This window comes from Lissotriton helveticus, assembly GCF_964261635.1.
Source record: "Lissotriton helveticus chromosome 1_1 unlocalized genomic scaffold, aLisHel1.1 SUPER_1_unloc_12, whole genome shotgun sequence".
Taxonomy (NCBI): domain Eukaryota; kingdom Metazoa; phylum Chordata; class Amphibia; order Caudata; family Salamandridae; genus Lissotriton; species Lissotriton helveticus.
The window spans coordinates 3,694,260-3,982,617 of record NW_027611651.1 but is presented as its reverse complement, the minus strand read 5'-3'; positions in this window follow the sequence as shown (position 1 = coordinate 3,982,617).

Below are 288,358 nucleotides of genomic sequence, written 5' to 3'. Positions count from 1 at the left end.
TAGTGCTGAGCCTGTAACTACACTGAACACCCACCCACCACTGATGTCACAGGTCATGTGACACAGTACCAATAAAAGAGACCGAGCGCACGTGCTCTGGGCCAGTTGCACCGAGCAAGCAGTGTGTCCTGCGTCCCAGTCATTTCCCAGCATGAGGGCCTTAGGCCCGACCCTACACTGTGGTCCCTGCTGTTGGTCTGGCCTCACCTGGGGTTTAATATGGGTGCTGTGGTCCCTGCTGTTGGTCTGGCCTCACCTGGGGTTTAATATGGGTGCTGTGGTCCCTGCTGTTGGTCTGGCACCCTCGCTGGCCCTGCTGAGCTTTCCAAGGCCTTTGTGTACACCAGAGGGGGGGTTAAAGAGGGCCTGTGGATGAACAACTGCGCATGCGCTGAGGACAGACACTGCCGCCCGCCGCTGAGTGATGGTTCTGGAAGGCCTTGAATTAACAACTGCGCATGCGCTGAGAACAGTTATGGCCTACCGCGGATTAAAGCGGACCTGTGGATGACAACTGCGCATGCGCTGAAGACCGACACTGCCTACCAGGGCAGAGCGCGAGTTGAAGTGCGTCGTGACTGAATAAATGCGCATGCGCTATGGACACTCCCGCCCACCGCCGAGCGCTGGTTCAGGAAGGCGTTGACTTAACTGGGCATGCGCTGAGGACAGACACCGCTGTCAAGACAATTCAACCCAAGAAGTCGTTGCAAGAAATATTTATTTAGTTCACAGGACGGAGCGCAGTAAACGGCGAAACCTGTGACTTGTCAGCGGACAGCTCAGAGCCAGTACAGGTGGGACGGTGTCCCCGCAGGGACATAAAGAAGCACAACAATTACAGTGACGCAGTGAGTAAGACACACGGAGCACGAGGGGCCTCGCGCCACAGCAAATGCTGAGATGTGTCTCAGTGCAGAGCTCCTGGGTTTGGCTCCTCTATGGGGGCGCGGGGTGTCCAGGGCAGTTCACAGTCTGTGCTCCGTGCGAGGTCTCAACACTGTGTGATTGGTCGGCTGTAGGGAGTAGTGTCTTCGCTCCGCACATGCGCAGCTGAGACGCGGTCCTGCGCGTGCGCAGCTGTGAGACCCGTTGTTTTATTTTGTTGAGCTCGCGCGTCACTCGGAGGGGGAATAACACACCGCCCCCCCCCTCCTCACAGGCAGCCGGGCCCCCGGTGCCCCCCCTCACCCCCGAGCCCTACGGACCGGAGCTGAAGCAGAGGTGAGGAGGCCTCGAAGCGTCCAGCCGAGTGTGTGGGAGGTTTAAATAATATTTGTATCGAATTTAATGTTTTTTAAGAATATTTTGTTGTTATTTATGAAGAACAAAAGAGAGTCAATGACCTCGCCATAGTCCAACAAGTCCATGTAACCCCATTCCCCGTGTGTGTGTTTGTGATCCCAGGTGATTAGAATCAAGCATTTGCAACGCAGCAGGTCTCGCATTTGCGAGAGTTTGAGCTATTGGCATTGTAAATGGCAATGCCTTTTGTTTATCTGCGTTAAACACTAACACATATATAAAAGGAATTGTCATTTACAATGCCAATAGCTCAAACGCTCGCCAGTGCGAGACCCATTGCATTGCAAGTGCTTTTTTTCTGCTCCTGTCTCTTCTCTCTCAGGCCCCCACAGATCGTCTCCTCCCTGCGCCTGCCCTCTCACAAGCTCCTTCCTATGTAAACTGTGACAGGGTAATGAGTGTTGGTTCTTGGTACCACCCTGAATGGACATGGCAGGGTCACTGGGGGTCAGACCTGCAATGCCTCTTGTTGTCTGTGTGACTGCTAGAGGTGGGGGAGCCTGAGCATTCATGGGAAGGGGCGAGCCATGGCAGGGTCACTGGGGGTCACTCCTGCAATGCTTCTGTTGTCTGTGTGACTGCTAGAGGTGGGCGAGCCTGAGAATTCATGGGAAGGGCCGAGCCATGGCAGGGTCACTGGGGGTCAGACCTCCAATGCTTCTGTTGTCTGTGTGACTGCTAGAGGTGGTCGAGCCTGAGAATTCATGGGAAGGGCTGAGCCATGGCAGGGTCACTGGGGGTCAGACCTCCAATGCTTCTGTTGTCTGTGTGACTGCTAGAGGTGGGGGAGCCTGAGAATTCACGGGAAGGGCTGAGCCATGGCAGGGTCACTGGGGGTCAGACCTCCAATGCTTCTGTTGTCTGTGTGACTGCTAGAGGTGGGGGAGCCTGAGAATTCATGGGAAGGGGCGAGCCATGGCAGGGTCACTGGGGGTCAGACCTCCAATGCTTCTGTTGTCTGTGTGACTGCTAGAGGTGGGGGAGCCTGAGCATTCATGGGAAGGGCTGAGCCATGGCAGGGTCACTGGGGGTCAGACCTGCAATGCTTCTGTTGTCTGTGTGACTGCTAGAGGTGGGCGAGCCTGAGAATTCATAGGACTGGGCGAGCCATGGCAGGGTCACTGGGGGTCAGACCTGCAATGCTTCTGTTGTCTGTGTGACTGCTAGAGGTGAACGAGCCTGAGAATTCATGGGAAGGGCTGAGCCATGGCAGGGTCACTGGGGGTCAGACCTCCAATGCTTCTGTTGTCTGTGTGACTGCTAGAGGTGGTCGAGCCTGAGAATTCATGGGAAGGGGCGAGCCATGGCAGGGTCACTGGGGGTCAGACCTCCAATGCTTCTGTTGTCTGTGTGACTGCTGGAGGAGGGGGAGCCTGAGAATTCATGGGAAGGGCTGAGCCATGGCAGGGTCACTGGGGGTCAGACCTGCAATGCTTCTGTTGTCTGTGTGACTGCTAGAGGTGGGGGAGCCTGAGAATTCATGGGAAGAGCTGAGCCATGGCAGGGTCACTGGGGGTCAGACCTCCAATGCTTCTGTTGTCTGTGTGACTGCTAGAGGTGGGCGAGCCTGAGAATTCATGGGAAGGGCTGAGCCATGGCAGGGTCACTGGGGGTCAGACCTGCAATGCTTCTGTTGTCTGTGTGACTGCTAGAGGTGGGGGAGCCAGAGAATTCATGGGAAGGGCTGAGCCATGGCAGGGTCACTGGGGGTCAGACCTCCAATGCTTCTGTTGTCTGTGTGACTGCTAGAGGTGGGGGAGCCAGAGAATTCATGGGAAGGGCTGAGCCATGGCAGGGTCACTGGGGGTCAGACCTGCAATGCTTCTGTTGTCTGTGTGACTGCTAGAGGTGGTCGAGCCTGAGAATTCATGGGAATGGCTGAGCCATGGCAGGGTCACTGGGAGTCAGACCTCCAATGCTTCTGTTGTCTGTGTGACTGCTAGAGGTGGTCGAGCCTGAGAATTCATGGGAAGGGCTGAGCCATGGCAGGGTCACTGGGGGTCAGACCTCCAATGCTTCTGTTGTCTGTGTGACTGCTAGAGGAGGGGGAGCCTGAGAATTCATGGGAAGAGCTGAGCCATGGCAGGGTCACTGGGGGTCAGACCTGCAATGCTTCTGTTGTCTGTGTGACTGCTAGAGGTGGGGGAGCCAGAGAATTCATGGGAAGGAGCGAGCCATGGCAGGGTCACTGGGGGTCAGACCTGCAATGCTTCTGTTGTCTGTGTGACTGCTAGAGGTGGGCGAGCCTGAGAATTCATGGGAAGGGCTGAGCCATGGCAGGGTCACTGGGGGTCAGACCTGCAATGCTTCTGTTGTCTGTGTGACTGCTAGAGGTGGGGGAGCCTGAGAATTCATGGGAAGGGCTGAGCCATGGCAGGGTCACTGGGGGTCAGACCTGCAATGCTTCTGTTGTCTGTGTGACTGATAGAGGAGGGGGAGCCAGAGAATTCATGGGAAGGGCTGAGCCATGGCAGGGTCACTGGGGGTCAGACCTGCAATGCTTCTGTTGTCTGTGTGACTGCTAGAGGTGGACGAGCCTGAGAATTCATGGGAAGGGCCGAGCCATGGCAGGGTCACTGGGGGTCACTCCTGCAATGCTTCTGTTGTCTGTGTGACTGCTAGAGGAGGGGGAGCCTGAGAATTCATGGAAAGGGCCGAGCCATGGCAGGGTCACTGGGGGTCAGACCTGCAATGCTTCTGTTGTCTGTGTGACTGCTAGAGGAGGGGGAGCCAGAGAATTCATGGGAAGGGCTGAGCCATGGCAGGGTCACTGGGGGTCAGACCTCCAATGCTTCTGTTGTCTGTGTGACTGCTAGAGGTGGGGGAGCCAGAGAATTCATGGGAAGGGCCGAGCCATGGCAGGGTCACTGGGGGTCAGACCTGCAATGCTTCTGTTGTCTGTGTGACTGCTAGAGGTGGGGGAGCCTGAGAATTCATGGGAAGGGCTGAGCCATGGCAGGGTCACTGGGGGTCAGACCTGCAATGCTTCTGTTGTCTGTGTGACTGCTAGAGGTGGGGGAACCTGAGAATTCACGGGAAGGGCTGAGCCATGGCAGGGTCACCGGGGGTCAGACCTCCAATGCTTCTGTTGTCTGTGTGACTGCTAGAGGTGGGGGAGCCAGAGAATTCATGGGAAGGGCTGAGCCATGGCAGGGTCACTGGGGGTCAGACCTGCAATGCTTCTGTTGTCTGTGTGACTGCTAAAGGTGGGGGAACCTGAGAATTCACGGGAAGGGCTGAGCCATGGCAGGGTCACCGGGGGTCAGACCTCCAATGCTTCTGTTGTCTGTGTGACTGCTAGAGGTGGGGGAGCCTGAGAATTCATGGGAAGGGGCGAGCCATGGCAGGGTCACTGGGAGTCAGACCTGCAATGCTTCTGTTGTCTGTGTGACTGCTAGAGGAGGGGGAGTCAGAGAATTCATGGGAAGGGCGAGCCATGGCAGGGTCACTGGGGGTCAGACCTGCAATGCTTCTGTTGTCTGTGTGACTGCTAGAGGTGGGGGAGCCTGAGAATTCATGGGAAGGGCTGAGCCATGGCAGGGTCACTGGGGGTCAGACCTCCAATGCTTCTGTTGTCTGTGTGACTGCTGGAGGAGGGGGAACCTGAGAATTCATGGGAAGGGCGAGCCATGGCAGGGTCACTGGGAGTCAGACCTGCAATGCTTCTGTTGTCTGTGTGACTGCTAGAGGAGGGGGAGTCAGAGAATTCATGGGAAGGGGCGAGCCATGGCAGGGTCACTGGGGGTCAGACCTGCAATGCTTCTGTTGTCTGTGTGACTGCTAGAGGTGGTCGAGCCTGAGAATTCATGGGAAGGGCGAGCCATGGCAGGGTCACTGGGGGTCAGACCTCCAATGCTTCTGTTGTCTGTGTGACTGCTAGAGGTGGGCGAGCCTGAGAATTCATGGGAAGGGCGAGCCATGGCAGGGTCACTGGGGGTCAGACCTGCAATGCTTCTGTTGTCTGTGTGACTGCTAGAGGTGGGGGAGCCTGAGAATTCATGGGAAGGGCTGAGCCATGGCAGGGTCACTGGGGGTCAGACCTCCAATGCTTCTGTTGTCTGTGTGACTGCTGGAGGAGGGGGAACCTGAGAATTCATGGGAAGGGCGAGCCATGGCAGGGTCACTGGGAGTCAGACCTGCAATGCTTCTGTTGTCTGTGTGACTGCTAGAGGAGGGGGAGTCAGAGAATTCATGGGAAGGGGCGAGCCATGGCAGGGTCACTGGGGGTCAGACCTGCAATGCTTCTGTTGTCTGTGTGACTGCTAGAGGTGGGGGAGCCTGAGAATTCATGGGAAGGGCGAGCCATGGCAGGGTCACTGGGGGTCAGACCTGCAATGCTTCTGTTGTCTGTGTGACTGCTAGAGGTGGGGGAGCCAGAGAATTCATGGGAAGGGCTGAGCCATGGCAGGGTCACTGGGGGTCAGACCTCCAATGCTTCTGTTGTCTGTGTGACTGGTAGAGGTGGGCGAGCCTGAGAATTCATGGGAAGGGCGAGCCATGGCAGGGTCACTGGGGGTCAGACCTGCAATGCTTCTGTTGTCTGTGTGACTGCTAGAGGAGGGGGAGCCTGAGAATTCATGGGAAGAGCTGAGCCATGGCAGGGTCACTGGGGGTCAGACCTCCAATGCTTCTGTTGTCTGTGTGACTGCTAGAGGTGGGGGAGCCAGAGAATTCATGGGAAGGGCTGAGCCATGGCAGGGTCACTGGGGGTCAGACCTGCAATGCTTCTGTTGTCTGTGTGACTGCTAGAGGTGGTCGAGCCTGAGAATTCATGGGAAGGGCCGAGCCATGGCAGGGTCACTGGGGGTCAGACCTCCAATGCTTCTGTTGTCTGTGTGACTGGTAGAGGTGGGCGAGCCTGAGAATTCATGGGAAGGGCGAGCCATGGCAGGGTCACTGGGGGTCAGACCTGCAATGCTTCTGTTGTCTGTGTGACTGCTAGAGGTGGGGGAGCCTGAGAATTCATGGGAAGGGCTGAGCCATGGCAGGGTCACTGGGGGTCAGACCTGCAATGCTTCTGTTGTCTGTGTGACTGCTAGAGGTGGTCGAGCCTGAGAATTCATGGGAAGGGCCGAGCCATGGCAGGGTTACTGGGGGTCAGACCTGCAATGCTTCTGTTGTCTGTGTGACTGATAGAGGAGGGGGAGCCAGAGAATTCATGGGAAGGGCTGAGCCATGGCAGGGTCACTGGGGGTCAGACCTGCAATGCTTCTGTTGTCTGTGTGACTGCTAGAGGTGGGGGAACCTGAGAATTCATGGGAAGGGCTGAGCCATGGCAGGGTCACTGGGAGTCAGACCTCCAATGCTTCTGTTGTCTGTGTGACTGCTAGAGGTGGGGGAGCCTGAGAATTCACGGGAAGGGCTGAGCCATGGCAGGGTCACCGGGGGTCAGACCTCCAATGCTTCTGTTGTCTGTGTGACTGCTAGAGGTGGGGGAGCCTGAGAATTCATGGGAAGGGGCGAGCCATGGCAGGGTCACTGGGAGTCAGACCTGCAATGCTTCTGTTGTCTGTGTGACTGCTAGAGGTAGGGGAGCCTGAGAATTCATGGGAAGGGGCGAGCCATGGCAGGGTCACTGGGGGTCAGACCTGCAATGCTTCTGTTGTCTGTGTGACTGCTAGAGGTGGGGGAGCCTGAGAATTCATGGGAAGGGCTGAGCCATGGCAGGGTCACTGGGGGTCACTCCTGCAATGCTTCTGTTGTCTGTGTGACTGCTAGAGGAGGGGGAGTCAGAGAATTCATGGGAAGGGCTGAGCCATGGCAGGGTCACTGGGGGTCAGACCTGCAATGCTTCTGTTGTCTGTGTGACTGCTAGAGGTGGTCGAGCCTGAGAATTCATGGGAAGGGCGAGCCATGGCAGGGTCACTGGGGGTCAGACCTCCAATGCTTCTGTTGTCTGTGTGACTGCTAGAGGTGGGCGAGCCTGAGAATTCATGGGAAGGGCGAGCCATGGCAGGGTCACTGGGGGTCACTCCTGCAATGCTTCTGTTGTCTGTGTGACTGCTAGAGGAGGGGGAGTCAGAGAATTCATGGGAAGGGCTGAGCCATGGCAGGGTCACTGGGGGTCAGACCTGCAATGCTTCTGTTGTCTGTGTGACTGCTAGAGGTGGTCGAGCCTGAGAATTCATGGGAAGGGCGAGCCATGGCAGGGTCACTGGGGGTCAGACCTCCAATGCTTCTGTTGTCTGTGTGACTGCTAGAGGTGGGCGAGCCTGAGAATTCATGGGAAGGGCGAGCCATGGCAGGGTCACTGGGGGTCAGACCTGCAATGCTTCTGTTGTCTGTGTGACTGCTAGAGGTGGGGGAGCCTGAGAATTCATGGGAAGGGCTGAGCCATGGCAGGGTCACTGGGGGTCAGACCTGCAATGCTTCTGTTGTCTGTGTGACTGCTAGAGGTGGGCGAGCCTGAGAATTCATGGGAAGGGCGAGCCATGGCAGGGTCACTGGGGGTCAGACCTGCAATGCTTCTGTTGTCTGTGTGACTGCTAGAGGAGGGGGAGTCAGAGAATTCATGGGAAGGGGCGAGCCATGGCAGGGTCACTGGGGGTCAGACCTGCAATGCTTCTGTTGTCTGTGTGACTGCTAGAGGTGGGGGAGCCTGAGAATTCATGGGAAGGGCGAGCCATGGCAGGGTCACTGGGGGTCAGACCTGCAATGCTTCTGTTGTCTGTGTGACTGCTAGAGGTGGGGGAGCCAGAGAATTCATGGGAAGGGCTGAGCCATGGCAGGGTCACTGGGGGTCAGACCTCCAATGCTTCTGTTGTCTGTGTGACTGGTAGAGGTGGGCGAGCCTGAGAATTCATGGGAAGGGCGAGCCATGGCAGGGTCACTGGGGGTCAGACCTGCAATGCTTCTGTTGTCTGTGTGACTGCTAGAGGAGGGGGAGCCTGAGAATTCATGGGAAGAGCTGAGCCATGGCAGGGTCACTGGGGGTCAGACCTCCAATGCTTCTGTTGTCTGTGTGACTGCTAGAGGTGGGGGAGCCAGAGAATTCATGGGAAGGGCTGAGCCATGGCAGGGTCACTGGGGGTCAGACCTGCAATGCTTCTGTTGTCTGTGTGACTGCTAGAGGTGGTCGAGCCTGAGAATTCATGGGAAGGGCCGAGCCATGGCAGGGTCACTGGGGGTCAGACCTCCAATGCTTCTGTTGTCTGTGTGACTGGTAGAGGTGGGCGAGCCTGAGAATTCATGGGAAGGGCGAGCCATGGCAGGGTCACTGGGGGTCAGACCTGCAATGCTTCTGTTGTCTGTGTGACTGCTAGAGGAGGGGGAGCCTGAGAATTCATGGGAAGAGCTGAGCCATGGCAGGGTCACTGGGGGTCAGACCTCCAATGCTTCTGTTGTCTGTGTGACTGCTAGAGGTGGGGGAGCCAGAGAATTCATGGGAAGGGCTGAGCCATGGCAGGGTCACTGGGGGTCAGACCTGCAATGCTTCTGTTGTCTGTGTGACTGCTAGAGGTGGTCGAGCCTGAGAATTCATGGGAAGGGCGGAGCCATGGCAGGGTTACTGGGGGTCAGACCTGCAATGCTTCTGTTGTCTGTGTGACTGCTAGAGGTGGGGGAGCCTGAGAATTCACGGGAAGGGCTGAGCCATGGCAGGGTCACCGGGGGTCAGACCTCCAATGCTTCTGTTGTCTGTGTGACTGCTAGAGGTGGGGGAGCCTGAGAATTCATGGGAAGGGGCGAGCCATGGCAGGGTCACTGGGGGTCACTCCTGCAATGCTTCTGTTGTCTGTGTGACTGCTAGAGGTGGGGGAGCCTGAGAATTCATGGGAAGGGCGAGCCATGGCAGGGTCACTGGGGGTCAGACCTGCAATGCTTCTGTTGTCTGTGTGACTGCTAGAGGTGGGGGAGCCAGAGAATTCATGGGAAGGGCTGAGCCATGGCAGGGTCACTGGGGGTCAGACCTCCAATGCTTCTGTTGTCTGTGTGACTGGTAGAGGTGGGCGAGCCTGAGAATTCATGGGAAGGGCGAGCCATGGCAGGGTCACTGGGGGTCAGACCTGCAATGCTTCTGTTGTCTGTGTGACTGCTAGAGGAGGGGGAGCCTGAGAATTCATGGGAAGAGCTGAGCCATGGCAGGGTCACTGGGGGTCAGACCTGCAATGCTTCTGTTGTCTGTGTGACTGCTAGAGGTGGTCGAGCCTGAGAATTCATGGGAAGAGCTGAGCCATGGCAGGGTCACTGGGGGTCAGACCTGCAATGCTTCTGTTGTCTGTGTGACTGCTAGAGGAGGGGGAGCCAGAGAATTCATGGGAAGGGCCGAGCCATGGCAGGGTCACTGGGGGTCAGACCTGCAATGCTTCTGTTGTCTGTGTGACTGCTAGAGGTGGGGGAGCCTGAGAATTCATGGGAAGGGCTGAGCCATGGCAGGGTCACTGGGGGTCAGACCTGCAATGCTTCTGTTGTCTGTGTGACTGCTAGAGGTGGGCGAGCCTGAGTATTCATGGGAAGGGCTGAGCCATGGCAGGGTCACTGGGGGTCAGACCTGCAATGCCTCTTGTTGTCTGTGTGACTGCTAGAGGTGGGGGAACCAGAGAATTAATGGGAAGGGCTGAGCCATTGCAGGGTCACTGGGGGTCAGACCTCCAATGCTTCTGTTGTCTGTGTGACTGCTAGAGGTGGGGAACCTGAGAATTCATGGGAAGGGCTGAGCCATGGCAGGGTCACTGGGGGTCAGACCTCCAATGCTTCTGTTGTCTGTGTGACTGCTAGAGGTGGGGGAGCCAGAGAATTCATGGGAAGGGCCGAGCCATGGCAGGGTCACTGGGGGTCAGACCTGCAATGCTTCTGTTGTCTGTGTGACTGCTAGAGGTGGGGAACCTGAGAATTCATGGGAAGGGCTGAGCCATGGCAGGGTCACTGGGAGTCAGACCTGCAATGCTTCTGTTGTCTGTGTGACTGCTAGAGGAGGGGGAGCCTGAGAATTCATGGGAAGGGGCGAGCCATGGCAGGGTCACTGGGAGTCAGACCTCCAATGCTTCTGTTGTCTGTGTGACTGCTAGAGGTGGGGGAGCCTGAGAATTCATGGGAAGGGCGAGCCATGGCAGGGTCACTGGGGGTCAGACCTGCAATGCTTCTGTTGTCTGTGTGACTGCTAGAGGTGGGGGAGCCTGAGAATTCATGGGAAGAGCTGAGCCATGGCAGAGTCACTGGGGGTCAGACCTGCAATGCTTCTGTTGTCTGTGTGACTGCTAGAGGTGGGGGAGCCTGAGAATTCATGGGAAGGGCCGAGCCATGGCAGGGTCACTGGGGGTCACTCCTGCAATGCTTCTGTTGTCTGTGTGACTGCTAGAGGTAGGGGAGCCAGAGAATTCATGGGAAGGGCGAGCCATGGCAGGGTCACTGGGAGTCAGACCTGCAATGCTTCTGTTGTCTGTGTGACTGCTAGAGGTGGGGGAGCCTGAGAATTCATGGGAAGGGCCGAGCCATGGCAGGGTCACCGGGGGTCAGACCTCCAATGCTTCTGTTGTCTGTGTGACTGCTAGAGGTGGGGGAGCCTGAGAATTCATGGGAAGGGCGAGCCATGGCAGGGTCACTGGGGGTCAGACCTGCAATGCTTCTGTTGTCTGTGTGACTGGTAGAGGTGGGCGAGCCTGAGAATTCATGGGAAGAGCCGAGCCATGGCAGGGTCACTGGGGGTCAGACCTCCAATGCTTCTGTTGTCTGTGTGACTGGTAGAGGTGGGCGAGCCTGAGAATTCATGGGAAGGGCCGAGCCATGGCAGGGTCACTGGGGGTCAGACCTCCAATGCTTCTGTTGTCTGTGTGACTGCTAGAGGTAGGGGAGCCTGAGAATTCATGGGAAGGGCTGAGCCATGGCAGGGTCACTGGGGGTCACTCCTGCAATGCTTCTGTTGTCTGTGTGACTGCTAGAGGTGGTCGAGCCTGAGAATTCATGGGAAGGGCGAGCCATGGCAGGGTCACTGGGGGTCAGACCTCCAATGCTTCTGTTGTCTGTGTGACTGCTAGAGGAGGGGGAGCCTGAGAATTCATGGGAAGGGCTGAGCCATGGCAGGGTCACTGGGGGTCAGACCTGCAATGCTTCTGTTGTCTGTGTGACTGCTAGAGGTGGGGGAGCCTGAGAATTCATGGGAAGGGCTGAGCCATGGCAGGGTCACTGGGGGTCAGACCTGCAATGCTTCTGTTGTCTGTGTGACTGATAGAGGAGGGGGAGCCAGAGAATTCATGGGAAGGGCTGAGCCATGGCAGGGTCACTGGGGGTCAGACCTCCAATGCTTCTGTTGTCTGTGTGACTGCTAGAGGAGGGGGAGTCAGAGAATTCATGGGAAGGGCGAGCCATGGCAGGGTCACTGGGAGTCAGACCTCCAATGCTTCTGTTGTCTGTGTGACTGCTAGAGGTGGGGGAGCCAGAGAATTCATGGGAAGGAGCGAGCCATGGCAGGGTCACTGGGGGTCACTCCTGCAATGCTTCTGTTGTCTGTGTGACTGCTAGAGGTGGGGGAGCCAGAGAATTCATGGGAAGGGCTGAGCCATGGCAGGGTCACTGGGGGTCAGACCTGCAATGCTTCTGTTGTCTGTGTGACTGATAGAGGAGGGGGAGCCAGAGAATTCATGGGAAGGGCTGAGCCATGGCAGGGTCACTGGGGGTCAGACCTCCAATGCTTCTGTTGTCTGTGTGACTGCTAGAGGTGGGGGAGCCTGAGAATTCATGGGAAGGGGCGAGCCATGGCAGGGTCACTGGGGGTCAGACCTGCAATGCTTCTGTTGTCTGTGTGACTGCTAGAGGTAGGGGAGCCTGAGAATTCATGGGAAGGGCTGAGCCATGGCAGGGTCACTGGGGGTCACTCCTGCAATGCTTCTGTTGTCTGTGTGACTGCTAGAGGTGGTCGAGCCTGAGAATTCATGGGAAGGGCTGAGCCATGGCAGTGTCACTGGGGGTCAGACCTCCAATGCTTCTGTTGTCTGTGTGACTGCTAGAGGAGGGGGAGCCAGAGAATTCATGGGAAGGGCTGAGCCATGGCAGGGTCACTGGGGGTCAGACCTCCAATGCTTCTGTTGTCTGTGTGACTGCTAGAGGTGGGGGAGCCTGAGAATTCATGGGAAGGGCGAGCCATGGCAGTGTCACTGGGGGTCAGACCTGCAATGCTTCTGTTGTCTGTGTGACTGGTAGAGGTGGGCGAGCCAGAGAATTCATGGGAAGGGCTGAGCCATGGCAGGGTCACTGGGGGTCAGACCTGCAATGCTTCTGTTGTCTGTGTGACTGCTAGAGGTGGGGGAGCCTGAGAATTCATGGGAAGGGCTGAGCCATGGCAGGGTCACTGGGGGTCAGACCTCCAATGCTTCTGTTGTCTGTGTGACTGCTAGAGGTGGGGGAGCCTGAGAATTCATGGGAAGGGCTGAGCCATGGCAGGGTCACTGGGGGTCAGACCTCCAATGCTTCTGTTGTCTGTGTGACTGCTAGAGGTGGGCGAGCCTGAGAATTCATGGGAAGGGCTGAGCCTTGGCAGGGTCACTGGGGGTCAGACCTCCAATGCTTCTGTTGTCTGTGTGACTGCTAGAGGAGGGGGAGCCTGAGAATTCATGGGAAGGGCTGAGCCATGGCAGGGTCACTGGGGGTCAGACCTGCAATGCTTCTGTTGTCTGTGTGACTGCTAGAGGTGGGGAACCTGAGAATTCATGGGAAGGGCTGAGCCATGGCAGGGTCACTGGGGGTCAGACCTGCAATGCTTCTGTTGTCTGTGTGACTGCTAGAGGTGGGGAACCTGAGAATTCATGGGAAGGGCTGAGCCATGCTCTCAGCTCTAACAGCCAAAGCACGAGCCGACCCCAGGAAATAATCTGTCTGTTTGTAAATCAGGTCGCACGCAGTCTTTGTTTAAACAGATTACACGTAACCTACCCAATTCTACAGGGAGTGTGCAGACTTTCTAACAATTCTTTCATTAGCTATTCACCATTTCCAAGTCCGCAGCAACTCGCAATCATAATCTAACATGTCTTTCGAAAGCATCTCGAATCTTACAGATAACAGAGCAGATACCTAAAAAGCATAGACAAAGCATAATATTGTTACAGAATGCAATGTGTCCGGAAGTGACAACATACGCATCAGCAAGTGAAAATCCTCTTATTTTGTTGCCAAAGTCTGGGTACAATCTTCACAAGTTAAAACATTAGTGTTTATGTGCACAAAACACAAGCCTAGTCTAGTTAAAAGAACACTATATATTTGAAAAAATTCTAATGTCGAATAAAACCACTACATGGCGGTAGATTTAAATGCACATTAAGCAAAGCAGACTTCGCATTAGGAAGCTAGGCCGATTTCCTTCAGACTTGGAACTAATTTGGTTGATATTAGGGATCACAGCAAAGGCTAGAAAAATAAACTACACGTCATTGCACCCATGTTTTTCAATAGTTTTGGGTTTCTATCATGTTTATGAAACGCCCATGCTTGACTCCACAAGCCATCGAAAGACGTACATGAGGTAGCAAATTAAAAAAATATCGTCTAAATTGAAAAAATATCGATTTCTCAGCATCACAAAAAAATACATACTCATATAATTGAATGACATTTACTGAAAGTAATATATATTTTTTTAATGAAACGTTGGCAAAAATTCCCATGACCTGACAACATTGACACGTTATTCAAAATGTCAGTTTGTCATGTTATTTATTTCTATAGGCTGTATTGCTATTAAATGTTAGCACTTTTGCTTACATTAACCTGTACGTCAGGTTTTTGTGCTGCGCTGGATTACTTCATTGTGCTCTCATATTGTTTGGCTTAGCAAAATGATAGTGAAGTAAAGTGATGAGCCGTGACACAGTTTGGTCTAGTGGGAAGCCAGGATTTTTCAACCAGAATAGCATATTGTGCAGTTCAGAAACTCTAAAAGTACACCCATCTCTATTCTGTTCCACACAAAGTCATTGCTTTGTGTTCAGCTATTCAAGTAGTGATACTATGCCTCTGCTGCCACTTCAGCTCACCAGGCTGCACACTCCCTCACCCCTCGCTCACCAATGTCCCGCCCACCCTTCCTTTGATCTCGCAGGTTAATGGCCCTCCCCAGCACAGAGCGCTCATCGCTTGTTCTTTCTGCTTTCTCCTTGCTGGCTGGCTCATGGTGCTGCTCCCAGTTAATCTAATCTCCCCATACCGTTCCTACACAACATCTCCCGCCCCTTGCAGCTTATCTGTAGTGTCATTATTCTGCTTTTGGACCATGTCCTGCCCATCACTGCTTGTACGGCGCTGCTCACAGCTGCTCATTTAATTTTATTTTAAGCACTCTGTTAGTGTGGTTGCTGGCTACCATCAGTACTTTCATACAAGTGTTGTTGATTATCTCTAAAAGATCCTTCCCACCCTCCGAAGTCTGGGTGCTTTTTTTCATTTGTAATCATGGGCGCCAGTTCACCTAAAAACCACGGGTGGTAGCGAGTGATGTCATGTACCATTTCCCCCGCCTAAATTTACATCACTGGGTTGACCTTTTTCCCTGACCTAAACCCCTTCATTGTTGCTTTCTTCCACCCATCTCCGCAAAGCCCTCCCACAACACAGCTTGACCCCCCACCCCCTTTCCTCCCAGGTCGTTGCTCCCTCTTTGCAACCCTTTCCCACAACACTGCTTGCTTGCCACGATACAAGCAAGCATCTTTCCCATGTAGTTGGAATACGTATGGAATTAAAGCTCCATCGCCTATACACATATTGGCGCTTTCACATCAAATCTCCACTAGCGTGCCTATGCACTTAATCAACCTTTGCAATCGTTCACACAGTTCTAAAAAGCAGGCTTGTGAAACCCGCACACACCACACACACACACACACACCCCACACACACACACCCCACACACACCCCCCAAGCACACAACCACCCCACACACACCCCCAAGCACACAACCACCCCCCACACACACACACACACACACACACAACCCCCCACACACACAACCCCCCACACACACAACCCCACCCTGAGCTCACCAGTTTCCTTCCTGCCTACAATGAGAACACTGATTTATCCCTATTTCAGCAACTGGACCTGTTCCTCACAACACTCGGGTCTTCAAATCCTTAACTTTTTTATCAGACTTGTCCTTGCTCTTATTTTCCCGATGTTCATAATATTGACCCATACTGAGTATAACGGAAGGGGTGGAGGTGGTCCACTTACTTTCGGCAGCCTGCAATCGTGTCATTATCTCAGGCAGCAAATTAGTGACAAATCTGTTTACGAATAGCCGTGTACCACCCTCCGTCGACAGATCCTGACCACTGAAATTAATGAATACTTTCTCAAACCGAGTAAAGAAATCAGACACATTTTCGTCCTTTTTCTGTTTACAAGCCGACAGCTTATCACAATCCACCTTACGTGGAGGAATAAGGGTTTGCTTATATGTTATAATACGAGCAGGTATAGCTAAGATCTCTGCTTGAGGCTTATCACTCGGTTTCCGGTCTCTGTCCCAATCTTTAATTTGGTCCCATGTTCCACCAAAATCTGCAACATGGTCTTGCTCATGCACTTGTCTCCATATATCTACCGGGATCAATAGGCCGAAAAATAACTCAATGTCAGCAAGGGTCATAACAGCTAGGCACGAGCGGAAAATCCGTTACGTCCGCGGATTTTTAGTGAATCCGCAATCCGCGTATTTTACGTATTTTCCACAAAATCCGGAAAAAAAAATCCGCGGATGTAACGGGTTCAAAAGTTGAACCCCCACTCATGTAACTATTTTACAATGGCGCCAGCAAGCTGCCAGCGCCGTTGTAAAATAGTTACAAAATTAGCTTGCACAGGAACCACTAGATAAAACGAAGCAGGTGCTGCTTTATTTTATCTAAGTGCTTCCTGTGCAAGCTAACTTTGTAACTATTTTACAACGGCGCTGGCAGCTTGCTGGCGCCATTGTAAAATACTACAGCAACAGCAGCTCACTCAAGAGACCCCTGCGCCCTTCGGCGCGATTGCATAGTAACACACACATGGTCGCTGGAACTAGTTGAAGCTCAAATGCAGTGACTCATTCATCAGCCCAGAAACAATCGAGAGCGTCGTCGAGGCTGGGCAATGTGCCTTCTTTACCAAATCTACCGTGGAAAATCAGCTGTGATGCTGGATAGACTTTGCATCCTTGACTTTCACGAGCGCAATACCCATGAGTAGGCACATTGTGTTCGCACGGGTTTCTGCACGTTGGCGAGCGTTTTGTACAATAAAACCCTCGCGAACTTGCAGAAACCCGTGCGAACACAAAAAAACAAATACGCTAGGATCCGCGTATTTTGCGTATTTTCGAAATACGCAAATCCGCAAATCCGCGGATTGCCAATACGCAAAATCCGCTCACCCCTAATAACAGCCGAATTAGCTGCCTCAGTAAGTTCTTTGTAATAAGCCGTAGGATTCTTACGGGGGTCGGGAAGCTGGGCTTTTAATGCGAGAACCTCGCTTCTCTTTCAAGGGGTATAAACCCACTGTTCTTGAAAACGTGTCGTGTCACATAACTCTTATCCGCCTGTAATCGAAATTGTCTATCAGTTTGTTCAATATTCTTCTCTACTTTTGCTTTCTCATATGCCACAGCCTTTTGCCTAATTGTCTGACAGGATTCAATTTTTTCCTAATTTCTCCTCTCGCATTCGCCGTCGTTTTGCTTCCTTTAACCATAGGGTCAAAGAGTCGAACATTGCCTGACGGCTCCTTTTGGCGAACAATTTATTTTGCAAATAATTAATTTTTCTTTCATCAAAAGACCCCGTTAAGGGCCATTGCAATTCCTGATTATCTTTGGTGTACATCTTCCAGATCGTATTAAACAAAATGGAAGAGATACCATGTTTAACATACATATCAAAACTCGGGCTGCCCTCCGGAGGAGCAGGCTGCCTTTCATCCAAACGCCCACTCTTCCGACTACAGCAACATCCAAAACACAATTTACTAAAACACAACATATTTATTCATTCAACAACTCGTACTTTCCAAACACACCATTCACCAGGACATGTCCATCTTCTATATACTCATTCGTTCTCAGATCATACAATCGCATTCACCACTCACACATGGGCTTCATAAATTTCGATTGATAACCAAAGTACAGCCGGCGTTCTTAATACAGTACAAATAGGCGTCAATTCCAAATTCATGTCTTCCAAATCGAACAGAGCCCGTTGACTGTTCGGGGAATCGATCAAACCTGATTCCAGACTACACAGATTTACAAAAGAGACAGTCCAGAGACTGCCCAGAGATCATCAGACAGGCGAACCACGGACCTTCTTACGGACGATCCCATAGTCCTGTGCTGGTTGGACTAGGATGACTGGGCGCGTAGCTCCAGGACCCAAGCTTACCCAGTTGCTGTTACGGGCTTTTCCGAAGAAGATCGGCCGATCGAGCACCCCTTGTGCAACACCAGGGCATCTGACGTTGTCTCAATTAATCACCAAACAAGTCTGTGGGGCATCCACCCGTGCAGCCACTCCGCTGCCACGTCGGACCCCCAGATTCCCTGTGGTTCACCAACCACCAAATTCCAAAATACAGTTAACTGTTTCCAAAGGCACCGTTCAACAGTGCAATTCCAAAGGACGCCAAAATAAGTCACTCACCTGGTGCACTCAGGTCTGATTGCGTGTTCTCCACTGCCGACTCCTGTAGACCAACACGGTCAGCTGTTCCGGGTTAAGCCCGAAGGACTCCGGCGAAAGGTTATTTAGCAGCTGGGAAGGTCACTTGGCGCGAGAGTGGAAATTTTCCGACCAAAAACTGGTTTCTCAATAGGGATCCTTTTTCAGTCCACCCACTTGACCAGAACCCCTCCCTGTCCCTTCACTCCTGCTTACAGGAGGGGATGGCCCTATCGCGGAGTCCCGGCGTAGTCGCCAACTGAATTACCCAAAAATGATATACCATAGGACTATACTTACCAATAGCCCATATACCAATTACCAATAATCAGTCAGTCGGCAATGGAGAAGGTTCAATCGTTTATTATGCAAAGTACTCTATTTAGAGGAGCCTCTCTCTCGTCCTCACTGTAGTGATGAGCCTCGTCCTTCTCTGCACAAAGTCCTCAGACCATAAGAAGAATTTGGCACAGAAACTGGAAATAGAAAAACAATATTTATTACACCTCATGAGACGGTACTACGGTCCAAACAACACCCTTCAGTATTGTATGAAGTAGCACCCCTAACAAAGAAAGCATGGTCCTTTTATACCCACGCAGGGGCTCAAAAGGAGGTGGTACAAAACACAAGAGCAAGTTTTATGTACATATAAGGGCATATTGGAAGGCACAATCGATGAGTGGGCGGAGTTAACAGTTTTCAGAAACTAGTAAACACATTCCTATCTGGAACTAATTACTAACAGCTGCAGACCCTACTGGACATGCCTGGGCATGCGTGAAAGTGGGGGATGCTAAATATAGCCTGTTGCTGGGCAGATTTCAGGCGCAGTTAACAAGAAGGTAGGACAAAGCACATGATGAGCACATGGCAACATGTGGCAGACAAAATGGCTGCCACAAATACAAAATGGAGTCCGCACGATGTTACAATAGTTGCTGAAAACAGCATATCTTATGCTAATGCTTAAACCAGCCGCTGCCAAATTACAACATCTCAAAGGTGCTGTAGAGGAGACTACTGGATCACATTCAAAACAGTGCATATATACTTTCAGCATAACACATGAAACCCCTTACATGGAAAAGTACCACTTCTCGTGAAGCCAAAAAGGAAAGCCCATATAAGGCACAGTTGATTAGTTTGAAACTCAGCTATGCTATTATGGGGGCAGGTCAGAGAAGGTGACTCCCTTTCGTTCTGGTGCACGGGAGTACAGACACGGCGCCTACAGGAATGTGCCTATCTGACTTAAAAGGCAGATGCGACCTTGAGTTCCCAGGACCAGAAGTAATGGTTCATTCTTAGCCTAGGCTGACCGCTCAGTTTCTATCCTAAAGGGTGTCACGTGCTTTCGGAACTAAACTAAGTGAGGACGGGGAAACAAAACGAAGATGGCGCCTATTCGGCCAAGGCCCGATTTTCCCATGTCTCTAGTACGAGCGTATTACAAGGAGTTTCGCTGCAAAGTAGTATTTCGTATATTGGATATATTACACCAATATCATATATGTCGGATTTTATCTCTTCAGAACTGCAATGGTAATAGAAGCAGATAAAAGTAATTAGCAAAATAAGCACATTGAACAGAATAAATAGTTCCACCATCTTTCTAAAACAATGTACATATGCAAGCATATAAAAACTGTATATAGCGTTTTCCTACTATGCTTTCCCGTGTGTGTGTGACTGTGTGTGTCTGTTGGTCTCTGTGTTTCTGTCTCCCATTCCCTGTAGGGAAAGTATGTAGCTCCTCGTGTAGAAGAGTCGGTCAAGAAGGAGCACACTGTGTAGTGTAGTTCCTATTATCCCAATAGGCTCTGCGCATTGGAATAATATCTTCAATAGTATAGACGTAGGACAGAGGTTAACTAGGTCTTCTACTGACGATATTAGACTTAAGTTTTGTGTGCCAGCTAGCTCAGAGTTCACTAGAAACTTTCTCGAATAGGCAAGGAGGAGTTTAACCTCCCTGGATAGACAAGAAGGGATTTAGTTTCTGACAACCATAGAACATGACAACTTTGCTCTCCCTAATCAAGAGTATATCTCCAGAGTCGTGTGAAAACAAAAGACAATTATTTTACTCAGTCAGTACGTGCATACTTAGTTTCACCAGATTGTAGAGAAAGAAGAGATGGGCGTGTTCAATAAAAGGGTGTTCTTTATTGATCAGTCTCTTTTCTCATACAAGAGAAATGAATCGCTACAATTGCAATACTTAAGGTTAAGTAAAGTGCATACAGGAAAAGCAGGTTTATACAATAATACTGTAAAAGCATTGATATGGTTTCTTAGCCATATGATACTTTAAAATGGATAAAAGATATACATACATATATACATTGACTAATCATACTCAACTGGTGCTTCTAACTACGCCTACCCCGGTGTACCTGACCTAAGCCTAATACGTGGGAGGGAGTAAGTAAGTAGCAGTTTAAGTTAAGTTTGTTTTGCCAAGAATCTGACTCAAGAATTCTCTGTAAGGGGTTAGTCAGTTCAGTACCTGGGATTTAGAAGGCAGGAGGGCTGGTATCTCGTTCTCAGGACTCGGTATCCCAGTCACCCGCGAGGGCAAGCTGGAAACGCAGGAAGCTGGATTTCTCGGCAAGAGAAAAGACAGCGTCTTCCTCAGCGCGTCAAAAGGGAGGGGCAGCGTCCGTGGACTCTTTGCATCAGCTGGGCTCTCCGGCAAGTAGTCACTGCTCCAAGCTCATCACCACCGTGTCTCTGCTTAGGGCAGCGTCGGTATATTTATACCTGAAAGGTGCCGAGTTTGACGTAAGGATGGACATAAGACGGCAGTAAGGATGACATTAAGAGCTGGTCGTTCTTACATTCTTTACAGGAGTTCTCGAACGAAATCAAAACAATGGCAGCGGGGGATTTCACAGGTCTGCTGGAGGCTTGGTTTGTTTAGAGAACTCGATGTGCTTTCTAGGGGGCTGGAGGAATAGTGCTTGCCTAATGTGACAGCATGCGCTATGACTTAATCTGAAAACGGGTTTCTGTGCCGTTGTATGGACATTAGTGAATAATAACCGGACAAGGGTCAGAAATAGGAGTATCGATACAGGTCCCTAGATAAACATACTACACCCACTCCACGCTTTTATGTCCATATTTACTAACCTACGCAATAGTAAACATAACCAATAGTGCATGTGTATACCGAACCACTCCAAAATACATTTATTGCATTTGAAAAATGGCATATGCGAAATACACGAAAAATGAGTATAGCTACTGTATGCATTCAAGCAGTGTAATCATTCAAAATGATGCACATTTTATATCAGCATGAATGATTTGCGCAAATAACACATGAAATGGCTCTTAATACAGAAGAAAAAGGGGCGAGACCACTTCATCACATATAAATACAAATACTTGTAAATAAGCTAGAGGTTGAGGTAATGTATTGTCTCTAGAGTTCCTAAAAAATAGAAGCTCTGTTCTCTAAGAATAGTTCTACTTTAAGCAGAAGATAGTGCCAAAAAAGGTAAATATTTTGGATTGGGAAAAAGTTCTCATTTTTCAGGGGAGAAGAGGAAAAAATAGTTCACAGTTGCTTTGTTTTTTCAAAGCTGAAGGCCAAATTCAGAGTTCAGGGAACGCTGTGTGCAATTTTGCTCAAAGTCATTCTCTCTGTTCTGGTGAAAACATAATTTCAGACAGACTCTCGAAAAAACAGTCTACCGCTTCTGGTGAAAGTTCGACCAAGTTGGAAAATGTCGCTACCATGCAGTCATGAACATGTTCGCTTTCAGTGATGTTTCGATCAGCACTGCTTACAGAAGGTCGTACCTGGTTGATGCTGCTTTCATCCTGTACTTCACTACCCTTCAATCGTAGTGGTGAAGTCTCCACGAATGCCGTCATCAGGAAAGGTAGCCGCTGGGGACAGCACAATGCATGAGCCTTTACTGGACTCAAGTATCTGCATCCAATGGTACTTCTGATTGTAATGTAAGACAGGTGTCCAACACGCATTCTTCGCCGCATAGCATGCACCTCAATACAGGTATAACACAATTCTGCCATATGGGTCTGAACGAAAGAAACCAGGTCATATTCAGATCTCTTAGCCGGGCTAATCCAAGGACTTTAGTTATGCGGTCCCGGTAGCGTATAGCTAGGATCGTTTCTTCCATTGTTGCTGGAGTCTTGTCTGTGACATGGCTTGCCATAACGAAGCAAGAGTAGCAAAAATAAAATGCCTGCTACGAGTCCCAACAGGAGTGGAAGTCCGCCAAAGATGGAATGGACGAAATTTGGAAAAATACCCACGACTGCTTTACATGGTGTTAACAGTCCCGTAAAAACGGTCTTAAATACACTCGCGATACCATTTGTATCAGAAATATTTAAGATGTCGCTTAGCATTTCTGCGAAGTGTAGGGGGCAATTTGTTGATAACAATGCATGTATCTCTCCCGTTGTCCTTGCAACTTGAAGATCATACGTTTCTTTTGATGACGTCAAGCGAATTGGCGCCTGTAGGAGCACAGTCTTCATTCTGCTTAAAGTATCAATTCGAATAGAAGAGATATTCAAACTGGGCCAAATTTTTCCCTCCCTGTCTGGAGTGTCATTCGGAAACAATACTCTCTCACAACAAGTGAACATGGAGCTCACGCTTACTAGATATGGTTTTCCTGGCAGCAAGCCACAACATCTGTGATCCACAATTACAATGTAGCTCCCGTTAGAAAGCTGTCTAAAGAATGGTTCTATTTGCGTTGCAGGTGTGCCAAGCTGGTGACATGAAAGGTTATTTGAAGTCCCCTCACAGGCCCCATGTAAACTTATACCCTGACACAGAAGTATACCACTTAGTGATTTTTCACAATTATTACCACTAAGAAATACACTCTGTCCTTTATTACTGTAACGTGTGTGTATAAGGTAAGTTCCATGTTGACTTAATGTATCCTTTACCCAACTTTTCATACTGGCCTGCCTGTATATATTTTTGGCAGTATCGAAACTGGAAAGTCGTTATCGGAATAGTTATTATCCCATGTATTATCCATTCAATGACAGGTCGTTCTGACATTGTCAATGGTAATCTCTCAAGTTTTTCAATGCTCAGAATTGTATACTCTGCACCCTTTTGTGCCAAGCTGATTTGTGTATCAGTAAGGTTAAAGATACTGAATAATGACGTTGTATTGATTAAACGCCAAGGCACGTAGCCTGAACGCAGATTTTGTAACGTCCAGCCAAGCTGTACAATAGAACGCAATTGGGACTGACCGTGTTGCAACATCAGTAAGTCTTGCTCTATTATATCGATTGCAGGTGATACAATACTGTCCAGTGAATATATTCTGGAAGACAGTCATTAACCCATTGTCTACAACAGAAAGTGATTTTTCCAAATTAACACGGTCAATTTCCCGTATTTTTTCTGCTGTCTCAATTTGAGTTTCTTTCCAAGCTTCGTTGTAAGCTGCATATATAGAGGCCGCTATGAAACGTTTTTGACGCTGTTTGCGTGGTCCCATAATGAAATCACGCAAGTCAGCACCTTCTTTAAGTAAAGTCAAGTGTTGCTTAATTTCAACCAGTGTGGATGTTTGTAGCCATTCAAGGCAGAGTTTCCCTACACTGTAAGTAGTTACAATCCCTGGATGTTGTCTCTGGGAGTATCTAAGGTCTGGCCTGGTCAATGTGAACCCCTGTGTTTTGTTCAGGAATCTATCTTGACAGTTATTTGTGTCTGTGGGCCAGATCAACCATTTTTTCCAATCAGGATGTGTTCTGTTTTGGTTCAAAATATGGGATATGTCTATCTCAACATCTGTAGTGCTATTACTGTCAGGTGTTGGCTTTGGAATAGACGGTTTGTTTAAGTCTTTGATTTTGGCTAGGCCAAGACAGGTTGTCTGTTGAATTGTATCATTCAAAAATATAATTTGTTCTGGGATCATGCAGGCTCTAAATAATGATTCTATACCTTGCACTTGCCAATCTTGTGTACCCCAGATCGTTTTCGTTTCAATATTATTGTTCCAGAAATCAAAACCAAATGTTTTCATTTTTTCAAAAAATGTCTCTGAATAGATTAACTTTGTGTTTGTAAGCATGGTTTTCATTCCTGTCTTATTTAACAGTCTAAAATAAAACGTTTCTGCATTACTTGTGTTAAACCCTGAGAAGTATGAACATTTATCATAAAATGTTTTTGAACTTCCTTTTGGTGGAGTTGCACAATGTTCCCATTGGTTATAATTTAAAACTTTTCTAGGTTGAGCAGATTTATGCAGATAATGGTTACCATAGTGGTTGTAACAATACATCTGGTCATAATTAGATGAACCTTGCAAATAATCATGTTCTGTAAATTTAGCTGACATCACTAGATCTGACATCATATCATTAATACTTTCAAAGTCCCAATCATCAGCGAATGTGCTTGGTTTTACAAAGTCACTCAATGAAATCTTGAACTGATGAGGATACTTCAGGAGCTCGACCGGACCATAGATTTCGTAATCAGTTTTGTCCCATGCTACCCCACCGGGTATAGGATTGGCTGTGAAGTTTACTGAAGAAAGTTCTCTTTTCTCGATGTGTGAAGACTTGTGTGGTTTCAGGACCAGGTTGATATTCTGACTTGCTGTGTCCATTGTAACATATTTTCCCTCAATAAAATGTCCCAAGCATAGTACCATGATGAGCCAAAGTATGAAGATGAATACACCTAGTGCCACCCAAAGTTCAATCCATGGAGAAATCAGATAGGTTTCTTTTAGTTGATGAAAGAGTTCCTTTGCTTTATCTTTAAAAGTTTTTGTTGTTGGTTGTTCCCCAGGTTCACTTGCATCCTCAGAAAAATCATCGAAGTTGATGAAGTAGCCTGATGCTGTTCTGTCAATTGTTTCAATTGTTTCTGGATTCCTTTTTGCTTTTTGAATTTGCTTTGTTTCATTAGCATAGTCAGTGGTTCCATCATTGTAGATTGGTGTTTCTTGATGTAAAATTTTGATTTGGGTTTCCAGAGGTTTAAGCTCCATGGCTTTGTTGCATAGTCCTAGTTGAGTCACTGTAGGTTTATCAAATGTGATTAGTCTCTCAGTTTGAACCTCTGTATTTGTAGCAAACTTTTGTGTTCTACTACTTCTTGGGAGTCCACTTGGCCTACTACTTGTTATCGGCCACATGATTGTGGTTTAACCAGGTCGATGGATATAACTCGGTTCTCCTTTTTACCAGCAAGGGGTGGTAATACTACTGATCTTGTCCCGTTGACAGACAAGACAGGAACTGCTTTTCTGTAAGAAGACCCAAATTCCTTCTTTACCGCGATCTTCTCTCTGACCAGATCCCCGATTTTTGGAATCCAGACAGGCCTTGCTGGGACAGGTGGTTTCTCTTCAGTGGCTGTTGGCTGTGGTTTCAGCTTTATGTTGCTCAGGTCTTTTCTTTTTTCTTTTAAGTCCTGTAACATAGCCAAACGATCTTTGATATCAAAGCATTTTTCTTTCACCACTGAAGTTTGACTATCGAGGTCCTGGATCAACATTCTAGTCCCAAACAATAGTTCGTACGGACTGAGACCTCTCAGAGAATTTCTTGGCAGATTATTAAGACTACGTTGGACACTTATTAAATGTTTGACCCACCCAGCTCCCGAACCTAATACCTTTGCCGTTATAGATTGCTCTATGCCTTGGTTTTTTCTTTACACCATCCCGTTTCCCTCAGGAAGGAAGTGAGAAGAGTCCCACAATGTAATGCCCATGCTGGCCATGCCCCCCCTTCATAAGCTCGAGAGCTAAAAGGCAGGATATTGGTCAGAATGTAGCATGCTTCTAGCGTATATGCCATTATAAACTCGCAAATCTTTTATAACAGTTCAGACGTCAGCCGAGTGCTGGGGTCTACATCTATAAGTGAAAATAGTCTCTACATGTTAATATGACGTATTATTCATACTGTTTTTTTTTTTTTTTATTGTTTAATCCAATCTGGAGCAAAACGCCATGGTAATATACCGTCTCGGTCGCCACTGCGATCTCTGTTACAGTCTGGGCAGTTTTTTACAAATATGTGATGTTCCAGGCTCATTCCTGGCCACCAGTATATTGATTGTAATTCTTCCAGAGAATCCCTAAGCTTAAGGTGTCTAAGACCCTCACCCATATGTGCGTCTGCTATTAACAAGAGTCTCCTGTTCGTGTTTGGAATTACTCAATCCCCCACTCCAGGGATTAGAGCAAAAGGAACGGAGATTGCATCGATTATGTATGTATAATTGAGTGGATAGTTGATGGGTAGCGCTGAGCAGTCGCCTTTTGATGACGTTTTCACCGCCAGCATTGTTTCCCCTTCAATGTTTTTTTCGGAACGCTTTTTTGTAGCTACGGAAGCCGATTTAGTTGTTTCCGCTGTGGCTGTCTCAGCCAATGAATTCCCTGCAACGTGAACGCCATCACGCTGATCACTCAGTGAATGTATCACGTGAGTCTTTCGTAGTTCTTTCTTTAAAAGAACTACTTGTTCCCAAAGCGATTTTTGCTTGATTGTGGCACCTGTGTCATCTTTGTAACCGTTTTGAATCCATTTCTGTAAATCGTTATTGTATGATTTGACGCAGTAATACGAATCGCACACTATTAGTGTCGGAAATTCGCGATCGGCATTATCTAGCGCCATTTTTAACGCTATCATTTCAGTTTGTTGTTCTGAATTGTTTTCCACTGAGTGTGTTTTCGTAAATAGAGGTTTCAATTTACCTCCTCGCCACACCTCTTTTATAATCTCGCATGTAGCGTTATATGCTTGCTCTCCCCAAACTGAGGGTTGAGCATGTCCGTCTGTATATATTACACAGGCGTACTGTCGTATGGGCAGAATGTCGATTGGCAGAGGATATTCTCTTTCATATTCTAGTTTTTTTTAATTTTTTCATTTCCGGATCAAAATAGTATTTTACTTTGTCTGTAGTAAAATAATTTTCCCATTGTATCCATTTTGGATTTAGTGCCATAGTAGGTAAATTACATGGGCTTGTTAATGCCTCAAAAGCTGATTTTGCTGTTCTGACTAATCCGTCTGCCGTCAGCTTGGTCTCTTTCTCTTGCTACAGCTGTTTGAACCGCATGAACAATGTTTTCTTTGATGCTGAACGTTTTTTCAGCTTCTGTGTACAAATGAGATTTGTATGCTATTGGGACCGTTTCTCCCTCATTAGAGGTTAGGTATGTGAATCCGCATCTTCCTGGGATGACTCGGATTACAAGGTTGCGTGTGTTATCGCGTGTTTGTAATTTTGTTTTAACTAACATGTCTGTTTGTAAAGATCTCAAAATTTCTGTGTGTTTTTGAGTCCAATTGATTCTTTTAAAATCTGGTCTTATTAAGTCATAGAGAGGTTTAACCCTCTCTGCATAATTTAGAATATAAGTTCTTCCGAAATTCAGGAAACCTAGAATTGATTGTAAGTTTTTCAGCGTTCTTGGTGCTTGGATTACAGCACATTTCTCTAGGCTGGATTTTGCACAGCGGTCCCGTTGAACAGTGGGCGCGTAACTTTGAAAGCGACTTTTTGATGCCACGTCGGAAACTGTTTTTGAATCACCATTAACTGTCCCAGTAGACAAATTGAACACCTCGCTGAGCGGTGGGCGTTTAACTTTGAAAGCGACAATTGATGCCTCTGTGGGAATTGTGTCTGCACTATCATTAACTGCTCGAGTAGACATTGGAAACATCTAGGATTAAGTTCGACACCCCCCGACCGCCTGTCTGGATGGTGGGTAAATTACGCCCAAAAATTCCATATCGTCCATTTTGAAGTAAGAGGACAAAGGTCACCCACTGAAAATTCATAGGTTTATGTCCTTGATAGATCTACGGTTTGAAGGTTGTGCCATATATGTCCTGAGGAAGACCCGCAGGTCGAGGTTCTCAGTCACCCCTGAACCAAAAGACGGGTCGAAACGTCGACGCTTCTTTAAATGCAAATTGGACCACCAGGAATTACATTATACACGCTATTCACGACTGTATAAATGTATAAGTGTAAATAATCAGTGGTCGTTTGCCGGATAAGCTGGAATTTTTAATCAGCTTTATTTAATTAATTGAAATTGTTTATTTTCTGTGTCACTTTTCTTTGAGGCTTGCAAAAAAAAATCTCCTCTTTTTTCCTTTCTTGCACCTTCTTAGTAGCAAATTGCTCTCCTTTTTACCGTTAGTATTAAAAAATGTACAAATGTATATAAAGAATCTATTTAGATGGAGTAATTCATTAAAACTCCCCTTTTTTGAATAACCATGGGTTTTGTCAGGTAGTTGCATTGTTTTGATAAATGAACCACAGATTGATTCTTTAGAGCGGGTTAATTCGAAGGCTCGTACAATAATGACAAATATTCAATTACGAATATGACTGTACCACCTCTTGATGTCAGTCCATTTTCTATTAGCTTAAGAGTTATAGTTTTTCTTAAGCTGACCGGGATGAGTATTGCACCTGGGTCAGTTTGCAGGAGACTTGTGTCGTCTGCTAGGAGTTGAGCTGCTATTCTAGCTGCCTCCCTTTCTCCCTCGCTGTCTGACATTTTACTGACAGCAAGGTTTTTTGTTTTTGTTGCAGATCAGGTTTCCACGGAAACAAAGATTAGGTGCACAATATTTTGGAACACTGTATCCTTCAACGTTGAATAAACCAAAAAACCATAAATCGGAGTCTCCTCCTACTAAGTTTGGCGGATTTTAACCTTTGACCCACTCCAGACGTCTTTGGAGTATTACGGGAGAAAGGGTCTTTGTGAAAAAGCACGACTGAGTTACTCTAATGTCTTGCGTTAGATTTATCCCCTTACCAAACGTTGGGCGCCATGTAGTGTAGTTCCTATTATCCCAATAGGCTCTGCGCATTGGAATAATATCTTCAATAGTATAGACGTAGGACAGAGGTTAACTAGGTCTTCTACTGACGATATTAGACTTAAGTTTTGTGTGCCAGCTAGCTCAGAGTTCACTAGAAACTTTCTCGAATAGGCAAGGAGGAGTTTAACCTCCCTGGATAGACAAGAAGGGATTTAGTTTCTGACAACCATAGAACATGACAACTTTGCTCTCCCTAATCAAGAGTATATCTCCAGAGTCTTGTGAAAACAAAAGACACTTATTTTACTCAGTCAGTACGTGCATACTTAGTTTCACCAGATTGTAGAGAAAGAAGAGATGGGCGTGTTCAATAAAAGGGTGTTATTTATTGATCAGTCTCTTTTCTCATACAAGAGAAATGAATCGCTACAATTGCAATACTTAAGGTTAAGTAAAGTGCATACAGTAAAAGCAGGATTATAAAATAATACTGTAAAAGCATTGATATGGTTTCTTAGCCATATTTATTTTATTTTTTTATTTTAATTTCTTATATCGCGCCAGAATCAATCCCGTAAGGGTATCTCCGCGCTTTGCCAGCCATGAGCATTAGCAGAGTCAGTGAGAGAGATTAATGGGGCTGGAATGCTTCCCGGAAGAGGAGAGTTTTTAATGTTTTTCTAAAGGAGAGATGGTTGGTGGTTATTCTCAAATCTGTTGGAAGCTTATTCCATAAGGCAGGGCCGACTGAGGAGAATGCTCGGTCTCCTTGTCTGGATTTTTTTGTTGCAGGGGGTTTCAGAAGAGCTTGGTTGCTTGAGCGGAGTGACCGGCTAGGTTGGTACAGCTCCAGTGATTGAGAGAGATATTTAGGACTATCCCCATATAAGCACTTGTGGACCGTACAGCATATCTTAAAACTGATGCGCTGCCGTATAGGGAGCCAATGCAGTTCATCCAACAAGGGCTTAGAGGGAGTCCTAGCCGGTGCACTCATGACCAGTCTAGCCGCAGTATTCTGGACTACCTGGAAACGGCCTACTGCATCTGCGTTTGCTAATGTCAGCAGGCCGTTGCAGTAGTCCAGACGGCTGGTAACCAGGGCCTGTACGAGTGTCCTCCTGTAGATGTTAGGGAGATACGGGAAGACTCGTCTTAGAAGGCCAATGGTATGGAAGCACAGTCCTGCAATGTGGTTGGTATGTTCCTTAAGGGTCAGTTTTTGGTCGATTTTTACGCCTAGATTTTTAATGTGTGGCTTTGATGTTGGAACTGGACCCAAATCCAGCGGCCACCAGTCTGGAGACCACAGAAGACTTGCTTTGCCGAAGAGCATAACCTCTGTTTTTGCAACGTTACATTGGAGGCAATTTGCGGCCATCCAATGTGACACTGCCCTCATACCCTCAGCAAAGTTTTCCTTGACTTTAGGGCCAAGGGACCTGAAAGGGTAGAGGAGCTGGGTGTCATCAGCGTAGGAGACCGGTGTGAACCCATACTTCCGCACAATCTCAGCAAGGGGGGCCACATATACATTAAACAATGTAGGGCTAAGGCATGAGCCCTGTGGCACCCCCTTCGTGAGCACCCTCGAGGTGGAGCGGTAGGGGCCCAGGCTAATAGATTGCGACCTCCCGGAAAGGAAGCTCTCCAGCCAGGATAGTGCTGAGCCTCCAATCCCCACTCCCTGCAAACGGCTGAGGAGGATGTTATGAGACACGGTATCAAAGGCCGCGGACAGGTCCAACAGCACTAGAATCATGGAACCCCCTCTATCCTGTGACATTTTGATCTTATCAGTCACCGAGAGGAGGGCCGATTCAGTGCTGTGGTTGGGCCTGAACCCAGATTGTGATTGGTCCAGGCCCCCTGTCGCCTCGATAAAGCTGGAAATGATGGTGTTGACGTGTTTCTCAGCCAGTTTGCTAATAAAAGGGAGGAGGGAAATAGGGCGGAGGTTGGAGAGCTCTGACCAAGGTAAGGTTGTGTTTTTGCGTATGGGGTTCACAACCGCTTCTTTCCAGGGTTGTGGAAGTTGCCCTTCGGCAAAGGAGAGATTCATTAGTCTTTGAATAGTGGGGCCTAAAGACTCCGTCAGGGGGGGAAATCATTTTGGCAGGGATCAAGTCATTGGGGGAGCCGGTCTTCATTTTGTTAATAAGTGTGGTCAATTGTTGAAGAGTTATTTCTGGGATTACATAAAGGGTATTCCCAGGGGTCACCGTTAGAGAGATTTCAGAGGCCACAGTCTCTAGAGGGCCTGACACTTTCATAATTTTCGTATATATCCCCTCGATTTTATCTTCAAAAAACGGGGAGATTTTATTGCAGAGATCTTGGGTAAAAACATTCGGGCTCTCACACATTACTGGGTTGGTGAAGGCCTGTATAACCTTAAATAGCTCTCGAGTAGAATTGCCTGCCTCTATTATTTGGGAGGTAAGACTAATTTTCCTCGCTTTTTTTATATTTTTGTAGTAAGTGGTCATAGCTACCAGATATCGTTCCTTGTCTTCCCCCTTATGTGTCCGTCTCCATCGCTTCTCTAATTTCCTACATCCCTGCTTTTCTGCTTTGAGGGCCTCAGTGTACCAAGTTTCCCTCTTAGCCATAGTTGGCTGTTTAACCGTTTTCTGAGGAGCCAGTATGTTAATGGCTGTCACCAGAGTGGAGTTAAATTTGGAGAGAGATGTCTCGACGTCATCCGAGTTTAAAAGTACTGGCTGCTTCCAGATTTGTGCGAAACTGGCAGGAGTGACTTTATGCCATGGTCTGCGTTTAATGGGCTGTGTAATAAGGTGATTAGTGGATTGAGGTAGATACAGAAAAGAAAAGTCTAGCATTTTATGATCAGACCAGTAGATGTACTTGGGGGGTTGACAGTAAACTTTAGGGAGGGAAGTAAAAATTGGGTCCAGGGTGTGGCCACCTGTGTGGGTGGGACCATAGTTACGAAGATGAAGGCCCAGTAGAGCAAGATCTGTCAAAAGTGCTATTGTATCAGGGTGGTCTGCAGCATCAATGTGAAAATTGAAGTCTCCGAGTAAAATAAAATTTTCGTTGGTTTTAATATAGGGAGCTAAGAGTTCTGTCAAGGCTAGGGAAAACCCAGCATTAGGTCCGGGTGGACGGTATACTAGTGCCCCTTTCCAGTGTACCTTAGGGCTAGCTTTTAGATGAAAGATTACTACTTCCATAGTAGGTAGCATTACTTGTTCTAGAACCCTAATATTCAGAGTATCTTTATATATAATGGCGATCCCGCCTCCTACTTTCTCAAGCCGATCCTGGCGAAGAATTTTGTACCCCATAGGTATTCTTAAGGTGATAGCGGGGATAGTGTGGGGTTTGAGCCAGGTTTCAGTAATAAAACAAATCTCTGGTTTGATACTGTGTATAGTGTCCCAGAGTTGTGTATGATGTTTAGGGAGGGACCTTACATTTAGTAGAAAACTTTTCCAACCTTTAGGAATATCAGGATTATCACAGGGGCGCCCAACTCTAATATGGGAATGAGTAGCATGAAAACCACATAAAATGCAGGAGAAAGGCCCTTCGGGACATATTGACAATCTGTTAGTACAACTATATTTGTCCTGGGGTTGTAGGGCAAGTAGGACATGTGCAGAATACCTGATATGAGGGGTGGTTGTAGGAACGTCCATAATACCAAGTGCGGCAGAGTAGCAGGCCCCTGGCCCCGTCCTGTCGCGGACGGGCGCAGACGGGCATCTCTTTGGCAGGTCTTAGGCGGGGCTGCGCGCGATCGCTGCGCGCTCGGGGGGTGCGAGGGCTATATAGCCCTGTGTTCAGCCACTAGAGCGCTAACCGCTCCTAGTGGGACCGGAAGTGCCGCAAATGCCTACCACCCCCTTGCTACAATGGGAGGTGGGAGGCGGCAACCAGCGCTATCAGTGACTGTGAAGGCACACGAGTGTGTCTAGAGGCAAGTGTTGCTGTAAAATGAGTGCGGGAAATGCGGTTTCCAATTTTAAAAATAGTACACAGTTTTTAAAAATTAGTGCTAGTTCAATTATAAAAGTGACACAATCACTATCACGATCTTTTCAATCCTCAAGAGCGAGGCTGACCGGCAAGCGGGTTGGAGACACTGCCACCGTCTCCTTCCCGCATATGATACTTTAAAATGGATAAAAGATATACATACATATATACATTGACTAATCATACTCAACTGGTGCTTCTAACTACGCCTACCCCGGTGTACCTGACCTAAGCCTAATACATGGGAGGGAGTAAGTAAGTAGCTGTTTAAGTTGTTTGTTTTGCCAAGAATCTGACTCAAGAATTCTCTGTCAGGAGTTAGTCAGTTCAGTACCTGGGATTTAGAAGGCAGGAGGGCTGGTATCTCTGTCTCAGGACTCGGTATCCCAGATACCCGCGAGGGCAAGCTGGAAACGCCGGATGCTGAATTTCTCGGCAGGAGAAAAGACAGCGTAACTCTCAGCGCGTCAAAAGGGAGGGGCAGCGTCCGTGGGCTTCCTGCATCAGCTGGGCTCTCCGGCAAGTAGTCACTGCTCCAAGCTCATCACCACCGTGTGTTTGCTTAGGGCAGCGTCGGTATATGTATACCTGAAAGGTGCCGAGTTTGACGTAAGGATGGACATAAGACGTCAGTAAGGATGACATTAAGAACTGGTCGTTCTTACATTCTTTACAGGAGTTCTCGAACGAAATCAAAACAATGGCAGCGTGGGATTTCCCAGGTCTGCTGGAGGCTTGGTTTGTTTAGAGAACTCGATGTGCTTTCTAGGGGGCTGGAGGAATAGTGCTTGCCTAATGTGACAGCATGCGCTATGACTTAATCTGAAAACGGGTTTCTGTGCCGTTGTATGGACATTAGTGAATAATACCCGGACAAGGGTCAGAAATAGGAGTATCGATACAGGTCCCTAGATAAACCTACTACAACTGCATTGAATAATTTCTTGGTATGCACTTTTTATTAGTATTACAGGAAATCACAATGATTGATTGTCTCCGTTATATTCTTCTTTCCCACAGGGTCTTTCTCTTCAGTCCCTTTGGTGTGCCTCGGCCGCCGTCGTCCCTCAGACAGAAGGAAAAGACTCAAGTAAGTGTTTTTGCTGTATGGTTTAGTCAAGGGAGGATGTGTGGGATACATAATAGCTATGCATAAATGTGAAGGGAGGGTGTAGAGGTTGGAGCAGCCAAAAGAAAGAGTAGCCGATGATTTCTGCTCTTGTCTTTGTTTCCGTCTCACTTATTTCCTTTTCCTTGGGTCCCTTTCACCCCTCAGCCTTTCCAAAAGTCCCGTAGACGCACACGCACCTGTAAGAGCCACGTCACTCTGGGGCCGTGGCGTGGTGATTCCGCGTCCTTCAGTGAGGTCTGCTTCGGCTTTCCCTCCTCCGCCAGGTTAGGGTGCTCTGCTCGGCAACAAGCTGTGAGCTCCCCTGGGCTCCGGTTCTCTCTCTCGTAAAGCTGTTAGCCCTTCTCTGTCTTTCCGGTCTTCCCCTGCTGGTTTCTCCGCCTTGCGTTCCCATGCCGCGTGTAGCTGGACCAACTACTGACCAACCTGACGTGCTCTCCGTCCCCGCCTTCTTCAAGTGTGTATCCTCTGATGTCCGTCCTCTGCTCCGTCTTAAAAGGCCGCCTGCCGATTCCCCTCTCTCCACTTCTTGATAACAACAAAGTGGACAACTGGTAAAAGGGTACTGTGAATATAGGGGGGGAGAAATATATGAAGGGATGGCATGGCACTCCTTATCCTCTATCCCATCGTCTACAACAGGTGCTACCTGACACACCCCACCCCCAGACACACCCAAAAATAGCTTATCCTAAAAAACCACCTCCCAAAAACAAGATACCAAACAAAAGGAAAATCTTAGGAGCTTCAGGTGATGTCCCTAGTGTCTGATTACTGGTGTTTGTTTAGGTTTACAGGAGTCCAGATGTTACATAGCAGACCTTGTCTATGCATGCCGTGTATTTTTCATTCATTATTGTCGTATTTATGAAATCCACTCATCGCGTGCCAGAAAGTAGAAGTATTTGGCTACATTTGTTTATATAGCGCCAGATTAGATCTGGTCTGTGTCTCCTGCTCCACAGCTTGTACCCGTAAAAGTGCATCAATGTCTCCTTCCCTTGGAAGCAAATCCACTTGTATTCCAGTTTAAGCATATTTATTCTCATAGAATCACTTTCAAAATCCACTGTTCCTCAAGTAAATTCAAATTCAGTCTGCCCAATTCATTTTGGGGGTTCACCTTCATCAGGGGATGCATGTGAAGAATCTTTGTTGTATGTTGTGTGCGGAAAATAGTGACATAAGAATCAAAATTTGCCTAGCATTGTGACGGTAAGTTTTAATTCTATTAAGGACACGGAGGCAAGGATTATGCTTTTCTTTCTCCGCTTTAATCCAACATCATAAACACAGCAGCCAGAAAAGCAATAAAATGATTTTTTCTTGTAACATACAGAGAAAAAACGTCATTTGCTCTTATAAGAAAAAGTAGAACTCAGTCCATGAACATCAAATCCCATAAGTCCAAGAGATAGCCTGCCACGTAGTCCTTCCTCACTGTCTCCAACTCCTAGAAAGCTCCACCATCTTACGCAGACCTCCTCTTTCTTCGCGCGAGTCACGCCTGCATTGATCTTGCTTGGCTCCATGACATGTCATGAAACATAACGACAGCCCGTGAGCGTACTTGAAACCATCCTCACAGAGTCAACACCACAACTGTGAAGAACATAAAAATGCAGGCAACAAGCCTTTCCTCGCAAAGATAAAAATAGTTTACATTCATAAGTACGGTAGGGTTCGCACCTAGTGTGCAACGGGGGGGATAGTCCTCGCCTCCATGTCCTTAATAGAATTGAACATTACCGTCACAATGCTAGGCAAATTTGGATTCTATGTCCGGACCGGAGGCTCTGATTATGCTAGTTCAAAGCTTACTTACCACTAACTGAGCAACCTCCACCACTGGCTTAAACCTCTTAGGTGGAGTCAGAAGACCAATCTGCCACCTGCATAAGGTCTTCTAATCGAGCTCCTAAGGAAAAAGCCTTCTGTAGTAGGGGATCTCTGTGTATAGTCATAATCTAGTGAATAGTCCCACCCATGTGCGTGGACCCCGGAGCAATCAAAAATAATCTTTTAAGGTGTCGAAAAAATGCAGAACTGCACAGACACTTAAGAGAGAATTTAAAGACAGATAATGCAGCCTATATAACAGGCTACACTGTCCAGTACTTCAACTAGAAATTCAACCAAAAATCCACAAACAGCAAAGTCTGTCCAGATCTCCCTTGCTTCAGCAGCAAAAACCCTCTGGAATGATAGAGAGGAAGACATGGACAGACAAGCCCCATAGGCTGTGAATATGTGGCTCAAAACAGGATACTGTGCCTTTAAGAGAACTTTCCAGAACTTCACAGTATCCCAGAATGCACTGCAGGTCCCTTTTACTTTCAGTTCTTTTTTTCCGGCTCCTGGTCCACTGTCAACTTGAGTGAGAACTGTGGATCCACGAAGTCAATCCCTCGCACTTCACGGCGGTCGCTGTCGTCAGGAGGACGGTGTAGGGGCCTTTCCACCTTGGCTGGAGGCAGTGCCGTCCAGTGTGGGCCTTGATCCAGATCCGTTCCCCAGGCTGCAGGTCATGTGGTGGCGGAGTTGCTGCTTCTGGAAGAGCCTGCAGGACCTGGCGGTGAAGATAACGTAATGTCTCTGTTAGTTTTTTACAGTAACACAAAAGCAGATCATCTACTATTGGCAGAGGCGCAGTGGACATGTGACCCGCAATGTTCAAGGGTCGCCCAAACAAAATTTCATGCGCACTCAATTTTGTTACCCTGTCAGGCGTACTTCTCATTGCCAGCAGGGCTATTGGCAGTGCATCCACCCATGACAGTTCTGTAGAAGCGCAGATTTTCCCTATCTTATTCTTCAAGACCCCATTTTCCTCTCGACTGCACCTGCTGCTGGTGGGTGGTAAGCACAATGTAGTTTCTGTGTGACCCCCAGACCTTTGCATAGGCCCCTTATTACCTGGGAAATGAACGCAGGCCCATTGTCTGAGGCCAGAAGGGTTGGAATCCCAAATCTTGGTATCAGTTCTTGCAGGAGACACTTAGCAACTGTTGATGCATCACAGTTCTTTGTGGGGTATGCCTCTGTCCATTTACTGAACATACACACTTTCACCAAGACATGCCTGAAATTGTGGGTGGAGGGCATGTCAATGAAATCCATTTGTAGGCTTTCAAACGGTCCATGGGGTGGAGGGAAGTGACCGGGTGCAGTGTGGGTACCCTTTCCAGTGTTATATTGTGCACAGATAGTGCACTGCCTGCAAAGTCTCTCAGCTGTTTGACGAAACTTGCCATGATACCAGCACTGTGAAAATAAACGAATCATGCCGTCTCTCCCCACATGTGAGGGGCCATGGAAGAGACGTGCCATTGAAGGAAGCATTGATGAAGACAGGCAGATTTTCCCATTGGGCCCAGTCCATAATCCCTCCTCTCTTTTCACACACCCTCCTTTTGCCCACTCGGCTATCTCCTCAATGTCAACTTGTTTCTGGATGTGAATGGGGTCAAACTGTAATGAGTCTTTTAATGAGTCTTTTCAGAAACCCCTCCTGAGGCAAAATAGCCGGGAGTCTAACTGCTGTTAATTTTTAAAACTATTGTTGTATAATCTGTGTTTTAAGGAACTCACTCACCCCCTGGGCACTCGTTATTCGGACCAGTCGACATCCCGCACAGCTGATCACAAGCTGCCGCGGACGAGTGTTGCATCATTCCGGCGACACCCTCGGACTAGCCGACACGCCCACTCGGGCAGGCCACGCCCTTCTGTTTTCCATTAGCATAAAACCATGCTCAAACGAAGGACGCGCAGCGGACGAGCGCAGCGGGCGCGACGATTGCGCGCCGAAGGCGCGCTTAAGGCAAGCTCGTCTGCGCTCGTCTGCGCCCGGCCGGGCCCAGGGGCCATGCCCCCTGGCCCCGCTGGAGGCGATAGATATGTATACAGCGCGAGCTCCTTAAACCATCTGCGTCCACCGTTAACACTCAGCTGCGGCACCCCGAGACACCCTCTGGAGATCTCTCGCTGCTGCCCGAACTGTAAATTCGAACCAACTACTAAAACTGTCAAACCTGAGGTAAAGGACTATTCTATGTTCTTACTTAACTGTAGGTCTTTAGTGAAACACTGCCTAGAAATTTCCCTGCTACTGGATGAATACTCTCCAGATGCAATCTTCTTGACCGAGACGTGGCTGAATGAAAACTCTCAGCCAGATTTGGCACAGGCCATCATTCCGGGATATCAGATAGCGCCGGCTGACCGGCCACTAGGCAGAGGCGGCGGCCTCGCGATTATCTATAAAGAGAGCTATGTCTGCCGCTGTTTAGCGGAAGACATTGATGATTGCGAAAATCTCTCCTTCGTAATCGACTTCTCCCCTAATGCCAGTTTTACCGGTATTCTTATTTACCGCCCCCCTGGTCCCATCGGACAATTTAACACCTCTCTCCTATCGGTGGCTTCCCAGTTGGTTGTCTCTCCATCCAATTTAACCTTATTGGGAGATTTTAACATCCACTTTGACAACCTGCTGGATCCCACGACAATAGAAGCACAATCTAGCCTGGCTGCCATCCAACTAGAGCAATTTGTCCCCTCTGCCACTCACGAAAAGGGGCACCTTCTAGATCCGATTTTTAGCAACTTGACCAACTAAAAGTAGGAACCATTACTAGCCTCCCATGGTCGGACCATTTTCTGATAGCCTTCACTTGGACCACGAGTAAACCCCCTCCATCCCTATTTACTTCTAGGAAAACTCGGAACTGGTCTAAACTTCCCAGAGGTGTGGCGCCGCGGCCAGGGCGACTGACGCTGGAATCTGGGGATCAGGGTTCGATCCCCGGCTCCGGCGGCAGGTTAGCCCAGCACCATGCGACTCTGGGCAATAGCTTGCTTAATCTTCCCGACGGCCCCCCAGCGCCTAGAGACCCTAACGGGTGATTGTGCGCTATACAAATGTGGATTATTATTATTATTATCGACAACTGGACGAAGGCTCTCAGTACCACTAGACCCACTCTCTCCCACGACCCAATCGAAAACAACACTAAATATGATGAGTGGATAACCACCTCTCTCGACTCAGTTCTTCCGTCATATCAATCCAAATCCAAGAGACAAAGTAAATCAGCTCCATGGTATACAGAAGACCTTAGGCTTCAAAAACGTCTCTGTAAGAGACAAGAGAGGAAATGGCGCACATCCTATAACCCTGCCGAAAAAACCACTTATAGGGAAATGATCAGGAACTACAAGCTGGCTATAAAATCTTCGCAAGCAGGCTATTATAATCTCAAAATAACTACAGGCAAATCAAAGCCGAAAGAAATATACCGCATAGTAAATTCCCTGATAAAACCACCCCCACCTGTCCCAGATAATAACAGTTCACCGTCCAAATGTAACGACCTGATGGAATTCTTTTTTCAAAAAGTGAATAAAATGTATCTTTCCTTTCCAAGCCCACCCCCCGACTCACCCTCTCAAACTCTGGACTCAGCTCCTAACAGTGACGAGGGGCTGGAGTATTTTCCTTTGATAGCATGGGAAACTCTAATGAATCTAGCGCAACAAATAAAAACCGGCTCGCCGTGTGATCCTGCCCCCCCAAGCTCGCTGGGATTGGCCATTAAAACCATCCTCCCCACTCTTCTGGAACTGTTAAACTCCTCCATACTGAGTGGGACAGTACCCGCAACCTGGAAACACGCCATGGTGCGGGCACTATTAAAAAAACCCTCCCTTGATCCAGCCAACCCGAGCAACTATCGCCCGATCTCTCTGCTCCCATGGGCGTCCAAGATCCTGGAAAAACACGTCAATACCACCCTGACGATGTTCCTCGAGGAAAACCACCTCCTCGACTCCTCCCAGACGGGCTTTCGCCCAAAACATGGGACAGAGACCGCCCTATTGGCTGTAACTGAGGAGGCAAGGCGGATCTTGGATCGAGGAGGGTCAGTGGCAGTGATCCTCCTCGATCTAAGTGCCGCGTTTGACACGGTACATCACAAAATCTTGTTGAACCGCCTTGCCGACCTAGGAGTGTCCGGAGATGCCCTGGCTTGGGTCGAGTCCTTTCTATCAGACAGAACCTTCCAGGTCTTTGACGGCACATCTCTATCATCATGTAGGCCTTTGGGGTGCGGAGTTCCGCAGGGCTCTTCCCTAAGCCCCACACTCTTCAATGCATACATGAGGCCGCTGGCTGGGATTGTTCGTCCGCATGGTGTCAACATCATCTCCTATGCGGACGACACCCAGCTGGTGGTTTCCCTTGCACAGAAGAGCGGCCTCCAGTCCCCGCCTGATCTAGCGGCTTGCCTGGAGGATGTAAAAAGCTGGATGATGAGCTCATGTCTGAAGTTAAACGACGACAAAACTGAGCTCATGCTCCTGGGCCCGGCGGCTCCCTCCTCCTTGGAGCTGATATGGCCTTCAAGTATGGGTGTGCCCCCACCCCCCAGAGATAACATCAAAAGCCTGGGGGTATGGCTCGATAAGTCGCTGAGCCTTAATACACAGGCCACCAAGGTGTCAGCTACTTGCTTTGGCCTCCTTAGGGTGATTAAAAAAATTCTTCCTCTTCTCCCTTTCGAGGCCAGACAAATAATTATACAGGGCCTCATTCAATCCCGGCTGGATTTTAATAATGCCCTCTATCTGGGAGCACCAGACTACACTCTCCAAAAACTTCAGCGCACTCAAAACTGTGCAGCCCGGGCACTATTGGGAGTCCCTCGGAGGACCTCAATAAAAACTGGCCTTAGAACTTTACACTAGCTCCCGGTTAGGGACAGAGTGAAGTTCAAGGCTCTATGTATCGCCCACCGGACTTTCTGGAAAATGGGCCCAGAAATCAACTGCTCCCTGATCTCTCCCTACCTGCCCAACAAGAACCTTTGCTCCTCAATGGCATCACTGGCCAAAACTCCTAGGATTTTTAGAGCCAGAGCATGAGGACGGTCGTTCTCGTACAATGTATCCAAACTATGGAACACCCTCCCTCCACAGATGCGAAAGACGTCTAATCTAACCAGTTTCCGGAAACAGCTTAAAACTCTCCTGTTCAACAAATAGCTACCTTGTGAGGGCCTTTTCTGTTTTTCAGCGCCTGGACGCCTCAGGGCAACTGCAGCGCTTTACAAATCTAATTTTCATTTAATTTCATTTCTTGCCTAGCATCCACCTCTTTGTCTTTGTTGCTGTCCACCATCTGTACCATTGCTAGCTGGCAGCCTGTCACTGCTATCCTCTTTGCTTCTCCATCAATGAATGCATTGCCCTTTGATACATAGTCTCTAGATGATGTGTGTGCAGCACATTTTATGATGGCCACCTTTGATGGGAGTAGCATCGCCTGGAGGAGGTCACAGATCAACTGCGCATGCTGTATCTGTTGCCCCGCCGATGTGAGGAACCCCCTCATCGACCACAACTGACCGAAGTCGTGCACTACACCAAATGCATACTGGCTGTCTGTATATATGTTCACCTTTTTACCCTCAAACAGAATGCATGCCCTCGTCAGTGCCACGAGTTCAGCCGCTTGTGCACTCCTGGCAGCTGTCAGTCTCCCTCCCTCCAGTAATCTTTTCGCGGTGCCCACCGCATAAGATGTCTGTTAATCCCCTCTTACATCTCTCAGGCATGACCCATCTACAAATAGGTCCCCTTGAGCATCTAATAATGGGGTGTCCATTAGGTCTGGGCGTATCTTAGTATGCCTGTCTTCAGCTAGGGTGCAGTCATGAAAGGCATCATCTGAGTAAAAATCCTCCAAAGCATGCTCTGTTGGTAAGAGGCATGCAGGGTTCAAGGGGGTGCACCTTTTGATAGCAATGTGTGGGGCTCAACAATACTAGCTTAACTTTGTTAAGTGCTGTGTCCTGGTGGAGGTAAGCAGAATGTCTACAGCATGGGGGACGTGTAAAACAAGGGTATGGGCCAATACAATGTTCTCTGACTGTTCCACCGCTAGTGCTGCAGCGGCCACCGCTCGGAGGCACGGTGGTAACCCAGAAGCTACTGGGTCTAGCGTGGCGGAGTAGTAAGCCACAGGGCGGTAGTAGGAACCATGTTTCTGGCTTAACACCCCTAATGAGCACCCTCCCTTTTCATGGCAGAACAAATGGAATTCCTTACTGTAATCTGGCAAGCCAAGTGCTGGGGCACCACTCAATTCACTTTTCAGTGTTGTGAATGCTAATTCACAGTCTGGGGACCATGGCACCTTTTCAGGAACCTCTTTGTGTGTCAATGCTTGCAGTGGATTGGCAATCAGGGAAAAGTTTGGTATCCAGTGCCTACAGTATCCCGCCACCCCCAGGAATGCCCTGACCTCTTTCTGTGTACGTGGACGGGGAAAACCAGTGATGGTGGAAATTCTATCAGGCAACAGTTTTCTTGCCCCCTCTGACAATTCATGCCCAAGATACTTCACTGCAGTGAGGCAGAACTGTAATTTCTTTGGGGACACCTTGTATCCTTTCAGCGCCAGATGACAGAGGACTGCAATAGTGTCCTCCTCGCAGGCCTCCTATGATGGAGAGGCCAAAAGCAAGTCATCAATGTATTGGATGAGAGTGGAGCCTCCCTTAAGTACCAGGGAGTCTAAGTCTGTTTTCAGTGCATTTGTGAAAATGGAGGGGGACTCTGTATACCCTTGCACTAACCTGCACCAAGTGAATCTCCTGGAACGGAATACAAAGCTGAATAGGTACTGACTGTCTTGATGCAGTGGTATTGTAAAGAAGGCGGAGCTAAGATCCATCACTGTAAAGTGTGTAGCTGATACAGGGATATTAGATAATATTGTTGCAGGATTTGGAACCACTGGGAATGAGGGCTCCACTATTTTGTTCAATTCTCTCAGGTCCTGAGTAAAGCGGTACACAGGAGCCCCATCTGGGCCCTTGGATGCTTTCTTTACTGAGAGTATAGGGGTGTTGCATGGACTGGAGCGTATTTCCCTGATTATACCCTGCTTTAGAAGATCTTTTATGACAGGTGCTATCCCCTCCTCTCCTTCTTTGGAAATCTTGTACTGTGGTACTCTTGGGAGACGGGCTCCGGGCTTCTATTTTATTTGTACCAGTGGGTAGTCTAACACTTGTCCTACATCTTTAGCACTTGTGGCCCATACCTTAAGTGGCACAGTGCCACGCAGCTTAGAGGGTATAGCAGAGTTTGGGCATGTCATGTAAGCTTGTAACATCAGACCATTTGGGCGAGACTCCAGAAAAACCCCTGTTGGTGAACAGTGTATGGTGCTTTGGAGTTTGCAGAGCAAATCCCTACCTAGTAAATTAACCGGACAGAATCTGCTGAAGATGAACTGATTGGTAACAGTTATGTTGCACCACTACTAATTTTAGTGGCTGAGTCAGTACTCATCTATTGGTTGTCCCGACATCCCGACTGCAGTGATTACTGTCCCAGAAAGTGGTGCCATAGACATCCCAGATGCCTTTAGCATTGATCTTTGAGCTCCTATATCAATCAAAAATGGTATAGTTTGGCCCAGAATCGATCCCTCTACATATGGGCCGGATTGATCCACTGCAATTGCTGGAGCTATCAGGCAGTCTTCCACTTTCAGGCACCCCTAGTATGAACTCCTTGGCCGTGGTGGCGGTGGGAAATCAGTCTCTCTCTGTACCCACCCATCTGCCCCTGTCCAGTCCTGGTGACCTTGGGGATCTGATTGCACCTGTCTGTGCTGGTCATTGTCCCTATGCTCTTGGCGCTGTGAGTTTTGCTGATAACTTTTCTGACCCTGCCCCTGTTCTGTGAGGCTGTGTTATCCTCATATCTCTTTTTAAGCAGTGGGCAATCAGACCTCCAATGACTAGGGTCCTTGCAATTAAAACAAGCTGTGCCTGGTGGGGGTAGAGAAGCTGAACCTTTGTGGCATCCACCCCCCCTACCTCTTAGCCGATCTCTTCCTCTCCCTTGCTGCCCAGTGTAAAATCTTTCCTGCGCCACCATCAACCTAACCTTCTCTTTTTTCAGTTTCTCAGCTTCCATTGTCTGTGCATTTGCCTAGTAATCATAACAGTACTTAGCCGCAGACAGAACTTTCTCAATCGATTCCTGCTGCCAGCAAACAAATGATCGCTGTAGATGCTCTTTTATTAGTGGGCTTAACCCCTGAACAAATGTTTTTACAAACGCTGGCATTGCATCTCCCATAGGGTTCTTTAACCCACTATTCTGCTGATATATCTGTAACAGAGGTCAAATAATGTGTTTCCACTCATCTTTTTCTTGCCTTGTATGGGTAATTTTATTCCAATCTACCTTGTCTTCCGGTACCTTTTCCCTTAAATATTTAATTACTGCGTCATATCTCTCCTGTACTTCATCCCCTGGAGCTCCACCCTTTTCTCTCTGTGGCTCTGCTTTTGACCAGTTCACTTTCCCCTTGCATTCCTCCCACAGGTCCTTCGGTACTATGATGTTAAACAGGGTATCAAAGTCACGCCATAAAAGTCCCCCTAACACAGCCATCTTATCCACTTCTGTGTACCATTTCTGTGGTTCTTCCCTGAGCTTCGGGAAGTCCTTAGTGAAACTCATGATATCTTGCCTGGACCATGGTACAAATACATATGCATTATCCCTGCTTCCTGGCGGTGGGGGTATTTCCCGCAAGGGCATAATCAGTGCTTGCGGTGCCTGGGGGTGAAGGATCTTCACCACGTCCAATACTGCAAATGTGTGCACCAGCTGCTTCCATTGCCGAAGCTTGTCAATTGCATATTGTAATCTATCCTTCAACTCTGCCTCGGGCCATGATTGCAGGTCTGCGTCTACAAAGCTAAACTTTGTTATGTCCCATTCATATTGCAGAGGCAGAGGTGGTGGCGGTTCTGTTGCACCTGACCCGCCTGCCTTTGCCTGTTGTATGTATGCATTATGTGCCTCGGCACCGTCTTCTAAGAGCTTTGCTCGTGCTATGGATAATGTTTTTTCTAGGTATGCTCTCCCCTTCCCTGCCGTGAACTTGTCTATTGTTAGCTTCTCATCCATCATTTGGCGCAGACCTTCCTGACACTTCTCTGTATCAGTTTTAAGCAGCATTGTTTTCGGCGCTGCTGGGGAGCCCTGTTGAGACACAGTAGAGTCAGGGCGGGACAGAGTAGAGTCCATAGGCAAGCTGGTCCGCCTCTGAAAATGTACCTGCTTGTCAGTCTCACTAATTGCCCTTTGCCAGAATAGAAATTTCGTGGTTAGTTTTTAATACATATGTACATACAGTCCATATCAGGTTGTGCAATTTAGCTGTGGTGTCTGCAAAATTGTCATCTAGTGATTTGTCAGTGAAACACTGCATCCACAGGCTGTTAAGCAGGTTGGGAGGTAGTATATTATTCTGCGTGCAGCAAGCTAATAATAGGTCCTTCCTCTTACACTGCTTGTCTGCAACTGCAACTGCTTCCTTTCTTATTAGCTGAAGCACTGCAATGTCTTGTATCCCTTCCAAATCTACACGCTTAACACCTTCAATGCTAAGGCAATTCCCGCTCCATGCTGATATTCTCAAAATCCCATTGTTCATGACAAGGTCAGCTCGTCATAAGCACAGCTCCAGTGCACTGCATGACGAGCTGGCCTTGTCATTAGCATGGAAGGTGTTAAATGTCTCATCCAAACGGCTACGCGTTAAACATACGACTTTCTTCTTCTGTTCTTCGCTAGGCAGCTCAGCGGGCTGGTCTGCTACAGCTGAGATACCTAATCTACCCATTAAAATGTTCTCCAAAAGTGGGTCTTTCAGTCCCGCATCCTGTTCAGCAAGGCTTGGATACACTCCCACTATCTCCAATTGTGTCCGCCTCCAATCCTCATTAATTTTATTCGTAGCTATGTCATGCAGTACTTTATTCCTAACATGGATCAGTTCTCTATGTACTTTGGATTTGATGTCATTAGTAGCACGTAAATCCTTTACAAATCCATGCTAACTATAGTATACCTCCCATTCAGCAGGTCGAATCTTCTTACCCTTTAACCTCAGCATCTGCTTCAAATACGCCAGTTTATTCAAGTCATATGTCCCCTGACATGGGAACTGTAAGTCCGGTCTTTTTTCTGTCAAGTCATGCCATTTGTTAATAAACAAAATGGAACTCAGTCCTAGGCGTACAGCCACCACGTGTGCTGGTGATCCTTTCGGTGGTGCTGGCTGGCAACTATCCAAGCTATATTTAGTTAAAGGATTTCCCATTATTAAAATGAGCAGGGAGTGTGTATGGTGTGTGTGATATGTACCGTGGACGCTGCGCAATGCCTGGCCCGTGAACAATTTATTACCACAAAAATAAACAATGCATTCGTACCAGACAAAGGAAGTGGTAGGGTGCGCGTTACACAGTGGACACACACAAGGTGGTCACAGACAATTGCACATGCTTATTCAGCCAGCCTCTAAAGAAAAGAGATGCACTCCTCTTCTTCCTCGTTTTTAATCCTTTTTAATCCTTGTTACGTTTTTCTTTTAACGGCGTGCGAGACCCGCTATGCGCTTCGTCTCTTTGCGCTGTAAACAATTTGTCTTCACAATAGGACACTTCTTACAGAATCCAACAGTCTGCACTGCCACTCCTTGTTTTGAATCAAATGAATCAATGTTTTATATTAATTTCGTCCTTTGTTTCACCGTTTATTTGTAATTTTACTCTTGTTACTCTTCTTTTCTGTTCAATTCATTTTACTCAATCATTTAGACGTAGGAATCTCACAAAGGCTCAGGAATCAAACGTGGGTTCCACAAACCATAGCTTTATTAAAATAACCCAATGCATTTCGGGAACTCGATTCCCTTCGTCAGGGGCATCTACAATGTACAAAAAAATATTTTTAGCTGACAATAATATCCTCATAGCATCCTTCATTTTAAACTTGTTTCGTAGATTAATCAAATACAGCCACGATTTCAAACCTTATACAATTAATGTGCATTATATCATGAGCTTTGTTGTGTGTTAATTTCATTTGTCTGCCTTAGCGTCTACAACTGTATTAAACATTCGATTCACCCTCAGTGTGCTGCACTATGCACAGCATATAATCAAATATACACTTCTCCATGCTTACCCCGGTTTTGTATATCACTCCATTTGGAATGAAGTAAAACAATTCATCCTTCCCTTTCAGCGTGCGCGAACGCTTCTGACTCGAACCAAACATTATTAACACTGAAGCATACTCATTTATGTTCCCACCCGTAATCTACGTAGCTCGATAATTAGTTGCAGGTGTGTGCGTCAAAACTTTTCACAAACATTTACCCACAGATACTACAACTCCCATGATACTGTTTCTCTGTTCCCTTCATTAGGGTGATGCATGCATAATTATACGTGTGTCCCTTTTGTTTTCGATTAATCCATGCTTTTTTATGAACATTGCTCCATAGTTAAAACGAAGTGTTGAAACTTGTGCTAAGTAATCCAATATGGAAGAGAATCCCACTTCTGTCCTTTGCCGTCCACAACATTCTGGTAATCCTGTTTATTTCATTTCAATTCTCCATGTAATTTTGGGTGCAATCTCTGTTTGAGACGAATGTAATCGTAACAATAAATCTAAAGAAAAGAGATGCACTCCTCTTCTTCCTCGTTTTTAATCCTTTTTAATCCTTGTTACGTTTTTCTTTTAACGGCGTGCGAGACCCGCTATGCGCTTCGTCTCTTTGCGCTGTAAACAATTTGTCTTCACAGTAGGACACTTCTTACAGAATCCAACAGTCTGCACTGCCACTCCTTGTTTTGAATCAAATGAATCAATGTTTTATATTAATTTCGTCCTTTGTTTCACCGTTTATTTGTAATTTTACTCTTGTTACTCTTCTTTTCTGTTCAATTAATTTTACTCAATCATTTAGACGTAGGAATCTCACAAAGGCTCAGGAATCAAACGTGGGTTCCACAAACCATAGCTTTATTAAAATAACCCAATGCATTTCGGGAACTCGATTCCCTTCGTCAGGGGCATCTACAATGTACAAAAAAATATTTTTAGCTGACAATAATATCCTCATAGCATCCTTCATTTTAAACTTGTTTCGTAGATTAATCAAATACAGCCACGATTTCAAACCTTATACAATTAATGTGCATTATATCATGAGCTTTGTTGTGTGTTAATTTCATTTGTCTGCCTTAGCGTCTACAACTGTATTAAACATTCGATTCACCCTCAGTGTGCTGCACTATGCACAGCATATAATCAAATATACACTTCTCCATGCTTACCCCGGTTTTGTATATCACTCCATTTGGAATGAAGTAAAACAATTCATCCTTCCCTTTCAGCGTGCGCGAACGCTTCTGACTCGAACCAAACATTATTTACACTGAAGCATACTCATTTATGTTCCCACCCGTAATCTACGTAGCTCGATAATTAGTTGCAGCTGTGTGCGTCAAAACTTTTCACAAACATTTACCCACAGATACTACAACTCCCATGATACTGTTTCTCTGTTCCCTTCATTAGGGTGATGCATGCATAATTATACGTGTGTCCCTTTTGTTTTCGATTAATCCATGCTTTTTTATGAACATTGCTCCATAGTTAAAACGAAGTGTTGAAACTTGTGCTAAGTAATCCAATATGGAAGAGAATCCCACTTCTGTCCTTTGCCGTCCACAACATTCTGGTAATCCTGTTTATTTCATTTCAATTCTCCATGTAATTTTGGGTGCAATCTCTGTTTGAGACGAATGTAATCGTAACAATAAATCTAAAGAAAAGAGATGCACTCCTCTTCTTCCTCGTTTTTAATCCTTTTTAATCCTTGTTACGTTTTTCTTTTAACGGCGTGCGAGACCCGCTATGCGCTTCGTCTCTTTGCGCTGTAAACAATTTGTCTTCACAATAGGACACTTCTTACAGAATCCAACAGTCTGCACTGCCACTCCTTGTTTTGAATCAAATGAATCAATGTTTTATATTAATTTCGTCCTTTGTTTCACCGTTTATTTGTAATTTTACTCTTGTTACTCTTCTTTTCTGTTCAATTCATTTTACTCAATCATTTAGACGTAGGAATCTCACAAAGGCTCAGGAATCAAACGTGGGTTCCACAAACCATAGCTTTATTAAAATAACCCAATGCATTTCGGGAACTCGATTCCCTTCGTCAGGGGCATCTACAATGTACAAAAAAATATTTTTAGCTGACAATAATATCCTCATAGCATCCTTCATTTTAAACTTGTTTCGTAGATTAATCAAATACAGCCACGATTTCAAACCTTATACAATTAATGTGCATTATATCATGAGCTTTGTTGTGTGTTAATTTCATTTGTCTGCCTTAGCGTCTACAACTGTATTAAACATTCGATTCACCCTCAGTGTGCTGCACTATGCACAGCATATAATCAAATATACACTTCTCCATGCTTACCCCGGTTTTGTATATCACTCCATTTGGAATGAAGTAAAACAATTCATCCTTCCCTTTCAGCGTGCGCGAACGCTTCTGACTCGAACCAAACATTATTAACACTGAAGCATACTCATTTATGTTCCCACCCGTAATCTACGTAGCTCGATAATTAGTTGCAGGTGTGTGCGTCAAAACTTTTCACAAACATTTACCCACAGATACTACAACTCCCATGATACTGTTTCTCTGTTCCCTTCATTAGGGTGATGCATGCATAATTATACGTGTGTCCCTTTTGTTTTCGATTAATCCATGCTTTTTTATGAACATTGCTCCATAGTTAAAACAAAGTGTTGAAACTTGTGCTAAGTAATCCAATATGGAAGAGAATCCCACTTCTGTCCTTTGCCGGCTTCAAAAACGTCTCTGTAAGAGACAAGAGAGGAAATGGCGCACATCCTATAACCCTGCCGAAAAAACCACTTATAGGGAAATGATCAGGAACTACAAGCTGGCTATAAAATCTTCGCAAGCAGGCTATTATAATCTCAAAATAACTACAGGCAAATCAAAGCCGAAAGAAATATACCGCATAGTAAATTCCCTGATAAAACCACCCCCACCTGTCCCAGATAATAACAGTTCACCGTCCAAATGTAACGACCTGATGGAATTCTTTTTTCAAAAAGTGAATAAAATGTATCTTTCCTTTCCAAGCCCACCCCCGACTCACCCTCTCAAACTCTGGACTCAGCTCCTAACAGTGACGAGGGGCTGGAGTATTTTCCTTTGATAGCATGGGAAACTCTAATGAATCTAGCGCAACAAATAAAAACCGGCTCGCCGTGTGATCCTGCCCCCCCAAGCTCGCTGGGATTGGCCATTAAAACCATCCTCCCCACTCTTCTGGAACTGTTAAACTCCTCCATACTGAGTGGGACAGTACCCGCAACCTGGAAACACGCCATGGTGCGGGCACTATTAAAAAAACCCTCCCTTGATCCAGCCAACCCGAGCAACTATCGCCCGATCTCTCTGCTCCCATGGGCGTCCAAGATCCTGGAAAAACACGTCAATACCACCCTGACGATGTTCCTCGAGGAAAACCACCTCCTCGACTCCTCCCAGACGGGCTTTCGCCCAAAACATGGGACAGAGACCGCCCTATTGGCTGTAACTGAGGAGGCAAGGCGGATCTTGGATCGAGAAGGGTCAGTGGCAGTCATCCTCCTCGATCTAAGTGCCGCGTTTGACACGGTACATCACAAAATCTTGTTGAACCGCCTTGCCGACCTAGGAGTGTCCGGAGATGCCCTGGCTTGGGTCGAGTCCTTTCTATCAGACAGAACCTTCCAGGTCTTTGACGGCACATCTCTATCATCATGTAGGCCTTTGGGGTGCGGAGTTCCGCAGGGCTCTTCCCTAAGCCCCACACTCTTCAATGCATACATGAGGCCGCTGGCTGGGATTGTTCGTCCGCATGGTGTCAACATCATCTCCTATGCGGACGACACCCAGCTGGTGGTTTCCCTTGCACAGAAGAGCGGCCTCCAGTCCCCGCCTGATCTAGCGGCTTGCCTGGAGGATGTAAAAAGCTGGATGATGAGCTCATGTCTGAAGTTAAACGACGACAAAACTGAGCTCATGCTCCTGGGCCCGGCGGCTCCCTCCTCCTTGGAGCTGATATGGCCTTCAAGTATGGGTGTGCCCCCACCCCCCAGAGATAACATCAAAAGCCTGGGGGTATGGCTCGATAAGTCGCTGAGCCTTAATACACAGGCCACCAAGGTGTCAGCTACTTGCTTTGGCCTCCTTAGGGTGATTAAAAAAATTCTTCCTCTTCTCCCTTTCGAGGCCAGACAAATAATTATACAGGGCCTCATTCAATCCCGGCTGGATTTTAATAATGCCCTCTATCTGGGAGCACCAGACTACACTCTCCAAAAACTTCAGCGCACTCAAAACTGTGCAGCCCGGGCACTATTGGGAGTCCCTCGGAGGACCTCAATAAAAACTGGCCTTAGAACTTTACACTAGCTCCCGGTTAGGGACAGAGTGAAGTTCAAGGCTCTATGTATCGCCCACCGGACTTTCTGGAAAATGGGCCCAGAAATCAACTGCTCCCTGATCTCTCCCTACCTGCCCAACAAGAACCTTTGCTCCTCAATGGCATCACTGGCCAAAACTCCTAGGATTTTTAGAGCCAGAGCATGAGGACGGTCGTTCTCGTACAATGTATCCAAACTATGGAACACCCTCCCTCCACAGATGCGAAAGACGTCTAATCTAACCAGTTTCCGGAAACAGCTTAAAACTCTCCTGTTCAACAAATAGCTACCTTGTGAGGGCCTTTTCTGTTTTTCAGCGCCTGGACGCCTCAGGGCAACTGCAGCGCTTTACAAATCTAATTTTCATTTAATTTCATTTCTTGCCTAGCATCCACCTCTTTGTCTTTGTTGCTGTCCACCATCTGTACCATTGCTAGCTGGCAGCCTGTCACTGCTATCCTCTTTGCTTCTCCATCAATGAATGCATTGCCCTTTGATACATAGTCTCTAGATGATGTGTGTGCAGCACATTTTATGATGGCCACCTTTGATGGGAGTAGCATCGCCTGGAGGAGGTCACAGATCAACTGCGCATGCTGTATCTGTTGCCCCGCCGATGTGAGGAACCCCCTCATCGACCACAACTGACCGAAGTCGTGCACTACACCAAATGCATACTGGCTGTCTGTATATATGTTCACCTTTTTACCCTCAAACAGAATGCATGCCCTCGTCAGTGCCACGAGTTCAGCCGCTTGTGCACTCCTGGCAGCTGTCAGTCTCCCTCCCTCCAGTAGTCTTTTCGCGGTGCCCACCGCATAAGATGTCTGTTAATCCCCTCTTACATCTCTCAGGCATGACCCATCTACAAATAGGTCCCCTTGAGCATCTAATAATGGGGTGTCCATTAGGTCTGGGCGTATCTTAGTATGCCTGTCTTCAGCTAGGGTGCAGTCATGAAAGGCATCATCTGAGTAAAAATCCTCCAAAGCATGCTCTGTTGGTAAGAGGCATGCAGGGTTCAAGGGGGTGCACCTTTTGATAGCAATGTGTGGGGCTCAACAATACTAGCTTAACTTTGTTAAGTGCTGTGTCCTGGTGGAGGTAAGCAGAATGTCTACAGCATGGGGGACGTGTAAAACAAGGGTATGGGCCAATACAATGTTCTCTGACTGTTCCACCGCTAGTGCTGCAGCGGCCACCGCTCGGAGGCACGGTGGTAACCCAGAAGCTACTGGGTCTAGCGTGGCGGAGTAGTAAGCCACAGGGCGGTAGTAGGAACCATGTTTCTGGCTTAACACCCCTAATGAGCACCCTCCCTTTTCATGGCAGAACAAATGGAATTCCTTACTGTAATCTGGCAAGCCAAGTGCTGGGGCACCACTCAATTCACTTTTCAGTGTTGTGAATGCTAATTCACAGTCTGGGGACCATGGCACCTTTTCAGGAACCTCTTTGTGTGTCAATGCTTGCAGTGGATTGGCAATCAGGGAAAAGTTTGGTATCCAGTGCCTACAGTATCCCGCCACCCCCAGGAATGCCCTGACCTCTTTCTGTGTACGTGGACGGGGAAAACCAGTGATGGTGGAAATTCTATCAGGCAACAGTTTTCTTGCCCCCTCTGACAATTCATGCCCAAGATACTTCACTGCAGTGAGGCAGAACTGTAATTTCTTTGGGGACACCTTGTATCCTTTCAGCGCCAGATGACAGAGGACTGCAATAGTGTCCTCCTCGCAGGCCTCCTATGATGGAGAGGCCAAAAGCAAGTCATCAATGTATTGGATGAGAGTGGAGCCTCCCTTAAGTACCAGGGAGTCTAAGTCTGTTTTCAGTGCATTTGTGAAAATGGAGGGGGACTCTGTATACCCTTGCACTAACCTGCACCAAGTGAATCTCCTGGAACGGAATACAAAGCTGAATAGGTACTGACTGTCTTGATGCAGTGGTATTGTAAAGAAGGCGGAGCTAAGATCCATCACTGTAAAGTGTGTAGCTGATACAGGGATATTAGATAATATTGTTGCAGGATTTGGAACCACTGGGAATGAGGGCTCCACTATTTTGTTCAATTCTCTCAGGTCCTGAGTAAAGCGGTACACAGGAGCCCCATCTGGGCCCTTGGATGCTTTCTTTACTGAGAGTATAGGGGTGTTGCATGGACTGGAGCGTATTTCCCTGATTATACCCTGCTTTAGAAGATCTTTTATGACAGGTGCTATCCCCTCCTCTCCTTCTTTGGAAATCTTGTACTGTGGTACTCTTGGGAGACGGGCTCCGGGCTTCTATTTTATTTGTACCAGTGGGTAGTCTAACACTTGTCCTACATCTTTAGCACTTGTGGCCCATACCTTAAGTGGCACAGTGCCACGCAGCTTAGAGGGTATAGCAGAGTTTGGGCATGTCATGTAAGCTTGTAACATCAGACCATTTGGGCGAGACTCCAGAAAAACCCCTGTTGGTGAACAGTGTATGGTGCTTTGGAGTTTGCAGAGCAAATCCCTACCTAGTAAATTAACCGGACAGAATCTGCTGAAGATGAACTGATTGGTAACAGTTATGTTGCACCACTACTAATTTTAGTGGCTGAGTCAGTACTCATCTATTGGTTGTCCCGACATCCCGACTGCAGTGATTACTGTCCCAGAAAGTGGTGCCATAGACATCCCAGATGCCTTTAGCATTGATCTTTGAGCTCCTATATCAATCAAAAATGGTATAGTTTGGCCCAGAATCGATCCCTCTACATATGGGCCGGATTGATCCACTGCAATTGCTGGAGCTATCAGGCAGTCTTCCACTTTCAGGCACCCCTAGTATGAACTCCTTGGCCGTGGTGGCGGTGGGAAATCAGTCTCTCTCTGTACCCACCCATCTGCCCCTGTCCAGTCCTGGTGACCTTGGGGATCTGATTGCACCTGTCTGTGCTGGTCATTGTCCCTATGCTCTTGGCGCTGTGAGTTTTGCTGATAACTTTTCTGACCCTGCCCCTGTTCTGTGAGGCTGTGTTATCCTCATATCTCTTTTTAAGCAGTGGGCAATCAGACCTCCAATGACTAGGGTCCTTGCAATTAAAACAAGCTGTGCCTGGTGGGGGTAGAGAAGCTGAACCTTTGTGGCATCCACCCCCCCTACCTCTTAGCCGATCTCTTCCTCTCCCTTGCTGCCCAGTGTAAAATCTTTCCTGCGCCACCATCAACCTAACCTTCTCTTTTTTCAGTTTCTCAGCTTCCATTGTCTGTGCATTTGCCTAGTAATCATAACAGTACTTAGCCGCAGACAGAACTTTCTCAATCGATTCCTGCTGCCAGCAAACAAATGATCGCTGTAGATGCTCTTTTATTAGTGGGCTTAACCCCTGAACAAATGTTTTTACAAACGCTGGCATTGCATCTCCCATAGGGTTCTTTAACCCACTATTCTGCTGATATATCTGTAACAGAGGTCAAATAATGTGTTTCCACTCATCTTTTTCTTGCCTTGTATGGGTAATTTTATTCCAATCTACCTTGTCTTCCGGTACCTTTTCCCTTAAATATTTAATTACTGCGTCATATCTCTCCTGTACTTCATCCCCTGGAGCTCCACCCTTTTCTCTCTGTGGCTCTGCTTTTGACCAGTTCACTTTCCCCTTGCATTCCTCCCACAGGTCCTTCGGTACTATGATGTTAAACAGGGTATCAAAGTCACGCCATAAAAGTCCCCCTAACACAGCCATCTTATCCACTTCTGTGTACCATTTCTGTGGTTCTTCCCTGAGCTTCGGGAAGTCCTTAGTGAAACTCATGATATCTTGCCTGGACCATGGTACAAATACATATGCATTATCCCTGCTTCCTGGCGGTGGGGGTATTTCCCGCAAGGGCATAATCAGTGCTTGCGGTGCCTGGGGGTGAAGGATCTTCACCACGTCCAATACTGCAAATGTGTGCACCAGCTGCTTCCATTGCCGAAGCTTGTCAATTGCATATTGTAATCTATCCTTCAACTCTGCCTCGGGCCATGATTGCAGGTCTGCGTCTACAAAGCTAAACTTTGTTATGTCCCATTCATATTGCAGAGGCAGAGGTGGTGGCGGTTCTGTTGCACCTGACCCGCCTGCCTTTGCCTGTTGTATGTATGCATTATGTGCCTCGGCACCGTCTTCTAAGAGCTTTGCTCGTGCTATGGATAATGTTTTTTCTAGGTATGCTCTCCCCTTCCCTGCCGTGAACTTGTCTATTGTTAGCTTCTCATCCATCATTTGGCGCAGACCTTCCTGACACTTCTCTGTATCAGTTTTAAGCAGCATTGTTTTCGGCGCTGCTGGGGAGCCCTGTTGAGACACAGTAGAGTCAGGGCGGGACAGAGTAGAGTCCATAGGCAAGCTGGTCCGCCTCTGAAAATGTACCTGCTTGTCAGTCTCACTAATTGCCCTTTGCCAGAATAGAAATTTCGTGGTTAGTTTTTAATACATATGTACATACAGTCCATATCAGGTTGTGCAATTTAGCTGTGGTGTCTGCAAAATTGTCATCTAGTGATTTGTCAGTGAAACACTGCATCCACAGGCTGTTAAGCAGGTTGGGAGGTAGTATATTATTCTGCGTGCAGCAAGCTAATAATAGGTCCTTCCTCTTACACTGCTTGTCTGCAACTGCAACTGCTTCCTTTCTTATTAGCTGAAGCACTGCAATGTCTTGTATCCCTTCCAAATCTACACGCTTAACACCTTCAATGCTAAGGCAATTCCCGCTCCATGCTGATATTCTCAAAATCCCATTGTTCATGACAAGGTCAGCTCGTCATAAGCACAGCTCCAGTGCACTGCATGACGAGCTGGCCTTGTCATTAGCATGGAAGGTGTTAAATGTCTCATCCAAACGGCTACGCGTTAAACATACGACTTTCTTCTTCTGTTCTTCGCTAGGCAGCTCAGCGGGCTGGTCTGCTACAGCTGAGATACCTAATCTACCCATTAAAATGTCCTCCAAAAGTGGGTCTTTCAGTCCCGCATCCTGTTCAGCAAGGCTTGGATACACTCCCACTATCTCCAATTGTGTCCGCCTCCAATCCTCATTAATTTTATTCGTAGCTATGTCATGCAGTACTTTATTCCTAACATGGATCAGTTCTCTATGTACTTTGGATTTGATGTCATTAGTAGCACGTAAATCCTTTACAAATCCATGCTAACTATAGTATACCTCCCATTCAGCAGGTCGAATCTTCTTACCCTTTAACCTCAGCATCTGCTTCAAATACGCCAGTTTATTCAAGTCATATGTCCCCTGACATGGGAACTGTAAGTCCGGTCTTTTTTCTGTCAAGTCATGCCATTTGTTAATAAACAAAATGGAACTCAGTCCTAGGCGTACAGCCACCACGTGTGCTGGTGATCCTTTCGGTGGTGCTGGCTGGCAACTATCCAAGCTATATTTAGTTAAAGGATTTCCCATTATTAAAATGAGCAGGGAGTGTGTATGGTGTGTGTGATATGTACCGTGGACGCTGCGCAATGCCTGGCCCGTGAACAATTTATTACCACAAAAATAAACAATGCATTCGTACCAGACAAAGGAAGTGGTAGGGTGCGCGTTACACAGTGGACACACACAAGGTGGTCACAGACAATTGCACATGCTTATTCAGCCAGCCTGTCAGCTATACTAATTCACAGAGGAAGCCAAAGGAAGCCGTTCGCCATGCACACAGACAAATCAGCCGAGTCCACCACAACCTTCACTGAGTTCTGAAAAGAGTATATCAAGTCTTGGGTGCTATGATATCTGGCGTCCCATTGACTGAAAAGAAGGAGACAGAGAAGGGTGGTGAAGGAAGAACAGTTACTCTCCGTTCCCTTGCATTTCTCCTTGACCCCAAAAACTGGGAGAAGAGGGCGGCTGAACAGAGAGACTTTGAAAACACTCAGAACATATGCGAATTTTCATGCACTTGTCAATCATGCTAAGAAGATAGAGATGATTAACTCTCTTTCGCCGTCCAGATATTCACAAAGAACAGATAAACAGATAACAATTTAGGGTCCTCCACAGCAGCGCCGCAAAATGTGCATGTGTGGTGAGTGTAGGAGAGTGGGGTCTGCAATCCCATGGCCACCCCAGATTTTTGCTTTTTTGCTTCACTGATTTACGACTTTCCCTGGCTGTGGGCCTGCTAATCAGACCCACAGCCTAGCTGTTCTCTCTCTAAAATACAACTATGTACCTTAGGTGCATTTTACCAATTGGTACTGGGCCACCTTATCAGTCCCTGTACAGTATACCTTAGGTATCCAGGGCATAGGTGTACCCTGGGCCTACCAGGGGCTGAAGCATGTATTATGCCACCCCTGGCTGGCCATCCAAACAGACACAACTGGCTGCACGACAGCTGGGGCAAGGTGGTGTAATCACCCTTTGCTTTAGATATAGTATACCTATATCTAACCCTAAAATGGACACATATATTCCTATCAGTCACTCCTATGGCAGGCCTTATCAATCCTGAAGGCAGAGTGCTTGGAATTATGTGAGATGGTGCTCTGGCATGAGCTGAGCCCGTTTGCAGCTTGCGGAACCAAGTCCTAATAGCTGTTCCATGATAACGCTATACCATATACTCTTAAGTGCATTATAATCCTCGCGGTTAAATGCTAACTTTGGTATAGCATTATCAAAACATGTCGAGTAAGGTGTCATACGAATTGGAATACTAACCCCTCGCCAATTCTGGCGACGGGGTTAGCATTCCACCCTTCTAGAGGGACACGACATGTATGTAACTGTGAACCCCGGTTAAAGTCAGACATAGCCTCAGCTCCACAAAATGGATGCTGCCACCGAGACACAAGTCTGCCTTCCTGCTGCTGGGAGTCCTTCCAGCAACGGAGGCCTGGACAAAGGGTTTCCTGTCAGGGGCGGTGCTAGCACCATCCCAGACAGGATTTTGTGTATCCCAGGTAGGCAGGGCTGAAAGGAAGGTGACTGCAAGTGGCACCCCGGTGCTCACTGTGCATAGTCCGGCTCAAACCAGTTCCAGGGGCAACCCAGCCCCTGAGCTGGGGAGAGACCGGACAAAGGAGAGGGGTGTAACCACCCCCCTCCTGGTCCCACCCGTAGGGCAGGACCTAGTCGTGTGCCAGCCCCTTTTCTTAGGATAAAGGTAGGAGCAGGCCCCCTTCCCAAATTAGATAATTCTGAATCTTGACTACTTTCCACGAAAGGAACTCTTGACTTTCTCTGAAGACTCTCCCTTGTGGCTAAGGAGTAGCCACCCTGCACCAGCAGGCACCACCGAAGCTCTTTGCGGTTTGCTGTAAGTCCATCCTCCGGATCAAGACTGCCCAGCTCGATGAGAACCGGTCTTCCCGCCATCTCTGACCTCTACCTACATCATCCAGCCCAGCTGCGATTCGTGGGTGTGACGAGACCCGTGGGACCGGCCATCTTCAAGACCTGCACGACGCTTCACCAGCACGACCCCGAGAGACCCTCGAGTAAGTGCACTGGGGTTTGAGAAGCCCTAACCCTGAGCAGCTCCAGCACCGAAGTCCAGCCCCCCAGCCTCCACGAGATCTGCGTGGGGCCCTTCTGCTCTTTGCTGCTCACCGCGTTGTCCGGCTACTTGCCTGCTGGCTTGTGGCCCTCCTGACGACGAACTACGACACTTCCATCGTTGGTCTGGTTGCTCCAGACTGGCCCTTGCTCCCCTCCAACAGAGGAGTACCCTGGACCCTCCTGGTCCACTCCAGACGCCATCTTGAGTCCACCGCGTCGGCTTGACTTTGCCAAGGCTTATTGCTCCAATACTGGTTTCAGCAGCGCCGACGGCAGACACCTTCGTGGGACAGCTCGCACCTCCATCCTGGTCGCCGACAACGCCTCCTGGTCCGATAGACTGCAGAGCCCAGTGTCGCCCACTCACCTGGTCGAGGTGCCCTCATCCGGTGCCACCCTGGTGCCCATCTGATCACTGGCTAGTGATCCAGAACTGAGTCCCCTCTGCTTTCAGGTCATTTTCAACTCCGATCCAGGCTTGGATCCCATCGAACTTCATCACTGGTCGCCTGCCAGCAACTTCTTCTTTCAGGCTCCATAGACTGTAACGAGGACCTCCGACGTCTTTTGAACCCTATGCAGCCGCAGCCCCTGGGCTAGGTAACTCTAGCATTTCGGTGCTCCAACGTAGGTTCACTATCCAAGTGTCCAGATCCTTTTTCGTTTTCAGCCTACCTAGTCGGATTCGTCCGATAACACTAACTTTACGAAATCTAGCATCCATAGACTTCTTCCCGCATCCCGCGTGAGAGTGCACACTCTGCACCCGATCTCCCTAGGCCTCCTGCTCCTAACCTTAGGGTTCAGTAGTGTAGTCCTAGCGATCCTGAAGCCTCTGGATCTTGTACTTACCTGCTAGTACTTCGCATCCCACTTTTGTACTATATGGTTTTTCGTGCCCCTCGGGCATCTGTGTAAATTGAGAGTTTTGTATTGTGCTTAGCTCCCTGACTCATAAAGAGTTTAGGGTAGAACTGTTATTAATAAATATCCTATATATAACAACTTGTGTGGTGTCCTTTCACTTGGTGTTCAAGGGGTATATGTGATGGTAAAACAGCTGGCTTAACACTCCCTCTAGAGTTTAGCCTAAAGACTGCTCTTGTCCACGCTACTAGGATAGCTGGTCTAATAAGGTTGACTTACAACCAATCATCAATAAGGGTTGTTTGGAATGATACACAGTGATCACTAGAATAGTGAGCACTACATATCAGGCCAACCTCTCACAGTGAGTGTGTGTATCACCTGTAGGGCCCTAAAAGTGGGGTGGGGACGGCACCAAATACGTGTACCGGGTAAGTAATCTCTCCGCCACCTGACGATAACAGAGCAGGCAAGCGGTTAATACATTGTCATGGTATTTGTACTAAGGCAGCCAGCCAGCACATGTGGTTAAGTCGGAGTGCCAGGAACAGCCACAGTTAAGTCAATCACTAAGCGTATTGCACCAGAATCCTAAGTAAGGCACGTATCAATTCATACACAGAAATGTAATGAACTCAAAAGGCACAGACAATCAAGGATACCGCCCAGTATGTGCCGAGGGCCACCCCCAAGGCACAGACACAGAACAGCTGCGGCTGAGGGAAAAGAGACCCAGATCACAACTAGAGCACCGGAAAAGAAGGGAAGGAAATATGATCAAAACAACAGAACTATATCAACGCACCCGTGCAGCAATGCCAGGCGCCACCATAATCCGGGGAGCAATCGGCTACAACCCACTATGGGAGCAATTACAGGAAACACCACCAAAGAAGAAGGGCCCCCCCCTGCTCAACCAAGATCAGAGGACAAAAATCCTCAAACAAACACTCACCTCCTGCACACGAAGTCCGCCAAACCCACTGACCTCTGCTCCAGACAATCCGCGGCAGTAGTGGAGGCTATCCACCCCCAACCTGGACCCTCACCAGCAAGACAGGGGACTGCAGTAGTTCTCCTTCCCTTGGACCGCGACCAGCCAGCTCGCATGGGCGTCAGGGAGTCACTGCGTGTATGGGACGTGCGTGAAGTATGCCGTCACTGGTGGGGGTGGAGAGCCAACACTAGGAGGTAACGCAAAAACAGCATATCAGAAAGGAGCACACAGGCATGAAAACAACGCCAGAGGCCACGAACCGGGGAGGAGGGAAAACGGAAAGAGCCAAGACTAAACAGAAGTAACAGAGGTACAATCCTCAACTGAATAGTGAAAAAGGAGAAAATTAATAACGAGCCACGAGAAAGGCGCAGAGGATGGTAATAAAGAACACAGTCAACCAAGACATTCCAGCCAGGTAGTCAGAAAGGCAGAAGAAGAGAGAGTCCAAGCAGAGGAGGACAAAAACAATCAAGGACGCAATAACCACAGAACTGAGCTGAGAAAGAGATCAGACAAACAGAGCAGGAACCAGAAATATGGAGACAAGGCAGCTCACGGCCAAGCAGACCACCAGCATCCAAAGGAGCGAAGCAGAGACAGGGACAGAACAAACCTCAGATCCGCACTCCAAAGGAAACTCGGCGCCAGCAGCCAAGGCTAGCGATGTCACCACGAAGTCCTGGGCTGCATTCTCCACCAAAATGTAGAAGTGAAATCTGTAATATAAGGAACAATAAATGATAGAAAGATAACACGACCGCAGCTCTTTGTCAGCTCAGAAGATGGTAGATTTATTACAACAATAAAACACCAAAACACGTGTGACACGGAGACAATCAGCATAGAAGCCTGAATGTCCAAAGAGTTGATGTGTTTGGCATCCTTTATAGGCATAAACCACAAAACCACCCATATGACACGTAGCAAGAAGTATTACACGTAACACAGTCCACCATAATTCTTATGGCCAATGGACTAAGATCTCTAACAAGAACTCTCCTTGTAAGGTCTGATACATACATACTGTAGCTAACCATGTGATCTAAATGGGCAGTATTGAGGTCAGTCAATCAAATGTAGGCTGCCATGGCTTGGTAAATCTCCATCCTAAAATGCAATTTAAGCAAGGTGACGAATGGTATTGCGAAATCTGTTATTGCTAAAAGACTATTGTGCAAGCGGTGTGTCACGTATCTCGTCTGGGCCTAGAGAAATGCAAGAGCAGCATTTCTCTGATGATCTGTGAAAGGGCAGAGCTACCTAAGATAGAAAATATTAGATATAGGCTAAGCTAACAGGGCCTGAAGCTAATACATTTGGTATCAAGAAAAAGATGGCTTCTACACTAGTGTTGTAGTATTGGTGCTGCCTTGGCCCCTGCTCAGTGTTAGCCTCAGCCATTGAGACTGTTCCTCCAAGCTACTGCTTCTTAGCTGTAAGCAGCCTCTGTCCGATTGCCCCAGTCCCCTTTAATTTGTATTCAGTGACTGACCTTGAACTTTCACCATGTACCCGCCCACCCCTTTGTCGCTTGTGGTGCACTGTTGGTGCTGAACTGAACCTTGCCCTGTACTGACCTTAACTTCCGAAGACTGGTCTTTTAAGTGAATGTTCCGTATACGTATGTTTAATGTTTTTTTCCTCCCATTGCTTAACATTGTAAAGTCTGAAAATTGCAGTGTGTCCACTTTTTATATTGAAAATGTATTTCTATTGCGAAAAGTATTTACCTAAGAAAAGTTCTGCAAAATAAATCCAACCAAGTGTCATTTTTAGGTTTCGCTGGAGGGCGGAGCTCTTAGCTCCGCCTCCAGAGAAATCTCTTGATTTCCAGTAAGGAGAATGGAATACGCCCCCCTGTCCCATTGGCTAGCTCCATAAATGGAGGCTAGCCATTGGAACAGAGATCTGTCCGTCAAGGCCAGACCAGATTCGGGGGCGTTCCCGAGATTTTTTCCCAGGGCGGAGTTACGTTTTCTCCCGTTCCCTCCCCTTTCACTGATGCGCTGTCCATTTCCGCCCCCCCTCGCTGTCCTGTGCACGTTTCCCACCGTCCCTGTCCTCTCCCCCCCCCTCCCGCCGTCCGTGTCCTGTCCCGCCCCCTCCCGCCGTCCGTGTCCTCTCCCGCCCCCTCCCGCCGTCCGTGTCCAGTCCCGCCCCCTCCCGCCGTCCGTGTCCACTCCCGCCTCCTCCCGCCGTCCGTGTCCGTAAAAATCAGCCCCCGCCTGCCTACCTAAGGAGAAGGGCCGCTGCGCTGCCCGCAGCGACCCGGAAGTGGTTGGCCGGCCGGCCAATCCCAGCGCGGCCGGCCGGAAGTGCCCGCCCCTGCAGCCCGGGGGGAAGAAAGAAGAAGCATGGCGGGGCGAGGCAGGGCGCCATCGCAGGTATGAAAAGCTCACACAGACCTCTGTACCTTGACGCACGGGGAGGTCGCTTTGTTTTGAGGGGCTCGGGGCCGCGCAATAGGTGTTTCTCTGCCTACGGCTTATAGAATTTTGTGATCAGATATATATTCGCTGTCCTTAATGCACTTTAATGATTCGCGGGACAGTTCAGTTTTCATGCAACCTGGTATAACCTTTGAGATGGGAGGTTTTTTTTACCGCGGTGCATTAAAAGGGCCGTATTCGGGCTGCCCGTTCCTTATCGAATAAAACGGGACCACCCATGTTCTGGTCCCATCATTGTATTTTAACTTATTTTATATAGTGATTTTGCAATTGGATTTCTCTGATGGAAACTGAGGATGCTACAATAGTAATTACTTGTAACCGGCGTAGATTTGGGGGCGGGGGGTCGCGAGCTTTTACCTACAAATTCGTAATTGCCGGACGTGCGAGATCTGCACGCGAGAACCTCTATATACAGCTCAACGTAAACTGCAATCGACTGCCCACCCCACGTGTGATAATCTTGATATTTACGGGATCCTTCCTTGTGCCGCACCCTTGCTCGCTTCGGTTCTCACGCGCACCCATTCTCTGGCACTTGCTTCTAAAAGCTGCCCGCCCCTGTATACATTCATTTCAAAGTTGCCAGGACCATGCCTCATTCAGTGTCAACGTCCCCTCCCGTACATTGGCTTTATGTTTGAAGAGCATGCCTTGCTGGCCATATAGTACTGCGCATTTTATTCACTACTCAAACAAGTTTCGCCTCCGTGGCTGCCCTCGACATCACCCTGCTGGAGTTCATGTTCTCCATTATAGTGGGTTAGAGCTCGATGGTATGAAGCACGTTCGCCCCTTCACGTGCTCCGATTTTTTGTTTGTCCAGAATCCCCCCAAAAGCACACACCCCCTAGAACCAATGCACATTGTGTATGACTTCCAGGAACCCCGCCATCCTCCGAGCATTGCACTGATGTGAGGTCACAGATTCTTTTGTATCATCTGTTTAACCTCGCCGTGTTTGCCGAATCACAAACATACATACCAACATTTGAACAAGCATTTACAATGCAACGGTTTCGCCTTTGGAAATGTTAAAGCTATTTGCAATGTAAATGACAATGGCAATTATTTATCTGTTTTCAAAACCAACACATAAATACAAATGTTGTCATTTACAATGCCAATAACTCAAACCTTTCCAAAGGCGAAACCGTTGCATTGTAAATGCTTGTTATGAATTGGTCTCAGATTGAATCATCGAGTGTGTGTCTCTTTTATTGCCACGGTGTGTACAACAAATGCTTACGACTACCCTCGGATAAGCCTAACTGCTCTTTCACACTACTACAAAAGGGAGCATTAGTATTATCTACTTGAGCCTCTGTAAAGCCTTTGGGGATCCACTGGACTCTCTACATACTCTACCTCTTTTTGGTATATTATATAGAGAGCCAGCTTCCTACACTGGTGTCGCAGCGGTAGGGTACACGACTTTGCGTTTGCTGGACCACTCTCACAATAAGTGACAACAAGATTCAATCCAGAAATTGCCTTTCGTTAAATTGTAGTTTTACAAATTGACTATGTATCCACATTTTGAAATATGTCAGGGCCCTGGTTCGGTCCCCTTGAGTACAGCTGTTTCAAAAGTCAAACTCTTGCTGTAGTTAGGAAACCAGTATTAGGGATTGTTCCTCTCCAAAAAGGTTCCCATCTTTGTAAAGACAATGAGTGCTAGAAGTAGTCACTCAGAAGAGCTGATACAGGTGGAGGAAATCAACCTCACACCTTATGTCTTTAAATATAAAATAGCTCAGAGGCTTGGGTAAAACCTATAGGCTCAGGACTGGGTCAAACCCTACCAAAGCAAAGCTCCAGGATCTTTTGGCAGAATATGACAAAGAGCATCCAGAGGATGACTCTGATCTTACAGATCAAAATACTGATACTAGGAGTTACAGTGTGACACCCCAAGACAAAGCGGTTAGCGCTCTAGCTCTACACCAGGAGGGGCTATTTAGCCCTCTCGTCGCTCTGAGCGCGCAGCGGTCGCGCGCAGGGGAGCGCCTAAGGACGCGCCTAAGACAAGCCAAAGAGGCCCGTCTGCGCCCGGACGGGGCCAGGGGCTGTGGCTTATACATCTGCTGACCCAGGCTGTCCTTTTATCCCGCAGGTGAGTTACTCTTCACATGCACTTTTAGGTTTGAGGATACCCTCTCAGTTGGGCTGCATTAGGGAGGTGGAATCTCTCCCGAAGGGGCCTTTTTCTTGTCGATATTGTCATTTCCAGGCTTTATCTGACAAGCACCCCTGTTATCAGCATGCACCAATAAGGGAGGTGGGCCCTAATATACAATCAGGTTGCAAGAACTTGCTGTGCAATATTATATCATTGCCCAAGCATCACATAGAGGTTTGGGACTTAATTGCATCGCAGCAACCAGAATTATGTTTCTTAACAGAAACCTAGTTGAAACCTCACTCGGTCCCTGCTATCACCTTAGGGATCCCGATTGGTTATAAAATAGCCAGATTAGACTGTCCCGTTAAAACAGGGGGTGGTATAGCTATTGTCTATAGGAGGGATATAGTTATCTCCACACTGGATGAATGCTGTACCCCAGATCTGGAATTGCTGATCTTTAGGATCAATATTTCCACTAAGGTCTGCCGAAAAGGGGCACTGGTTTATCGCCCCCTGGCCCTTGTGCACATTTTCCTATCTCGCTTGTGGGAGCATTGGCCCCGTATGTTAATTCAGACAGTGATTTCATACTTCTTGGGGATTTTAATGTGCATACTGAACTTAAAGAGTGCGGTGAGACGCAGTCTTTATTGTCTGATCTTTCATTATTGGGCTTAACGCAGGCTAACATTGGCCCCACACATCAGGCAGGGCATACCCTGGACTTGATTTTTTCTACCTCCCCACCATTAACTGTTTACCTCCTACACAGGTCACCTGGGCAGACCATTATATTCTGGAATTCTATACACCTGATATGTATAAAGTACCCTCCCAACCATTGGTTATGCCTAGTAGTCGGAGACAATGGCATAAAGTGACCCAAGAAGCCTTCAATGAGAGGTTTGTAGAGCCCCTCATTGCCCCTTTGGAAGGCATCGAGATGGCCCTAACTAAATACGACCAGGCAATCCACACTGCGGTGGATATTATTGCCCCCCTGAAAGTGTTCAAGCCACGTCCTGCTCATAAGCAGGAAGTATGGTTTTCTGAGCATCTACGGTCCCTAAAACAAGCTGCTGGGAAGCTGGAAAAGGTATAGTGATCTTCCCATTTGGAGGACGATAAGAACTGCTTTTGGAGAGCCCTTACCATCTATCATAAAGCCATTCGAGCAGCGCGCAAGACTCACATTGCGTCTCTACTCTCTGCTGCCGGTAATGCTCCAAGGGTCCTGTACCAGATCTTGCAGTCTTTTGTTAAACCTGTTGCATGTGAGAGCTCAGAATTATCATCACAGCAATTATGCAATGAAATCTCTCAATTTTTTAGCAACAAGATAGATAGGATATATGAAAATATAACCACCTCCAATCTATCTTTGAGTGGACGTGTACCAGTGCCCCAGGTCGGTGAAGCATCCAACTCTGCAACCCTTGGCATATTCCCGCCTATCTCTCTAAAAGAGATAGAATGTTTGGTGAGCCAGATTAAGAGTGGCTCTCCATCTGATACCATTCCAGCCAGAATAATGCCGGTGGTGGGCAACACGCTTGGGCCTGGGATCCAGCGCCTTGTGAATCTTTCGCTGTCTGAAGGCAGGGTCCCCATGGAGTGGAAAAAGGCACTGGTAAGACCTATTCGGAAGAACTCTTCAATTCCTTGGACAGATTTGTCCAATCTCAGGCCGATATCCCTGCTTCCATTTTTGGGAAAACTCACAGAAAAGCATGTGAATAAACATCTATCAAACTTTATCGAACAGCCAGATAGCCTGGATTATTCTCAATCCAGCTTTAGGCCGAAATACAGCAGGGAGTCAGCACTGTTGTCAGTTACGGATGATCTCCGTATGTATCAGGACAGGGGTTTCTCCGTTGTCCTGGTACTGCTAGACTTATCGGCAGCGTTCGATACTGTATCCCATAAAATCTTGCTGGGACGGCTGGCAAAAATCGGCCTTGAGGGTATGGCACTGGCCTGGCTGAAGAGTTTTTTTATCCGATCGCACCCAGTGTGTCAACATGGGCGCATTTCGCTCGGCGGAGGTAGAGACTACTAAGGGGGTGCCACAGGGCTCTTGTTTGAGCCCTACACTTTTTAACAGCTACGTGTCCCCCCTGGCTAGAATCATGAGAGCTTTTGGTTTCATCCCGATGTCATACGCGGATGACACACAGCTCATGTTTCCATTCAAATCTCTCACCGCCGAGGTTAAAACTTTCTTCTCCGATGGCATGAAGGCAGTCACGCAGTGGATGTCAACAAATTGCCTACAATGTAATGTGGGCAAGAATGAAGTCATGCTCTTTGGGGAGGCTAAAATCCTATGGACCCCTGACTGGTGGCCGCAAGATCTTGGCCCAGTCCCTGACCCTAAGCAGGTCGTGAAGAACCTGGGGGTGCGTTTGGACCAGGAGCTCTCCTTAAAGCAGCATGCAAATTACATTGTGGGCTCCTGCTTTCATGTCATTGGCCTCCTACGTAAAGTGTTTCCCCTGCTTCCCGATTCCACCAGAAAGACCTTGGTGCAGGCTCTTGTACTTAGTCGTTTAGACTATTGTAATGGGCTACTGTTATCAGCCAATGTTGGAGTATTAGCTAAACTCCAAGTTGTGCAAAATACTGCTGCCAGGTTGGTTCTGAACGCCCCCCCTAGATCCCCGTCTAAACCCCTTTTGGACAATTTACACTGGCTCTCAGTCCGCCAAAGGGTAAAGTTCAAGACCTGTTGTCTGATTCATAAGAGCCTTAATGGATTGGGACCCTTATATCTGACTGACAAATAATCACCATATAATCCTGTTCGCTCCCTTAGGTCTAGCAATCAGCTTCTTTTGCGAGTTCCATCTATAAAGAAGGTCAGGCAGGGAGGTAAAGCTCTGTCAGTGGTCGGCCCCACTTTATGGAACATGCTCCCGTTGACACTCCGACAATGTCCAGAACATATAACATTCAGGAAAAGGTTGAAAACCTTTTTGTTTCAAAATTAAACGTTCTTTCAAATGATGACTTTCTCCTTATTGTGCTTCTGGTGTTGTTGGGCGCAGAGATACTCCTCCGGGAGTCGATTCGAGCGTGATATAAACCCGCAAATAAATAAATAAAGAAGCCTCTTCAGATGAAGAGCTTGCTCTGCTAAGACTAGCCAGGAGGGCAGCTCTAGAAGCCCAACTCCTAGCTACAGAAGAGAGAGAAAGGAGTTTGGCCGAGGACCCATTTTTGGTGGCCTCACAATCATAATTAAGGAGAAAGTAGATTCCTTTGACCCTAAAAAACCCAAAGGGATTATTTATGTGATGATATCACCAAGTGGTTCATTGCTTTTGAGCGGGCCTGTCTTAGCAGGCAGGTCCACAGGAAACCGTGGAGTGATATCCTGTGGGAAATGTTCTCAGAAAAGTGCAGGGATAGACTCCTGACACTCCGTGAGAAAGAGGCTCAATCCTATGACCTCATGAAGGGTACCCTAAGTGAGGGCTTTGGATTCAGTACGGAGTATAGCACCAGTTTCAGGGAGGCTCGAAAAACCCACAGCCAGGCCTGGGTAGATTTTGTAGACTATTCACTGAAATCAGTAGGAGGTTGGTTAGTAGGTAACAATGTGCATGCCTTTGAAGGTATTTATCATTTGGTAATGAATGAGCATCTGTTAAGTAATTGTTACCAAGGGAAGCTACATCAATTCCTGGTAGACCGTGGTCCACTTTCTCCTCAAGAGTTGGGCAAGAAGGCAGACCACTGGGTCAAAACTAGGGTGACCAAGACTCCTGCTGGTGGGGGAGACCAAAAGAAAGAGGCCAGAAAGCGACCCTAGGGAAATGGGGTAACCCGAAAAAGAAAGATTCTACTTCAAGCCCCTAAAAACCTGTTCAAGAGAGTGGGCCCAGAGACTCTTGACATCCAAAGGGTGGGTACCAGGGTAAGAACTGGGATCCTAAGATGGGCTTGGTGCCATGGCTGTAGGTCACTTGGGCACTGAGCTTGAGACTCTGGCTGTAAAAACAAGAAATATACCTCCGGTACACCTGCAGTATCTGCAGCTGCCAATCTCCAGATGGGATCTCAGGAGAGCAATGGCCATGCCAATGAGCTCTCTTAGCCGACTCAAGTAGGGATGTGGCCTTAGCCACCTTAGCTGCCTGGCCCACTAACATGCACATGGGGTTTTTAGGGTAGAGGCCTTGGGAGACACTGGTGCCAGCATCACCGTGGTGACTGAGCAGATAGTTTCCTTAGAACAGCATCTGCCTGGAAGGACCTTTCCAGTCATCAATGTTGAAAATGTGACAAAAACCCATCCCGCAGGCGAGGTTGTCTTTTGATTTGGGAGGAGTTGCTGGCAAAGAAGAGGTAGCAGTGTCTTCATCCATACTAGTTGATTGTTTTCTTGGAAATGATTTGGAACCCTTAGCCTGGGATGAGGCAGAACTGAGGATCCATGCAGAAATGCTTGGAACCTCACACTGGGTGTGTGTGTGAAAACCATAGCACAGAGCAGAGCCCGGGTGTAAACGAGGTGCTGAAGTCTGGAATAATGGCCCAGTCCTCCAAGAGAAAAGGCAGGAAAACTGGAGAACCAGATTGTAGCCAGACACCAGACCGTTCTCCTCAGGAGGAAGAAGGGTCAGCCCCAGAGACAACTGAGCCTCAGGAGCTGAAGTTTTGCCAGGATGAGCTTTTAGCCCTGGTGCGACCCTCTAGGGAAGATCTGTGCCAGGGACAGAAAACCTGTCCCACTCTTGAAAACCTGTGACTGCAAGCTGCAGCACAGGAAGGAGGTGATGGCAGTGGTGTCCACAGGACATATTGGGAGGAGGAAATCCTTTACACTGAGGCCAAAGACCCCCAAACCTTGTGCCACTAGGAGAGTGGTAGAGCCTCTGGCGTTTGGGGGAGTTCCTGCGCCTCCATTTGTGCATTATAAGCAGACACATATACGACTTATTCTGTCCAGACTATTTGAGATTATCAAAGAACGGACTGTTCTTCTCTGCTATCCATGATAGAACTTCGGGTCAGAGTTGTATATGACGTATTGTTTGGCGTCTGTGCAGCCACATCTTCTTTAAGATCAGTGAAAGCAGCCACAAAGCATATCTGGATGAGAGTCTTGAAGGTAAGTAACTCTCAGAAGCTCCTGTTAAGCTATCTTCCCTTCAGTATGTATGTATGTATGTAGGCATACTTATATAGCGCGTCTGTCACCCAGAGGGCATCCTGGCGCTTTGACCACAGACATTCTTACAGATGACAATTACACTGCCTTAGGAAAAAGGTAGGTTTTAAGATCCTTTCTAAAAGATAAGAGGTCCTTCTTGCACCTTAGGGCCAGAGGTAGGGAGTTCCAAAGCTTGGCGGCCGCGAAGCTGAATGAACGGCCGCCCATCCTCACCCTTTTTATCTTGGGAACAATCACCAAGAAGGCCGAGGAAGATCTCAAGAGTCTGGCAGCAGAGTACCAGGAAAAAAGACCTCGCAACACCACTGGACTCAGCCCGTGCAAGGCTCTAAAGACCAAGCAAGCTGATTTAAAACAGATCCGTTTTTGCACCGGAAGCCAGTGTAGATCCGAAAGGGCAAGAGAGGATGAAGCATGCCATGGCCGCGAGAGCACCAGTTTAGCCGCCATGTTCTGTACCCGCTGTAGCTTCATAATTAGGTTACTGGGAGCTCCCAGAAGCAGTGCGTTACAGTAGTCTAACCTACTGAGAATGATACTACGCACTGCTTCCGTCCTCGCTGAGTGAGGGAGAAGCGGAAGAATCTTCTGCAGCATACGTAACAGCAGCATGCAGGTCGCCGTGGTTTTATTAACGAAGGCGTTCAGCTGGAGACCAGGCCCGAGCAGGACACCTAGGTTACGGACTGAGTCCGCCGCTGCGACAGTGCCTAAGGTAGAAGAAGGCCAGAGTCCCTCTGGCAGAGGGCGAGGTATACGATCTGCCGAACAGTAGAGAACTTCAGTTTTTGCCCCGTTAAACTGTAACGAGTTCTGACGCATCCCGCTTCCCTGCCCTCGATGGAAAAAATAAGCTGAGTGTCATCGGCATAATTGATGACAGACATGCCGAATGACTTGATCAGACTTATTAGAGGGCGAAGGTATAAATTGAAAAGGATCGGGCTGATTGCCGAACCCTGCGGCACTCCCTGTTTTACCTCTCTCACCAACGAACGAAACGGCGGCATAGCCACAGATTGCCGCCTGTTACAGAGGTATGATGCCAGCCAGTCCAAGGCTAAGCCCGTTACCCCGGACTCCTGGAGCCTACCCAATAAGACCGCGTGGTCAACCGTGTTGAACGCGGCCGACATGTCAAGCAACACCAGAAACGCTGCTCCTCCCATGTCGACACGCGAACGGAGGTCATCCGGGACGGCCACCAAGGCAGACTCCGTACCGTGGGCCGGTCTAAAGCCAAATTGGGCCACGTCCAATAGATTGTTGGATTCCAGGAAGCTGGATAGGGCCCTAGTGACCAATTTCTCTAGGATTTTTATTGAGAAATTCAGTGGGGCAAACTTGTTTGTATCTTTCCTAGAGGACCTGGTTGTGGCATCCCCGTAGCTGGACACCATGACCAGACCAGAACTAAAGACCAGGGATGCACCAGAAGGTGAAGGAGATTTGTAACTCCTGTCCCATCTGTAAAGCCAGTGGCACGACAGGTGGGCACCCAAAGGCCCTCTTAATCCCGCTTCCAGTTGTTGGCGTTCCCTTTGAAAAGGCAATGATTGACATTGTTGGTCCCCTTGACCCCCCTACAGATTCAGGGATCAGTTCTGCTGATAGTAGATCATGCCTCCAGGTATTCCGAGGCTATTCCCCTCTGGACTACCACTGCCCCTGCAGTGGCTAGGGCCCTCATTAGCTTCTTTACCAGGGTTGGCTTCCCTAAGGAGGTTGTGTCATACAGAGGTACCAACTTCATGTCTGGCTACTTGAAACACATGTCGAAGGAGTGTGGCGTGAGTTACCGGTTCACTACCCTCTACCACCCACAATGTAATGGCTTTGTTTTGTTTTTTTAGAACTTTATTTTAATTTTAACAACATACACCTGGCAGTCAGAGTATACATAGGCATATCATACCAATATGTTCTACGTAAGTAGGTTAATCAAGAAGCAGTCAATAATTACTCATGCACTAATCTGCTTTCCGATTCTCCAGGTGATCAATAAGTGTCCCATTCCCCTAATTGGGAATGTACCTTATAATTATCGTGTGGAGACACCTCCTTGCTTATCCCCAGTGTCGTAGTGTTTTGCCTCGTCCGTTTCAGAGCCAGAGTCTGTGTCTGTTGTCACTCGGGAAGCAGGAGCTAGGAGTTATCTGTATGAGCACGGCAAGTGTTTAGTGTATCCTCAAATATGACATCCTTTCTGCTAAGGCGCATATGTGTCTCCTCAGCTAGGGCCCAGTCGAGCACATCTCTATGCCAGAGCGCAATCGTTGGGGCTTGCTGGGACAGACATGTGATTGCATTTTTACGTCATGCCAGTACCATAGGCGACTGACCAAATTGAAAGGTTATCTTGCGCCCTTCCGGCATCTAATGAGGCTTAATAATCATCATTTCGGTGTCGGATCAATACTTAGTTGTGTGGCATGTACCATTTCTTCAACAGCTTGTTGCCAGAAGGAGTGTATTGCATCGCAGGCCCATCGTTAATGTAAGAAATCAGCCCCCACAGTGTTGCAGCGCAGGCATATATCTGGGCAAGACACGACCATTCGATAAAGGTCTTGTGGCGTTAAGTAGGTTCTTCACAGAAATTTATAATGTATCATTCGAAAATGGGCATTACTAGAAACCATGCATGTTAGTTCACAGGACCGCCGCCAGTCTTGATCATCCTTTGGAATGTCAAAGTCTAAATTCCAGGCCTCTCGTGTCCGTGTGTAGTGTGAAGTGTCTACTGTACAGTTTAAAATGCAGCCCTTTGGTGGTGCGAGGGGTCGTGGCTCCTCCTCTTCCTTTCGGGGATGTTACAACCAATATCAGCAGTACCATCCCTATCCGGGCCAACCGCGTTACTCCTCCTCCCTGCAACAGCAGTCGTTTCGTCAGCCGCAGGCTGCCTCTTACAAGCAGTACAGAGGGAAATCCTCCTGCTGAGGTAGAGATTCCTCAAAAAAGCACTGCCAACTGCCAACTGTCAACCGCTCTTCCCATCAATCCGACCAAAGTTGGAGGGCGGATCTCCCATTTCTTCTCCAATTGGTCCGTAATAACTACAGATTGATGGGTTTTGGACATAGTGTCCAGAGACTACACTCTGGAATTTGTGAAATTCCCTAAAAAATCTCCCCCCAGAGGTCCTCCTCCTGCCCGTCTAATGGAACTTATATGCCAAATCCATCTCATGTTAAGGAAAGGAGCGATCAAAGTGTACCGAATCTTCAAAGGGATACAGGCTTCTAGTCAAGATTCTTCCAAATCAAGGAAAAATCAGGGAAGTGGCACCCCATTCTGGACCTTCGTTCCCTCAAAAATATTCTCAAGAAGCAAACTTTCCGGATGTTGTCTCTCCTAGAAGTGCGTCAATTACTTCCTCAAGGGGATTACAAGCCAACACTGGACCTTCAAGATGCCTATTTTCATGTCCCTATCCTACCAAGACACAGAAACTTCCTGCGCTTTAGAGTGGCTGGCAGAGATTTCCAATTCCAAGTCCTTCCATCTGGCCTTCGCTCTGCACCCGAATGTTCACTAAAGCTTTGGCACCGGTGGCAGCATATCTTGGTCAAGCTGATGTCCAAATATTTCGCTACCTCGACGACTGCCTTATAAAGGCCTAGTCGTTCACAGTCGCAAGCAGACACACTCAATCATGCCTGTCTCTGTGTCTTTCCATCACTCTGTATAAGTCTCAGTTCACCCCCTCTCAAGTGAGGACCTTCTTGGGGGCCATCATAGACACACAGCAAACAAGGGCTTTTGTCTCCAATGAAAGACAACAGCAGATTTCCAAACTGGCAACTCTCCTGTGCACATAAAAGTATGTTTTTGTTCAACAGTTCAAATCGCTTCTGGGGATGCTGTCTTCCGGTATTCCCCTAATTCCCAACTGTCGCCTCAAAATAGGACCCCGACTGGAGAACTCGACAACCAATTGCAACAAGTCTCAGGGTCCTTCGACAATGTCATCAACATAATGTCTCAGATATGAATAGCATTGCTATGGTGGACTCGCATACCAAACATCTCTGCAGTTCGTTTGTAGTGGACACTCCAAGTTTCATCCTCATGACAGATGCCTCCCTCGAATGATGGGAAAGTAATCTTCAAGCCCTCACAGTCAAGGGGAAATGGGACACCCACCTATGAACTTTGCACATAAACCTTTTGGAGTTACTGGCAATATTTCCGGCTCTGAAGTCCTTTTGCACCCTCATTCAAGGAGCTTCAGTGTTGATCCGAATGGACAACACAACAACCTGACCCCAGGCCACCCCCCACGCCGCTCGGCTCCTCCGCTGTGACCGCGTCTCTGCCCCCGGCGCCGCAGGTTCGCCCCTGACCTCGGTGTCCCCCTGCTGCTACCTTCTCCTTTCTGCTTCTGCCCTCACTTGTGAATTGTGCTTTTTTTCTGGACTTCTGCATTTTTCTGTATTTTTCATAGTTGCTGTTGTATCCCTGCCCTCTGTGTGTGCCCCCCCGCTTCCTGCCGCAGCTCCCCCACGGCCCCGCCCCTTTTCTTTTGTACCCCCTGCCCATTGGCCGCCCGCTCCCGCCTCCCAGCTGCTCTACCCTCCCACTTCGTCTCATATGGCGGCCGCAAGGCAGCCGCGCACAGAAGGCGCGCCAAAGGCAAGCCCGTCTGCGCCTGGACCACGCCCAGCGCCAGTACCCCTGGCCCTCAACGATGCCTGCCCACCCGACGGACTTACGACGCCGCCACCATCCACGCACTCAACGCCGGCCGGAACCCCGCCTGCTACCGAGCCATCCCGAAACGCACCAACGGACCCTTCACCTGCCAAGCCTGCAAATTCACCTGCCTCCAAACCTGCACCGCACCCGCCAAGTCAGCTACCAGCAACAATCGCCTCAAGTGCATCCTGCTCAACACCCGCTCCGTCCACAGGCACACAGTCGAACTCTGGAACTCTAGAACCTCCTGGACACATCACCAGACGTCGCCTTCCTCACAGAAACCTGGATGCACGCCTTCTCAGCCCCCGACATCGCCATAGCCATCCCGGATGGCTACAAGATCACCCGGAGGGACCGCGTCAACCAAACCCGAGGAGGCATCGCCATTGTCCACAGAAACACCATCCAAATCACGACCAACTCCGACGACACCAACTCCGCCGCCGAGCACCTTCGCTTCCAGATACACACAGACCCCAAGACCACCCTCAGGGGCACTCTCATGTACAGACCCCCGGGACCACGCACACAATTCAGCAAAGCCATCGCAGACTTCGTCAGCCCGCACACCCTAACCTCCTCAGACTACATCCTCCTAGGGGACCTCAACTTCCACCTGGAGAACAACAATGACAGCAACACCGCGGCCCTGCTGGACAACCTCGCCAACCTCGCACTCAAGCAACTGGTGAACACCCCCACCCAGTACGCCGGCCACACGCTTGACCCCATCTTCTCCTCCAGCAAGCACATCTCCTTCAGCCACTCCACCGGACTACACTAGACAGATCACAGCTGCGTCCACTTCAACTTCAGGAGAACCACGACCCACCACCACCCGCAATAGGTTCCTCGCAGAAGCTGGCGCAAGATCACCACCGACCAGCTCACCACCTCCCTCAGCCAGAACCTTTCTACCAACACGACGGACCCCAACGAAGCAGCCCGCAACCTCATACAGTGGCTTACCAACTGCGCCGATGAACTCGCACTACGGAAGAATACTCCCAGCAGACCCGGCAGCAAGAAAGCCTCATGGTTTACCAACGACCTCAAAAATTCCCAAGAATACCTGCCGCACCCTCGAGAAAGCCTGACGCCACAACCAGACAACAGAAAACATGACAGCCCTCAAGTACGCCACCCTCAAACACCACCAGCTGATCCGCACCACCAAAAGGACAACATTCAAAGAACGACTGGACAACAACACCCACAACAGCAAGGAACTCTTCAGCATCGTTAAAGAGCTCTCCAACCCCAGCACCTGCAACATCGACATTAAACCATCGCAAGACCTCTGCGACTCACTCGCCTTGTTCTTTCACAGCAAGATCGCCGACATACACAACAGCTTCGGCGCACAGACCACGCACCCTACCACCGAACCATCGCCCCTCGCCACCACCACCCTATGCACCTGGACCTCGGTTAGCACCGAAGATATCACCCAAACGATTAACACCATCCACTCCGGCTCCCCAACCGACCCCTAGCCACACCACATCTTCAACAAAGCCGACTCCATCTTCGCACCCCAACTCCGGGACATCATCAACAGCTCCTTCGCATCCGCCACCTTCCCGGAGAGCTGGAAACATGCCGAGCTCAGCGCCACCCGAAAGAAAATACCCGCGGACCCCACGGACCTCAAGAACTTTTGCCCCATCTCGCTCCTCGCGTTTCCGGCCAAAGTCATCGAGAAGACCGCCAACAAACAACTCTCCGCCTTCCTCGAGACAAACGGATCCCTCGACCCCTCGCAGTCAGGTTTCCGAGCAAACCACAGCACCGAGACCGCCCTCATCGCAGCTACCGACGACATCAGGTCCTTGCTCGACAACGGGGAAACAGCTGCCCTCATCCTCCTGGACCTATCAGCAGCCTTCGACACTGTGTGCCACCGCACCCTAATACAGCGCCTCAGCAACACCGGAATCCAAGGAAAGGCCTTGGAGTGGATCATCTCGTTCCTCGCCGGAAGAACCCAGAGAGTCCGCCTCCCCCGTTCGATCCGCGTCCACCGAAGTCAGCTGCGGCATATCGCAAGGATCCTCGCTCAGCCCCACCCTCTTCAACGTCTACATGAGCCCCCTCGCAGCCATCGCACACCAACACAACCTAAACATCATCTACGCTGACGACACCCAGCTGATCCTCTCCCTCACCAACGACCCCGCCACCGCCAGAGCCAGCCTCCAGAAGGAATGAAAGACGTCGCGGAATGGATGAAGCTCAGCTGTCTGAAACTGAACTCAGACAAGACGGAAGTCCTCATCCTGGGACCATCCCCCTCTGCCTGGGACGATTCCTGGTGGCCCCCTGCCCTGGGCACCGCCCCCAAGCCAAAGGACCATGCACGCAACCTGAGCTTCTTCTTGGACTCCTCCCTCAAGATGACCAAGCAAGTCAACGCCGCCTCGTCATTCTGTTGCAACACCCTGCGCATGCTTCGAAAAATCTTCCGGTGGATCCCCACCGAAACCAGGAAGACGGTCACCCAGGCCCTCGTCACCAGCCGACTGGACTACGGAAACACCCTCTACGCTGGAACCACAGCCAAACTCCAGAAAAGACTCCAGCGCATACAGAACGCCTCTGCACGACTCATCCTGGACATCCCCCGTCACAGCCACATCTCTCCCCATCTGAAAGACCTGCACTGGCTCCCCGTCAGCAAGAGGATCACGTTCAGACTCCTCACCCATGCACACAAGGCTCTCCACGACATGGGCCCCAAATACCTCAACAGCCGCCTCGCATTCTACACACCCACCCGCCAGCTCCGATCCGCCAGCCTCGCCCTCAGCACCGTCCCATGCATTCGCAAAGCCACCGCCGGAGGAAGACCAAGACATGGAACTCCCTCCCCACCCACCTACGGCTGACCCAGGACCATTTCTCCTTCAGGAAACAACTCAAGACCTGGCTCTTCGAGCAGTAGCGACCCCCCCTCCTCCCAGCGCCTGAGACCCTTACGGGTGAGTAGCGCACTTTACAAATTTGTTGATTGATTGATTGAACAAGAATGCATTATGTGACCAAACAAGGGGGCACGAGATACACTTTGCTATCCCTACAAGCTCAGCAAATTTGGTATTGGGCGAGTCAACATCAGATCACAGCAGTCCATGTTCCGGGGGTGTCCAACCTTCTAGCGGACTCCCTGAGCAGGTCAGTCTCGTCAAACCACTAGTGGGAACTTCATCAGCCGACGCTGGACCGCATCTTTTAGCTTTGCGGACACCCCAATCTGGATTTATTGGTGACCAACCTGAACCGCAAATGCCCATTCTATGCAAGTTGGCTTCCCCACTCAGAATCGTGCAGAAATGCGTTTTTGATGAAACGGTCAAAAATATATGCTCACGCTTTTCCACTGATTTCTCTAGTCGCAAGGGTACTTTGGAAAATGCAGAAAGAACCCTGCGGCATTCTTCTCATAGCCCCCAGATGGCCTCGCCAGTTCTGGTTTACGGAGCTCCTCCTTCTGTCGGAGTGCAATCCAATTTGGCTGCGCCCAATTTCGAATCTTCTTACTATGAACCATGGCCTGATCTGCCATCCGAATCCTACTGGTGCCTGAGCACTATGAGTTTGCTAATTTGATTATTCCTCCGGACTGCAGGGAGGTCCTCACTAACGCTAGAGCACCCTCCACTATCAAAACCTACAAACTCAAGTGGAAACGGTTATATCTTTGGTATGAAGCTTCAAATTCTTCAGTTTAACTCTGAGAAGACAGAGATTCTACACTGTGCAGTAGATAGAATCCCTCCTAAACTTCCGCTTGAGTTTTGGCCAACATCCCCTGCTACTCCATTGGCTCCCAGTAGCGTGGTACATAATCTGGGAGTCATGGTTGACAACAGATTGACATTAGAAAACTGTCAACAAAACAGCTGGAAGTGGTTTTACTCTGATCAGAGCATTTCGGAAAATCCTTCCGATGTTCTCTTACAGAACAGAGCGATGATAGTCCGGAGCACCATCCTCAGTAAGCTGGACTATTATGATGCCCTGTTACTAGAATCCCCGCAATATCTGATTGAGAAATTGCAGAGAGTACAGACCATGGCGGCCAAACTGGTACTAGTGCAGCAACGCCGCTCCTCCGCCTCCCGGGCACTCTCAGATTTACACTGGCTGCCAGTCTCGCAGAGGATACGATTTAAGGCACTATGTATAGTACTTAAGGCTCCACATGGTCACTGTCCCAGATCTCTGCAGGAGAAACTGACATGGTATGTCCCTCCACGAGCACTGCGCTCCTCTTCGGCTAATCTGGTGAGGGTGCCCAGAGTTAGGAAAGCCAAATCAGAAGGTAGGGCCTTCACTGCGGCAGCGTCCCGCCTTTGGAATACTCTTCCATTTGATACAAGACAAATGAACAACATCCTGCAGTTTAGAAAAAGGTTAAAAACCTGGCTCTACCCTCGAGTATGCTCCTTGGCATCCTGCTAACTCCTTCCAGGCAGGGGACACTGTCTCTCGGCCCTAAGCTAGTCGCCTGTATCACAGCGCCAGGTTACCCGTAGGGTGTCAGTTGCTAATTTAAATAAATAAATAAATGTTCACCCTGTTCACTCTACGCCAGAGCAGCTTCTGCCTTTTTTCTTACAATCGCAAAATCCGGCCACTCTCACTCTACCCTGAAGGTTTTTCTGGATGTAATTTCCAGATTCAAGCACGATAGCTCCAATTCTCTTTATTCTTCAAGAATTATTCAACAATTTTTCAAAGGCTTATTTCAGATGTTCCCTCCAATCGACGCCCGCCTCCTCCTTGGCATCTGAACATTGTGTTGGCACAACTCATGAAGTCCCCATTTGAGCCCATTCTTAGGGCTGATCTTAAATTCATCTCCTGGAAGACATCACTGCTTTTAGCTCTTACTTCAAGTCAGCGAGATACAAGCTTTTACTATCAAACCAACTTTTCTTCAATTCACCAAAGACGCTGTGGTGCTCCGCACTAATCCGGCCTTAATTCCTAAAGTTCCATCTGATTTCCACCTGAATGAGCATGTCATCTTAAAGACTTTTTTCCCTAATACACAGTTGCCAGCAGGAAAGACTTTACATTCTCTAGATGTTAAGAGATGTTTGACATTTTATTTGCAAAGCACAACCAGTATCCGTTAAACTGATCAGCTCTTCATAGCCTACGGCAGGATGCGTAAAGAACCTCCAGTTGCTAAACAGACTATTGCACGTTGGATATCTAGTGCAATTTCCTTTTGCAATCAGCAAGCAGTCAAGACACTTCAAGCAACGATTAAAGCGCACTCTACTAGAGCAGTCTCCTCTTCTACTTCTCTCTTTCCTGGTGTGCCTCTTCATCAGATTTGCAGAGCTGCGACCAAGCACTACTGTCTGGAAGCTGCCAACAATGCTGACACAGCTGTTGGGCAAGCGGTGCTACGTAATCTTTTTAAGTAAGGTGAGCCTCTGTTTCTTACCTCCTCCTGCACACATTGTATGTATATTTCTGCTTTTGCAGATGTGCCCATGTTTACTGCTATACTGTAATATACGTATATGTATTCTCTCGTACTCTGTTTACGATTTACTTATGGCTTACCATGCACAGTTCTCGAATTACTGCTATCTACTCTGATTCAAGCATGTGAATCTATGAAAGATACCCCAATACCGGAGAGGAACATAAGTTACTTACCTGAAAACTGTGGTTCTCCAGTGTTAGTATCTTTCGTAGATTCACATGCGACCCACCCACCTCACAGGCTCCTCTCTTCTCCTTGGCTTTTATACCACACTTGTGCTCAAAAATCTGAGAGCCTGCGCCTCTGATGAGAATGTTCCTGAGAGTGCTGTTGACTGATTGGCTAGAATTTGGAAAATATCTAATGACTTGGACAAGTTATTAAAGTGACAAGTTTTTTCCTATTAACTTCTATGTTACAATACGTCCTATTGCTCTTTTAGCGATGCTATTGATATAACCCTTTTTATTCTATGCACTGTGGAACTCCCACAAGCATGTGAATCTATCAAAGATACCAATACTCGAGAACCACAGTTTACAGGTAAGTAACTTATGTACATCTTCCTGATCTTCCGGAGCTGTAAAAAGCAGGTAGAGACCACCGTCCCAATCTGGGATTTCATAGACAGATCGCAGTCAATTGAGATGCCAAGGCTTTTAGTTGATCAAGATCACGGGTACTCCTAGTACGGCCCAGGGACCTTGCAGACATCATACCCGTGTTTTAAAAAAATATGTTTTTAAAGAGTTTCTGCAAACACTGGGCGCGACATTGAGAGACTCTGCTGCTCTGTGGGGGCACGGCATTCCAGTGATAGTCAGAGTGGAGCTGCAGGGGCACTATGAGGTGAAATACAAAAGCCTCATTAACATGAAAATGTTCTTTTAAAGTCCTGTGAAATGCTCGGGTGCGGCTGTGTGTGTGTGTGCCCGGGAAGCTGTCTCAGCTCGGGCACACACAGGCAGGGTGAGATGACAGAGGGAGACAGAGGGAGATAGAGGGAGAGACACAGAGGGAGAGCGAGGGAGATTAGGAAAGGGAGGTAGAGGGAGGGAGAGCGGGAAAGTGAGGGAGAGGGAGGGAGAGCTGGAAAGGGCGGCAGAGGGAGGGAGAGCGATGGAGAGCGGAAAGGAAAGGGAGGCAGAGGGAGGGAGAGCAAGGGAGAGGGAGGGAGGAAGGGAAAGGGAGGGAGAGCGAGGGAGAGGGAGGGAGGAAGGGAAAGGGAGGCAGAGGGAGAGAGAGCGAGGAAGAGAGAGGAAGGGAAAGGGAGGGAGAGCGAGGTAGAGGGAGAAAGGGCGATGGAGAGTGGAAGGGAAAGGGAGGCAGCGGGAGGGAGAGCGAGGAAGAGGGAGGGAGAGCGATGGAGAGCAGAAGGGAAAGGGAGGCAGCGGGAGGGAGTGCGAGGGAGGAAGGGAAAAGGAAGCAGAGGGAGAGGGAGGGAGGAAGGGAAAGGGAGGCAGAGGGAGGGAGAGCGAGCGGGAGGGAGGGAGGGAAAGGGAAAAGGGAGCAGAGGGAGAGGGAGGGAGGAAGGGAAAGGGAGGCAGAGGGAGGGAGAGCGAGCGGGAGGGAGGGAAAGGGAGGCAGAGGGAGGGAGAGCGAGGGAGCTGGAGGGAGGGAGGGAAAGGGAGGCAGAGGGATGGAGAGGGAGGGAGGAAGGGAAAGGGAGGCAGAGGGAGGGAGAGAGAGTGAGGGAGTAAGAGAAATGGAGGGTGAGCGAGGTAGAGGGAGAGAGCGATGGAGAGCGGAAGGGAAAGGGAGGCAGCGGGAGGGAGAGCGAGGGAGAGGGAGGGAGGAAGGGAAAGGTAGGGAGAGCGAGGGAGAGGGAGGGAGGAAGGGAAAGGGAGACAGAGGGAGGGAGAGAGCGGGAGAGGGAGGGAGGAAGGGAAAGGGAGGGAGAGGGAGGGCGAGAGAGGGAGGGAGGAAGGGAAAGTGAGGCAGGAAGGGAGAGCGAGGGAGCGGGAGGGAGAGCGAGGGAGAGGGAGGGAGGAAGGGAAAGGGAGGGAGAGGGAGGGAGAGAGAGGGAGGGAGGAAGGGAAAGTGAGGCAGGAAGGGAAAGCGAAGGAGAGGGAGGGAGAGGGAGGAAGGGAAAGGGAGAGAGAGGAAGGGAGTGCGAAGGAGATGGAGGGAGGAAGGGAAAAGGAAGCAGAGGGAGGGAGAGGGAGGGAGGAAGGGAAAGGGAGGCAGAGGGAGGGAGAGCGAGGGAGAGCAGGGAGGAAGGGAAAGGGAGGGAGAGGGAGGGATTGCAAGGGAGAGGGAGGGAGGAAGGGAAAAGGAAGCAGAGGGAGGGAGAGGGAGGGAGGAAGGGAAAGGGAGGCAGAGGGAGGGCGAGCGAGGGAGAGGGAGGGAGGGAAAGGGAGGCAGAGGGAGGGAGAGCGAGGGAGAGGGAGGGAGGAAGGGAAAGGGAGGGAGAGCGAGGTAGAGGGAGAGAGAGCGATGGAGAGCGGAAGGGAAAGGGAGGCAGCGGGAAGGAGAGCGAGAGAGAGGGAGGGAGGAAGGGAAAGGTAGGGAGAGGGAGGGAGGAAGGGAAAGGGAGGCAGAGGGAGGAAGAGAGAGGAAGGGAAAGGGAGGGAGAGCGAGGGAGAGCGAGGGAGAGGGAGGGAAGAAGGGAAAGGGATGCAGAGCAAGGGAGAGGGAGGGAGGCAGAGCAAGGGAGAGGGAGGGAGGCAGAATGAGGGAGGCAGAGCAAGGGAGAGGGAGAGAGGCAGAGCGAGGGAGAGGAAGGGAGGCAGAGCAAGAGGGAGGGAGGCAAAGCAAGGGAGAGGGAGGGAGGAAGGAAAAGGGAGGCAGAGCGAGGGATAGGGAGAGAGGAAGGGAAATGTAAGTGACCCCAGCCTCTCCTGTTCGAAGGAGCTGGCCTCCATCCTGTCCTCACCCCCTTTTTAGTGGCAGGACAGGCAGGAAACCTTTGATAGAATAGGCGAGTGCCCCCCTCTTCCAACTCCAACCCTCGGGTGCTGGAGGTTAGGTCAAGTACACTTTTCAGTGCCCACCATCTTGAAGATGATGGGACTTATCCAGTTAGGGCCAGGAGTGTGTCCTCCTCTCACAGAAGGTGGGCATGTTAGAGGGCATAGACACCCAGGCAAAGGGCCCATTGGACACCACCTGTCACTCCCTTGTAACACCCTTAAATCTTGTTTTTAGGTGGCATCCCCAGTCCATGAACTTCAGTTCCTGACCACCTAAGAATAGCTGGGCACTACCGATCTGCACCAACAGAAATGATTGCTGAGAACTACTGTATACAGGTGTTCCAGGACCTTTTGTCTAAAGTAAAATCTGGATCCCCTATCGACTGCTGCCCACCACACGTCCGGGTCCAGCCCTCTCTCTTGTGGATAAGTCCCTATTCCAGGGTTGTGTCCCTAAGGCCTTTAAAGAGGCAATTGTGGTTCCCCTTCTGAAGAAATCAGGGGCAGACCCCCAGATCCTGTTGTAATAACCACCCAATCTCTTTGCTCCAATACCTGGTAAAGCACGGTCGACCATGGGATCTTGGCGGACCGTGTCAAGGAGGCTGGCATTCAGGGTTCAGCCCTTAGCTGGATTAGCTCCTTTCTCGAGGATCGATCCCAGTCAGTCTAGAGCGAGAGTCCACCATGAGTGGACCTCTTCTGGACTCCTCGACATTACCTGCAGCCTCTGCAAGGAGACCCCCTCGACCTTGACATTATTACTTTTCTGACACCAAAAGGCACCCCTGCAACCATCCGTCCTGGGCTTTGGTGAAGAGGACAAAAGGTGTTGCTACGTCCTCAAGAATCAAAACTTACAATGACAGCTTTTGGTTTCCTTCAACCGGCCTCCTGGCCTGAGCCTGCAGACCTTTTCCAATTTGTCTTTGATGCTGTGTTGGCATCCTGCACCCCGATGTCCCTGTGCCGCTGGTGGTGTGGTGTAGTCATGGTGCTGCTTTGGGCCATGTCCAATGTTGGCCTCAACCCCGAGAGACTAGTTCCCCCAAGCCGCTGTTACTTACCTGTAAGCAGCCTCTGTCCGATTTCCCAAGTCCCCCTTAATTTGTATTGGGTTTCCAACCTTGAACTTGCACATGGGCGCCCCTGTGCTGCTGTTGGTGCACTGTTGGTTCTGAACGGAACCATGTCCAATACTGACCTTAACTTTCGTAGAATGGTCTTGTAAGTAGATGTTGCCGATACGTATGTTGAATGTTTTCTTCACCCCATAGGTTAATTTTATTTATTTATTTATTTATAACACTTATAAAGCGCGCTGATACCAGTCGGTGTCCTGGCGCTGAAGTGATAGTTCCCAGGGAATGGACATTCGGGTGCTAGAGGGAAAAGAGCCAAGTTTTCAGATCTTTCCTGAATGCTAGCAGATTCTAATTTTGTTTCAGGGAAGAAGGGAGGGAGTTCCACGCCAGCGCTGCTCCTCTAACAAAGCTTCTTCCGCCCCAGCGCGCCTTCCTGATACGAGCTGTTTTGACCAGTCCTAAACTGGCCGACCTAAGTTGTCTTCCCGGTCTGTACCATTGAAAATGATCCTGAAGGAACAGAGGGCCAAGACCATGCAACGCCTTAAAGACGATGCAGAGAGCCTTGAACAAAATTCGCTTCTGCACCGGGAGCCAGTGCAACTTCTCCAGCTCCTGGGTAACTGAGGAAAACTTAGGCAATCCCACAGCAAGGCGGGCGGCCGCATTTTGTAGGACCTGAAGTTTGTTAAGCACCCCCTGTTGTGCCTCGAGAAAAAGACTATTGCAATAGTCGAGGCGTGAGAGTACCAGAGCTGTCACCACCGTCTTTCTACTTCCCTCCGGTAGGAAGGGGAGAACCTTCCTAATAATTCTCAGAGTCCAATGTATGGAGGAGCTCAACGCCTTGACTTGGGGTTTGAAGGAGAGTTGGTTGTCAATTATGACACCAAGGTTCTTCACCTTCAAAACCGGGGAGGGTGGAAGACCCATGTCAACGGGGCCACCAGTTGGGGCACCAAAAATTCGTGTTTGACCCTAAGATAAGCACCTCAGTCTTGGAGGAATTCAATTTTAAACAGCTCTTTGCCATCCAGGAACTAACTGCTGACAAGCAATCCCGAAACCTGGCTGCCACACCCACCTCTGTCCCCGGGAGAACCGAGACCACAATCTGGGTGTCGTCTGCGTAGGATGTTAGCTCGAACCCAAAGGATCTGATCACCAGGGCAGGGGAGGATACATAAATATTGAATAAAGTGGGGCTTAGGGAGGAACCTTGCGGGACCCCCCAGGAAGTTCGAAAGGTCTTGATTCGAACTCCCCCATCGCCACCACTTGTGCCAGGTCTGTTAGAAAGGCTTTCAAGATGTTAAGTGCTTGACCCTGGACCCCGCAGCCCTCCAATCGATCCACCAGCAAAGCATGGTGGACCGTATCGAAAGCCACAGACAGGTCCAAAAGGATCAGCACTGCCTGGCCCCCTTCATCAAGCACCTTCCGGACCTCCTCTATAGATTTAATAAGAGCGGTCTCGGTGCTATGACCCTCCCTAAACCCATGTTGGGCTGGGTCTAAGCCCTTCGAGTTACGCAGGAAGGAACAGAGCTGGGAGTTCATGTTTTCTCAATCAGCTTAGCCGGCAGTGGCAGCCTGGATATTGGCCTATAGCTGTTGGGATCCGTAATATCAAGGGAGGGCTTTTTGAGAAGTGGGCAGATTGAAGCCCGCTTCCAGAGTTTAGGGAATTCCCCCTTCTCGAACATTAGATTGAAAATGCAGGCCAAGTAATCCGCGATAGGAGCGGCTGCCAGCTTAGCAATTGAGGTAGGGCAGGGATTATGAGGTGAGCTGATTTGGTGGTCAGCAGGAGTTTTAGCACATCATCTGCCTTGACTGGCTCGAAGTTCGAGAGTTTAGCCCCCGGGATTCCGGCCGGAAGATTCCCATGGGGCATCTCCGAGAGACTCTGGGCCACCAGAGGTTCAAGGGAGGTAAAAACCAGTTGAACTTTGTTCAGGAAAAAATGTGCTAATGATTTACAAAGTTCGATATTGGGTGGAACAATCACAGATTTAGGGGCAGCCAGGCTGGCCACTGTCTCAAAGAGTTCCTTTGCTGAATTCTTGGCCTTCTCAATGCGGTCCGTAAAGTATACACTCTTTGCTTTCCTAATGTTATCTTTATAAGCCCTCTGACTAACTTTCAATCTCTCTTTATCAAACTCGGTGTAGTTAGCTCGCCAGATCCGTTCGAGATTTTTGCATGCTACTTTGGCTTCTCTGAGCGCGTCGGAGTACCAAGGAGCTGATGGAGCCAGCCTGGTGGGCCTACACCTCTTAGGAGGAGCTAACTTGTAACAGGCCCTATCAATTCACTCCGTATACTCGGTGGTGGCAATGTTCACGTCTGTAGACAAGGCCGTGCCAGAGGCCGTGAGCAACTCCTCCAAGGCTGTACCATCGATGTTTTTCCAAGCCCTACACATGCTAATTATTTGCCCCTCACATCGGGTTGTCTTAACCCGTGGGCTGAAGATGGAAAACAGCACCACCCCATGGTCTGTCCAGGGCAAGGGTTCAGCTTTGGAAAATACCAAATCAGGACTGCTGGAAAATATCCCATCTAGTGTGTGGCCGGCCTGGTGCGTTGGCCCTACGACCAACTAGGTCAGACCCACTGCAGACATCACATCAACTAAGGCCATGGTATCAGCTTCAGAGGGGTCTTCTAAATAAAAATTAAAATCACCCAGAACGGTGAAAGAGTTGGCACAAAGGGCTTCCTCTAGAATACTACCAACTGTGTCAAGAAAAAGGGACTTCGTCCTAGGGGGTCTGTATAGGAGGCCACCCTTAAAAGAATGATGATTAGAAAGTTCTAGTTTAAACCCCAAGGCCTCACATGCCACGGAGGTAACTGGAAAAAAGTGTCCCTGAATGGACGCCTGATAAATGATAGCAAGACCTCCGCCCTTCTTCCTTGGTCTATCCAGGACAAAGTTAAGATAATTAGGTGGAGTAGCCTTTACCAGGTCGGGCCAGATGCAGCATCCGTCCAGGTCTCCGTGATAAAGGCTATTAGTGCGTTCATGTCCAGAATCAACTCAGCGCACTCCACACTATGCTTTACCAGAGATCTGGCATTAATTAGAATACAGTTGAAAGTTTGACTTCCTCGTCTATCCTTAGTAGTGGGAGTACGAGTGAAAGCCTTAGTTTTGCCCCCAATAATAGGAGGAAGATTCAATTTACGGAGGGGACAGCATTGCAATCCTACCTGTAGATGTATATCCGGGGACATCCTTGGACACCTAGTCCTCTCACAGCCCCCCCCAGGTTCCACAGTTGCGCTCTATCATAGGTGCGCCTCTCACGGAGTTCTGGAGGAAACCTCACAGGGGTTAACATTGCAAAGTCTGGAAATTGCACTAATTTTCCACTTTTTATATTGAACAGTATTTCTATTGCAAAACGTATTTACTCAAGATGAAATTCTGTGGGTCCGCAAAATAAATCTAACCAAGTATCATTTTATAAATTGGTCTCAGATTTATTCATTGAGTGTGTGTCATTTATTGCCACTGTGTGTACAACAGTGTGCGTCATTTATTGCCACTGTGTGTACAACAAATGCTTAAAACTACCCTTGTATACTGCTCCCCCACACTACCACAAAAGGGCCATAGTATTATCTACTTTAGCCTCTGAAAATCTCTGGGGATCCACTGGACTCTCTGCACACTATGCCTCTTTTTGGTGTAGACCCAGGCACGACCAGCAACAGGAAAACCACATGGTTCACCGACGCCCTCAAAGACTCAAAGAAATCCTGCCGTACTCTCCATGAAAGGATGACAGAAAACATAACAGACCTTAAGAACACCACTCGCGAACACCACCAGCTGATCCGCACCACCAAAAGGACATCGTTCATAGAGCGGCTGGACAACAACACCCACAACAGCAAGGAACTCTTCAACATCGTAAAAGAGCTCTCCAACCCCAGCGCCAGCAACAACGACATCACACCGTCGCAAGACCTCTGCAACTCCCTCGCCATGTTCTTCTAACGCAAGTTCGCAGATATACACGACAGCTTTGATGCCCAGAATCTGCCTCCAGTTACCAAACCAACGACCCCCACAACCACCCTCAGCGCCTGGACCCCCATCAGCACAGAAGACACCACCCTCGTCATGAACACCATCCACTCTGGCTCTCCCTTTGACCCGTGCCCCCATCATATCTACAACAAAGCCGACACCATCATCGCACCCCAATTCCGGAACATCATAAACAACTCCTTCGATATCTGGGGCATGTCAACTCTTGAAATTCGGATACCAGGAGGGTCAAGAAGGGTCGCCACAACTCAGGGAACTCCGACCCCCTACCAGCCAGTGTGAGTGTGAGTTTCTCCATACCCAGTATCATCCAAAGCCGTTGAAGCCAGCCGGATAGTGTAGGGATTTGGGCGGTGCGCCAGGGGATCAAGATGTTCTGCAAGGCCGCCCCTATGGCAATCGCTATTAGTCGTCCCCTTCGGGATTTTAGTGGATACATCAATGGGTTAGGCAGGCCCAGGAGGATATAGGAGGGAAAACGAGGGAGCCGAGTTTCTAAGTGAAGATCTATTTCATCCAGTACTTGGGACCAGTATGGCTATATGTGGGTGCAACTCCAGAGGATGTGTTCCAATGTTATTTTCTCCCCACACTCCCTCCAACAACAGATCGCTACGTCGAGGGTCAATGCGATTCACGCGCTCCGGCATATAGTACCAGTTAGTAACTATCTGACACATAAAAGTACTCCTTAATTTTATTGCCCTTGATTCATACTCTGGACCATAGTTGAGGGATAGGTCTAGGCATAGTCCTTGCAACATACTATAGATTTGTGTGCGGCAGAGGCCAGAGCTCAAAACTCAGGACACCAGATACAAGAAGGTGGTAACTCAGGGCAGGGGAAAACAACTGTTGTCCGTGGAGGGGAAATTCCCATCTCAAAAATCTACATTACAAATAAATTAATATTATTCTTTTTTAAATATCTGTTTGATGCCAGTCCATATGACTTTAATTTCTGCTTTGGGAATCTATGTTACAAGTCCATAGGATGCATGTATCCTTTGTGAGCTTAATAAAATGTTGGAAATTCTACAAATCCTCACTCCTACATCCAAGTACTCTCAGGCTACAATTCTACACTCTGCTCTGTCAGAAGAACAGCTCAACATTTTCAAAATTCTGCAATTCTGCATTGATATGGCTTGTAAATTATTTTTGGGGAAATGTACATGTATTATGTATTAACTATTTTATTTTAATACTATAGGTGATTGAAATTACGGACGAAGAAAACAAGATTTAGCACCAGACAACTGAATGTTAGTGCCATAAGAAGGATTATTTTGAAAAACTGAAGGACATCCAGCATTCTAAGTTTAAACAATTTCCAGAATCTAGGTGTGGCGAGGAAGTGGGAGCTGAGGAAAGTACTATACCTGTAAGTGAAGTCTCTAATTTAGCATTTCATTAACCCAGAGCAAAGCCATATCTGTGCACACAGCATCAGAAATAATCCCAGAAAGACCAATCACAGCATCCTCATCTGAAATATTATCAGAAAGACAAACTACCTCAGCATGACAGAATAACTTTCATCTAAAGCATCATGTAATTTCAGAGAGGAAGCACACACTGCATAAAAGAAAGATATAACAAAAGGTTTCTTCTGCAAACCATCTAAGAAAAGACACTGAAAGAAGACTCCGAAGCTGACACGTTAACAACCAAAAGATTGGAAAATCTCCTCTATTCAACAACCGTTTTTAACCAGTTACACAAGTTTGAGACTATCTGCCTCGGGATATAACACCTCGACCTACTCTGCTCATTCTGGCGAAAACCTTAAAAATCCACCACTTTATTGTTTTCATGACCATCCCAGATTGTTTCCTTTTTAATGTGTACTGTTCTGTAATTCTATGTAAATTGCCTCAACATTATCTGTTGTGCAGGAGTGATATGTAAAACTGTTAAATATAAAACCGGATTAAATGAGCACAGTTACGCTATAGCTAATGTAAATAAATCCTTGTCTTCAGAACTACACTTACACCAAACATAGAAAGGGTAAAATTAACTGATGTTCTGCGACTGGTGAGCCACAATAGTACTGTGCATTTTCTAATGCTCTCAGTTACTGCCATTATGTCAGTGTAAAAAGGTTCTTCTCAGTTTAATCATTAAATATCAGACTAACACCATATCACTGCATTGATAAGAACCTATACAAATAGATTTGAGAAAAATTTCAGTCACAAAATAAGTTGCTGCCGGCGAGGCTATAACCAAAAGACTATTATCTGCTAGAAACATTTCGACAGGTGTTACAGGGATGCTTCTAAACATATTTTGCTCAATTAAAGTGTTAAGAAGATTACACACAATTTCTTTTAGAGATAAATACTGAACATTATCTAAACAAGCCAGACTCTAAAATCGGGTTCACTCTTACCGTGGCATATAAGCAAGAGAAAACTAAATGTAGAGCTATTAACTCTAGGAATAAATCTTATAAAAACACAGGCTGTGAGAACAAATTCAGTGTTAAAACTCGCCTCAATCAAAGCAAAGTAACCCAAGTTGGGGAAAAAAATTACCTGTGCCAAAAAAGATTCGGCCATAAATCTCATCTCACTGAATTTGAGAGAATGCACACTGGGAAAAACCACTCTCAGTGCTCAGTGTGCCACAAAAGTTACAGCCGTAAATCTCAACTCACTGAGCATATGAGAATCCACCATGGGGAAAAACCTTATCAGTGCTCTGAATGCCAGAAATATTTCAGTGAAAAAAGAGACCTTACTGTACATATAAGGTCCCACACTGGGGAAAAACCTTATCAGTGCCCTGAATGCCAGAAAAGGTTTTGTTACAAGCAAAGTCTTTCTCAACATGTATTAACCCACACTGGGGAAAAACCTTATCAGTGCTCTGAATGCCAGAAAAGGTTTCGTAAAAAACAAAGTCTTTTTCAACATGTATTAACCCACACTGGGGAAAAACCTTATCAGTGCACACATTGCCAGAAATGTTTCAATGCCCAAGCCACTCTCACTCGGCATAGAAGAACTCACACTGGAGAGAAACCTTATCAGTGCTCGGAATGCCAGAAATGTTTCAGTGACAAAAGCAGTCTCACTCATCATATAAGAACCCACACTAGGGAGAAACCTTTTCAGTGCTCTGAATGCCAGAAATGTTTCAGTGTAAAAATCAGACTCACTGAACATACAAGAATCCACACTGGGGAAAAACCTTATCAGTGCTCTGAATGCCAGAAACGGTTTTGTAAAAAACAAAGTCTTTCTCAACATGCAATGACCCACACTGAGGAAAAACCTTATCAGTGCTCTGAATGCCAGAAATGTTTCAGTTTAAAAAGTAGTCTCACACGGCACATAAGAATCCACACTGGGGAAAACCCTTATCAGTGCTCTGAATGCCCAAAACATTTCAACCGTAAATCACTTCTAACTGCACATGTGAGATTCCACACTGGGGAAAAACCTTATCAGTGCTCTGAATGCCAGAAATGTTTCAGTGACAAAATAAGTCTTTCTCGACATACAATAACCCACACTGGGGAAAAACCTTATCAGTGCTCTGAAAGCCAGGAAAGGTTTTGTAGCCAACAAAGTCTTTTTTAACATTCAATAACCCATTCGGTGGAACATCCTTATCAGTGCTCTGAATGCCAGAAATCTTTCAGTATAAAAAGTAGTCTCACATGGCACATAAGAGTCCACACTGGGGAAAAACCTTATCAGTGTTCTGAATGCCAGAAATGTTTCAGTGAAAAAAGAATACTCACTACACATACAAGAACCCACAGTGGGGAAAAACCTTATCAGTGCATTGAATGTCAGAAATGTTTCAGTGAAACAAGAATACTCACTCAGCATACAAGAACACACACTGGGGAAAAACCTTATCAGTGCATTGAATGCCACAAATGTTTCAGTGAAAAAATCAATCTCACTCACCATATAAGAACCCACACTGGGGAAAAACCTTATCAGTGCTCCGAATGCCAAAAATGTTTCAGCCGTAAATCTGATCTCACTGAACATGTGGGAATCCACACTGGGGGAAAAACATTATCAGTGCTCTAAATGTCAGAAAAGATTCAGAGGTAGTGATGGTTACATGCACCATAAGAAAACACACCATCAAAAATACTTCAGTGCTCCAAGTGTCAGAAAAGCATCAATTTTAAATGCAATTTCACTCTACATGAGCAGACGCACACAGGGAAAAAACATTACCTATGCTGTGAATGCCCGAAATTCCTATTTTTTGATAGGCACAGCCTCACTAACCATAATCAACTCCATACTGATGAAAACCTTATGAGTGCTCTGAAGGCCAGAAAAGCTGCAGAGAAAAACGCTATCTCACCATGAGAAACTCCACGCTGGAGAAAATCCTTATGCCATAAAAGCCTGAATCTGAAAGACAGTGTTATGCTTCAAGAGAGATCCCACTCTGGGGGAAAAACCTTATGAGTGCTCGAAATGCAAGCAAAGGTTTGGTCACAAATTACTTCTCACTTGACATGAGCGAACTCACACGGGAGAAAAAACCTTATGTGTGTTCTGAATGTCAGATAAGGTTTAATCACGGATACAATGTCATTTCACATGAGAGAATTCACACTGGACTAAAGCTTATATAGGAGGGGAACGCCAGAAACATTTTACTCAGAAAGGAGATCTCACTAAACTTGAGAAATGCATCCACATGAGGTGAAAAGTAAAGCCTATCATGAGTTGCAGAAAAGCTTCTAACAACATGACTTTACATGAGAGAGCACATATTGTAGTTGCAATAGGATTCATCAAGAAACTCTTGCAGGATAACTTAGGCTGCCCGCATGCAACCTTCAAAGAAATTTCAGGCCTTAAAAATGTTTTAATTGCAACAAAATCCACAATTTGAGTATCTGAAAGTTACAAAACTCTCAAGGTCTTTACTTGACACAGTGAAGTGTTCGTACTTGCAAACATCAACTACTTAACAAAAAATTCAAAATATTAATGTCTTAAATTTTCTCCACCCAAAAGGTTTCTACTCACACTTGTTTCTTAACATATGACTGAAATCTAGATTTTCATGATAAGATTAGGCCTGGAGACGTGGAGTTCTGCGAGCAGCGGAGTGTTTTAGGGTCATGCCGTTCGTGGTGATTTTGATCTCTGATTGTTAGTGCCGCCCTGTAAAATTAATCGTGAATGGCACCATGTGCAGCGCAAGAGGGTGCAGCTGCTTCTACTCGAGCGGCAGCTTTGTCAATGCGAAGGAAGGTTTCTCAACGCGAGTGCTTGTGTCCTGCCGAGATTACTCGCATTGAGAAATCAGACGACGAATTTCGCCAGGAAGTTGATTTTGCTCGCCAACTAGACCTTGGCAAGCGCGAGCAAGGAAAAATCTAATCAGGAGGTGGATTTTCCTCGCTCCAGTTAATGGCGTTGAAGAGCGCGAGTGTGGAAAAAACCTCGCTCCGCTCCACAGTGCAGAGTTTTTAAGAACTATGCAAGCGCCGCTGAGTATGGAAAACTCTGCTAGCGGAGTTCACCACCCGGAATTAGATAATATACAACAGCAGGAAAACATAACAAACCAGTTACTTGCCTTCGGTAACGCTCTTTCTGGTGGATACTCCTTTACCTGCAGATTCCTCACCTTGTGAATATTTCCCACACGCCAGAATGGATCCTCAAACTTTAAAGCCGTCCTGCTGCACGCGGGGCTCTCCCTCAGCAATGGGAGCCCCGCACGGGCAGGCACCAGCATTCTCCTTCGGGCGGCTTTTCCGGCGGCGGCGAGCGCGGGACTTCCTTTCGAAACCGTCAGGCACTACGGTGCCTGGCTTCCTGTTTTGCTGTGGGCTGCTGCGGTGATCTCTTTTCCAGCAATAAGAGGGACAGGCTCCCTCGTAAGTACAAATATACAGAGGGGTTGGCACACGCTTAATTAGGCAAAGTTGCGGGGTGGGCACCAGCGCATAAATTAAAAATAGCACACCAAGACGCAGGGTGGGCACCTGCACACCATAAATAACGAGATAAGCGGGGTGGGCACCCGAAAGGCTCAAGAGGTGAGGGGAATCCCTACAAGGCTCTCCCTCACTGGGGGCACTAAATCAAAAGCGCACCCAGTCTTCATATAAAGCGCAGGAAGGCTGTAGCAAGCCTTGGTAAAAGCAGAACACAGAGCAATAGGTCCAAGAAGTCCTGGGCATCAGGGAGGGCAGTGTAGGGCCCCTGGCAAGCACACAGGGCACTCCAGCAAGGAGACAGCCCCGTGGTGGTCCCTCCTGGGCCACACAGGCAGCAAGACCCCTCTGTCAGGATCCAAAAGTAGAAGGGTCCCCAAGAAGTCCTCCAGGAATCCAGGGGCAGGGCAGGGCCCAGGGAGGTAAGTCTTCCCCTGGGACCCAGCAGCAGCACTCCCCTGGTAGATTTAAGTAGCAAACAAGAAAATGTTCATGGGGTCACAGCCCCTTATTTATACAGCTAAATACACGTGTGACACTGCACAGGGCTAGGAGAGAACCAGTTACAACTGGTTCAGGAGCACTTGAGCACTTTGTTTTGCTCAGCTCCTCTCCTCTATTCACAGGACAGGCCAGGGCCATCAGACGCACCACAGGGGGTGGATCCAGCATTGTGGAGGGAAGGCTCAGCTCTATTCAGGTCCTAGATGCAACTCCTCCCTCCCATCTACATGCAGATCTCCCTATTCACCACCGGGAAGACCCATCCTGGCTCCTGGAGCCAAGCACACCAGCCAGCTCCTGTCAATCACAAACCAGACAGTCAATTCACATTCACTGCACGCAGAAATGCCAACTTCTAAAAGTGGCGCTTCTCCACTAGTCACATTAAATCTGCGCACAACATTGCGCAGCATTTAATCTCACGAGTCCGCACATACCATAACCTGCCCCTGCACTCTTCTTACATCAGGAATTATCATGGACACTCATCCCCCATGCATTCCTATGGGAGGGCAGGCCACTCTCACCACACGCACTCAGAGAGCACACACACTTTACACTGGGCCACAGTGCTACAGTACGCAGAGGCCGCAAATCACTTAACATCAGGTCAGAGTTCAAGGCAAAAAGTTCAGGGGTGAACCTGCCAAAAGGGCCAAGTCCAACAGTTTCGCAATAGGGACAATGGTAGAGTAGGGGTCAGTTTGGGTGGGGGTGGCAGGATAGGGTGAGCAGAAAGGGCCAGTGTTTTGTGGGAACGGATGTTGGCAATGTTTTGGGGAAAGGGGCTATGGTTTTCAAGGTTAGTGTGGTGGGGTTGGTGGCAGTGCTGTGGGGTAGGGTGACATGGAAAAGGTCTAGGCTATTCTAACTCCTATTTGTTCTTGTGTAGAGTCTTGAAGGGTAGATTCTGCTGGTTATAGAGCTCTTGGGCTGTCTGGTAACTACAATATTCTCTTGCTGCTTCAAGTCTCCGGTCAGTCTGGGGTTCAGTACACTTCTGGGAAACTCAGAACCTTGTGGGCTGGATCCATATTTTTGAACTCCCACTAGAAAAGGGTGGAAGTAACATGTGCCCTCTCCCTTTCACAATTTGCATCATGCGTATCCTACCTATCCTAGACAATTGTTGCAAGTGTAAAATCAAGCCCCCTTTCACAGGACTGGCCCAATGGAAACTCTTTGTTTTGTAGCGCATTACTGTTGTTTTATGCATTTCTCAAATTATTTGATTTTGGGGATATTAAGTGTTTACAACAGGGGTCTTCAACCTTTTCTGAAGTGAGAGCCACTTCTGATCAGTGAAAGTCTTGAGCTACTTAAGGCTAATCATCTCACACATTGTTACCAGACAGTTTATCAAGTAGGGCCTTTTAGATTGAAGATTAACCATCTGTCTGCCCCTTCCGCGCCATGGTACTCCTATGATCTAAAAATGTAGGCACCAATAACAATTTTGGAGGAAGAGTTACAGCCTATTGTTCAACACAGTTAAATCACTTTCATCCTTTGGTTATAAAAATATAGTAACTCCCAGCCAAAAAGCTGTAATGAAGTAACCAAATTCTTTTTTCCGAAATAAATAAAATATTCCTGAATTTTACGATAACACCAGATAATCTTTAGGGACAGATACAGTGGAGGAACGTACGGTGAATAAACTAACTTACCATTTCCTGGTAATGAGTACATTCACCCCACTTACTGAAGAGAAAGTATCTAATCTTATCAACACTATGAAATGTGGAACCCCTGCAGATTCTTGCCCTCCATCCGGTTTCATCTAACATTTCTGCTTATCTCATTTTGTTACTAAGAATGGTGCTGAAGTCCGTCTTTTTTCCAGATGCTTGGAAAAAGGCATCTATTTTGCCACTTCTAAAGACTCCTCTCTATCCCTCGGATGTAAAGAGCTACGGATCCAAATTGGTATTTCCTCTTCCCGATAAAATTTTAGAAAAGCCATGAATCAGGAGATCACCGTCTTCTTTGAAAATACGGACTGTATGGGTCCTGCTCAACATGGGTTTAGACCCTACTACTGTACAGAGTCGGCCTTATCGGCAGTAACTGAAGAGATCAGATCCATTGTGGATAGAGGAGATTAATGCGTCCTTGATCTTATTTGATCTTTCAGCCATATTTGATCGGGTTAACAATTTCTCTTTGGTAAGCCGTTTAGAAAGTATAAGCATCAACTGTACTGCTCTAAAACTGACCAGGTTCTTTTTGTCAAACAGAGGGCAATTGGTACCTTTGGAAGATTTTAACTCTGCCCCATTTTCACTTCCTTGTGGGGTCTCGGGGATCTTCAATAAGTCTGACTTTGCCTAATGCCTACAGCACTCCATTAATTGATCTAGTTTGATCCTGTTAGTTCTCTGCATTCTTTTATTCCAATGATACCCAAATAGTGGTATTGGTTACTGCAGAACCTGAAAAAGTGGCAAAAGATTTTAGAACTAGTATGACTAGGATCGCTAATTAATGCAGAAGAATTTCTTAAAATTGGATGCAGAAAAAACAGCGTTAGTGCTATTTTGTAAGGATTCCTCCTTCTGGAACACCTTTTGGTGGCCACACAGTTTTGAGCCCCTTCCACTCCCAGTCCAGAAGGCTAGAAATTTGGGTATTCGTCTTTGACTCAAAACTCACTTTTATTGACCACTCCAATCAAGTAACCTCTTCCTGTTTCCTTATGTTAAAACATTCAAAGAAAATCTTGCCCTTCCTTCCCATGGAGCTTAGGAAAAGTGTTATCCTGGCTCTTGTCGTATCTAAAATGGAATCTTTTATTGAACTTTATATGTGCTCCCAGTTGTCTTCTCAATAACTTTCAAACAGTCCACAATGTGGCAGCAAGAGTGCTGAAGAACCTCCCCAAATTTTGCTCAGCCTTTATTGCCATTTAAGACCTCTATCGGCTGCCCATTAGGACAAGAATTAAATTCAAAGCCTCATGCTGTGCCCATAAGGCACTGCATTAGATTGGCCCTTCCTTGAAGACGTTCAAATGATATTCCTATTCTCGTACTCTATGGTCCAGCAATACTAGGCAGGTAGGTTTATTTTATTTATTTTATTTTAAGAGTTTTATATAGCGCTGGCTAGACCCGGAGGTATCAGAGCGCTTTATATGAGGTTCCACAATGTTACACGGTTACATCAGTTACAAGTTACATTTGTTGCAAGAAAACATTTAAAGAGAATAGAAGACGAGATAAAAGGAGTGTAGATGGGTAGGGGAGTAAGGTAGATGGGTAGGAGGGAGATACGGTGGAGAGACGAAGGAAAGTCTGTCCAAAGTCCGGCTGGGTAGGTGATGGCGGAGGGGGAAGCCCAAAGCCCTTCTCCTCTATAGCTATCAAGGTAGCTCCACTGGGCATCGGCCAAACTGCTAGGTCTCAACGGTCGGCGGCAAGTTCGCAGAGTCAATGTCTTAATGGGTGAGCCGGATAGGGGATATGCTTGAGGACTGGTCGATGTCCAATAGTAGTAGCACAACGTGGTAAAGGACCACTATGGGTACGAGGGGGTCGCTGGTGTCTTGATGAGGCGCGGGTATTTGGTAGGTTTCCCAGTGTAGTTTCTGGTCCCGTCGCGTTCTGTGAGAACTTTGGTTTCCCCATTGTGCTGCGTAGAGCTGGTGCCACCTGATGGTCCTGTGTAGTGCACTGTCTGTTGTCTGTGCGGCTCCCCAGCTCAGAAAAGTGTGTGTGGCCTCCCACTCAGTAGTCACTTCCGCGCAAGCGTAGTCCACACCCCACTTCCCAGTGGGTACTCAATGCGCGGGTGATGGATTGCGCCTCAGGAACTCAGTCCATCTGGCAGGCGCTGGGAAGCCTCACTCCAAAGAAATCAGTGGGGAGGGAGGTTGATCAAACTGGGTGCAGACCGGGCGGTCCGGCAGCCATCTTAAGGTCAGGCGATGACCTCCTGCCGTGCCTCTGACCGGTCTAGGTCAGTAAAGGGGGGGCTGTACCGGAGACAGCAGGCGGCTCAGTGGGGTCTCACAGCCTACCTCCCAAGCTCCGCTGCGGTGTCCTTACAGAGTGTGCTGTATCACCTCTCCCGGGCCGTCTCAGCCACGAAGTCCCTCAGGCGCCATTTTGAGTCCAGGCAGCCCCGGTGTTGGATCGCGTCTAAACTGATGCTGGGGCCGGGGGTGAGAGTGTGCTCCGTGCCCTCAGATGAAGGATGCTGAAATGACCAAGTGTCCGTGGTTTATACTGCAGATATGCAGGGGCCTTATCTGCCCCTGGACGATGCCGCCATGGGAGGGGGGAGGGGACGGTTCGGAGGCAGCTCCGGATCGCTGTCCCGATTTCCGGCTTTTCCCCTGAGCTCGTGGTGGCCTCCTGCGGAGTTTATGCTCATATTGTCGCCCCCTCTGTCCTCTGCTCCTTGTCTCCCGCTGCGAGGGCCGTATCACAGAAGCCCGATGTTTGGTGCTAGACTGGCCGATCAGGAGAGAGTGTCAGAGACGGGCAGGCGCCTTTTACATTTCCAGAATAAAAAGTGTCTATTGGGGAGGAAGAAGTTTCCCCTACTCTACCTCCAGATGGTGGAACTCTATCCAATCATTTGAGGTCAGCCTAAACTATTGAAGTTCAGGAACTTAAGCCTTTTCTTTTCAGCCCATAGGTTAATGTAGTCATCTAACTGCTTAGCAAATGTTTAGGTATTTTATATCCGGTACTGTCAGGTTTGAAATGACACGAGTGCCAAGATGCCTTTTTGGTAATCGTTCGCTTGATTTAAAATTTATTTAAAATTGTTGATCTCCAAAATGGCCTAAATCAATAAATTGAATTGAAATTCAAGTTTATCATTTTAATCCTATCGTTGGAAAAGATGTGATTTTGAACCCCATGAGGCGGTTCCTTTCCAGAAAGCATTCAGGTTGTAATCATGAGTCAAATAATGCTGAGGAGGTTAAAATATTCAAATTGAATTCTAATTACACATGAAATGTTCATTGTTCAATATATTTTTCCTAGTATTTTAATGTGAGGACTTTATTGCTTAAGGAAAATAATTAGTATTTGTTTTTCTATATGTCGGAAGCATTACATTAATGAAATCACTGTATCCCACCTTCTTTGTTTCCTTTCCTGTTCTTTATGAACGTTTCTATTGTTGAACTTTAAAGATTGCCTGAAATTAAGAATTGTGCTCTACATTACTTTGCTGTGTTACAATATGTTGATTTTTATGTACAACTTTTGTCTCTTATGTGTATGGCAACTGATGTTTTGTTTTGCTTTAATAATCAGCTTATGTTTATTAGGTTTTATTATTCAATAAAATGTTTCAAACACAACAAATGGTAGTTGATATGTATTTACAACTGCAACATTTTTATTGTATGGGCAGTTTCAAAGGGGCCAAAAATATGGTCTGTGGGATGACGGAGTACCACATTGGCATCAGCAGGGAGAGGTTTGGTCAGGTGACTAGGGGTACATGTATGGTTGGAAGTAGGGGTAACGCATTTACATTGTGTGGACTGTGACTCCTGGAGTTATTGTGAGGGCTACCATGCTACTCTGTAAATGAATCCCCTAGTGATTATTATCAACAAACTTTATTTGGTTTTATAAAAGAAAACCATAAAATTCATACATAAAATGATAAAACATCTTCCAAGTTACAGATTGACAAATATAATATGTCCTAGTTAATCAGAACACAAGATAAAAATTCATGAATTACAGTACAGAAGTTAATCGCAGCTTGACCTGAACAGTGACCCATAAAAAGTTAAGCTTATGCAAAACAGTGTCCTTTGAGAGCAGTTGTAAAAAGTTAAGAGCTGGTCTCACCCTCCTAAACCCCGCTTTTTTGAGAATGGGAATAATAAATAACTTTCTAGGGACAGCAGAAAAACTACAAAACATTAAAAAAGTGCATTATGTCCTGAGGAGACTCACTGTTGCAGCCACAGGGCATGAGGCACGAGGCCTCTGTGGAAGCTGCAAGGGTGTGCCAAGAGGTAATGGAAGAGGCTGAGCTGAAACTGGGTGAATAGAAAAAGATCATGGATGCTTTTAAGCCCTAGAAGATAAGGTTCGATGGTTGGTACAGTTTTTAATACAATGTACTTACGCACACTAGGCTTACACAGCTCATTTCCCTTTCTATCACAGAAGCTCATTCTTTAAAAAACACTCTTTGACCAGAGAAAAGTCACTCTTACATCTGCGCTCAGGGTTAGCAAATAGTTCCTACCTACCCTGGAGAGGCCAACTCTTCTATACTGGAGCCATCGGATGCTTGAGACATGGTCAAGTGAAAGGCATTCCTGTAGGACGTCTTTGCTAAGTGTATTTTATTAATTAGCCCAAATATTAAGCCACAAAGCTAGGGGATGGAAAACCAGTAAATCTGAGAGGAAAGGCATCCCCAACTCTACGTGCACAACATAAAACGGGGTGCTTTGTGGGACAGAAACGGCCCATCGCAGGAAAGAGTTTTCAGCACTTTGCAATGCCCCTACCCCAATGTGGCCCCATATCTCACTCCCATAACAAACCTGTGAGATATATTTGTCTTCATATGTCTTCAAAAGAGCCCCTATTGGCTTCCCTCCCACTCTGCTGGCAAAGTTAAAAACAGCTGCAAAAGCTTTCACTAGATCCCCTTTCTTCCAAGTAAGCAAAGGAGGCAGACATTCCAGCACCTCCCCAGAGGGCGACTAGCTTAGCAGCAGGCAGCGGCAGTGAATGTACTCTTTCCTGGTGTGCTCGAGCCTGCCATGGTCAGGTCAAGGGAGCAGGCGGTCTGCAGCATCCTAGCGCCAGATGTCAGTGACAACTTGGACGACTTCATGTCTGCAGCCAGCAGACTCGCATGCAGGTGGACTTACAGCAGCCCTGAGCCTGGGCCTCAGCACGAGCACCACTGCCACGTCACCAGTGAAGCGCTCCGATGGGCAGACACGCTACCCCACGCTACCCCACGCACTTGTGAAGTGAAAGCCTGAGGGAGTCCTGCAATAGGGCCCAATTCACAAATGTAAACTGAGACGAAAGTCTATCTACTTGCCAATCCCCTTTGTGAATACTGAAAGTCATAAATTTAGACCTTTGTCTCAGTTTCCCTTTGTGAATCGGGCCCGGAGTCTGTACTGAAGTTCACTCTGACCGCTGCAGGCATATGTTTTAACATATGTTTTCATATGTTTTCAAGATCCTCAAGCTGGCCTCTCCCCAGATTCTTGATAATCTTCTGAGGCCTTATGTGCCCTCGCGCCCCCTGAGATCTTTGGGCCAAAACCTGGTTGTGGTTCCACGGTTTAGACTATGTAGAGCGGGAGGTCGCTCCTTCCGGGTCCTGGCCGCAAAACTGTGGAACTCTCTTCCGTCTGACATTCGTGAAATTGATGAGTTGCTGAAATTTAGGAGGGCTATCAAAACGTATTTGTTCCCTCATTGGCCTTAGGTTCCAGATCTGTGCGTCTCTGCTCTTGCACGGCTGTGTTGTGTTTGGGTGCTCTTTCAGAAGCCCCGGGACGCCCCTTTGCTGGGGCAGCTGTGCGCTATAAAAGTGTTATTAACATAACATAACATAACATAACAGTGGTAGGCCGTAATTCCAATAGGTTTACACCACAATGAGACAGAGGCATGGTTTTCTTCATTTATATATCTCACTCATTTGAAACGGACAAAAATGTTATGCAAGAGTGAAGGAAACATGCACGAAAAATTTGAGATGGATGTTGTGTCTTCCGTGACTTCTTAGAGTTTGTCTTTGCTCAAATGGGTGTAATTTCTGATATTTATGTTCCCTATATGTTTCATTGCTTGATTTTCCTTGCGAAAAAGTGTCACTCATAGTCATTGAAATGTCACTCATAATTACACTGAAATTATGAAAATGCAGCACATAGCGATCTGAAACCTTGGCAGCTCTGTGGATGTTTTCAAGATAAGCTCATTCAAGTGCAGGCCTCACACTTGGTTGCTGCTAGAAAAGTAGTTGTAGCTTCACTTCACGTGAGCATCTTCCAAAACCGGATATTGAGAACTAAAAGTCTATACAGAAAGTTGACATCTGGAAGTGACAGATTGTATTTCATGGGATAAATGAGAATATAGGTCAGTGGTGCAATTTTTAAGACCTTTATCAGGTATTTTTAAATGCACAGTGTGGAACATAGCAAAGCAAACAGAGAAAAATGCCACACAGTTGTATGCACTAGATCAAATAAAATATGTGGCATAGTTCATGTGTCAAAGCAAACATTTTAAGGAAAGATTGCTAGCTTTCCTATGTCTGTGGAAAATTCCTAATATTTAATATGGTTTGACATAATTTTTTTATTTTTTTTGCAAATGTTTTCTTTATTAATGGAAACAACTTACAATAAGACTAACAGTCCCAGCTCAGAGACAGGCAAAATTCCTATATTGAGATCCTACTAAAAGTGGGTCATGACAACAAAGCTCACACATGAAGCGGAGCTTCATAATAGAAAATTGAAAACCAATTCTTGCCATGGGCACTTGGCCTGTTGGATCAGCTTAACAATTAGCTCTTCTGATATCTATTTTTAAACAACTGGCACCAACCATGGCCCGTTTTTGTTAGGTGCTACATTCACATTGGGATTATTCACAGATCTCACCAGTACAAATTGCCTCCTGCCTCCAAAAATCTTTTTTTTTTTACTTTATTTTTTCAGTTTATGTAACAGATACAAAAAAAACTCAATTTACATCATTACAACACATGTACACATTACAGCACTTGGGGATAGAGGCTTCACCTGGATAGGTACGGACACATGAGGAATAACAGATTAGCAGGCAAATAAATAACATCATGAGGAAGCAGCCAGGCCACGCACAACTCCCTGTAATAAATAAACACTTGGAAACCCCCCCTCCCTCCCCATCAGACCCCGACCCTATTGGCGACAACAATTCGTCACTTGCCCCATCAGACTCGCCCTGGGAAGACCGCCCTCTCTCCACCAGTCCAGAGGTACACATGCTTCGCCAGGCAAGTAAATCTTCCTGCAGTTTCTCATCCCTCCGAGTGAGCTGCGTATGAGTTTCCTCAGCCAGGGACCACTCTCTCACATCTCTAAGCCAAGTGGGCGCCTCTGGGGCCCTCTGTCCCATCCAAGTAATCGCCACCCTACGCCTGGCAAGCACCAACATCAGTTGCAATAGTTTATAGGAGAGTTTCCTTTTCTTGGGCTTGGGGACTAACACCAGTAAACAATGCAAGGGATTCATTGCTATCTGAAGGCCTGTAGTGGTGACTATGTGATCTACCACGCCCGCCCAGAAACTCCTGATCAAAGGGCGGTCCCAGGCTAAATGCAGGAAGCCCGCTCCCCCTGCACTACATCTGGGGCAGTTGTCCCCCCTGTCTACAGACAAGCGCCTCAACGAGATATGGGTTAGGTAGGTGCGTGCAGGAAATTAAAGTGTATCAATTTGAATCGTGCATTGCTCGATACCATGCGTGTTTGGGACCCTATTCGCTTCCGCTGCCCCTGTTCCAGTGGAGCACCAAGATCTGCCTCCCATGCTGCCCAGGATAGCGGCACCGGTGGGGTGGAGTCCTGTTTCATAGCCGCATATAGCAGAGAGATTAGTCTACGCCCCCTGCCGCAGGAAAGGAGAATGTTTAAGGTGTGTGTCATTGGTGGGGCGTCCGGGCACTGAGGCCAGGTCACCTTTACCACATCCTGCAGTCCCCGATAGTGCAGGTACTGCCCTCTTCCTAGGCCGAAGGCCTCCTCCGCCTGCTCATAAGTCAGGAAGGACTTGTTGGGGTAGAGAGCGGCCAGAACCTCACATCCCCCCTCCCGCCAGTGTGAAAGGACATATGTTTTTCCATAGCAACAAAAGGGGCCAGTATCCAGACCGGTAGCTCCATATGGAAGGGCACCAGCTGCAAGACTCTCTCTCCAAACCGCTGCCAGATGCCCGCCGTGTGACGCACAACATAAGGCAGAGTTTCGTCCGCTCCCCTTCTCTGCATCAATGCGACCTGTAGCTCCTGTACGGTCGCTCTGCCCGCCAAAAGGCACGTCTCCCATTTATCCGCGTCTGCGAACCACCTGGCCGCAGGCTGTAGTTGTGCCCCGTAATAATATAAGTCGAAGCGCGGTGCCTCCAGGCCTCCCTCTTCATAGTTACTCACGACAGTGTGGAGAGCTACCCTGCTGAGCCGACCCGCCCAAAGCAGGGACGTCAGCAGCACGTTGAGAGTGCGAAAGACTCGTGGGGGCAAAGGACACAGCGAATTCTGGAGGACGTATAGCGTCCTGGTACGCATTACAATCTTGGCGACGGCTAGCCGTCCCATTAAAGAAAGCGGCAAGGAATTCCAAAAGGACACCGATTGCTGTAGGGACTTAAGTATCGATATTCCGGGCCAGCAACTGTGAGTCCGCCGGGGCCACTTGAATTCCGAGATAACGGAATCCCTCCCGTTCCCGGCGCAGCCCAGGATCTGGCAAGTCTTCTAGTGGCACCGAGTCAAAGCCCGCCAGCGGGAAAATCAAAGACTTGCTGCGGTTGAGTTTCAGTCCCGACGCCTCACTGAACTGATCCAGGTGGTGCAGCTATATCGGCAGTGCCTCTCTCGGAGCTGTCAAATAAAACAAGCCGTCATCCACATATAAAGAGATGACACTGCATGTGTCTCCCACCTCGATGCCCCACTGTGCCATCTCTGTTCGGACTCGAACAGCAAAGGGCTCTATGGCCAGGGTGTGGCATCTTGATGCTACACCTTTTAGATTAGAATGTTTCTACATCAGTGCCAGCAGCCTAAATAGAATGTTATGTTTAGAAAAGCTTGGGAGTTGGAGCTGACTGGCTGATTGGGATTTGTAACCAAATGGATGGGATCCTTTCTAAAGAATAAATCTAATTTAATCAACTTTACAAGGACTATTACTTCTTTACACTTGGCGACGAGGGTGGGATGGAGTTGATGAAAGGATCTCAACACCCCAAAATTTTACTAAAGAAGAAGATTTACTAAAAGATCTCAAGATTTCAAAGGTACTTTCTTAAAACCTCAATTTTTCATTTTGACTTTCATTTCTAATACAGCCTTTGGGTTTCATCTTTAATTGGCATTTTTTCAAGCTCTTCTATATTTTAAAAATAATAATCTGTGCAATCATCTGTGCCTTCATACTGGAACTGTCACTGTCATTGTGACTAAAGCCTGTAACCACTCTAGCGCTTTTTAAACTGTTGTGGTGATTAAAATCTATAACCAAACACTAGCGCTTTTCATCTTTGAAGTGACTTTCCTATTTTGACTGAAACCGTCGTACTGGCTTAAATCGATTTTAAAACAAGGGCACAGAGTTAGTCACAATATTAACATTGCACTACAGCTTGTAATACTTTGCCGCTTTCCTTTTTTTTTTTTCACCCAAAAGCTGCGAAATTGCTAATTTTTGTACACTGCATTCTTTGAACCTACGAGTGTACATCAACGGATTTCAACACGCGTCTGCCTCGCGTTGCATCACTCACCATTCGCGTTGTCTGCACGCGTTGCTTCATTCACCGTTCTCCCAGCATCACCATTTCCATTTCATTGCGGAAGCTACCGATGCGAGCAGGTGATGCGAGCGTCTACGTCACCACACTCAACGTGGTAGCTATCTTTGAAAAGGTTTGAAGCTCTCGGTGTGCCGTTTCAGTGACACACACACTATTTCGAAATTTCATGACATCGTGAGTTTGTAGCGTGTTGTTCTTTGACATGCACACTATTTATTTTTAGCGTGTTGTTCTGTGACACGCACACTACCTGAAAAATTCAAGGAATTCCTGCATTTTTCGTCTTTTCGACATTAGTTAGAATTACAGGAGTTTTGGACTTTTGCGTGTCTCAGTGACATCTCAGTGACACGCACACTATCATCAGGTATTTGGTGTATTTATACACTTTGACATTTACTTTGTGGTAAATAAATAAATAATTACCGGTACTATTTTTCTATGCATTAACTGAAAAGGATAGCTCAATAAATAAGAGGCAGAATCCGTGGTATCTGAGTCATACGGGCTTTAATTAAGTGGCTCGAGCCAATGGACCATCGGGTTCCATCACCTGCTAAGGTTCAGGAAGGGACAATCTCAGGAAAAGAGGGGACAGCAGCTAATGTCTCATTAACATCATACAATATATATAGTAAAACCATACAGTTGCATTGAATACAGTAGGCGTAACAAGTGACAAACGAAAGATAAGAACATATGGGCGTGAAAAGAAGGCGTGCACAGGGCGTGCACGGAGGTGTGTGATGTAAACGTCACAGAAGTGTCTTAAGTGGGTGGACACATAGTGGGGGCTTCATGGGCAGCTGGAACCTTTAACCTACTGGTGCGCGCAAACGGGTCATGACGTGTAACTGGGGAGAGCTGGGGGCTCTGACTCCTAGCACTAGAAGAGGAGACTAAAGTCTGGGATGTCAGAACGACCTGTACCTATAGCATATCTGATATCTGGTGTTAGGAGTACATGTTGCTTGAATCTAAGAGTCATCAGGGCAAAGGCTACTTGTCACTAAGGCTAGTGCATGCATATATTTCTCCATGTATTGCGTGTGCTATGGATCTTCTACGGATATTAATTCAGTAATTCACTTGCATGGAGACAGGAAGACTAGACTATAGATGAAGATGTTTATGCAGTTCGTTAGCTAGGAATGTGAAGCCGGGGAGCTGAACAGATAACTGTAGGCATAACATATTCTTGGCAGGCAGGCAGGCTAGGCCAAGTCGGGCACCGCGCTGCTTGGCAGGAAGGGAGTGAAGGGTCAGGGATGCGGGCGGGGCTGCATCTCTCATTGGAGTGGTTCAGGAGACTTGAGGCCTGAATCTGGTGTCCGGGCCCTGTGAGGCCTAGAAACGGGTGCATCTCGATGATTTATCGTGCACAATGTAAAGACGTTAGCAACATAGGCCTAAAAGCCTAATTCACGTTGCTTTCACGGGGGACTGGATAACTGACATAATAACGTTGGACGCAACTATAACTGCGTCTTTATTCGGTCATGGGGGGAAATATGCATAGTGATCATGCACATATAACATATGATGGGGAACACGTAGGGACACATGACAGGGCAAAATTCAATTTTCCTCATTCCCTCCTTGTTCCCTACGTTTCCATCAGGAAACATCAATATTCATGATACCATCTATCTGTTCATACAGCATCATTTGCTCGTCTTTTATCTTTTGGGAATGGGATCGTGGACGTGGAATACAAGATGTAGCGCACAAGCCGCAAATCGCAGGGCCACATTGTAAACAGAGACAACAACTGAATATGATCATTACTACTACTCCTAGGAATGACAGTACTTTCCATCCCCAGGCAGATATTATACTCCAGAGCCAACCGGACCAAGTCCAGGTGCCTGGATTCTGGTGTAGCTGATGGGCTATTTTATGAAGTCTAGTTATTGCTGAATACACAGACGGTGCGTTATTAGGAATGAAAACGCAACAACTAGATCCGATGACTCTACAAGCTCCGCCCCTATCGGCCAGTATGACGTCAAGAACAAGGCGGTTCTGAAGAACAACAAATCTCATAGCCGACTGCTCTTCTGTTAAATTACCTAGGGCGGAAGTAGTCTCATTCACTACTGCTTCAAGGGTTCTGGTTAACCTGCGTATTAATTTACTATTCTGGACAGGACCTATGAAGAAGAAGAAACCTTTATTGAAATCGGTATACTGTTCTAATGCAGTTTCAGTCTGATCGACAATTGGGGACTCAATCTCCCTTCTATGTCTGACGTGTACTAGATGTGTATTTCGGTGATAATCAGATGGGGCTAGGAAAACTGGTGGCAGTAGGAAGGCAATGTAACATGTTCCATCCCAATCTAGGGGCAGACGTACATATGCGGTCTGACCACATACAAAATAAGAATGGCGTGAGGCTTTGAAAGTAGACTTCCCACTGTCACTATACTCGACCACAGTAGTACAATCACTGTGTCCTAGGTGTACTGAACCATTCTTTCTAACACATAATTCGCCTTTCACTGGTAGAACTGTTATAGAAGGCAAGTCTGGAGTGGACTCGGACTGAACATTCAAAACCATAAGGTTGGAGGAAAAATTACCTAGATCATATACTTCATTTTCGAGATCTAACCCTGTCCTATGGGAAAGACCTTCCTTATCTGGGAAACATGTCCTATTCAGAAAGGACTTATCGTCTAAAGATGACGTTAATGTGAACCATGCTCCACACGAACCATTGTGTGAAAACGGATAGGGAAAGAGTGGCAGAGCTCCCTTCACGGTTTGGTAAGGGGGGAGTCGACCACACACCCAGCAATTAGTGGCATTGCTGGTCTGATGTGAATAGTGTAACATACGAATAAAAGTATTATTGCGCATTGCAAGTCGGTAGGATAACTCGTGAGGGGGTAGTTCACTAAATGTGTGCTCTACAGTATCATTAGAGGAAAGGTGTACATGTGAACCAAGAGGAGGAAAAAATACATGTAGCATATAACTTATACATGTGATCGTAAGACTCAGAAATAACATAAACAATAACGTAACGACACATCTGCTTCGCAGACTTTTACAGTATTTTGTTTTCTTGGAGTTTCGTCTATCTCTCTCACTATGGGGGTCTATCTCATACATGTCAGGAACCTGTCTAACCGCTTCACCCGAGAGGGACTTAAACAATTAAACGCTGTCTGACTTACTAGACCTCAACTTTAGTTTATACTCCTGCTGCGGAGTTTTCTCTAACAGGGGAAGTTTAGAGTCAGTATCGGGGCAGTCCTTGAAAAAAGTCTTTGGACGCAGTCCATGGAAACGCTTGATGTGACTGGAGTGGAGCCAGCCTTTGCGTCCTTCCAGCTTTACGGCGGTCCTTGTGGTCATCAGAACAAGTTTCAGCTCCTTCCAGCGGGGCTCCAGAGGGCTTGAACGATCGAAGTTGCGAATCAGAACAAGGTCACCTGGAACGACCTCGTGCGGTTTCACCTGGGTGTTGTCTGGAAAGGCAGCCGCGACCTGTGAACGACAAGAGAGTAGTGCAGACATCAAGGAAGCTACGTAATCTGTCAGCATATTACTGTCAACATCGGTGATTTTACGTGGCATAGGTGTACCCCACAGGTTTGGGGGACGACCAAACACTACTTCGTAAGGTGACAAACCCGATCGGGAGTGGGCGACCATTCTCATATAAAAGAGGGCAACCGGCAGGGCTACCATCCAATCTACACCTTTCTCTGCACAGACCTTCGCTATTCGTATTTTCAGAGTCTGATTATGTCTCTCGACGAGGCCAGCTGCCTCGGGATGTCGTACGCAATGGAATTTCCACTGGTACCCTAACAGAAGTGATACTTGTTTCATGAGTTCGGATGAGAATGGCTGTCCATTATCTGAATACACGACCCTGGGCAAACCATAGCGTGGGAAGAACTCACGTACCAACTGCCTGGCAGTGGTCGCGGCAGTGTAATCTGGGACTGGATATGCTTCTGTCCATCTGGACAAAGCGCATACAACTACGAGGACATACTTGAAACCTCGGCATCGATCCATCTGGATATAATCCATCTGGAGGACTTCAAAAGGGTGGTCAGGAGGATGAAATCCACCTTGTTCCACGGGGACACCTTTACCTGGATTGAACTGACAACAGATCATGCAGGTACGCACTTTCTGCTTCGCTGCTGCTCGTAAATGCTTGTTAAACCAAAGGTTCTGGATGCTGTCTAACATGGCTTTTTCTCCTAAATGTGCTGGACTATGTGCTGTGTTACTAATGACTTGAACCATAGAGTCGGGGAGAAACCATGTGGCTTTTCCCTTCGTCAACCATCCCTGATCTGTTTGGACCCCTCCTTGTTCAGACCATTTCTTGATTTCGTCTGGGGTAGCATGTGTCTGTATGTCTAGTACGTCTTGTGTAGGGTCCTTAACTGTCATACAAGTTGTCGGGACTGGAACGTCTGTCTTTGTCATGTTAACTGGAATGTCTGGAGTCTGAGCTGTAAGCTTGGCTGTTCGATCTGCCAGATCGTTACCCTGGGAAATGGTGTCAGTAGCTTTCGTATGTGCCTTGCACTTCATAATGGCAATAGCTGTCGGTAAATGTATTGCTTCTAATAGAGCTTGAATGAGGGGGCCATGCTGAATCTTGGCTCCATGAGAGGTCATGAAACCTCTTTCTTGCCAGAGGACTCCAAAGTCGTGTACGACTCCGAATGCATAACGTGAATCTGTATATATGTTTACTTTCAGGTTCTTGGCTCGTATGCAGGCTTGGGTCAGAGCGATGAGCTCTGCTGCTTGAGCAGACAGGGTGTCAATACGGTGTGTTTCTATGACTTCAGTGTCAGTAGTCACTGCATACGCGGCTACTAGCTCTCCTGTACTTGTTCTCATACATGAACCATCCACGTAGAGTGTCAGGTCCGGGTCAGGTAATGCAATGTCCGTCAAGCCTTGTCTGGGCTTCGTCATGGTGTTAATAACTTCCACACAATCATGTGTGGCAGGATTTAAGGTAATCGAGGGTAACAGTGTAGCAGGATTTAATATGTTGCAGCGTCTGATTTCTATGTGTGGCCGGAACAGTGTCAGTTCATATCCTGTTAATCGTGCAATTGTCAAGTGCTGAGTCTGTGTTCGGTTTAAAAGAACTTCCACAGAATGTGGAACTTGTACTGTCAGGGAATGTCCTAACACTATGGAATCACTTTGTCTGATAGCTAGAGCTGTGGCTGCAACTGATTTGAGGCACGCAGGCAGAGCCTGGGCTACTGGATCTAATGTGCTAGAAAAATAAGCACAAGGCTTGTGTTGTCCTGCTTGATCTTGTGTGAGAACAGATAATGCTGTACCATCACGTTCAGTGACAAAAAGTGTAAAAGGTTTACTATAGTTTGGTGTCGCTAACACAGGTGCATTACATAAAACTTTCTTTAACTCATTGAAAACAAGTGTATGTTCCTGGGTCCAAGGGAGGACAGTCGATGTCGCTGCCTCCTGTGTTGTTAACTGTATCAGTGGCTTGGCTAAGTATGCGTACTGAGGGATCCATTGTCTGCAGTAAGAAGTGAGGCCGATAAAAGCTCGTACCTCCTTCTGTGTCTTGGGCTGTGGAAGATGTGCTATTAACTGGATACGGTCAGGTGTCAACTGTCTACCCCACTTGGACAGCAAGTGTCCAAGGTATACCACTTGCTGGACACAGAATTGCAGTTTCGAAGGGGACACCTTGTGCCCCATTTCTGCCAGGAAATACAAGACTGTCAGTGATGCTCGTTCGCAGTCATGTTCTGTACGGGCTGTGATCAATAGATCATCAACATACTGGAGCAGGGCAGTGTCATTTGGCATGTGAATACTGTCTAGTTGTCGTTTAAGTGCTTGACTGTAAATACTAGGACTTTCTGTGAAACCTTGAGGTGCACGTGTGAATTTATAGCTTCTTCCATTTAAACAGAATCCGAAAAGGAACTGGCTGTCTGGATGGATGGGGACACTAAAGAAAGCGTTCTTGAGATCAATAACAGTAAAGAACGTAGCTTCGGAATCAATGGAAGTCAATAGAGAAGAAATATCTGGAACCACTGGGTACTGGGGTATGATACATTTATTAAGTTCTCGAAGGTCAATTACTAATCGATAAACTGGAGGTGCATTTGGGTCAGTACGTTTAAGAATCGGAATGATAGGAGAATTACATACATTGGAGTCAGTTTCTACAACCACTCCTTGAACGATGAGCTCGTCAATAATTTTCGATAAGGCTGCTACAGCCTCAGGTGGTAACTTGTATTGTCGGATTCGGGGTAATACAACTCCTTGTTTCAGGGTGACACGATATGGTGTAATGTGCATACAACCTACATCAGTTGGATCTTGCGCCCATAAATGCTGTGGTACATTCAATAATCGTGGATCAAAATCTCTTAACACATAATGTCCTTTAAAATCACGTAAAAACAATCTCACTCCTTCCGGAGAACAGCAGATTACTGCACCCAATTCTTTCAATGTTTTAATACCAAGTAAGTTTTCTGGACATGATTTCGTAAGTAACAAATCTGTAGTACGGGACAATGGACCAACTTCTAGGGAAACTGGTTTCGATATTTCGTTAACAATAGGCTTTCCTGAAAATCCCAGGGAAACATTTCTTGAGCCTGAGAGTGGAGCCCCTGGAACCTCGTCATGACTGATGGTAGTCCTACTTGCCCCTGTATCAATCAGAAATTTTCTGTCTTTCCCTAATACTTGACTGTGTACATATGGACCCTCTTGATCTACAGGAACCTCGATGAGAGGCAAGCCAACCTCCCTCTCTAGGCTGTTTCATGAATACTGCTGATACTCTGGATAATCTGACTGTGCGTACTGGTACATCTGCTGTGTAACGTGTTGTGTGGCAGCTATAGGCTGCGGTACTGTTACTGTCTGTTGTGCGTTCTGCGGTGGTTGCGTATTCTGCGGAACATGTTCCTGTCTAGGAGGACGCGGTCTCTCTTTCGTCTTACCAGTAGCTATGTTGTGTTTCAGAACTGCACATTCGTTTATATAATGACCTGGCTGTTTACAGTAATTGCATGTCCCTTTAACGGGAGCTGCAGAATGACTAGTTTGATTCGTACCCCTCTTTTGACTATCTGCTGGAACAGACTGTGCCACTAGTACTTTAATTTTCGTGTCTTTCATACGTCTCCTTTCGTGTTCTTGCTCTTCCCTGATTCGGTTCTGGTGGTACTGTAACATCTGTAGCATTTGAGACGGGGTATTAGCTTGCCAGGTACTCTCGACTTTCAGTACTCGATTTTTAACTTGTGGTAAAGAATTCTCAACTAGTTTGGTAACAAAAAGATGTGGATACGACTCACTACTTGTTTTCAAGCCGCTATTAATAATGAAACATTTCTCAAATCTAGAATAAAAATCACTAGTGTCTTCGTCTTGTTTCTGTTTACAGGCTGAGATGGCATCCCAGTCTTCCTTTTTCGTGGCTAGTAATCTTGGCAAGACTTGAATTAACAACTCGGGCAACGCTTTGGCTTTTTCCCCGAGGCCGGTACCTGGAACTCGTGTGTTATCTTCGTTTTCTAGTGCTGTCCAGTCAATCTTTTTCTCTCCCACCTCCCATTCTTTTTCTTTGAGTTTTTCATATATGCCCGCAGGCAACAGGTCCTTTAACATTTTGATGATATCGGGATACGTGTATTCTCCCATACGGAGCATGTCTTTTAATTCACGGTGGAACCCTGCTGGATCTTTATCGTGACTAGGCACTAACTTTTTCATTTCTAGTAGTTCTATTTTCGTTAAAGGGGTGTAAACAAATACTCGTTCGAGCTCACCCCCCGTTCCCTTAACAGGATGCACTTCTCGCAAAGGATTCTGTCTATCTATGTAGAATGTCTTTCTTACTGGGGGAGGAACAGAAACAAAATGTGGAGTCAGGAACGTTCTGTATTTGTGACGTTGTTCTAAGATGACATTAATCAAATCGGTACCTAGATCTTTCCATCGGTTTAGGAGTAACTCGTCCAGTACATTATATAAGGGACCTGGATCAGAATGTTGATTCTCGTACAATGTAATGAGGTGCTGGATCATATACATACCCACCAGTCGCTGTTCGTCTGGGGAAGCTTTAGAAACATTTGGGCCACTATTTCGTCTGAGAACGTGCTAGAATCACTAGTCCATCGAACTGCTGACCGGGCTAGTTCCTGCTCATGCATGGTACTAAGCTCACTGTAACCTATTCTCTGTTTCAGAACTTTATCTGTCCCTTGGAATAACTGCTCAAGAGAACACTGTTCTGGTACGGGAGGAAGTAAACTTTTCTTGCACTCTAGGCGTGTGTGTCTATCAAAAGGTCTCGTCCTACCTACGTACGCTATTCTGTTTGGATTCTCGGAGTCTACATCTTCGTCTGAAGTATCATTCTCTTTCTCGGCTACTCTCCTTGCTTTCTCCCTTTCGTGTATGTCTAGAATTTCTTTACGAATCTTTCTGTACATGGTTTCTATACAATTTTGCTTACTGTGTTTTCCTTCTGCTATATTGTCACTCCATCTTGTCAGGACTTTCATCTCATCTTTGTTTTTATCAGGATGATCTTGTTCTCTTATTAAACAATTTATCAAAAATTGTAAAATCATACTTTGAATCTCGACTTTCCTGTGTGCCATAGTCTCATGAATACTTTCTGGTTTCTCCCCTGTTCGGATGAAATGATATATTCTGTCTAGATGTTCCTTCATATCTGGCATGGTAGTCAAAAAGTTTGCAACGCGTCGTAAACGTACGGAATATAATATCATGTGATCTTCGCCTGGCACTGGATCATATCTACAATCAGTAAGGTACTTTTTGAGGGCTTCGTATGTAGCCACTTTTGGCGTACGCTGTAATGCTGCGTCTCTCAGCGTCATTCGTTTTGTTTGGGGTGGGGTGATAGGAATACCTCCCCCTGCTCCTCCTGAACTAGAATCGTCAATTAATACTGAATGTGCAGCTGCTGGTAAAGTGACTGGTAGAGTAGGCATACGTAATGTGGGTTGGTACTGGGGTACTGGCGGATTAGAAGGATTCCCGGGACCAATGACTGGAGGAACAGTAATTACGTTATTAACAGGGTGCTGAGGTTGAACAGGCGGAGTAGGATTCGGATTTGCATATTCTGGGACAGTGTCGTCTAAATAGGAAGAAAGGAAAATTTCAGCTGCGGTTGGTTTATGACGTAGCTTAGTCGGGATCAATGGTGGCGGTAAATTATAGGGTGTTTCCGGGGTCGCCTTCGGCAAACCCTCGGCGAGAAGGGGATACATGCCTTTAATAAGGGCATTTCTTTGTCTGTCTGACTGCTCTGCTCTAACTCGTTCACCTTCTTCTAGTAATTCCCTTTCTTGGGCTTTTTCTGAGGATTCCCTACTTAATTCTGCTTTTCTGAATTCCTTTTCTGTTCTTTTATGCGATTCTTTACGCCACAATTCTATGGCATCTTACTGGGATTGTCTGGCTTTCTTTTTCCATAATGCTTCCTCTACTCTCATGATGCACTCGGCATCCCAAGTTCCTGAAACAGGCCATCTATATTTCTCTTCGAGATCCTTAGTATAATCCACCCATAAGTCTAGATACAGTATGGCATCTAAGCCATGTTTATGATACATGAAATGTCCAGGACTGTCCCTAGGAGGGACAGGAACTGATTCTTCGAGTAATGCTTTTCTCGTTCCTATCTGACATAGCTTTGAAAACAGAGGCATATTTGAACGTACCCGAACTTGAACACAATACACAATGAACACAGTAATGCAATAGCGAACAAATCACTCATACCACGACATCAATACACATTAATAACAGTTTGAACAGATACTACCTAGTACATTGAAAACATAACACATCGAAAACATAGTACTGGAACTTTTCGAGAAACTATACTAGAAAACAGACTTATTAGAATTACTGGATGCACTGCTAAAACAGTACAGAACATACCGGTCTCCTAAAGAGACACGTCATACCGTATCCACCTAGGTGAACACGTCGGACCGGATCTGTGTACCCAAACCCGTCGGACCGGGCACAAATTAATGAACCCGTCTAGATACGTTCCCAGCAACGGTACTCACCGGGAAGCAAAACTGAAGGCCTCGGACTGGACTGGACTGCTACGACGTCTGGTTACTGCTACGCACTACGCATGCGCCTCGGGCTTCGGACACAGGTGGGCGGACCTTGCTCTCTCGGCTTGGGCTCTGGTCGGGACATTCCGCCTTCCTCACCGCCTCGTATGGATGCCGGACCGCAGTCTCCGTCTCCTCCGTGGGCCTGAGGGAGTTTTTAAGCAGAAATATCTGCAGGTGCACAGTAGGGGTCCGTCACGGCTGTAGAAGGGTCAGGGGGCCTGCGTTACATCGCCGGCGCGTGGGGAAGTGGCTCGTGCCTGTTCGGGCGCCATTATGTGGTAAATAAATAAATAATTACCGGTACTATTTTTCTATGCATTAACTGAAAAGGATAGCTCAATAAATAAGAGGCAGAATCCGTGGTATCTGAGTCATACGGGCTTTAATTAAGTGGCTCGAGCCAATGGACCATCGGGTTCCATCACCTGCTAAGGTTCAGGAAGGGACAATCTCAGGAAAAGAGGGGACAGCAGCTAATGTCTCATTAACATCATACAATATATATAGTAAAACCATACAGTTGCATTGAATACAGTAGGCGTAACAAGTGACAAACGAAAGATAAGAACATATGGGTGTGAAAAGAAGGCGTGCACAGGGCGTGCACGGAGGTGTGTGATGTAAACGTCACAGAAGTGTCATAAGTGGGTGGACACATAGTGGGGGCTTCATGGGCAGCTGGAACCTTTAACCTACTGGTGCGCGCAAACGGGTCATGACGTGTAACTGGGGAGAGCTGGGGGCTCTGACTCCTAGCACTAGAAGAGGAGACTAAAGTCTGGGATGTCAGAACGACCTGTACCTATAGCATATCTGATATCTGGTGTTAGGAGTACATGTTGCTTGAATCTAAGAGTCATCAGGGCAAAGGCTACTTGTCACTAAGGCTAGTGCATGCATATATTTCTCCATGTATTGCGTGTGCTATGGATCTTCTACGGATATTAATTCAGTAATTCACTTGCATGGAGACAGGAAGACTAGACTATAGATGAAGATGTTTATGCAGTTCGTTAGCTAGGAATGTGAAGCCGGGGAGCTGAACAGATAACTGTAGGCATAACATATTCTTGGCAGGCAGGCAGGCTAGGCCAAGTCGGGCACCGCGCTGAGTGAAGTGGAGGTCAACATTTTTTTTTATAATTTTGTTTTTAGATTCATCTTAAAATGTTTGACTTCAATAGTGTGTCACTACTCATGTATTATTGCATAACTCTAATTTAGAATGTGTTATTGTTTTGGAAACATATTAAGGAGAAGGTATTGATATTATTTTCGTTTTCATTCATGTTAAAACTTGATCTCACATATACATTTTAGTTAATTGGTGTTTAGTACAAAAGCTAATTTGAAGTGAATAGTTTAGGTCACGTTTATTGTTTATTTCCTTCGGTTTCAACATGCAAAATGTCACATCACCGCCATTTTTCCTATCTTCTCCTGGGGATCCTCCGATTAGATGGCAAAAATGGCGCAAAGTATTGAACGATATGCGAGAGTTTGTGGTTCTAGCTTTAGTGCAGAGAGGAAGACAGCCTTATTACTACACTGTCTGGGTTCCGAAGGACAGGACGTTTTTGATCATCTTCCTGAACTTCAAGACAGCTCTCTCAATGAGTATGAAATTTGCATGGCTAAACTAGATAAACATTATTTGCCAAAAGTCAGTACCATCCTAGAAAGGTATCATTTTGGTCGCAGAGCTCAACAAGAGGAAGAGAGTATTGAGAATTATATTACAGCTCTCAGGAAACTTGCTTCGAGTTGTAAATTTGGAGAATTGGTTGATGAGCGTATAAGAGATCAATTTATGTTGGGTTGTATCAGTGAAAAGATTAGGGATGAGCTGTGGCAAAAGGATGAGCCATGTTTAGATGATGTCATTACAATAGCGAAAAGAATTGAACATTCCATTAAATGTGTAGAAGTAATTAAAAAGAATGGCGAGGCAAAAAGTAAAGATGTAGTTCAGACTGTAAAATTAAATCACAAACTTAATACTTCTCAGAAGGTAAATAGAGAAGAAAATGTGTCCAACAGTATGCTTCCTAGAAAACCTCAGGCCAAATTCAACTTTTCTCAAATTAAATGTTTTAGATGTGGCAAAATGGGACACTTCGCCAACGACAGACAGTGTCCAGGTTGGAAAATGACCTGTGGTGAGTGTAAAAAAAAGGGGCATGTATCTCATATGTGTAAAGGGAAAGATTATAAAAGTAAAGTGAATGACATTTAATATGATTTTGATGAATTAGCAGAAGATGTTGAGAAAATTGACTGTGGTCAGATTTTGGTACAAGTTATAAGCAGTCAAGATAGCAAAAATAGTCCTTCTGATGACATTTTTGTTGATGGACATCAAACTAATGTCTTGTTTGATTCTGGAGCTAAAATAACTATAGTTGCAAGAGAATTCTATTTAAAGAATTTAAAAGACAAAACATGTTTGTCTCGACCTGATATCAGACCTTTAGCATATGGCTATAAGCCCATCAAACTACTTGGCTATTTCATGGGACACATTAATTACAAAGGAAGGTTGACCACGACTAAAGTCTATGTGTCTCAAGAGGGTGACAACCTTATAAGTTGGTTTGCACAAAGGGATCTTGGAGTTATGTTAGACCCGAATTCGTCACCTCCAATCATTTTGAAGGAACCTTTTAATCAAGATCTCAAAACTGTTACGGTTGATAATCTAGAATTTAGTCGTGGTCTGGAGAAAAAATTCCCTAGTGTCTTTTCACAAAAATTAGGATGTCTAAGAAACTATACACACCATATCAGGTTGAGAGATAATGCTGTTCCAGTGTGTTGTAAGAGCGTAATGTACCCGTTGCTGTCAGGGATCAGGTGAAGGCAGAGTTAGAGAAACTGGTTAGAGAAGGCATCATAGAAGTTGTTGAGGGGACTGAATGGGTCGCCCCCATTGTCGCAGCGAAGAAATCGGATGGTTCTTTACGCCTCTGTGTAGATTTGAGAGAATTAAATAAGTGTGTAGTTAGTGACCATTACCCTTTGCCTAAGATCTCTGATATGTTGATCCTTTTGGAAGGTGCTAAGGTTTTTAGCACTGTAGATTTAAGATGAAAAGTCAAAAGACTTAACAGCGTTTATCACACCCTTTGGTACGTTCCGTTTTGTGAGGCTGCCATTTGGTTTAGTTTCTGCTGCCTCCGTTTTTCAGCGAGCATTGGAAAATGTACTTAAAGGCTTGAATGGTGTCAAGATATATCAAGATGATATACTAATTTTTGGCTCAGACAATGAGGAACATGATCTGAGACTTATGGAAGTTTTGGGGGCTTTATGTACTGCTGGACTTACTGTAAAAATTGAGAAGTGTAAGTTTAGGAGAGACTCCATTGAGTATTTAGGTCACACTATCTCAGAGGGAGGTATTCTGCCGAAAGAGAGTTTAGTATCCACCATTTCCAAAATGTCTTCACCAACCAGCAAGGAAGAGTTAATGAGTTTCTTAGGAATGGCAGAGTACTATAACAAGTTTATCAAGGGGTTTGCTTCTCTTTGTGTTAACATGAGACTTTTGCTCAAGAAAGGGTGTAATTTTGTGTGGAGTGACAAGTGTGAGCAAGAATTTCTGTTATTGAAAGAAAAATTGAGCTGTGCCCCAAAACTCAATAGCTTTGATCCTGCTCGGAAGTCTGTTTTGATCACTGATGCAAGTTTAAAAGGTCTGGGTGCTGTTCTAGTCCAAAAGAGTGAAAGAGGAGAAGTAGTTATTTTATTCTTGTCAAGGGGTCTAAGAAGTGCAGAATGTAGATACTCTGTTGTGGAAAGGGAGGCGTTAGCTGTGTATTGGTCTGTCAAAAAATTAAAGAATTTATTGTGGGGAACTTCTTTTGAAATAAGGACAGACCATAAACCTTTATGTGAAATTTTAAGGAAGAAAGGTATAGATGCTATATGTAGTAGAATCACTAAGTGGGTTGTAGGGTTACAAGATTATGACTTTGAAGTTAAGTATCTTCCTGGAATACAAAATAAGGTGGCTGACGCTTTATCTCGCCTTGTTCCATCTGGAGAGTCTAGCGAGAAGGATGACTTTGATGACGAAGATGAGTTGGTGTGTTCCATACAAGATAGTATTATTGACAGAGAAAAATGGAACAAAGCCTTAGAAGCTGACACAGTCCTTGTAGAAGTCTTGAAACGAATTAATTCAGGTTGGAGGTGTAGAAACAAAGAAGATGAAATGTTGGAAAAGTTCTGGCATGTCAAAGATCAGTTGGCCGAACAGGATGGTTTATTAATGAGGGGAACTAGGTTAGTTCCACCACAGTCCATTAGAAATGAACTCATTTCTCTAGCTCACATTGGTCACATGGGCATTTCTAAGACTAAGGAAACCTTAAGATCTTCCTACTGGTGGCCAGGAATGGATTTAAAAGTAGAAAGGACAGTTAGGGATTGTGTTCAATGCGCTTTAAGTGACAGAGTAGCCAAGCCATAAACACAACCCATGATCATTAGAGATCGTCCAGACTCACCTTGGAAGGAAGTAGGTTTAGATATTCTAGGGCCTATTTCATCATCAGGATCTGATTGGTATGTGTTGGTCTTAGTTGATTTTTACTCAAGGTGGCCTGAGATAGCTATCACTCAAGGAATTGAAACAAAGCATGTTATCAACTTCCTTGAGAAATTATTTGACAGGGAAGGTATTCCTGACATTATACTTACAGACAATGGTTGTCAATTTGTCTCAAAAGAAATGGAGGTATTTCTTAACAAACTTGGCATAAAACACAAGAAGTCATCTTTATACCACCCAGAAACCAATGGCATAGTTGAGAGGTTCAACCGAGTACTTAAGGAGACTATTAGGATGGCTAAATCTTCAGGTACCGACTGGAGGTGTGATATCTTTAAAAAGGTTAAAGTGTATAGACTGTCTTCACATGCCACGACCAATAAGTCTCCCTTTGAGCTTTTTAGATCTAGAAGAGCCAACACATTGGTAACACCAGCGTGGGTTAATGATTTACAACCCAGGTTGAATTCTACCAATGATCATGTTGACTGGAAATTACGTGAAGCTCAGAGAATACAAAATAGGAAAAGACTTTTTGATGTGAGAAAGAGTGTTAAGAAAACTTGTGTTAAAGTGGGAGATTGGGTTCTTATAAAAAATCAGTCTAATAAGAATAAGATGTTGTCTGCTATGTTCATGAAACCTATTCAAGTCATCAAGGTTTTCCAAAATGCAATCAAGACGGTTGATCATCGTATTTGGAATCTCAACAGAGTGGTGGTCATCAGAAAGGATTTGATCTCTGGTGGTAACCTTTCTGATTTAAATCCTGATCCATCTTTAGATTCATCTCGTCATGATGGACCATCTCGGTGTCTTCGCAAGTCGTCAAGGATCACTCGTGAACCAGCACATCTGAAAGACTTTGTTAAGTAGTTTTACTGTGTATATAACTTTATTGTAGGAAGGGAGATGTGTGGCATCTTGATGCTACACCTTTTAGATTAGAATGTTTCTACATCAGTGCCAGCAGCCTAATTAGAATGTTATGTTTAGAAAAGCTTGGGAGTTGGAGCTGACTGGCTGATTGGGATTTGTAACCAAATGGATGGGATCCTTTCTAAAGAATAAATCTAATTTAATCAACTTTACAAGGACTATTACTTCTTTACACAGGGCAAACAGGAATGGTGAGAGGGGACACTCCTGGCGTGTACCCCATCCTAGTCGCCACTCTTCCGACCGTGCAGCTCCAAGTCTTATCCTGGCGCGAAGGGCCATATATAGGATGCGAATCCAGCTACAAAAGTTGGGGCCCAACCCCTCTGCCCGGAGGACCTCCAGTAGATACCCCCAATCGACTGTATCAAACGCTTTAGCGAGGTCGATCGACACCAGAACCATCTGCTCCTCCCCGCCACGCACCTCATGCATAATGTGACTTAATCGCCACAGGTTCATGGCTGTGTTGCGCCCTGGAATAAACCCGCACTGGTCTGCATGGACCAGGTGGGACATATAAGGCGCCAGGCGCGTGGCTAATAGCTTGGTCAAGATCTTCACGTCTGTGTTGATCATCGTGATCGGACGATACGAAGAAGAGTCATGCTTGTCCCCCCCCCCGGCTTCAGGATCATACAGATTTCCCCCTGTGTCATACTCAGCGGGAAAGTTTCACGCTCAAACGGCTCGAGAAATACTTGCAAGACGAGGCAGGAAAGTGTACCCTCGAATGCCTGATAAAATTCAGGAGGGAACCCATTGCTCCCCGGGGACATAGCACGCGGCAAGCGGCCCAATGCTGCACGCACCTCACTCAGCGTTAGGGCCTCATCTAACTACTCCTGTGCCACCTTGGGAAGGGTCTGCAGGGTCAACCTCTGGAGGTAAGGGAGATAATAGGCCTCGGTGATAGCGGGGTCTGCGGCATATACCTGTCGTAAGTGGGACTGGAGAACTCAGAGGATGCCCACTTTTGAGTGAACCATGGCCCCTGTAGGGTCCCTCAGGGCTACAATATGCTCCGGGGCCTGCTCCCTCCGAAGGATCCAAGCCAAAAGGTGACATGATTTATCGCCCTCCCTGTGAAGGCGCTGTCTATATTGGCCGAGGGTATATTTGTCACGTCGATCGAGGATGTCATGTACGCGAGACCGAGCAGTCTGTTCCTCCTCCCACTGTAAGGCATCAGGGGTCGTCGAGGTTTGCAAGTTGAAGAGATTATCCTCCGCCTTCCGTAGGTCCTGGTTGAGCTGTGTCCGAACCCCGTAGGTGAGACCCATGCACGCCCCTCTCACCACCGCCTTCAGGGCATCCAACCTAGTGGCTAAGGGAAGCCCCCTCTCCCAGTTAAGGTCCACGTAGTCGTTAAGACCTTTTCCCACCTGGTCCTGAAGGATATCTGCCGGCAAACTCCAAGTCTGGGGGCGAGAAAACGGAGCGCCCCAATGCACCACGCACGCCACTGGGTTGTGATCAGATAAGAAAAGAGCCTGGGGGGTAACCTCAAGGGACATATTTGACTCTGTGTTTGCCACTAGTACCCTATCCAAGCGACTATGTGTGTTGTGAGTGGGGGAAAAGCAGGTGTACACTTTCTTTGTCAGGTTTCTCTGGCGCCAAACATCAAGAGCTCCTATATTCCCCATGATCTCCCTAAGCTTCGCAGTCATACGTGGCTTTGTGCCAGCTCGGGGCGGAAACCTATCCAGTGCGGGATCAAGGACACAGTTAAAATACCCGAACCAAAGCACCGGTGCCTCCAGGTCAAGGATTAGGACTTCCTGAAGGGTCTGGAAAAAGACAGGGTCATCTGTGTTGGGTGCATATGAGTTCAGTATGGTGACATCCCTGCCATCCAGTTTCGCCCGGAGGAGCAGGTTACTTCCGAGTATGTCCACCTCCACATATTGGATAGCAAACGGGACCCAGGGTGCCACCCATATCAGGACCCCTCTGGTATATGTGAAAAACGAAGAGTGGAACACCTGACCCCGCCACTTTTTCCTCACTTTTTGGACTCCATCATCTGCAAGGTGGGTCTCCTGGAGACACGCAATGGAAACCCTATGTCTGCGAAGGAAAGACAGGACCCTATATCTCTTACTGCATGTGCCTAACCCCCCCACGATCCAGCTCATAAACTTATACCCCATGTCCGATGATGGGGAGAGGAGTTGGCTTAACGGCTTAACGGCTAGGGCGCTCGACCTCGGACCTGGGGAACCTGGGGTCGAGTCTCGGTAATGACGCCAAAACATCCTGTGATTCTGGGCAAATCACTTAATCTCCCTGTGCCTAACAAAAATGAATGTGTGTCCTCATGTAACATAACTGGTACTATGTAAAGCGCTCTGATACCCGATTCAGGTCTAGTTCGCGCTATATAAAACTCTAAAAAAAAATGTACAAAAAAAAGTTGGATGGTAATCTTTCCATGCAGGCACAGATCCAATCGGTAGCTGGTTCTTGCGTTGGCCTGCTCAAAATGCTGAAACAGTTCCTGCCCCTCCTGTCTATCACCCACAGAAAAACGGTGGTCCTGGCATTAATAATCTCCAGGTTGGACTACGTGAATGTACTCTATCTGGGGCTGCCTGAGTATTTACTGACTAGACTGCAGGTGACCCAGAACGCTGCAGCAAGAAGCATACTCATGCTTGGCCCCGGAGCCCGCATGTCCGCACAGCTGAAATCCCTACACTGGCTCCCGGTCCACAAAATAATCCATTTCAAAGCCCTGGTTTTGGCTTTTAAGTCTCTCCACGGTTTGGGGGCTGGGTACATCACAAAGAGAGTCCAATTTTACCACCCACACCGTGTACTCAGGTCTGCAGCACTGCAACTGGCTTGGACCCCCAGATACCTTCGGGCACGTATCGGGGGTGCAATTGTGGAACAATCTACCGGTGGATTCAAGGTTGACACATGATCTCCTTGTGTGCAGAAAATCTCTAAAAACGTGGATATTTCAGTTGTAAAAATTCCAGAGCTTGGTTTTCCCCACCTGGCTTGGCCTTCATCCTGCTTCAGCGCCGGGACACTCAATTGAGTAGTTGTGCGCTCTACAAATAAACATTTAACATAACATAAGATAGTCCAGACGGCTTAGCACAAGAGCCTGCATCAGGGTTTTTCTTGTGGAGGAAGGTAGCATGGGATACACTCCTCCATGAAGGCTGAGTGTGTGATAGCAGGTACCAGCGGTGGTAGTGGTGTGTGCTTCAAGGGTAAGATTCTTGTTGATCCGGACACCTTGGTTCTTGACCACTCCTTTTGGAGTGGGAGCAGATCCCAGTTCCTCCGGCCACCAGCTGGGAGTCCAGCTTATTGCTGCACCTCCAAACAACATAAACTCCAACTTTTCAGCATTAAGTTGTAGGTATTTAGCTCTCATCCAGGCAGCGATGGTCTTTATGCCCTCCAAGAAGGAGAATTGTATATTGGAATTGGATTTGTCAAAGGTGAGTAGGAGCTGGGTGTCGTCTGTATAAGAGATGGGACTGAATCCCAGGGTTCTCATCAGATTTGCCAGGGGAGTGACATAAATGTTAAAGAGGGTAGGGCTCAAGCAGTAGCATTGGGGTATTCCCTTGGTGACTTTGGTGGTCTTAGATCTGAAAGTACACAAAGTGACTGTGTTCTATCTGTTAGAAAGTCTGTCAACCATTTTAGAGTGACCCCTTGAAACCCGATGTCCTGGAGTCTCTCCAGGAGTATTTGGTGAGAGATACTCCACACTATGCCACTCCATTGTAAGACACTCCAATCTATCACACTCCACTCACCCCACTGCACTCCTCCCCACTCCACTGCACACCAATATACCCCACCCCCTTCAGTTTACAGCAATATACACCACTCAATCTATCCCTTCCGAATCTACCCTACTCCACTCCAATCTACTCCACTCTCATCTAACCCTATCGACCACTCCCCCATGTACCACATCCCACTTCTATCTACCACAATCCACAAAAGATTACCACACTCTGCTACAAAGTACTCCAATCCAACCCACTGTACTCTAATCTACCCCACTGTACTCCAATCCAACCCATTGTATTCCAATCTACCCCAGTCTACTCCAATCCAACCCATTGTACTCCAATCTACCCCAGTCTACTCCAATCCAACACATTGTACTCCAATCTACCCCAGTCTACTCCAATCCAACCCATTGTACTCCAATCTACCCCAGTCTACCCCAATATAACCCAATCCAGTTTTCCACACTTCATTCCAATATTCCACTCTAAACTCCACTACAATCTATCCCATGCCGTATCAATCTACTCCTCTCCAATTGACCCCACTCCAGTCTAGCACGATGTACTCCATTCTAGCACATTGTACCCCAGTCTACTCGACTCTACCCAACTCTACCCTTCCCCGATGTACTCCATTCTAGCACATTGTACCCCAGTCCACTCCACTCTACCCAAATCTATCCTATTCCAGTCTACCACACTCCACTCAAATCTACCCCAATCCACTGCACCCCAATCTGCCCTATTCACTCAATCCAGCCTTCCCCCCGCAATGTACTCAACCCCCACTCCACCCTAATGTACCACTCTACACTCCAATCTACTGCACTCTACCTCACTCCACTCCAATCTCGATTCCATTCCAATTTATCCAACTCTACTCCCCCAGTCTACCCCATCCACTGCCCTCACTCTTCCCCAATATATCCCACTCTGCCCCACTCCAATCTACCACACCCCAGTCTACTCTAATCTACCCCACTCCAATCTACCCCATTCTACCTCTTGCACTCTACCACACTTCACTCTACTCAAATCTACCCCACTCCACTTAACTCCAATCAACCACACTCTATTCAAATGTACCCAAACTACCTCACTCCAATCTCCACAGCTCCACTCCAGTTTACCCCACTTTGCCCCACTCTATCCCACTTCACCCCACTGCAATCTACCCCCATTCTAATATACCGTACTCTATTCTACCCCACGCACTCTTCCCCTTTCAATATCGACTCCATTCCAATCTACCCCCTCCATTCTAATATACCGCACTCTATTCTACCCCACGCACTCTTCCCCTTTCAATATCGACTCCATTCCAATCTACTCCCCTCCATTCTATTGTACCGTACTCTATTCTACCCCACGCACTCGTCCCCTTTCAATATCGACTCCATTCCAATCTACTCCCCTCCATTCTAATATACCGTACTCTATTCTACCCCACGCCACTCTTCCCCTTTCAATATTGACTCCACTCCAATCTATCCAACTCCACTCTATCCCCTCCTATCCACCCATCTCTACCTGCAGTCCACTCTACGCCAATTTATCCCGCTCCACTCTACCCCAATATAACCCACTTGTTCCTTTCTGTAAGAAGGTGATCGATTCAGAGCATCATGTGCACAAAAGTAAGGCGCACACAACTAGAGAGCATCAAGCATTGGCAAAGCCAATAGGCCTCGCCTATGCAAGAGCTATTGGCTTTGGCAATGCGTTTCAGCCCTGTTGTATACCAGTGTGGCAGCTGCTCAGCATGGCTAAAAGTTGGTGGCGTGGGGTGGGTTATATTGGGGTAGAGTGGAGCGGGGTAGATTGGCGTAGAGTGGACTGCAGGTAGAGATGGGTGGATAGGAGGGGGTAGAGTGGAGTTGGATAGATTGGAATGGAGTTGATATTGAAAGGGGAAGAGTGCGTGGGGTAGAATAGAGTACGGTATATTAGAAAGGAGGGGGGTAGATTGCAGTGAGATAGACTGGGGCAAAGTGGGGTAAACTGGAGTAGAGCTGGAGTGGAGCTGGGGAGATTGGAGTGGGGTAGTTTGGGTACATTTGAGTAGCGTGTGGTCGATTGGAGTTAAGCGGAGTGGGGTAGATTTGAGTAGAGTGGAGTGTGGTAGAGTGCAAGAGGTAGAATGGGGTAGATTGGAGTGGTGTAGATTAGAGTAGTGGGGTGTAGTAGATTGGAGTGTGGTAGAGTGGGCTATATTGGGGAAGAGTGAGGGCAGTGGATGTGTAGAGTGGGGGAGTGGAGTTGGATAAATTGGAATGGAATCAAGATTGGAGTGGAGTGAGGTAGAGTGCAGTAGATTGGAGTGTAGAGTGGTACATTAGGGTGGAGTGGGGGTTGAGTACATTGTGGGGGGAAGGCAGGATTGGAGTGAATAGGGCAGATTGGGGTGCAGTGGATTGGGGTAGATTTGAGTGGAGTGTGGTATACTGGAATAGGGTAGATTTGGGTAGAGTGGAGTGGACTGGGGTACAGTGTGCTAGAATGGAGTACAGCGTGCTAGACTGGAGTGGGGTCAATTGGAGTGGAGTAGATTGATATGGCGTGGGATAGATTGCAGTGGAGTTTGGAGTGGAATATTGGAATGAAGTGTGGAAAACTGGACTGGGATAGATTGTTGTACAGTGGGTTGGATTGGAGTACAATGGGTTGGATTGGAGTAGGCTGGAGCAGAGTGTGGTAATCTTCTGTGGGGTGTGGTAGACAGAAATGGGATGTGGTACAGTTGGGTGGGATTGATTGGGTTAGATTGGAGTGGAGTAGATTGGAGGGGAGTAGGGTAGATTTGATCAAAGTGAGTAGATTGGGACAGATTGGGTTGGAGTGGTGTGGGACAGGGTAGACTGAGTGGGGTATATTGTTGCAAACTGTGTATGTTGGTGTGCAGTGGAGTGGGGAGGAGTGCAGTGGGGTGAGTGGAGTGTGATAGATTGGAGTGTCTTACAGTGGTGTGGCATCGTGTGGAGTATGTATGTTGTGGTAGCCCACTGCCATTACAGACAACACATTTTCAATTGAAAGGACAATTACATGTGCACCGAAATATGCCGATAATGTGTGCTAATGTCATCACCTAGTGTATTGATGTGTCACATTCAAATATTTGTTTCCACCATACTTCAGAATAAAAAAAAAAAGAAAATGTGTACTACATCAGCGTAGTTAATTTTTGTAGTGTGCTAGGAAGAAAAACTTCCAACAAACTTTTCTCTTACATGGGTACTTAGCAGGACTGTCACATAAATGCTCTCACTTTGAAGTCAGACAAAGAAAAATTAACACCAAGCTCCTTGAAAGAGAAAGCCTGACATTTGACCTCTGTCTCTGAATGCACAGCAAATGTGGTAAGATAAGAACAAGATTTAAAAGCCTGTTAGCAGATAGCAAATTTGTAAGAATACAGTAAACAAGGTTTGGACAACAGAGGGGAGAACATGGCGGCGGTCGGCTGACTCGCCGCAGTACTCCGTGACCTGCACTCTTGTAATGGAGCTTCCCCCTTCACAGACATGACACGACTTACCGAAAGTGCCGATTTTGCCGATTTTGCTGCATAGAAGTGTTTTATGGCCCCCACGGAGTTCCTGTCTGAAAGGTGCCGGTGAGTAGACGGCGGATTGAGGGTCCCGTACGCGGGCTGTGTCTTGCAGTGTGTCGAGCTTCCCAGGTGTTTCTCAACTCGGCTTTGCTCGAGGAGGCGGGGCGGAGTCTGCTCTCCATGCCGGATACAACGCAGAGAAACGGAGGAGGCTACACTGATCGTCTAGAGCCCCAAGGGAGGTTTGATTTTAGCTTTTTCTGCCGACCTGAGCTAGTGCGCCCCCGGGTTTCTCCGGGGCTGCAAAAGTGGGTAGTGGCCGCCCTGGAGTTGCGGAGGGGTAGGAGAGTGCGGAGTTTGATCCCAGCAGTTGGGGGTAAGACCGGTGTGGCGCAGGGGCGAGATAGCAGCTTCGAACAAACTGTGCCGGAGGTTGTGCCTGTCTTTTTTCCTGAAATCACGGCGGAAGGTGGTACTGAGCTGTCTCTCAGGAGGGATTGTGACGGAGGGGCTAAAAAAGGTGTGCAACATTTAGCATTGTCACTCTCCTCTCCTAAGCCCCGTAAAGCAAAAGGCAGACGAGGGCATAAGAAGAAAGAGGTACCTAAGGAAGTAATTGTGGAAGTCGAGGTGGATGATCTTCCTACTCTCCTAGGCAGGTCTGAGTTTGTGAAAAAGAAGGCCTCATCCTATTTGCCTACAGAGGTCAAAGCAAGGAGTCTAAGATCTGCCAAATCCTCTAGAATTCTTGGGGGTAACCTGGGCGCGGGCTCAAAAATTATGCCTTCGCTCCTTTCCTATTTTAAGGTTGTCCCACAGGTGCTTGACTTAGGGGAGGACACTCTTAAGATGGCTACACTACCTGCTACATTGCCTGCATTACCTTGGTGCGAGACTGTGACCCTTCCATCTGATGTTACCCTCTCTCCTAACCAAAATTGTCTGTCCTCCCCCAAGGGATCTTTGGGCCCAGTGTCAACAGTCATGGCGTTAGCCCTTTTGCCTGGATCATCTGTCTCAGTCCTTAATCCTATTAGTTCTGATTCTCAGACGGGTCCGCAGGGTGATTTTCCTGATCAGCAAACACATGTTATACCCACGGGGGGCCCTAGTAGGGTTGGTCTACCTGAAAATGTACATCCAGGACCCTCAGTGCAGATATCTGCCTCTGCAACAGACGGACAGGCTGCTATTTTAGACCCCCTGGCAGTAATGTTTTCTTCTCTGTCTCAGGACATAAAAAAGGGGTTCGAGGAGTCTTCAGCTAACCAGCTGGAGATTAGGAACTATTGTGAGCTGCTGGACAATAAGATAGATGGTCTTACTGCCAGAACCGGAGCCCTGGAAGAGACGGTAGCAGTTTTAACGGTTCACTTGGACCAGGCTAAAGATGACATCTCTGAACTTAAAAAAATGGATATGGATTTAGCTGATAGAATGGAATTGTTGGAAAACAACTCGAGGCGAAGTAATATCCGCATTCTTAATGTCCCGGAGGGCTCTGAAGGGTCCGAAATTAAGCAATTTATTGTCCTTCTGTTAAAGGAGTCTTTGCCCCTAACCCACTCAGTGGAGGATCTTGCCCTTGATATCCAACGAGTACATAGGGATCCCTTTCGACGTAACCCCAAAGGACTAAACCACGCAAAATTCTAGTGAATTTCCATACGTACGCTTTGAAGGAGCATATTCTAAATCTTGCCCTAAAACAGCGTTCACTGGAAGGTAAAGGATTTGCCTTCCTAATAAGATCTGATTTATCACGCACCACACTTGAAAAACAATGGGAATTCGGGAGGCGTTTGGATGCCTTTAGGGGGCTGGGGGCAACAGCGCAATTAATGTTCCCGGCGGCTTTGAAAGTTATGCAAAATAATAAAATGTTTAATTTAAGATCTGTGCAGGCGGCCGACGAGCTCTTACTGTCATTGGGTAGTAAATCTTAGGAGATCCCGAGTAAGCTCTTGTGCATCAGGAGTAGGGTATGAGTAAGCATTAATACACAGAATAGGGTCAGTAGTGAAATAAGTTTAAAAAAAAAGGGGAGAACATTTTTTTTTTTTTTTAAATATATATAGAGGAAGAAGGAAAAAAAATATATAGAAGGAAAACAAGAAAAAATAGGTTTAGGAAAACACAAATTAGAGTGTGTATTTCACTACTTATATATGGTGTTGACATTTTGATCTCCGTTTTGTTTTTAGTCACATATAGAGAGGTAGGGGGGCTCTTGCAGGAGCGCAGGGAGGGGTGCTGTTCTACTGGAATTTTCCGGTTAGATATAGCAAGGGTTCTCCATGGGGAGGGGGGAGGTGAGGGAAGAGGGCACAGGGGTTTGTGGGTGGGGGGGTGGTATAAAAAAAAACAAAAAAATCCTCATTTTTCAAGTCTTAGTTTACTTGTATTTATGGCGGTCCGTTTTGGCATTTTCATTGTGTTGGTTTAAAGGTAGAATGGTCATAGGGTCAAGGCGGATGGTTTTTCTTCATGGGAGACATTAAAATCATTTCCTGGAACGTTAATGGTTTGCGTTCTAAACCAAGAGCTAATAAAATCTGGCAGTATCTGCGTGACTCTGAGGCTCAGATAATAATACTCCAGGAAACCCACTTGACCCTTGTTGAATCTACGGCAGAGATTAATAAAAAGAGGTGGATTGACTTTGCAGTCTCCACTTCGCAAAATCTTAATATCAGAGGGGTATCGATTATCTTTAAAAAACAGCTTAAAGCGAGGATGGTAAAGCAGATCGTCGACCCAGGTGGCAGATGGGCAATTGTTACGGTCTGTATTGCCGATGCCCAGTACACTCTAGTCGGCTACTATGGCCCTAATATAGACAATCCCCCCTTTTTGGAGACTATTATGTTCCATCTTTTGTCATGTCCAAATCCCATCATATGGGCAGGAGATTTTAACATTGTCTTGGACCCTTGTTTGGACAAATCTCCTAGTAGCCGCCCCTTGGTTCCTTCCAAATCCAGGTTATTTCTTCCTGCATCTATGAGGCAATATGCCTATGTAGATATCTGGAGATTAAGATCCGGAAAGCAGCAGGGTGTTTCTTTTAGGAACTATAAGTACCACCACAAGGCTAGGATCGACTTTGTGCTGATAAGCCAAAGTTTGACTGACGCTGTAAAATCTATTACTTACCTTCCCCTACACCTGTCAGATCATTCAGCGATCTTTTTGGTGTACAAAGGATTGTCTAGGACAGTTCCAAGAGGCTGGTCCTTTGATCGCTCTCTCCTTACGAACTCTGAGGATGTCTCCTTTCTGAAAGCTGAGGTCCAAAGTTTTATTAGCATTAATGTTGGCTCAGCGCGCTTGGATGTTGTTTGGGACTCCCTCAAGGCATGTTTGAGAGGTCTGATCACAGGGAAAGTGTATTTCCGTGCTAAACAATACAGGGAGGAGGTCGCTACCATCGAGGCAGAGATAGCTAAGATCCAAGCTGATATCGATTTACTGTCAACCCCGTCGGAGGCTGTATACAAGCCGCTTAGAGAGAAATTGTTTAGTTTAAAATCATCTCTGGGGACAGTTCTTGGTAGGAGAATTCAGCAGAGATGGGAGGCCAGTAGGTTGGCACATTTTGAGTATGGTGAGGGCGCAGGCAAGCTATTGGCTTGGAAGGCCAAAACAGAGCAGGTTCGGAACAACATTGCCACAATAGTTTCTGGAGGTTCTATAATCTCCTCAGACGAAGGTATTAGATCCGCCTTTAGAGATTTTTTTAACGGGATATATCATGAAGATAAATCCATTAACCCTGCTTTAGCCGAACAGTGGCTTAGTAAAATCTCTCTTCCTGCCCTATCTACCGAGAAAAGTATGCTTCTAGATAGAAACATTTCAGAGGAGGAGGTCCGGACTGCCATTCGGAGCAGTAAAAAAGGCAGAGCTTCAGGACCGGATGGTCTCCCGGCTGAAATGTTTAAACTTCTAGAGCAAGAGATAACACCTCTGCTGGTTGCTCTATTAAATTACATTTTGATAGAGGGTCATTCTCCCCCTGAGTCATGGAATGGTGCCTCCATTACGCTAATTCTGAAACCGGGCAAGCCCGCCACATCATGCGGGTCCTATAGGCCAATTTCTATACTTAATGTAGACTATAAGATATTTACTACAATACTGGCCAGGCGGTTGGCAGGGGTTGCTCCTGAGCTGTTACATCAGGACCAGAAGGGGTTTGTAAAAGGACGACAGCTGTACGAGTTAACCTACGATCTTATTGGGGCCATAGATATGGCCACGACTGCGTCCCTCCCCCTGGCAGCTATAACATTGGATGCCACCAAGGCCTTCGATATGGTAAATTGGATCTACCTTGCGGAGGCCTTGGTTAAATTTAACATCGGGGAGGGTTTTCGGCGCACTATTGAACTTCTGTACAAAAGGCCCTTTGCTCGAGTCCTGGTTAATGGGGTACTTTCGGACCCGTTTAATATCTCTAGAGGGACGAGGCAGGGCTGTCCCCTTTCCCCTTTACTTTTTGATTTATATATCGAGCCCCTAGCACAACGCTTGAGGGATGCCCCAAATATTAAGCCTTTTGTATATCATGGCTGGGAACGTAAAGTTGCATTCTATGCGGACGATGTGCTTATTTTGACATCAAATGCACAATCCGCACTCCCAGAAGCTCTTTCAATAGCTCAGGAGTTTGGGGACATAGCGGGCTATGAGGTGAACGCTGCAAAAACGGAAGTCCTGGTTTGGAATGATGACATCGGCGATACTAACATCTTGCCAGGGACTTCAATGCGATACTTGGGCTTAACTATCCCGAAGGATATAAATAATCTTGTTACATCTAATTTCTCTGCTGTAGCAAAGCATTGCCGCCAGTTAATTCGTTCTTGGGAAATGCTTCCATTGACTCTTTTAGGAAGGGTTAACTTAGTCAAAATGACCATCCTACCTAAAATTTCTTTTTTATTCAATACAATACCATTATACTTTGAACCTGCCATGATTGCGAAGTTCCAGTAAGACATTACATCTTTTATCTGGAACAGAAAACAATCACGGATCTCCTGGAAAAAACTTAGGAGGCGTAGAGAGAAAGGGGGGTTGGTGGCTCCGGACCTCTAGCTCCACGCCTGGGCTTTTCAATTATCGCATGTTAGAATGCTTTTAAAGATGCCATTAGATTCAGGGGTAGGTGCCTTGTTGTCAGCCTTGATTGATGGGGAGGGTTTAGGTAATTCAGGTTTATTATTTAAATTTGGAAATCAACGCTTTAAAAAAAAATTAAGTTAAAGATCTTACAGGGTGTATTCAAAACATGGGCCAAACTGATGGGCACATTAAAAATAGGCTATTATTGCGATAAGACTCCCTTATGGGGGCTGCCGGAAAGTCCGGAGTGGCTGGGTGACAGCTTGGCGATTCCGATTAAGTAGGCGGGGCTGCTGGTTTGGGGGGACCTGTTCTCTGAGGGCAGCCTGCTCCCATGGGAGTGCTTGAGAGAGAAAGTGGGTCCTAACTTCTCAATATTTAAATATCTTCAGATATCAGGTTGAGCGCAAGCCTTCTTAGCGCGGCCATCTTTACTGAATAGGTTTCCTATTGGAGGCTATAGCTATCTGGTCTCACAGCTAATCGACATTCCACCGTCTAAGAAAGAAGTCTCCTTGTGGTACAACTTGATGCTGGATGAACTTGATGGCGACTTTTTGTTACCAGAACAACTTTGGGGTCCTACATTACCGGGTCATAAGGTGACCGAGTTGTGGTCCATCTCATATAAAACATTGTGGGAGTTTGTAAAACCGGCTTGGTTACGTAGGAACCACCTATATACGTTGCATAGGGCCTACTACTCCCCACTCAGGCTCTCGAAATTCAATCCCGGAAACCCAGTAATGTGCCCAAAATGTGGATCACCGTTGGCATCAGACGCCCATATGTTCTTTGAATGCCCCTCTCTAAAACTATTTTGGGAAAATATTGGCCGCTTTCTCTCAGATGCTCTTGGAACTGTAATTACCTTTGATTTGGCTATGTATATCTTTGGCCTCTCACCTGAGGTCCAAGGACAGGCAAAAACTCTTTTGTTCTATGCTGCTCTGCTTGCCCGGAGAGAGATCTGCAAGAAGTGGAAGGAGGTTACACCACCTGCATTTTTAGATTGGCAGATATCGGTTTTGCATGTTTCAAGAATAGACCTGGAAAGATCTGGTAACCAGGCCAAGAGAGCCTTTTGGCACCGTTTGGTATGGGCAAATTGAAGCCCGGGTTTTTTTTTTTTCTTTTTCCCCGGTCCAATGATTATTCACTGTTGGGGTTATCGAACCTGAATACCTGGACTCTTTTGTTTGGTGTCTTTGGTTTATATCAGCCCCATCAGCCGGGCATGGTGGTGGTGGCACTTACCCCTTCCTATCTTGATTCCACATTAGATGGCCCCTGAAGGCATATCTTTCTGAGGGTAGTGTTCAACCTTGTGTTGTTACAATCTATACCCTGCCTGGTTTTTAACCTAAGACGAACTGTTGTGTTCTTGTAGGTGGCCACACCTGGAATCAATAGTGATTAATGAGGATAATAAAAAATTAAAATAAAAAAATTAAAATAAAAAAAGGTTTGGACAACAGGAGGCGCGGACTTGTGCTGGACAGCCAAAAGCAAAATAAAGCCAGCAAATAGAAAGCCAGAAAATGTGAGTTACAAACCACAAAGCCAATGGTAAGCAAAGGGTGAATGCATTCCTTGGTCAGTTATCTGAATCTCCCCAAGATGTTTTCAGAAAACCAGACAACTGCGCTGTCCGGCAGGCTTTAACCTAAAAAGGAGTTGAGTTATGTAGATTAAAAACAATATAGAAAGGAAGAGTGTGAAACATGATAGGAATAACAAAATTGTGATGAAGATGAAACAAAATCGTGAGGAAAGTGACAAAAGTAGAAGATGAAAAGAGAATAAAGGGCCGAGAGAGGAAAAAGAGGAGACCGAATGAGGTTCAAGAAAAATGTCTTTTGTAGGTTATTCAGCCCAGGTGTTGGTGATTTCACAAAAAAGATTCATGCATAGACTTCAATTGCAAGGACGTTCATTCAGGCCTCTTCTTCCACTGGCCTGTTGTGTCATTTACCTTTTTGTCCCACCCAGTGCAGCATACAGCATGGTCAGAGGGTCAGTCAGCTCAATGACTTACCTCAATGTGATACCATTCATACTTTCATAAAGAAGACATTGCAAGACCTTTCAGGAACTGCTAGAGCAAGTGGGCACGGAATGCACACACTTGAAATGTACAACACGCAGCTGCCTGGTCTCTGGTAAAACACAACTTAGCTGTACTTCTCTCCAAAAGAAGCCTCCGAGCTGGGCCACAATTAACCCATGCTGCAAAATGAAATAATACTTCAGAAGCGATGCAAGGCCACAAGAAACAATAAGGCGCTTCCTGGAGCTGGGGGGAGAAGTGTGTGCTCAGGGGGGGGGCGTCCATGAAGTGTGTGCTCAGGGTGGCGTCCATGAAGGGTGTGCTCAGGGAGGCGTCCATGAAGTGTGTGCTCAGGGGGGCGTCCATGAAGTGTGTGCTCAGGGGGGGGCGTCCATAAAGTGTGTGCTCGGGGGGTGTCAATGAAGGGGGGGCTTCCATGAAGTGTGTGCTCAGGGGGGGCGTCCATGAAGTGTGTGCTCAGGAGGTGCGTCCATGAAGTGTGTGCTCAGGGGGGCGTCCATGAAGTGTGTGCTCAGGGGGGCATCCATGAAGTGTGTGCTCAGGGGGGGCGTTCATGAAGTGTGTGCTCAGGGGAGGCATCCATGAAGTGTGTGCTCAGGGGGCGGCGTCCATGAAGTGTGTGCTCAGGGGGGGCATCCATGAAGGGTGTGCTCAGGGGGTGCGTCCATGAAGTGTATGCTCAGGGGAGCGTCCATGAAGGATGTGCTCAGGGGGGGCATCCATGAAGTGTGTGCTCAGGGGGGCGTCCATGAAGGGTGTGCTCGGGGGGCGTCCATGAAGTGTGTACTCAGGGGTGAGTCCATGAAGTGTGTGCTCAGGGGGGAGTCCATGAAGTGTGTGCTCAAGGGGGCGTCCCTGAAGTGTGTGCTCAGGGGGGCGTCCATGAAGTGTATGCTATGGGGGGGCGTCCATAAAGTGTGTGCTCAGGGGGGTCGTCCATGAAGTGTGTGCTCAGGGGGGGCGTCCATGAAGGGTGTGCTCAGGGGGCGTCCATGAAGTGTGTGCTCAGGGGGGCATCCATGAATGGTGTGCTCAGGGGGGGCATTCATGAAGTGGGTGCTCAGGGGGTGGCATCCATGAAGTGTGTGCTCAGGGGGGGCGTCCATGAAGTGTGTGCTCAGGGGGGGCGTCCATGAAGTGTGTGCTCAGGGGGGGTGTCCATGAAGTGTGTGCTCAGTGAGGGCGTCCATGAAGTGTGTGCTCAGGGGGGCATCCATGTCCATGAAGTGTGTGCTCAGGGGGGGCATCCATGAAGTGTGTGCTCAGGGGGGGTGTCCATGAAGTGTGTGCTCAGGGGGGGAGTCCATGAAGTGTGTGCTCAGGGGGGCATCCATGTCCATGAAGGGTGTGCTCAGGGGGGGGTCCATAAAGTGTGTGCTCAGGGGGGCGTCCATGAAGGATGTGCTCAGGGGGGGCGTCCATGAAGTGTCTGCTCAGGGGGGTGTCCATCAAGTGTGTACTCGGGGGGACATCCTTGAAGGGTGTGCTCAGGGGGGGACGTCCATGAAGTGTGTGCTCAAGGGGGCATCCATGAAGGATGTGCTCAGGGGGCGTCCATGAAGTGCCTGCTCAGGGGGGGCGTCCATGAAGGATGTGCGCAGGGGGGGCATCCATGAAGTGTGTGCTATGGAGGGGCGTCCATGAAGTGTGTGCTTAGGGGGGCGTCCATGAAGTGTTTACTCAGGGGTGCGTCCATGAAGTGTGTGCTCAAGGGGGGCGTCCATGAAGGTTGTGCTCAGGGGGGGCGTCCATGAAGGATGTGCGCAGGGGGTCATCCATGAAGTGTGTGCTCAGGAGGGGCGTCCATGAAGTGTGTGCTTAGGGGGGCGTCCATGAAGTGTGTGCTCAGGGGGGGCATCCTTGAAGTTTGTGCACAGGGGGGGCATCTATGAAGTGTGTGCTCAGGGGGAGTCCATGAAGTGTGGGCTCAGGGGGGGGCGTCCATGAAGTGTGTGCTCAGGGGGCATCCATGAAGTGTGGGCTCAGGGGGGGCGTCCATGAAGTGTGTGCTCAGGGGGCGTCCATGAAGTGTGGGCTCAGGGGGGGCGTCCATGAAGTGTGTGCTCAGGGGGGGCATCCATGAAGTGTGGGCTCAGGGGGGGCGTCCATGAAGTGTGTGCTCAGGGGGGGCGTCCATGAAGTGTGTGCTCAGGGGGGGCATCCATGAAGTGTGTGCTCAGGGGGAGTCCATGAAGTGTGGGCTCAGGGGGGGCGTCCATGAAGTGTGTGCTCAGGGGGGGGCGTCCATGAAGTGTGTGCTCAGGGGGGGCATCTATGAAGTGTGTGCTCAGGGGGAGTCCATGAAGTGTGGGCTCAGGGGGGGGCGTCCATGAAGTGTGTGCTCAGGGGGCATCCATGAAGTGTGGGCTCAGGGGGGGCGTCCATGAAGTGTGTGCTCAGGGGGCGTCCATGAAGTGTGGGCTCAGGGGGGGCGTCCATGAAGTGTGTGCTCAGGGGGGCATCCATGAAGTGTGTGCTCAGGGGGTCGTCCATGGGTCGGCCCCACTTTTCTCCTGACCTCGCTTTACCTCAAAGCGATTCGGAAACAGGAGCTGGATGCAAAATCCGAGAGCTGCTGAAAGATGCACCTGAGAAGGGCAAAGACGAGCAGTCATCCTGTCCCCACACCGCTTGGATTGTCCGGCCCTGACCCTCCCTGTCCTAACAATAATGTCACCGGATGTCCCCCAAAGTGCTTTAGTAACCTGCTTGAGACGCGTGTGTCACGGAGGCCTCTTGTACATTGTTGCTCCAGCTGTTGCAGGTGGAGGTCAAAGTGCGCGCTGCAGCTGCATGAAATCTAGAATTTCAGAAAACTTTCAGTCACGTTTCCATTCCAGCGCTGCGATTTAGTTTGTAGAATTCCGATTTTTTTATTTTTTCTGCAAAACTAATCGTATTTTTATTTTCTGACAACTAAATGCCCTTAATCATTTTTTTGCTGCTTGCTTGCCTGTTGTACGGTCTGGTGGACTGTTTTTACTGTTAATTTCTGTGTTCAGTTCAGTTCAGTTGAGTTCAGTTCAGTTGATTGATCAGCTGACGCACGTATTATTTACTTTTGTGGGTTGACATGAAGTGGGATTATGAACACAAATATTGTCTGCAGCAAGCACGAATGCATGCAGTTTCCCATTCCTTGCAAAACACGTATACAGCTCGACTTTTACAAGTTTAAAACTGCCACATAATTTGGTCCTCCCTTGCCTCATAATTCCAGTAGCCCTGCCCACAGGACAGTCTGGCAGTGCCCAAAGGGGTAGCCAGGCAGGTCAGCATGTGGGCTTTTTGTGGCTGCTTGCTGTCCTGTTTTATGGTCTGGTGGACTGTTTTTACTGTTGATTTGTTACCCACAAACCTTTGACTTGCTAAACACTGTTAAATAATATTTCCCCACTGTAAAAATGATTTTCTGTTGGAACTGGGAGTGTGAATGGTTATCGATAATGAGGAGTATCAAGTTCTAGAAATGTTTGTGAGGAGGGGGTCCTGACGTCTGAAAATGTTGACAAGGGGGTCTCGGCATCCAAAAGTTTGAAGACCTCTGCCTTAATGGGAGTTCATTGGAGAAGGTATTTCTCTTGATGTTTTCGATCTCTGCAAGAGTTTACTGTGTGCTCACTTCTAGATTGCAATGTTCAAGAAGAAGCAAATGTGACATTTGTTTTAAGAGCAATGCAACTGCAAATAATTATATGTGCGCACCAAGGGATGATTTATGCATACAATTTTAGAAAAAGAAAGTGAGATTTTTAGAAAAAATGTTTATAAAAGCAAAGGCAATTTGAGGTGGGAGACACTAAAATATAGTAATTTGTGCCTTCAAAATATCAGGAGTCTCCACCTGAATCTGGTCTATTAGCACTTATGTTTATGTATCAATTAAGATCGAAGGATTCCTCGCCACACGCCCACGCATTTTCAGCAAATGTTACCGCAGGAAAAGAATGACGATGAGCAAAACCCAGGTCTGGTGCAAATTATTTCAGTGCTTTTATTTCATGCATGAAATCGCCAGCATGCCCGCCATGACGCATTTCGCCTTTCTCCAGAGGCTTGATCACATGACATGTTGCAAAGCAATGGGGAGGGTACGTATAGTTTACAAAAGGGCGGGCATTGTTTACCATGCTCAATATAGTTGAACATAGACATAGAAAACATACTTGCAAGGAATATTTCATCCAATTAAGATATGCATCTCTGACTTTTTACGTGCAGCACATAACGCCTAGAACTGATAGTATCACTTTTAATGACTTAAAAGCCCAGAATGCAAGAAGCAATTCAGAAGAGATAACATTTTGAGCGAAGCTACAGATAATTATACTTTATAGAAACAGCATGTATCTTTCTCAAACACTGTAACATTCTCCCTAACTTAAAGATTCCCAGTGACTGCTCACAAATGAATCGTATTACCACTTGGAAATATATAGAACATCGTATCCTCATCAAGTGCACCAGGGTGTCAGATCCCTGGGGAGAAACAGGGTGTCGGCCAATCCCTGGGGAGAAACAGGGCGTCAGCTGATCCCTGGAGAGAGATAGGGTATCAGCCAGGCCCTGGGAGAAACAGGGCATCAGCCGATGCCTGGGGAGAAACAGGCCGTCAGCTGATCCCAGGGGAGAAACAGGGCATCAGCCGATCTGGGGAGAAACCGGGCATCAGCCGATCTGGGGAGAAACAAGGCATCAGCCGATCCCTGGGGAGAAACAGGGTGTCAGCTGTGCCCTGACGGGACCAGGGCGTCAAGAAGGGCCTAGGGAGGACCAGCACTTGAGCCGGGGTCCAGTTTGGTGAGCCGGGACCCAGTATGGTGAGACGGGGTCCAGTATGGTGAGCCGGGATCCAGAACGGTGAGCCGAGGCATGATGGATCAAGATGTGAGCCGGGTGTGAGGGCAGACTCTACCTCCTCTGCACCCCACTGGACAGGACAGGCCTCACCTACTCTGCACCACTGGACAGGCCTCACCTCCTCTGCACCCCTGGACAGGCCTCTCCTCCTCTGCACCCCTGGACAGGCCTCTCCTCCTCTGCACCCCTGGACAGCCTCTCCTCCTCTGCACCCCTGGACAGGCCTCTCCTCCTCTGCACCCCTGGACAGGCCTCCCCTCCTCTGCACCCCCTGGACAGGCCTCACCTCCTCTGCACCCCTGGACAGGCATCACCTTCCTTGCACCCCCTGGACAGGCCTCACCTCCTATGCACCCCTGGACATGCCTCTCCTCCTCTCCACTCATGCAAACAGGCCTCTCCTCCTCTGCACCCCCTGGACAGGCCTCACCTCCTCTGTATCCCTAGGAAAGGCCTCACCTAATCTGCACCCCCTGGACATGCCTCACTTCTTCTGCATCCCGTGGACCGGCCTTACTTCCTCTGCACCTCGCTGGAGAGGCCTCACCTCCTCTGCACCCCTACTTGACAGGCCTAACCTCTTCTGCACACCTGGACAGGCCTCCCCTCCTCTGCCCCCTCTGGACAAGCCTCACCTCTTCTTCATCATTCAGGACAACCCTGCCTCTTCTGCACCACTTGGACAAGTTTAACCTCCTCTATAGACTGCTGGACAGACCTTACTTACTCTGCACCTTTCTTAGACAGGCCTCAGCTTCTGTTCACCCCTAACAGGACAGGCACACCTCCTGGACAGGCCTCACCTCCTCTGCACCCCACAAGCACATGACAGGTCTCACCTCCTCTGCACCCCTTAGACAGCCTCACTTCATCTGCACCCGAAGCACTGGACAGGTCTCACCTCCTCTGCACCCCCCTGGACAGATTTCACCTCCTCTGTACCCCCCGGACAGGCCACACCTCCTCTGCACCCCTGGACAGGCCTCGCCTCTTCTGCACCCCCCTTGGACAGGCCTTACCTCACCTGCACCCTTCCTGAACACAGGCCTCACCTCTTATGCATCCACATGAACAGTTCTCACCTCCTCTGCACCCCACCCTCCCCAAGTAGAGGACAGGCCTCAACTGCTCTGCGTCTGTTAGACAGGCCTCACCTAATCTGCACCCCCAGGGTAGGCCTTACCTAATCCGCAGCACCATGGACCGGCCTCACCTCCTACGCACCCCCCGGACCAGACTCACGTCCTCCCTACCCCCAAGCACAGGAGAGGCCTTACCTCTTCTGCACTCCTTGGACAGGCCTCACCTCCTCTGACACCCCCTCCAAGAATCCTCACCTTCGCTGGACCCCCACCCCTCTGCAAAACACAGGACAGGTCTCACCTCCTCTGCATTCCTTGGACTGGCCTCAACTCCTCTGTGCCCCCTGGACAGGCCTCACCTCCTCTGCACCCCTGGACAGGCCTCACCTCCTTTCCACCATTCTGGACAGGCCTCACCTCCTCTGCACCCCTGGACAGGCCTCACCTCCTCTGCTCCCTTGTACAGGCCTCTCCTCCTCTGCACCATTCTGGACAGACCTCACCACTCCTCAGCAGTCTGTGGAGTGACATCCGGTAGGTCCGTCGACACTTGTGAGTCCGGCAGCCCATAAATGTTTTCATCGTTACTGGACAGCGCGCGTGGACTGGCTTCCAAGGCAGTGTCTGTGTCCAGGGAGCCACTGATGTCCGCCACCATCCGAAGGGCCTCTTGTTGTTCATTGTGAACGAGATCACACCTGGACAGGTCCTCTGCACACCTGGACAGGCCTCACCTCTTCTGCACTCCTGTACAGGCCACACGTCCTCTGCACTCCTGTACAGGCCTCTCCTCCTCTGCCCACTGGACAGGCCTCTCCTATTCTGCACCCCTGGACAGGCCTCACGTCCTCTGCACCCCATGGACAGGCCTCACCTCCTCTGCACCCCCTGGACAGGCCTCACCTTCTCTGCACCCATGGATAGGGCTCGCCTCCTCTGCACCCCTGGACAGGCCTCGCCTCCTCTGCACCCCCTGGACAGGCCTCGCCTCCTCTGCACCCCTGGACAGGCCTTGCCTCCTCTGCACCCCTGGACAGGCCTCACCTCCTCTGCACCATTCTGGACAGGCCTCACCTCCTCTACACCCCTGGACAGGCCTCACGTCCTCTGCACCCCCCTGGACAGGCCTCACCTCCTCTGCACCCCTGGACAGGCCTCACCTCCTCTGCACCATTCTGGACAGGCCTCACCTTCTCTGCACCGCTGGACAGGCCTCACGTCCTCTGCACCCCCCTGGACAGGTCTCACCTCCTCTGCACCCCTGGACAGGCCTCACCTCCTCTGCACCATTCTGGACAGGCCTCTCCTCCTCTGCACCCCTGGACAGGCCTCACATCCTCTGCACCCCCCTGGACAGGCCTCACATCCTCTGCACCCCTGGACAGGCCTCACCTCCTCCCCACCCCTGGACAGGCCTCACATCCTCTGCACCCCTGGACAGGCTTATGCTCTTCTTTTATTTCTGTTGTTTATAAGACAGCTTTCAGGCTTCCTCGCAGGTTTACTTGCTCTGAGTAGGTAACAAGCAGACGGAGACGCTGGTATCTGCACCTAAGTACGCGCTTGTTTACTGGTACGCTTTGTAAGATCTAATGACCGCTCCATCTAATTGATTGGTTTTAATACTTATGTACGTCATCCGTTTCCACTTGCATTTTACGTCAGCTCATGGATGATTCGCAAAGTGTAGTAGTTTTTATATGAACTCTGCTTACGTTGTATTAAGTGAATTAATATTGTTTTATTATATGCTGTAAACATCAATGTTTTTATTGTTATGGCATAAACTGCTGACAGTAAACTTTTGACATCAAGTATGTTATGTCCTGTGTATTACATTTAATTGTAATCAGCCTAGGTCTTCCTAGCTGCTCAGCTAGAGTGGGAGATGGTAATGGAATGTTGATGTGACTGTTACGGCCATCAAAATGTGTGAAACTTCAGGCAGTTAAAACAGCTGCGAAGTCTTCAGAGCGTCCAAATTATGGAGATGGTTCAAGATTGAGGATACAAGCCAAAGCATGGAACGTGGTGTGAGACAAGCAGCGTACTGGAGCTCACGCTGGCGGCTCAAACAATGAAACTTGTAACCGTCAAATTGCGACACAGGAGGTGTAAAGGGCAACCAGTGATTAGATCCAAATCTCAGGTATCCAAGTGGAAAGGTAGAATACCAATAAAGGCAGCTTAAGGAGCAGGAATCTCAGGTTTTGGGGGCTCGGTGCTTATGGTGTAGCCGTACAGCGAGGGAAAACAACTGTTTATTGCATAAAAAAGGATCAGAGTGCCTCAGAACCAGTTAAATGGGAAGGATATTTCAGCACCAATGTTGTGCTAAACTCAGTTTAATCAGGTAAAAGGAAGAGGCAAACGGAAAATATAAAACCAAATCATGATAACATGGTTAAAAACATGGAGAAATTACCTGATCCTACTACGTCAATATCAAATAGTTGCTACAAGAGTCCCTCAGGAGGTTCAATGATGTAACAGGTTCAGGAAATTACTTCAAGATATTCGTTGCCCCTCCTCAGCCAAACAAGCACATTGGACGAGTGCTCTGGTGTTCGTGCAGGATCATCCCACTCGCTCTAAAAACAGCCCAAGTGCCTGCGTCAACTTCAGCGTTACCACAAAAATGCAACACTCGAGTTGGACCCCTTGAGGGCTATTCACAAAGGTATCTTGCATCTATGAGTAATCTATTTGTGCAAGGATGCTCTTAGAGTGACTTTGCTACTTTTAGCTATTCACCATTTTTTTTTTGTTTGAATATCTTTTATTGTGTTTCTTATTTGGATAGCATAACATATCAAAGTATTTTCAATGAAAACATATCTTGACAAGTTGTGATCATACAAATATATACTTTGGAGACAACAGTTTGCTGCGATGGTATTGCTTACGTTCCATATTTTACAAATCAAGTGTACAGCCCAAGGCACTTATACCTATAAGTCAATTTTCCAAAAAGTGGCGGGTTCACATAAAGATAATAAGGAAAATACAATCCAAAATAAATCAGTGCCATATTATCTAAGGTGCCGAGAGGCGCTGAGGGCACATGAAACAAGAAAAGTGCGGGGTATACATCGCGATCCATCTAGTCATATGTTCCAGCAGCCGATGATTTTGTTACAAAGGCGTGTTCTCAGTCCTGTGCCTCTAAGAATGTGCATCTTCATCTAGCTATAGCATCAGTATAACTGAATCCACTCATATAGTCATCGGGACGAGCCCAAAGGAGTGCTTGTGCTATACAATAATCAGAACATTATAACTTTTCTTCGAAACTGCAACAATAACATGTTAAACGATAACATCATAAAATGTAAGCAATCAAAAGAAAAGAAACAAAAGAGAGGCTGGTTGTCAGTGTTGTGCTATCGCTAACGTAAAGTATCTAGTGTGCGGTGTGGCTTTTCTGGGAGACAGGGGGATGCGAAGGTGGCGCGGTCCGAGGGAGGGAGGGGACTGATGGAGGGGGGGCCGGCGGGGAGGCTCGAAGGGTCAACAACGGCCTCCGCATCCGCAGCGGGACTCCAGCACGTTAGGAGCCAAGCCATCGGGTTGCAATGTGTGGGTATGTCAAGTTTGCTCCGTCAAAGGCCTTTCCCCTTGTTGGGATCCAGGCGCAAGACGATAGCACTGAACCACGTCTTGTGCTAGTGTCACGCTCGAGGGCTGGGTTAAAGGGAGTGTATCTATGTGATTCCGCAGTGAAGGCATGCCCAGTGAAAGGCAGCCAAGGTATCATCCCAGATCTGTGCTATGGGATATGCGTGAAGTCCCGCCCTTTCTTACCTGTGCAATGTTATGCTTTCTGCTCTTGACCAATTATCAAAAGAGCTGCGCCAATGCGCCGCCTGTGGGGGCTCGCTGTTTTTCCAGCGTTTAGTGATTAACCTTTTCGCCGTAATTAAACCTAGGTCCCAGAATCTAGTGGGATATTTTGTCAGCTTCGTCCGTTTGTAGAGACCTAGTAAACATGTTTCCCATGTGTGTTGCAGTTCCCTACCCACACCTGCAGCCAAGGAGGCCAACACCGTGCGCCAGTAGTCGTGTAGTGAGGGGCAGGACCAGAGCATGTGCAAAAGATCTGCATCAACTAGCCCACATCTTGGGCATGCAGACGTCGTGTGCCCGAAGTAGCGATTGACCTTGTCTGGAGACAAATATGCACGGTGTATGATGTCGAATTGAATAATTTTAAAGCGGGAGTTGCGTGGTATATTTGTTGCGCCAGCCAATATCACCGCCCATTCCTTGTCAGTCCATTCCTGTCCCCTGTCCTCCGCCCACCTGTTCCGCAGGCGCTGGGAAGAAAATTGTGTGTGGATGTGGAGGGCTTGCGCTAGCCAATGCACCACATGGGACCGGTTCCCCATAACATGCAAGTATTGTATCAGCAAATGGATTGGCAGCTCTTCAGAAAGGTCGCCCCAGGCCTGCGGTAGTGTGTGTATGAGTGTTGCGTGTAGCAGAAACTGCCCTACCGGGAGGCCTGTGTCAGCGGCTAGCGTTCCAAAAGGGACCAATACCCCCTCTGCATATATATCTCCTACAGTGGCCACGCCAGCCTCCACCCAGCTACCCAGTGCCGCCTCTGTGTTCACACCATTCTCCCTGGGCGTCCCCAGCAGAGGTAAGTTCGGAGCACACGGCCTAGTGGAGCTAGTGAGTTTCAAGCTTCTCGTATAGCACCTACGCGCTACTGCTAAGTGCAACTGTGTTGGGCAACGGGTTTTGGCCAAAGGGTGGAACAGTGTGTGTATTTGTGTGAGCGTCATGACAGTGGTATCTGTGGCTGTATCTCCCAGGTTTTTCCCGCTCAGCCAGACGGTTACCCACTGCAGCTGCGCCGCTTAATAGTAAAGTTCCTGGTTGGGAACCGCCAGGCCCCCAGCATCTGGAGAGGCATAAAGCGTCCTCAAAGCCACCCGGGGCCTTCCCGCGTTCCAGATCAGGTTCCGGACTGAGGTCTCTAGTTCTCAAAATATGCGTGTGGGGACATAGACCGGGAGGTTAGCATAGAAATACAGTAATCTGGGCTGCGCTATCATCTTCGTCAAAGTGACTCGGCTAGGCACATTCAGGGGGAGAGTCTTCCAAAAAGTCATCTGTGCCTGTAGAGAGGAGATGCCCGTACTAGATTGCCCTCCAACACATCCGTGAGGCTTCTATAAACATATATTCCGAGGTAGCGGAACATGGTTGGGTACCTGTTACATTTTCATTATTGAATTTCATCACTGTATCTTTAAATGCTACTTGTTATGTTTTAGTTGCTTATAGTTCCATTGGAACTGCTGTGTTCCATAACCTCTGAGAGTCAGTTATCTGACTGGACTGACTGCACTGCCTGGCTGCTATCTCCTGTTGCTGTGCTGCTTATCAATAAACCTACAACTACAATCTTCCTGCCTCTTGGATTCATTACAAATTTTGGCGACGGGGTGAACTCTTCTAACAAGCAGCACAGGAGTAGAATCAAATTTTGGACATTTTCAATTTTTTTTGGCTGTGTGAACCTTATCGCTACTGGAGACGTCTGGATGGAGTAAAGGATTATTGCCTCTCTCAATCATCACACTACGCTGGAAATCCGAAAAAATTTGATCGAACCAACAGTGAGTGAGCCTATTTTCACTGTTTTCACAAGTTTGCAGCGTTAAAGACTTTGTTTATTTTTGATTGCGCTGTACCTGAAGACTCGCGGACCTCTTTGAACATTCCGCCGCAACAGAAGCCTGGTAGAACCTTCTGTGTGTGAGCTTCCACAGCGCATGAGCGGAGAAAGGACAGGTTTCCTTATGCGTCTTCATCACGCACCACGCACCGCGCACCGCGTCATCTGGTGGCCATTTTATTGACGCGTTCATCACGTTAGTGCGCACCGCGTCACCGTTTCCATAGTAACCCGGGAAACGCGAGTGCCAAATAGCGGAAGTGCCGCTTGCTGCAATTCTTCGTGAATATTTGGATTTCTTCGCTAATATTTTAAAATACTTTGAATTCCAGCGGGATACGTAGTAAGTTTGTGGCAGTGTGGAATTTCATTCTACTTTTCAATATATAACTTTCCTCAAAAATTTGGAACGTCAATATTTGACACATAAGCATGAGATTCTATTGTCTAAATTGACAGTTTTTATTGGATGCTATTTCTTGATTTGTTTTAATTATTAACACCTTGGAATACAATCTTCAGTTTAATTCAGTAACAATTTTGCAAATATGCAGTTTGACCCACCAGAAAAATTTCTACAAAATAAAGGCGATCCTCCCATTCCGTGGACACGATGGAAAGAAGAGTTCTTCAATTATATGAAGGCCATCGATGGTGAACGTATGGGTTCCGAAAGGAAAAAAAGTATTTTACTACATTGTCTAGGTTCAGAAGGACAGATGGTATTCAGGGCTTTACCACCCATCGCACCAGCAGAAGGGGAGAGTGAGGGTTCAAATGTATATAAGGAAGCATTACTCAGAATTGAGAAAAGATTTAAACCTGTGTCAAATATTGCCTTAAATAGGTATAAATTTTATACGCGTGCACAACATGATTTGGAATCTTTTGATGATTTCATCACTGCATTGAGATCATTATCTATACATTGTAATTTTGGTAGTATATGTGATGAAATGATAAGAGACCAAATTATTGTTCATGTAAAAAATAAGAAAACTCAAGAACGTTTGTGGGAGTTGGGGGATCCTAAATTATCAGAAGCAATTTCTATAGCTAAGTCTTTAGAACAGTCAGAGAAGTGGATGTTAACTGTTAAAAAACATTCGGAGCAGAAATCTGACACCACTCCTGATGAGGTTTGTGTGGTTAAACAATTAGATTCTCAAGCTGGTGAGAATTTGCAGGTTTCACAAAAATTTTCTAAGGTGAATGGTTCAGGGCAATTTAAAAGGTTTGACAAAAATGTTACTTGTTATAAGTGTGGAAGTAAAGGACATTTTGCATCATAGCTGGGTGTCCTGCCATTAACAAAGAATGTAAAAAATGTGGCAGACTCGGTCATTTCTCCATTGTTTGTAGAGATGTGAGAAAATTTGTGCAAAACACTAGGAACAAAATAGCGTTTGCTTCTGAAGAGAGTATAAAAACGTGCAATTGCTCTTGTGTATCTGGTTCGTCGTGTACTGACGATAAAAAAGGTTTTGTGGTTTATCTTTCTGATAATATTGGTTGTGTAAATGCATGTTTGGAGGAGTTTCCGATCAAAAAGCCGATTTGTGAAATGTTTGTGTTGGGTATAAAAATTGATCTCATGGCAGATTCAGGTTCCCCGTGGACGATAGTGACTAAGGACTATTTTATGGAACGTTTAAGTTCAGTTCTTAATTTGAATAACATTGTACCACCTGATATATCTCCGTTGAGTTTTAATAGCACTAGGATTGATGTCTTAGGTTTTTTTCTGGTTGATCTCATTTTTAGATCTAGGTGTGTTAAGGTTAAATTATATGTGGCAATAAAAGGTGTTAATGTTGTAGGTTGGAAAGACCAGTGGAAATTTGGAATAATACTTAATCCACGTGCTAAGGATCCAATTTCTTTAGATAGCACGTTTGAGGGCAACTATGTTTCCTCAATAGTGTCTCAAGAAAAGGCTGACATGATCCGATCAGAATTTGAGGATGTTTTTTCTGACAAGTTGGGCAGGATACAAATGTTTTCTCATCAAATAAAACTCAAAAAAGATGTATCTCCAGTAAAACAGAGGTTAAGAGGCGTGCCAATAAATGTCAGAGAAGAGCTTAAAAAAAATTTAGATGACTTAATTTTGGAGGGGATCATTGAACCTATTGAGTCAGCAGAATGGGTTTCTCCCATTGTTTTGGTGAGGAAACCTGACAAAAGTTTGAGGATGTGTGTCGACCTAAGAGCTTTAAATACTGCAATTGTTGTGGATTGTCATCCGCTTCCTAACATAAATGAAGTTGTATCCATGTTGGAAGGAGCGAAAGTCTTCTCCACCCTTGATTTAAGATCTGCATATCATCAGATCCCTTTAACTGAGGATTCTAAGAGTCTTACCGCATTCATTACTCCTCAGGGTCTATATCAGTACACTAGGATGCCGTTTGGATTGGCATCCGCAGCCTCCGTCTTTCAAAGAGTTATGTTTAATATTTTCAGGGATGTTGATAAATTTGTCAGGTGTTTCCAAGATGATATTCTCATTTTTTCTACTAATGCTGAAGAACATGTTGTACATCTGCGTTGTGTGTGCGAGAAACTGAGGAAAAGTGGTCTCACACTTAAGTCTAAGTGTAAACTGTTTCAGGATTCTGTTGAATATCTTGGTCACACATTGTCTGGTGATGGTGTTGTACCAAAAAAATCCAATGTTGAGGGTATCACCAACGCTCCCCCTCCATCCAACAAGGAACAGTTACTTTCCTTCGCAGGCATGTGCGAATATTATAGTAAGTTTGTAAATAATTTCGCAGCAAAAATGGAGCCACTTAGGAGGCTCCTCAGACAAAGCAATGCGTTTGAGTGGGGTTCTGAGCAGCAAACTGCTTTTGAAAATATCAAATTAGAAATTTTACATGCTCCTACACTGAAGCCATTTTGTTTAAACAAAACTTGTATTATTACTGTGGATGCCAGCATGTATGGTATTGGTTCTGTGCTATCTCAGAGATCTGGGAAAGAGGAATGGAATGTTTGTTTTGCCTCACGGACTCTGAATGATAGTGAACGCAGATATGCTGTCATAGAAAAAGAGCTATTAGCTTGTGTTTGGGCAATTGAGCATTTCAGGAACTATGTATGGGGCAGTAAATTTATTTTAAAAACAGATCACAAACCCCTTGTTAATATCCTCTCTCCAGGTGGGGGGTGGAATTCAACTGCACGCATTGCCAGATTAACTTCTAGGTTACAAGAATACTGTTGTGGAAGAGGTGTGGCGCCGCGGCCAGGGCGACTGACGCTGGAATCTGGGGATCACGGTTCGATCCCCGGCTCCGGCGGCAGGTTAGCCCAGCACCATGTGACTCTGGGCAATAGCTTGCTTAATCTTCCCGACGGCCCCCAGCGCCTAGAGACCCTAACGGGTGATTGTGCGCTTTACAAATGTGGATTATTATTATTATTATTATTTTACACCAGAATATGTTCCTGGAAAAAAAAATGTAATTGCTGATTTTATGTCTCGCCTTCCTTGTCAAATGTACTCAAATGATATCCTTGATGATACTGATGTTGTTACATCTTTGCAAGATGTGTTGCTGGGTACTTTTGAGGATATTTCGGAGGAATCATGGTCGCTTGCTGATGAACAAGATCTGTCTTTACAGACCATTAGGAAATATATTTTAGAAGGTTGGCCTGACAAGAAAAATGTTACAGAAGATTTTATGCCCATGTTTAAGGTGTATGATGAATTAGAGTTAGAGAACAATTTTGTTTTCAAGTCTGGAAAATGTGTTCCCCCGTTTCCTATGCAAGCTGTGATTTTGGATTTGGCTCACAGAATGCATCCAGGGATATCTGCAATGAAGCGGTTAATAAGAAACTACTTTTGGTGGCCAGGCTTGGATCGTATGGTTGATCGAAAGGTCAGAGTGTTCTGTTTGTATGGGGAGTGAGAAAATGTTAAAAGTTAATGTTCCCCCTTTGAAAACAACACCTTGGCCAACTGTTCCTTGGAAAAAAATAGCGTTTGACATTTCTGGCCCTTTTATGTGTTTACCTTCTGACTCACGTTATGCCCTTGTGCTCATCGATTATCACTCTAAGTGGCCTGAGGTCAAATTTGTTTCTTCAGCTTCTACATCAAATGTGATTGAGTTTTTTAAAGAAGTGTTTTCTAGAGAAGGTTGTCCCTCAACCCTGGTTTCTGACAATGGGGTCCAATTGACTTCCTTAGAAATGGGGGATTTTCTTAAACAACAGGATATTTTTCATCACACTGTCTCAGTCTATGAACCACATGAAAATGGTTTAGTTGAGCGTTTCAACAGGGTTTTGAAGGGTTTTGTTTCTGATGTTATTAAGTCTGGGTCAGATTGGAAAAATGTTTTGAGAGAAAAACTCTGGTTGTATCGTATAACACCACATTCAACCACTGAAATTAGTCCTTTCCGTCTTCTTAAAGGACGTGATCCTGCTTCTAATATCTGTCCTTGGTGGATCAAAGAGAAATGTGCTGGTAGACCTTTTTCTGAAGTAGCCATTGATGATGTTGCTCACAAGATTGCAAATAAACAGGCTAAATCTAAAGTGTTGTATGACAGTAAGTGGAATGCTAAAACTTCCAAATTATCTGTAGGTGACTGGATCAGAGTTAGGAGGCCAGGTTTTCTTACTAAATGTTCAGCTAAGTTTGGGAAGCCCATGAAGGTGGTTAAGCTTTTTACTAACAGTGTGATTACACAGGATGGCAAATTATGGAACATTAGACGTGTTGCCAAATGTCCTGATTTTCACAATGATTCTGTTCATGACAATTCTGTTCTTCCTACACCACATAAATGCTGTGATTCTATTGCTTCTAGAGTTAAGTCCTTTGCTCGTCCTATATCTGTTCCCACTAGATTTTCTGATTTTGTTTCTTAGTTCTGTTTCTCACTTTGTTTCCTACCTTCTCTCTCTGTCCTCAGTCTTTCCAATTTCCTTTATTTCTTGTTTTCTCTTATTGGGGGAGATGTGTTACATTTTCATTATTGAATTTCATCACTGTATCTTTAAATGCTACTTGTTATGTTTTAGTTGCTTATAGTTCCATTGGAACTGCTGTGTTCCATAACCTCTGAGAGTCAGTTATCTGACTGGACTGACTGCACTGCCTGGCTGTTATCTCCTGTTGCTGTGCTGCTTATCAATAAACCTACAACTACAATCTTGCTGCCTCTTGGATTCATTACTGTACCAGCCAAGCCTTTCACCTTGGATGATAATTGCACATTCCGGTGTGGCAGCATCAAAGGAATACACGCCAGACTTAGCCCAATTGACCTTGAGCCCCGACATCGCCTCGAAGGTGAGGAAGACGGCAGTGAGCGCCAATGGGAAACAGGTCAAGTCCCTGACATAGAGCAATAGGTCATCAGCATACAACGATACTGCGTGTAAGCCATCAGCTAGTGGGATACCCCAGTCCGCGCCAGAGGCTCGCAACTGCGTCGCCAGGGGCTCCATCACCAGTGAAAAGATTAAAGGGGACAGGGGGCATCCCTGCCGGGTTCCTCTGCGCACTTGAATAGTGTCCGATAACAGCTTGCCCGTGCGGACCCGCACGGTGGGCCGCCGGTATAACAGCTCCACCATTTGGATATATTCATCGCCTAGGTCATATTTCTGCAACACCGACACTAGGTAAGGCCATTCTACGGAATCAAAAGCCTTTTCAAGGTCGAGCACCAGGCACCCGGAATGGGCCATCAATTTGTGGCGAAGCTCTGCACCCTAAACAAGCGCCGGATGTTGTGTGAGGTGCTACGAGAGGTAGCGGTGTGGCGCCGCGGCCAGGGCGACTGACGCTGGAATCTGGGGACCACGGTTCGATCCTCGGCTCCGGCGGCAGGTTAGCCCAGCACCATGTGACTCTGGGCAATAGCTCACTTAATCTTCCCGACGGCCCCCAGCGCCTAGAGACCCTTACGGGTGATTGTGCGCTTTACAAATGTGGACTTTACTTTACTTTACGAGTTGGCACAAAACCATTGTGGCCGGTATGGACAAGGTTAGGCACCAGGGGAGCTAAATGTTGGGCCAGCGTGGAAGCTAGGATCTTGTAATCCGTGTTGAGGAGGGCCAGTGGGCAGTACGATCGCAATTGGGCACCGTCTCTGCCAGGTTTCGGGAGAGAGATCAAGTTTGCCTCATTCAGTGTGGGCAGAAGGGCAGAGTCGGCAAAACCTGCCTCGTACATCCGTAATAGTTCCGGAATCAAGATGATGGAATAAGCTTTGTAAAATTCGGCGGGTAGCCCATCGGGGCCCGGGGATTTGCCGTTGGAGAGGGGAAAAATGGCTACTCGCAGTTCCTCGGGTGTCAGCAGGGCGCCTAGTTCGTCGCGTTGTGCATCGTCTATCCCGGGCAAGGGTATGACAGAAAGATATTTAGTTATATCAGCGATAGAAGCCTGCAGTCGGGACTGATAAAGGTTTGTATAATGATCAACAAAGGCGTCATGAATGGCTCTCTGCGTGTACACAGTGCTGCCTTGTTTAGTGCAAATTGATGTCACTGGAGTGGTCTGGGCGTCTTGCTTGATCAACCATGTCAGCAGTTTGCCTGGTTTGTCCCCAAGGTGATGGGGGCACGCTGAATGAGCTGCATAGTTCAAATTCTTTAGCCTGTCTAGCATGTGTGCCTCTCTAGCTTCTAATAGCGGCTCCTCGTCACCCTCCACCGCCTTCCGCTTCCCCGCAGCATATCAGACTCAATGCGCATCAGCTCTCCGTCTATTTGGTTCTGCATGCCTGCTTGTGTGCCTAGGCAGTGGCCCCTCATGACAACCTTGAACGCGTCTCATTCGAGTTGCGGGGTGGAGGCAGTGTGATTATTTTCTTCAAAATATTGTAAAAGACGCGCCGAGAGCGCGTCATGGAATGGGGCATCCAATAACAGATCAGGTTGGAGTCTCAAGGTGGGTATCGGCGGGTGTGGGCGCTCCCATGCTAACTCCAGGATATGAGGGTTATGGTCAGAGTGAGTGCGACCCATATAGTAGGTGTCAGTGATATGGGTGAGCAAGTCACTTGTCAACATTTTTCTGTCCAGCCTAACATGTAGCGTGTGTGCGCCCGAGTAGTAAGAGTATATCTTAGTGTACAGGTTGCGACTCCGCCAGGCATCATGTAAATCCCATTGTAACGCCCAACTCGTGAGCGCCCACATGGCCCCATATACCGGTGCGCTAGTTAGGGGCGGGAAGGAGCGATCGAGGGCAACGTCTAGGACACAGTTAAAGTCGCCTCCCAGCACCAAGGGAACACCGTGGCAAGGCGCCAGTACCGCCGGCAACCGTGCAAAGAAGTTTCCCTGCTCAGTGTTAGGGGCATAAAGGAATGCGAGGACAATCAATTGACCATCTAGTTTGCCGTGGATGACTACATACCTACCCTCCGTGTCTACCCTAAATTGGGAAAGTGCAAATGGAGTCCTGGGTCATACCCAAATTAACAGCCCTTGAGCATAGGCCGAATATCCAGTGGCGTACAACTGTCCCCGCCATCTACGGTGTAGTTTCTGGGTTTCCGGGCCAGTTAAATGAGTTTCCTGCAAGAGGGCTATGTGTACGTGGTGTCGTTTGAGGTAAGAGTAAATTTGATAATGGCGTGACGGCGTGTGCATGCCGCGCACGTTCCATGTGCATATTTTCACCACCAACATATTACGTCCAGGCATTCCCCCCCAGCACCCCCCACACCCCTCCCCTCCCCCAGAGATAACCAATACAGCGTCTCATCAAGCCACACACCCACAGTCACCATCAGAAGATTAGCGTGCATTTTCTGAGTGTGTATGAGAGTAGTAAAATGGAGAAAAAAAATCAACCAGCACTTGGAACAGAAAAAACAAGTGAACAATGCCAAAAGGTCGACAGCAGAACATGTCGTTGTCCAAACACTCTAATGAATTAATAAAACCTTAAGTTCAGGGGGGTTACTGAGCACTCGGCGTGACTGTCACAGGAGCATTTATAAAGCAAATATAGGATAAATCCCCCCACACAGGTGTCTCATGTCAGTCGGCTCAGTCGAAACAGGTTCACTTCCGATCAAGAGTCTCAAGCTCCTTTAGGTGCAGTGCTCCGCAGCCAAGTATCGCCGGGAGGCAGATCATGTCTCTCCCCCACTCCCAAAGTCAGTGCCGTCTCCATCACCTGATCCTCCAACCACCAAGCTGATCCAGAGTTTTCCCGGTGCCTCAGCACCCAGAAGAGTACTCACTGCGCCATTCAGGTCAAAGACAAGGTTCAGTCTGGGGCCAGAGTCCGGCTGTCTGTGCCCAGCAAGCGCCCAGTAAAAATCGGGTCCAGGATGGCATAAGGGGCACTCAGAGACAGGCAAAGCTCTCCGGGCAATTGGTCTTACTATCAGTGGATTAGATCACCAGTCTGTGGAGTGACATTCGGTAGCTCCGTCGACACTTGTGAGTCCGGCAGCCCATAAATGTTTTCATCGTCACTGGACAGCGCGCGTGGACTGGCTTCCAAGGCAGTGTCTGTGTCCAGGGAGCCACTAATCTCCGCCACCGTCCGAAGGGCCTCTTGTTGTTCATTGTGAATGAGATCAGCTAGGTGGCCAACCTCCAGCTCCATGCGCAGCTGTCGTGCCGGCGATGACCTGCACCTGCGGGGCGCCGGGGACCCTGGAAGCGCGGCAGGGGCGACGCTGTCGATGCCGCTAGGGAATCCGCAGCTGTTCCAGAGTAACAAGCCAGGCCTCAACCGCTTCAGGAGTGTTAAAGAAGTGAGTTTTGTCCTGGGCCACCACTCGCAGGTGCGCCGGGAAAAGGAGGGAATACTTCAAGGTCAGCTGATGGAGCCGTTGCTTAACTGCTAAGAAGGAGTGTCTCTGGCGCTGTACCTGGATTGAGTAATCAGGGAAGAACATGACCTTAGCATTTTCAACCCGAATCTCCTGTAGCTTCCTGGTTTCCCGCAAGATGGTGTTGCGGTCGCGATAATTCAGGATACAGATGAGCATAGGTCTGGGGCTGGATCCTGCCGGGGGGCGGCCGGGTCGGCACCCGGTGTGCTCGTTCCACAACAAAATGTTGAGAGAGTGCGCCATCTGGCAGTAGGTTCCGCAGCCATTCTTCCATGTGTGTCTCGGGTTCCCTGCCTTCCTAGCGTTCCGGCAGCCCCACGATGCGTACATTATTTCTCTGCGCCCTCCCTTCCGCATCCTCTGCAGGATCTTCTAGGATTTCTACGCGGTTGAGGAGATCCTGCACGTGTCTGTCCGTTTGTGCGACTTTGGGCGCGAGATCTTTCGTGGTGGCCTCCAGGGTAGTGGTGCGGTCCAACAGCTTTTTGTGGTCAGCTCGCAGGTGTGTGAGATCAATCTTGCTTTCCAGGGAGGTGCGGGTCAGCTGCATCGACCCCTCTAGTCGCTCCATCGCCGCCTGAATCGTGTCAAGTTTGGAGGCGGTCTGATCCGGGTCAGCCGATTTCACCGCCTTCTCCATCTTTCCTTTCACCTGTGTACCACCAGCACCAGTTCTCGTCCTAGTTCCCCCAGACATGGGCAATGCGACGTAGGTCGTGGTGGGAGTTTGCGCAGTGGTCTCCTCGGGTCTTGGGGAGGCCGATCAGTCCCGGGGTCAGGAGTACTAGGGCACGCAGGGGCGCGGGGCAGTGCCGCTGCCGATCCATGTAGGTAGGTCTTGTCCCATGTCGGGCCAGAGGGCAGGAATGAGGCAAGGGCGGGGTGGGGTGGGTGGGCGCCTTTTCCCAGCACGGCCAGCACCCCCCGGCAGGCTCAGGCAGATGTCCTCGAGGTGACTTGCGCTGGCCTCCTCCACCGTCAGCCATGGCGGCAGGAGTGTTGAATGGCAAGCAGGCGTCCCCCGTCTTAACCGGCAGCTCCCCCGCCGCCAACAGCCGCAGGAACCTCCCGGCCCACCTCGGCCGACCCGCAACAGTAAATGGCGGCAGCGTCCTGGCCCCACAGCCTGAGGCGCGGCTTCCCCATTCCAGGAAGTGTCCGCCGCGAACACTGGGAGATGGGCTCCTCTCGCAGCAGGGCAAAGGATGCGAGGCTCGAGGTGCAGTTCCCCCTCCCGGGGGGGCGTTCGCTGCAGGCGCCGAGAGGCGGGCTCTCCCTGCAGCAGGGCGAAGGATGCAGGGCCCAAACTGCAGCCCTCCCTCCCCGGGGGGCGTCCACTGTAGATGTCAGGAGGTGGGTTCTCCCTACAGCAGGGCAAAGGATGTGGGCTCGGTGAGTCCGCGCGAGTCACCGCAGAACCGCCTCGTGGACTCCCGGATGTAGGCCTCGGCGTCAGGGCCCTGTGGCAACAGACCGTCCCCGGCCTCGCGCAGTTGTGAACGCCGGCTGGGGAACCGGCGAGGGAGGCAGCCAACCAACGTCGCTCCCGAAGCGGGCAGGAGCGATTCCTCAGCCCCAGGTTTGGCAGGGCAGCAGAAGTTTTCCCCACGCAGCTCCGCTGCTATTTTGGGCCGGCCTCGGAGAAGTGTGCCGGAGTAATGGCCCATCCAGGCACATCCTCCGCCATTGCGTGCTTAGCCACGCCCCTTTAGCTATTCACCATTACGAGTATAAAGTTACTCAATTCAAATTCAGCTTTATTTGATTTTTTGTAAAATAAAAATCATAAAAGCACAGTTAAAAAAAAATTCACTTATATTACAGAGAAAGTACAATAAATATATATCAGGCAAACAAGAGTTACATAACTTATATCTTTACATTGTATTCCTGTACCTAATAACATTCTTTAAAAATAAGGACATATCCATTATAATCAATTGATTTTCTAAAGATTGTAACGTCAGGTAAGCTATTCTGCAGTGTCTTAGATCCATACTCTTCAAAATTGGTATTGGAAATGTATAAAATTTACAAAATAAAATACTATGCATCGTGGTTTGGGTTGAAATGTCATCACACAGACATGGGAGTAGGTTTCTCGACCAGTCATTAACTTCTGGAAAGTTACTTAATCTATGGAAAGTCCAAAAACAAAAGCGAGTTAAAAGCATGTGAACAAAGCTCCCCTGTACCTGTTCCAAATAGGGCTGTATACCTGGGCATATTGTCATCAAATGGTTATCCATGACGATTTTTTTTATCTCTTTCTTGAAGCCATCGCTTATTCTCTAGGTCAGTCAAATAATCTGCTTTTAAGGATTTTGTAGGGGTTGTTACCATGGTCTCCGGTGTTTTCAAAGAATTCAGGATGGCCGATTTCATTCGCCATTTTTTTTAATATAACCAAGCCAAGGTATAGTAAAACCCTATCGAGTTTTAAACCATTAATAATTACATCACAATTAAAACCAGTCTCAATTGTTACCCAAACCTTGTGCCAAAGTAAAAGAGGGTTAATTCTCATAATATCAGTAATAAAAGATAGACCAAGTTCCGAATGGCAATTAAAATTAGCAGATGAGCTAGGTACCGCCAGCAGATAACGCATAAATGCATTTTCACAGCATTGTAGATGTTGGACATCTGCAAATTCCCACATACCTGCCCTGTACATAGCTGTTGAAAGACATTTGGATTTGTAAATAGCTAGTAACTCGGGGACAGATCTGCAGCATAGTTTCCTAGTAAAATTAATCACCACACATAATGCTCTGGAAAACATTAGTTTTCTTGCCTGAATAGCAGCAGTCCAAGACCCTGTCCGATCAACGTTAATCCCCATATAGGAGAATTTGTCAGTGCTTTCAATGTTATTATTATTAATAAAAATGTCACATTTTTATGTCATTTTATTTCACAATTCATTGTGTAAGTCCTACTGATATTCACATTTAGACCCCTATCTTGCATAAAATTAACAACATTAGTGACAGTTCCCCTATTGGCATCTGCACCATTATAACCGCATTGTCAGCATAAAGTAAAATGGGGATGGGTGTACTTTTAATGATCGGATAGTCCTGACAGTGTCCAATCAAATATTGGCCAAGACTATTAATATATAATGAGAAAAGAACGGGGCAAGTACACAGCCTTGCCTCACTCCCTTTCTCATTTGAAACTTAGCTGAACACTCCCCCTGCCTCCAAAATCGAACCCTTGCTCCTGCCTCCCTGTACAATTCTTTATTAATAAAAGCAAGCTGAAATTGTCGTCACCTCCTGCCCTGACGGGTCTTGTCTCCCCGTATGTCCCCAGGCGGTCTCTCAGGTCGGAATCTCTTCACTTAGCGAGCACGCCTAGATTCAGACTGAGTAGGATGGGAGGCCGTTCATTTCGAGTTATGGCGGCTGGATTATGGAACTCCCTTCCTGTCCATATCCGTGCCCTTAATAGCCTGACTCTTTTCAGACGTGCGATCAAAACCTATTTGTTCACCTCTGTTGACTGATCTTCTCTCTTGTAGCGGCGATCTGTTGTGTTGTGGTACTGGATCAAGCGCCAGGACGCCCCTTCGCTGGGGCAGCTGTGCGCTGAATAGAAGTTATTAACATAACATAACATAACATAACATCAACTTCCATCCCTTTAAGAACACCCCATAACTATTCATGTTTTACGCAGTCAAACGCTGAACTAAGGTCAGCGAATGACAAAAATAGTTTTACCTCCTTTGCTAATGTATATTTACTTATAATCAGGGTTAAATTGAATCCTTGCTCCCATTTATCCTCAGTAAAGGCAATATCTACAATGTCAGTATCCCTGTTAGCAAACAATGGTGCATTAACCGCTTTCCAAAAGCTATTATAATCTTTTCTTAAACATGCCTGGTGTAGCGTCTGCCACGCCTCCAATCTTAATTCTACCTTTCCCTTTTTTATCGCCTGCCGATATGTAATTCTAGCCTCTCTTATTTCCTCCCTATTTCTAATTTCCCTATGCAAAACTTTCTTCAAATGGGGGTGCGCCTTACTACATTCCCTATCAAACCAGCCCTGTGTATTGTGCGTTCCCTGTTTTTGCTCCTTAATTAATAATTTCTGTACCTCTCCGGTAATTTTAAGGAAGGCATTTAGAACATCTTCGTCATCCCTTTCCTCGGAGAGACAAGCTTCAAGATCTTCTCTTCACCTTTTTACAAGTTTCTTAATAAAAACCATGGGATCCACTTTTGACCAATTTAAAGAATACCCGTTTGTGCTGGGAAGATTGATATTAAAATGTTAGTGTAAGCCCTTATTCTTCTTGGTTCTATCGGAACTCTCTAGATCGAAAACAATACTGATTGGATAATGATCACTCAATATAATAGCATGGGTTTCAAAAGTACGGACATTTCTTGAGTACCTATTTGACACTTGAACAAAGTCAATAATTGAATTACAACCTCTAGTATTAAAGGTAGGCTCAAAAAGTACTAAGGGAGTACACAGCTCGTTGACACATCCCAAGTCAAACTGAAAAATTTCATTTAACAAATCCTACAGTGTTATATGTGGAAAATGGGCCAGCGTATCTTCTTTGTCTTTTCCTAGGCCACAAATACCCTTTTGACTATGTTGGCACAAGAAGCAGTCATAATCACCTCCCCCCATATAATACACATATTGCCAGACATCTTGTCTTCCAAATTACTCAATGCTTGACGTAAATTCATTAGCACGCTCATTGTCTGAATTTTGGGGATATTATTATAGAAGTTGAGTAATACTGAACAGTGCCCTCCTACCATATTCGTTACTAGGATCTGGTAATAATCAGTCGCAATTGTAAGTTTCAAGTTGGTCACCCCCACAGTGTTAGAGACATAAGTACATAATCCACCTTTGTTACGCCCCTACTCACTGATGACTGCCGGTGTATGAAAAGTTCAATAGCCATGGATATGTTTTTCCTTAACTGTCCAGGTTTCTTGTAGACAATTTATAGAATATTCTTCTACAAAGGTTAACCTCTGAGGGTCGAAAACGAAAACACATTGACCTGAAGCCTAAGTGTATTCTGAGTCATAAAAAGTTTATTAGATGAAAAAATATTGTACGGGCACTTTTTTGCACAAAAAGTCACTTTTTGGCACTTTTTTGAGAGAAATAAAATAGTTCGCAGATTTTTTTTAAATCGACCGAATAAAAAAAAAATGCTCTTGTTGGATGGCTTTGGACATAAGGCCGCATAAACAAAAGTTTATATCTGTTTTTCTCACTTTTTTATTGCTGTTTGAAATTTCTGACTTGACTTTTTGCATCATTGGTGATGCATGTGTTTAACATTGAGCTTGGGAAAATTGAAAAAAAATAGACTTTGGGGATTGTTTACTAGGGCAAGTGATACATCAAATTAAGACTCATATTAAACTGAACCTCAAGCTGAAAAAAAAACCAAAATAGCATTTACGATCACTTTTTATAAGCGACTTTAACAATTGTTTTTTTAGCTATATTAAAAAACAAGGTAACGCCGTAAATTTTAGAAAAGAGATTTTTTCAAAGTAAAACATAGGTGTGACCTGCCTTCACATTAGGCTTCATAAACAAAAGAAAAAACATCTCTATGTGTTATATTCACTTTTTAATAACACATTTTCATTTTAGGCACAAGCAAAAAGCAGCATTGGTGATGCATGTGTTTTTCAATGGGGTTTTTAAAGTCTACCAAAATACGGTTTACCAATACATTTTCATTATTTTCTCTTTGGTATCTCATTATGCACATGTTAATAAACAGGTTCATGCATTATTAGCTAAATAGCATAAAAACACACTGAATTATTAACAATAATCTTTGAGATTTGGGTGACCAGATGGCCGGAAATCGAAAATCGCCTCGTATGGATTCAACTTCCATTTCGTGCACTTTCTATGTGGGCCACATGCATAAGAATTGGTACAATAATGCATACGAATCTTAGCTAGAATCTGCAATTGAAATTAAGTCTTTAACTTATATGCTTCAAGAATTATAGGGCACATTCTGCTATGTATAATATCCTATCCATTTCAATGGGACGACCAGATGGCCGCAAATTGAAAATCGCGTCGTATGGATTCATATTGCGTTGTATGTACCTTACGTGTAAGCCACATGCATTTAAAATGACACAATGTAGTAGGGTATGCTATAGAATGTGTTGCAGTTGGAAATCAAGCTCTATCTAGTATGGATCATGACTGATGACACAATATACGTGACTCATTTTGCAAAAAATGGAGGCAAATTTTATAAAACATGCGTTTAATCACTGAATGATTCTCACCACTTCTAAGCATGGCACAGGCATTACAATGACCACAGGGCAGTGGCATGATGGTAACTGTATGCTGCACTCAGAATTATGGATCCAGATTGTATGGTTTTAGAATTTTGGGCCACAACGTAAGGCATATTTTTTCACACATGTGACGTTATTGAAAAACATCATACATTCAACTTCACATTTTGTAGCCAAAAGCATAAAGTGTTCTTCAACACACATGAAAGTGAAAAATAAAAACTTTTCCTGAAGATTACACTTGATTTGTACCTTGTCCCTATAAGCCACAAATATGAGAGTTACCACTATAAAGTGTAGATGTCTTAGCTACATACTGTGATTGAAATTAGGTCAGTACCTCATATGGTTCAAGATTTATAGTGCACCACATACTATGTAATATATCCTATCCATTTCAATGGGTGACCAGATGGCCGCAAATTAAAAATCGCCTCGTATGGATTCAAATTGCTTTGTATGCACCTTGTGTGTGAGCCACATGCATATAAAATGGCACACTGTAGTAGGCTATGTTATAGAATGTGTTGCAGTTGGAAATCAAGCTCTATCTAATATGGATCTTGACTGATGACATAACATACGTGACACATTTTGCAAAAGCTGGAGGATTTTTTTTAAAAATATGTGTTTAATCGCTGAAAGATTCACACCACTTTGAAGCTTTCCACATGCATGAAAATGAACACAGGACAGTGGCATCATGTTAGCTTAATGCTGCACTTCCAATTATGGATCCAGATTGTATGGTTTTAGAAGTATGGGACAAAATGTAAGGCATACTTTTTCGTACATGCGACGGTATTGAAAAACGTCATACATTCAACCTCAAATTTTGACAACTTTACAATACGCCACACACACAATAATTCACATGGGTAAGATGCACATCACTAGGAACAAAGTGCTGTTTAAATTATGTCTCTATAATGTACAGATTATGAATTATAGCCAAAATGATAAAGTGTTCTACAACACACATGAAAGTGAAAAATAAAAACTTACCTGAAGGTTACACTTGATTTGTACCTTGTCCCTATAAGCCACAACCATGAGAGTTACCACTATGAATTGTAAATGTCTTAGCTACATACTGCAATTGAAATGAAGTCAGTACATCATATGCTTCAAGAAATAGAGTGCACTACATCCTCTGTAGTATATCCTATCCATTTCAAAGGGTGACCAGATGGCCGCAAATTAAAAATTGCCTCGTATGAATTCAAATTGCTTTGTATGACTGTTTTCAGGTCCCTGTAGCCACCAGGACCCCATAATATATCTCAGATGATATAACAAGAGTGGCTAGGGCTCATTTCCAGCCTCCAGGTACATGTCTGACTCCTATTTGTGACATTTCGAGGTGTTTGGGATCAAACTCATTTTTCCCAATATAGGCCATAGAGCTCAGAGTCACATCACATTGAGCTCAGAGTCACATCAAATTTCTAGTTCTGGACCTAAGGACCCCTTAGTATACCTCAGATGACATACCAGGAGTGTCTAAGACCCATTTCTGGCCTCCAGGGATGACTTTTTGAAGTTTTGGGGTTTAAGGGGGCATAGTCACTTCTTCCATCCAGGCTACGTTGCTCAAAATCGGGTACGATGTCAGGTTCTTCCCTTGGCTGGAAGCTGAAAAAAAAACTTCAGATAATAGCAAAGGTAGATAGATCAAATGAAAGCATCAGATCTGAGCTTTCTAACAAGTATATTTAGGTCATGGGTACTCACAAAGTGACTGTGATATCCATTCTGAGCTATTTGGAAAATTAGCAAATCTTGTCAAAAAAACTTTTTTTGACGATTTTTGCTAATTTTCGGTATCAACCCTCATGACTGTTTTCGGGTCCCTGTAGCCACCAGGACCCCATAATATATCTCAGATGATATAACAAGAGTGGCTAGGGCTCATTTCCAGCCTCCAGGTACATGTCTGACTCCTATTTGTGACATTTCGAGGTGTTTGGGGTCAAACTCATTTTTTCCATTATAGGCCATATAGCTCAGAGTCACATCACATTGAGCTCAGAGTCACATCAAATTTCTAGTTCTGGACCTAAGGACCCCTTAGTATACCTCAGATGACATACCAGGAGTGTCTAAGACCCATTTCTGGCCTCCAGGGATGACTTTTTGAAGTTTTGGGGTTTAAGGGGGCAAAGTCACTTCTTCCATCCAGCCGTAGGTGCTCAAAATCGGGTACAATGTCAGGTTTTTCCCATGGCTGGAAGCTGAAAAAAAAACTTCAGATAATAGCAAAGGTAGATAGATCAAATGAAAGCATCAGATCTGAGCTTTCTAACAAGTATATTTAGGTCCTGGGTACTCACAAAGTGACTGTGATATCCATTCTGAGCTATTTGGAAAATTAGCAAATCTTGTCAAAAAAACTTTTTTTGACGATTTTTGCTAATTTTCGGTATCAACCCTCATGACTGTTTTCAGGTCCCTGTAGCCACCAGGACCCCATAATATATCTCAGATTATATAACAAGAGTGGCTAGGGCTCATTTCCAGCCTCCAGGTACATGTCTGACTCCTATTTGTGACATTTTGAGGTGTTTGGTGTCAAATTCATTTTTTTCCATTATAGCTCCTAGATATCATAGTCACATCAGATTTCTAGTTCTGGACCCAAGAAGACCATAGTATACCTCAGATGACATACCAAGAGTGTCTAAGACCCATTTCTGGCCTCCAGGGGTGACTTTTTGAAGTTTTTGGGTTTAAGGGGGCAAAGTGACTTTTTCCACCCAGCCCAATGTTCTCAAAATCGGGTACGATATCAGGTGTTTCCCTTGGCTGGTAGCGGAAAAAAAACTTTATATAATATCGAAGTTATATATATCACATGAAAGCATCAGAGCTGACCTTTCTAACAAGTGTATTCATATCTTGCGCACTCAAACAGTGTCTCTGATATCCATTCTGAGCTATTTGGAAAATTAGCAAATCTTGTCAAAAAACATTTTGGGACGATTTTTGCTAATTTTCAGTATCAACCCACCTGACTGTTTTTGGGTCCCTGTGGCCACCAGGACCCTATATTATTTCTCAGGTGATATAGCAAGAGTGTCTAGGGCTCATTTCCAGCCTCCAGGTACATGTCTGAGTACTATTTCAGACATTTTGAGGTGTTTGGTGTCAAATTCATTTTTTCCATTATAGGCCCTAGATATCAGAGTCACATCACATTTCTAGTTCTGGACCCAAGAACACCATAGTATACCTCAGATGACATACCAAGAGTGTCTAAGACCCATTTCTGGCCTCCAGGGGTGACTTTTTGAAGTTTTTGGGTTTAAGGGGGCAAAGTCACTTTTTCCACCCGAGGTCGTGGAACTCGGAATGGGGTAAAAGTTTGGCTTGAGTGCCCTCCCCAAGGAGGTCAAAAATTTTATTGCATCAAAATCATTTAAAAACTATATAGGTGTAATTGTAGTGCCCTGAATGCTATATGGCTGCATTTGCACCGTTCTAGGTATTTACAAAATGAATTTCTAACACTTTTGAAGTCTCCATGAAGTGAAAAATGACTAAGTCCAAAAACTTCACTGGTGCATCAAAGTGGTCAAAAAAGGTCAACATTGGGTTAAAATTAACAAAACATAGTGCTGCAGTGGTCCAATAGCAGGCTAAAGACATAATGAATGACACAGAATGAACAGTTTTACTAAACACTTTGAAAATTCGATTTTCAATTTCAGGGGGACAAGGTCATGGAAGTCATGGAACTCCGAGCTGGGTAAAAGTTCAGCTTAAGGGCCCTCCCCATGGAGGTCAAAAATTGTATTACATCAAAATCTTTTAAAAACTATATAGGTGTAATTGCAGTGTCCTGAATGCTATGTAACTGCATTTGCACTGTTCTGTGTGCCTCCAAAATGAATTTCTAACACTTTTGAAGTCTCCATGAAGTGAAAAATGACGAAGTACGAAGACATCATTGGTGCATGAAAGTGTTTAAAAACGGTCACAAATGCATAAAAATGAAAAAAACTAAGTGCTACACTGGCCCAATAGCAAGCTAAACACACAATGAATGACCCAGAATGAATATATTTACAAATTACTTGGAAAATGCTATTTTAAATTTCAGGGGGACGAGGTCACAGAAGTCATGGAACTCCGAGCGGGGTAAAAGTTCAAACTTTCCACCCCTCATGGAGGTCAAAATTTTTAATTCATCAAAATCATTTAAAAACTATATAGGTGTGATTGGAGTGTCCTGATTGCTATATAGGTGCATTTGCACTGTCCTGTGTGCCTCCAAAGTGACTTTCTAACACTTTTGAAGTCTCCATGAAGCAAAAAGTGACTAAGTCCAAAGACCATTTGGAGCATCAAAGTGTTCAAAAACGGTCAAAAATGCATAAAAACGAGAAAAAAAACAAGTGCTACAGTGGCCCAATAGCATGCTAAACACACAATGAATGACACATCTTGATTTTTTGCTGTAGAGAAATAATGCACCTGTGTACTGTGGCAGACTCAGAAATATTGAAAAACGTAATGATTTCTCTTTCAGCACTTCATAGTAAAACCTTTCAATTTTTGACTCAGTCATTTGGCAGAAACATAACTTTGTACCATTAAAATAGTTGTGACGGGGAACATTCACGTGGGGTTAGGACTGGCTCGACCAGAGTGCTTGCTGACTTGGAGGAGTATGGAGTTGACCACCTTGCCTGGTCCGGTGTAGAACCAAGCCAGCGATGCTTTGCTGCAGGCTCATTTGCCCTGATAGCTGGTCAACAGTTTGAGGAGGAGGAGGTGAAGAGCTAGCTAAGTGTGCCATGAAGCTGGCTGTTCAGTACATCCCTGAGAAGTGAGCTTTGAGTTGATGTAGTGTTCCTCTTATACCACGTGCAATTCATTCTCTCCAAAGCCTCAAGAATTCCTGGGTGTGAAGGGTGGCTGATTCTCATTGGGTGCTTGATAGTTTACGAGAAACTCATGTTCTTGATTGTTCATGTTTGTCTATAGCCCAGGCGTTTTATCTCTTCAGTTGATACAAGCTACAATATAAGTTTCTTTGTCATTGCAAAAAAATATGATTGGCCAACGAGCCTCTGTAGGTCAAAGAATGGAAGGGCTGGGGAACTGTCAGTCATCTCACTGCTAAGCAGAGCAGTGTCATGCTTCACCCTCACTCAGGCATCTGATTTTAACTAACATCGCTTAGAACACTGGGACTTTAGAGCCCATCCTTTTAATGAGAAAAACAAAACTACAAGTCCCATAAGCGATAGTGGCGGAAGGTGTCACGCATGACCTGGGACAACATCCGATTCAGCACACCCAGTTCATTTTTTTAAGTATTTGACACAATATTGAATTTATAACCTTTGTTTTCTGTGGTCACGAGTCACCAGAATACTAAAAACGTGTCTTTTATTTTCAAGGTCAATTAAGTAATGGTCACCAGCTTGGAAGCTCTGTTAAATCTTCAGTATTTGTCATTGATCTCCACGTGTGGCTGGTTTGGGTCTGCCCCTGCATCGTTCCCGATAACTCGCACAGGTAAGGAGCTTGTAGCAGCAACATGATAACCCTGTACTCGTCTGTAAGAAGTGCGCTCCGAGGCAGGTATCCGATAATTTTTGGGAAACAAGCAAGCGCCAATATCTGCTATGTACATTTGTTAAAATAAAACAGTCAAATCCCAGTATACTGTTCTGGAGGTTTAGTCCCAGAGTCATTATCTGTAACTGAACGCAGACACCCTAGGAAGCAGGTGCTTTTAAGACAAGTTGTGTTCACTCACCTGAAGGTGACATGCTTCATCATTGGGCTATACTCCTCACCAGGCCGGCGCTACAATGCCTGGCGGGCACCACAAGAGGGCACTTTGTTGCAGATCTTTTATTAAGTACGTCGGATGAGGACAGAGGATGTTGTGTCATAAGATGTGAGATTGGTGAAAGCCTGAATATAAGATCAACTATCAACCAGTTGCCACAATATAGTTAATGTGATCATCCTGGTCCATGTTGAGATTAAAAACAGTTACGTATGAAGTGGTCAGAGAGTATTTCTTTTCAAAGCATCAAATGTCACATATGAACATAGCGTGTCTCAAATCATAACCAGTCCATTTATATAGTGCATATTTTATTTTCGCACATAGTAGAACGGAAACTTAGCAACAATCAATAAGTTCCAGAAATCTTTGGATCAGAAAAGTTTGTAAAGAACATATAAATCAATTCAATGAATCCAAAAAAACTTGTAGAAAAACATATAGATCAATTGATTAGAAACAAATCAAATGTATAACTTGTATCAGTCATGAGTTTTAACATGTTATTTACATAGTTGCATATCAACGCGCTCTCGGTGATAAAGGAAAGGAGGTAGTTAGGTGGGATAGGTGTGATGGAATACGTGTAGGGACTGGGTAAAGGTGTTGTGACCATAAAACAATCACAGTGCAATTCAGTAAAACCTTTACAGTCTGATTAAGATCAGTAGTTCCGTATTGCTCTTTTACATGGGATTTGTTTTATTCCATTTATTTTATCCTATGCGTAGAGAAAAAGGTGTGGTCTGGTCTACGTTTCGACCCCGTCTGGTGTAAGGGTTAGTGGAAACCTCATTCTGGGGTCTTCATCAGGACATAGATAGGACAGGAGCGCTTTACGTCTGGCCATCCAGTGGCCATTAAGGTAGGACCGTCCTAGGTTCCTATGGTGAAGAGTATAACTGGGACGTAGCAATCCAGTCGCAGTTTTGAGTTTGTTTTCAATTCTTTTTCTTGTATGCAAAGGCAGCCGTCAGGGTGCACAGGGGGTCACACTGCCCCGGTGGTTCTATTCGTCACCACGCATTGCAGGCTGGCATCTCTCACGATCGGCTCACTGTCAGTGAATGACTATGTACATTTGTTAAAATAAAACAGTCAAATCCCAGTATACTGTTCTGGAGATTCAGTCCCAGAGTCATTATCTGTAACTGAACGCAGACACCCTAGGAAGCAGGTGCTTTTAGGACAAGTTGTGTTCACTCACCTGAAGGTGGCATGCTTCATCATTGGGCTATACTCCTCACCAGGCCGGCGCTACAATGCCTGGCGGGCACCACAAGAGGGCACTTTGTTGGAGATCTTTTATTAAGTACGTCGGATGAGCATAGCAGGACAGAGGATGTTGTGTCATAGGATGTGAGATTGGTGAAAGCCTGAATATAAGATCAACTATCAACCAGTTGCCACAATATAGTTAATGTGATCATCCTGGTCCATGTTGAGATTAAAAACAGTGGCAGAGAAATTGAGGAACTAATGGCCCCTATCACTGTGTGAAAGTGTCGATCACCTATGGACCTGCTGGTAAGCTGGGGTCTATAATTCAGGTCCACGTTTTTCATGCCTTGTGTAGTCATGGATCAATCTGTTGGCATTTCATCAGGACCAAATATGGGAAAATTAGTAAATGTGACCTTATCTTCTCCACAGCGTGAGGAGCTCTGTAACTCAAAGCCCTGCACCGTGCATAGGTGATAAGGTGCCTATTAACTTCTTACTACCACAGGTAAGCACTGTCTAACAGAGTGCACTAGATACGGTAACCCTCCTAAAATTCAGGACATATTGACTTATCCAATAGCGAGGACGCCGCATCAGAGGGCAACTGGTTTGAAAAGCACATGCTTCCTAGGGCGTTCAGTTAGAGATAATGTCTGTGGGACTGAACCTCCAGAACAGTATACTGTGAGTTGATTTATATTAAGAATGTGTATACTGGACTGTCATTTTCCTCTTCATCTCTTATGATATGTAAAATAAAACACAACACACCGGGAGGCCAACACATCTATCATACATTTAATGCAAAAATAGCAAAAGGCCAAGCAAGCTAACAAGTGACAATTGTCTTTGCAATGGACGAGAGCATCCACCCTAAAGCAAGTTGGACTATATAATGCTAATGCTACACAATGTATTTTTATGCACTTTTCTCCTAATACCAGTCAATGAAACATGAACACGTGATAGAAACAGTTACTGAAACGAAACTAATGAGTAGGAGGCAGGATCTTCTCTCGAGAGGAATGTGAGGAGTCCGTGAGGTGCAGATCAAAGATACACAGACAAACTACAGAATTCACTGTTTCTGGAAATAACACTTCTGTTTGTCAATATTCAATTTACTACAAGATGCAGGAAAGTGTGCAGATGGACATCACTAAATAAAATGGTTCTGAGCCCTAATAGAATCATGTAACTTTGCAGGCATATTAAAGCGAACAGTCACGTCAAATGAATATAAGAATATTGTAATTTGGTAATGTAATATATCAATGCACGTTGTGGCATTCATGTGGAACCAAATCGGTGTTAAAGAAACCAGTATATCCAGTTATGCTTTCTCACTTCCTTCTTCCTAGAGTCCACCACTGCTGCTAGTCAGCTGTATTCAGCAGTTCCACCTGTGACCTGTAATCCTGCACTTAATCAATACCAAAGGTTGTCAATGCTGCTAGTCAACTCCTGTCACTGGTGCCACTCGCACCCCACCACCCTTGGGCCTGTTATTCTTTTAGCCAGCTCCAGTCAGTAGTGGCCCCTTGGACCTGTATGTAAGCCTACTAGCCAGCTCCTGTTAGTACTGGCCCCTGGGACCTGTTATCATTCTAGCCAACTTGAGTCATTAGTAGCACCTTGGGACTAGTGATCATACTAACCAGTTTCAGTCAGTATTGGCCCCCTGAGACCTATTATCCTGCTAAGTAACTCCAGTCAGTAGTGACCCCTGTACCTTAAATCCTGCAAATATTCAAAACCAGAGGTCAACTCTACTGCCAACCAGTTCCATTCAATATTGACATGTATTGTTACCCTGCTCGTAATGAATACCAGAGGCCAGCGTTGTTGCTAGCCAGCTCCAGTCACCAGTGTCCCGTCACATATTATCCTCAATAGGATCAATGCCCAAGGCCTGTGCAGCTGCTAACCTGCCCTAGTCAATAGTGACCTCCCAGACCTGTTATTCTGCATATAATCAGCAAGGCTTCGGTTCTAAAAAACACTCACCCCACATGCTTATGGTATATTAGCAATGTAATTTATTTACATCATACGGTAGGTACCGCACTATATCACACGATCCCAAAAACAAAGAAAATCGAAATTTGTCTAACCGTTCAGCACTGTTCAAAAATGACCAAATCACGCCAAGCACTATAGCCTGCCACATCACATGGCACACTCAGCCACAACATGACAAGATACCACGCCAGGGATTTGGGGCCATTAATTCTCTGTTAGAGGCATGTGTGCTGTAGATGCACATGCTTTGCATAATCCTGCCATCTTGTGTTGGGTCCGGATGTTTGCAAGGTGTTTCATTATTACCCCTATATTTATATTCCGGCGTAAAAATTACCTGCACCACTTAACAAATCTCTATTCGTTTCATCCCCTCTAAAACTCTCTCTCTTTGCTCTATTTGTTTCCAATTGTGATTGCTTATTTTCCACCTGTTTATTACTTTCCTCCACTTGCAGCATTTCTAAGGACTGAATTTTCCCATTCTCTATAATTTTTATACTATCAGCTTGATTGTTTAGGCATTTATTTTTCATAACTGCTTGTACTTCCGATAGATCCTTATTAAATAGAGGGTAAAAGGGTTTTGTTGGAGACATTTGTTAACCCTCACCTTCACAATATGATATTTGGTCATGGTTATTTCCAGTGTTCAATCTCACTATCTGATGCATTTGTATTTTTTATACTTTTAGAAGCTTTATTTCTTGCTTTCCGTTGTTTTTTCCTCTGTCTTTTTGATAGATGAACGTCCGGAGCTGCGTCTGTCAATGTTGATTGTGTCGAGCATAGCTTTATCACTTCTTGATCTTTTTTTTATCATCTATTTTTTCTTTAACAACAACAGTATTGTCTTTACATTTTATTGTACCTTTAGAGGGGCAGTCGGTCTTGATGGTTTGAATTCCCACATTAGGAAACTTCACTTTTACATCGTCCATTATTGTTTTTTAAATATCCAGAATGGTAGCCAGTTTAATTAGTGGGGCACAACTACACTCTGCAAACGTAGATATTGGCTGAGATTGTGCCCTTACTATTAGATTATTTTGCCTTATTATCTTCTGCTCAATTCCGGTAACAGAGGATGCCGCAGCGCTCAAGAGATCTATTTGGACCTCCTTTTTGTTGGACTGATATGTTAAAGCTTCCAGAGTTAATTGCGAGGTTTTGAAGAATAAATCCCAAATTACTCCCGCGTTCCCACTTCCTGGTACCTGGGCTATGGTGTTGCCCATTTATGAATGATAGGTCCTTATACTTCTCTTTTTGTGGTCCTTGAAAATCATGTCCCTCGTCACAAGAATGAATGAATTGTGGACTACTATTCAAAACTTCTTTTTGATACGGAGTACTCCAACGCTGCAGAGTTTCTGGGTTGCTGTTGTATTCGTCCTTATTAATTTGAGATCCGTTATTTTGATTATATTTCGTCTGGTCCTGTTTTTTAACTGAATTTATTTTAGACGGAGTAAGATCCGATTTCAGTGGGGTATTGGCTTCCCTTATGATTTTCACCCGACCATTTAGTTCATTTGGAGCTTCTTGCTCTGGTTGATTTATTTGGCCCAAATTAGATGGTTCCCCTATACCATTAGCTTTTCTGATTTTTACTTGCACTTCTATTGGCATTGGCTGCCTAAGTTGGTAGTAATTGCTGAGTATCTCCCATTGTTAAATTTGTGCATTTTGCGTCCTCTTATTGTGAACGACCAGTAAGTGGAATATTTAACATCTCTAGGTCCGTTATTTGACCCCAATGGTTGACTTGGTCCTTAGTTGAATTTGACATTCGTTCGACTTCAGCTTCAGACTCAGTGTGTCCTCGTTCACTTACTCCTTGCTTAGGGGATATAATATTTGTTCTACTCAGTGCTTTAGTTGGAAATTGAAGATCACATGGATTAGTTAGCATAGCAACGGTTGGATCTTTCATAAAAATCAAACTTTGACGGCGACTTTCTCAATTTCCCAAAATGTATGGACCTTAGATTATTTAAAGGAGAGTATGTCACCTGCCTGTTTTATTTTAAACGTATCTAATATCAGTGTTTGTTGTATTTTTCTTTTACTTTTGATAGGAGGGAAAGGTGGCCGCTCCTTTCCTTACCTCATAATACACCCTCTAAGGTGAAGAAGTCTTGCTTCTTTCAGAAAATCAAACGGGCCAGTGACAAGACCAACGGGTGCCTTTAATAGGACAAAAACACCTCCAAACACCTCCAAGGGAAAACACCCCCAAAGCACACCTCAGTACTGAATCCGTTGGTACTGCTGGTAACTTATTAAATAAATTAATTAATTAATCGATTGATTAATATCCGGGTTCCGGGTAGGGCTTTCTGTAGTCTAGGCATGCAGAGTAATTCAGGGGTCGAGGGGTGCTTCAACAGGGTCAAAGTCTATTGTCACTTTCCCCTTTGCATAATTCTCAGATTTTTTAGTACAAACTTATTACAGACTCCAAAGGCTCAGCGACTTACTGACCGATCAACCTTAACTACTCGCCACACGCCACACACCTTGCCACTTTTCACTCACCACTCACTGTTCATTGCTTGTTCTTTGCTATTCATCGCTGTCAAGAGTACAAGGGAGAATGCTGGTAATCCTTCGGGAGCAAGAGCGGGATCCAGAGCCAGCCACACTACAGACGGCAGATGTAGGCACTTCCCTCCACTCCTCAGCTCAGCTCTGCTCAATGCTTGGTATATACGTAAAACCAGGCGACAGGCCAAGGCTCTTCTGTGCTCCTCTGTGCTCCTCTGTGCCCGGCAGCAGCCGGCTCACCAGCAGCACCGCAGGCCAATGCTCCTTTGACCCCTGCAGCGGCCACCGCACCAGCAGTGCCTTAGCACTTCGATGCCGGCAGTGGCCGTTCCTGCCCTCGCAGCAAATCCATAGTACTTAAAGCGCCCGTATAACAGGACGCGGTGAAGCGGGAGAAACCTGCGGGAGCGGGAACCGGTCACAAAACAAACCCAGGCAGTCATCCCAGGCTCCGCTCTGCTTGCTCATGAACTCCGGTTCGGCCCCCTCGGCTCTACTCGATACGCTCTGCACTCAAAGCCGAATCACAGGACGACGACGACTGTGAACACCAACAAAGGGAAGAATTGTGTGTTCCCCTAGTTTTTTTTTTTTTTTACTTTATTTTTTCAGCAAGATGAACAACATAATCCCCCCCAAAATTGGCATCGTTAGAAAGAAAATACAGGTGTACACAGTTCATTGTCCCAGTATGGCTCCAGCAGGTGCAGATATAACAGTAGATACAAGAGCCAAATCCTCGGGATGCAAAGCAATCATAGAAACTGACATTAAGAAAACTTGTGCGTAGTCATCAGGGCATTACCCCAACACCAGCTCTCCCTCCCCACCTCCAGCCTCCCCGTCCTCAGGCCTGACTCCTCAGGGGAGAACAATTCAGCACTGGTTGCATCGGAATCGCTGCCAACTGACCCCACAGCGCACATCATACGCCGGCGAGCAAGTCCTCCTGCAGCCGCTCATCCTTACGCGTACGCTGCATGTGTGTCTCCTCAGCCAATGTCCATTCCCCAACATCCCGAAGCCACAATGACATGTCCAGTGCCCTCTGTCCCATCCAGGTAATAGCCACTCGTCTCCTAGCCAGCACCAAGAGCAGCTGCAACATTTTGTATGATAGGTTCCTCTTCCTAGGTTTAGGGACCAGGGCCAGCAAGCAGTGAAGCGGGGTCAGGTCAATACGCAGGCTCGTGATCTTCCGGATGTGGACTACCACTGCCTTCCAGAAGTCTCCGACCAGCGGGAACTCCCAAGCCAGATGGAGAAATCCGTCTCTGACTATACCGCATCTAGGACAGGCATCCAATTTATCCGCGGCGATGCGGTGTAAAGCAACTGGGGTCATGTAAGTGCGATGTACAAAATTGAAATGGATCGGTTTGAAACGTGCATTACACGACACCTTCCTGGTAAGTGTCCCTATTCGTTTACAATGTCCCGGGTCCAAGGCGACCCCTAGATCCGCTTCCCATGCCGCCCAAGACGGGGATATCGGGGGGGCCGAATCACATCTCATAGCCGTATATAACAGCGTTATCAGTCGCCATCCCCTGACAATAGGATATTCAAAGTAGGGGACACCTGGGGCGCCTCCGGATATTGTGGCCAGGTCGCCCTCGCCATGTCCTGCAGGCCGCTATAATGGAGATATGTAGGAGAGTAGGGTCTGCTATCCTATGGTCACCCCAAATTTTTGCTTTTTGCTTCACTGGTTTTCGACTACTGAGGCTGTGGGCCTGCTAATCAGACCCCCAGCCTGCTGTTCTCTCACTAAATTAATGACACATGTGCTATAGGCACATATCAATTGGAAATGGACTCCTTGTCAGCCCCTGTAGAATGCACTATAAGTGCCCAGGGTATAGGGGCCACCAAGGCCTACCAGGGGCTGCAGCATATCTTTTGCCACCCCTGGCTGGTTCTTAAATTGACACAACTGGCTGATCACTCAGCTGGGGTAAGGTGGTGTAACCACCCCTTGCTTAGGTATAGTATATCTATATCTAAACCTATATCTGGACACATGTAAACCTGTGAGCCACTCCTATAGTAGGCCTCATCAATCCTGGAGGCTGAGTGCGTGGTTTTATGTGAGATGGAGCTCTAGCATGAGCTGAGCCTGTCTGCAGCTGTCGGGAACAAATCCCTAAGCTGTTTCAGGATAATGCCATACCATATACTATTAAGTGCCTTATAATCCTCGCGGTTATTTAGCAACTTTGGTTTGGCTTTATCAAAACATGTCGTGTAAGGTGTCATACGATTTGGAATACCATCCCCTCGCCAGTTCTGGCGACGGGGATGGCATTCCACCCCTCTAGAGGGGTAAGACATGTTACTTTGCTTTAATGCGGTTAATTTCTCCAAAGACCTTAAGATCCACAAAATGGATGCCTCTGCCACAGACAAATGTCTGGACCCCTGCAGTTGACCGAAACTCAGCAGATGGGGCCTGGACAAAGGGTTTCCTGTCACAGGAGGGTGTCACCACCCTCCAGACAGGAGATAGTGTATTGTAGCAGGGAGGTTTGAAAGAAACCAGACACTGCCTGGGGCGCACAAGGCTGCCCCTTGCATAATCCGGCCAAACCGGTTCTGGGGCACTCCAGCCCTCGTGCCAGGGCGGCCTGGATCAAAGGAAGGGGGTGTATCCACCCACTTCCTGGGTCCCACCCATAGGAGGGGACCTAGCAGGTAATCACGCCCCCCAGATTGGAATAAGAGTGGGAGCAGTGCCAATGCACATCAGATTTCCTGGAAGAAACATTTGAAACGCAATTCTGGACCCTTCGCCCTCCATCTCATCGTGGAAGCCCGAAGAATCTCCCTTGTGGTCAAGGAGTGACCACCCTGCAGCAGCAGGCACCATCCAGCCCTCGACGTCTACTTTGTTGCAGTTCCCGCCGGAACTCGAGCGACTGAGATCGACGAGATCAAGCTTGCCTGCCTTCCAACAGCCCGATCCACAGTCCCTGCAGAGCTGAGACCCGTGGAGGCGACCAGAAGCGTGGGGCACGCCATCTTGAATTGACCACGAGACGCTGACCGTGCAGCCCACGAGTGACCCTCGAAGCTGTGCACCGGGGTTTGAGAAGCCCCCACCCTGAGCTGCTCCTGAGCCGAAGTTCAGCCCTCCACACTCGACGAGTGCTGCGTGGGGCCCTTTGGCTCTATTTGGCTCAACGCGTTGGCCCGGTCATTTGCCAGCTGGCTAGTGGTCCCTGTGCCGACGAAACTACAAAGAAGACTCGTGAATCTGGTTGCTCCAGATCCACACCAGCTCCCCTGAAAAGGAGCCCCGACTCTGACCTTCCTGGTCCGAGTGAGAAGCAATCTTCCGATCCCGCGTGGATTGCTCTTGCCAAGGCTTGTTTGCTCCAAACTTGAAGCCGACTGCACCGACGGTGAGAGCCTGCGTGGGACAGATCGTGACCTGCTCCTGGACATCGCAGATGCCCCAGAGCCCACGTGACAGCGGAGAGAAGCTCCTCAACGACCACCTGATTGCGCCCGACATTGCCTGGTTCCGTCCTGGTTCCACCCTGGTCACTGCTGAGTGACCCAGACTCTGTCCCCTCTGCTTTCAGGTACTCTACAACTTGAGTCCACCCTTGGACTCCACCGGACACTTCATCTTTTACCCGCCTGCAGCCCTTTCAGCTTCAAGCACCAAGAGCCTGCGTGTCAAAACCCGACGCCACTTCGACCCTGTGCACCCACTTCCTGTGGGTGAGGTAACTTTGCTCCGCCGGTGTTCCCACACTGGTGCACACCTCTAGGGTCTGTGTGTTAAGTTTTGTTCCTCTAGGTTCAGCGGAAGTGTCCTTAAACTTTAACTCTATGACTTTTACGCACCATTGGTTAACATTGGTGCATGCGTGCGCTTCCCGCACATCTCCCGAATCCCGAGGGCCAATCCCGACTTCAGCATTGCTTGTCCCGACTGCTCCCAGCGATTCCCTAGGCCCTAGGCCTAACCACTGTTCGAGTGGCCTCTCTTATACCACTTGTTTAGTATATGGTTTGAGTGGCCACCCGCCCTCATCCATAATTGTGCAACTTGTATGTTTAAACAGTGCTTTTGATTTAACGCTTGTGCCCCTTTATTCATAAAGAATACTGGGGATTGTTTTTAGTAATAAACACATATATTTTTATAATATATACTTGTGTCCTACAAGATACTGTCCCCCCGTGAGCCCAAAGGCCTCCGTAGCCCTCTCCAGGGTCACGAAAGAGTCGTCCGAGGACAGGTCTGCCAAAGTCTCACAGCCGCCCTCACGTCATTCCCGTAATGACATGTGTTCCTCCATCAGCGTCACCGGTGCCAATATCCACACCGGTAGCTCCCTATGAAATGGGGCCCGCCTCAACACCCTCTCCACAACTCGCTGCCAAAGTCCCGCAGTGTGTCGAACAACATACGGCAGGGATTCATCCGCTCCTCTACCCCGCATCAGAGCCACCTGTAGCATCCTCTCATCCGCTCTACCCGCCAGGAGTCGCAACTCCCAGTTGTCTGTACCCGCGAACCAGCGCGTGGCTGGCAGAAGTTGGGTCGCATAATAGTATAGGTCGGACCTCGGGGCCTCTAGACCCCCCTCTTCCCAGCGTCTGACAGCCGTGCGTAATGCAACCCTGCTGCGCCTGCCCACCCAAAGCAAGGAGGTGAGCAGCATATTAAGTTTGTTGAGTATACGAGGGGGGAGAGGGCAGAGGGTATTCTGCAGGATATACAACACTCTTGGCAACATCATCATCTTCGAGACGGCCAACCTTCCCATGAGAGAGAGTGGGAGCATATTCCAAAAGGACACGGACTGCTGTAGGGAACTGAGCACTCGGTCGGCGTTCCGGGCCAGCAACTGCTCATCGGACACGGCCACTTGGATTCCCAGGTATCGGAAGGCCTCCAGTTCCCACCTCAGTCCCAGGTACGGAAAACCCACTCTAGGGTCCTCATCACAGCCCGCAAGGGGGAAGATCAAGGACTTCTCAGGATTAAGGCGCAGCCCAGAAGCTGCACCAAAACGATCCAAGTGACGTAACAGGAGCAGCAGCGACTCCCGGGGGGAGGTCAGGTAGAACAGCGCGTCATCGGCGTACAGCGAGACCAAGTGCACAGTATCCCCCACTTGTATCCCCCAGGGGGCCATCTCCGCTCGGAGCGACACCGCCAGGGGCTCAATCGCCAGTGCGAATAGGAGTGGCGCCAGGGGGCACCCCTGACGGGTGCCCCTGCCCAGTTGCCACTCCTCCGATCGGGCCGCCCCGAGTCTGACCCTGGCCGTAGGCGCACTGTAGAGAATCCGGATCCAGGCGCAGAAGAAGGGCCCCACCCCAGCCATCCGAAGCACCTCCAAAAGGTACCCCCAGCTGACAGTATCAAAGACTTTAGCCAGGTCTATCGACACCAGGACCTGAGGATCCTCCCTATCTCGCACTTCATGGAGAACGTGGTTTAAGCGCCGAAGGTTCATGGCGGCGTTGCGGCCCGGGATGAACCCACATTGATCTTGATGGACTAAGCGCGCCATATGTGGCGCCAGCCGGGTGGCTAAAATCTTAGTGAGGATTTTTGCATCAGTGTTGATTAGAGTGATAGGCCGGTAGGCCGCGGGATCACAGCCATCCCCTACCGGCTTCAGAAGCATGCAGACCTCACCCTGTTGCATGGTGGGTGGGAGTGTGCCACGCTCCTGTGCCTCATGGTAAACCTGCAGGAGATGGGGAGCGAGGGTATCCGCAAACGCCTGATAGAACTCTGGTGGAAAACCATCTCCACCCGGCGTCTTAGCCGTCGGTAGGGCGGCCAACGCCACTCTGACTTCCTGAAGCGTCACGGCAACGTCCAGTTCCTCTGCATCCTCCCCAGAGAGGGTCTGGAGGGTCAAACCTCGAAGTTATGGCTGATACGATGCCTCCGTCACTAGGGGGTCCGCTGTATACACTGCCTGCAGATGAGTGTGAAGCACCGCGAGGAGGTCCGACTCCGAGTGTACCAGGTCCCCAGCGGGGTTTCTCAACGCCACTATCCGTGTAGGTGCCGATTCCCTCCGAAGAATCCAGGCCAACAGGCGGCCCGATTTGTCCCCTTCACGGTGGAGTTGCTGGCGATATCGGCCGAGAGTAAACCTATCCAGCCGGGTAAGGATATCATGAACGCCCTCACGGGCCGTCCGCTCAGAGTCCAGGTCCGAGCCATCCGGTTCCGATAAGGATTGACAGTGGCAGAGGCGCTCCTCAGCATACTTGAGCTCCCGAAGCAGCTGTCTCCGGACCCCATAAGTCAGGCCCATACATGCGCCCCGCACAACCGCCTTGAGAGCGTCCCATTTGGTCGCATAAGGCATGTTGCCATCTCCCCAGTTTAGGTCCAAGTAGGTACGTAGGATCGTCTCCACATGTTCCCTTCCTACCGGATCCTGCAGGAGATCCCCCGGCATCCTCCAGGTCAGCGGGCGGGAGGACTGGTCCACCCTTTGTACTACGCACGTTACAGGCGAATGATCAGACAAAAACCGAGCCTAATGGGTGACCGATAAGACAAGGGATGCACCGAGATTGGCAGCAAGGACTCTATCGAGCCTACTATGTGTATTGTGCGTGGGGGTGTAACAAGTGTATAGTTTCATTCCCGGATTACCGAGGCGCTACACATCAACAGCACCCAGGTTATCCATCACCTCCCGGAGACGCGCCGTCATCCGCGGTTTCGTACCCGCGCGGGGAGGATGCCTGTCCAGCAGCGGATCTAGTACACAATTAAAATCTCCAAACCAGAGGAGGGGGGCATCTAAATCTGAAACAATAAGCTCCTGTAAGTTGGAAAAGAAACTCGGGTCATCTACATTGGGTGCGTAGGAATTCAACAGCAGGAAATCCCTCCCATCCAGCTTCACCCGTAAAAGTATATATCTGCCCTCAATATCTGCCTCGGCAAACTGAACCGCCAGGGGAACCCCGGGTGCCACCCAGATCAGGATCCCCCTAGCATAGGTAGAGAAGGAGGAATGGAACATCTGACCCCTCCACTTCTTTGCCAGCTTAAGAGCACCCTCCTCATTCAGATGCGTTTCCTGCAAACACGTCACAGAGACTCCATGGCGGCAAAGAAAGGACAGTACCCTGTGTCTCTTAGTGCAGGTGCCCAGTCCACGCACGTTCCAAGTTAAAAATTTGTATCCCATAAGCACTGGCCATGCCCATCCGGGCAACCAAATATAGCATCTGCAAGCAGCCTCCCAGGGGCTCGAACAACGGTACACTCGATGCCAAAAACAGTTTCCCCCCATAACTCCCTCCAACCCCACAGTCCCCCCCAACCACTCAAACTCTGAAGAAATACCCCCCTCCCCCACCCACGAGCAGGAGTAGCGTAACCACAAAACATGCCACCCCGCCCTCCCCCTGCCAGTGCCAGGACGTACACAGCCACCCCATTCACCCCATCCACCACACACGCACTCAACCACAAACAACCCCCCCCTCAAGCCCCCTACCGAACCCAGCAAAGAGTAGTTGCACTCTCCCCGGTGCGACCAGTGCAGTGTAGGTCCCGTTCCATCGAGTAGCTCCTCCCCCCCCAACCCCCAACAGATCTCTCATATGGAAAAAGAAACAATGAAGGCCCTCCAAGGCAGATAGTCACCAAATGTCAAACGCTGCCGACAGCAGTTCTCAATCAGGAATGCGACCCAGGCACAGGCCAGTAGGTCAAACACATAGAACAGCCAGGAGCCACATCACCTCAGGATGAAACCGGTACCTGCAACAACTCAGTCCCTCCTGTTTCCGGGATCACAGGAGCAGTGAGGAGCGTGTTCTGTATCGTGTCTTGCAAGGTGTCAGGGACCAGGACCTCCTCTGGGTCCACCTGACTCGGGTCCCCCAACTCAGACTCACCAGGCAAAGGCACCAGAAGCATAGCACCGTCCTTGCCCACCGTAATCCTAGTTTCCTCCGGGTCAGCCGACCCAGATCCGCGCCTCCGTCTGCTACGGCGTCTCCGTGAAGGCCGTGTTCCCCAGGTCTCTCGGGGTCCCACCCGTTCCCCGGGCGGGAGGTCGTCGCCTCGGATTTCCAGCCACTCCCAAACCTCCGCCGGAGAGTCAAAAAAGTGCACCTTCCCTTGCGAGAGTACCTTGAGCTTTGCGGGATACAATAGCATATATTGCAGCTTCATCTCGCGCAGCTTCCTTTTCACCCCAAATAGGACTTCCTCTGTGTGAGAAGTTGGCCTGGTAGGGGATGTTTCCAATTCTGGAACCACCTACTACCTGACCAAACAATCCCCTTATGGTGTCTGGTTGTAAGTCAACCTTATTAGACAAGCTATCCTAGGGGTAGCATGGACTAAGCAGCCTAAAGGCTTAACTTAAGAGGTCGTGTTAAGCGAGCTGTTTTACCACATACAATCCTGTAATACCAAATGAAAGGACACCACACAAGTATATATTATAAAAATATATGTGTTTATTACTAAAAACAATCCCCAGTATTCTTTATGAATAAAGGGGCACAAGCGTTAAATCAAAAAGCACTGTTTAAACATACAAGTTGCACAATTATGGATGAGGGCGGGGGGCCACTCAAACCATATACTAAACAAGTGGTATAAGAGAGGCCACTCGAACAGTGGTTAGGCCTAGGGCCTAGGGAATCGCTGGGAGCAGTCAGGACAAGCAATGCTGAAGTCGGGAATGGCCCTCGGGATTCGGGAGATGTGCGGAAAGCGCACGCATGCACCAATGTTAACCAATGGTGCGTAAAAGTCAAATAGTTAAAGTTTAAGGACACTTCCGCTGAACCTAGAGGAACAAAACTTAACACACAGACCCTAGAGGTGTGCACCAGTGTGGGAACACCGGCGGAGCAAAGTTACCTCACCCACAGGAAGTGGGTGCACAGGGTCGAAGTGGCGTCGGGTTTTGACACGCAGGCTCTCGGTGCTTGAAGCTGAAAGGGCTGCAGGCAGGGTGAAGACGAAGTGTCCGGTGGAGTCCAAGGGTGGACTCAAGTTGTAGAGTACCTGAAAGCAGAGGGCACAGAGTCTGGGTCACTCAGCAGTGACCAGGGTGGAACCAGGACGGAACCAGGCAATGTCGGGCGCAATCAGGTGGTCGTCGAGGCGCTTCTCTTCGCTGTCACGTGGGCTCTGGGGCATCTGCGGCGTCCAGGAGCAGGTCACGATCTGTCCCACGCAGGCTCTCACCGTCGGTGCAGTCGGCTTCCGGTTTGGAGCAAACAAGCCTTGGTAAGAGCAATCCATGCGGGATTGGAAGATGGCGTCTCACTCGGACCAGGAAGGTCAGAGTCGGGGCTCCCTTTCAGGGGAGCTGGTGTGGATCTGGAGCAACCAGAATCACGAGTCTTCTTTTGTAGTTCGTCGGCACAGGGACCACAAGCCAGCTGGCAAGTGACCGGGCCAACGCGTTGAGCCAAATCGTGCCAAAGGGCCCCACGCAGCACTCGTCGAGTGTGGAGGGCTGAACTTCGGCTCAGGAGTAGCTCAGGGTGGGGGCTTCTCAAACCCCGGTGTACAGCTTCGAGGGTCACTCGTGGGCTGCACGGTCAGCGTCTCGTGGTCACTTCAAGATGGCGTGCCCCACGCTTCCGGTCGCCTCCACGGGTCTCAGCTTTGCAGGGACTGTGGATCGGGCTGTTAGAAGCTGGGCAGGCTTGATCTCGTCGATCTCAGTCGCTCGAGTTCCGGCGGGAACTGCAACTAAGTAGACATCGAGGGCTGGATGGTGCCTGCTGCTGCAGGGTGGTCACTCCTTGACCACAAGGGAGATTCTTCGGGCTTCCACGTTGAGATGGAGGGCGAAGGGTCCAGAATATCGTTTCAAATGTTTCTTCCAGGAAATCTGATGTGCATTGGCACTGCTCCCACTCTTATTCGAATCTGGTGGGCGTGATTACCTGCTAGGTCCCCTCCTATGGGTGGGACCCAGGAAGTGGGTGGATACACCCCCTTCCTTTGATCCAGGCCGCCCTGGCACGAGGGCTGGAGTGCCCCAGAACCGGTTTGGCCGGATTATGCAAGGGGCAGCCTTGTGCGCCCCAGGCAGTGTCTGGTTTCTTTCAAACCTCCCTGCTACAATACACTATCTCCTGTCTGGAGGGCGGTGACACCCTCCTGTGACAGGAAACCCTTTGTCCAGGACCCCCTTGACTGGGTTTCGGTCAGCTCCAGGGGTCCAGACATTTGTCTGTGGCAGAGGCATCCATTTTGTGGATCTTAAGGCCTTTGGAGAAATCAACCGCATTAAAGTGAAGTAACATGCCTTACCCCTCTAGAGGGGTGGAATGCCATCCCCGTCGCCAGAACTGGCGAGGGGATGGTATTCCAAAGCGTATGACACCTTACACGACATGTTTTGATAAAGCCAAACCAGAGTTGCTAAATAACCGCGAGGATTATAAGGCACTTAATAGTATATGGTATGGCATTATCCTGAAACAGCTTAGGGATTTGTTCCCGACGGCTGCAGACAGGCTCAGCTCATGCTAGAGCTCCATCTCACATAAAAACCATGCACCCAGCCTCCAGGATTGGTGAGGCCTGTCTATAGGAGTGGCTCACAGGTTTACATGTGTCCAGATATAGGTTTAGACATAGGTATACTATATCTAAGCAAGGGGTGTGTACACCACCTTACCCCAGCTGAGTGATCAGCCAGTTGTGTCAATTTAAGAACCAGCCAGGGGTGGCAAAAGATATGCTGCAGCCCCTGGTAGGCCTTAGTGGCTCCTGTGCCCTGTGCACCTATAGTGCATTCTACAGGGGCTGACAAGGAGTCCATTTCCAATTGGTATGTGCCTATAGCACATGTGTCATTAATTTAGTGAGAGAACAGCAGGCTGGGGGTCTGATCAGCAGGCCCACAGCCTCAGTAGTCGAAAACCAGTGAAGCAAAAAGCAAAAATTTGGGGTGACCATAGGATAGCAGACCCTACTCTCCTACACAACCCCCCCCCCAAACGCAGGGACATTAAACTAACCTTGACCAGATAAGTCTTCATGTTCTAAGTGGAAGTACCTGGAGAGACCATCTGCATTACCATGGTCAGTCCCTGGGCGGTGCTCCACTGTAAAGTCCATCCCCTGTAGGGAAATGGACCACCTGAGCAGTTTGGGATTTTCACCCTTCATCTGATTAAGCCATAGGAGGGGCTTATGGTCTGTTTGCACCAGGAAGTGAGTTCCAAACAAGTAGGACCTCAACTTCTTTAATGCCCAAACCACAGCAAAGGCCTCCCTCTCAATGGCTGACCAACGTTTTTCTCTTGGGGTTAGCCTCCTGCTAATGAAAGCAATTGGCTGGTCTTGACCATCTTGATTAAGTTGTGAGAGTACAGCTCCCACCCCCAACTCAGAAGCATCTGTCTGAACAATGAACTGTTTGGAGTAGTCAGGACTCTTTAGGATAGGTGCAGAGCACATGGCCTTCTTCAGGTCTTCAAATGCCTTCTGACAGCTAACTGTCCACTGAACCTTTTTTGGCATCTTCTTGGATGTCAAGTCATTTAATGGTGTCACTATAGACCCATAGTTTTTCACAAACTTTCTGTAATACCCAGTCAGGCCCAAGAAGGCTCTGACTTGTGTCTGGGTAACTGGAGGAGCCCAGTCCTGTATGGCCTGGATTTTGCTTTCCAGTGGCTGAACCTGGCCTCCACCTACTAGGTGGCCCAGGTATACAACCTTACTCTGCCCTATCTGGCACTTTGTGGCCTTGATAGTTAGGCCTGCCTTTTGCAGGGCCTCCAAAACTTTCTTCAGGTGGATCAGGTGATCCTCCCAGGTGGAGCTAAAGACAGCAATATCATCCAGATAAGCTGCACAAAAGTCATCCAACCCAGTAAGGACTTGGTTCACCAACCTTTGAAAAGTGGCAGGTGCATTCTTCAAACCAAAGGGCATTACCACAAACTGATAATGCCCACTAGGGGTAGAGAATGCTGTCTTGGCCTTTGACTCCTCAGCTAGTCTGATTTGCCAGTAGCCAGCTGTCAGATCAAATGTGCTCAGAAACTTGGCAGAAGCCAATCTGTCAATGAGCTCATCTGCTCTTGGAATGGGGTGAGCATCTGTCCTAGTGACAGCATTGAGACCCCTGTAATCCACGCAAAACCTCATTTCTCTCTTACCATCTTGGGTATGAGGTTTTGGCACCAGGACTACTGGGCTGGCCCATGGGCTCTCTGATGGCTCAATCACTCCAAGCTCCAACATCTTTTGCACCTCAGCCTTGATGCAATCCCTGACATGATCAGGTTGCCTGTAGATCTTATTCTTGACAGGCAGACTGTCACCAGTGTCCACAACATGGGTACACCAGTCAGTTTGGCTGGGTGTGAGTGAAAACATTTGCCTGTGAGCCTGCAAAACTTGTCTGCAGTCCCTCTGTTGCTGGTCAGTGAGGCTGCCTGCCAAGGCTACTCCATCAACTGAACCATCATCAGGGTTCTGGGAAAGCAGGTCTGGGAGAGGGTCACTCTCTTCCTCCTGTTCCCCATCTGTGGCCATGAGCAAGCTCATGTCCTCCCTGTCTACAAATGCTTTCAAGCGATTCACATGGATTACCCTGTGAGGGCTCCTGGGTGTTCCAAAGTCTACCAAGTAGGTGACTTCCCCTTTCTTCTCAATAATAGGATAGGGTCCACTCCATTTGTCTTGGAGTGCTGCTGGAGCCACTGGCTCCAGTACCCATACCTTCTGTCCTGGTTGGAACTCTACCAGCACAGCCTTTTGGTCATGCCAAGCTTTCTGCAATTCTTGGCTGGCCTCCAGGTTTTTGGATGCTCTTTCCATGTACTCAGCCATCCTGGAGCGGAGACCAAGTACATAGTCCACTATGTCTAGTTTGGGCTTTTTGAGAGGTAACTCCCATCCTTCCTTCACCAAACACAATGGACCTCTCACAGGGTGGCCAAACAAAAGTTCAAAAGGGCTGTAGCCAACCCCCTTCTGTGGGACCTCTCTGTAAGCAAAGAGCAGGCAGGGTAAAAGAATGTCCCATTTCCGCCTGAGCTTCTCTGGTAATCCCTTTATCATGCCTTTAAGGGTCTTGTTAAATCTCTCCACAAGCCCATTGCATTGTGGATGATATGGGGTGGTAAACTTATAGTTTACTCCACATTCCTTCCACATGGCCTTTAGATAGCTGGACATAAAATTTGTCCCTCTATCTGATAGTACCTCCTTAGGAAAGCCCACTCTTGAGAAAACTGCAATGAGGGCTTTTGCCACCACAGGTGCTGTGGTGGTCCTTAGGGGAATAGCCTCTGGGTACCTGGTGGCATGATCCACTACCACCAGTATGAATCTGTTCCCAGATGCTGTTTGGGGGTCCATTGGACCCACAATATCAATTCCAACTCTCTCAAAGGGGACCCCCACCACAGGTAGTGGTATTAGGGGGGCCTTTGTTGTGCCACCTGACTTACCACTGGCTTGGCAAGTGACACAGGAGCGACAAAACTCCTTGACATCCTCTGACATGTGAGGCCAGTGAAAGTGTGGAACAAGCCTGTCCCACGTCTTGTTCTGGCCTAAGTGTCCTGCAAGGGGAATATCATGGGCCAAGGTAAGGAGGAATCCCCTAAACTGCAGAGGTATCACCAACCTCCTGGTCATGCCAGGCTTGGGGGCTCTAGCCTCTGAGTAAAGGAGTCCCTCATCCCAATACACAGTATGGGTACCTTGGGCATCCCCAGCAGCCTCAGCAGCAGCCTGCTGTCTGAGGGGTTCAAGGGAAGGGCAATCTAATTGAGCCTGCCTCAGGTCTGCCCTTGAGGGTCCCCCTGTCCCCAGAAACTCAACCTGGTCAGGTTCAAGCTCCTCAGAGACAGTCTCCTCTTGGACTGCAGAATCAGTTTCCTCTGAAACCTGATCCTCAACCTGGGGCAAGGTGGAAGGCGAGGCCTTTCCTCTCTTGCTCCTTCTCTTGGGTTGTGGCTGGTCTATTGTCTCAAGATCCACCACTGGTTCAGGAAGGCACTTCTTAGCCTGAGCCCTTGTCATGGCAAGGACATGCTCTGAAATCCCTAGCATTTCTGCATGAGTCCTGTACTCCACTTCTGACCATGCTGAGCTTTCAAGGTCATTGCCTAACAGACAGTCTACTGGTAGGTCTGCACTCACCACAACTTTCTTTAGGCCATCAACCCCTCCCCAGGAGAAGTTCACAACTGCCACACTATGGGAGGTAGTGGAGTTGCTTGCATTGGTTACTAGGTAGCTCTCTCCTAGTACAATCTGTCCAGGGTCCACAAAGCCAGGGGTCACCATGGTGACACTAGCACATGTGTCCCTGTAAGCTTGAGCCAGTTTCTCATTTATTAAGGGAGTCTGCCTGTATTTGCCCAGGTTAGTGGGGCTTACTGCAGTGGGCAACTCAATGTCCACATCATACAGGAGAACTGCCTGTGTAGGGACTCTGACTAGGCCAGATCCTACTTCAATACCCAGGGTCAACCCAGCTACACCCTTGGACTGTGTTCCACCACTGCTTACTGTACTTGGGGTTGCAGTTGCTTTAGGAGCTGTAGTGGTGGGAACTGGATTTGCCTTGGTGCACTCACTGCCCCAGTGTGAAACTGATTTGCAGGTATTACACCAAGGTGTCTTTGGACCTTTGTTCTTCTTCTTCTTGTTACCATTTTGGGAACCACCCTCCTTACTATTAGTTTGGGGGCCTGAAGACTTCTGGTCTTTTTCTTTATCTTTCTGATTCTGATTACCCCCCTTCTGGTCTGTTTTCTTCTGGTCACCACCTTGGTTCTGGGGTTTCTGCTTAATCCTTGTTCTGACCCATTTGTCTGCCTTCTTTCCCAATTCTTGGGGAGAGGTCAGATCAGAGTCAATAAGGTATTGATGCAACAGCTGGTTTGTACAGTTATTAAGGATCTGTTCTCTCATCATAAGATTGTACAATCCTGTATAGTCTGAAACTTTACTTCCCTGTAACCAACCCTCCAAAGCCTTAGTGGCACACTCCACAAAATCAGTCCAGTCTTGAGTCTGTGCTTTCTGGGTGTCTCTGAACAACAACCTGTATTGCTCAGTGGTTAGGCCATACCCTTCAATGAGAGCACTCTTCAAAACAGAGTAGTTTTTGGCATCCTCAGGTCTAACTGTGAGGAGCCTGTCCCTCCCTTTCTCAGAAAAGGAGTACCACAAAATTGCAGCCCACTGATTCTCAGGAACCTGCTGTACCATGCAGGCTCTCTCAAGAGCAGTCATCCATTTGTGGATGTCATCCCCTTCTTTAAAGGGGGGCACAATTTTGGTCAGGTTTCTATTATCATAGGCCCTGTCTTTTTCTCTTGGAAATTTGCTGCCACCAGTGACATCTAAGCCACTTAATTTCTGCTCTCTTGCCAAGGCAAGTTTAGCTTGAGCTAAGGTAAGCTTAGCTTGACTCAGGGCTACCTCCTCTCTCTCTATCTGGAGTCTGACAGCCCTCATTCTAGCCCTATGCTCAGCTTTCTGAGAAGCACTCATGCCTCTCTCTGATTCTCTGGAGGCACTAGAAAGATGAGAGTCCCCTGAGGGAGATCTCACTCTTCTGTTGCCTGGGAGAATCGTATGTTGGGTCCTGGGGAGGTGCTGGCCCTCTCCATTCCCCAGTAGGTCCAAGTTGGCCTGGCTAAGCCTACCAACTGGAACCTGGCTACCCTGATCCTGTACCTCTAAGTCCTCAACCTCTGAGTCCTCATCCAAGTCATCATCATCCTCCTCTTCAGGGGGATCAACTGCAGGGGGGTTCCCTCCAGTTCCTGTATCTAGGGAAGCTGCTTTTGCCTTCTCTAAGTCATCCTGTTCTAGGATTTCTACCAGGATTAGGCAGGTGGGGCTTCTGCCCCTTTTTAACCCTCTTGCTTTGCACAAGGCAATCAAGTCTCTGCGGGTTAGTTTGTCATATCCAAAAGTTGCCTGGGTAGGGTCAACTGTCACAGGACTAGACCCTGAGGCCTTTCCTGTGTCAGACATGGTTACTAGTGAGGTGTAAGTGGTGCACTTACCTACACTAAGTGTTTTCCTACTGGACCTTGCTAGTGAGTTGTAGTCAGGGGTGTGCTACTCCCTTCAACCTACAACTACTAAGTTCAGTAGAACTTAATATGCTAAGCTTTTGATTTTATATGTACCTAGAGGTACTTGATGTGATCTTTCAATTTGATATAAAGATTGCAATGGTAAAACAACAGCAAGCTCAAATCCGCACCGCTGCTCACCAATGTGAGAAGTTGGCCTGGTAGGGGATGTTTCCAATTCTGGAACCACCTACTACCTGACCAAACAATCCCCTTATGGTGTCTGGTTGTAAGTCAACCTTATTAGACAAGCTATCCTAGGGGTAGCATGGACTAAGCAGCCTAAAGGCTTAACTTAAGAGGTCGTGTTAAGCGAGCTGTTTTACCACATACAATCCTGTAATACCAAATGAAAGGACACCACACAAGTATATATTATAAAAATATATGTGTTTATTACTAAAAACAATCCCCAGTATTCTTTATGAATAAAGGGGCACAAGCGTTAAATCAAAAAGCACTGTTTAAACATACAAGTTGCACAATTATGGATGAGGGCGGGGGGCCACTCAAACCATATACTAAACAAGTGGTATAAGAGAGGCCACTCGAACAGTGGTTAGGCCTAGGGCCTAGGGAATCGCTGGGAGCAGTCAGGACAAGCAATGCTGAAGTCGGGAATGGCCCTCGGGATTCGGGAGATGTGCGGAAAGCGCACGCATGCACCAATGTTAACCAATGGTGCGTAAAAGTCAAATAGTTAAAGTTTAAGGACACTTCCGCTGAACCTAGAGGAACAAAACTTAACACACAGACCCTAGAGGTGTGCACCAGTGTGGGAACACCGGCGGAGCAAAGTTACCTCACCCACAGGAAGTGGGTGCACAGGGTCGAAGTGGCGTCGGGTTTTGACACGCAGGCTCTCGGTGCTTGAAGCTGAAAGGGCTGCAGGCAGGGTGAAGACGAAGTGTCCGGTGGAGTCCAAGGGTGGACTCAAGTTGTAGAGTACCTGAAAGCAGAGGGGACAGAGTCTGGGTCACTCAGCAGTGACCAGGGTGGAACCAGGACGGAACCAGGCAATGTCGGGCGCAATCAGGTGGTCGTCGAGGCGCTTCTCTTCGCTGTCACATGGGCTCTGGGGCATCTGCGGCGTCCAGGAGCAGGTCACGATCTGTCCCACGCAGGCTCTCACCGTCGGTGCAGTCGGCTTCCGGTTTGGAGCAAACAAGCCTTGGTAAGAGCAATCCACGCGGGATTGGAAGATGGCGTCTCACTCGGACCAGGAAGGTCAGAGTCGGGGCTCCCTTTCAGGGGAGCTGGTGTGGATCTGGAGCAACCAGAATCACGAGTCTTCTTTTGTAGTTCGTCGGCACAGGGACCACAAGCCAGCTGGCAAGTGACCGGGCCAACGCGTTGAGCCAAATCGTGCCAAAGGGCCCCACGCAGCACTCGTCGAGTGTGGAGGGCTGAACTTCGGCTCAGGAGTAGCTCAGGGTGGGGGCTTCTCAAACCCCGGTGTACAGCTTCGAGGGTCACTCGTGGGCTGCACGGTCAGCGTCTCGTGGTCACTTCAAGATGGCGTGCCCCACGCTTCCGGTCGCCTCCACGGGTCTCAGCTTTGCAGGGACTGTGGATCGGGCTGTTAGAAGCTGGGCAGGCTTGATCTCGTCGATCTCAGTCGCTCGAGTTCCGGCGGGAACTGCAACTAAGTAGACGTCGAGGGCTGGATGGTGCCTGCTGCTGCAGGGTGGTCACTCCTTGACCACAAGGGAGATTCTTCGGGCTTCCACGTTGAGATGGAGGGCGAAGGGTCCAGAATATCGTTTCAAATGTTTCTTCCAGGAAATCTGATGTGCATTGGCACTGCTCCCACTCTTATTCGAATCTGGTGGGCGTGATTACCTGCTAGGTCCCCTCCTATGGGTGGGACCCAGGAAGTGGGTGGATACACCCCCTTCCTTTGATCCAGGCCGCCCTGGCACGAGGGCTGGAGTGCCCCAGAACCGGTTTGGCCGGATTATGCAAGGGGCAGCCTTGTGCGCCCCAGGCAGTGTCTGGTTTCTTTCAAACCTCCCTGCTACAATACACTATCTCCTGTCTGGAGGGCGGTGACACCCTCCTGTGACAGGAAACCCTTTGTCCAGGACCCCCTTGACTGGGTTTCGGTCAGCTCCAGGGGTCCAGACATTTGTCTGTGGCAGAGGCATCCATTTTGTGGATCTTAAGGCCTTTGGAGAAATCAACCGCATTAAAGTGAAGTAACATGCCTTACCCCTCTAGAGGGGTGGAATGCCATCCCCGTCGCCAGAACTGGCGAGGGGATGGTATTCCAAAGCGTATGACACCTTACACGACATGTTTTGATAAAGCCAAACCAGAGTTGCTAAATAACCGCGAGGATTATAAGGCACTTAATAGTATATGGTATGGCATTATCCTGAAACAGCTTAGGGATTTGTTCCCGACGGCTGCAGACAGGCTCAGCTCATGCTAGAGCTCCATCTCACATAAAAACCATGCACCCAGCCTCCAGGATTGGTGAGGCCTGTCTATAGGAGTGGCTCACAGGTTTACATGTGTCCAGATATAGGTTTAGACATAGGTATACTATATCTAAGCAAGGGGTGTGTACACCACCTTACCCCAGCTGAGTGATCAGCCAGTTGTGTCAATTTAAGAACCAGCCAGGGGTGGCAAAAGATATGCTGCAGCCCCTGGTAGGCCTTAGTGGCTCCTGTGCCCTGTGCACCTATAGTGCATTCTACAGGGGCTGACAAGGAGTCCATTTCCAATTGGTATGTGCCTATAGCACATGTGTCATTAATTTAGTGAGAGAACAGCAGGCTGGGGGTCTGATCAGCAGGCCCACAGCCTCAGTAGTCGAAAACCAGTGAAGCAAAAAGCAAAAATTTGGGGTGACCATAGGATAGCAGACCCTACTCTCCTACACAACCCCCCCCCAAACGCAGGGACATTAAACTAACCTTGACCAGATAAGTCTTCATGTTCTAAGTGGAAGTACCTGGAGAGACCATCTGCATTACCATGGTCAGTCCCTGGGCGGTGCTCCACTGTAAAGTCCATCCCCTGTAGGGAAATGGACCACCTGAGCAGTTTGGGATTTTCACCCTTCATCTGATTAAGCCATAAGAGGGGCTTATGGTCTGTTTGCACCAGGAAGTGAGTTCCAAACAAGTAGGACCTCAACTTCTTTAATGCCCAAACCACAGCAAAGGCCTCCCTCTCAATGGCTGACCAACGTTTTTCTCTTGGGGTTAGCCTCCTGCTAATGAAAGCAATTGGCTGGTCTTGACCATCTTGATTAAGTTGTGAGAGTACAGCTCCCACCCCCAACTCAGAAGCATCTGTCTGAACAATGAACTGTTTGGAGTAGTCAGGACTCTTTAGGATAGGTGCAGAGCACATGGCCTTCTTCAGGTCTTCAAATGCCTTCTGACAGCTAACTGTCCACTGAACCTTTTTTGGCATCTTCTTGGATGTCAAGTCATTTAATGGTGTCACTATAGACCCATAGTTTTTCACAAACTTTCTGTAATACCCAGTCAGGCCCAAGAAGGCTCTGACTTGTGTCTGGGTAACTGGAGGAGCCCAGTCCTGTATGGCCTGGATTTTGCTTTCCAGTGGCTGAACCTGGCCTCCACCTACTAGGTGGCCCAGGTATACAACCTTACTCTGCCCTATCTGGCACTTTGTGGCCTTGATAGTTAGGCCTGCCTTTTGCAGGGCCTCCAAAACTTTCTTCAGGTGGATCAGGTGATCCTCCCAGGTGGAGCTAAAGACAGCAATATCATCCAGATAAGCTGCACAAAAGTCATCCAACCCAGTAAGGACTTGGTTCACCAACCTTTGAAAAGTGGCAGGTGCATTCTTCAAACCAAAGGGCATTACCACAAACTGATAATGTCCACTAGGGGTAGAGAATGCTGTTTTGGCTTTTGACTCCTCAGCTAGTCTGATTTGCCAGTAGCCAGCTGTCAGATCAAATGTGCTCAGAAACTTGGCAGAAGCCAATCTGTCAATGAGCTCATCTGCTCTTGGAATGGGGTGAGCATCTGTCCTAGTGACAGCATTGAGACCCCTGTAATCCACGCAAAACCTCATTTCTCTCTTACCATCTTGGGTATGAGGTTTTGGCACCAGGACTACTGGGCTGGCCCATGGGCTCTCTGATGGCTCAATCACTCCAAGCTCCAACATCTTTTGCACCTCAGCCTTGATGCAATCCCTGACATGATCAGGTTGCCTGTAGATCTTATTCTTGACAGGCAGACTGTCACCAGTGTCCACAACATGGGTACACCAGTCAGTTTGGCTGGGTGTGAGTGAAAACATTTGCCTGTGAGCCTGCAAAACTTGTCTGCAGTCCCTCTGTTGCTGGTCAGTGAGGCTGCCTGCCAAGGCTACTCCATCAACTGAACCATCATCAGGGTTCTGGGAAAGCAGGTCTGGGAGAGGGTCACTCTCTTCCTCCTGTTCCCCATCTGTGGCCATGAGCAAGCTCATGTCCTCCCTGTCTACAAATGCTTTCAAGCGATTCACATGGATTACCCTGTGAGGGCTCCTGGGTGTTCCAAAGTCTACCAAGTAGGTGACTTCCCCTTTCTTCTCAATAATAGGATAGGGTCCACTCCATTTGTCTTGGAGTGCTGCTGGAGCCACTGGCTCCAGTACCCATACCTTCTGTCCTGGTTGGAACTCTACCAGTACAGCCTTTTGGTCATGCCAAGCTTTCTGCAATTCTTGGCTGGCCTCCAGGTTTTTGGATGCTCTTTCCATGTACTCAGCCATCCTGGAGCGGAGACCAAGTACATAGTCCACTATGTCTAGTTTGGGCTTTTTGAGAGGTAACTCCCATCCTTCCTTCACCAAACACAATGGACCTCTCACAGGGTGGCCAAACAAAAGTTCAAAAGGGCTGTAGCCAACCCCCTTCTGTGGGACCTCTCTGTAAGCAAAGAGCAGGCAGGGTAAAAGAATGTCCCATTTCCGCCTGAGCTTCTCTGGTAATCCTTTTATCATGCCTTTAAGGGTCTTGTTAAATCTCTCCACAAGCCCATTGCATTGTGGATGATATGGGGTGGTAAACTTATAGTTTACTCCACATTCCTTCCACATTGCTTTTAGATAGCTGGACATAAAATTTGTCCCTCTATCTGATAGTACCTCCTTAGGGAAGCCCACTCTTGAGAAAACTGCAATGAGGGCTTTTGCCACCACAGGTGCGGTGGTGGTCCTTAGGGGAATAGCCTCTGGGTACCTGGTGGCATGATCCACTACCACCAGTATGAATCTGTTCCCAGATGCTGTTTGGGGGTCCATTGGACCCACAATATCAATTCCAACTCTCTCAAAGGGGACCCCCACCACAGGTAGTGGTATTAGGGGGGCCTTTGTTGTGCCACCTGACTTACCACTGGCTTGGCAAGTGACACAGGAGCGACAAAACTCCTTGACATCCTCTGACATGTGAGGCCAGTGAAAGTGTGGAACAAGCCTGTCCCACGTCTTGTTCTGGCCTAAGTGTCCTGCAAGGGGAATATCATGGGCCAAGGTAAGGAGGAATCCCCTAAACTGCAGAGGTATCACCAACCTCCTGGTCATGCCAGGCTTGGGGGCTCTAGCCTCTGAGTAAAGGAGTCCCTCATCCCAATACACAGTATGGGTACCTTGGGCATCCCCAGCAGCCTCAGCAGCAGCCTGCTGTCTGAGGGGTTCAAGGGAAGGGCAATCTAATTGAGCCTGCCTCAGGTCTGCCCTTGAGGGTCCCCCTGTCCCCAGAAACTCAACCTGGTCAGGTTCAAGCTCCTCAGAGACAGTCTCCTCTTGGACTGCAGAATCAGTTTCCTCTGAAACCTGATCCTCAACCTGGGGCAAGGTGAAAGGCGAGGCCTTTCCTCTCTTGCTCCTTCTCTTGGGTTGTGGCTGGTCTATTGTCTCAAGATCCACCACTGGTTCAGGAAGGCACTTCTTAGCCTGAGCCCTTGTCATGGCAAGGACATGCTCTGAAATCCCTAGCATTTCTGCATGAGTCCTGTACTCCACTTCTGACCATGCTGAGCTTTCAAGGTCATTGCCTAACAGACAGTCTACTGGTAGGTCTGCACTCACCACAACTTTCTTTAGGCCATCAACCCCTCCCCAGGAGAAGTTCACAACTGCCACACTATGGGAGGTAGTGGAGTTGCTTGCATTGGTTACTAGGTAGCTCTCTCCTAGTACAATCTGTCCAGGGTCCACAAAGCCAGGGGTCACCATGGTGACACTAGCACATGTGTCCCTGTAAGCTTGAGCCAGTTTCTCATTTATTAAGGGAGTCTGCCTGTATTTGCCCAGGTTAGTGGGGCTTACTGCAGTGGGCAACTCAATGTCCACATCATACAGGAGAACTGCCTGTGTAGGGACTCTGACTAGGCCAGATCCTACTTCAATACCCAGGGTCAACCCAGCTACACCCTTGGACTGTGTTCCACCACTGCTTACTGTACTTGGGGTTGCAGTTGCTTTAGGAGCTGTAGTGGTGGGAACTGGATTTGCCTTGGTGCACTCACTGCCCCAGTGTGAAACTGATTTGCAGGTATTACACCAAGGTGTCTTTGGACCTTTGTTCTTCTTCTTCTTGTTACCATTTTGGGAACCACCCTCCTTACTATTAGTTTGGGGGCCTGAAGACTTCTGGTCTTTTTCTTTATCTTTCTGATTCTGATTACCACCCTTCTGGTCTGTTTTCTTCTGGTCACCACCTTGGTTCTGGGGTTTCTGCTTAATCCTTGTTCTGACCCATTTGTCTGCCTTCTTTCCCAATTCTTGGGGAGAGGTCAGATCAGAGTCAATAAGGTATTGATGCAACAGCTGGTTTGTACAGTTATTAAGGATCTGTTCTCTCATCATAAGATTGTACAATCCTGTATAGTCTGAAACTTTACTTCCCTGTAACCAACCCTCCAAAGCCTTAGTGGCACACTCCACAAAATCAGTCCAGTCTTGAGTCTGTGCTTTCTGGGTGTCTCTGAACAACAACCTGTATTGCTCAGTGGTTAGGCCATACCCTTCAATGAGAGCACTCTTCAAAACAGAGTAGTTTTTGGCATCCTCGGGTCTAACTGTGAGGAGCCTGTCCCTCCCTTTCTCAGAAAAGGAGTACCACAAAATTGCAGCCCACTGATCCTCAGGAACCTGCTGTACCATGCAGGCTCTCTCAAGAGCAGTCATCCATTTGTGGATGTCATCCCCTTCTTTAAAGGGGGGCACAATTTTGGTCAGGTTTCTATTATCATAGGCCCTGTCTTTTTCTCTTGGAAAATTGCTGCCACCAGTGACATCTAAGCCACTTAATTTCTGCTCTCTTGCCAAGGCAAGTTTAGCTTGAGCTAAGGTAAGCTTAGCTTGACTCAGGGCTACCTCCTCTCTCTCTATCTGGAGTCTGACAGCCCTCATTCTAGCCCTATGCTCAGCTTTCTGAGAAGCACTCATGCCTCTCTCTGATTCTCTGGAGGCACTAGAAAGATGAGAGTCCCCTGAGGGAGATCTCACTCTTCTGTTGCCTGGGAGAATCACATGTTGGGTTCTGGGGAGGTGCTGGCCCTCTCCATTCCCCAGTAGGTCCAAGTTGGCCTGGCTAAGCCTACCAACTGGAACCTGGCTACCCTGATCCTGTACTTCTAAGTCCCCAGCATCTGAGTCCTCATCCAAGTCATCATCATCCTCCTCTTCAGGGGGATCAACTGCAGGGGGGTTCCCTCCAGTTCCTGTATCTAGGGAAGCTGCTTTTGCCCTCTCTAAGTCATCCTGTTCTAGGAGTTCTATCAGGGTCAGGCAGGTGGGGCTTCTGCCCCTTTTTAACCCTCTTGCTTTGCACAAGACAATCAAGTCTCTGCGGGTTAGTTTGTCATATCCAGAAGTTGCCTGGGTAGGGTCAACTGTCACAGGACTAGACCCTGAGGCCTTTCCTGTGTCGGACATGGTTACTAGTGAGGTGTAAGTGGTGCACTTACCTACACTAAGTGTTTTCCTACTGGACCTTGCTAGTGAGTTGTAGTCAGGGGTGTGCTACTCCCTTCAACCTACAACTACTAAGTTCAGTAGAACTTAATATGCTAAGCTTTTGATTTTATATGTACCTAGAGGTACTTGATGTGATCTTTCAATTTGATATAAAGATTGCAATGGTAAAACAACAGCAAGCTCAAATCCGCACCGCTGCTCACCAATGTGAGAAGTTGGCCTGGTAGGGGATGTTTCCAATTCTGGAACCACCTACTACCTGACCAAACAATCCCCTTATGGTGTCTGGTTGTAAGTCAACCTTATTAGACAAGCTATCCTAGTGGTAGCATGGACTAAGCAGCCTAAAGGCTTAACTTAAGAGGTCGTGTTAAGCGAGCTGTTTTACCACATACAATCCTGTAATACCAAATGAAAGGACACCACACAAGTATATATTATAAAAATATATGTGTTTATTACTAAAAACAATCCCCAGTATTCTTTATGAATAAAGGGGCACAAGCGTTAAATCAAAAGCACTGTTTAAACATACAAAGTTGCACAATTATGGATGAGGGCAGGGGGCCACTCAAACCATATACTAAACAAGTGGTATAAGAGAGGCCACTCGAACAGTGGTTAGGCCTAGGGCCTAGGGAATCGCTGGGAGCAGTCAGGACAAGCAATGCTGAAGTCGGGAATGGCCCTCGGGATTCGGGAGATGTGCGGAAAGCGCACGCATGCACCAATGTTAACCAATGGTGCGTAAAAGTCAAATAGTTAAAGTTTAAGGACACTTCCGCTGAACCTAGAGGAACAAAACTTAACACACAGACCCTAGAGGTGTGCACCAGTGTGGGAACACCGGCGGAGCAAAGTTACCTCACCCACAGGAAGTGGGTGCACAGGGTCGAAGTGGCGTCGGGTTTTGACACGCAGGCTCTTGGTGCTTGAAGCTGAAAGGGCTGCAGGCAGGGTGAAGACGAAGTGTCCGGTGGAGTCCAAGGGTGGACTCAAGTTGTAGAGTACCTGAAAGCAGAGGGGACAGAGTCTGGGTCACTCAGCAGTGACCAGGGTGGAACCAGGACGGAACCAGGCAATGTCGGGCGCAATCAGGTGGTCGTCGAGGCGCTTCTCTTCGCTGTCACGTGGGCTCTGGGGCATCTGCGACGTCCAGGAGCAGGTCACGATCTGTCCCACGCAGGCTCTCACCGTCGGTGCAGTCGGCTTCCGGTTTGGAGCAAACAAGCCTTGGTAAGAGCAATCCACGCGGGATTGGAAGATGGCGTCTTACTCGGACCAGGAAGGTCAGAGTCGGGGCTCCCTTTCAGGGGAGCTGGTGTGGATCTGGAGCAACCAGAATCACGAGTCTTCTTTTGTAGTTCGTCGGCACAGGGACCACAAGCCAGCTGGCAAGTGACCGGGCCAACGCGTTGAGCCAAATCGTGCCAAAGGGCCCCACGCAGCACTCGTCGAGTGTGGAGGGCTGAACTTCGGCTCAGGAGTAGCTCACGGTGGGGGCTTCTCAAACCCCGGTGTACAGCTTCGAGGGTCACTCGTGGGCTGCACGGTCAGCGTCTCGTGGTCACTTCAAGATGGCGTGCCCCACGCTTCCGGTCGCCTCCACGGGTCTCAGCTTTGCAGGGACTGTGGATCGGGCTGTTAGAAGCTGGGCAGGCTTGATCTCGTCGATCTCAGTCGCTCGAGTTCCGGCAGGAACTGCAACCAAGTAGACGTCGAGGGCTGGATGGTGCCTGCTGCTGCAGGGTGGTCACTCCTTGACCACAAGGGAGATTCTTCGGGCTTCCACGTTGAGATGGAGGGCGAAGGGTCCAGAATATCGTTTCAAATGTTTCTTCCAGGAAATCTGATGTGCATTGGCACTGCTCCCACTCTTATTCGAATCTGGTGGGCGTGATTACCTGCTAGGTCCCCTCCTATGGGTGGGACCCAGGAAGTGGGTGGATACACCCCCTTCCTTTGATCCAGGCCGCCCTGGCACGAGGGCTGGAGTGCCCCAGAACCGGTTTGGCCGGATTATGCAAGGGGCAGCCTTGTGCGCCCCAGGCAGTGTCTGGTTTCTCTCAAACCTCCCTGCTACAATACACTATCTCCTGTCTGGAGGGCGGTGACACCCTCCTGTGACAGGAAACCCTTTGTCCAGGACCCCCTTGACTGGGTTTCGGTCAGCTCCAGGGGTCCAGACATTTGTCTGTGGCAGAGGCATCCATTTTGTGGATCTTAAGGCCTTTGGAGAAATCAACCGCATTAAAGTGAAGTAACATGTCTTACCCCTCTAGAGGGGTGGAATGCCATCCCCGTCGCCAGAACTGGCGAGGGGATGGTATTCCAAAGCGTATGACACCTTACACGACATGTTTTGATAAAGCCAAACCAGAGTTGCTAAATAACCGCGAGGATTATAAGGCACTTAATAGTATATGGTATGGCATTATCCTGAAACAGCTTAGGGATTTGTTCCCGACGGCTGCAGACAGGCTCAGCTCATGCTAGAGCTCTATCTCACATAAAAACCAAGCACCCAGCCTTCAGGATTGGTGAGGCCTGTCTATAGGAGTGGCTCACAGGTTTACATGTGTCCAGATATAGGTTTAGACATAGGTATACTATATCTAAGCAAGGGGTGTGTACACCACCTTACCCCAGCTGAGTGATCAGCCAGTTGTGTCAATTTAAGAACCAGCCAGGGGTGGCAAAAGATATGCTGCAGCCCCTGGTAGGCCTTAGTGGCTCCTGTGCCCTGTGCACCTATAGTGCATTCTACAGGGGCTGACAAGGAGTCCATTTCCAATTGGTATGTGCCTATAGCACATGTGTCATTAATTTAGTGAGAGAACAGCAGGCTGGGGGTCTGATCAGCAGGCCCACAGCCTCAGTAGTCGAAAACCAGTGAAGCAAAAAGCAAAAATTTGGGGTGACCATAGGATAGCAGACCCTACTCTCCTACACTTGCCTTGGCAAGAGAGCAGAAATTGTGTGGCTTAGATGCCACTGGTGGCAGCAATATTCCTAAAGAGAAACCCAGGTCCTATGATAGTAGAAACCTGACAAAGATTGTGCCCCCCTACAAGGAAGGGGATGACATCCACAAGTGGATAACTGCTCTTGAGAGAGCCTGCATGGTACAGCAGGTTCCTGAGGAACAGTGGGCAGCAATCTTATGGTACTCCTTTTCAGAGAAAGGGAGAGATAAGCTCCTCACTGTTAGACATGAGGATGCAAACAATTACAAAGTCCTGAAGAGTGTTCTGATAGATGGGTTTGGCTTAACCACTGAACAGTACAGGTTCAAGTTCAGAGACACCCAGAAGACACAGACTCAGGACTGGACTGATTTTGTAGATTGTGCTACTAAGGCTCTGGAGGGTTGGCTACATGGCAGCAAAGTACATGACTTTACAGGATTGTATAATTTGATTATGAGGGAGCAGATCCTAAGTAATTGTCAGAACCAGCTCTTACACCAGCACCTGGTAGACTCTGATCTGACCTCTCCCCAAGAATTGGGAAAGAAGGCAGACAAATGGGTCAGAACCAGGATTAGGCCTAAGAATCAGGACAGTAACCAGAAGAAGGAGTCTACCAAGCCTCAAGATAAGGGTGGGGATAAAAATAAAGAAAAGACTTCCCCAGGGCCCCAAAACTCCAAGGATGGGGGTGGGTCCCAAGACACTTCTTCAACTGAGAAAAAGCCTTATTGTTATGCCTGTAAACAGGTGGGGCATTACAAAACAGACAACTGTTGTCCCAAGAATAACAATAAAGAAAATATACCTCCAAAGCCAGCTTCAACACCTCCTGTTACTGTCAGCAGTAATCCCCCAGGAAGTGGAAGCACACCCAGGAATCTGGGTGGGTTTACTTTTGGAAATCAGGTGGACCCTGGCCTATCCAGGTCCCCATCACCCAATGATCTTGTTTATGAGGTTGGCATGGGGTTTGCCAACTTCTCTGCTTGCCCAAATACTTTGAGCAAGTATAGACAAGAACCCATCATCAATGGTTTGAAAGTTGAGGCTTTTAGAGACACAGGGGCTAGCATCACCATGGTGGCTGATGGCCTAGTCCCCTCTAAGCAACTTTTACCTGGGGCCACATACCAGGTTACAAACATTGATGGAATCCAAACAAATCATCCCATGGCAGTAGTAAGTCTCAGCTGGGGAGGTGTCATTGGCCCAAAGAGAGTGGCAGTGTCACCAAACTTGCCTGTAGACTGCCTACTTGGTAATGATTTGGAGATCTCAGCCTGGGCTGAGGTTGAACAGGAAACCCATTCTAGAATGGTGAATTCCAATGGAAAGGTTAGTGGGGCTGTAATGGCTACAGCCCCAATTCAAGATGTCCTTCCTGAAAAGGTTGGTAGGGCTGAGAAACTCTCTGCCCCATCTTTAGCAAAAGCTCTTCCTGAACAGAATAGCAAAGCTGTTATGGTAACAGCAGAAACCCAAACTGAGTCTCCTCCTGAAAAGGTTGGTGGGGCTGTGATGGCCACAGCCCAAACTCAAACTGACACGTGTGTTGTGAAACCTGAAATGATGGATAACTCCACACAAACTGAGAGCATGGAGGAGGAAGAGAAATCTCCCCCTCACCAGACTTTAGGACAGGATCAGCCTCCTCAGGGAACTGATCTTACCCCTGATGAAGGAACTGCCCCAGAGGTGGTTGGGCCTAGCCTGACAGAACCTCTGATGTCAGTGGACCCTTCTCAGGTGGGACCCAGTCTGGAGCAGGTAACCTGCCCCTCTCTCCCTTGCCTTAGCCAGCCCAGGGCTGCAGAGGACAAGAAGGACAGTGAGACCCAGAGGGCCCCCTGTCAAATAAAGCACCCCCATCAAAAGATTAGGTGCACCAAAACTAGTAGCCCTAGTAAGGTGAAAACTTTAAAAACTCCTGAGGGAGCCCCCTTAAAAACAGTTAGGGACCTCCCCCAGATGGATTCTGTTGGGCACAGCCAAACCTGGGACCCAAAGGGCCCAAACCTGAACTGTCCCTCCAGCAAGCCAAACAGAGGGACCCAGCCTCCAGCTTTAGGTAGCCAGAGGTTGACCCTGCGAGCACAGTGCAACTCAGTTAAAGAAAGAAAGGCACACATGGTGGAAGATAATTGGAGGAAGCTAAGCCCTAAATTAGTAGAGCCTCACTTCAATACTCCATATCCAAACCAGCCTTTAACTTTGCATAAACACACCCAAGGTAGTGATTCCCTATGGTGGAGACCCTCTAATACCCAAAGGGTGAGGGACTGCTTAGTGGACCATGAGACAGGGGGTACCCATGCTAGTGCAGGTACTTCCTTATATGGCCACTCAGGCAATATAGGCTTACCTGGCCAAGGATAGCCTTATCTCCTTTCGTTTGGGGGGGGGTTATGTAGGAAGGTGGCTACCTGACTATGGTTACCCCAGATTTTTTGCCTGTGTTTAGCTGGTTTTTTGACTTAGTTGACCTGGTTCCCTGCCAATCAGGGCCCCAGGCCATCTGCTCTCTCTGTAAAATGGATTCCATGTACCCTAGGTACATACCAATTGGAAATGGACTCCTTGTCAGCCCCTGTAGAATGCACTATAGGTGCACAGGGCACAGGAGCCACTAAGGCCTACCAGGGGCTGCAGCATATCTTTTGCCACCCCTGGCTGGTTCTTAAATTGACACAACTGGCTGATCACTCAGCTGGGGTAAGGTGGTGTACACACCCCTTGCTTAGATATAGTATACCTATGTCTAAACCTATATCTGGACACATGTAAACCTGTGAGCCACTCCTATAGACAGGCCTCACCAATCCTGGAGGCTGGGTGCATGGTTTTTATGTGAGATGGAGCTCTAGCATGAGCTGAGCCTGTCTGCAGCCGTCGGGAACAAATCCCTAAGCTGTTTCAGGATAATGCCATACCATATACTATTAAGTGCCTTATAATCCTCGCGGTTATTTAGCAACTCTGGTTTGGCTTTATCAAAACATGTCGTGTAAGGTGTCATACGCTTTGGAATACCATCCCCTCGCCAGTTCTGGCGACGGGGATGGCATTCCACCCCTCTAGAGGGGTAAGACATGTTACTTCACTTTAATGCGGTTGATTTCTCCAAAGACCTTAAGATCCACAAAATGGATGCCTCTGCCACAGACAAATGTCTGGACCCCTGGAGCTGACCGAAACCCAGTCAAGGGGGTCCTGGACAAAGGGTTTCCTGTCACAGGAGGGTGTCACCGCCCTCCAGACAGGAGATAGTGTATTGTAGCAGGGAGGTTTGAAAGAAACCAGACACTGCCTGGGGCGCACAAGGCTGCCCCTTGCATAATCCGGCCAAACCGGTTCTGGGGCACTCCAGCCCTCGTGCCAGGGCGGCCTGGATCAAAGGAAGGGGGTGTATCCACCCACTTCCTGGGTCCCACCCATAGGAGGGGACCTAGCAGGTAATCACGCCCACCAGATTCGAATAAGAGTGGGAGCAGTGCCAATGCACATCAGATTTCCTGGAAGAAACATTTGAAACGATATTCTGGACCCTTCGCCCTCCATCTCAACGTGGACGCCCGAAGAATCTCCCTTGTGGTCAAGGAGTGACCACCCTGCAGCAGCAGGCACCATCCAGCCCTCGACGTCTACTTAGTTGCAGTTCCCGCCGGAACTCGAGCGACTGAGATCGACGAGATCAAGCCTGCCCAGCTTCTAACAGCCCGATCCACAGTCCCTGCAAAGCTGAGACCCGTGGAGGCGACCGGAAGCGTGGGGCACGCCATCTTGAAGTGACCACGAGACGCTGACCGTGCAGCCCACGAGTGACCCTCGAAGCTGTACACCGGGGTTTGAGAAGCCCCCACCCTGAGCTACACCTGAGCCGAAGTTCAGCCCTCCACACTCGACGAGTGCTGCGTGGGGCCCTTTGGCACGATTTGGCTCAACGCGTTGGCCCGGTCACTTGCCAGCTGGCTTGTGGTCCCTGTGCCGACGAACTACAAAAGAAGACTCGTGATTCTGGTTGCTCCAGATCCACACCAGCTCCCCTGAAAGGGAGCCCCGACTCTGACCTTCCTGGTCCGAGTGAGACGCCATCTTCCAATCCCGCGTGGATTGCTCTTACCAAGGCTTGTCTGCTCCAAACCGGAAGCCGACTGCACCGACGGTGAGAGCCTGCGTGGGACAGATCGTGACCTGCTCCTGGACGTCGCAGATGCCCCAGAGCCCACGTGACAGCGAAGAGAAGCGCCTCGACGACCACCTGATTGCGCCCGACATTGCCTGGTTCCGTCCTGGTTCCACCCTGGTCACTGCTGAGTGACCCAGACTCTGTCCCCTCTGCTTTCAGGTACTCTACAACTTGAGTCCACCCTTGGACTCCACCGGACACTTCGTCTTCACCCTGCCTGCAGCCCTTTCAGCTTCAAGCACCAAGAGCCTGCGTGTCAAAACCCGACGCCACTTCGACCCTGTGCACCCACTACCTGTGGGTGAGGTAACTTTGCTCCGCCGGTGTTCCCACACTGGTGCACACCTCTAGGGTCTGTGTGTTAAGTTTTGTTCCTCTAGGTTCAGCGGAAGTGTCCTTAAACTTTAACTATTTGACTTTTACGCACCATTGGTTAACATTGGTGCATGCGTGCGCTTTCCGCACATCTCCCGAATCCCGAGGGCCATTCCCGACTTCAGCATTGCTTGTCCTGACTGCTCCCAGCGATTCCCTAGGCCCTAGGCCTAACCACTGTTCGAGTGGCCTCTCTTATACCACTTGTTTAGTATATGGTTTGAGTGGCCCCCTGCCCTCATCCATAATTGTGCAACTTTGTATGTTTAAACAGTGCTTTTGATTTAACGCTTGTGCCCCTTTATTCATAAAGAATACTGGGGATTGTTTTTAGTAATAAACACATATATTTTTATAATATATACTTGTGTGGTGTCCTTTCATTTGGTATTACAGGATTGTATGTGGTAAAACAGCTCGCTTAACACGACCTCTTAAGTTAAGCCTTTAGGCTGCTTAGTCCATGCTACCACTAGGATAGCTTGTCTAATAAGGTTGACTTACAACCAGACACCATAAGGGGATTGTTTGGTCAGGCAGTAGGTGGTTCCAGAATTGGAAACATCCCCTACCAGGCCAACTTCTCACAACTCTGACTAGGCCAGATCCTACTTCAATACCCAGGGTCAACCCAGCTACACCCTTGGACTGTGTTCCACCACTGCTTACTGTACTTGGGGTTGCAGTTGCTTTAGGAGCTGTAGTGGTGGGAACTGGATTTGCCTTGGTGCACTCACTGCCCCAGTGTGAAACTGATTTGCAGGTATTGCACCAAGGTGTCTTTGGACCTTTGTTCTTCTTCTTCTTGTTACCAGTTTGGGAACCACCCTCCTTACTATTAGTTTGGGGGCCTGAAGACTTCTGGTCTTTTTCTTTATCTTTCTGATTCTGATTACCACCCTTCTGGTCTGTTTTCTTCTGGTCACCACCTTGGTTCTGGGGTTTCTGCTTAATCCTTGTTCTGACCCATTTGTCTGCCTTCTTTCCCAATTCTTGGGGAGAGGTCAGATCAGAGTCAATAAGGTATTGATGCAACAGCTGGTTTGTACAGTTATTAAGGATCTGTTCTCTCATCATAAGATTGTACAATCCTGTATAGTCTGAAACTTTACTTCCCTGTAACCAACCCTCCAAAGCCTTAGTGGCACACTCCACAAAATCAGTCCAGTCTTGAGTCTGTGCTTTCTGGGTGTCTCTGAACAACAACCTGTATTGCTCAGTGGTTAGGCCATACCCTTCAATGAGAGCACTCTTCAAAACAGAGTAGTTTTTGGCATCCTCAGGTCTAACTGTGAGGAGCCTGTCCCTCCCTTTCTCAGAAAAGGAGTACCACAAAATTGCAGCCCACTGATTCTCAGGAACCTGCTGTACCATGCAGGCTCTCTCAAGAGCAGTCATCCATTTGTGGATGTCATCCCCTTCTTTAAAGGGGGGCACAATCTTGGTCAGGTTTCTATTGTCATAGGCCCTGTCTTTTTCTCTTGGAAAATTGCTGCCACCAGTGACATCTAAGCCACTTAATTTCTGCTCTCTTGCCAAGGCAAGTTTAGCTTGAGCTAAGGTAAGCTTAGCTTGACTCAGGGCTACCTCCTCTCTCTCTATCTGGAGTCTGACAGCCCTCATTCTAGCCCTATGCTCAGCTTTCTGAGAAGCACTCATGCCTCTCTCTGATTCTCTGGAGGCACTAGAAAGATGAGAGTCCCCTGAGGGAGATCTCACTCTTCTGTTGCCTGGGAGAATCACATGTTGGGTTCTGGGGAGGTGCTGGCCCTCTCCATTCCCCAGTAGGTCCAAGTTGGCCTGGCTAAGCCTACCAACTGGAACCTGGCTACCCTGATCCTGTACTTGTGAGTCCCCACCATCTGAGTCCTCATCCAAGTCATCATCATCCTCCTCTTCAGGGGGATCAACTACAGGGGGGTTCTCTCCAGTTCCTGTATCTAGGGAAGCTGCTTTTGCCTTCTCTAAGTCATCCTGTTCTAGGATTTCTACCAGGATTAGGCAGGTGGGGCTTCTGCCCCTTTTTAACCCTCTTGCTTTGCACAAGGCAATCAAGTCTCTGCGGGTTAGTTTGTCATATCCAAAAGTTGCCTGGGTAGGGTCAACTGTCACAGGAGCAGACCCTGAGGCTTTTCCTGTGTCAGACATGGTTACTAGTGAGGTGTAAGTGGTGCACTTACCTACACTAAGTGTTTTCCTACTGGACCTTGCTAGTGAGTTGTAGTCAGGGGTGTGCTACTCCCTTCAACCTACAACTACTAAGTTCAGTAGAACTTAATATGCTAAGCTTTTGATTTTATATGTACCTAGAGGTACTTGATGTGATCTTTCAATTTGATATAAAGATTGCAATGGTAAAACAACAGCAAGCTCAAATCCGCACCGCTGCTCACCAATGTGAGAAGTTGGCCTGGTAGGGGATGTTTCCAATTCTGGAACCACCTACTACCTGACCAAACAATCCCCTTATGGTGTCTGGTTGTAAGTCAACCTTATTAGACAAGCTATCCTAGGGGTAGCATGGACTAAGCAGCCTAAAGGCTTAACTTAAGAGGTCGTGTTAAGCGAGCTGTTTTACCACATACAATCCTGTAATACCAAATGAAAGGACACCACACAAGTATATATTATAAAAATATATGTGTTTATTACTAAAAACAATCCCCAGTATTCTTTATGAATAAAGGGGCACAAGCGTTAAATCAAAAGCACTGTTTAAACATACAAGTTGCACAATTATGGATGAGGGCAGGGGGCCACTCAAACCATATACTAAACAAGTGGTATAAGAGAGGCCACTCGAACAGTGGTTAGGCCTAGGGCCTAGGGAATCGCTGGGAGCAGTCAGGACAAGCAATGCTGAAGTCGGGAATGGCCCTCGGGATTCGGGAGATGTGCGGAAAGCGCACGCATGCACCAATGTTAACCAATGGTGCGTAAAAGTCAAATAGTTAAAGTTTAAGGACACTTCCGCTGAACCTAGAGGAACAAAACTTAACACACAGACCCTAGAGGTGTGCACCAGTGTGGGAACACCGGCGGAGCAAAGTTACCTCACCCACAGGAAGTGGGTGCACAGGGTCGAAGTGGCGTCGGGTTTTGACACGCAGGCTCTTGGTGCTTGAAGCTGAAAGGGCTGCAGGCAGGGTGAAGACGAAGTGTCCGGTGGAGTCCAAGGGTGGACTCAAGTTGTAGAGTACCTGAAAGCAGAGGGGACAGAGTCTGGGTCACTCAGCAGTGACCAGGGTGGAACCAGGACGGAACCAGGCAATGTCGGGCGCAATCAGGTGGTCGTCGAGGCGCTTCTCTTCGCTGTCACATGGGCTCTGGGGCATCTGCGACGTCCAGGAGCAGGTCACGATCTGTCCCACGCAGGCTCTCACCGTCGGTGCAGTCGGCTTCCGGTTTGGAGCAAACAAGCCTTGGTAAGAGCAATCCACGCGGGATTGGAAGATGGCGTCTCACTCGGACCAGGAAGGTCAGAGTCGGGGCTCCCTTTCAGGGGAGCTGGTGTGGATCTGGAGCAACCAGAATCACGAGTCTTCTTTTGTAGTTCGTCGGCACAGGGACCACAAGCCAGCTGGCAAGTGACCGGGCCAACGCGTTGAGCCAAATCGTGCCAAAGGGCCCCACGCAGCACTCGTCGAGTGTGGAGGGCTGAACTTCGGCTCAGGAGTAGCTCAGGGTGGGGGCTTCTCAAACCCCGGTGTACAGCTTCGAGGGTCACTCGTGGGCTGCACGGTCAGCGTCTCGTGGTCACTTCAAGATGGCGTGCCCCACGCTTCTGGTCGCCTCCACGGGTCTCAGCTTTGCAGGGACTGTGGATCGGGCTGTTAGAAGCTGGGCAGGCTTGATCTCGTCGATCTCAGTCGCTCGAGTTCCGGCGGGAACTGCAACTAAGTAGACGTCGAGGGCTGGATGGTGCCTGCTGCTGCAGGGTGGTCACTCCTTGACCACAAGGGAGATTCTTCGGGCTTCCACGTTGAGATGGAGGGCGAAGGGTCCAGAATATCGTTTCAAATGTTTCTTCCAGGAAATCTGATGTGCATTGGCACTGCTCCCACTCTTATTCGAATCTGGTGGGCGTGATTACCTGCTAGGTCCCCTCCTATGGGTGGGACCCAGGAAGTGGGTGGATACACCCCCTTCCTTTGATCCAGGCCGCCCTGGCACGAGGGCTGGAGTGCCCCAGAACCGGTTTGGCCGGATTATGCAAGGGGCAGCCTTGTGCGCCCCAGGCAGTGTCTGGTTTCTTTCAAACCTCCCTGCTACAATACACTATCTCCTGTCTGGAGGGCGGTGACACCCTCCTGTGACAGGAAACCCTTTGTCCAGGACCCCCTTGACTGGGTTTCGGTCAGCTCCAGGGGTCCAGACATTTGTCTGTGGCAGAGGCATCCATTTTGTGGATCTTAAGGCCTTTGGAGAAATCAACCGCATTAAAGTGAAGTAACATGTCTTACCCCTCTAGAGGGGTGGAATGCCATCCCCGTCGCCAGAACTGGCGAGGGGATGGTATTCCAAAGCGTATGACACCTTACACGACATGTTTTGATAAAGCCAAACCAGAGTTGCTAAATAACCGCGAGGATTATAAGGCACTTAATAGTATATGGTATGGCATTATCCTGAAACAGCTTAGGGATTTGTTCCCGACGGCTGCAGACAGGCTCAGCTCATGCTAGAGCTCCATCTCACATAAAAACCATGCACCCAGCCTCCAGGATTGGTGAGGCCTGTCTATAGGAGTGGCTCACAGGTTTACATGTGTCCAGATATAGGTTTAGACATAGGTATACTATATCTAAGCAAGGGGTGTGTACACCACCTTACCCCAGCTGAGTGATCAGCCAGTTGTGTCAATTTAAGAACCAGCCAGGGGTGGCAAAAGATATGCTGCAGCCCCTGGTAGGCCTTAGTGGCTCCTGTGCCCTGTGCACCTATAGTGCATTCTACAGGGGCTGACAAGGAGTCCATTTCCAATTGGTATGTGCCTATAGCACATGTGTCATTAATTTAGTGAGAGAACAGCAGTCTGGGGGTCTGATCAGCAGGCCCACAGCCTCAGTAGTCGAAAACCAGTGAAGCAAAAAGCAAAAATTTGGGGTGACCATAGGATAGCAGACCCTACTCTCCTACACCTCCCTGCTACAATACACTATCTCCTGTCTGGAGGGCGGTGACACCCTCCTGTGACAGGAAACCCTTTGTCCAGGACCCCCTTGACTGAGTTTCGGTCAGCTCCAGGGGTTCAGACATTTGTCTGTGGCAGAGGCATCCATTTTGTGGATCTTAAGGCCTTTGGAGAAATCAACCGCATTAAAGTGAAGTAACATGTCTTACCCCTCTAGAGGGGTGGAATGCCATCCCCGTCGCCAGAACTGGCGAGGGGATGGTATTCCAAAGCGTATGACACCTTACACGACATGTTTTGATAAAGCCAAACCAAAGTTGCTAAATAACCGCGAGGATTATAAGGCACTTAATAGTATATGGTATGGCATTATCCTGAAACAGCTTAGGGATTTGTTCCCGACGGCTGCAGACAGGCTCAGCTCATGCTAGAGCTCCATCTCACATAAAAACCATGCACCCAGCCTCCAGGATTGGTGAGGCCTGTCTATAGGAGTGGCTCACAGGTTTACATGTGTCCAGATATAGGTTTAGACATAGGTATACTATATCTAAGCAAGGGGTGTGTACACCACCTTGCCCCAGCTGAGTGATCAGCCAGTTGTGTCAATTTAAGAACCAGCCAGGGGTGGCAAAAGATATGCTGCAGCCCCTGGTAGGCCTTAGTGGCTCCTGTGCCCTGTGCACCTATAGTGCATTCTACAGGGGCTGACAAGGAGTCCATTTCCAATTGGTATGTGCCTATAGCACATGTGTCATTAATTTAGTGAGAGAACAGCAGGCTGGGGGTCTGATCAGCAGGCCCACAGCCTCAGTAGTCGAAAACCAGTGAAGCAAAAAGTAAAAATTTGGGGTGACCATAGGATAGCAGACCCTACTCTCCTACACAACCCCCCCCCCCAAACGCAGGGACATTAAACTAACCTTGACCAGATAAGTCTTCATGTTCTAAGTGGAAGTACCTGGAGAGACCATCTGCATTACCATGGTCAGTCCCTGGGCGGTGCTCCACTGTAAAGTCCATCCCCTGTAGGGAAATGGACCACCTGAGCAGTTTGGGATTTTCACCCTTCATCTGATTAAGCCATAAGAGGGGCTTATGGTCTGTTTGCACCAGGAAGTGAGTTCCAAACAAGTAGGACCTCAACTTCTTTAATGCCCAAACCACAGCAAAGGCCTCCCTCTCAATGGCTGACCAACGTTTTTCTCTTGGGGTTAGCCTCCTGCTAATGAAAGCGATTGGCTGGTCTTGACCATCTTGATTAAGTTGTGAGAGTACAGCTCCCACCCCCAACTCAGAAGCATCTGTCTGAACAATGAACTGTTTGGAGTAGTCAGGACTCTTTAGGATAGGTGCAGAGCACATGGCCTTCTTCAGGTCTTCAAATGCCTTCTGACAGCTAACTGTCCACTGAACCTTTTTTGGCATCTTCTTGGATGTCAAGTCATTTAATGGTGTCACTATAGACCCATAGTTTTTCACAAACTTTCTGTAATACCCAGTCAGGCCCAAGAAGGCTCTGACTTGTGTCTGGGTAACTGGAGGAGCCCAGTCCTGTATGGCCTGGATTTTGCTTTCCAGTGGCTGAACCTGGCCTCCACCTACTAGGTGGCCCAGGTATACAACCTTACTCTGCCCTATCTGGCACTTTGTGGCCTTGATAGTTAGGCCTGCCTTTTGCAGGGCCTCTAAAACTTTCTTCAGGTGGATCAGGTGATCCTCCCAGGTGGAGCTAAAGACAGCAATATCATCCAGATAAGCTGCACAAAAGTCATCCAACCCAGTAAGGACTTGGTTCACCAACCTTTGGAAAGTGGCAGGTGCATTCTTCAAACCAAAGGGCATTACCACAAACTGATAATGTCCACTAGGGGTAGAGAATGCTGTTTTGGCTTTTGACTCCTCAGCTAGTCTGATTTGCCAGTAGCCAGCTGTCAGATCAAATGTGCTCAGAAACTTGGCAGAAGCCAATCTGTCAATGAGCTCATCTGCTCTTGGAATGGGGTGAGCATCTGTCCTAGTGACAGCATTGAGACCACTGTAATCCACGCAAAACCTCATTTCTCTCTTACCATCTTGGGTATGAGGTTTTGGCACCAGGACTACTGGGCTGGCCCATGGGCTCTCTGATGGCTCAATCACTCCAAGCTCCAACATCTTTTGCACCTCAGCCCTGATGCAATCCCTGACATGATCAGGTTGCCTGTAGATCTTATTCTTGACAGGCAGACTGTCACCAGTGTCCACAACATGGGTACACCAGTCAGTTTGGCTGGGTGTGAGTGAAAACATTTGCCTGTGAGCCTGCAAAACTTGTCTGCAGTCCCTCTGTTGCTGGTCAGTGAGGCTGCCTGCCAAGGCTACTCCATCAACTGAACCATCATCAGGGTTCTGAGAAAGCAGGTCTGGGAGAGGGTCACTCTCTTCCTCCTGTTCCCCATCTGTGGCCATGAGCAAGCTCATGTCCTCCCTGTCTACAAATGCTTTCAAGCGATTCACATGGATTACCCTGTGAGGGCTCCTGGGTGTTCCAAAGTCTACCAAGTAGGTGACTTCCCCTTTCTTCTCAATAATAGGATAGGGTCCACTCCATTTGTCTTGGAGTGCTGCTGGAGCCACTGGCTCCAGTACCCATACCTTCTGCCCTGGTTGGAACTCTACCAGCACAGCCTTTTGGTCATGCCAAGCTTTCTGCAATTCTTGGCTGGCCTCCAGGTTTTTGGATGCTCTTTCCATGTACTCAGCCATCCTGGAGCGGAGACCAAGTACATAGTCCACTATGTCTAGTTTGGGCTTTTTGAGAGGTAACTCCCATCCTTCCTTCACCAAACACAATGGACCTCTCACAGGGTGGCCAAACAAAAGTTCAAAAGGGCTGTAGCCAACCCCCTTCTGTGGGACCTCTCTGTAAGCAAAGAGCAGGCAGGGTAAAAGAATGTCCCATTTCCGCCTGAGCTTCTCTGGTAATCCTTTTATCATGCCTTTAAGGGTCTTGTTAAATCTCTCCACAAGCCCATTGCATTGTGGATGATATGGGGTGGTAAACTTATAGTTTACCCCACATTCCTTCCACATTGCTTTTAGATAGCTGGACATAAAATTTGTCCCTCTATCTGATAGTACCTCCTTAGGAAAGCCCACTCTTGAGAAAACTGCAATGAGGGCTTTTGCCACCACAGGTGCTGTGGTGGTCCTTAGGGGAATAGCCTCTGGGTACCTGGTGGCATGATCCACTACCACCAGTATGAATCTGTTCCCAGATGCTGTTTGGGGGTCCATTGGACCCACAATATCAATTCCAACTCTCTCAAAGGGGACCCCCACCACAGGTAGTGGTATTAGGGGGGCCTTTGTTGTGCCACCTGACTTACCACTGGCTTGGCAAGTGACACAGGAGCGACAAAACTCCTTGACATCCTCTGACATGTGAGGCCAGTGAAAGTGTGGAACAAGCCTGTCCCACGTCTTGTTCTGGCCTAAGTGTCCTGCAAGGGGAATATCATGGGCCAAGGTAAGGAGGAATCCCCTAAACTGCAGAGGTATCACCAACCTCCTGGTCATGCCAGGCTTGGGGGCTCTAGCCTCTGAGTAAAGGAGTCCCTCATCCCAATACACAGTATGGGTACCTTGGGCATCCCCAGCAGCCTCAGCAGCAGCCTGCTGTCTGAGGGGTTCAAGGGAAGGGCAATCTAATTGAGCCTGCCTCAGGTCTGCCCTTGAGGGTCCCCCTGTCCCCAGAAACTCAACCTGGTCAGGTTCAAGCTCCTCAGAGACAGTCTCCTCTTGGACTGCAGAATCAGTTTCCTCTGAAACCTGATCCTCAACCTGGGGCAAGGTGGAAGGCGAGGCCTTTCCTCTCTTGCTCCTTCTCTTGGGCTGTGGCTGGTCTATTGTCTCAAGATCCACCACTGGTTCAGGAAGGCACTTCTTAGCCTGAGCCCTTGTCATGGCAAGGACATGCTCTGAAATCCCTAGCATTTCTGCATGAGTCCTGTACTCCACTTCTGACCATGCTGAGCTTTCAAGGTCATTGCCTAACAGACAGTCTACTGGTAGGTCTGCACTCACCACAACTTTCTTTAGGCCATCAACCCCTCCCCAGGAGAAGTTCACAACTGCCACACTATGGGAGGTAGTGGAGTTGCTTGCATTGGTTACTAGGTAGCTCTCTCCTAGTACAATCTGTCCAGGGTCCACAAAGCCAGGGGTCACCATGGTGACACTAGCACATGTGTCCCTGTAAGCTTGAGCCAGTTTCTCATTTATTAAGGGAGTCTGCCTGTATTTGCCCAGGTTAGTGGGGCTTACTGCAGTGGGCAACTCAATGTCCACATCATACAGGAGAACTGCCTGTGTAGGGACTCTGACTAGGCCAGATCCTACTTCAATACCCAGGGTCAACCCAGCTACACCCTTGGACTGTGTTCCACCACTGCTTACTGTACTTGGGGTTGCAGTTGCTTTAGGAGCTGTAGTGGTGGGAACTGGATTTGCCTTGGTGCACTCACTGCCCCAGTGTGAAACTGATTTGCAGGTATTACACCAAGGTGTCTTTGGACCTTTGTTCTTCTTCTTCTTGTTACCAGTTTGGGAACCACCCTCCTTACTATTAGTTTGGGGGCCTGAAGACTTCTGGTCTTTTTCTTTATCTTTCTGATTCTGATTACCACCCTTCTGGTCTGTTTTCTTCTGGTCACCACCTTGGTTCTGGGGTTTCTGCTTAATCCTTGTTCTGACCCATTTGTCTGCCTTCTTTCCCAATTCTTGGGGAGAGGTCAGATCAGAGTCAATAAGGTATTGATGCAACAGCTGGTTTGTACAGTTATTAAGGATCTGTTCTCTCATCATAAGATTGTATAATCCTGTATAGTCTGAAACTTTACTTCCCTGCAACCAACCCTCCAAAGCCTTAGTGGCACACTCCACAAAATCAGTCCAGTCTTGAGTCTGTGCTTTCTGGGTGTCTCTGAACAACAACCTGTATTGCTCAGTGGTTAGGCCATACCCTTCAATGAGAGCACTCTTCAAAACAGAGTAGTTTTTGGCATCCTCAGGTCTAACTGTGAGGAGCCCGTCCCTCCCTTTCTCAGAAAAGGAGTACCACAAAATTGCAGCCCACTGATTCTCAGGAACCTGCTGTACCATGCAGGCTCTCTCAAGAGCAGTCATCCATTTGTGGATGTCATCCCCTTCTTTAAAGGGGGGCACAATTTTGGTCAGGTTTCTATTATCATAGGCCCTGTCTTTTTCTCTTGGAAAATTGCTGCCACCAGTGACATCTAAGCCACTTAATTTCTGCTCTCTTGCCAAGGCAAGTCTAGCTTGAGCCAAGGCTACCTCCTCCCTCTCTATCTGGAGTTTGACAGCCCTCATTCTGGCCCTATGCTCTAACTTTTGAGAAGCATTCATGCCTCTCTGTGATTCTCTGGAGGCACTAGAAAGATGAGAGTCCCCTGAGGGAGATCTCACTCTTCTGTTGCCTGGGGGAATCATATGTTGGGTTCTGGGGAGGTGCTGGCCCTCTCCATTCCCCAGTAGGTCCAAGTTGGCCTGGCTAAGCCTACCAACTGGAACCTGGCTACCCTGATCCTGTACTCCTAAGTCCTCAACATCTGAGTCCTCATCCAAGTCATCATCATCCTCCTCTTCAAGGGGATCAACTGCAGGGGGGTTCCCTCCAGTTCCTGTATCTAGGGAAGCTGCTTTTGCCTTCTCTAAGTCATCCTGTTCTAGGATTTCTACCAGGATTAGGCAGGTGGGGCTTCTGCCCCTTTTTAACCCTCTTGCTTTGCACAAGGCAATCAAGTCTCTGCGGGTTAGTTTGTCATATCCAAAAGTTGCCTGGGTAGGGTCAACTGTCACAGGACTAGACCCTGAGGCCTTTCCTGTGTCAGACATGGTTACTAGTGAGGTGTAAGTGGTGCACTTACCTACACTAAGTGTTTTCCTACTGGACCTTGCTAGTGAGTTGTAGTCAGGGGTGTGCTACTCCCTTCAACCTACAACTACTAAGTTCAGTAGAACTTAATATGCTAAGCTTTTGATTTTATATGTACCTAGAGGTACTTGATGTGATCTTTCAATTTGATATAAAGATTGCAATGGTAAAACAACAGCAAGCTCAAATCCGCACCGCTGCTCACCAATGTGAGAAGTTGGCCTGGTAGGGGATGTTTCCAATTCTGGAACCACCTACTACCTGACCAAACAATCCCCTTATGGTGTCTGGTTGTAAGTCAACCTTATTAGACAAGCTATCCTAGGGGTAGCATGGACTAAGCAGCCTAAAGGCTTAACTTAAGAGGTCGTGTTAAGCGAGCTGTTTTACCACATACAATCCTGTAATACCAAATGAAAGGACACCACACAAGTATATATTATAAAAATATATGTGTTTATTACTAAAACAATCCCCAGTATTCTTTATGAATAAAGGGGCACAAGCGTTAAATCAAAAAGCACTGTTTAAACATACAAGTTGCACAATTATGGATGAGGGCGGGTGGCCACTCAAACCATATACTAAACAAGTGGTATAAGAGATGCCACTCGAGCAGTGGTTAGGCCTAGGGCCTAGGGAATCGCTGGGAGCAGTCAGGACAAGCAATGCTGAAGTCGGGAATGGCCCTCGGGATTCGGGAGATGTGCGGAAAGCGCACGCATGCACCAATGTTAACCAATGGTGCGTAAAAGTCAAAGAGTTAAAGTTTAAGGACACTTCCGCTGAACCTAGAGGAACAAAACTTAACACACAGACCCTAGAGGTGTGCACCAGTGTGGGAACACCGGCGGAGCAAAGTTACCTCACCCACAGGAAGTGGGTGCACAGGGTCGAAGTGGCGTCGGGTTTTGACACGCAGGCTCTTGGTGCTTGAAGCTGAAAGGGCTGCAGGCAGGGTGAAGACGAAGTGTCCGGTGGAGTCCAAGGGTGGACTCAAGTTGTAGAGTACCTGAAAGCAGAGGGGACAGAGTCTGGGTCACTCAGCAGTGACCAGGGTGGAACCAGGACGGAACCAGGCAATGTCGGGCGCAATCAGGTGGTCGTCGAGGAGCTTCTCTCCGCTGTCACGTGGGCTCTGGGGCATCTGCGACGTCCAGGAGCAGGTCACGATCTGTCCCACGCAGGCTCTCACCGTCAGTGCAGTCGGCTTCAAGTTTGGAGCAAACAAGCCTTGGTAAGAGCAATCCACGCAGGATCGGAAGATTGCTTCTCACTCGGACCAGGAAGGTCAGAGTCGGGGCTCCTTTTCAGGGGAGCTGGTGTGGATCTGGAGCAACCAGAATCACAAGTCTTTTTAGGTAGTTCGTCGGCACAGGGACCACAAGCCAGCTGGCAAGTGACCGGGCCAACGCGTTGAGCCAAATCGTGCCAAAGGGCCCCACGCAGCACTCGTCGAGTGTGGAGGGCTGAACTTCGGCTCAGGAGTAGCTCAGGGTGGGGGCTTCTCAAACCCCGGTGTACAGCTTCGAGGGTCACTCGTGGGCTGCACGGTCAGCGTCTCGTGGTCACTTCAAGATGGCGTGCCCCACGCTTCCGGTCGCCTCCACGGGTCTCAGCTTTGCAGGGACTGTGGATCGGGCTGTTAGAAGCTGGGCAGGCTTGATCTCGTCGATCTCAGTCGCTCGAGTTCCGGCGGGAACTGCAACTAAGTAGACGTCGAGGGCTGGATGGTGCCTGCTGCTGCAGGGTGGTCACTCCTTGACCACAAGGGAGATTCTTCGGGCTTCCACGTTGAGATGGAGGGCGAAGGGTCCAGAATATCGTTTCAAATGTTTCTTCCAGGAAATCTGATGTGCATTGGCACTGCTCCCACTCTTATTCGAATCTGGTGGGCGTGATTACCTGCTAGGTCCCCTCCTATGGGTGGGACCCAGGAAGTGGGTGGATACAACCCCTTCCTTTGATCCAGGCCGCCCTGGCACGAGGGCTGGAGTGCCCCAGAACCGGTTTGGCCGGATTATGCAAGGGGCAGCCTTGTGCGCCCCAGGCAGTGTCTGGTTTCTTTCAAACCTCCCTGCTACAATACACTATCTCCTGTCTGGAGGGCGGTGACACCCTCCTGTGACAGGAAACCCTTTGTCCAGGACCCCCTTGACTGAGTTTCGGTCAGCTCCAGGGGTTCAGACATTTGTCTGTGGCAGAGGCATCCATTTTGTGGATCTTAAGGCCTTTGGAGAAATCAACCGCATTAAAGTGAAGTAACATGTCTTACCCCTCTAGAGGGGTGGAATGCCATCCCCGTCGCCAGAACTGGTGAGGGGATGGTATTCCAAAGCGTATGACACCTTACACGACATGTTTTGATAAAGCCAAACCAAAGTTGCTAAATAACCGCGAGGATTATAAGGCACTTAATAGTATATGGTATGGCATTATCCTGAAACAGCTTAGGGATTTGTTCCCGACGGCTGCAGACAGGCTCAGCTCATGCTAGAGCTCCATCTCACATAAAAACCATGCACCCAGCCTCCAGGATTGGTGAGGCCTGTCTATAGGAGTGGCTCACAGGTTTACATGTGTCCAGATATAGGTTTAGACATAGGTATACTATATCTAAGCAAGGGGTGTGTACACCACCTTGCCCCAGCTGAGTGATCAGCCAGTTGTGTCAATTTAAGAACCAGCCAGGGGTGGCAAAAGATATGCTGCAGCCCCTGGTAGGCCTTAGTGGCTCCTGTGCCCTGTGCACCTATAGTGCATTCTACAGGGGCTGACAAGGAGTCCATTTCCAATTGGTATGTGCCTATAGCACATGTGTCATTAATTTAGTGAGAGAACAGCAGGCTGGGGGTCTGATCAGCAGGCCCACAGCCTCAGTAGTCGAAAACCAGTGAAGCAAAAAGTAAAAATTTGGGGTGACCATAGGATAGCAGACCCTACTCTCCTACAGGTGGCAAAAGATATGCTGCAGCCCCTGGTAGGCCTTAGTGGCTCCTATGCCCTGTGCACCTATAGTGCATTCTACAGGGGCTGACAAGGAGTCCATTTCCAATTGGTATGTGCCTATAGCACATGTGTCATTAATTTAGTGAGAGAACAGCAGGCTGGGGGTCTGATCAGCAGGCCCACAGCCTCAGTAGTCGAAAACCAGTGAAGCAAAAAGCAAAAATTTGGGGTGACCATAGGATAGCAGACCCTACTCTCCTACACAACCCCCCCCCAAACGCAGGGACATTAAACTAACCTTGACCAGATAAGTCTTCATGTTCTAAGTGGAAGTACCTGGAGAGACCATCTGCATTACCATGGTCAGTCCCTGGGCGGTGCTCCACTGTAAAGTCCATCCCCTGTAGGGAAATGGACCACCTGAGCAGTTTGGGATTTTCACCCTTCATCTGATTAAGCCACAAGAGGGGCTTATGGTCTGTTTGCACCAGGAAGTGAGTTCCAAACAAGTAGGACCTCAACTTCTTTAATGCCCAAACCACAGCAAAGGCCTCCCTCTCAATGGCTGACCAACGTTTTTCTCTTGGGGTTAGCCTCCTGCTAATGAAAGCAATTGGCTGGTCTTGACCATCTTGATTAAGTTGTGAGAGTACAGCTCCCACCCCCAACTCAGAAGCATCTGTCTGAACAATGAACTGTTTGGAGTAGTCAGGACTCTTTAGGATAGGTGCAGAGCACATGGCCTTCTTCATGTCTTCAAATGCCTTCTGACAGCTAACTGTCCACTGAACCTTTTTTGGCATCTTCTTGGATGTCAAGTCATTTAATGGTGTCACTATAGACCCATAGTTCTTCACAAACTTCCTGTAATACCCAGTCAGGCCCAAGAAGGCTCTGACTTGTGTCTGGGTAACTGGAGGAGCCCAGTCCTGTATGGCCTGGATTTTGCTCTCCAGTGGCTGAACCTGGCCTCCACCAACTAGGTGGCCCAGGTATACAACCTTACTCTGCCCTATCTGGCACTTAGTGGCCTTGATAGTTAGGCCTGCCTTTTGCAGGGCCTCCAAAACTCTCTTCAGGTGGATCAGGTGATCCTCCCAGGTGGAGCTAAAGACAGCAATATCATCCAGATAAGCTGCACAAAAGTCATCCAACCCAGTAAGGACTTGGTTCACCAACCTTTGGAAAGTGGCAGGTGCATTCTTCAAACCAAAGGGCATTACCACAAACTGATAATGTCCACTAGGGGTAGAGAATGCTGTCTTGGCCTTTGACTCCTCAGCTAGTCTGATTTGCCAGTAGCCAGCTGTCAGATCGAATGTGCTCAGAAACTTGGCAGAAGCCAATCTGTCAATGAGCTCATCTGCTCTTGGAATGGGGTGAGCATCTGTCCTAGTGACAGCATTGAGACCCCTGTAATCCACGCAAAACCTCATTTCTCTCTTACCATCTTGGGTATGAGGTTTTGGCACCAGGACTACTGGGCTGGCCCATGGGCTCTCTGATGGCTCAATCACTCCAAGCTCCAACATCTTTTGCACCTCAGCCTTGATGCAGTCTCTGACATGGTCAGGTTGCCTGTAGATCTTATTCTTGACAGGCAGACTGTCACCAGTGTCCACAACATGGGTACACCAGTCAGTCTGGCTGGGTGTGAGTGAAAACAAATGCCTGTGGGCCTGCAAAACTTGTCTGCAGTCCATCTGTTGCTGGTCAGTGAGGCTGCCTGCCAAGGCTACTCCATCAACTGAACCATCATCAGGGTTCTGAGAAAGCAGGTCTGGGAGAGGGTCACTCTCTTCCTCCTGTTCCCCATCTGTGGCCATGAGCAAGCTCATGTCCTCCCTGTCCACAAATGCTTTCAAGCGATTCACATGGATTACCCTGTGAGGGCTCCTGGGTGTTCCAAAGTCTACCAAGTAGGTGACTTCCCCCTTCTTCTCAATAATAGGATAGGGTCCACTCCATTTGTCTTGGAGTGCTGCTGGAGCCACTGGCTCCAGTACCCACACCTTCTGTCCTGGTTGGAACTCTACCAGCACAGCCTTTTGGTCATGCCAAGCTTTCTGCAATTCTTGGCTGGCCTCCAGGTTTTTGGATGCTCTTTCCATGTACTCAGCCATCCTGGAGCGGAGACCAAGTACATAGTCCACTATGTCTAGTTTGGGCTTTTTGAGAGGTAACTCCCATCCTTCCTTCACCAAACACAATGGACCTCTCACAGGGTGGCCAAACAAAAGTTCAAAAGGGCTGTAGCCAACCCCCTTCTGTGGGACCTCTCTGTAAGCAAAGAGCAGGCAGGGTAAAAGAATGTCCCATTTCCGCCTGAGCTTCTCTGGTAATCCTTTTATCATGCCTTTAAGGGTCTTGTTAAATCTCTCCACAAGCCCATTGCACTGTGGATGATATGGGGTGGTAAACTTATAGTTTACTCCACATTCCTTCCACATTGCTTTCAGATAGCTGGACATAAAATTCGTCCCTCTATCTGATAGTACCTCCTTAGGAAAGCCCACTCTTGAGAAAACTGCAATGAGGGCCTTTGCCACCACAGGTGCTGTGGTGGTCCTTAGGGGAATAGCCTCTGGGTACCTGGTGGCATGATCCACTACCACCAGTATGAATCTGTTCCCAGATGCTGTTTGGGGGTCCATTGGACCCAAAATATCAATTCCAACTCTCTCAAAGGGGACCCCCACCACAGGTAGTGGTATTAGGGGGGCCTTTGTTGTGCCACCTGACTTACCACTGGCTTGGCAAGTGACACAGGAGCGACAAAACTCCTTGACATCCTCTGACATGTGAGGCCAGTGAAAGTGTGGAACAAGCCTGTCCCACGTCTTGTTCTGGCCTAAGTGTCCTGCAAGGGGAATATCATGGGCCAAGGTAAGGAGGAATCCCCTAAACTGCAGAGGTATCACCAACCTCCTGGTCATGCCAGGCTTGGGGGCTCTAGCCTCTGAGTAAAGGAGTCCCTCATCCCAATACACAGTATGGGTACCTTGGGCATCCCCAGCAGCCTCAGCAGCAGCCTGCTGTCTGAGGGGTTCAAGGGAAGGGCAATCTAATTGAGCCTGCCTCAGGTCTGCCCTTGAGGGTCCCCCTGTCCCCAGAAACTCAACCTGGTCAGGTTCAAGCTCCTCAGAGACAGTCTCCTCTTGGACTGCAGAATCAGTTTCCTCTGAAACCTGATCCTCAACCTGGGGCAAGGTGGAAGGCGAGGCCTTTCCTCTCTTGCTCCTTCTCTTGGGTTGTGGCTGGTCTATTGTCTCAAGATCCACCACTGGTTCAGGAAGGCACTTCTTAGCCTGAGCCCTTGTTATGGCAAGGACATGCTCTGAAATCCCTAGCATTTCTGCATGAGTCCTGTACTCCACTTCTGACCATGCTGAGCTTTCAAGGTCATTGCCTAACAGACAGTCTACTGGTAGGTCTGCACTCACCACAACTTTCTTTAGGCCATCAACCCCTCCCCAGGAGAAGTTCACAACTGCCACACTATGGGAGGTAGTGGAGTTGCTTGCATTGGTTACTAGGTAGCTCTCTCCTAGTACAATCTGTCCAGGGTCCACAAAGCCAGTGGTCACCATGGTGACACTAGCACATGTGTCCCTGTAAGCTTGAGCCAGTTTCTCATTTATTAAGGGAGTCTGCCTGTATTTGCCCAGGTTAGTGGGGCTTACTGCAGTGGGCAACTCAATGTCCACATCATACAGGAGAACTGCCTGTGTAGGGATTCTGACTAGGCCAGATCCTACTTCAATACCCAGGGTCAACCCAGCTACACCCTTGGACTGTGTTCCACCACTGCTTACTGTACTTGGGGTTGCAGTTGCTTTAGGAGCTGTAGTGGTGGGAACTGGATTTGCCTTGGTGCACTCACTGCCCCAGTGTGAAACTGATTTGCAGGTATTACACCAAGGTGTCTTTGGACCTTTGTTCTTCTTCTTCTTGTTACCATTTTGGGAACCACCCTCCTTACTATTAGTTTGGGGGCCTGAAAACTTCTGGTCTTTTTCTTTATCTTTCTGATTCTGATTACCACCCTTCTGGTCTGTTTTCTTCTGGTCACCACCTTGGTTCTGGGGTTTCTGCTTAATCCTTGTTCTGACCCATTTGTCTGCCTTCTTTCCCAATTCTTGGGGAGAGGTCAGATCAGAGTCAATAAGGTATTGATGCAACAGCTGGTTTGTACAGTTATTAAGGATCTGTTCTCTCATCATAAGATTGTACAATCCTGTATAGTCTGAAACTTTACTTCCCTGCAACCAACCCTCCAAAGCCTTAGTGGCACACTCAACAAAATCAGTCCAGTCTTGAGTCTGTGCTTTCTGGGTGTCTCTGAACAACAACCTGTATTGCTCAGTGGTTAGGCCATACCCTTCAATGAGAGCACTCTTCAAAACAGAGTAGTTTTTGGCATCCTCAGGTCTAACTGTGAGGAGCCTGTCCCTCCCTTTCTCAGAAAAGGAGTACCACAAAATTGCAGCCCACTGATTCTCAGGAACCTGCTGTACCATGCAGGCTCTCTCAAGAGCAGTCATCCATTTGTGGATGTCATCCCCTTCTTTAAAGGGGGGCACAATTTTGGTCAGGTTTCTATTATCATAGGCCCTGTCTTTTTCTCTTGGAAAATTGCTGCCACCAGTGACATCTAAGCCACTTAATTTCTGCTCTCTTGCCAAGGCAAGTCTAGCTTGAGCCAAGGCTACCTCCTCCCTCTCTATCTGGAGTTTGACAGCCCTCATTCTGGCCCTATGCTCTAGCTTTTGAGAAGCATTCATGCCTCTCTGTGATTCTCTGGAGGCACTAGAAATATGAGAGTCCCCTGAGGGGGATCTCACTCTTCTGTTGCCTGGGAGAATAACATGTTGGGTTCTGGGGAGGTGCTGGCCCTCTCCATTCCCCAGTAGGTCCAAGTTGGCCTGGCTAAGCCTACCAACTGGAACCTGGCTACCCTGATCCTGTACTTCTAAGTCCTCAACCTCTGAGTCCTCATCCAAGTCATCATCATCCTCCTCTTCAGGGGGATCAACTGCAGGGGGGTTCCCTCCAGTTCCTGTGTCTAGGGAAGCTGCTTTTGCCTTCTCTAAGTCATCCTGTTCTAGGATTTCTACCAGGATTAGGCAGGTGGGGCTTCTGCCCCTTTTTAACCCTCTTGCTTTGCACAAGGCAATCAAGTCTCTGCGGGTTAGTTTGTCATATCCAAAAGTTGCCTGGGTAGGGTCAACTGTCACAGGACTAGACCCTGAGGCCTTTCCTGTGTCAGACATGGTTACTAGTGAGGTGTAAGTGGTGCACTTACCTACACTAAGTGTTTTCCTACTGGACCTTGCTAGTGAGTTGTAGTCAGGGGTGTGCTACTCCCTTCAACCTACAACTACTAAGTTCAGTAGAACTTAATATGCTAAGCTTTTGATTTTATATGTACCTAGAGGTACTTGACGTGATCTTTCAATTTGATATAAAGATTGCAATGGTAAAACAACAGCAAGCTCAAATCCGCACCGCTGCTCACCAATGTGAGAGGTTGGCCTGGTAGGGGATGTTTCCAATTCTGGAACCACCTACTACCTGACCAAACAATCCCTTATGGTGTCTGGTTGTAAGTCAACCTTATTAGACAAGCTATCCTAGGGGTAGCATGGACTAAGCAGCCTAAAGGCTTAACTTAAGAGGTCGTGTTAAGCGAGCTGTTTTACCACATACAATCCTGTAATACCAAATGAAAGGACACCACACAAGTATATATTATAAAAATATATGTGTTTATTACTAAAAACAATCCCCAGTATTCTTTATGAATAAAGGGGCACAAGCGTTAAATCAAAAGCACTGTTTAAACATACAAGTTGCACAATTATGGATGAGGGCGGGTGGCCACTCAAACCATATACTAAACAAGTGGTATAAGAGATGCCACTCGAGCAGTGGTTAGGCCTAGGGCCTAGGGAATCGCTGGGAGCAGTCAGGACAAGCAATGCTGAAGTCGGGAATGGCCCTCGGGATTCGGGAGATGTGCGGAAAGCGCACGCATGCACCAATGTTAACCAATGGTGCGTAAAAGTCAAAGAGTTAAAGTTTAAGGACACTTCCGCTGAACCTAGAGGAACAAAACTTAACACACAGACCCTAGAGGTGTGCACCAGTGTGGGAACACCGGCGGAGCAAAGTTACCTCACCCACAGGAAGTGGGTGCACAGGGTCGAAGTGGCGTCGGGTTTTGACACGCAGGCTCTTGGTGCTTGGAGCTGAAAGGGCTGCAGGCGGGTTAAAGATGAAGTGTCCGGTGGAGTCCAAGGGTGGACTCAAGTTGTAGAGTACCTGAAAGCAGAGGGGACAGAGTCTGGGTCACTCAGCAGTGACCAGGGTGGAACCAGGACGGAACCAGGCAATGTCGGGCGCAATCAGGTGGTCGTCGAGGAGCTTCTCTCCGCTGTCACGTGGGCTCTGGGGCATCTGCGACGTCCAGGAGCAGGTCACGATCTGTTCCACGCAAGCTCTCACAGTCGGTGCAGTCGGCTTCAAGTTTGGAGCAAACAAGCCTTGGCAAGAGCAATCCACGCGGGATCGGAAGATTGCTTCTCACTCGGACCAGGAAGGTCAGAGTCGGGGCTACTTTTCAGGGAAGCTGGTGTGGATCTGGAGCAACCAGATTCACGAGTCTTCTTAGGTAGTTCGTCGGCACAGGGACCACAAGCCAGCTGGCAAGTGACCGGGCCAACGCGTTGAGCCAAATCGTGCCAAAGGGCCCCACGCAGCACTCGTCGAGTGTGGAGGGCTGAACTTCGGCTCAGGAGTAGCTCAGGGTGGGGGCTTCTCAAACCCCGGTGTACAGCTTCGAGGGTCACTCGTGGGCTGCACGGTCAGCGTCTCGTGGTCACTTCAAGATGGCGTGCCCCACGCTTCCGGTCGCCTCCACGGGTCTCAGCTTTGCAGGGACTGTGGATCGGGCTGTTAGAAGCTGGGCAGGCTTGATCTCGTCGATCTCAGTCGCTCGAGTTCCGGCGGGAACTGCAACTAAGTAGACGTCGAGGGCTGGATGGTGCCTGCTGCTGCAGGGTGGTCACTCCTTGACCACAAGGGAGATTCTTCGGGCTTCCACGTTGAAATGGAGGGTGAAGGGTCCAGAATATCGTTTCAAATGTTTCTTCCAGGAAATCTTATGTGCCTTGGCACTGCTCCCACTCTTATTCGAATCTGGTGGGCGTGATTACCTGCTAGGTCCCCTCCTATGGGTGGGACCCAGGAAGTGGGTGGATACACCCCCTTCCTTTGATCCAGGCCGCCCTGGCACGAGGGCTGGAGTGCCCCAGAACCGGTTTGGCCGGATTATGCAAGGGGCAGCCTTGTGCGCCCCAAGCAGTGTCTGGTTTCTTTCAAACCTCCCTGCTACAATACACTATCTCCTGTCTGGAGGGCGGTGACACCCTCCTGTGACAGGAAACCCTTTGTCCAGGACCCCCTTGACTGAGTTTCGGTCAGCTCCAGGGGTCCAGACATTTGTCTGTGGCAGAGGCATCCATTTTGTGGATCTTAAGGTCTTTGGAGAAATCAACCGCATTAAAGTAAAGTAACATGTCTTGCCCCTCTAGAGGGGTGGAATGCCATCCCCGTCGCCAGAACTGGCGAGGGGATGGTATTCCAAAGCGTATGACACCTTACACGACATGTTTTGATAAAGCCAAACCAAAGTTGCTAAATAACCGCGAGGATTATAAGGCACTTAATAGTATATGGTATGGCATTATCCTGAAACAGCTTAGGGATTTGTTCCCGACGGCTGCAGACAGGCTCAGCTCATGCTAGAGCTCCATCTCACATAAAACCACGCACTCAGCCTCCAGGATTGATGAGGCCTTTCTATAGGAGTGGCTCACAGGTTTACATGTGTCCAGATATAGGGTTAGACATAGGTATACTATATCTAAGCAAGGGGTGTGTACACCACCTTACCCCAGCTGAGTGATCAGCCAGTTGTGTCAATTTAAGAACCAGCCAGGGGTGGCAAAAGATATGCTGCAGCCCCTGGTAGGCCTTAGTGGCTCCTATGCCCTGTGCACCTATAGTGCATTCTACAGGGGCTGACAAGGAGTCCATTTCCAATTGGTATGTGCCTATAGCACATGTGTCATTAATTTAGTGAGAGAACAGCAGGCTGGGGGTCTGATCAGCAGGCCCACAGCCTCAGTAGTCGAAAACCAGTGAAGCAAAAAGCAAAAATTTGGGGTGACCATAGGATAGCAGACCCTACTCTCCTACACAGGCTGTGCTTGGTCCCCCAGGCTGTGCTTGGTCCCCCGGGCTGTGCTTGGTCCCCCAGGCTGTGCTTGGTCCCCCTGGTTGCTCTTGGTCCCCCTGGCTGTGCATGGTACCCCTGGCTGTGCTTGGTCCCCCTGGTTGCTCTTGGTCCACCAGGCTGTGCTTGGTCCCCCAGGCTGTGCTTGGTCCCCCTGGTTGCTCTTGGTCCCCCAGGCTGTGTGTGAGAAGTTGGCCTGATAGGTGATGTTTCCAATTCTGGAACCACCTATTATCAGACCAAACAATCCCTTATGGTGTCTGGTTGTAAGTCAACCTTATTAGACAAGCTATCCTAGGGGTAGCATGGACTAAGCAGCCTAAAGGCTTAACTTAAGAGGTCGTGTTAAGCGAGCTGTTTTACCACATACAATCCTGTAATATCAAATGAAAGGACACCACACAAGTATATATTATAAAAATATATGTGTTTATTACTAAAAACAATCCCCAGTATTCTTTATGAATAAAGGGGCACAAGCGTTAAATCAAAAGCACTGTTTAAACATACAAGTTGCACAATTATGGATGAGGGCGGGTGGCCACTCAAACCATATACTAAACAAGTGGTATAAGAGATGCCACTCGAGCAGTGGTTAGGCCTAGGGCCTAGGGAATCGCTGGGAGCAGTCAGGACAAGCAATGCTACACAGGCAGTTCTCCTGTATGATGTGGACATTGAGTTGCCCACTGCAGTAAGCCCCAGTAACCTGGGCAAATACAGACAGACTCCCTTAATTAATGAGAAACTGGCTCAAGCTTACAGGGACACATGTGCCAGTGTCACAATGGTGACACCTGACTTTGTGGACCCTGGACAGATTGTACTAGGTGAGAGCTACCTAGTAACCAATGCAAGCAACTCCACTACTTCCCATAGTGTGGCACTTGTGAACTTCTCCTGGGGAGGGGTTGATGGCCTAAAGAAGGTTGTGGTGAGTGCAGACCTACCAGTAGACTGTCTGTTAGGCAATGACCTTGAAAGCTCAGCATGGTCAGAAGTGGAGTACAGGACTCATGCAGAAATGCTAGGGATTTCAGAGCATGTCCTTGCCATGACAAGGGCTCAGGCTAAGAAGTGCCTTCCTGAACCAGTGGTGGATCTTGAAACAATAGACCAGCCACAACCCAAGAGAAGGAGCAAGAGAGGAAAGGCTCAGCCTTCCACCTTGCCCCAGGTTGAGGATCAGGTTTCAGAGGAAACTGATTCTGCAGTCCAAGAGGAGACTGTCTCTGAGGAGCTTGAACCTGACCAGGTTGAGTTTCTGGGGACAGAGGGACCCTCAAGGGCAGACCTGAGGCAGGCTCAATTAGATTGCCCTTCCCTTGAACCCCTCAGACAGCAGGCTGCTGCTGAGGCTGCTGGGGATGCCCAAGGTACCCATACTGTGTATTGGGATGATGGACTCCTTTACTCAGAGGCTAGAGCCCCCAAGCCTGGCATGACCAGGAGGTTGGTTATACCTCTGCAGTTTAGGGGGTTCCTCCTTACCTTGGCCCATGATATTCCCCTTGCAGGACACTTAGGCCAGAACAAGACGTGGGACAGGCTTGTTTCACACTTTCACTGGCCTCACATGTCAGAGGATGTCAAGGAGTTTTGTCGCTCCTGTGTCACTTGCCAAGCCAGTGGTAAGTCAGGTGGCACAACAAAGGCCCCCCTAATACCACTACCTGTGGTGGGAGTTCCCTTTGAAAGAGTTGGAATTGATATTGTGGGTCCAATGGACCCCCAAACAGCATCTGGGAACAGATTCATACTGGTGGTAGTGGATCATGCCACCAGGTATCCAGAGGCTATTCCCCTAAGGACCACCACAGCCCCTGTGGTGGCAAAGGCCCTCATTGCAGTTTTCTCAAGAGTGGGCTTTCCTAAGGAGGTACTATCAGATAGAGGCACAAATTTTATGTCTAGCTATCTGAAAGCAATGTGGAAGGAATGTGGAGTAAACTATAAGTTTACCACCCCATATCATCCCCAATGCAATGGGCTTGTGGAGAGATTTAACAAGACCCTAAAAGGCATGATAAAAGGATTACCAGAGAAGCTCAGGCGGAAATGGGACATTCTTTTACCCTGCCTGCTCTTTGCTTACAGAGAGGTCCCACAGAAGGGGGTTGGCTACAGCCCTTTTAAACTTTTGTTTGGCCACCCTGTGAGGGGTCCATTGTGTTTGGTGAAGGAAGGATGGGAGTTACCTCTCAAAAAGCCCAAACTAGACATAGTGGACTATGTACTTGGTCTCCGCTCCAGGATGGCTGAGTACATGGAAAGAGCATCCAAAAACCTGGAGGCCAGCCAAGAATTACAGAAAGCTTGGCATGACCAAAAGGCTGTGCTGGTAGAGTTCCAACCAGGACAGAAGGTGTGGGTACTGGAGCCAGTGGCTCCAGCAGCACTCCAAGACAAATGGAGTGGACCCTATCCTATTATTGAGAAGAAGGGGGAAGTCACCTACTTGGTGGACTTTGGAACACCCAGGAGCCCTCACAGGGTAATCCATGTGAATCGCTTGAAAGCATTTGTGGACAGGGAGGACATGAGCTTGCTCATGGCCACAGATGGGGAACAGGAGGAAGAGAGTGACCCTCTCCCAGACCTGCTTTCTCAGAACCCTGATGATGGTTCAGTGGATGGAGTAGCCTTGGCAGGCAGCCTCACTGACCAGCAACAGATGGACTGCAGACAAGTTTTGCAGGCCCACAGGCATTTGTTTTCACTCACACCCAGCCAGACTGACTGGTGTACCCATGTAGTGGACACTGGTGACAGTCTGCCTGTCAAGAATAAGATCTACAGGCAACCTGACCATGTCAGGGATTGCATCAAGGCTGAGGTGCAAAAGATGTTGGAGCTTGGAGTGATTGAGCCATCAGAGAGCCCATGGGCCAGCCCAGTAGTCCTGGTGCCAAAACCTCATACCCAAGATGGAAAGAGAGAAATGAGGTTTTGCGTGGATTACAGGGGTCTCAATGCTGTCACTAGGACAGATGCTCACCCCATTCCAAGAGCAGATGAGCTCATTGACAGATTGGCTTCTGCCAAGTTTCTGAGCACATTCGATCTGACAGCTGGCTACTGGCAAATCAGACTAGCTGAGGAGTCAAAAGCCAAAACAGCATTCTCTACCCCTAGTGGTCATTATCAGTTTGTGGTAATGCCCTTTGGTTTGAAGAATGCACCTGCCACTTTCCAAAGGTTGGTGAACCAAGTCCTTACTGGGTTGGATGACTTTTGCGCAGCATATCTAGATGATATTGCTGTCTTTAGCTCCACCTGGGAGGATCACCTGATACACCTGAAGAAAGTTTTGGAGGCAGGTGTAGGAGAGTAGGGTCTGCTATCCTATGGTCACCCCAAATTTTTGCTTTTTGCTTCACTGGTTTTCGACTACTGAGGCTGTGGGCCTGCTGATCAGACCCCCAGCCTGCTGTTCTCTCACTAAATTACTGACACATGTGCTATAGGCACATACCAATTGGAAATGGACTCCTTGTCAGCCCCTGTATAATGCACTATAGGTGCCCAGGGCATAGGGGCCACCAAGGCCTACCAGGGGCTGCAGCCTATCTTTTGCCACCCCTGGCTGGTTCTTAAATTGACACAACTGGCTGATCACTCAGCTGGGGTAAGGTGGTGTACACACCCCTTGCTTAGATATAGTATACCTATGTCTAAACCTATATCTGGACACATGTAAACCTGTGAGCCACTCCTATGGAAGGCCTCATCAATCCTGGAGGCAGAGTGCGTGGTTTTATGTGAGATGGAGCTCTAGCATGAGCTGAGCCTGTCTGCAGCTGTCGGGAACAACTCCCTAAGCTGTTTCAGGATAATGCCATACCATATACTCTTAAGTGCCTTATAATCCTCGCGTTTAAATAGCAACTTTGGTTTGGCTTTATCAAAACATGTCGTGTAAGGTGTCATACGATTTGGAATACCATCCCCTCGCCAGTTCTGGCAACGGGGATGGCATTCCACCCCTCTAGAGGGGTAAGACATGTTACTTCACTTAAATGCGGTTAATTTCTCCAAAGACCTTAAGATCCACAAAATGGATGCCTCTGCCACAGACAAATGTCTGGACCCCTGCAGTTGACCGAAACTCAACCAAATGGGTCCTGGACAAAGGGTTTCCTGTCACAGGAGGGTGTCACGCCCTCCAGACAGGAGATAGTGGATTGTAGCAGGGAGGTTTGAAAGAAACCAGACACTGCTTGGGGCACACAAGGCTGCCCCTTGCATAATCCGGCCAAACCGGTTCTGGGGCACTCCAGCCCTCGTGCCAGGGTGGCCTGGATCAAAGGAAGGGGGTGTATCCACCCACTTCCTGGGTCCCACCCATAGGAGGGGACCTAGCAGGTAATCACGCCCCCCAGATTCGAATAAGAGTGGGAGCAGTGCCAATGCACATCAGATTTCCTGGAAGAAACATTTGAAACGAAATTCTGGACCCTTCGCCCTCCATCTCAACGTGGAAGCCCGAAGAATCTCCCTTGTGGTCAAGGAGTGACCACCCTGCAGCAGCAGGCACCATCCAGCCCTCGACGTCTAATTAGTTGCAGTTCACGCAGGAACTCGAGCGACTGAGATTGAGGAGATCAAGCCTGACTGCCTTCTAACAGCCCGATCCACAGTCCCTGCAAAGCTGAGACCCGTGGAGGCGACCGGAAGCGTGGGGCACGCCATCTTGAATTGACCACGAGACACTGACCGTGCAGCCCACGAGTGATCCTCGAAGCTGTGCACCGGGGTTTGAGAAGCCCCCACCCTGAGCGGCTCCTGAGCCGAAGTTCAGCCCTCCACACTCGACGAGTGCTGCGTGGGGCCCTTTGGCTCTATTTGGCTCAACGCGTTGGCCCGGTCACTTGCCAGCTGGCTAGTGGTCCCTGTGCCGACGAAACGACTAAGAAGACTCGTGAATCTGGTTGCACCAGATCCACACCAGCTCCCCTGAAAAGGAGCCCCGACTCTGACCTTCCTGGCCTGAGTGAGAAGCAATCTTCTGATCCCGCGTGGATCGTTCTTGCCAAGGCTTGTTTGCTCCAAACTTGAAGCCGACTGCACCGACGGTGAGAGCGTGCGTGGGACAGATCGTGACCTGCTCCTGGACGTCGCAGATGCCCCAGAGCCCACGTGACAGCGGAGAGAAGCTCCTCGACGACCACCTGATTGCGCCCGACATTGCCTGGTTCCGTCCTGGTTCCACCCTGGTCACTGCTGAGTGACCCAGACTCTGTCCCCTCTGCTTTCAGGTACTCTTCGACTTGAGTCCACCCTTGGACTCCACCGGACACTTCATCTTTAACCCGCCTGCAGCCCTTTCAGCTCCAAGCACCAAGAGCCTGCGTGTCAGAACCCGACGCCACTTCGACCCTGTGCACCCACTTCCTGTGGGTGAGGTAACTTTGCTCCGCCGGTGTTCCCACACTGGTGCACACCTCTAGGGTCTGTGTGTTAAGTTTTGTTCCTCTAGGTTCAGCGGAAGTGTCCTTTAACTTTAACTTTACAACTTTTACGCACCATTGGTTAACATTGGTGCGTGCGTGCGCTTCCCGCACCTCTCCCGAATCCCGAGGGCCATTCCCGACTTCAGCATTGCTTGTCCTGACTGCTCCCAGCGATTCCCTAGGCCCTAGGCCTAACCACTGCTCGAGTGGCCTCTCTTATACCACTTGTTTAGTATATGGTTTGAGTGGCCCCCTGCCCTCATCCATAATTGTGCAACTTTGTATGTTTAAACAGTGCTTTTGATTTAACGCTTGTGCCCCTTTATTCATAAAGAATACTGGGGATTGTTTTTAGTAATAAACACATATATTTTTATAATATATACTTGTGTGGTGTCCTTTCATTTGATATTACAGGATTGTATGTGGTAAAACAGCTCGCTTAACACGACCTCTTAAGTTAAGCCTTTAGGCTGCTTAGTCCATGCTACCCCTAGGATAGCTTGTCTAATAAGGTTGACTTACAACCAGACACCATAAGGGATTGTTTGGTCAGGTAGTAGGTGGTTCCAGAATTGGAAACATCCCCTACCAGGCCAACTTCTCACATTGGTGAGGAGCGGTGCGGATTTGAGCTTGCTGTTGTTTTACCATTGCAATCTTTGTATCAAATTGAAAGATCACATCAAGTACCTCTAGGTACATATAAAATCAAAAGCTTAGCATATTAAGTTCTACTGAACTTAGTAGTTGTAGGTTGAAGGGATTAGCACACCCTGACTACAACTCACTAGTAAGGTACAGTAGGAAAACACTTAGTGTAGGTAGGTGCATCACTTACACCACACTAGAGTCATGTCTGACACAGGAAAAGCCTCAGGGTCTGCTCCTGTGACAGTTGACCTTACCCAGGCAACTTCCAGCTATGACAAACTAACCCGAAGGGACTTGATTGCCTTGTGCAAATCAAGAGGGTTAAAAAGGGGCAGAAGTCCCACCTGCCAAATCCTGATAGACATCCTAGAACAGGATGACTTAGAGAAGGTGAATGGAATTCCCTTACAGTCAGGAAGTGGAGAGAAACCCCCTGTAACTGACACCCCTCAGGAGGAAGATGGAGAGGAGGGGGAGGAGGACTCAGATGTTGAGGACACCGAAGATCAGGATCAGAGGGGTAGCCAGGTCCTAGTTGCCAGGCTTAACCAGGCCAACTTAGACCTACTGGGAAATGGAGAGGGCCAGCACCTCCCCAGATCCCACGGTCTTATTCTCCCAGGCAACAGAAGAGTGAGATCTCCCTCAGGGGACTCTCATATTTCTAGTGCCTCCAGAGAATCTGAGAGAGGTATGACTGCCTCTCAAAAGACTGAGAATAGGGCCAGAATGAGGGCTGTCAGACACCAAATAGAGAGGGAGGAGGTAGCCCTGGCTCAAGCTAAACTTACCTTGGCTCAAGCTAGATTTACCTTGGCAAGAGAGCAGAAATTAAGTGGCTTAGATGCCACTGGTGGCAGCAATTTTCCAAGAGAAAAAGACAGGGGCTATGACAATAGAAACCTGACAAAAATTGTGCCCCCCTTTAAAGAAGGGGATGACATCCACAAATGGATGACTGCTCTGGAGAGAGCCTGCATGGTACAGCAGGTTCCTCAAGATCAGTGGGCTGCAATTTTATGGTACTCCTTTTCTGAGAAAGGGAGGGACAGGCTCCTCACAGTTAGACCTGAGGATGACAAAAACGACTCTGTTTTGAAGAGTGCTCTTATTGAAGGGTTTGGCCTAACCACTGAGCAATACAGGTTGTTGTTCAGAGACACCCAAAAAGCACAGACTCAAGACTGGACTGATTTTGTTGAGTGTGCCACTAAGGCTTTGGAGGGTTGGTTGCAGGGAAGTAAAGTTTCAGACTATACAGGATTGTACAATCTTATAATGAGAGAACAGATCCTTAATAACTGTACAAACCAGCTGTTGCATCAATACCTTATTGACTCTGATCTGACCTCTCCCCAAGAATTGGGAAAGAAGGCGGACAAATGGGTCAGAACAAGGATTAAGCAGAAACCCCAGAACCAAGGTGGTGACCAGAAGAAAACAGACCAGAAGGGTGGTAATCAGAAAGATAAAGAAAAAGACCAGAAGTCTTCAGGCCCCCAAACTAATAGTAAGGAGGGTGGTTCCCAAAATGGAAACAAGAAGAAGAAGAACAAAGGTCCAAAGACACCTTGGTGTAATACCTGCAAATCAGTTTCACACTGGGGCAGTGAATGCACCAAGGCAAATCCAGTCCCCACCACTCCAGCTCCTAAAGCAACTGCAACCCCAAGTACAGTAAGCAGTGGTGGAACACAGTCCAAGGGTGTAGCTGGGTTGACCCTGGGTATTGAAGTAGGATCTGGCCTAGTCAGAATCCCTACACAGGCAGTTCTCCTGTATGATGTGGACATTGAGTTGCCCACTGCAGTAAGCCCCACTAACCTGGGCAAATACAGGCAGACTCCCTTAATAAATGAGAAACTGGCTCAAGCTTACAGGGACACATGTGCTAGTGTCACCATGGTGACCCCTGGCTTTGTGGACCCTGGACAGATTGTACTAGGTGAGAGCTACCTAGTAACCAATGCAAGCAACTCCACTACTTCCCATAGTGTGGCAGTTGTGAACTTCTCCTGGGGAGGGGTTGATGGCCTAAAGAAGGTTGTGGTGAGTGCAGACCTACCAGTAGACTGTCTGTTAGGAAATGACCTTGAAAGCTCAGCATGGTCAGAAGTGGAGTACAGGACTCATGCAGAAATGCTAGGGATTTCAGAGCATGTCCTTGCCATGACAAGGGCTCAGGCTAAGAAGTGCCTTCCTGAACCAGTGGTGGATCTTGAAACAATAGACCAGCCACAACCCAAGAGAAGGAGCAAGAGAGGAAAGGCTCAGCCTTCCACCTTGCCCCAGGTTGAGGATCAGGTTTCAGAGGAAACTGATTCTGCAGTCCAAGAGGAGACTGTCTCTGAGGAGCTTGAACCTGACCAGGTTGAGTTTCTGGGGACAGGGGGACCCTCAAGGTGTGGAAAAGTAAATTTTGCCATGTTCTGTGTCCCTACGTGTCATCCATCATATGTTATGTGTGCATGATTAAATATGCATATGCATTCCCTATGTTCGATTCAAGACGCACTTATAGTTGTGTCCACCTCTAGTATGTCAGTTTCCAGTTCTCGTGAATACTACGTATATCAGGCCTATGTAAAGCTACGTTGCCACGTTTCTCAGTGTGCACGTTATTCCATTGTAAAGTCCCCGTTTCTAGGCCTCAAAAGGGCCCGGACACCAGATTCAGCTCCTGTCTCCTGAAACTTCGCTGAGGAGCGATACAGCCCCCACCTGTATCCTCGACCCTTCACTTACTTCCTGCCTCACAGTGCCCGGTTCAGGCTGGCTCTGCCTTTGAGTCTGCCAAGAATATGTTATGATTCCAGTTATCAGTTCAGTCCTCCTTCTCTGCATTCCTAAACTACTGAATCGCATCAATAGTTTCCGTCATTGTCTAGCCTTCACGTCTCCACGTTAGAGAAATACTGCATTTAATGGTCATTTAATATTCTTCATCACGCACTACATGTAGAATAATGCATGGTCCAGTCTTAGAATCAAGTTAGCCTTTCCCCTCCTAACTTCTAGTTTATATCAACATGTTCTCTAAACATCAGATACTAGATACTGCTTAGGTACATGTCGCCCTGACTCTCCAGACTTCAGTCTCTGCTCCTAGCACAGAGTTCATAGCCCCCAGCTTCTCCTAGTGATACGTCATTGCTAGTTTGCGCGCACCATCAGGTTAGAGGTCCCGGCTCCTTAGGTAGCCCCCTCCATGGTTTCCGCCCCATTCATGACATATTCTGTTACGTTTGCATCACATGTCTATGTATACGCCCTGTTACACCTCTTTTCACCCTTATCTTTCGCGACTGCTACGCGTCACACCTTCTGCTCCACCCACTGCTACGCCTATTGCAATGTAATGATATGTGTTTGCGTTATGTATATATGCTCATGCACTGTTATTAAAAAAAGTCATCCTTTTCCTTGTCCCGATCCTGACACCAGCAGCGCTGCTGGGCCCTGCCATCCTATTCCTATGCAGGTTGTCCTGTTCCTGTCCTTTATGCTGTAATAAACCTGCAAAACCTCCTACTACCTCGAATTTTGACTCTTATTTATTGAGCTATCTGTTATTCATTTATGCATTCAAAAATAGGGTATTATTTATTTATTTACCACATAATGGCGCCCGAATAGGGACTTGCCCTTTCCCCACGCGTCGGTGAAGCCACGCCGACCCCCTGACCCTCTGCAGTCGTGACGGAACTCTTCTGCGCACCGGCAGATATTTCTGCTTCAAGTATCCCTCAGGCCCACGGAGGAGACGGAGGAGACGGAGGAGGCGGTCCAGCATCCAAACGAGACGGTGGAGGAACGCGGCGAGTCCCGACCAGAGCCCAAGCCAAGAGTCCAAGGTCCGAGGTATCCGGAGGCCCACCCGTAACTGAAGTCCGAAGTTCGTCGTCCGTCGTCGTAGCAGTCCAGTCCAGTCCGAGGCCTTCCGTTCTTGCTGCCCGGTGAGTACCGTTACTGGGGTGGTATCTAGACAGGGTCAATCTAATTGACTCTGGTCCGTGGGTTGGTGGTACACAGACCCACAAACGAAGTGTCCACTTCGGTGGATGCGGGTCCTGACGTGTCTCTTTATGAGACCGGTAAGTTTCGTACTGTTTCAGCAGTGCATCTAGTTCCTGTTCTAGTCAGTTCTGTTCTCGAGAAAATTCATGTATTCTGTGTTCCGTATTCCAGGTAGTATTCTGTTCGAACTGTTATTTTTAAATGTTCTTCATGTATTTTAATGTCGTGGTATGAATGGGGAATAAGTATCGTGTTTATTGTGTATTGTATTGTGTCTAGATTATAGTTCAGTCATGCCGCTCTTTTCGAAATTACGTCAGTTAAAAACCAGGAAGGGTCTGCTGGAAGCAGCAGTTCCAGTTCCGCCTAGGGACAGTCCAGGTCATTTTATGTATCAGAAGCATGGCATAAGCGCCATATTGTATCTAGATTTATGGGTAGAGTATACCAAACAGTTAGAAGAAAAGTATAGATGGCCCGTATCGGGTACATGGGATGCCGAATGCATCATGCGAGTAGAAGAAGCATTATGGAAAAAGAAAGCCAGACAGTCACAGAAAGATGCCATCGAGTTATGGCGCAAAGAAGCTCATAAAAGAACTGAAAAGGAAATCAGAAAGTCAGAATTAAGTAGAGAATCCTTAGAACGAGCACAAGAAAAAGAACTAATCGAGATAGGTGAACAAGTCAAAGCCGAACAGTCAGACAGACAGAGGCATGCCCTTATTAGGGGTATGTATCCTCTCCTTGCCGAGGGCTTGCCAAAAGCGACCCCAGAGGCATCCAGTAATTTCCCGCCACCATTAGTTCCGACCAAGCTACGTCACAAACAGACCGCAGCTGATATTTTTATTTTGTCCTATTTGGACGACACAGTCCCAGAATATGCAAATCCTGTTCGCGCTCCGCCAGTCCCTGTAAATCAGGCACTTCCCGCTCCTCCAGACACCGGAGTACCTGTTACGGTACCCCCGGTCCAGCCCGCCATACAAGTCCAGCCTACATTTCCATTTCCCACTCTGCCAGGACGAAGAGCCTCAGTAGACGACTCTAGTTTAGGGGCCGCAGGGGGAGGTACTCCTCAAACCCCGCCGCCACACAAGCGTTTAACGACAGCCGAATTACATGCACAAGCGTCCCAGCGTACGCCCAGACATCAGACTGTAGCAGAAATAAGAAAATCCCTTGCCGAATGCGGCTATGATCCAGTCCCAGGCGAGGATAATATGGTTTTATATTCATTCCGCGTAAGAAAGGTGGCCGAGTATCTAGTCACCTTACCGAATATGAAAGAAGATCTAGACAGAATATATCGTTTCATCCGTACAGGGGATGATCCAGAAAGTATTAGCGAGGCCATGTCTCAAAGGAAAGCCGAGATCCAGCTCATGATATTAAAGTTTCTGATCAATTGTCTAATAAGAGAACAAGATTACCCGTCTAAAGATCCGGCTGAAATGAGAACCCTGACAAGGTGGAGTGATAATATAGCCGAGGGTAAGCACAAGACCGTCGGTGCTATGGAGAGTATGTACAAGAAAATCCGTAAAGAAATAATAAAATTACACGAACAGCGTAAAGCAGCACAAGTAAGCGAGAAAGAAAGTAACTCTGATACTGAAGAGGTAGAGGACGAGAATCCCGCCAGAATAGCGTATGTAGGAAAATCTAGATTTCCAGATCGCCATTTACGCCTAGAACACAAGTCTATTTTTCATTCTCCAGCACCAGAACAAGGTTCTCTAGAACAAGTATTCCAAGCTACCGATCACATTCTGAAATCACGAATCGGTTACAGTGAGTTAAGTACCATGCATGAACAAGAACTAGCCCGATCAGCAGTCTGATGGATTACTGATTCTACCACTTTTCCAGACGAAATAGTGGCACAGATGTTTCTGAAAATGCCCCCAGCCGAACAACGACTGGCGGGTATGTATATGATTCAGCACCTCATTACATTGTATGAGGGTCAGCACTCTGATCCAGGCCCGTTACATGATGTCCTGAACGAGTTACTCCAGTATAGATGGAAAGGTCTAGGTACCGATTTAATTAGTGTCATTCTAGAACAGCGTCATAAATATAGAACGTTTTTGAATCCGCATTTTGTTCCTGCCTACCCCTCACCCCCAGAAGGTAAATCATTTTACATAGAGAGACAGAATCCGTTACGAGAAGTCCACCCAGTCAGAGGAACGGGTGGCGAACTAGAACGAGTGTTTGTTTACACTCCGATTACAAAGATGGAACTCCTCGAGATGAAGAAATTAATTCCCTGTCATGACAAAGATCCAGCAGGGTTCCATAGAGAATTAAAAGACATGCTCCGTATGGGAGAATACACGTATCCAGATATAATTAAAATGATAAAGGTTCTGCTGCCCGCAGGGGTGTATGAAAAGCTCAAGGAAAAAGAATGGGAGGTGGGGGAGAAAAAGATCGATTGGGCAGTTCTAGAAGCTGAAGATAAGGCACGAGTACCAGGTACCGGTCTTGGAGATAAATGTAAAGAATTACCGGAATTATTAATACAAGTTTTACCCAGATTATTGACAACTAGAAAAGAAGACTGGGATGCAATCTCAGCCTGTAAACAGAAACAAGACGAAGATATTAGTGATTTTTATTCTAGATTTGAAAAATGTTTTAGCATCAACAGTGGCCTCAAGACAAGTAGTGAGTCATACCCTCACCTTTTTGTTACTAAATTAGTCGAGAATTCAAGCCCACAAATTAAAAATCGAGTTTTGAAAGTCGAAAGTACCTGGCAAGCTAATACCCCGTCCCAGATGTTGCAGATGCTTCAATACCACCAGAATAGAATCAGGGAAGAACAAGAACACGAGAGAAAACGTATGAAAGACACGAAAATGAAAGTACTAGTTGCACAATCTGTTCCTCAAGACAGTCAGAAGAGGGGTCCGAATCAAGCCAGTCATCCTGCAGCTCCCGTTAAAGGGAATTGCAATTATTGTAAACAGCCAGGTCATTTTATAAATGAGTGTGCAGTTCTGAAACACAACATAGCTACTGGTAAGACTAAAGAAAGACCACGTCCGCCTAGACAAGAACAAGTTTCACAGATTCCTCAGCCACAGAATGCACCACAGACAGTTACCGCACCGCAGCCTATTGCTGCAACACAGCACGTTACACAGCAGATGTACCAGTATGCACAGTCTGAGTATCCAGAGTACCAGCAGTATTCATGAAACAGCCTAGAGAGGGAGGTAGGCTTGCCTCTCATCGAGATACCTGTAGATCAAGAAGGTCCCTATGTTCACAGTCAAGTATTAGGGAAAGACAGAAAGTTTTTGATTGATACAGGGGCAAGTAGGACCACAATTAGTCACGCCGAAGTTCCAGGGGCTCCGCTCTCAGGCTCAAGAAATGTTTCCCTTGGATTTTCAGGAAAACCCATTGTAAATGAAATATCAAAGCCAGTTACTCTAGAAGTAGGTCCATTGTCCCGCACTACTGATCTGTTACTTACTAAGTCATGTCCAGAAAATCTATTAGGCATTAAAACACTGAAAGAGTTAGGTGCAGTTATATGCTGTTCCCCAGAGGGAATACGATTGTTCCTACGTGACTTTAAGGGTCACTATGTATTACGAGATTTTGATTCAAGACTGTCTAATGTTCCACAGCATCTATGGGCGCAAGGTCCAACTGATGTAGGTTACATGCAAATCACACCCTATCGTGTGACTCTCAAGCCAGGTGTAGTGTTACCACGAATCAGACAGTACAGATTGCCACCTGAGGCTGTAGCAGCCTTATCCAAAATTATTGACGAGCTCATGGCTCAAGGAGTGGTTGTAGAAACTGACTCCAATGTATGTAATTCTCCGATCATTCCAGTCATGAAACGTACTGATCCAAATGCACCCCCAGTATATCGATTAGTGATTGACCTACGAGAGCTTAATAAATGTATTATTCCGCAGTACCCAGTTGTCCCAGACATCTCTTCCCTATTAACGGCCATTGATTCCGAAGCCACGTTCTTCACTGTCATAGACCTCAAGAACGCATTTTTCAGTGTTCCTATTCATCCAGACAGCCAGTTCCTTTTCGGATTTTGTTTAAATGGAAGGAGCTATATGTTCACACGCGCTCCTCAAGGTTTCACAGAAAGTCCCAGTATTTACAGTCAAGCACTCAAGAGACAACTAGACAACATTCACATGCCAACTGACACCGCCCTGCTCCAGTATGTCGATGATCTACTGATCACAGCCCGTTCTGAACGTGCTTGCGAGCAAGCATCCCTTACAGTCTTGTATTTCCTAGCCGAGATGGGGCACAAGGTGTCCCCTTCTAAGCTTCAATTCTGTGTCCAGCAAGTGGTCTACTTAGGACACTTGCTGTCCAAGAGGGGTAGGCAGTTGACACCAGACCGTATCCAGTTAATAGCGAGTCTTCCTCAGCCCAAGACCCAGAAGGAGGTACGTGCTTTTATCGGCCTCACTTCTTACTGCAGACAATGGATTCCTCAGTATGCATTTCTAGCCAAACCACTGATACAGTTAACGACACAGGAGGCAGCCGTATCGACTGTCCTCCCTTGGACATCTGAACATACACTTAGTTTCAATGAGTTAAAGAAAGCCCTATGCCAAGCTCCAGTTCTAGCGACACCGAACTACAGTAAGCCTTTTACACTTTTCGTCACTGAACGTGAAGGTACAGCATTATCTGTTCTCACACAAGATCAAGTAGGACAATACAAGCCCTGTGCTTATTTTTCGAGCACATTAGATCCTGTAGCCCAGGCTCTGCCTGCGTGCCTCAAGTCAGTTGCAGCCACAGCACTAGCTATCAGACAAAGTGATTCCATAGTCTTAGGACATACCTTGACAGTACAAGTTCCACACTCTGTGGAAGTTCTTTTAAACCGAACACAAACTCAGCACTTGACAATTGCACGTTTAACAGGTTATGAATTGACACTGTTCCAGCCACACATAGAAATCAGACGCTGCAACATCCTTAATCCTGCTACACTGTTACCATCAGTTACTTCGAATCCTGACCCACATGACTGTGTGGAAGTAGTTAACATTACGACAAAGCCAAGACAAGATCTGACAGATACTCCGTTACCAGACCCCGACCTGACACTTTATGTGGATGGTTCATGTATGAGAACTAGTACAGGAGAACTAGTCGCCGCGTATGCAGTGACTACTGACACCGAAGTTATTGAAACACACCGTATTGACACCCTGTCTGCTCAAGCAGCAGAGCTAGTTGCTCTGACACGAGCCTGCATACACGCCAAGAACTTGAAAGTTAATGTTTACACAGATTCACGCTACGCATTTGGAGTTGTACACGACTTCGGAGTGCTCTGGCAGGAGAGAGGTTTCATGACTTCTCATGGAACCAAGATTCAGCATGGTCTCCTTATTCAAGCTCTGTTAGACGCTGTAGGAGAGTAGGGTCTGCTATCCTATGGTCACCCCAAATTTTTGCTTTTTGCTTCACTGGTTTTCGACTACTGAGGCTGTGGGCCTGCTGATCAGACCCCCAGCCTGCTGTTCTCTCACTAAATTAATGACACATGTGCTATAGGCACATACCAATTGGAAATGGACTCCTTGTCAGCCCCTGTAGAATGCACTATAGGTGCACAGGGCACAGGAGCCACTAAGGCCTACCAGGGGCTGCAGCATATCTTTTGCCACCCCTGGCTGGTTCTTAAATTGACACAACTGGCTGATCACTCAGCTGGGGTAAGGTGGTGTACACACCCCTTGCTTAGATATAGTATACCTATGTCTAAACCTATATCTGAACACATGTAAACCTGTGAGCCACTCCTATAGGCAGGCCTCCCCAATCCTGGAGGCTGGGTGCATGGTTTTTATGTGAGATGGAGCTCTAGCATGAGCTGAGCCTGTCTGCAGCCGTCGGGAACAAATCCCTAAGCTGTTTCAGGATAATGCCATACCATATACTATTAAGTGCCTTATAATCCTCGCGGTTATTTAGCAACTTTGGTTTGGCTTTATCAAAACATGTCGTGTAAGGTGTCATACGCTTTGGAATACCATCCCCTCGCCAGTTCTGGCGACGGGGATGGCATTCCACCCCTCTAGAGGGGTAAGACATGTTACTTCACTTTAATGCGGTTGATTTCTCCAAAGGCCTTAAGATCCACAAAATGGATGCCTCTGCCACAGACAAATGTCTGGACCCCTGGAGCTGACCGAAACTCAGTCAAGGGGGTCCTGGACAAAGGGTTTCCTGTCACAGGAGGGTGTCACCGCCCTCCAGACAGGAGATAGTGTATTGTAGCAGGGAGGTTTGAAAGAAACCAGACACTGCCTGGGGCGCACAAGGCTGCCCCTTGCATAATCCGGCCAAACCGGTTCTGGGGCACTCCAGCCCTCGTGCCAGGGCGGCCTGGATCAAAGGAAGGGGGTGTATCCACCCACTTCCTGGGTCCCACCCATAGGAGGGGACCTAGCAGGTAATCACGCCCACCAGATTCGAATAAGAGTGGGAGCAGTGCCAATGCACATCAGATTTCCTGGAAGAAACATTTGAAACGATATTCTGGACCCTTCGCCCTCCATCTCAACGTGGAAGCCCGAAGAATCTCCCTTGTGGTCAAGGAGTGACCACCCTGCAGCAGCAGGCACCATCCAGCCCTCAACGTCTACTTAGTTGCAGTTCTCGCCGGAACTCGAGCGACTGAGATCGACGAGATCAAGCCTGCCCAGCTTCTAACAGCCTGATCCACAGTCCCTGCAAAGCTGAGACCCGTGGAGGCGACCGGAAGCGTGGGGCACGCCATCTTGAAGTGACCACGAGACGCTGACCGTGCAGCCCACGAGTGACCCTCGAAGCTGTACACCGGGGTTTGAGAAGCTCCCACCCTGAGCTACTCCTGAGCCGAAGTTCAGCCCTCCACACTCGACGAGTGCTGCGTGGGGCCCTTTGGCACAATTTGGCTCAACGCGTTGGCCCGGTCACTTGCCAGCTGGCTTGTGGTCCCTGTGCCGACGAACTACCTAAAAAGACTTGTGATTCTGGTTGCTCCAGATCCACACCAGCTCCCCTGAAAAGGAGCCCCGACTCTGACCTTCCTGGTCCGAGTGAGAAGCAATCTTCCGATCCTGCGTGGATTGCTCTTACCAAGGCTTGTTTGCTCCAAACCTGAAGCCGACTGCACCGACGGTGAGAGCCTGCGTGGGACAGATCGTGACCTGCTCCTGGACGTCGCAGATGCCCCAGAGCCCACGTGACAGCGGAGAGAAGCTCTTTGACGACCACCTGATTGCGCCCGACATTGCCTGGTTCCGTCCTGGTTCCACCCTGGTCACTGCTGAGTGACCCAGACTCTGTCCCCTCTGCTTTCAGGTACTCTACAACTTGAGTCCACCCTTGGACTCCACCGGACACTTCATCTTTAACCCGCCTGCAGCCCTTTCAGCTTCAAGCACCAAGAGCCTGCGTGTCAAAACCCGACGCCACTTCGACCCTGTGCACCCACTTCCTGTGGGTGAGGTAACTTTGCTCCGCCGGTGTTCCCACACTGGTGCACACCTCTAGGGTCTGTGTGTTAAGTTTTGTTCCTCTAGGTTCAGCGGAAGTGTCCTTAAACTTTAACTCTTTGACTTTTACGCACCATTGGTTAACATTGGTGCATGCGTGCGCTTTCCGCACATCTCCCGAATCCCGAGGGCCATTCCCGACTTCAGCATTGCTTGTCCTGACTGCTCCCAGCGATTCCCTAGGCCCTAGGCCTAACCACTGCTCGAGTGGCATCTCTTATACCACTTGTTTAGTATATGGTTTGAGTGGCCACCCGCCCTCATCCATAATTGTGCAACTTGTATGTTTAAACAGTGCTTTTTGATTTAACGCTTGTGCCCCTTTATTCATAAAGAATACTGGGGATTGTTTTTAGTAATAAACACATATATTTTTATAATATATACTTGTGTGGTGTCCTTTCATTTGGTATTACAGGATTGTATGTGGTAAAACAGCTCGCTTAACACGACCTCTTAAGTTAAGCCTTTAGGCTGCTTAGTCCATGCTACCCCTAGGATAGCTTGTCTAATAAGGTTGACTTACAACCAGACACCATAAGGGGATTGTTTGGTCAGGTAGTAGGTGGTTCCAGAATTGGAAACATCCCCTACCAGGCCAACTTCTCACATTGGTGAGCAGCGGTGCGGATTTGAGCTTGCTGTTGTTTTACCATTGCAATCTTTATATCAAATTGAAAGATCACATCAAGTACCTCTAGGTACATATAAAATCAAAAGCTTAGCATATTAAGTTCTACTGAACTTAGTAGTTGTAGGTTGAAGGGAGTAGCACACCCCTGACTACAACTCACTAGCAAGGTCCAGTAGGAAAACACTTAGTGTAGGTAAGTGCATCACTTACACCTCACTAGTAACCATGTCTGACACAGGAAAGGCCTCAGGGTCTAGTCCTGTGACAGTTGACCCTACCCAGGCAACTTTTGGATATGACAAACTAACCCGCAGAGACTTGATTGCCTTGTGCAAAGCAAGAGGGTTAAAAAGGGGCAGAAGCCCCACCTGCCTAATCCTGGTAGAAATCCTGGAACAGGATGACTTAGAGAAGGCAAAAGCAGCTTCCCTAGATACAGGAACTGGAGGGAACCCCCCTGCAGTTGATCCCCTTGAAGAGGAGGATGATGATGACTTAGATGAGGACTCAGATGTTGAGGACTTAGGAGTACAGGATCAGGGTAGCCAGGTTCCAGTTGGTAGGCTTAGCCAGGCCAACTTGGACCTACTGGGGAATGGAGAGGGCCAGCACCTCCCCAGAACCCAACATATGATTCTCCCAGGCAACAGAAGAGTGAGATCTCCCTCAGGGGACTCTCATCTTTCTAGTGCCTCCAGAGAATCACAGAGAGGCATGAATGCTTCTCAAAAGTTAGAGCATAGGGCCAGAATGAGGGCTGTCAAACTCCAGATAGAGAGGGAGGAGGTAGCCTTGGCTCAAGCTAGACTTGCCTTGGCAAGAGAGCAGAAATTAAGTGGCTTAGATGTCACTGGTGGCAGCAATTTTCCAAGAGAAAAAGACAGGGCCTATGACAATAGAAACCTGACCAAAATTGTGCCCCCCTTTAAAGAAGGGGATGACATCCACAAATGGATGACTGCTCTTGAGAGAGCCTGCATGGTACAGCAGGTTCCTGAGAATCAGTGGGCTGCAATTTTGTGGTACTCCTTTTCTGAGAAAGGGAGGGACAGGCTCCTCACAGTTAGACCTGAGGATGCCAAAAACTACTCTGTTTTGAAGAGTGCTCTCATTGAAGGGTATGGCCTAACCACTGAGCAATACAGGTTGTTGTTCAGAGACACCCAGAAAGCACAGACTCAAGACTGGACTGATTTTGTGGAGTGTGCCACTAAGGCTTTGGAGGGTTGGTTGCAGGGAAGTAAAGTTTCAGACTATACAGGATTGTACAATCTTATGATGAGAGAACAGATCCTTAATAACTGTACAAACCAGCTGTTGCATCAATACCTTATTGACTCTGATCTGACCTCTCCCCAAGAATTGGGAAAGAAGGCAGACAAATGGGTCAGAACAAGGATTAAGCAGAAACCCCAGAACCAAGGTGGTGACCAGAAGAAAACAGACCAGAAGGGTGGTAATCAGAATCAGAAAGATAAAGAAAAAGACCAGAAGTCTTCAGGCCCCCAAACTAATAGTAAGGAGGGTGGTTCCCAAACCGGTAACAAGAAGAAGAAGAACAAAGGTCCAAAGACACCTTGGTGCAATACCTGCAAATCAGTTTCACACTGGGGCAGTGAGTGCACCAAGGCAAATCCAGTTCCCACCACTACAGCTCCTAAAGCAACTGCAACCCCAAGTACAGTAAGCAGTGGTGGAACACAGTCCAAGGGTGTAGCTGGGTTGACCCTGGGTATTGAAGTAGGATCTGGCCTAGTCAGAGTCCCTACACAGGCAGTTCTCCTGTATGATGTGGACATTGAGTTGCCCACTGCAGTAAGCCCCACTAACCTGGGCAAATACAGGCAGACTCCCTTAATAAATGAGAAACTGGCTCAAGCTTACAGGGACACATGTGCTAGTGTCACCATGGTGACCCCTGGCTTTGTGGACCCTGGGCAGATTGTACTAGGAGAGAGCTACCTAGTAACCAATGCAAGCAACTCCACTACCTCCCATAGTGTGGCAGTTGTGAACTTCTCCTGGGGAGGGGTTGATGGCCTAAAGAAAGTTGTGGTGAGTGCAGACCTACCAGTAGACTGTCTGTTAGGCAATGACCTTGAAAGCTCAGCATGGTCAGAAGTGGAGTACAGGACTCATGCAGAAATGCTAGGGATTTCAGAGCATGTCCTTGCCATGACAAGGGCTCAGGCTAAGAAGTGCCTTCCTGAACCAGTGGTGGATCTTGAGACAATAGACCAGCCACAACCCAAGAGAAGGAGCAAGAGAGGAAAGGCCCAGCCTTCCACCTTGCCCCAGGTTGAGGATCAAGTTTCAGAGGAAACTGATTCTGCAGTCCAAGAGGAGACTGTCTCTGAGGAGCTTGAACCTGACCAGGTTGAGTTTCTGGGGACAGGGGGACCCTCAAGGGCAGACCTGAGGCAGGCTCAATTAGATTGCCCTTCCCTTGAACCCCTCAGACAGCAGGCTGCTGCTGAGGCTGCTGGGGATGCCCAAGGTACCCATACTGTGTATTGGGATGAGGGACTCCTTTACTCAGAGGCTAGAGCCCCCAAGCCTGGCATGACCAGGAGGTTGGTGATACCTCTGCAGTTTAGGGGATTCCTCCTTACCTTGGCCCATGATATTCCCCTTGCAGGAAACTTAGGCCAGAACAAGACGTGGGACAGGCTTGTTCCACACTTTCACTGGCCTCACATGTCAGAGGATGTCAAGGAGTTTTGTCGCTCCTGTGTCACTTGCCAAGCCAGTGGTAAGTCAGGTGGCACAACAAAGGCCCCCCTAATACCACTACCTGTGGTGGGGGTCCCCTTTGAGAGAGTTGGAATTGATATTGTGGGTCCAATGGACCCCCAAACAGCATCTGGGAACAGATTCATACTGGTGGTAGTGGATCATGCCACCAGGTACCCAGAGGCTATTCCCCTAAGGACCACCACAGCACCTGTGGTGGCAAAAGCCCTCATTGCAGTTTTCTCAAGAGTGGGCTTTCCTAAGGAGGTACTATCAGATAGAGGGACACATTTTATGTCCAGCTATCTAAAAGCAATGTGGAAGGAATGTGGAGTAAACTATAAGTTTACCACCCCATATCATCCACAATGCAATGGGCTTGTGGAGAGATTTAACAAGACCCTTAAAGGCATGATAAAAGGATTACCAGAGAAGCTCAGGCGGAAATGGGACATTCTTTTACCCTGCCTGCTCTTTGCTTACAGAGAGGTCCCACAGAAGGGGGTTGGCTACAGCCCTTTTGAACTTTTGTTTGGCCACCCTGTGAGAGGTCCATTGTGTTTGGTGAAGGAAGGATGGGAGTTACCTCTCAAAAAGCCCAAACTAGACATAGTGGACTATGTACTTGGTCTCCGCTCCAGGATGGCTGAGTACATGGAAAGAGCATCCAAAAACCTGGAGGCCAGCCAAGAATTGCAGAAAGCTTGGCATGACCAAAAGGCTGTGCTGGTAGAGTTCCAACCAGGACAGAAGGTATGGGTACTGGAGCCAGTGGCTCCAGCAGCACTCCAAGACAAGTGGAGTGGACCCTATCCTATTATTGAGAAGAAAGGGGAAGTCACCTACTTGGTAGACTTTGGAACACCCAGGAGCCCTCACAGGGTAATCCATGTGAATCGCTTGAAAGCATTTGTAGACAGGGAGGACATGAGCTTGCTCATGGCCACAGATGGGGAACAGGAGGAAGAGAGTGACCCTCTCCCAGACCTGCTTTCTCAGAACCCTGATGATGGTTCAGTTGATGGAGTAGCCTTGGCAGGCAGCCTCACTGACCAGCAACAGAGGGACTGCAGACAAGTTTTGCAGGCTCACAGGCAAATGTTTTCACTCACACCCAGCCAAACTGACTGGTGTACCCATGTTGTGGACACTGGTGACAGTCTGCCTGTCAAGAATAAGATCTACAGGCAACCTGATCATGTCAGGGATTGCATCAGGGCTAAGGTGCAAAAGATGTTGGAGCTTGGAGTGATTGAGCCATCAGAGAGCCCATGGGCCAGCCCAGTAGTCCTGGTGCCAAAACCTCATACCCAAGATGGTAAGAGAGAAATGAGGTTTTGCGTGGATTACAGGGGTCTCAATGCTGTCACTAGGACAGATGCTCACCCCATTCCAAGAGCAGATGAGCTCATTGACAGATTGGCTTCTGCCAAGTTTCTGAGCACATTTGATCTGACAGCTGGCTACTGGCAAATCAGACTAGCTGAGGAGTCAAAAGCCAAGACAGCATTCTCTACCCCTAGTGGACATTATCAGTTTGTGGTAATGCCCTTTGGTTTAAAGAATGCACCTGCCACTTTCCAAAGGTTGGTGAACCAAGTCCTTACTGGGTTGGATGACTTTTGTGCAGCTTATCTGGATGATATTGCTGTCTTTAGCTCCACCTGGGAGGATCACCTGATCCACCTGAAGAAAGTTTTGGAGGCCCTGCAAAAGGCAGGCCTAACTATCAAGGCCACAAAGTGCCAGATAGGGCAGAGTAAGGTTGTATACCTGGGCCACCTAGTAGGTGGAGGCCAGGTTCAGCCACTGGAAAGCAAAATCCAGGCCATACAGGACTGGGCTCCTCCAGTTACCCAGACACAAGTCAGAGCCTTCTTGGGCCTGACTGGGTATTACAGAAAGTTTGTGAAAAACTATGGGTCTATAGTGACACCATTAAATGACTTGACATCCAAGAAGATGCCAAAAAAGGTTCAGTGGACAGTTAGCTGTCAGAAGGCATTTGAAGACCTGAAGAAGGCCATGTGCTCTGCACCTATCCTAAAGAGTCCTGACTACTCCAAACAGTTCATTGTTCAGACAGATGCTTCTGAGTTGGGGGTGGGAGCTGTACTCTCACAACTTAATCAAGATGGTCAAGACCAGCCAATTGCTTTCATTAGCAGGAGGCTAACCCCAAGAGAAAAACGTTGGTCAGCCATTGAGAGGGAGGCCTTTGCTGTGGTTTGGGCATTAAAGAAGTTGAGGTCCTACTTGTTTGGAACTCACTTCCTGGTGCAGACAGACCATAAGCCCCTCTTATGGCTTAATCAGATGAAGGGTGAAAATCCCAAACTGCTCAGGTGGTCCATTTCCCTACAGGGGATGGACTTTACAGTGGAGCACCGCCCAGGGACTGACCATGGTAATGCAGATGGTCTCTCCAGGTACTTCCACTTAGAACATGAAGACTTATCTGGTCAAGGTTAGTTTAATGTCCCTGCGTTTGGGGGGGGTTGTGTAGGAGAGTAGGGTCTGCTATCCTATGGTCACCCCAAATTTTTGCTTTTTGCTTCACTGGTTTTCGACTACTGAGGCTGTGGGCCTGCTGATCAGACCCCCAGCCTGCTGTTCTCTCACTAAATTAATGACACATGTGCTATAGGCACATACCAATTGGAAATGGACTCCTTGTCAGCCCCTGTAGAATGCACTATAGGTGCACAGGGCACAGGAGCCACTAAGGCCTACCAGGGGCTGCAGCATATCTTTTGCCACCCCTGGCTGGTTCTTAAATTGACACAACTGGCTGATCACTCAGCTGGGGTAAGGTGGTGTACACACCCCTTGCTTAGATATAGTATACCTATGTCTAAACCTATATCTGAACACATGTAAACCTGTGAGCCACTCCTATAGGCAGGCCTCCCCAATCCTGGAGGCTGGGTGCATGGTTTTTATGTGAGATGGAGCTCTAGCATGAGCTGAGCCTGTCTGCAGCCGTCGGGAACAAATCCCTAAGCTGTTTCAGGATAATGCCATACCATATACTATTAAGTGCCTTATAATCCTCGCGGTTATTTAGCAACTTTGGTTTGGCTTTATCAAAACATGTCGTGTAAGGTGTCATACGCTTTGGAATACCATCCCCTCGCCAGTTCTGGCGACGGGGATGGCATTCCACCCCTCTAGAGGGGTAAGACATGTTACTTCACTTTAATGCGGTTGATTTCTCCAAAGGCCTTAAGATCCACAAAATGGATGCCTCTGCCACAGACAAATGTCTGGACCCCTGGAGCTGACCGAAACTCAGTCAAGGGGGTCCTGGACAAAGGGTTTCCTGTCACAGGAGGGTGTTACCGCCCTCCAGACAGGAGATAGTGTATTGTAGCAGGGAGGTTTGAAAGAAACCAGACACTGCCTGGGGCGCACAAGGCTGCCCCTTGCATAATCCGGCCAAACCGGTTCTGGGGCACTCCAGCCCTCGTGCCAGGGCGGCCTGGATCAAAGGAAGGGGGTGTATCCACCCACTTCCTGGGTCCCACCCATAGGAGGGGACCTAGCAGGTAATCACGCCCACCAGATTCGAATAAGAGTGGGAGCAGTGCCAATGCACATCAGATTTCCTGGAAGAAACATTTGAAACGATATTCTGGACCCTTCGCCCTCCATCTCAACGTGGAAGCCCGAAGAATCTCCCTTGTGGTCAAGGAGTGACCACCCTGCAGCAGCAGGCACCATCCAGCCCTCGACGTCTACTTAGTTGCAGTTCCCGCCGGAACTCGAGCGACTGGGATCGACGAGATCAAGCCTGCCCAGCTTCTAACAGCCCGATCCACAGTCCCTGCAAAGCTGAGACCCGTGGAGGCGACCGGAAGCGTGGGGCACGCCATCTTGAAGTGACCACGAGACGCTGACCGTGCAGCCCACGAGTGACCCTCGAAGCTGTACACCGGGGTTTGAGAAGCCCCCACCCTGAGCTACTCCTGAGCCGAAGTTCAGCCCTCCACACTCGACGAGTGCTGCGTGGGGCCCTTTGGCACGATTTGGCTCAACGCGTTGGCCCGGTCACTTGCCAGCTGGCTTGTGGTCCCTGTGCCGACGAACTACCTAAAAAGACTTGTGATTCTGGTTGCTCCAGATCCACACCAGCTCCCCTGAAAAGGAGCCCCGACTCTGACCTTCCTGGTCCGAGTGAGAAGCAATCTTCCGATCCTGCGTGGATTGCTCTTACCAAGGCTTGTTTGCTCCAAACCTGAAGCCGACTGCACCGACGGTGAGAGCCTGCGTGGGACAGATCGTGACCTGCTCCTGGACGTCGCAGATGCCCCAGAGCCCACGTGACAGCGGAGAGAAGCTCCTCGACGACCACCTGATTGCACCCGACATTGCCTGGTTCCGTCCTGGTTCCACCCTGGTCACTGCTGAGTGACCCAGACTCTGTCCCCTCTGCTTTCAGGTACTCTACAACTTGAGTCCACCTTTGGACTCCACCGGACACTTCATCTTTAACCCGCCTGCAGCCCTTTCAGCTTCAAGCACCAAGAGCCTGCGTGTCAAAACCCGACGCCACTTCGACCCTGTGCACCCACTTCCTGTGGGTGAGGTAACTTTGCTCCGCCGGTGTTCCCACACTGGTGCACACCTCTAGGGTCTGTGTGTTAAGTTTTGTTCCTCTAGGTTCAGCGGAAGTGTCCTTAAACTTTAACTCTTTGACTTTTACGCACCATTGGTTAACATTGTTGCATGCGTGCGCTTTCCGCACATCTCCCGAATCCCGAGGGCCATTCCCGATTTCAGCATTGCTTGTCCTGACTGCTCCCAGCGATTCCCTAGGCCCTAGGCCTAACCACTGCTCGAGTGGCATCTCTTATACCACTTGTTTAGTATATGGTTTGAGTGGCCACCCGCCCTCATCCATAATTGTGCAACTTGTATGTTTAAACAGTGCTTTTTGATTTAACGCTTGTGCCCCTTTATTCATAAAGAATACTGGGGATTGTTTTTAGTAATAAACACATATATTTTTATAATATATACTTGTGTGGTGTCCTTTCATTTGGTATTACAGGATTGTATGTGGTAAAACAGCTCGCTTAACACGACCTCTTAAGTTAAGCCTTTAGGCTGCTTAGTCCATGCTACCCCTAGGATAGCTTGTCTAATAAGGTTGACTTACAACCAGACACCATAAGGGGATTGTTTGGTCAGGTAGTAGGTGGTTCCAGAATTGGAAACATCCCCTACCAGGCCAACTTCTCACAGACGCAATACATTTACCGACATCCATTGCTATCATGAAATGCAAAGCACATACGAAAGTTACTGACATTATTTCCCAAGGTAATGATCTAGCAGATCGCACAGCCAAGCTTACAGCACAGACTCCAGACATTCAAGTTAATCCGACACAGACACATACTCCAGATCCGACTACATGTATGACAGTTAAGGACCCTACACAAGATGTCATAGATATCCAGTTACATGCTACTCCCGAAAAAAACAAGAAATGGTCCGAACAAGGAGGGGTCCAGACAGATCAAGGATGGTTAACAAAGGGTAGAGCCACATGGTTTCTCCCCGACTCTATGGTTCAAGTCATTATTAATACCGCACATAGTCCAGCACATTTAGGAGAAAAAGCTATGTTAGACAGTATCCAGAACATTTGGTTCAACAAGCATTTACGAGCTGCAGCCAAGCAGAAAGTCCGTACCTGTATGATATGTTGTCAGTTTAATCCAGGTAAAAGTGTTCCGGTGGAACAAGGTGGATTCCAGCCCCCTGACCACCCTTTTGAAGTCCTCCAGATGGATTATATTCAGATGGAGCGATGTCGAGGTTTCAAGTATGTCCTTGTAGTTGTATGCGCTTTGTCCAGGTGGACAGAAGCATATCCAGTCCCAGATTACACAGCCGCGACCACTGCCAAGCAGTTGGTTCGTGAGTTCTTCCCCCGTTATGGACTCCCTAGAGTCGTATATTCTGACAACGGCCAGCCATTCTCATCTGAGTTGATGAAACATGTTTCCCTTTTGTTGGGGTACCAGTGGAAGTTCCATTGTGTACGCCATCCTGAAGCAGCCGGTCTCGTAGAAAGACATAACCAGACCCTGAAAATCCGAATTGCCAAAGTGTGTAAAGAGAAAGGTGTGGACTGGCTAGTAGCTCTGCCAGTCGCTTTATTTTATATGCGCATGGTCGCACATTCCAGATCAGGTCTGTCCCCGTATGAGGTCGTATTCGGCCGCCCCCCAAATATGTGGGGTACTCCTAGACCCCGAAGTATTACCGATGTTTCAAGTAATATGCTGACAGATTACCTAGCTTCCTTGATGTCTGCCCTCAACTCATGTCGTTCACAGGTTGCCGCCGCATTTCCAGATAATACCGAGGTGGCACCGCATGAAATCGTTCCAGGATCCATGGTGTTGGTGAGGAATTTTGACAGATCAAGTCCGCTGGAGCCTCGCTGGAAAGAGCCCCGACAGGTCCTCCTCACCACCCGTACAGCCGTGAAGTTGGAAGGTCGCAAAGGCTGGGTGCACCTTTCTCATGTAAAACAATTTAATGGACTGAAACCCGTCTTAAAGAACATTTCCCAGGATTTGAAGGATTGCCAAAGCATTGTTCTCAAGGACTGTCCCGCAAAAGACATTGCTACAAACCCTCCCCTGTTAGAGAAAACTCCGCAACAGGAGTATAAATTCAAGTTAAGGTCTAGTAAAATAAGTCAGTCAGTTTGATTGTCTAAGTCCTCCCCTAGGTGAAACGGTTAGACTGTTTCTGACATGTATAAAATAGACCCCCATAGTGAGAGAGTTAGTCAAAACTCAATCCAATGTATCGTTTTTCTATGTTTCATATTGTTTCTCAGCATTATGATTTCCTGCACCAGTTATGCATTTTTCTTGTATCTCCCAGTTCTTCATGTAAATAAGTCTGCTAATGCTACAGTAGAGCACACGTTTAGTGATCTGCCTCCTCATGAACTCTCTTACCGCCTCGCTATGCGAAATAACTCATTCATCCGCATGTTACATTACTCACACCAGTCCAGCAATGCCACTAATTGTTGGGTGTGTGGTCGACTCCCCCCTTTCCAGACACCGAAGGGAGTTCTGCCACTTTTTCCTTATCCATTCTCACATAATGGTTCGTGTGGAGCATGGTCCACGTTAACGTCATCCTCAACAGATATGTCTTTTCTTAACAGTACATGTTTTCCAGACAAGCAAGGTCTCCCCCACAGAACCGGGTTAGATCTAGAAAATGACGTGTATAATTTAGGTAACTATTCTTCGAATTTCATGGTCCTGAATGTTCAGTCTGATACTACTCCAGACTTACCTGCTATTTCAGTACTGCCAGTCAAAGGTGAATTATGTGTCCGAAATAATGGTTCCGTACATGTAGGACATAGTGATTGTACTACTATTGTCAAGTATAGTGACAGTGGGAAATCTATTTTCAAAGCTTCACGTCATTCTTATTTTATTTGTGGTCAAACTGCATATGTTCGTCTGCCCCTCGGTTGGGAGGGAACCTGTTACATTGCCTTCCTACTGCCACCTGTTTTCCTAGCCCCACCTGATTATCATAGAAACACACATCTAGTACACGTTAGACATAGAAGGGAGTCCCCAATTGTCGATTATACTGAAACTGCTCTAGAACAGTATACAGATTTCAACAGAGGTTTCTTCTTCTTTATAGGACCTATCCAGAATAGTAAGCTAATCCGTAGGTTAACCAGAACCCTTGAAGCTGTAGTAAATGAGACTGCCTCTGCTCTAGGTAATTTAACTGAAGAGCAATCTGCTATGAGATTTGTCGTTTTACAGAATCGTCTCGTCCTTGACGTCATACTGGCCGATAGGGGCGGGGCCTGTAGAGTCATCGGATCTAGTTGCTGCATTTTCATTCCAAATAACGCGCCGTCTGTTTATTCAGCTATAACCAGACTCCATAAAATTGCCCATCTGATACACCAAGATCCAGGCACCTGGACATGGTCCGGTTGGTTCTGGAATATAATTTCCGCCTGGGGATGGAAAGTCTTGTCCTTTCTAGGTATTACAGTAGCGATCATATTCAGCTGCTGCCTCTGTATACAATGTGGCCCTGCGATTTGCGGCATCTGTGCTACCTCTTGTATTCCTAGTCCCAAGCCCCGTTCTAAATCCCGTTCCAGGATAATTCGAGACGAGCAAATGATACTGTATGAAATGATAGATGGTATCATGAATATTGATGTTTCCTGATGGAAACGTAGTGACAAGGAGGGAATGTGGAAAAGTAAATTTTGCCATGTTCTGTGTCCCTACGTGTCATCCATCATATGTTATGTGTGCATGATTAAATATGCATATGCATTCCCTATGTTCGATTCAAGACGCAATTATAGTTGTGTCCACCTCTAGTATGTCAGTTTCCAGTTCTCGTGAATACTACGTATATCAGGCCTATGTAAAGCTACGTTGCCACGTTTCTCAGTGTGCACGTTATTCCATTGTAAAGTCCCCGTTTCTAGGCCTCAAAAGGGCCCGGACACCAGATTCAGCTCCTGTCTCCTGAAACTTCGCTGAGGAGCGATACAGCCCCCACCTGTATCCTCGACCCTTCACTTACTTCCTGCCTCACAGTGCCCGGTTCAGGCTGGCTCTGCCTTTGAGTCTGCCAAGAATATGTTATGATTCCAGTTATCAGTTCAGTCCTCCTTCTCTGCATTCCTAAACTACTGAATCGCATCAATAGTTTCCGTCATTGTCTAGCCTTCACGTCTCCACGTTAGAGAAATACTGCATTTAATGGTCATTTAATATTCTTCATCACGCACTACATGTAGAATAATGCATGGTCCAGTCTTAGAATCAAGTTAGCCTTTCCCCTCCTAACTTCTAGTTTATATCAACATGTTCTCTAAACATCAGATACTAGATACTGCTTAGGTACATGTCGCCCTGACTCTCCAGACTTCAGTCTCTGCTCCTAGCACAGAGTTCATAGCCCCCAGCTTCTCCTAGTGATACGTCATTGCTAGTTTGCGCGCACCATCAGGTTAGAGGTCCCGGCTCCTTAGGTAGCCCCCTCCATGGTTTCCGCCCCATTCATGACATATTCTGTTACGTTTGCATCACATGTCTATGTATACGCCCTGTTACACCTCTTTTCACCCTTATCTTTCGCGACTGCTACGCGTCACACCTTCTGCTCCACCCACTGCTACGCCTATTGCAATGTAATGATATGTGTTTGCGTTATGTATATATGCTCATGCACTGTTATTAAAAAAAGTCATCCTTTTCCTTGTCCCGATCCTGACACCAGCAGCGCTGCTGGGCCCTGCCATCCTATTCCTATGCAGGTTGTCCTGTTCCTGTCCTTTATGCTGTAATAAACCTGCAAAACCTCCTACTACCTCGAATTTTGACTCTTATTTATTGAGCTATCTGTTATTCATTTATGCATTCAAAAATAGGGTATTATTTATTTATTTACCACAAAGGGCAGACCTGAGGCAGGCTCAATTAGATTGCCCTTCCCTTGAACCCCTCAGACAGCAGGCTGCTGCTGAGGCTGCTGGGGATGCCCAAGGTACCCATACTGTGTATTGGGATGATGGACTCCTTTACTCAGAGGCTAGAGCCCCCAAGCCTGGCATGACCAGGAGGTTGGTTATACCTCTGCAGTTTAGGGGGTTCCTCCTTACCTTGGCCCATGATATTCCCCTTGCAGGACACTTAGGCCAGAAAAAGACGTGGGACAGGCTTGTTTCACACTTTCACTGGCCTCACATGTCAGAGGATGTCAAGGAGTTTTGTCGCTCCTGTGTCACTTGCCAAGCCAGTGGTAAGTCAGGTGGCACAACAAAGGCCCCCCTAATACCACTACCTGTGGTGGGAGTTCCCTTTGAAAGAGTTGGAATTGATATTGTGGGTCCAATGGACCCCCAAACAGCATCTGGGAACAGATTCATACTGGTGGTAGTGGATCATGCCACCAGGTATCCAGAGGCTATTCCCCTAAGGACCACCACAGCCCCTGTGGTGGCAAAGGCCCTCATTGCAGTTTTCTCAAGAGTGGGCTTTCCTAAGGAGGTACTATCAGATAGAGGCACGAATTTTATGTCTAGCTATCTGAAAGCAATGTGGAAGGAATGTGGAGTAAACTATAAGTTTACCACCCCATATCATCCACAATGCAATGGGCTTGTGGAGAGATTTAACAAGACCCTAAAAGGCATGATAAAAGGATTACCAGAGAAGCTCAGGCGGAAATGGGACATTCTTTTACCCTGCCTGCTCTTTGCTTACAGAGAGGTCCCACAGAAGGGGGTTGGCTACAGCCCTTTTGAACTTGTTGAACCTGTTTACAGACATGACAATAAGGCTTTTTCTCTGTTGAAGAAGTGTCTTGGGACCCACCCCCATTCTTGGAGTTTTGGGGCCCTGTGGAAGTCTTTTCTTTATTTTTATCCCCACCCTTATCTTGAGGCTTGGTAGACTCCTTCTTCTGGTTACTGTCCTGATTCTTATGCCTAATCCTGGTTCTGACCCACTTGTCTGCCTTCTTTCCCAATTCTTGGGGAGAGGTCAGATCAGAGTCCACCAGGTGCTGGTGTAAGAGCTGGTTCTGACAATTACTTAGGATCTGCTCCCTCATAATCAAATTATACAATCCTGTAAAGTCATGTTCTTTGCTGCCATGTAGCCAACCCTCCAGAGCCTTAGTTGCACAATCAACAAAATCAGTCCAGTCCTGAGTCTGTGTCTTCTGGGTGTCTCTGAACTTCAACCTGTACTGTTCAGTGGTTAAGCCAAACCCATCTATTAGGACACTCTTCAGGACTGTGAGAAGTTGGCCTGATAGGTGATGTTTCCAATTCTGGAACCACCGGTTATCAGACCAAACAATCCCTTATGGTGTCTGGTTGCAAGTCAACCTTATTAGACAAGCTATCCTAGGGGTAGCATGGACTAAGCAGCCTAAAGGCTTAACTTAAGAGGTCGTGTTAAGTGAGCTGTTTTACCACATACAATCCTGTAATATCAAATGAAAGGACACCACACAAGTATATATTATAAAAATATATGTATTTATTACTAAAAACAATCCCCAGTATTCTTTATGAATAAAGGGGCACAAGCGTTAAATCAAAAGCACAGTTTAAACATACAAAGTTGACAATTATGGATGAGGGCGGGGGGCCACTCAAACCATATACTAAACAAGTGGTATAAGAGATACCAATCGAACAGTGGTTAGGCCTAGGGCCTAGGGAATCGCTGGGAGCAGTCGGGACAAGCAGTGCTGAAGTCGGGAAAAGCCCGCGGGATTCGGGTGCAGTGCGGAAAGCGCACGCATGCACCAATGTTAACCAATGGTGCGTAAAAGTTGTAGAGTTAAAGTTTAAGGACACTTCCGCTGAACCTAGAGGAACAAAACTTAAGACACAGACCCTAGAGATGTGTACCAGTGTGGGAACACCGGCGGAGCAAAGTTACCTCACCCACAGGAAGCGGGTGCACAGGGTCGAAGTTGAGTCGGGTTTCGTCACGCAGGCTCTTGGTGCTTGAAGCTGAAAGGGCTGCAGGCGGGGTGAAAGAGAAGTGTCCGGTGGAGTCCAAGGGTGGACTCGAGTCGAAAAGTACCTGAAAGCAGAGGGGACAGAGTCTGGGTCACTCAGCAGTGACCAGGGTGGAACCAGGACAGAACCAGGCAATGTCGGGCGCAATCAGGTGGTCGTCGAGGAGCTTCTCTCCGCTGTCACGTGGGCTCTGGGGCATCTGCGACGTCCAGGAGCGGGTCACGATCTGTCCCACAAGGGCTCTCACCGTCGGCGCAGTCGGCTTCAAGTTTGGAGCAAACAACACTTGGCAAGAGCAATCCACGCGGAACCGGGAGATTGCTTCTCACTCGAACCAGGAGGGTCAGAGTGGGGGCTCCTTTTCAGGGGAGCTGGTGCAGATCTGGAGCAACCAGAGTTGCAGGTCGAATTTCAAAGTTCGTGGGTACAGGGGCCACTAGCCGGCTGGCAAGTGACCGGGCCAACGTGTTGAGCCAAATGGAGCAGAAGGGCCCCACGCAGCACTCGTCGAGTGTGGAGGGCTGAACATCGGTGCAAGAGTGGCTCAGGGTTGGGGCTTCTCAAACCCCGGTGTACAGCTTCGAGGGTCACTCGTGGGCTGCACGGTCAGTGTCTTGTGGTCAATTCAAGATGGCATGCCCCACGCTTCTGGTCGCCTCCACGGGTCTCAGCTCTGCAGGGACTGTGGATCGGGCTGTTGGAAGGCAGGCAAGCTTGATCTCGTTGATCTCTGTCATTTGAGTTCCGGCAGGAACTGCGACAAAGCAGACGTCGATGGCTGGATGGTGCCTGTTTGCACAGGGTGGTCACTCCTTGACCACAAGGGAGATTCTTCAGTCTTCTACGTTGAGTAGGATGTCGAAGGGTCCAGAGTTTCGTTTCTTATGTTTCATCAGGAAATCTGAAGTGCATTGGCACTGCTCCCAGTCTTATACTAATTTTGGGGGCTGGATTACCTGCTAGGTCCCCTCCTATGGGTGGGACCCAGGAAGTGGGTGGATACACCCCCTTCCTTTGATCCAGGCCGCCCTGGCATGAGGGCTGGAGTGCCCCAGAACCGGTTTGGCCTGATTATACAAGGGGCAGCCTTGTGCGCCCCAGGCAGTGTCTGGTTTCTTTCAGACCTCCCTGCTACAATCCACTATCTCCTGTCTGGAGGGTGGTAACACCCCCCTGCGACAGGAAACCCTTTGTCCAGGCCCCATTTGGCTGAGTTTCGGTCAGCTTCAGGGGGTCAGACTCTTGTCTGTGGCAGAGGCATCCATTTTGTGGATCTAAGGTCCTTTTAGAAATTAACCGCATTTAAGTAAAGTAACATGTCTTACCCCTCTAGAGGGGTGGAATGCTATCCCCATCGCCAGAACTGGCGAGGGGATAGTATTCCAAATCGTATTACACCTTACACGACATGTTTTGATAAAGCCAAACCAGAGTTGCTATATAACCGCAAGGATTATAATGCACTTAAGAGTATATGGTATGGCATTATCCTGAAACAGCTTAGGGAGTTGTTCCCGACAGCTGCAGACAGGCTCAGCTCATGCTAGAGCTCCATCTCACATTAAACCACGCACTCTGCCTCCAGGATTGATGAGGCCTTCCATAGGAGTGGCTCACAGGTTTATATGTGTCCAGATATAGGTTTAGATATAGGTATACTATATCTAAGTAAGGGGTGATTACACCACCTTACCCCAGCTGAGTGATCAGCCAGTTGTGTCAATTTAAGAACCAGCCAGGGGTGGCAAAATATATGCTGCAGCCCCTGGTAGGCCTTGGTGGCCCCTATGCCCTGGGCACCTATAGTGCATTATACAGGGGCTGACAAGGAGTCCATTTCCAATTGTGGTATGTACCTAGGGTACATGGAATCCATTTTACAGAGAGAGCAGATGGCCTGGGGCCCTGATTAGCAGGGAACCAGGTCAACTAAGTCAAAAAACCAGCTAAACACAGGCAAAAAATCTGGGGTAACCATAGTCAGGTAGCCACCTTCCTACAATGACTTTGTAATTGTTTGCATCCTCATGTCTAACAGTGAGGAGCTTATCTCTCCCTTTCTCTGAAAAGGAGTACCATAAGATTGCTGCCCACTGTTCCTCAGGAACCTGCTGTACCATGCAGGCTCTCTCAAGAGCAGTTATCCACTTGTGGATGTCATCCCCTTCCTTGTAGGGGGGCACAATCTTTGTCAGGTTTCTACTATCATAGGACCTGGGTTTCTCTTTAGGAATATTGCTGCCACCAGTGGCATCTAAGCCACACAATTTTTGCTCTCTTGCCAAGGCAAGTCTAGCTTGAGCCAAGGCTACCTCCTCCCTCTCTATTTGGAGTTTGACAGCCCTCATTCTGGACCTATGCTCTATCTTCTGAGAGGCAGTCATACCTCTCTGAGATTCTCTTGAGGCACTAGAAATATGAGAGTCCCCTGAGGGAGATCTCACTCTTCTGTTGCCTGGGAGAATGATATGGTGGGATCTGGGGAGGTGCTGGCCCTCTCCATTTCCCAGTAGGTCTAAGTTGGCCTGGTTAAGCCTGGCAACTAGGACCTGGCTACCCCTCTGATCCTGATCTTCTGGGTCCTCTACATCTGAGTCCTCCTCCTCCTCTTCTTCCTCCTCTTCTCCTTCCTCTGGAGGGGTATCAGTTACAGGGGGGTTCACTCCATCTCCTGACTCTAAGGGAACTTCATTCGCCTTCTCTAAGTCATCCTGTTCTAGAATGGCTATCAGGATAGGACATGTGGGACTTCTGCCCCTTTTTAACCCTCTTGATATGCACAAGGCAATCAAGTCCTTTCGGGTTAATTTGTCATAGCTGGAAGTTGCCTTGGTAAGGTCAACTGTCACAGGAGCAGACCCTGAGGCTTTTCCTGTGTCAGACATGACTACTAGTGAGGTGTAAGTGGTGCACTTACCTACACTAAGTGTTTTCCTACTGTACCTTGCTAGTGAGTTGTAGTCAGGGTGTGCTAATCCCTTTAATCTACAACTACTAAGTTCAGTAGACCTTAAATATGCTAAGCTTTTGATTTATATATACCTTGAGGTACTTGATGTGATCTTTCAATTTGATAAAAGATTGCAATGGTAAAACAACAGCAAGCTCAAATCCCACCGCTGCCACCAATGTGAGAAGTTGGCCTGATAGGTGATGTTTCCAATTCTGGAACCACCGGTTATCAGACCAAACAATCCCTTATGGTGTCTGGTTGTAAGTCAACCTTGTTAGACAAGCTATCCTAGGGGTAGCATGGACTAAGCAGCCTAAAGGCTTAACTTAAGAGGTCGTGTTAAGCGAGCTGTTTTACCACATACAATCCTGTAATATCAAATGAAAGGACACCACACAAGTATATATTATAAAAATATATGTATTTATTACTAAAAACAATCCCCAGTATTCTTTATGAATAAAGGGGCACAAGCGTTAAATCAAAAGCACAGTTTAAACATACAAAGTTGCACAATTATGGATGAGGGCGGGGGGCCACTCTAACCATATACTAAACAAGTGGTATAAGAGATACCAATCGAACAGTGGTTAGGCCTAGGGCCTAGGGAATCGCTGGGAGCAGTCGAGACAAGCAATGCTGAAGTCGGGAGAGGCCCACGGGATTCGGGAGCAGTGCGGAAAGCGCACGCGTGCACCAATGTTAACCAATGGTGCGTAAAAGTTGTAAAGTTAAAGTTTAAGGACACTTCCGCTGAACCTAGAGGAACAAAACTTAAGACACAGACCCTAGAGATGTGTAACAGTGTGGGAACACCGGCGGAGCAAAGTTACCTCACCCACAGGAAGCGGGTGCACAGGGTCGAAGTTGAGTCGGGTTTCGTCACGCAGGCTCTTGGTGCTTGGAGCTGAAAGGGCTGCAGGCGGGGTGAAAGAGAAGTGTCCGGTGGAGTCCAAGGGTGGACTCGAGTCGAAAAGTACCTGAAAGCAGAGGGGACAGAGTCTGGGTCACTCAGCAGTGACCAGGGTGGAACCAGGACGGAACCAGGCAATGTCGGGCGCAATCAGGTGGTCGTTGAGGAGCTTCTCTCCGCTGTCACGTGGGCTCTGGGGCATCTGCGATGTCCAGGAGTGGGTCACGATCTGTCCCACGAGGGCTCTCACCGTCGGCGCAGTCGGCTTCAAGTTTGGAGCAAACAACACTTGGCAAGAGCAATCCACCCGGAACCGGAAGATTGCTTCTCACTCGAACCAGGAGGGTCAGAGTGGGGGCTCCTTTTCAGGGGAGCTGGTGCAGATCTGGAGCAACCAGATTCGCAGGTCGAATTTCAAAGTTCGTCGGCACAGGGGCCACTAGCCGGCTGGCAAGTGACTGGGCCAACGCGTTGAGCCAAATGGAGCAGAAGGGCCCCACGCAGCACTCGTCGAGTGTGGAGGGCTGAACTTCAGTGCAAGAGTGGCTCAGGGTTGGGGCTTCTCAAACCCCGGTGTACAGCTTCGAGGGTCACTCACGGGCTGCACGGTCAGCGTCTCGTGGTCAATTAAAGATGGCATGCCCCACGCTTCCGGTCGCCTCCACGGGTCTCTGCTCTGCAGGGACTGTGGATCGGGCTGTTGGAAGGCAGGCAAGCTTGATCTCGTCGATCTCTGTTGCTCGGGTTCCGGCGGGAACTGCGACAAAGCAGATGTCGATGGCTGGATGGTGCCTGTTTGCACAGGGTGGTCACTCCTTGACCACAAGGGAGATTCTTCAGTCTTCTACGTTGAGTAGGATGTCGAAGGGTCCAGAGTTTCGTTTCTTATGTTTCATCAGGAAATCTAAAGTGCATTGGCACTGCTCCCAGTCTTATACTAATTTGGGGGGCTGGATTACCTGCTAGGTCCCCTCCTATGGGTGGGACCCAGGAAGTGGGTGGATACACCCCCTTCCTTTGATCCAGGCCGCCCTGGCACGAGGGCTGGAGTGCCCCAGAACTGGTTTAACCGGATTATGCAAGGGGCAGCCTTGTGCGCCCCAAGCAGTGTCTGGTTTCTTTCAAACCTCCCTGCTACAATCCACTATCTCCTGTCTGGAGGGTGGTAACACCCCCCTGCGACAGGAAACCCTTTGTCCAGGCCCCATTTGGCTGAGTTTCGGTCAGCTGCAGGGGGTCAGACTCTTGTCTGTGGCAGAGGCATCCATTTTGTGGATCTAAGGTCCTTTTAGAAATTAACCGCATTTAAGTAAAGTAACATGTCTTACCCCTCTAGAGGGGTGGAATGCTATCCCCGTCGCCAGAACACCTTACACAACATGTTTTGATAAAGCCAAACCAGAGTTGCTATATAACCGCGAGGATTATAAGGCACTTAAGAGTATATGGTATGGCATTATCCTGAAACAGCTTAGGGAGTTGTTCCCGACAGCTGCAGACAGGCTCAGCTCATGCTAGAGCTCCATCTCACATTAAACCACGCACTCTGCCTCCAGGATTGATGAGGCCTTCCATAGGAGTGGCTCACAGGTTTATATGTGTCCAGATATAGGTTTAGATATAGGTATACTATATCTAAGTAAGGGGTGATTACACCACCTTACCCCAGCTGAGTCATCAGCCAGTTGTGTAAATTTAAGAACCAGCCAGGGGTGGCAAAAGATATGCTGCAGCCCCTGGTAGGCCTTGGTGGCTCCTATGCCCTGGGCACCTATAGTGCATTATACAGGGGCTGACAAGGAGTCCATTTTCAATTGTGGTATGTACCTAGGGTACATGGAATCCATTTTACAGAGAGAGCAGATGGCCTGGGGCCCTGATTAGCAGGGAACCAGGTCAACTAAGTCAAAAAAACAGCTAAACACAGGCAACAAATCTGGGGTAACCATAGTCAGGTAGCCACCTTCCTACAGTGTCTAGTGGGGAAGTACCACTTCTAGACATGGCTGTACGTGTGCTGTTATGTTATGTTATGTTGTTATGTTAAGTAGCTTTTATATAGCGTACGGCTACATCCAGCAATTTGGCCGCAACAGGGTCGTCCGCCGTGTCAAGGTGGAAGTTGAAATCACCGGCCACAACACAATGCTGTGTGGTCAGCGCCAGCTCAGAGACGGCTGTCTGCAGATCCTCCAAAAAGGAACCCACCGGGCCTGGTGGTCTATAAACCAACAACCCCTTCAAGGCCTGACCTGGGGACAGTCTGAGCGTGAAGGCGAGCGACTCGGCATTCCCAATGGAGTTCAGGGGAAGCACCGAGCAGGAGACGCTCTTTTTCACCACAACCGCCACTCCCCCTCCCCTGCCCTTAGCTCTGTCCTGCCGGAAGATATTGTACGCAGGAGGAATGGCTGAGAAGACGTCCTGATTGGAAGCCTCTCCCAGCCAAGTTTCGGTCAGTAGCAAGCACAGGGGATTTTCCCTGACCAGAAGATCGTAAATGTGCAGGGCGTGGCGCCCTACCGACCTCGTGTTCAGCAGCAGGCAAAGATGCTTCACGCCAGCTGTTGCCGGGTGAGGAACCGTAGCACAAATCCAGGAAGGCGTCCAACCACAGCCCGGACAGCGTCGTTTGCCCCTAAACCGCCCCGGGAAAATGGAGCGGCAAGAGCTAGAATGGCCCCCCAAAATCTGCAAACTATTTTATTTCTCTCAAAAAAGTGCCAAAAAGTGACTTTTTGTGCAAAAAAGTGCCCGTACAATATTTTTTCATCTAATAAACTTTTTATGACTCAGAATACACTTAGGCTTCAGGTCAATGTGTTTTCGTTTGGGGGAGGGGCCCAGGGAAAAAAACACCTTTTTTTTTCTCGGATTGGTCAAAGGTCAGGCTACCAGCTTGACTCTTGTTGCACCAGTGCTGCTTCGGCTGCACCAGTGCTGCTTCGGCTGCACTGGTGCAGCTTCTCAGACTTGAGGCGTTGCACCAGTGCAGCATAGAAAAGAAACTTTTTAATAAAAGGATTTAAAACTAATTCAAGATATACATTATCTAAGGAATGTTATAAAAACTCAGATATGGAGAATATTTTTCATTTTCGTCCATTTTTGACCGTTTTGGAGCACTTTGAAGCACTGATGCAGCTTTGGGATTTTTATGGTTATTTTGATCAGAGATGCTCCTAATGTGTTTAAAATTCATGTGGGATGTATCCAAGACACTGCCATCACACCTATATAGTTTTTAAATGATTTTGATGTATTAAAATTTTGACCTCCATAAGGGGGGAAAGGTTGAACTTTTACCCCGCTCGGAGTTCCATGACTTTCGTGACCTTGTCCCCCTGAAATTTAAAATTGCATTTTCAAAGTAATGTGTACAACTATTCATTCTGTGTCATTCATTGTGTGTTTAGCATGCTATTGGGCCACTGTAGCACTTGTTTTTTTTTAGTTTTTATGCATTTTTGACCGTTTTTGAACACTTTGATGCTCCAAATGGTCTTTGGACTTAGTCACTTTTTGCTTCATGGAGATTTCAAAAGTGTTAGAAAGTCACTTTGGAGGCACACAGGACAGTGCAAATGCACCTATATAGCAATCAGGACACTCCAATCACACCTATATAGTTTTTAAATGATTTTGATGAATTAAAAATGTTGACCTCCATGAGGGGTGGAAAGTTTGAACTTTTACCCCGCTCGGAGTTCCATGACTTCTGTGACCTCGTCCCCCTGAAATTTAAAATAGCATTTTCCAAGTAATTTGTAAATATATTCATTCTGGGTCATTCATTGTGTGTTTAGCTTGCTATTGGGCCAGTGTAGCACTTTGTTTTTTTCATTTTTAGGCATTTGTGACCGTTTTTAAACACTTTCATGCACCAATGATGTCTTTGTACTTCGTCATTTTTCACTTCATGGGGACTTCAAAAGTGTTAGAAATTCATTTTGGAGGCACACAGAACAGTGCAAATGCAGTTACATAGCATTCAGGACACTGCAATTACACCTATATAGTTTTTAAAAGATTTTGATGTAATAACATTTTTGACCTCCATGGGGAGGGCCCTTAAGCTGAACTTTTACCCAGCTCGGAGTTCCATGACCTTGTCCCTGTAGGAAGGTGGCTACCTGACTATGGTTACCCCAGATTTTTTGCCTGTGTTTAGCTGTTTTTTTGACTTAGTTGACCTGGTTCCCTGCTAATCAGGGCCCCAGGCCATCTGCTCTCTCTGTAAAATGGATTCCATGTACCCTAGGTACATACCAATTGGAAATGGACTCCTTGTCAGCCCCTGTAGAATGCACTATAGGTGCACAGGGCACAGGAGCCACTAAGGCCTACCAGGGGCTGCAGCATATCTTTTGCCACCCCTGGCTGGTTCTTAAATTGACACAACTGGCTGATCACTCAGCTGGGGTAAGGTGGTGTACACACCCCTTGCTTAGATATAGTATACCTATGTCTAAACCTATATCTGGACACATGTAAACCTGTGAGCCACTCCTATAGACAGGCCTCACCAATCCTGGAGGCTGGGTGCATGGTTTTCATGTGAGATGGAGCTCTAGCATGAGCTGAGCCTGTCTGCAGCTGTCGGGAACAAATCCCTAAGCTGTTTCAGGATAATGCCATACCATATACTATTAAGTGCCTTATAATCCTCGCGGTTATTTAGCAACTTTGGTTTGGCTTTATCAAAACATGTCGTGTAAGGTGTCATACGCTTTGGAATACCATCCCCTCGCCAGTTCTGGCGACGGGGATGGCATTCCACCCCTCTAGAGGGGTAAGACATGTTACTTTGCTTTAATGCGGTTGATTTCTCCAAAGACCTTAAGATCCCCAAAATGGATGCCTCTGCCACAGACAAATGTCTGGACCCCTGGAGCTGACCGAAACCCAGTCAAGGGGGTCCTGGACAAAGGGTTTCCTGTCACAGGAGGGTGTCACCGCCCTCCAGACAGGAGATAGTGTATTGTAGCAGGGAGGTTTGAAAGAAACCAGACACTGCCTGGGGCGCACAAGGCTGCCCCTTGCATAATCCGGCCAAACCGGTTCTGGGGCACTCCAGCCCTCGTGCCAGGGCGGCCTGGATCAAAGGAAGGGGGTGTATCCACCCACTTCCTGGGTCCCACCCATAGGAGAGGACCTAGCAGGTAATCACGCCCACCAGATTCGAATAAGAGTGGGAGCAGTGCCAATGCACATCAGATTTCCTGGAAGAAACATTTGAAACGATATTCTGGACCCTTCGCCCTCCATCTCAACGTGGAAGCCCGAAGAATCTCCCTTGTGGTCAAGGAGTGACCACCCTGCAGCAGCAGGCACCATCCAGCCCTCGACGTCTACTTAGTTGCAGTTCCCGCCGGAACTCGAGCGACTGAGATCGACGAGATCAAGCCTGCCCAGCTTCTAACAGCCCGATCCACAGTCCCTGCAAAGCTGAGACCCGTGGAGGCGACCGGAAGCGTGGGGCACGCCATCTTGAAGTGACCACGAGACGCTGACCGTGCAGCCCACGAGTGACCCTCGAAGCTGTACACCGGGGTTTGAGAAGCCCCCACCCTGAGCTACTCCTGAGCCGAAGTTCAGCCCTCCACACTCGACGAGTGCTGCGTGGGGCCCTTTGGCACGATTTGGCTCAACGCGTTGGCCCGGTCACTTGCCAGCTGGCTTGTGGTCCCTGTGCCGACGAACTACAAAAGAAGACTCGTGATTCTGGTTGCTCCAGATCCACACCAGCTCCCCTGAAAGGGAGCCCCGACTCTGACCTTCCTGGTCCGAGTAAGACGCCATCTTCCAATCCCGCGTGGATTGCTCTTACCAAGGCTTGTTTGCTCCAAACCGGAAGCCGACTGCACCGACGGTGAGAGCCTGCGTGGGACAGATCGTGACCTGCTCCTGGACGTCGCAGATGCCCCAGAGCCCACGTGACAGCGAAGAGAAGCGCCTCGACGACCACCTGATTGCGCCCGACATTGCCTGGTTCCGTCCTGGTTCCACCCTGGTCACTGCTGAGTGACCCAGACTCTGTCCCCTCTGCTTTCAGGTACTCTACAACTTGAGTCCACCCTTGGACTCCACCGGACACTTCGTCTTCACCCTGCCTGCAGCCCTTTCAGCTCCAAGCACCAAGAGCCTGCGTGTCAAAACCCGACGCCACTTCGACCCTGTGCACCCACTTCCTGTGGGTGAGGTAACTTTGCTCCGCCGGTGTTCCCACACTGGTGCACACCTCTAGGGTCTGTGTGTTAAGTTTTGTTCCTCTAGGTTCAGCGGAAGTGTCCTTAAACTTTAACTATTTGACTTTTACGCACCATTGGTTAACATTGGTGCATGCGTGCGCTTTCCGCACATCTCCCGAATCCCGAGGGCCATTCCCGACTTCAGCATTGCTTGTCCTGACTGCTCCCAGCGATTCCCTAGGCCCTAGGCCTAACCACTGTTCGAGTGGCCTCTCTTATACCACTTGTTTAGTATATGGTTTGAGTGGCCCCCTTCCCTCATCCATAATTGTGCAACTTTGTATGTTTAAACAGTGCTTTTGATTTAACGCTTGTGCCCCTTTATTCATAAAGAATACTGGGGATTGTTTTTAGTAATAAACACATATATTTTTATAATATATACTTGTGTGGTGTCCTTTCATTTGGTATTACAGGATTGTATGTGGTAAAACAGCTCGCTTAACACGACCTCTTAAGTTAAGCCTTTAGGCTGCTTAGTCCATGCTACCACTAGGATAGCTTGTCTAATAAGGTTGACTTACAACCAGACACCATAAGGGGATTGTTTGGTCAGGTAGTAGGTGGTTCCAGAATTGGAAACATCCCCTACCAGGCCAACTTCTCACATTGGTGAGCAGCGGTGCGGATTTGAGCTTGCTGTTGTTTTACCATTGCAATCTTTATATCAAATTGAAAGATCACATCAAGTACCTCTAGGTACATATAAAATCAAAAGCTTAGCATATTAAGTTCTACTGAACTTAGTAGTTGTAGGTTGAAGGGAGTAGCACACCCCTGACTACAACTCACTAGCAAGGTCCAGTAGGAAAACACTTAGTGTAGGTAAGTGCACCACTTGCACCTCACTAGTAACCATGTCCGACACAGGAAAGGCCTCAGGGTCTAGTCCTGTGACAGTTGACCCTACCCAGGCAACTTCTGGATATGACAAACTAACCCGCAGAGACTTGATTGTCTTGTGCAAAGCAAGAGGGTTAAAAAGGGGCAGAAGCCCCACCTGCCTGACCCTGATAGAACTCCTAGAACAGGATGACTTAGAGAGGGCAAAAGCAGCTTCCCTAGATACAGGAACTGGAGGGAACCCCCCTGCAGTTGATCCCCCTGAAGAGGAGGATGATGATGACTTGGATGAGGACTCAGATGCTGGGGACTTAGAAGTACAGGATCAGGGTAGCCAGGTTCCAGTTGGTAGGCTTAGCCAGGCCAACTTGGACCTACTGGGAAATGGAGAGGGCCAGCACCTCCCCAGATCCCAACAAATGATTCTCCCAGGCAACAGAAGAGTGAGATCTCCCTCAGGAGACTCTCATCTTTCTAGTGCCTCCAGAGAATCACAGAGAAGCATGGGTGCTTCTCAAAAGCTAGAACATAGGGCCAGAATGAGGGCTGTCAAACTCCAGATAGAGAGGGAGGAGGTAGCCTTGGCTCAAGCTAAACTTGCCTTGGCAAGAGAGCAGAAATTGTGTGGCTTAGATGCCACTGGTGGCAGCAATATTCCTAAAGAGAAACCCAGGTCCTATGACAGTAGAAACCTGACAAAGATTGTGCCCCCCTTCAAAGAAGGGGATGACATCCACAAATGGATGACTGCTCTTGAGAGAGCCTGCATGGTACAGCAGGTTCCTGAGGAACAGTGGGCAGCAATCTTATGGTACTCCTTTTCAGAGAAAGGGAGGGACAAGCTCCTCACTGTCAGACATGAGGATGCCAACAAATACAAAGTCCTGAAGAGTGTTCTGATAGATGGGTTTGGCTTAACCACTGAACAGTACAGGTTGAAGTTCAGAGATACCCAGAAGACACAGACTCAGGACTGGACTGATTTTGTAGATTGTGCTACTAAGGCTCTGGAGGGTTGGCTACATGGCAGCAAAGTACATGACTTTACAGGATTGTATAATTTGATTATGAGGGAGCAGATCCTAAGTAATTGTCAGAACCAGCTCTTACACCAGCACCTGGTAGACTCTGATCTGACCTCTCCCCAAGAATTGGGAAAGAAGGCAGACAAATGGGTCAGAACCAGGATTAGGCCTAAGAATCAGGACAGTAACCAGAAGAAGGAGTCTACCAAGCCTCAAGATAAGGGTGGGGATAAAAGTAAAGAAAAGACTTCCCCAGGGCCCCAAAACTCCAAGGATGGGGGTGGGTCCCAAGACACTTCTTCAACTGAGAAAAAACCCTATTGTTATCCCTGTAAACAGGTGGGGCATTACAAAACAGACAGCTGTTGTCCCAAGAATAACAATAAAGAAAATATACCTCCAAAGCCAGCTTCAACACCTCCTGTTACTGTCAGCAGTAATCCCCCAGGGAGTGGAAGCACACCCAGGAATCTGGGTGGGTTTACTTTTGGAAATCAGGTGGACCCTGGCCTATCCAGGTCCCCATCACCCAATGATCTTGTTTATGAGGCTGGCATGGGGTTTGCCAACTTCTCTGCTTGCCCAAATACTTTGAGCAAGTATAGACAAGAACCCATCATCAATGGTTTAAGAGTTGAAGCTTTTAGAGACACAGGGGCTAGCATCACCATGGTGGCTGATGGCATAGTCCCCTCTAAGCAACTTTTACCTGGTGCCACATACCAGGTAATAAACATTGATGGCATCCAAACAAATCATCCCATGGCAGTAGTAAGTCTCAGCTGGGGAGGTGTCACTGGCCCAAAGAGAGTGGCAGTGTCCCCAAACTTGCCTGTAGACTGTCTACTGGGTAATGATTTAGAAATCTCAGCCTGGGCTGGGGTTGAACAGGAAATCCATTCTAGAATGGTAAATTCCAATGGAAAGGTTAGTGGGGCTGTAATGGCTACAGCCCCAATTCAAGATGTCCTTCCTGAAAAGGTTGGTAGGGCGGAGATACTCCCTGCCCCATCTTTAGCAAAAGCTCTTCCTGAACAGAATAGCAAAGCTGTTATGATAACAGCAGAAACCCAAACTGAGTCTCCTCCTGAAAAGGTTGGTGGGGCTGTGATGGCCACAGCCCAAACTCAAACTGACACGTGTGTTGTGAAACCTGAAATGATGGATAACTCCACACAAACTGAGAGCATGGAGGAGGAAGAGAAATCTCCCCCTCACCAGACTTTAAGACAGGATCAGCCTCCTCAGGGAACTGATCTTACCCCTGATGAAGGAACTGCCCCAGAGGTGGTTGGGCCTAGCCTGACAGAACCTCTGATGTCAGTGGACCCTTCTCAGGTGGGACCCAGTCTGGAGCAGGTAACCTGCCCCTCTCTCCCTTGCCTTAGCCAGCCCAGGGCTGCAGAGGACAAGAAGGACAGTGAGACCCAGAGGGCCCCCTGTCAAATAAAGCACCCCCATCAAAAGATTAGGTGCACCAAAACTAGTAGCCCTAGTAAGGTGAAAACTTTAAAAACTCCTGAGGGAGCCCCCTTAAAAACAGTTAGGGACCTCCCCCAGATGGATTCTGTTGGGCACAGCCAAACCTGGGACCCAAAGGGCCCAAACCTGAACTGTCCCTCCAGCAAGCCAAACAGAGGGGCCCAGCCTCCAGCTTTAGGTAGCCAGAGGTTGACCCTGAGAGCACAGTACAACTCAGTTAAAGAAAGAAAGGCACACATGGTGGAAGATAATTGGAGGAAGCTAAGCCCTAAATTAGTAGAGCCTCACTTCAATACTCCATATCCAAACCAGCCTTTAACTTTGCATAAACACACCCAAGGTAGTGATTCCCTATGGTGGAGACCCTCTAATACCCAAAGGGTGAGGGACTGCTTAGTGGACCATGAGACAGGGGGTACCCATGCTAGTGCAGGTACTTCCTTATATGGCCACTCAGGCAATATAGGCTTACCTGGCCAAGGATAGCCTTATCTCCTTTCGTTTGGGGGGGGGTTATGTAGGAAGGTGGCTACCTGACTATGGTTACCCCAGATTTTTTGCCTGTGTTTAGCTGGTTTTTTGACTTAGTTGACCTGGTTCCCTGCTAATCAGGGCCCCAGGCCATCTGCTCTCTCTGTAAAATGGATTCCATGTACCCTAGGTACATACCAATTGGAAATGGACTCCTTGTCAGCCCCTGTAGAATGCACTATAGGTGCACAGGGCACAGGAGCCACTAAGGCCTACCAGGGGCTGCAGCATATCTTTTGCCACCCCTGGCTGGTTCTTAAATTGACACAACTGGCTGATCACTCAGCTGGGGTAAGGTGGTGTACACACCCCTTGCTTAGATATAGTATACCTATGTCTAAACCTATATCTGGACACATGTAAACCTGTGAGCCACTCCTATAGACAGGCCTCACCAATCCTGGAGGCTGGGTGCATGGTTTTCATGTGAGATGGAGCTCTAGCATGAGCTGAGCCTGTCTGCAGCTGTCGGGAACAAATCCCTAAGCTGTTTCAGGATAATGCCATACCATATACTATTAAGTGCCTTATAATCCTCGCGGTTATTTAGCAACTTTGGTTTGGCTTTATCAAAACATGTCGTGTAAGGTGTCATACGCTTTGGAATACCATCCCCTCGCCAGTTCTGGCGACGGGGATGGCATTCCACCCCTCTAGAGGGGTAAGACATGTTACTTTGCTTTAATGCGGTTGATTTCTCCAAAGACCTTAAGATCCCCAAAATGGATGCCTCTGCCACAGACAAATGTCTGGACCCCTGGAGCTGACCGAAACCCAGTCAAGGGGGTCCTGGACAAAGGGTTTCCTGTCACAGGAGGGTGTCACCGCCCTCCAGACAGGAGATAGTGTATTGTAGCAGGGAGGTTTGAAAGAAACCAGACACTGCCTGGGGCGCACAAGGCTGCCCCTTGCATAATCCGGCCAAACCGGTTCTGGGGCACTCCAGCCCTCGTGCCAGGGCGGCCTGGATCAAAGGAAGGGGGTGTATCCACCCACTTCCTGGGTCCCACCCATAGGAGAGGACCTAGCAGGTAATCACGCCCACCAGATTCGAATAAGAGTGGGAGCAGTGCCAATGCACATCAGATTTCCTGGAAGAAACATTTGAAACGATATTCTGGACCCTTCGCCCTCCATCTCAACGTGGAAGCCCGAAGAATCTCCCTTGTGGTCAAGGAGTGACCACCCTGCAGCAGCAGGCACCATCCAGCCCTCGACGTCTACTTAGTTGCAGTTCCCGCCGGAACTCGAGCGACTGAGATCGACGAGATCAAGCCTGCCCAGCTTCTAACAGCCCGATCCACAGTCCCTGCAAAGCTGAGACCCGTGGAGGCGACCGGAAGCGTGGGGCACGCCATCTTGAAGTGACCACGAGACGCTGACCGTGCAGCCCACGAGTGACCCTCGAAGCTGTACACCGGGGTTTGAGAAGCCCCCACCCTGAGCTACTCCTGAGCCGAAGTTCAGCCCTCCACACTCGACGAGTGCTGCGTGGGGCCCTTTGGCACGATTTGGCTCAACGCGTTGGCCCGGTCACTTGCCAGCTGGCTTGTGGTCCCTGTGCCGACGAACTACAAAAGAAGACTCGTGATTCTGGTTGCTCCAGATCCACACCAGCTCCCCTGAAAGGGAGCCCCGACTCTGACCTTCCTGGTCCGAGTAAGACGCCATCTTCCAATCCCGCGTGGATTGCTCTTACCAAGGCTTGTTTGCTCCAAACCGGAAGCCGACTGCACCGACGGTGAGAGCCTGCGTGGGACAGATCGTGACCTGCTCCTGGACGTCGCAGATGCCCCAGAGCCCACGTGACAGCGAAGAGAAGCGCCTCGACGACCACCTGATTGCGCCCGACATTGCCTGGTTCCGTCCTGGTTCCACCCTGGTCACTGCTGAGTGACCCAGACTCTGTCCCCTCTGCTTTCAGGTACTCTACAACTTGAGTCCACCCTTGGACTCCACCGGACACTTCGTCTTCACCCTGCCTGCAGCCCTTTCAGCTCCAAGCACCAAGAGCCTGCGTGTCAAAACCCGACGCCACTTCGACCCTGTGCACCCACTTCCTGTGGGTGAGGTAACTTTGCTCCGCCGGTGTTCCCACACTGGTGCACACCTCTAGGGTCTGTGTGTTAAGTTTTGTTCCTCTAGGTTCAGCGGAAGTGTCCTTAAACTTTAACTATTTGACTTTTACGCACCATTGGTTAACATTGGTGCATGCGTGCGCTTTCCGCACATCTCCCGAATCCCGAGGGCCATTCCCGACTTCAGCATTGCTTGTCCTGACTGCTCCCAGCGATTCCCTAGGCCCTAGGCCTAACCACTGTTCGAGTGGCCTCTCTTATACCACTTGTTTAGTATATGGTTTGAGTGGCCCCCTTCCCTCATCCATAATTGTGCAACTTTGTATGTTTAAACAGTGCTTTTGATTTAACGCTTGTGCCCCTTTATTCATAAAGAATACTGGGGATTGTTTTTAGTAATAAACACATATATTTTTATAATATATACTTGTGTGGTGTCCTTTCATTTGGTATTACAGGATTGTATGTGGTAAAACAGCTCGCTTAACACGACCTCTTAAGTTAAGCCTTTAGGCTGCTTAGTCCATGCTACCACTAGGATAGCTTGTCTAATAAGGTTGACTTACAACCAGACACCATAAGGGGATTGTTTGGTCAGGTAGTAGGTGGTTCCAGAATTGGAAACATCCCCTACCAGGCCAACTTCTCACAGTCCCCCTGAAATTGAAAATCGAATTTTCAAAGTGTTTAGTAAAACTGTTCATTCTGTGTCATTCATTATGTCTTTAGCCTGCTATTGGACCACTGCAGCACTATGTTTTGTTAATTTTAACCCAATGTTGACCTTTTTTGACCACTTTGATGCACCAGTGAAGTTTTTGGACTTAGTCATTTTTCACTTCATGGAGACTTCAAAAGTGTTAGAAATTCATTTTGTAAATACCTAGAACGGTGCAAATGCAGCCATATAGCATTCAGGGCACTACAATTACACCTATATAGTTTTTAAATGATTTTGATGCAATAACATGTTTGACCTCCATGGGGAGGGCACTCAAGCTAAACTTTTACCCAGCTCCGAGTTCCACGACCTCGGGTGGAAAAAGTGACTTTGCCCCCTTAAACCCAAAAACTTCAAAAAGTCACCCCTGGAGGCCAGAAATGGGTCTTAGACACTCTTGGTATGTCATCTGAGGTATACTATGGTGTTCTTGGGTCCAGAACTAGAAATGTGATGTGACTCTGATATCTAGGGCCTATAATGGAAAAAATGAATTTGACACCAAACACCTCAAAATGTCTGAAATAGGACTCAGACATGTACCTGGAGGCTGGAAATGAGCCCTAGACACTCTTGCTATATCACCTGAGATATAATATAGGGTCCTGGTGGCCACAGGGACCCACAAACAGTCAGGTGGGTTGATACTGAAAATTAGCAAAAATCGTCCCAAAATTTTTTTTTACAAGATTTGCTAATTTTCCAAATAGCTCAGAATGGATATCAGAGACACTGTTTGAGTGCGCAAGATATGAATACACTTGTTAGAAAGGTCAGCTCTGATGCTTTCATGTGATATATATAACTTTGATATTATATAAAGTTTTTTTTCCGCTACCAACCAAGGGAAACACCTGATATCGTACCTGATTTTGAGAACATTGGGCTGGGTGGAAAAAGTCACTTTGCCCCCTTAAACCCAAAAACTTCAAAAAGTCACCCCTGGAGGCCAGAAATGGGTCTTAGACACTCTTGGTATGTCATCTGAGGTATACTATGGTCTTCTTGGGTCCAGAACTAGAAATCTGATGTGACTCTGATATCTAGGAGCTATAATGGAAAAAAATGAATTTGACACCAAACACCTCAAAATGTCACAAATAGGAGTCAGACATGTACCTGGAGGCTGGAAATGAGCCCTAGCCACTCTTGTTATATAATCTGAGATATATTATGGGGTCCTGGTGGCTACAGGGACCTGAAAACAGTCATGAGGGTTGATACCGAAAATTAGCAAAAATCGTCAAAAAAAAGTTTTTTTGACAAGATTTGCTAATTTTCGACCTACACCAAACACCTCAAAATGTCACAAATAGGAAACAGAACTTACTGGAACAGAAACTTACTAGAATGACTAGATGCACTGCTAAAACAGTACGAAACTTACCGGTCCCATAAAGAGACACGTCAGGACCCGCATCCACCTAAGTGGACACTTCGTGTTGGATCTGTGTACCCAAACCCACGGACCAGAGACAAATCAATTGACCCTGTCTAGATACTACCCCAGCAATGGTACTCACCGGGCAGCAAGAACGGAAGGCCTCGGACTGGACTGGACTGCTACGACGACGGACGGATGAACCTCGGACTTTAGTTACAGGTGGGCCTCCGGATACCTCGGACCTTGGACTCTCGGCTTGGGCTCTGGTCGGGACTCGCCGCGTTCCTCCACCACCTCGTCTGGACGCTGGACCGCAACCTCCGTCTCCTCCGTGGGCCTGAGGGATACTTGAAGCAGAAATATCTGCACGTGCACGGTATGGTTCCGTCACGGCTGCAGAGGATCAGGGGGCCTGCGTGGCTTCTCCAGCGCGTGGGGAAAGGGCAAGTCCCTATTCGGGCGCCATTATGTGGTAAATAAATAATTAATTACCGGTTCTATTTTTCGGGATACTCATACAAACAGATAGCTCAATAAATAAGAGTCAAGATTCGAGGTAGCTAGAGTGTACAGGCTTTAATCAGGCATAAAAGGACAGGAACAGGACAGCCTGCATGGGAATGGGATGGCAGGGCCCGACAGCTGCCGGGGGCAGGATCTGGGAATGATGCGCATAACTTTTAATAACAGAACATTAGTATATATAGTTAAACAAAATACATTGCATTCAATACAGTAGGCGTAGCAGTAGGCGGAGTTTGTAGCAGTCGCGAAAGATAAGGGCAAAATGAGGTAACAAGAAGGCGTGTACAGGGCGTATACACAGACATGTGATGTAAACGTAACAGAATATGTCATAAACGGGGCGGAAACATGGAGGGGGCTACCTGAGCAGCTGGGGCCTCTAACCTAGTGGTGCGCGCAAACTGACAATGACGTGTTACCAGGGAGAACTGGGGGGCTATGACTTCTGCGCTAGAAGAGGAGACTAAAGTCTGGAGTGTCAGAGCGACATGTACCCAGGCATATCTAGTATCTGGTGTTTAGAGTACATGTTGATAGAATCCAAAAGTTATCAGAGTAAAGGCTAACAGACATTAAGACTGGTGCATGCATAATTCTACATGTAGTGCGTGTGCGGGGAATATTCTATAAATATTAATACAGTATTTCTCTTACATGGAGACATAAAGGCTAGACCATGACGGAAACTATTGATGCGATTCAGTAGCTTAGGAATGCAGAGAAGGAGGGCTGGACTGATAACTAGAAACATAACATATTCTTGGCAGACTGGGAGGCAGAGCCAGGCCGAGCCGGGCACTGCGAGGCATGAAAGTAAGCTAAGAGTCAGGGATACAGGTGGGGGCTGTATCGCTCCTTGGAGAGGGTTCAGAAAACAGGCGCTGAATCTAAGTCCGGGCCCTTTTGAGGCCTAGAAACGGGGATAATTCAATGAATTAACGTGCACACTGTAAAACGTGGCAACGTAGCTTTACATAGGCCCGATATTCGTTGTATTCACGAAAACTGGAAACTGGCATACTAGAGATGGACACAACTATAATTGCGTCTTTAATCGATCATAGGGGAATACATGCATATCGATCATGCACATATAACATAACATAGGGAACACGTAGGCACATACAACATGGCAAAATTTACTTTTCCACAAAGGGGTGGGTATAAATAACAGGAGAGTGAAGGTTACTTACTTTGTTATTGAGAGTGATAGATTTAGTGAGTTAATTAGTGGGAGATAGTTAGTGAGAGATTGAGAGAGTTAGTAAGAGTGATGAAATTAGTGAGAGAGTTAGTGAGAGTGAGAGAGTTAGCGAGTGAGTTAGTTAGTGAGAGAGAGTTATTGAGTTAGTGAGAGTGAGTGAGATTTAGTTAGTGAGAGTGAGAGAGTTAGCGAGTGAGTTATTGAGAGTGAGTTAGTTATGATCACCAATTATAAGTGAAATGGGAATGTCAGAATTTCATTGCTCCGGTTTACTCCACCCAGGAGTAAAGAAAAAACAACAACTCCACTAACCCATGTCATACACTAACTATGTGTTATATTCACTTTTTAATAACACATTTTCGTTTTAGGCACAAGCAAAAAGCAGCATTGGTGATGCATGTGTTTTTCAATGGGGTTTTTTAAAGTCTACCAAAATACGGTTTACCAATACATTTTCATTATTTTCTCTTTGGTATCTCATTATGCACATGTTAATAAACAGGTTCATGCATTATTAGCTAAATAGCATAAAAACACACTGAATTATTAACAATAATCTTTGAGATTTGGGTGACCAGATGGCCGGAAATCGAAAATCGCCTCGTATGGATTCAACTTCCATTTCGTGCACTTTCTATGTGGGCCACATGCATAAGAATTGGTACAATAATGCATACGAATCTTAGCTAGAATCTGCAATTGAAATTAAGTCTTTAACTTATATGCTTCAAGAATTATAGGGCACATTCTGCTATGTATAATATCCTATCCATTTCAATGGGACGACCAGATGGCCGCAAATTGAAAATCGCGTCGTATGGATTCATATTGCGTTGTATGTACCTTACGTGTAAGCCACATGCATTTAAAATGACACAATGTAGTAGGGTATGCTATAGAATGTGTTGCAGTTGGAAATCAAGCTCTATCTAGTATGGATCATGACTGATGACACAATATACATGACTCATTTTGCAAAAAATGGAGGCAAATTTTATAAAACATGCGTTTAATCACTGAATGATTCTCACCACTTCTAAGCATGGCACAGGCATGACAATGACCACAGGGCAGTGGCATGATGGTAACTGTATGCTGCACTCAGAATTATGGATCCAGATTGTATGGTTTTAGAATTATGGGCCACAACGTAAGGCATATTTTTTCACACATGTGACGTTATTGAAAAACATCATACATTCAACTTCACATTTTGTAGCCAAAAGCATAAAGTGTTCTTCAACACACATGAAAGTGAAAAATAAAAACTTTTCCTGAAGATTACACTTGATTTGTACCTTGTCCCTATAAGCCACAAATATGAGAGTTACCACTATAAAGTGTAGATGTCTTAGCTACATACTGTGATTGAAATTAGGTCGGTACCTCATATGGTTCAAGATTTATAGTGCACCACATACTATGTAATATATCCTATCCATTTCAATGGGTGACCAGATGGCCGCAAATTAAAAATCGCCTCGTATGGATTCACATTGCTTTGTATGCACCTTGTGTGTGAGCCACATGCATATAAAATGGCACACTGTAGTAGGCTATGTTATAGAATGTGTTGCAGTTGGAAATCAAGCTCTATCTAATATGGATCTTGACTGATGACATAACATACGTGACACATTTTGCAAAAGCTGAAGGAATTTTTTTAAAAATATGTGTTTAATCGCTGAAAGATTCACACCACTTTGAAGCTTTCCACATGCATGAAAATGAACACAGGACAGTGGCATCATGTTAGCTTAATGCTGCACTTCCAATTATGGATCCAGATTGTATGGTTTTAGAAGTATGGGACAAAACGTAAGGCATACTTTTTCGTACATGCGACGGTATTAAAAAACGTCATACATTCAACCTCAAATTTTGACAACTTTACAATACGCCACACACATAATAATTCACATGGGTAAGATGCACATCACTAGGAACAAAGTGCTGTTTAAATTATGTCTCTATAATGTACAGACTATGAATTATAGCCAAAAGTATAAAGTGTTCTACAACACACATGAAAGTGAAAAATAAAAACTTACCTGAAGGTTACACTTGATTTGTACCTTGTCCCTATAAGCCACAACCATGAGAGTTACCACTATGAATTGTAAATGTCTTAGCTACATACTGCAATTGAAATTAAGTCAGTACATCATATGCTTCAAGAAATAGAGTGCACTACATCCTCTGTAGTATATCCTATCCATTTCAAAGGGTGACCAGATGGCCGCAAATTAAAAATTGCCTCATATGGATTCAAATTGCTTTGTATGACTGTTTTCAGGTCCCTGTAGCCACCAGGACCCCATAATATATCTCAGATGATATAACAAGAGTGGCTAGGGCTCATTTCCAGCCTCCAGGTACATGTCTGACTCCCATTTGTGACATTTCGAGGTGTTTGGGGTCAAACTCATTTTTTCCATTATAGGCCATATAGCTCAGAGTCACATCACATTGAGCTCAGAGTCACATCAAATTTCTAGTTCTGGACCTAAGGACCCCTTAGTATACCTCAGATGACATACCAGGAGTGTCTAAGACCCATTTCTGGCCTCCAGGGATGACTTTTTGAAGTTTTGGGGTTTAAGGGGGCAAAGTCACTTCTTCCATCCAGCCTAAGGTGCTCAAAATCGGGTACAATGTCAGGTTTTTCCCATGGCTGGAAGCTGAAAAAAAAACTTCAGATAATAGCAAAGGTAGATAGATCAAATGAAAGCATCAGATCTGAGCTTTCTAACAAGTATATTTAGGTCCTGGGTACTCACAAAGTGACTGTGATATCCATTCTGAGCTATTTGGAAAATTAGCAAATCTTGTCAAAAAAACTTTTTTTGACGATTTTTGCTAATTTTCGGTATCAACCCTCATGACTGTTTTCAGGTCCCTGTAGCCACCAGGACCCCATAATATATCTCAGATTATATAACAAGAGTGGCTAGGGCTCATTTCCAGCCTCCAGGTACATGTCTGACTCCTATTTGTGACATTTTGAGGTGTTTGGTGTCAAATTCATTTTTTTCCATTATAGCTCCTAGATATCAGAGTCACATCAGATTTCTAGTTCTGGACCCAAGAAGACCATAGTATACCTCAGATGACATACCAAGAGTGTCTAAGACCCATTTCTGGCCTCCAGGGGTGACTTTTTGAAGTTTTTGGGTTTAAGGGGGCAAAGTGACTTTTTCCACCCAGCCCAATGTTCTCAAAATCAGGTACGATATCAGGTGTTTCCCTTGGTTGGTAGCGGAAAAAAAACTTTATATAATATCAAAGTTATATATATCACATGAAAGCATCAGAGCTGACCTTTCTAACAAGTGTATTCATATCTTGCGCACTCAAACAGTGTCTCTGATATCCATTCTGAGCTATTTGGAAAATTAGCAAATCTTGTAAAAAAAAATTTTGGGACGATTTTTGCTGATTTTCAGTATCAACCCACCTGACTGTTTTTGGGTCCCTGTGGCCACCAGGACCCTATATTATATCTCAGGTGATATAGCAAGAGTGTCTAGGGCTCATTTCCAGCCTCCAGGTACATGTCTGAGTCCTATTTCAGACATTTTGAGGTGTTTGGTGTCAAATTCATTTTTTCCATTATAGGCCCTAGATATCAGAGTCACATCACATTTCTAGTTCTGGACCAAAGAACACCATAGTATACCTCAGATGACATACCAAGAGTGTCTAAGACCCATTTCTGGCCTCCAGGGGTGACTTTTTGAAGTTTTTGGGTTTAAGGGGGCAAAGTCACTTTTTCCACCCGAGGTCGTGGAACTCGGAGCTGGGTAAAAGTTTAGCTTGAGTGCCCTCCCCATGGAGGTCAAAAATGTTATTGCATCAAAATCATTTAAAAACTATATAGGTGTAATTGTAGTGCCCTGAATGCTATATGGCTGCATTTGCACCGTTCTAGGTATTTACAAAATGAATTTCTAACACTTTTGAAGTCTCCATGAAGTGAAAAATGACTAAGTCCAAAAACTTCACTGGTGCATCAAAGTGGTCAAAAAAGGTCAACATTGGGTTAAAATTAACAAAACATAGTGCTGCAGTGGTCCAATAGCAGGCTAAAGACATAATGAATGACACAGAATGAACAGTTTTACTAAACACTTTGAAAATTCGATTTTCAATTTCAGGGGGACAAGGTCATGGAACTCCGAGCTGGGTAAAAGTTCAGCTTAAGGGCCCTCCCCATGGAGGTCAAAAATGTTATTACATCAAAATCTTTTAAAAACTATATAGGTGTAATTGCAGTGTCCTGAATGCTATGTAACTGCATTTGCACTGTTCTGTGTGCCTCCAAAATGAATTTCTAACACTTTTGAAGTCCCCATGAAGTGAAAAATGACGAAGTACAAAGACATCATTGGTGCATGAAAGTGTTTAAAAACGGTCACAAATGCCTAAAAATGAAAAAAACAAAGTGCTACACTGGCCCAATAGCAAGCTAAACACACAATGAATGACCCAGAATGAATATATTTACAAATTACTTGGAAAATGCTATTTTAAATTTCAGGGGGACGAGGTCACAGAAGTCATGGAACTCCGAGCGGGGTAATAGTTCAAACTTTCCACCCCTCATGGAGGTCAACATTTTTAATTCATCAAAATCATTTAAAAACTATATAGGTGTGATTGGAGTGTCCTGATTGCTATATAGGTGCATTTGCACTGTCCTGTGTGCCTCCAAAGTGACTTTCTAACACTTTTGAAATCTCCATGAAGCAAAAAGTGACTAAGTCCAAAGACCATTTGGAGCATCAAAGTGTTCAAAAACGGTCAAAAATGCATAAAAACGAAAAAAAACAAGTGCTACAGTGGCCCAATAGCATGCTAAACACACAATGAATGACACAGAATGAATAGTTGTACACATTACTTTGAAAATGCAATTTTAAATTTCAGGGGGACAAGGTCACGAAAGTCATGGAACTCCGAGCGGGGTAAAAGTTCAACCTTTCCCCCCTTATGGAGGTCAAAATTTTAATACATCAAAATCATTTAAAAACTATATAGGTGTGATGGCAGTGTCTTGGATACATCCCACATGAATTTTAAACACATTAGGAGCATCTCTGATCAAAATAACCATAAAAATCCCAAAGCTGCATCAGTGCTTCAAAGTGCTCCAAAACGGTCAAAAATGGACGAAAATGAAAAATATTCTCCATATCTGAGTTTTTATAACATTCCTTAGATAATGTATATCTTGAATTAGTTTTAAATCCTTTTATTAAAAAGTTTCTTTTCTATGCTGCACTGGTGCAACGCCTCAAGTCTGAGAAGCTGCACCAGTGCAGCCGAAGCAGCACTGGTGCAGCCGAAGCAGCACTGGTGCAACAAGAGTCAAGCTGGTAGCCTGACCTTTGACCAATCCGAGAAAAAAAAAGGTGTTTTTTTCCCTGGGCCCCTCCCCCAAACGAAAACACATTGACCTGAAGCCTAAGTGTATTCTGAGTCATAAAAAGTTTATTAGATGAAAAAATATTGTACGGGCACTTTCTTGCACAAAAAGTCACTTTTTGGCACTTTTTTGAGAGAAATAAAATAGTTCGCAGATTTTTTTTAAATCGACCGAATTAAAAAAAAATGCTCTTGTTGGATGGCTTTGGACATAAGGCCGCAGTCCAGGGATGACTTCTGGCCTCCTGGGATGACTTTTTGAAGTTTTGGGGTTTAAGGGGGCATAGTCACTTCTTCCATCCAGGCTACGTTGCTCAAAATCGGGTACGATGTCAGGTTCTTCCCTTGGCTGGAAGCTGAAAAAAAAACTTCAGATAATAGCAAAGGTAGATAGATCAAATGAAAGCATCAGATCTGAGCTTTCTAACAAGTATATTTAGGTCATGGGTACTCACGAAGTGACTGTGATATCCATTCTGAGCTATTTGTTAAATTAGCAAATCTTGTCAAAAAAACTTTTTTTGACCATTTTTGCTAATTTTCGGTATCAACCCTCATGACTGTTTTCGGGTCCCTGTAGCCACCAGGACCCCATAATATATCTCAGATGATATAACAAGAGTGGCTAGGGCTCATTTCCAGCCTCCAGGTACATGTCTGACTCCTATTTGTGACATTTCGAGGTGTTTGGGGTCAAACTCATTTTTTCCATTATAGGCCATATAGCTCAGAGTCACATCACATTGAGCTCAGAGTCACATCAAATTTCTAGTTCTGGACCTAAGGACCCCTTAGTATACCTCAGATGACATACCAGGAGTGTCTAAGACCCATTTCTGGCATCCAGGGATGACTTTTTGAAGTTTTGGGGTTTAAGGGGGCAAAGTCACTTCTTCCATCCAGCCTAAGGTGCTCAAAATCGGGTACAATGTCAGGTTTTTCCCATGGCTGGAAGCTGAAAAAAAACCTTCAGATAATAGCAAAGGTAGATAGATCAAATGAAAGCATCAGATCTGAGCTTTCTAACAAGTATATTTAAGTCCTGGGTACTCACAAAGTGACTGTGATATCCATTCTGAGCTATT